Source organism: Polyodon spathula, chromosome 20, assembly GCF_017654505.1.
Source record: "Polyodon spathula isolate WHYD16114869_AA chromosome 20, ASM1765450v1, whole genome shotgun sequence".
NCBI lineage: Eukaryota > Metazoa > Chordata > Actinopteri > Acipenseriformes > Polyodontidae > Polyodon > Polyodon spathula.
This window is the reverse complement of record NC_054553.1, coordinates 19933095-20221452: the sequence shown is the minus strand read 5'-3', so window position 1 is coordinate 20221452 and position 288358 is coordinate 19933095. Positions and strand designations below refer to the sequence as shown.

General features: G+C 41.1%; 3 protein-coding genes across 6 annotated transcripts; 1 reads left to right on the top strand and 2 right to left on the bottom strand.

Annotated features, from left to right (window-relative positions):
* Window positions 1-1525: 1525 nt before the first annotated feature.
* LOC121295260 (alpha-N-acetylgalactosaminide alpha-2,6-sialyltransferase 1-like) lies at window positions 1526-39830 on the bottom strand. The gene is made up of 8 exons (XM_041219707.1): window positions 39107-39830; window positions 33709-33877; window positions 29558-29723; window positions 28312-28450; window positions 17267-17370; window positions 17092-17175; window positions 3042-3141; window positions 1526-2791 (listed from the first exon to the last, which is right to left on the bottom strand). The coding sequence occupies exons 1-8, from the start codon at window positions 39449-39451 to the stop codon at window positions 2594-2596; spliced, it is 1305 nt and encodes a 434-aa protein (XP_041075641.1). The 5' UTR covers window positions 39452-39830; the 3' UTR covers window positions 1526-2593.
* Window positions 39831-86294: 46464 nt separating this feature from the next.
* Window positions 86295-204558, top strand: LOC121295735 (caskin-2-like). The gene is given in 24 exon segments (XM_041220734.1): window positions 86295-86664; window positions 90230-90697; window positions 141797-141848; window positions 155684-155781; window positions 156336-156481; window positions 158751-158846; window positions 165155-165285; window positions 169418-169526; window positions 171065-171173; window positions 176273-176367; window positions 178900-179017; window positions 185312-185479; window positions 186162-186193; window positions 186717-186758; window positions 187669-187678; window positions 188358-188537; window positions 191666-191706; window positions 191708-191770; window positions 193582-193692; window positions 194822-194923; window positions 195473-195611; window positions 195789-197939; window positions 198292-198577; window positions 201736-204558. Coding segments are annotated over 23 exon segments (4470 nt in total). The 5' UTR covers window positions 86295-86664; window positions 90230-90603; the 3' UTR covers window positions 201833-204558.
* A 5548-nt stretch (window positions 204559-210106) lies between these two features.
* tmem94 (transmembrane protein 94) lies at window positions 210107-285806 on the bottom strand. 4 transcript variants are annotated; one of them, XM_041219866.1, is made up of 32 exons: window positions 285694-285806; window positions 279270-279581; window positions 271583-271702; window positions 271103-271230; window positions 270474-270610; window positions 267733-267935; window positions 258186-258337; window positions 257866-257968; window positions 254165-254251; window positions 253623-253739; window positions 252653-252709; window positions 244965-245069; window positions 244129-244302; window positions 243794-244012; window positions 243015-243324; window positions 237291-237464; window positions 235094-235196; window positions 234072-234289; window positions 233248-233429; window positions 232658-232790; window positions 228464-228582; window positions 227885-227984; window positions 227247-227355; window positions 222134-222323; window positions 221003-221080; window positions 220766-220851; window positions 220157-220238; window positions 219701-219843; window positions 219267-219361; window positions 217556-217649; window positions 216172-216342; window positions 210107-213904 (listed from the first exon to the last, which is right to left on the bottom strand). In XM_041219866.1, the coding sequence occupies exons 2-32, from the start codon at window positions 279291-279293 to the stop codon at window positions 213832-213834; spliced, it is 4086 nt and encodes a 1361-aa protein (XP_041075800.1). In that variant the 5' UTR covers window positions 279294-279581; window positions 285694-285806; the 3' UTR covers window positions 210107-213831. The 4 variants fall into 4 exon arrangements, with proteins under 4 accessions (XP_041075800.1, XP_041075799.1, XP_041075801.1 ...); XM_041219865.1 differs by lacking the exons at window positions 279270-279581; window positions 285694-285806 and adding an exon at window positions 275210-275928; XM_041219867.1 differs by lacking the exons at window positions 279270-279581; window positions 285694-285806 and adding an exon at window positions 275210-275928 and having other exon boundaries at window positions 243839-244012.
* Window positions 285807-288358: the final 2552 nt, after the last annotated feature.

Below are 288358 nucleotides of genomic sequence, written 5' to 3'. Positions count from 1 at the left end.
GTTCCAATGAAAATCGTACTTTACTGTATGCATCATACAGGCTTGCAATAAACAAATAGTTCTTTTCAAATGGAGATCAGCTTGTTGATCTCCAAGGCTTGCAACATTATCTTTGTTGTCGACAGTTTTCCCACTGGGAATAGTTCCGTTGATCAGATGTAACTCGGTTCAGCTAATGTGTTTCAATTGAAAAGTTATATAGTTTGTAGTAGTGTTCTTGTGATGAGTCTTTCGGAATCTTCAAAAAACATAACTGATGGCTTCACTTAAGTTCGTTTCATGCAGATACGTGGAAACAAAGACCCGCTTTCCGATTAATGCAGCATCCCATTTACTGATCCAGTGTCTCATAGGACAGGTGGCAGGGCCCTTCCTCAGATGATGATTTTAGCCATTATCCAGAACTTTGGTTCTTCCTTGTGTTCTGTGAATTTGAGCACTTATGCACTCATGATTATGCAATTTTCTTCAGCAGTTTACCTTCCATTTTGTTCTTCAGAGCTCCAAGCCACTTGTAGTGGATGGAGCTCTTCTCACTTCTCGAGCACCTTTCGTTTGTCCAAAGCACTCTTAGGCAGCCGCACATCTGGGCAGCAGTAGCAGGTTTTGCTGTCCTGAGTTCCACCATATGATTGGTTAGTTTGGTTATTTTGGGGTGTGCCCGAGTCCACGTGGGGTGTTTCTCATTGGTTGTTCTCGTTCAGAGACAGGCCATTGTTCTCAATTGGTCTGCCATTCCGCCCCGTCGGTCAGATTTATGAGATGGTCTGGTCACTGTTTTAAGTATCAAAGCAATGTACTGCTGGCGCCTAAATGATTCATTCAGTGATTGGTAAAGATAACACACTTATCCAGCAGTTAGCTTACAACCCTTTCTAAAAGCATTCTTTGTTAGTGGGGGAGTTTGTGTCCAGACCAAGAATACACAGAGAATGGTTTTCCCCTCTGTATATTTCATTTCTGTTAATTTCATACCCGGGATGATGTTGACCCCCTCTAATGCTACAAAGGCATACTCAAGGAAAGCCTCATCGTATTTGTAAGCTGTTTCTTGCCCGCTTCTTGTTTTCCATTCATATTAAAATCAGTACACTCACTGTTGAAAGTTGATGCTCTTTGTAAAAAAAAATCCATGCCGCTCTTCTATAACAATTAACAAAATCAAACCAAGTGGAATGGATTGTTTTTCAGTGACATGCATTTGAAACTAATGATTGGGAGGGCAGTATTTTGTTTGGGAGTTACGTGATTGATGGAGATCAGTAGAGCCTATGCAGGCATGCCTGCAAGATAGGTTGTCAAACTGTGGTGAGAGGCTGCTACGCTTTGCACTGTGCAAGCAAGAGAGATACCAAGGTGGCTTCTCATGACCTCACTTGGGGTCGCGACTCACAATTTGGTAACTGCTGGTCTAGTAGTTTTACAACACACACAGACAATGAAGCAAGGAGACAGAACCTTATTTTAAAACCAAAAGTTTAATCACAAATCAATTTAAAACAAAAATCAAACAAATATTCCCCTGAAGAAGTAATACGTTATTCAATAATTTGATAATATCAACCACTTAAAATGCAAACAATTAGCACTGGGTAAAAGGATTTTAACTTGCTTTTCAAAGCCCCCCCAAATCCCACATATGGTTTGATCCATAGTGGGTTAGTAGGGTAACATTAGAAATCCTTATATACCAGTTTTACCTGCCATTGGTTGAGTGGGTTTTGAGGATATGGAGGAATTATTCTAAGCCATGTACAAGAAAACAAAAGAAAAAAGTATGTGGGAAAATATTTGCACAGTTTGAATGTAAAGAAAGCAATGTGCAATCTTACATGTAACAACAGATAAGTGTGGAGTAATGTATATCTAGGTTGATGCTTTTTCTAAGTACTTGTTTAAATAAGAAAAACATATTCACGCTAAAAAGATCCTAGGAGTCCGAAATTCAACTAGTTCAACCTGCTTCTGATTGGCACGCATTGTTATAGATTCAGCTTGTACAGAAAGACATGTGCGTGCATCTGGGACTGTGTTTATTGTTTATTATTTGATTATTGTTTGGACTGCAAGCCTACTGTTTGAGCCCCAGTACAATTGCTGGTAGAAGGGACAGTTACTTAAATAAAACAGGACACTTGTAAAAAATCACCTTCTTTGTGGGCAGTGTATCCTTACCCACAGCACTCACATCCTGACAACTACACATCTCGTAATTCATTTATTAAATGGTCAAACAGGTTTTTACATTTTTTGTAGTATAAATGCATATTATTTTTGAAATATAAACACAATGTTCTGTATATTTCTCAGAAAGAGAAATAGGCTCAGAAAGAAAGGCTCAATTTGATTTCCCCACGGCTTATTATTGCCGTGAGACAACCTGGAAGAGATTGCATCATTGGTGGTGAGACACTGACATTAGAGCAGTCTGGTGTGTCGAGGATAACTAAGAAAAGACCACTAATGTAGCTGTACAATAGAGAAAAGGTAATGAGACAAACTTGGTTCTTTTTTTGTGGAAAGTAGCTGTAATATTATTACTTCCATTATATTATCTTGTTATTGACAAAAGTAATATTATTATAGTAACGCATTATGTAGCCTCCAACTCTGATAGTTGTTTTCTCCCTTGATACAAGTTCATGATTTTAGCATCGTGCAGTTTCTTCCACTCCTTGATTTCCAATCCATAGTCATGATTGCCGTAAAACACTGTTTTAGTCTTTGTCTTGTCATAGTAGTGGTTTGGATATTTGGCATAGTCTTCTGTGATATATCCATAGGCATCGACCTGTAGAGATAAATGAAGAAATGGTTGAGAACAGCGAGTTGGTGTATGTGTGTTTTGTGTGGTGTGTGTGGACAACATTTTTGGGGTTCGAATTTTAATAAGCAAGGGCAGGGAAAAGTACATTTTACATTTGATTATCTGTCCCAGTTTGTTGGAGGATATTGTATAATACAATGACTAAGCTGTCTGTGTTTGTGTATCACAGCAGGCCAAAGGAACCAGGGTATCCCCCATTCCCAATTGTACTTACAACATCACAGAGGTGCAGAGCCAGGAGCAGAGCAAAGGCCCCGGTGGTCGGTCTGTAGATGGCCCAATGTTTTCCTTCAACAATTTTTGATTTCAAGAACCTGCAAGGCAGATGAAAAAGCCCAGAGTCACTTTCTACAGTAGCTGAGGTTCCCAACCTTGGGAGCTGCAGCTCCATCTCCCACACTTCCAAACCATTCATTTGTTATTCAGCAAACACCACAGCACATCTACACACAACATATCCAACATATGCCTCCTTACAACATCCTGCTACCTATTAATCCTGAATAGTTTGTAGCTTAATTCTGATATTTTGAATCCTAAGCTGGCTGTGGTCCAGGAAAAGGAAAACAATGAACATCTATATGAACAGTAAAACCTGTCCAACCCAGCGTCGCTTGGGAACGGAATATTGTACCAGATTAAACGGTGTGCTGGATTACAGAGTTACTGTAAAAAATCTAATATTCTACCTAAAAAAAAAAAATGACAAAATATTTGAACACTTTAAAAATAATTGTTATTGTAAATACAGTATACAGTGACTTGCGAAAGTATTGACCCCCCCTTGGCATTTTTCCTATTTTGTTGCCTTACAACCTGGAATTAAAATTGATTTTTATTTGGATTTCATATAATGGACATACACAAAATAGTCCAAATTGGCGAAGTGAAATGAAAAAAATAACTTGTTTAAAAAAATTCTAAAAAATAAATAATGGAAAAGTGGTGCGTGCATATGTATTCACCCCCTTTGCTATTAAGCCTCTAAATAAGATCTGGTGCAACCAGTTACCTTCAGAAGTCACATAATTAGTTAAATAAAGTCCACCTGTGTGCAATCTGTGTCACATGATCTGTCACATGATCTCAGTATATATACACCTGTTCTGAAAGGCCCCAGAGTCTGCAACACCACTAAGCAAGGGGCACCACCAAGCAAGCGGCACCATGAAGACCAAGGAGCTCTCCAAACAGGTCAGGGACAAAGTTGTGGAGAAGTACAGATCAGGGTTGGGCTATAAAAAATATCCAAAACTTTGAACATCCCACGGAGCACCATTAAAGCCATTTTTAAAAAATGGAAAGAATATGGCACCACAACAAACCTGGCAAGAGAGGGCCGCCCACCAAAACTCACAGACCAGGCAAGGAGGGCATTAATCAGAGAGGCAACAAAGAGACCAAAGATAACCCTGAAGGAGCTGCAAAGCTCCACAGCGGAGATTGGAGTATCTGTCCATAGGACCGCTTTAAGCTGTACACTCCACAGAGCTGGGCTTTACGGAAGAGTGGCCAGAAAAAACATATGGAAGAAGGTACTCTAGTCAGATGAGACTAAAATTGAGCTTTTTGGCCATCAAGGAAAACGTTATGTCTGGCGCAAACCCAACACCTCTCATCACCCCGAGAACACCATCCCCACAGTGAAGCATGGTGGTGGCAGCATCATGCTGTGGGGATGTTTTTCATCGGCAGGAACTGGAAAACTGGTCAGAATTGAAGGAATGATGGATGGCGCTAAATACAGGGAAATTCTTGAGGGAAACCTGTTTCAGTCTTCCAGAGATTTGAGACTGGGACGGAGGTTCACCTTCCAGCAGGACAATGACCCTAAGCATACTGCTAAAGCAACACTCGAGTGGTTTAAGGGGAAACATTTAAATGTCTTGGAATGGCCTAGTCAAAGCCCAGACCTCAATCCAATTGAGAATCTGTGGTATGACTTAAAGATTGCTGTACACCAGCAGAACCCATCCAACTTGAAGGAGCTGGAGCAGTTTTGCCTTGAAGAATGGGCAAAAATCCCAGTGGCTAGATGTGCCAAACTTATAGATACATACCCCAAGAGATTTGCAGCTGTAATTGCTGCAAAAGGTGGCTCTACAAAGTATTGACTTTGGGGGGGTGAATACTTATGCACGCTCAAGTTTTCAGTTTTTTTGTCTTATTTCTTGTTTGTTTCACAATAAAAAATATTTTGCATCTTCAAAGTGGTAGGCATGTTGTGTAAATCAAATGATACAAACCCCCAAAAAATCAATTTTAATTCCAGGTTGTAAGGCAACAAAATAGGAAAAATGCCAAGGGGGGTCAATACTTTCGCAAGCCTGGGACATTATTTGTGTATTAAGGCGTCCTTTGAGACTCTGGACAATAAATGTTGTTTACACAAAAATTTGGTAGGGTATCTTCTGTGAGTGAACGAGCGTAACATGGAGGTACGTCTTGTAAGTCCGTGTAAGGACGACATAAGTCCAAAAAGAGACACGACGAAACTCCGTATAAATGAAAGTCTGAGCTTGAGTTTGTCAAACGGAACGTTAACACTTAATAAGTGAATTGATAAAACTCAACAAAACTATTTTGAAAGTCGTGAAAAACTTTTCACGTAAAAAAAGATATTTCTCTATCGGACACACACCTTCAAATCCGTAAAACCCCCAGTAAATTTTCCTCTCAGACGACCTCTGCTAAGGATGGGCAAGCTTTCAAACAATGACGTGGGGACCCCTGTTTTTTTTTTGGCTAAGTCATAACAGATTCGATTCCCTTTTGTGTTGACCTGAGATATCCGATCAAACCGAGTAATCAATAAGACGGCCAAAGAAACCTACCTTATAATTCCCATTACTATATACTTAGGTACAGAGATATAAGATTTCTGCTTTCGCCACCTATTAAATGTTGAAGGCGGTCAATCGAAAGCAGTCGTGCCAGTTATGCTGCTGACTATCGGGTGTGGTCAATTTTGTTTGTTACTGTCAGTCTGCTTTCCCTGACCGTAAGTTGTACCCTGGTTACAATCTTCAGTCGACGTAGTGTGTGTGTGTGTGTTTGTGTGTATTTACTTACCTAGGGTTCGGACTTAGACCAAGCACACATCTGTGTGGCCACACCACACACATACTAGTGTGTGACTGTTATGTTAGATCCCAGCTGACCCAATAATCTGTCTGGTCTATTAGCACCTTTTCCTTTTAAGAGGACAATCTGTCCCTTAGTCAGGATGTATACCTAGTGCGATCACGCGCAGTGAAGCACTTCGAAGATAATTGAATATTGCACTAACGCGATTTCAGTGGGCTATGTGTGCCATGTTTTGCACACGGTTACTTGTACCACAAGAACATTTTTGGGGAATAACCCATGAACGCTATTTACGAATATACACTGACTGGATGTCAGGTGCAGAGGTGATGCAATGGCAGAAATTAAACAAAAAGAGACTTTAATCTGTTTTGGAAGGGTACTTTATTTTGTAGAGTCCCAGTGGCTGGTGACCATTACACAATATAGGGTTCCCGACCACCCAAACATGATTAAATCCCCCACATATGGGTTTGTTATTAAATTTTCTGTGTGTTAGGAGTGTGTTATTACACACTCAATCTCCACACAATATGTCTCCCTGCCCCAATATGTATTTCGAATTTTTGTGTTTAATTGTAATTATTACAATTAACCAATGCACCTGATGATTAATAGGTAAATTACTTGTTAATTACATTTATACACAGATTAATCCGAAATGCTTGTCCTGGAAAGATATGCGAACTTCTTGTAGTAGTTCGACCGAAGAAGTGTGTGTCGTCCAAACTTGTCTGTTTTGACGCAAGAAACAAATGTCCTTGTGGCAGGCTGGCGAGTGGATAGAGGCCCAGAGACAGACTGCAGTTCAAAAAAAAATAACAATTTTATTATAAATAAACAAAAATAAAGTGCACAAGGGCAAAATAACAGATACTCAAACACAAATAAAGCAAAAACAAAACTCACAAAAATAAAGTTTCCAGGCTGGGCAATGCCTTCACTGGATTTAGAAAATTCAAAAAACCACAAAACAAACACCAACCTGCTTCCTCAGCTCCCTCCTCCCAAATGAGAAGCAGAGGCCTCCTTTTATATCAGGTGGCTGGGTGCTGATTGATCGTTAATCAACCTAATCAACCCCAGCCACCTGAACATAATAAACCCAGGCAGGTAGGGGAAGTTAACCCCATCCCTGCCAATTTAAAAAGGGCAGAGCTTTGCTCTGCCACACACCTCCCCCCATGTACAACGTACACCGGCCGCAATCGGCCAACTCCCCCCTCCCCCCCCCCCCCCCCCCAAAAGTCCAGTTATGTCCCTTGGGTGGGCTGTTATGGTGGGTGGTGGTGGGCGGGGTTGATGTCGGAGCCCCCAAGCCTTCTTTGGTTGAGGGGGCCCCGAATCTCCAAGGTAGCATGGCGACGGCGGCCCGGCTCCCTCTGGTGGCGGAGGCGGCGACGGCGGCGGCCCGGCTCCCTCTGGTGGCGGAGGCGGCGACGGCGGCGGCCCGGCTCCCTCTGGTGGCGGAGGCGGCGGCGGCGGCCCGGCTCCCTCTGGTGGCGGAGGCGGCGGCGGCGGCGGCGGCCCGGCTCCCTCTGGTGGCGGCGGCGGCGGCCCGGCTCCCTCTGGTGGCGGAGGCGGCGGCCCGGCTCCCTCTGGTGGCGGAGGCGGCGGCCCGGCTCCCTCTGGTGGCGGAGGCGGCGGCCCGGCTCCCTCTGGTGGCGGAGGCGGCGGCCCGGCTCCCTCTGGTGGCGGAGGCGGCGGCGGCGGCGGCCCGGCTCCCTCTGGTGGCGGAGGCGGCGGCGGCGGCCCGGCTCCCTCTGGTGGCGGAGGCGGGCGGCGGCCCGGCTCCCTCTGGTGGCGGAGGCGGCGGCGGCCCGGCTCCCTCTGGTGGCGGAGGCGGCGGCGGCCCGGCTCCCTCTGGTGGCGGAGGCGGCGACGGCGGCCCGGCTCCCTCTGGTGGCGGAGGCGGCCCCTCCCTCTCGGGCTCTGAGAGCGGCGGCGGCCCCTCCCTCTCGGGCTCTGGGAGCGGCGGCGGCTCCTCCCTCTCGGGCTCTGAGAGCGGCGGCGGCGGCTCCTCCCTCTCGGGCTCTGAGAGCGGCGGCGGCGGCTCCTCCCTCTCGGGCTCTGAGAGCGGCGGCGGCGGCTCCTCCCTCTCGGGCTCTGAGAGCGGCGGCGGCGGCTCCTCCCTCTCGGGCTCTGAGAGCGGCGGCGGCGGCGGCTCCCTCTCGGGCTCTGAGAGCGGCGGCGGCGGCTCCTCCCTCTCGGGCTCTGAGAGCGGCGGCGGCCTCTCCTCCCTCTCTGGCTCTGGGAGCGACGGCAGCTCCTCACCCCTCTCTGGCTCTGGGAGCGACGGCAGCTCCTCACCCCTCTCTGGCTCTGGGAGCGACGGCAGCTCCTCACCCCTCTCTGGCTCTGGGGACGACGGCAGCTCCTCACCCCTCTCTGGCTCTGGGGACGACGGCAGCTCCTCACCCCTCTCTGGCTCTGGGGAGCGACGGCAGCTCCTCACCCCTCTCTGGCTCTGGGAGCGACGGCAGCTCCTCACCCCTCTCTGGCTCTGGGGACGACGGCAGCTCCTCACCCCTCTCTGGCTCTGGGAGCGACGGCTCACCCCTCTTTATTGGAGTGACCGGGGCATCTCCCATGTCTACCGCCAGGTAATTAACCACCATGAGGGCAACCTCTGGGAAGGACGCTGGGTGGTGTTGTTCCTCCCACTGTTCCCACCTCTCCCCATCCTCGACGCCACAGCGTGTTGATAACTATGGGGAGATCGTGGACGAGGTCTGCCTCAGGGTGCATCAACCAGTCCCAGATCTCCTGGGACGGTGGTGAAGGTGGTGGTGCTGGAGGTAGTGGGGTGGCCCCTGATGCCCGGGGTGAATACTGCACCTCTTCCTGGGCCTGGTTGTACGGGCATCCTGCCCAGTTGTGGCCGTCCTCCTCACACCGGCCACACCAGTTTGCCGGTGGCACATCTGGGCAGGACCGCCAACGATGGTCCTCCTTCCCGCACCAGGAACACCAAGGGAAGAGGCTGGCCGGGTCCTCCAGCGGTGGCTGCAGCAGCTTACATTTCTTCAGCTGCTGCTTGTCCTGCCTTTTCCACTGTCTGCTCTTCTTTCCCATTTTTTTTCAAAAAAAAAAAATAAATAAATAAATAAATACTGCTCTGAGCCTCTAGGTGGCGCTATCCCACCGCTGACACCAAATGTGGCAGGCTGGCGAGTGGATAGAGGCCCAGAGACAGACTGCAGTTCAAAAAAATAACAATTTTATTATAAATAAACAAAAATAAAGTGCACAAGGGCAAAATAACAGATACTCAAACATAAATAAAGCAAAAACAAAACTCACAAAAATAAAGTTTCCAGGCTGGGCAATGCCTTCACTGGATTTAGAAAATTCAAAAACCACAAAACAAACACCAACCTGCTTCCTCAGCTCCCTCCTCCCAAATGAGAAGCAGAGGCCTCCTTTTATATCAGGTGGCTGGGTGCTGATTGATCGTTAATCAACCTAATCAACTAATCAACCCCAGCCACCTGAACATAATAAACCCAGGCAGGTAGGGGAAGTTAACCCCATCCCTGCCAATTTAAAAGGGCAGAGCTTTGCTCTGCCACACAGGACATGGACCGAGATTAAATTTCACTAGTGGTCCACGTCCTCTATTAATTATTATTTTTTTAATTGTGTTTATTAATTTTATGTGCAAAATACGTCCCCTCCTAATTAAATGGGGGGAGAGGTACCACAATGTGTGAGATTGAGTGTTTACGTATGTGACAGTGGGCAGGACCCACTCACGTCATGCATACACTGAACCAGTCCCTGGGTGAGTGCAGTAGTGCTCTTGGTGGTGATCAGTTTAGCCGAAACGTGACAATGTGCAGTGGATGTTACGGCTTTAGTCGAGACCTTTGTTCTGCTCATAATGTGTCTGTTTATTTGTGTGTTGTGAGTACTATGCATAATAAAATGAAACAAAATTGTTTTAGTTTTTCACTGGTTTAAGAGCCAAGAGAGAATTGTTTAGTTTCGCTGTAAACAATGCGAAGGAACAGATTACGATTCTCTGTCCCCTTTTATGCTGTCACACATGACCCCTTGGTAAACGAGTGCAACCGCCTCTCCAATCTGTGGCTGCCACGTCGTTTCCCTTCCGGGTCAATACGTTCTTGCAACGGAGTCTCGCCAACCTGGAGAGAGGACCCTCTCTTGACAATCTGGTCGGGCAGGCTTCCGTGAGAACAAGAACTTGCTGAATCGCGCCCTCATATCCTTAGTAACATTCTGTCTCAGTCACTGACACTGTCTTTCTATTTCTGGTGATAAATTTAGAGGGAGGGCGACCTATGAGGGCGCTAAAGAATGGAGGAGAAGTATAGCTCATTACATATAGGGGCCAGGGTAACGCTGATCTTTTCCTTCGTTTGGGTAAACGCGTGGAGAGAGAAGGACCCGAGAGAGAGCTCTCATTGCAGAAAGAAAAAATGTGTTGTGTGTTGTTGTGTTTGTCTCTTGTAATTGTCTGTGTTTTGCACCACCAGACAGTTAACTCACAAATCCGGAGCTGTCGCCGAGGGTCAGCACGATCCGGATCACCACTGCACCAACCGTCACGAAATACCCGTGTCTTCACTCACCACAAGCACGTCTGCACTCACCCAGGACTGGTGACCGTGTGTTTGTTTTTGTTCGGGACTGTGCCCTGTTTTCATTATCCCCGTGCTTTACACATTGTTGTGTATTGCCGGGGATTTATTATTTAAATGGTCACCAGACCTGGAATACAAATAAAGCACATTTTTTCAAAGGATTACAATTGTCTGCCTTTCACTCCTGCACCGCATCACCACGTGACAATGACCAGCCACTTTGCCAAACGGTGTTAGCACAATCGCCGCCTACCTGGCGTTGTGCTGCAATGTCTCGACGACGTCTGTGACCTCTTGTTCGCGCTACGTCTCCTCACTTCCTCCCTCATGGCTCTCGATGTACCGTGAGTAACTTGTCCATCACGACCGACAACGGCGTCGTTCACGGGGATGGCATTGTGGTGACTACAGCGGGGGCTTTCCGTACCCACTACTTCTACAGTCGCCTCCTACTGGACCTCCGCACAGCGGCTCGCCTACCATGGCACCGCGCGGGAGTTCTGGGCAAGCCAGCTGGGACCCTGCCTGATCGGGGAGGCTCAGGCAGCCTACCAAGCCATGAGTGACCATCACGCCACCGACTACGACCTGGTCAAACAGGCTATCCTCCGCCTCCTTAATATAACTGCGGAGACCCACCGGGCGCGGTTTAGGGAGTACCGGAGAGCCCCGGAGACACGCCCCAGGGTGGTTGCAGAGCGGTTGTGCGACCACATGGTCCATTGGCTGACCCCCGAGAAGAAGACCGCCCAACAGATGGGGGAAGCCATTGTGGTGGAACAATTCTGCCATGTGGTCGGCGCCGAAACCCAGGCGTGGATACGGCGCCACAACCCTGACACCCTGGAGGAGGCGGTCAAATTGGCTGAAGACTTCGAGGACTCCCTGACTTCTGCCCGGGTCGGGATACTGTCGGTCCCTGCCCTTCGCAGTAGCCGACCTCTCCCTCCCTCTCCTCCAACACCACCACCACCACCACCCTCGTTCCCAGGACCCAGACCTCCCAGAGCACTAACCCCATTGGGCCCCCTTGCCTCCCCCCATGGAGACCAAGGTTGGCCCCCAGCTGGGGTAGAGGTGCTGCCCCTGCCCCGTTGGTTGGTGGTCACCCCTGTCTAAAGATTGGAGTACCTCTGGGATGATAGACAAAATTCACCAGGCATTTGGTCCTGCCCGGGCTGCCATTGAGTGTGCTGTTGGCCGTGCCGCGTGCAATTGGGCACCTGAAACTGGTAGCGCACGGACCCGTGGACTTTGGGAGGGGCTTTTACCCAGCCCTCCCCGAAACAGCCTAATTACAACAAAATCTCTTGCATACGTGGACACAGGGTGTGTCCCACAGCTCAGAACAGCTCTCTTGGGCGGTGTGTCGTGGCGGCCACAAGGTCAGGTGGCCATCTCCTGTATCCATGGAGACACGGCGGCATACCCCACCCTAAAAGTATATTTATCGGTAGGACCGATAAAATGTCACCTCGTAGTAGGGGTGGCGGAAAGGTTGCCACACCCAGTTATTCTGCGCCGAGACTGGCCAAAATTCAAACAATTAATGCAAATAATGGCAGTCTCAGCCACACGTATAAATGTGGCAGAAAAAAAGAAAAGGGAACGAATTGGTGATGTGTTTCCTTTTCATACTGAAATGTTTTCCCCTCTTTTCCGTCCTAGAAAAACAAATAAGGAGAGACTGACCGCGAAATGGGAGGGAGCATCTTTGAGACAAGGCTGGGGTCTGGTGGGAAAGTGCTGGGATGGTAACAAACGGCAGTCGAAGGGAGTGGGAACGCAGTGTGACCGAGAGAGCGAGGTTACTGGGCCAGCTAGGGCAGAGGTTATTCCAGCCCCTCTCAATGTACCGGACCTGTGGTACTCAAGCGTGGACATAGTGTGGGGCCAACATAACGACCCGTCACTAGTGCACGCTTGGGGGCAGGTCTGGTCTATTGAAGGTAAGGATGTTGATGGCGCTGGGGAGCTAGTATATCCACACTTCAGTATCAAGGGGCAATTACTGTATAGGGTAAACCTAGCCGCGGGCACAGGACAGCCTGTAACACAATTATTGGTTCCCCCGTCTTGTCGGACCGAGGTCATGAGGCTGGCGCATGATATCCCTTTTGCAGGGCACCTCGGAGCCGAGAAGACAAGGGAATGGATATTGGCTCGATTCTATTGGGTAGGTCTTCATACTGATGTGTCGAGATATGTAGCCACATGCCCAGACTGCCAGCGAGTAGTGCCGGGTCGAGTGCGCCCCGCCCCTTTGGTCCCACTGCTGATTATTTCCACTCCTTTTGAGCGCATTGCAATGGACATAGTGGGCCCTTTGCTACCTTCTGACTCTGGGTATATGCATATATTAGTGGTGGTGGATTATGCAACGCGATACCCGGAGGCAGTTCCATTGAGGTCCACTAGTGCCGCTGCAATAGCCACAGAGTTAGTGCAGATTATGGCTAGAGTAGGGATCCCCAAGGAGATCTTGACTGATCATGGAACCAATTTTTTGTCCAATACATTACAGCAGGTGTACAAAATATTAAAAATACATCCCATCAGGACGTCTGTTTATCATCCACAGTCGGACGGTTTGGTGGAACGTTTTAATCATTTATCATTTTTAATCAGACCTGGTGGAACCGACTCTACCTTTAAAAATTCTCGAGAGCAAAAACTTGTGCACACAAGAGCAAAACATTGGGCATCGCTTCTTCCCTACCTCCTTTTTGCAGTGAGAGAGGTGCCACAGAGTTCGACGGGGTTCTCTCCCTTTGAGCTCCTGTACGCCTGGCAGCCTTGTGGCATCCTTGATCTGCTGAGAGAGGGGTGGGAGGAGCACAAAGGCTTGTCCAAGAATGTAGTGAAGCATGTGCTCCTACTAAGAGATCGCCTGGATTTGGTCGGTCGTTTAGCCCAGGACAACCTCAGATCGGCTCAGCACCAACAGCAGCAGCATTAAAACAAAAATGCACAAATTCGAACTTTTCGAACAGGTGACAAGGTAATGCTGCTACTTCCCTCATTAGAATCAAAACTATGTGCTAAATGGCAGGGGCAGTATGAAGTGATTCGGGCTATAGGGAATGAATTATGTGAATTATGAAATTAGACAGCCCGATCGCCATAACGAATGTGAAATTTACCATGTCAATTTGTTAATGCCCTGGCAGGCAAAGGAGGTCTTATTTATAGCCACAGGCAATAAGGAGGATGATTTAGGCCCCTGTCCAGAGACCCAGAGCACAAGAGAGATTTCTATGGGGGAACAGTTGGTTCCGGATAAGCAAAGAGAGCTGCGTAAGCTTATTGAGGAGTTCAGCGATGTTTTTTCTGACGTGCCCGGCAGAACAAACTTAGTTGAATATGACATTATCTCTCCACCAGGTGTCACAGTGCGAGAGAGACCATACCGGATCCCAGAAAGTCGGCAAAGTGGCATTCGCAAAGAGGTATGGGATATGCTCGAGCTTGGGGTGATTGAACCTTCCAGGAGTGAGTGGTGCAGTCCAATTGTCATAGTGGCTAAGAAAGACGGCACCAACCGCTTCTGTGTGGATTTCAGAAAGGTAAATGCTATTGCCAAGTTCGATGCATATCCCATGCCTCGGGCCGATGAACTTTTAGACAGACTGGGAAAAGCGAGGTTTATTTCCACTCTGGACCTGACAAAGGAATACTGGCAAATCCCTTTAACCTACAGCTCCAGAGAGAAAAACGCATTTTCAACACCAGTAGGGCTGTTACACTTTAAAACCATGCCATTTGGGCTACATGGTGCGCCCGCTGCCTTTCAGAGACTGATGGACCAGGTTTTACGCCCACATCATGAATATGCTGCAGCATGTATTGATGACGTGGTGATTTACAGCTCAACCTGGCGAAAGCATTTGGTTAGGGTTACAGCAGTTCTTCAGTCTCTAAGGGCAGCCCGGCTGACAGCTAACTTGAGGAAATGTGTGTTTGCCAAAACACTCAATATTTGGGATTTTTAATTGGGAATGGAAGGGTGAGACATGCGGTCAGCAAAATCCAGGCTTTGGTCGATGCAGCGATCCCCAAAACCAAGACTCAGGTGAGGTCACTACTGGGCTTAGCCGGTTATTACCGCCGCTTCATCCCCGAGTATATCACAGTGGTTAACCCGTTACTCGACCTCACCAAAAAGAGTGCTCCAAATTTGAATAAGTAGTCAGCTGAGTGTCAGGGGGCGTTTGATACTATTAAGCGTAGACTTTGCCAGGCCCCCACTCTTATTACTCCACATTTTACCAAGAGATTCATCCTCCACACCGACGCATTGGATGTAGGTTTGGGTGCAGTCTTGTCCCAAAAAGTAGCTGGAGTAGAACATCCGATATTGTAACTGAGTAAAAATATGTTACCTCTTGGGAACGTAACTACTCCGTAGTCGAAAAAGAGTGTTTGGTCATTAAATGGGCTACTCACTCTTTACGATACTACCATGCCTTTGATAATAGACTGGTAACATTTCTTCAAATGCAGTGATTTGTTCCCATTCAATATTGTGCAGAGAGTTTTGACAATTGCCTAAGCTATTGTTGCTCCATATTTGTGGCAGATTGTGGCATTTTGACTGCTGGACAGTTACTCTTGGAAACTATGATATGTAGAAGTTCATCTCTTTGGGCTTGAAACACTTTTGGTGCGTAGTGTTTTCTCAGCCAGTCGGCTGACTGTATTACTCCCTTGGTTTTCATGTTTTCTTCCAAAGAGTTTTATCTACAGTACCTTTTCCAGAGCGATATCTGCTTTTATCAAAGCTACTGTCAGCTGAAATTTAGCCAAGTCTTTAACTTTGCCAGCTTTTGTCTGAGAAGTGAACACATTTTTAACAATAGCTTGCTTTTTTGTGGTCTCCCCTGAGTCGCTTTGCAGCCGTTTGACACAATTGTCCTTTCTGGTGTGGTCTACCGCTTTGTTACATACTGAACAAAATGAAATATCACCCTGTAACAGGGAAAGATCTGTGCTGACTCTGCTGGCGTGTTCACGGGCTGCAGGAAAAGGGCGGCAGTCGTCCAACAACCGCCTGTGAGTCATGGCAGTGACACGGGGAGGTGGGAAAGTGGGTGTGTAGACTTTCCCCCTCTCTGAATGGCTGAGAGGCGCGTCTTGGGAGATTGTTAGCCCTATAAATTAACGCTCCGTTGTTTCCTCAGGTCTGCCCACTTAGATGCAACGAGAGTGCGGGAGCACTGATCCAGGACTGGGAATCAGGCGAAACAAAGAGTTTCATAGCGAGACAGAGAGAGCAGGGAGCCCTTGGGCAGACCCCGGCGTTTTGTGACAGAACAGACTAGTTAGCCTACAGAGTAGGACGGTGATCCGGGTCGTGCGGGTAGCGACGGCCGGGATAACGCTGCCGAGTGCAGCACCTTTTATTTATAGTTTTATTACTGTTTTATTTTCCATTGTTCTTTTCGCCTTCTGTTTTTATTATTATTTCTTTGAGCACCTGCGAGTGCACTTGCCATTCACGTACCAGCTGTGGTATTTCCGTGGTGCTGTCTATCATCGTTGATAGGCAGCCCACGGTCAACAGTGCCCTCTGCCGGAAAAAGCAAGAACTGTTTGAAAATAAAACTAGGCACCTGTGTTGTGTTTTCAAGTACACCTGTCTGTAGCCTAGTCAGTGAATTACCCACACCCCTTCCACACACCCGATGAATGAAACTCACCAGAAGGAAAATCTTTTTCGCCTTGCTTTGCTGTAATGAGTGATGCTAGCAGCTATAGTTTAAAAAGCACTTTTTTCAGTGTTTATCTTCCAGTTAACAAGAGCATAGTGCAAGGTAGCATTATAAAAACAAATAGCACCCAGAAACAATCTTCCTCCAAGTGGCCATCCGTTTATAAGACTAAATGCAAAATTATCACATAATATAGCTTTCTCACAATGCCCTCCAAAAAAAGGACCGTGTTTCTTTGTGCTTGCTATAGAGTTGTGACCCTGTTAATAACCTATAAATTTAAACAACAAATGTAGTCATGTATTGGTAATAATCTGTTAAGAATAATCTTTTATTAAATCAATGAAACAAGCAATTGAACATTCTATCGAAGTAGAATTGTCTGATTCATTACAGTAAATAAAGTTACCACACCCTACAGGGACGAAAGACAACCGTCATACCAAGCCCCTTTCCAAGTGCTTTGTCCCTTCCCTCAGCGCATACATTCCCACCATTCCAATCACACATTCACAACAATGCTCACACCAGAATCAACATCCCTCCACCTCCCACTTCTCCTCCTTTACAGCTGCCCCCAGGATTATATATGTGGGCGTCTTCAATCACCCCAAAATATCTATTGATGCCCAATATTGAATCTATACACCATTGTCATTTTTATATATTCCATTATCAGTTGTATTTACAAATCTGTTTATTTAAATCTTTTTTGACTGAACACTACACTAGCTCCGGGTCTTGTGTGTTATTGGGATAGTCATTTAAAAAATCTTCAGGTACAAAGTAGTTCAAAAGTTTTTTAGAAGGGTATGCCATCACAAGATCAGAACGACACATAAAGATAAAAAAGATGTACCTGTTTTTAATGTATCTGTTAAAATCAGGGTGAGCAACCAAATAATTTTCTGGTGTGAAATCCGTCCCATAATACGACCTTGGCCTAAGCAACAAAAAATACACATGAAGAAAGTTACACAAACAAACCACTTCAAAAAAAAAATATTCATAAATAGACACAATAATAATCTTACCTCTTCTTAAGATAGGGTCCTCTGGAAACCTCTGTATTCAGCATTAATGCTCTTAGCCATTGGTAATCCCTCATGCCTTCTGTAACCAAGATGTATTTTATTTCCTACAAAAGGCAAAGTGTCTGTTTTAAAGCAACACACATTTTCAGCATTCAGGATCATTCTACAGTTGATTACAGAGAGACTTGTATCACTGTTGGTCCTGAAATAATAAAAGTCCTGCATGTAAACACCCACACGTAGCACAAAACACAAACACAAGTCCACAGTGTGTGCTAAAGTTCTCGTGGTGTATTTACAGTTTATCTGTGAGACAGTGCAGTGATGTTCGACTAAGTGCTGCCCTTCGGCGACAACTCCCGATCGTTCAGCCATCTAATAATAACAAACAGTGTATTTTTTAGACACAACAGAACCAAAACTAAACAAACACGATAACAATCCTCCAGTTCTCTTTTCAGCTCACCATTAACCATACAAAGGAACAGATCACTTCGCTCCATCCCCTTTTGTACCATCAATCATGACCCATTGGTAAACTAGTGCAACAGCTACTGACACATTGTTTCCCTTCCGGATCGATGATTTAGTGTACAGTAGCTCCGCCCTCTTTCTAGATGATCAACTTCCACCTAGCCTTGGGAATGAATTGTCTGGCCATCCAGTTCAGGGCACTCTGTTCCCTTTACACAGCGCCCTCACAGGTCGGAAGGGAGATGTATCATCAAGAATCATTTTGTCTTCACTTTGTCACAGTATGAAATACAGTTTTATAAATCAAACTGTTTAGACTCCTTACAGGCTAGACAAGTTTCATGAATAGCAGTTTTATTTCCAGAATCAGGAGGATAGCTTAATAATGACTCTGGAGGATCAGACATGTGTGGATGTAGACATCATTCTTGCGCTGCATTGAGGTGACAGGGGTATTATTAACTATTATTAACAAAGCAAATACATCAGGTAACTCTAATATTGCGTGCTCACACCAGACGGCTTTTTCAGTCTGATTTAAAAGGTGGTTCTGCTCCCCCTGTCTGACATATAATGAAAAGCTGGACGTGTAGGATAACTCCAGCCCCATAATGTAATTCTCAATATAAAAATGATATATTCCACACAAAGGCATCAACATTTCAGTTTCAGATTTGTTAGGGTCCGATATTTGAAATCTAAGATGTTATAAAGTACCAAGCGATAGCCAGAAGAGTTTTTTGTAGCATCAAGGGGGCTTTTATTATCCAAACAGGAGTGAGGAACACAGGAACAGAATTGCACTTTGTACAACTGTGGCCATAAATAAACAACACCACGTCACAATTAAAAAAATAAATAAATCTGTAAACAGTTGATTGTCAAAAGGAGGCAATAGTCTGAAAATCCCTCAGCGCTTTACACACCAACCAGCTTTATACTCAACTTAGCCCCTCCCCCTGGAATAAAACAAATCATTAATTAAAAAAATACTTATATCTTACTCTAAAATGAATCAGTATCTGTACACAGTCCAGCTTAATACCTTGCATTTGGTTACTTGGCAAATAAATACCGGCTTCATGATTGGTGAATTCCTCATACTGTGCAATGACATTTCTACATACTATTAATGCCTAGTGTGTATAAATAAATGTATAAAGGTTTGCAGTTAATGTTTACCCTGAGTTTAATATTTTGGGATTAGAGGCAGCAAAAAAATAGTATTGAAATTACACATTTTAATTGATGTGTCAACATAAGTTTTAAAGGTTTACAAAACTCAAAGCTGTTGCTGAATTTGTCACTCAAGGTTGTTTTAAAAAAAATCTTTGGCTGCTTGTTACCTTTTTTTTTGCAGCCAACACAGACCATTTTAAATAACTCGTTTCCAGCAGAAATTTGTTACATTTTTAAAGCTTGTTTCAATAGCGAATCAAGTTACAATGTACATTTTTAAAGAGCTGACTCAGTAGCTAGGCTAAACATTAAAATGCTTCAGTCTTGGTTTTTGGGTGATGTTCTTGATGAGCTATCAATGGCGGTGTTTACATGGACAATTCATGACAGTTTTCCTCACAATGTTTTGGCCGTACTTCTCAGGAATTACGTTTCCATGGAATTATGATTTAGGACAACAAATCTGTCTGTGACAATGAAAATGACTGCAGTCATAGTGATTGAGGGGATATTTCAATGTCCCTGTCTGCATACTAATTAGGGAAAGAGCGACTTTTAATATCGTGAGGAGAGCTTGCACATGCTACCATGAAGATAAAAACATTTAACAAGATATATGAATTCATGTGTTGCCGCACACATGCTGAATTACGCAACGCATTAGATACTTTGTTGTTGGATACCTTTCCAACACACACACACACACACACACAAAATACCATGATTTTTCTGGGCCCCTATGACTACTGCCATAATGCTCTTTCCTATCTGTCTTATTTGTGAAAACTTTTAGGGCCAGCAATGCTGTTCTGCCGCTTCATAAATCTAATTTTAATATGACAGACTTCATTTACAAATGAGTCCGACCTACAATTTGTCCATGCATCTAATTAAGGCTTGACATGCCTTAAAAGAGCGGTGGAGCACATTGCATGGCAGAACGCATGTTGGCAGTGCTAACATGGCCTTATATGTTTTTACAACATTTATAAATATCAAGAAATGAGTGGATATAAGCATATACTATTTCATGAACTAAATGTAACATGTATGGCTTTTTTTCCTATTAGTGATAATAACGGAATATTCTAAATATTTATTTTGAGAAAATAAATCGAGAGTAGTGTCCATTATTGTTTATAAAGATCCTGAGAATAAACGTATACTATCTCATTGCAATCACTCAGGTGAAACAATGTCTTGTAATTTGCCCAAAACATCAATACTTTATAAGAGAACTTTTATGGTATGGTAAGGGCCCTCGAGTCATTGCATAAAATGCTATACATGTATCTCTACGTAGAATACATAATAAAAAGTACTTTACATAAAAAAAAGAAATATTGTGTTGAAAAAAAAAAGCAAAAAGTTTGTATGGTTTCTGAAGTACTTTATAATGTTCCCCAGAGTGTTCTGAAAAAAAGGACACAATTTCCAATATGCTACTGTAAAAAAGGAATTGATTTTTGAAGTGATTTTTTATAGGAAGAGAGTCAGTTAAAGCAAAAACCGTCAGGTCCTGGGGGTGCATCCCACTGAAAAATGCTTGGTCCTGAAAGGGTTAAGTGTTAGTTAAAGAAATTATGCTAACCTTCCAGTTAGATCTTTCTTTGTTTAAGTGCAAATCCACCATATAACTCAGGTGGATTAAAGTTAGTATTACTTAATTTAAATTAATAACAAATTAATTGATCGTAGGCCTCCATTCAATGAACTCCACAGTCATTGAGCACCCTGCCATTCATACACAAACAAACTTTTTTTTTTTTCTTTCAGGACCAAGGATCCCAATTCCCTGCATTGGTAAGTACATTCTCTTTTCACATTGTACCATTTATTTTACAGTTATTAAGCTGGCAGGTAAACAAGAAAATAATTAAATGTTTACAGGAAGTCCTTACTGCGGTGCATTCTATGCTGTACAGTGCTTATAGAAAGTCTACACCCCCTTTCATAATTTTCACCTTTTGTGGCCTTATAGCCTGGAATTAAAATGCATTAAAATAGTTTTTTTTTTTTTCATTTATCTACACATCCAATAATATATCTATATATATATATATATATATATATATATATATATATATATATATATATATATATATATATATATATATATATATATATTCAAAGTTGTTGAAAGGTACAGATCAGGGAATGGGTATAAAAATATTTAAAAGGCCTTGAATATCCCTTGGAGCACAGTCATTAAGAAGTGGAAGCTGTATGGCACCACAAAGACCCTGCCTAGATCAGACTGTCCCTCCAGACTGGATGACCAAGCAAGAAGGAGACTGATCATAGTGTACATGTGCAAAAATACCTCAAGCACTACAAAAATCTGGCCGGTATGGTAGGGTGGCAAGAAGGAAGCCATTACTCAAGAATGCTCACTTAGATTCCTTTTTGAAGTATGCAATAAAACACTCAGGAGATTCCATAGCCATGTGGCAAAAAGTTTTCTGGTATGACGAAACTAAAATGGAACTTTTTGGCCTAAATGCAAAGCGTTATGTCTGGCGCAAACCCAACACATCGCATCACCCAAAGAACACTAGCCCTACTGTGAAGCATGGTGGTGGCAGCATCATGTTATGGGGGTGTTTATCATTGGCAGGGACTGGGGCACTTGTCAGGATAGAAGGGAAAATGAATAGAGCAAAATGCAGAGAAGTCCTTGAGGAAAACCTGCTGCCCTCTGCAAGAAAGATGAAACTGGGATGGAAGTTCACCTTTCAGCATGACAACAACCCAAAGCACACAGCCAAAGCTACACTGGAGTGGCTAAGGAACAAAAAGGTAAATGTCCTTGAGTGGCCCAGTCATAGCCCCGACCTAAATCCAATCAAAAATTTGTGGCATGACTTGAAGATTGCTGTCCATCAACGCTCCCCAAGGAACTTGGCAGAGCTTGAACAGTTTTGTAAAGAAGAGTGGTCAAATATTGTTGAATCTAGGTGTGCAAAGTTGGTAGAGACCTATCCCAACAGAGTCACAGCTGTAAATACACACACACACACACACACACACACACACACACACACACACACACACACATATTTCAGATTGTAGCTAAGATTGTACATCTCAATACTGATAAATAATGCATACGACGTTGCATATTCAGTCACCAATAATCTGTATTGTGATTAATGTAATGTACACGTCCTTGTTTGCTGCATTTACGCATGATCCAACACGATCGCTTCTTTCCACAGTAACCGACAGCACTGTCAACACACGCCTTTATCGTATCTTATACAATAAGTATAGTACCAACAGTTATGCAAAAAAAAAAAGATTGCCATAGTGTTGTAACTGTTTATTTGGTCCCTGTAAACGATCCGTACCTTGAGTAGCACCACCCCCTAGCCTTTGTTATAATACCTCATCAGCATAGACCATGGCTGATTAGAAAATGGCGCTGATACACGGTGACTGTACTAACGTAGTTGAGAGTTGTTTGTTCTAATAAAATACTTGAAAGATTCACCCCTTGCTTCCTTCTCAAGTTACCACACGTATATACGTCCGCAAATTTCCCAGCTCAATCTATTATGTTGACTTCCGGGAATGCTGTGTTTACGTCACTGTTTACATTCCCGACAAGCACTTTGCCGCAATTCAGGCTTCCTTTTCAGCCACAGATGTGAACGCACTTAGGCCCCCTAAAACCTCAACTATGAACAGAAATTTTGAGGCGGCCCAGAGACGGACCAAGGCCGACACAGTAAGTATGAACGGAGTGTGAGTGGCTGAGAGATGGGCCTTGGGGGATTGCTGGACTTATAAAGATTACACTTTGTGTTACCTCGGGCTGCTCCCTCTAAGACGAAACAAGTCTGCTGGCTCAAGCTCTGCTGCCGGTACGAGCACGGCCAGAAAAAAGAAAGAAAACCAAATGAAACAAATCATCAATTAAAAAGAGAGAGAGTATAGAGATCGGGAAATCCTTGGACAGACAGTGTGTGTTGGTTGGAGAGAACAGTCAGAGTAGGACGCAGACCAGGGCCGTGCGGGTAACGACGGCTGGGGTAACGCTGCCGAGTGCAGCACCTTTTATTTTTAGTTTTGATTACTGTATTCTCCTTTCTTTTTTCCTTTTGCCTTTGGTTTTTGATTATTGTTTTGAGCACCTGTAAGTGCGTCCACACCTGTACTGTACTGCCTTTGGTATCCCTGTGGGTTTACTTTTACAATCGTTGGCAGGAAAATCTGTGGTCAACAGCGCCTTCTGTGGGCTGAATAGTGAAAGCACCCTTTCAATAAAAACTGGGCACCTGGGTGGTGTTTCAAATATGCCTGTCTGTCTCCAGTGTCAGTAAATTACGCACCACCCTTCCACAAGGACAAAGAAACATTTAATTACATTTTGTAAAGAGCTCATTTTTAAACCCTTCTGATCAAGTCAGCTTTAATCACATTTATAATACCGATACCGTATTGTTTTGCAAACTCCAATTTTCAATACATGTGTGGCAGGAAATGGCCGAGCGGTGACGTCAGGCCAGAAGCCGGAAAAATAACAAACAGGTAAGTACTGCAGATCAAAAGAACGCGCTGTGCGCGCTGTTTATTCAAACAACAAAAATAAATAAAATGTTTCAACAAAACAAACACTGCTCACAGAGCACAAAAAATGCAAGATGTAAACAAATAAATCTCGAATGCAAAACCAAATAATAAACTCCAGGTCAGGCTGGGCAAATCACCTCCACTGTTCCTGTATAGTTTTTTTGTTTTAAATGATTCTATCTCTCTTGTTCCTCCTCTGGAACACCCACCCGGAGTGCAGTGAGCTGCAGATATTTATACAGGTGACCATCTCCCAATTAACAACAAATTAACGACTTAATTAATTTGGGAGATGGCCACCATCTGCACAAGGTTTAATTTATTGCTGGCAGAAGACGAGTTACTTACTGTCATTATATATATATATATATATATATATATATATATATATATATATATATATATATATATATATATATATATATATTTGTAATACATACTAAAAAAATAAATAAAAACAAATATAAAAATAAATAAATCATTATACAAAACACAAAATAAATTGCACAGGGGCAGAGGGGGAAACCCTGTTCTAAAAATAAATACTGTACAGGGCTGCTCGCCCTGTTACAACATGTTTCATAGCTTACATGACAAAACAGAAAGTCTGCAAACAGAAAATATAGAATCCATGTAAAAAAAGGTTTTTAGAAGCACCTAAAAAGGTCTCCCCACAGTGGCAAAACAAGGTTCTAACGAGAGCCTTTACTTCTTAGAGCATTATTAAGAGAACAGTGGAGGAGATGAAGAAAAGATGGAACGATATTCCGAGGCGCACGAAAGAAAAAGTCTCATATACAACGAGGGCTCATCCTCCACCGTTATTTTACTAATGTCTACAGATTATGTTTATTTTTTTATTATGGCATTCTGGTATTTAACAATAGTGGTTCAGGCAAATTCGAAAAAGGTTGGAAATAAAACGGTTAAAAAAAAGGACAGAGGGAAAGATGATGCAGTTAGTTTGTAGCTAGAGCAAGTACAGTTTTTTGACCATATATACCACACAGATATGCTTTAAAATCATACATAGAGTAAGAAATAAGAGAGTTGTAACTGCATAATAAGACTTTAAGGAGATATAAGCTGTAGTTAAGCTGAAGACTGTTCGTATGCAGCTATATTGTTGCTGAACATACAGTATTTCTGTACAACAATGGAAGGATTATCCACCAATTTGACTGCCATGGATGTAAGTAAATAAAATGTATTCTTTCTGAAGTTTGAAAAGTCTATATGCCTGGAATTGTTCTATACAAAATAAGCACAGTCACTGGATGATGCATCGTAGTGTATAAGCAACCTACTACAAACTCTGAAGCGGTACATTTGTTTATTAAGAAGCCACCGCACATTCCATATTTTATACATTTGTCCTGGTGATGTATTTCAAGCTTGTAACACATCTTCACGTGTTACAAGTACTACTTGTACCAAAATTTTCAATTCCATATTGGTAAATTTCAGTTTTCGCTTCTGAGCATCCTCATCACCATGGCTACTATCAGGCTGAGGTCTTTGTGTGCCATTCATTTTCTTTTAAAATGTGTAGCCTACACATGCAGGGTTGACCCAAACCCACTATTTATTGCGACAGGTGTGTAATTCTCCAATTAATTGTGGTGAGGGGTATTTAAATTGGTTGACTGTGGAATCAACTGCTTTAAGTCATAAAATAGGTCATTATTTTGATGGCGAGTGCATTTTTGATGCACACGCACATTACGTGGATTTTGGACAGTTTTATCCTTTATAAATTGAGGTCATTGTTGATATTTAAGTTCCATTGAAATAATATATTTTCATTTTTCATAATAATGATAAAAAAGTGTGAATTTTTTTAAATATAGCAAAAGTGTTTTGAAAATTGTTCAAATTGCTTATTTGAGCATGTGGCAAAGTGGCTGGTAAGGGAAACAGGTGATGCGGTGCAGGAGTGACAGGCAGACCACGGTAATCCAGTGAAAAGTGTGTTATTTCTTTTCCAGGTCTGGTGACCGTAAAACAAATAAATCCCCGGCAATACACAACAATGTGTTAAATGCGGGGATAACAAAAACATGGCACAGCCTCGAACAAAACAAACACACAGTCACCAGTCCTGGGTGAGTGCAGTCGTGATGGTGGTCAGTGCAAACACAGACAGTGCGGTGTGCAGGGGTGCTCCGGACGGTGCTGACCCTTGGTGACAGCTCTGGAGTAGTGCTTTAACTGTCTGGTGGTGAAAAACACAGACAAACACAACAAGACACAACACGTATATTCTCTTTAACAACGGGAGCTCCTCTCTCGATCCTTCTCTCTCCAAACATTAACCCAAACGAAGGAAAAGATCAGCGTTACCCTGGCCCCTATATGTAATCCCACATGACATCTAGGTAAACGGTTGCAGCTGACTTATTACTTGCAGCTGCCCCTCGTTTACCTTTCAGGTCAATACAGTCTTACAACAGAGTTTCGCTTCTTTCTAGGCTGACCCACTTCCAGATACTTCTCCTCCCGTTCTTTAGCGCCCTCACAGGTCGGGAGGAAGATTTATCACCAGAACTCATTGTATTTCTATCACAGAGCGCTACGATGAAAAATTCTGCACAAAAAAGCCAATTTTTGACATGGAAATTGTCAAAATGAATGGGAAGCTGGGTGATTTATTTTAACAGATTTGAAAATGGATCAGAGATTTCCTTTAACCTGATTGGTCCCTATCTCTGGTAAAGGACCTTGAATGTTATTGCTCAAACTATGTTTAATTTCTGTTTGATCAATCCACCGGAAAATATGTAAATACAGTATTCATTTATTGTGTTTTTTTGTTTTGTTTTTAATTTAGAGTGACCAACTATTATGTTTATGTATTTTCCCCACAATTTGGAATGTCCAGTTTTGTTATTTTCTCCTCACTGCAGCAGGTCCCCACACAGCACAGACGTTCTGAGGGCGTGTGAGCATCATCAGATCTCATAAGCCTAAAGCCAGAATTGCTTTTACAATGAGCAATCCGTTGGGCGGGCTACCGATCTAGGAGAAGAGAGATCAGCCCTGCTTCTTATCCACTCTAAATATGCTTGGTGTTCGCTGTTGCGCAACGAGGAGAACGAGTCCCTGCCGGTTTCCCAAGCCCACGATTCATCACAGCCAATGTGAGGCCCCCTTCAGAGTCCCCAGCAAAGTTCAGCCTCTTTGCACAGCCATGGAAGCTGTGTGACTCATCCTGCGCTCCCAGCGGCAGCGTTTTAACTGGATGAGCCACTCGAGGACCCCCGTTAATTTGACCTTTTTCCTGCTTGATAAAAGGAAATGTCTGTTCTAGTACTTGTTGTAGATCAAGTCTGCTCTGTCGCTGTTCTATAGAGTTTCATCTGTCTATTTAAAATGCTAGTATAGCAAATGAAGTTAAAATAAAAAATCTAGAATAGTGTTTACTGTCAGAGGCAATACATTAACCACAACATAATAAAAACTAGGCTCTGATCTGAAAGACAAGTTGTAGAAATAAAACAACTGGATGCAGACTGATTACTTTCAGCAACTTTATTTCAGCATATAAAAGCAAAAGCATGGTGCTCTGTTCTCTAACTAAGCATGGAGGGTTTTAGCAAGCTTTTTATGAACACACTGAACAACTTACTGAAGAAACAGCATGATTAGCATTAACACGTTGAGGTTACCCGATTTTTAATTACTACATTTTTTTTTTTAACTTTGGCTAATAAATTCTAGGGCCTAACAGTAACTTAGATATTGAACCTACATAAATACACAAAGTGCAGTGAAATCTGAATAAAAAAATAAAAAGTTATGGGTATTTTTATGCTTTTATATGTTTTACATTTTTAAAGAGGCAGTAAACAGTTCACAAATAGTGTTTGCTTTTGTGTATGATGTACCTTAACTGAAGAACAGCTCCAGAGAAGAATTCTTTTTAGTACTATTTACGTGACAACACGATATCACACAAAGAGACATCGTCCACTGCTGGTATACTGAAGCCTGAAGGCTACCAGAACACATATTACACAATTACTCATGGAATATTGAGGAAAACGTTTGCATTCATTAGCAAAAAAAAAATTCTGTATAAAGTTCTGTATAAACTGTCGTCTGGTAAAGGCTCTTCTCGTTATGTTGCCTTTGGCTCAGGCATTTAACAAGGTGGGGCTTACCAGACGGTAAAGCCCTCTTCTTCGGGTTCTATTTCAAGGGTGTCTCAAACTTTTCCCCTAGAGGTCAGGAGAGCTCCGGGCACAGCTAAACCGTCAGTGCTGAACCAGTATCTGAAACTAAGGTGTTAAACTTTGACCCAATTATGGTCAATGTTAACACAGTTGTGTTTTATTTTTCAGATGTCATTATTGCATGGATGAGAGCAAACTTGCCTCATACGTTTAATTATTCTTTGTTTAAATTTTTTTTGTTGTTGTTGTTGTTCAGTCAGCATTCAAAATAACACATTTCAAAATACCATCTTGACCAATTACAAACATGCACACATACAACTGCACTTGTGTTGAATTAGTTAAGTGAAGTCAAATATGTGCAACCAGTTTCACGCCAACATTGTGATTTGTGGAAAGCATTTTTGACTTTTACGCTTGTAGGTGGACTTGCATAATTACAACTCTGCAGCCTCCAGACATGAGAAAAAAATTTACAATAAGAAAATGAACAAGAGTTTTTTTTTTTTTTCTCCTGCAATGCCGTTTTAAATTTCACTCGCAGGCACAACTTTTTCTAAAGGTTGAATTGAGTTGAAAAAATCCCTGCAACTACCTGTGCGAAACGTACATATCTTTTGAATATCAAGTAACAAAGTTTACCTTATCCATGGGTATGTTGGTAAAACCTTGTTTCCAATAACCCCCGAGAGACGAGAGCATGGTTTGAGCTGTGTGGACATAAAATGAGGTTCTCACTCCAACATCATCTTCAAAGCCTTTGATAACAGCTCCATTCACACTGCAGGAACACAAACACATCGGTCTATATGTGTCTTATATAAATATAAACAGTGTGTGCTAGGTCATGCTAAAAGGGACACTTAGTTTGTTTTCAAAATCTGATGTTGCACATGTTGTTTATTCATATTCATAAAATACATTTTCAAAAATTGGTCTGCATAATGATACAAATCCATGACAGATAAATGAGAGACAAGCATGCTTTTGTTAAACACTCATGAAATGCTTTCTATTCTGCATTGGCACATTAGATGACTGACAGGCATTTCAAACCATTTAGAGAAAAAGTCTTTCTAAACCCTCTTAGATTTGTTCATTTTCCCCAACATTTATTATCCTGTTAGAGTGACCAGCCCCATATATAAAAAACAGGCTGTGCTTGACAATATGGAAGCTGCTCCTGTGCTCCTGATTGGCTGGGATATTAAGCTTGTTTAAGTATATATCAGAACCATACATCCCCGTCATGGGCATTGGTATCATGAAAATGCAGATTACCATACCATACATCACACAATGACAAAAGGTACCTCATACAAAAAAAGGAATTGTGGTTGAAGACATATTGCATCATATCTTCAAAGCATTTACTCCAGTCTTTAATTAACTACAAATAAAAAAAAAAAAAAAAAAAACATTTTACATTTTACAAAACTAGAGCCAGGCAACTAAGTTTTTATATTTCAAGTTATCTTAAGCACTCTCAGTGTGTTTTGTTTTTCATTTTGTAACATGAGTTCTTCTCCTTTCAGAAAATTTGAGTTAATTAAAAAATGAAGGCAACTCTTTAAAAATACAGCTCTGTATTTCTTCCTAACTGAAAAGTCAGGCCACACATTCTCCAGCAGATGCCTTAGACTACTGCCTTAGACTCCATTTTGTTTTTTGCATTATGTTACATAAGATATGTCTCCTGAAACAGTCAATAATAATCAGATTTATAACCAGGTGTTTTATGGTTCTGTGAGACCATCTATAGTCGTGGTTGAGCTGACCATGCCCCCAGCGGTTCTTCTATTGAAGTAGTGGAAACATGTATCTTTAACAAAACTTCTCTAAGACCCTACCCTGGATTAGCAAATACAAATACTTTAGAGCCTCGTACCGGAATATGTAATCATGCGAGTCGATTTCAGCACCCTTCCGAGAGCCGTTCAAGATCCCTCCATTCCCAACAGCAGCACAACGGATACAACTGTCATTCCTCTTGGAGCTGAGCAGGACTTTCTGTTCCTTTAGCCCAGGTACCAGTTCCACTCCCTGTTTGACTTCTAAAGCAAAACAGGACACAGAAAATTATTTCTCACTAAGCCACCAGCACCACTTCTAGCTTCTAGCAGGTGTTTCCATGCAGGCTCCATTCCAGTACTAACTGGGGGTAACCTTGCTTAGCTTTTTTATCTTTCGAACGCTCACACATGAGATAAGGCGGCTCTGGGCCGACCTAAACTGTAAGTGTGAATGAGGTGTTAGAGACAAAGCATGTTTCTCTTCATAGGAAACGTATCAATTTCTTTCAGCGAAAGCTAACAGAGCTAAGCTGGCAGCTACACCTAACGAGAATGCTCTCTGTGCATCTTTTACTGTGTCACACTGGATAGCCAAAACTAGTAAACCCCACAATATTAGAGAAACTATTTTCTGCCGTGTGCCAAGCAGGTGTTTTTGATTATGATGGGACAAAGTGCTGCCAGTCAGCTTGATTCACTCCCCCTGTCTAACTGGTGGCTGGCATATTCACAGTATGGTTATTGACCTGTATGAGCAAATGATCAAGGTAAAGCAAAGTATTTTTTATTTTTTTTTTGCTGTTCAGTTGGATGAAATGCCTGATGTGTCAAGGGGCTGCTCAGATGCTCACCTCCATTAGATTTTAAGATGACAGCACGTGCCCCCCCACTTTGAATATGGGGGGGTCAAACTATATATTTTGCCCCCCACAAAATTTTTTTGTTCATTACACCGTGTAACAATTTTTAATTTTTTTTTGGTTCCTGGGTAGTAAGTGTTATTTCCTAATTGCTTATGCCTCAAAAGTATAGAAAATGGCTATTATTCCACAAACTTTGTTTTTGTGACCAGGATAGTGATATTTTGAAATTTACCTGTTTTCCAGAACATTCCAGATAGATTCAGTGCTGAGTAAACTTGGAGTAACTTGTAGAACTTTCTAGAACTTTCCAGTAATATAAATAGTAGTATAAATACAGGGGCCTTAAGCCCACCAGTTCAGTTTAGTTCCAGCTGCCTAAGTGGATACATATCTGCATTTTTCTGAGATGGCATCAAGAGGCTGCAGTGGTGGCATTCCTGATGGGTCCCCAAGGCGGTTTTACCAAGTTTCCCTGCTATCTTTGCCTTTGGGACAGCAGGGACACCAAGGCACACTACCACAGGCGGGACTGGCCACAGCAGACTGAGTTCTCTGTGGGGAGGAACAACGTCAAGTAGGAGCCACTGGTGGACCCTCGGAAGGTGCTGATGCCACCACTGCACATCAAATTGGGCCTTATGAAACAATTTGTCAGAGCTCTAGATAAGGAGTCGGCAGCCTTCAAGTACCTTTAAGACTTCTTCCCTAAGCTGTCTAAGGCAAAGGTCAAAGCCGGTGTCTTCGTCGGACCACAGATAAAGAAGATCCTGGAGTGCAGAATTCCCCAAGAAGCACACTAGTAGGAGACAGCGGCTTGGAACAGCTTTGTCGCAGTGGTTCGGGGCTTCCTGGGCAATCACAAGGCCGAAAACTATGTGGAGCTGGTTGAAACTCTGGTGAAGAACTGTGGCACAATGGGCTGTAGGATGTCCCTCAAAGTCCATATCCTTGATGCTCATCTTGATAAATTCAAGGAGAACATGGGAGCGTACTCGGAGGAGCAAGGCGAGTGCTTCCACCTTCATATACTGGACTTTGAACGCCGCTACCAAGGACAGTATAATGAGAACATGATGGGAGACTACATTTGGGGGCTGATTCGTGAAAGTGATTTACAGTATAATCGTAAATCCCGAAAAACTACTCACTTCTAAATCTTTTGTAGTCATTTTTTTATTACTTTAGTATAAATACATGTTAATTTGGATTCATATGTTGTTTTTTTCCGACTTTATGTGAACGAAAAGACACAAATTCACCCGTTTACTCATTGGAAATAGGTAAATTTCAAAATATCACTGTCCTGGTCACAAAAGCAAAGTTTGTGGGGAATAATAGCCATTTTCTATACTTTTGAGGCATAAGCAATTAGGAAATAACACTTACTACCCAGGAACAAAAATTGTGTTACATAGTGTTATTTATGTATTATACCTTGTTGTGTTTGGCATTGGTTTTTCTTTAAAATCTTTAAAGTAAAATATAAAAATGGAAAAGTATTCAGAGGATGGGTCACATTTATAAATAATCACAATAAATTCTCCCTTCAGCACGAACACATTGATTTGACCCATGGTCTGCACCATGGCTAACGTTAGCTAACAGTAAGAAATATTAATACTTAGTCATATGTTTTTTATTTATTACTCGCAAAACTATCTGAAGGAAGAGAGTATAAGACCATTATTAAAAGAAAAAAGGTAAGGAAGAGAGAGCACTGTTATTAAAAATTAATTAATGTTGGGTTTTAAAATTAAAAATAGAGTAATGCTGCCGTGGGGCCATGAACAACTTTAGTTCTCACCAAAATCTTTTATTTTTAACTTGGATTAAGCAGTAGTAAATACATCAACATCATCAGTGGCATTTTACAGTCACACAAGCCTGATTTTACTTTTGTGAAAACAATGGCTACAATTGTTTTTTCATTAGAAACGTGTAACTTGGTTGTTCTTTGCTGATGTTAATGTTCAAAAAGATCGGAAAACAGAGGGGTGGATTAGAAACCCCCTTATTACTGAAGCGACTACAAGTGCTAATTCGCAACTTACAGCAGAAGAAACATTGATGGACCTTTCTCGCGATGAAACACTGAAGCTCAGATTTTTTCAGCATATTTATGGATTTCTGTGCGACAATAATATTCTGAGCTATCATTTGCAGCTCTGAAAGCGTTCATGCCTTTCCCTTCTACCTACCTGCACTAACTTTACTAAAAAAACAAGTACAGGACCCGTCTCTCTGTTGAAGATGACCTTCACCTTTACCTCAGCCACATGGATGTGTTTATCCATGCAAGCTCACCCCACCCATTAGGTAAGCAATGTAAAGTTTTTAAAAATATATTTTTTGTATACGGTCGGCTATAGAAATAAGCAATGCTTATATCTGAGTTTTGTCGATATTGCCGTAATGCATGTTTTACTTATCAATACTAATTATTCTGCAGCAGTACAGGGCAGTGGGGTCGCAAAGTAATTTTTATTGGTAGAAGGGGGTCACAGTTCCACGAAGTTTGAGAACCACTGGTCTAGATCGATTGAATACAGTATATGCTAAGTGACTTACAATGACTCAATGACATAGTTCAGTGTTTGCAAGTGATACAACATGCGTATGTGGTGCTGTGGCAGTGTGGCAGGGTGAAAGCCCTGCCAGTGCCTGTGTGTTGGTGTGGGTAATAATGGATTGGCAGAGAGGGGGTTAAATTGCTCCTTGTCAAAACATGTGGGAATGTGGTTTGGATTTGAATAAATGGTTAAATGAATAATTAAGGCTCCAGCCACATGTGTCTAAATAGGGTGATCACGGGTGTTAGTTGGTTAGTTTTGGAGTTAATGTTGCTCTTAGAGGTGCGTTGTGTGTGTTATTGTGTTCTGTATCGTCTTGTAATACATGGCTTTTTTGTGTAGCCTGTTATTTTGGCCCGTGTGCCATTTTTGTTTGTTAATATGTTTTGTTAAAATCTGTTTACTGTTTTGTTTATTTATTATTATTATTATTATTATTATTATTATTATTATTATTATTATTATTAAACGTGCACCTTTGGACTTTGAAACCTGCAATTTCTGTGTCTGAGTCTCCCTTCCTGGTGGAAACAGCTTGCCAGTGACGCTGTCCTGCCACAGCTGCATGTCACAAATGTACTGGTCCTGTATTGATTTTAATATTTCTTGTAGACCTTTACAGAGGCCCTTGCTATAATGGAGACCTGCTCTGACACCAACACCACGTCATGCATTGCAGATCCTGATATTCCATGCAGGTCATCCATCAATGTACTAACCAAGACCATGTGTGCAAATCAAGGTAGTATGGTTACAGACTATCACTAGGAAGGCCCTGTGTGTGGCAGAATCATTTTCAAGCTCATTCCTCACCTGTGTAATTAGTCCCCATCCATCCATATGGAGGGTTGAAATGTTCCAGCCTCTTCCACTCCTCATCATTAAAGTGTTCTTTGTGCATGAAGAGGCTGATGTCAGGGATGAAGATCTGTTTAAACCAATCAATTTCAGCAGACCTGGATCTTATAGACTCTGGGCAGGTCTGTAAGAGAGACACTGAGAAACTGTAGTGGGCTAGGGATGTGAGATAAGGTTGGAAGAAGAACTTCTCAAAATACCAACAGTGTAAAAAATCCATATAAAAATGTATTTATTTAATTATTAGAACATAAGAACATAAGAAAATGAACAAACAAGAGGAGGAAGCCATTGGGGGCATCTAAACTTGTATTGTGCATTTGGGTCATAGATTCTAAGTATGCCTGTACAAACAAATGATTCGTAATAATTCACATATCATTGTCTCAGAGAAGAGTAGAGGGAGCAGAGCTGCAGGCATCGGATTCCTACATACATCTACTCTAATGGATTTCCCAAGGATTCACTATCTAAAAACACACTTTTAAAAATAATAATTTTCCCTTCATACTAAGGAGTATTTGGTGAATTTAGCCTTTTTTTTTCAAAATTCCTTTTTGTGTGTTTCGTAAATACTTTAGCCTGCTATTTTATTATACAATCTGTTGAAAAGAAAAGCAATGCGATCATCAGTATCAGTAACTTCACTGCAATATGAATAAAACTTCAGTAACATTTGAACAACTTTAATTTAAAACAAAATACGTATTTCTGGTAAAATATATACAATTCTTAACTCAAAATCCATTCAACTTTCAGAGAGATGAATATTAAATTGAGTGGTCCATAGAAGTGCACCACTTTAAGCCTGGCCAGGCATTCAAAATATGGTTCTAAGAATAAAAAACTACAGTTTAAATGTTTGCTATTTACCTTTTAAGTGTTAGTTTTAGGAAACGTTGCCCCTTTAAATGTTTTGGGGGACCTTGGCCTGTTTAAACCCTGCACTGATGCACTGCACTCCTGTTGGGAGTTCCTTCTGCTTTGTTTGCTGCTGAAGGTTTGCTGTGGGGTATTTGAAAAGTGTTCAGGTTTGCAGTGGGATATTTGAAAAGTGTTCAGGTTTGTAGTGGGATATTTGAAAAGAGTTCAGGTTTGCAGTGGGATATTTGAAAAGTGTTCAGGTTTGCAGTGGGATATTTGAAAAGAGTTCAGGTTTGCAGTGGGATATTTGAAAAGTGTTCAGGTTTGCAGTGGGATATTTGAAAAGTTTTCAGGTTTGCAGCTGGATATTTGAAAAGTGTCCAGGTTTGCAGCTGGATATTTGAAAAGTGTTCAGGTTTGCAGCTGGATATTTGAAAAGTGTTCAGGTTTGCAGCTGGATATTTGAAAAGTGTTCAGGTTTGCTAAGCAGATTTAGTTTTAATGTAAAACTGTGTTAAGTTAAAAAGGTCAGTGTGTTTGACTAGCTTTTGTTTTGTTAGAACAATTTTAAAACATTTTTCTTCTACTAAGCAACGTTGCTGACACTTATTTTTGTCCTTGCCTTTTACAAGGAAAAAGCCCTTGTTTTTCCTAATTCGACTGCAAGCTGTTTTTCTCGTGGATTTTGTGCTGCTGCACGATACCTGCTCTACGATTACTGCTGAAATTCCTATTCATGTAATTTTGACAGTCGTGGGGAAGCACTGATGTCACTCTGTGCCCTGGTTGTTGTTTTTGTTTTGTTTTTATCTTATACAAGTTTCATTGGCTTTGTGTTATTTGTTCTGAAGTTATGTTATACACATAATTTAACATGAACACTTGCAAACGGATTATAGGAGATTAGGATATGTATTTGCATCTCAGTAAGATGAGGATTCTTGAATTTGATGTTTTTTGACTTGTGGAACGATGTTAATCGTACCAAACTTGTCAGGTCACTGTCTGAGTGAAAAATGTACAGCCCTTCCTGCATTCAGCCCTGTCACTCCTTCCAGTGACGTCATGAGATTATCTGTAGTGTTGCTTTCCCAGTATGATTACGACTGATGGTTTCTCTGCACACCCCTCATTTTAAGTATTTAGTTTCATGAATAGGGAGCCCCTATTTTAATATATAAAACATCAGTACTGGTAGACACCTGAGACACTGTTGGGTTTGTGAGTTTTATAAACAGCTGGTATATAACAAAGTGTGCATGTTAACCGCATTGATTAAGGTGTATAGACAAAAATTGATTGGGTCATTCCATGACAAATCATACCAGAAATGTTGGATTTTAAACCTTATCTTCACCGATTACACCAGACTTGTTTCTTAGGGTTGTTTCAGGCAAACAAGCTCAACTTTACACATTTTTAGACTGATCAGGTCAAGGGGTTAAAAGTTATAGAGAGGTCAACATGTGATTGATGGGTACCCCCCAGTAATCTTAATTAACCAACCTTTTACTCAGAAACTAAATTTGAAAGATAACAAAAGGAATTTACACCTTAACAAAGTTTTTTTTACCTTTGACCTTAATTCTCAAATGGACAAGAAAAAAAACAAGGTCTCTGCTTTCAGGAAGGTAATATTTTTGGTTTGCATTGAAAAACTCAAAACCCTACCTGCCCCGCCCCCCATTTCTAAGAAACCTGAATAATCCTCAGAGGACATGAGTAAATGAATAACACATCAGTGGGAGAAAGTCAGCACCTGTTGGAAAACATGGAATGAGAATTGATTAGCAGTTTGCTACGCATGCAGACTAGCAGAGCTATACTGGTGTTCTTTTCTGAAAAGAGACTAATATTGCAGACTGTTTGGTTCAAGTTGCATGTACTGCTAACAATTTATGACATTGACTGCAAGCTATAACAGCGCTGTGGACCAGAAGGGGCCAGGCACTAAGACTTTTGGAATGAAAAGCATAAAGGAGCTGAAAGCTCCCAGAGACTGCTGTTGGACCCAAAGGGTCTCAGGGAGAATATAAGATAATGCCACTGGACTCAAAGGATCTCAAGCAATAAGGAGAAATATGAACAAGGAAGATGACAAAAACCAGATGTGTCGATCTTTTGGGGCACCAGGGGTCTGAAGAGGAGTGCATTGAGTTCAGAGGTCGTCACACTAGACTACACACACACACACACACACACACACACTAAATTAAATACAAATGGTATATAATGTGTTGTACCTTTGCTATTGGTTAAGTGTCAGAGAAACTGAAGATGAGCCATCTATATAGAAGGGTATTTAATGTCATGCAAAAATTGTAAGAATGGGTAATCCAGGGGTCTCAAACTTCTGGCCCGCTAAATAGTTACACAAAAGTAACTGGATCTTGCTTTCCTTGTTGATATCACCCAAGAGTTGAATAATCTAAACCTGAAGCAACAAGGTCCTGGTCAGCTTGTGGCAACAGTCTTTGATGATGTGAAAGTATTCACAACTAAACTGAAACTGTGGAAAAATCAGACTTCTCAGAGTAATCGCACTCACTTCCCATCATGCAAGTCACTTCTGGAAGAGCTGGACATTGAAATGCAGTTCAGAGGTGCTGAATACGCTGCTAAACTTGACCTGCTTTTGGAAGAATTTGATCAGTGGTTGCAGATTTTAGAAAGCAAAGAATAAGCTTCCAGTTGTTTGCTGATCCAAATTTTAGTTGATGTGGAAACAGCACCAAGTGATTTACAGATGGAGCTCATTGATCTCCAATGCAACACACCTCTGAAGAAGAAATTCAAAGAAGCCTAAGGAGATGTCACACAGTTCTTCAAGCAGCTACTACTCTCTTTCCCACAGCTTTGCAAAAACTTTTTTTTTTTTTTTAACCAATATCATCTTTCGTGATGTCATTGACCCTACATTAGGATTTCAGGGTCGACATTGGCCCGCATGTAAATTGAGTTTGAGACCCCTGGAGGAATCTGTTTGTCCTGTACCTGGGACCAGTCTCCCTGCATATTTCAATAAACCTAACAACTGATTGAAGAAAAAGACTTTGTGCATTTTCTTGAATCTACTTGCTCACTCCTTGCTAAGTTACTTCATCAGCACATTTTATTCCAGGTGAACAATTACTTTTATGTGGCATGGAGATGCTACTAGCACTGCTATGACAGTAATAAAGTAAAGTATGGAAGGTTTTGCACTCAGTTCAGAATTTGAGAACTTCCCATTGATGTGAGTATAATAGGTACCAGAAATTCTTTCAATCCAAACTCTTCCCCCTAGTGAAGGAAAAACTTCCCCACCTGAGGAAAATTGATTACTTCAGCAATGGTTGTGCTGCCCAGTACAAAAACCGGTTCAATTTTATAAATCCTGCCACCATAAACTGGACTTCAGCTTGGATGCAGAATGGAATTTTTTGCAACTTCATATGGCAAAGGCCCTTGTGATAGTATTGGGGGAACAGTCGCACGAAAGACTGCAAGAACGAGCTTGCAGCGTCCCACTGATGGCCAGATTGTAACCCCTGAAGACATGTATTCATTCAAGACTGCCTTCGACAGCATAACCTGCATCTCTGTATCCAGAAAAGACATCATGGCCAATGCTGAACACTTAAAACATAGGTCCACATTAACCATAAAGGGCACTAAACACCTGCATAGATTCAACCCCATTTCCCAGACTCAGCTTCAAGTCTGTTCCCTCTCCATAAGTGAATCAGAAACTGTAAGTATCTCCTGGGATGGCTCTGATGAATCCAAAGCTGAGGAAGAAGATGCAGTTTTATATCCGAGAGGAAGATTAGTTTCTGTCATCTATACAGATACGTATTGGATTGGTTTGATTGAAAATGTGTCTGAGGAATTTGGGGACTTTTATATCCAATTCATGCACCCGAGTGGGAAAACACAGCAGTATCGCTGGCATTATTTGCAGTGTTATATGCCCTAGTCTCACTTTGTCTTTGTCAAGAGGCTACAAGTTTCAGAATCAAGATCTCAAAAAGACTGAGCAGCTGTGGAGAGAGAGAAGGGTTCATTGACCAATGTAACCTGTATTGAGTAAAAGTTATTGTTCACCTGAAATAAAAGTTGCAGATTTCCCCCCACTGATGATGTGTTATGCATTTACTCATGCCACCTGATTCAAATTAAATGTTTGTTATCTGAAGGTTGTTCAGGTTTCTTAGAAATTGGGGGGAGGGGGGCAGATTAGATTTTGATTTTTTTCAATACAAACCAAAAATATTACCTTGCTGAAATTTTGAACAGATGAAGCCAAGAGCTTGACCTTTTCTTGGTCATTTTGAGGGTTTTGGGGGGTTTCATCCCAAAATGTAAAAAACTTTAAGGTGGAACTTCATTTTGTTTTCTTTCAAATGTATTTTTTCTAAGGTTGCATTAACTGTACAGTACATAACTGTTTTACAAAGAAATAAGACTTTATAAGAAACATCAAACCAACACTCATAGCTTTCCTTACTGTGTTTTTTGCAGAAGGGTCCCGGTGGTAGTCCTCCTCTATGTCCCACTTGGGGTAGAGTATAAAATCCTCGATCTTCAAGGGCTTCTTTGTCTGTGGCCGTGGTTTTTCTGTGGTAGGCTTCTTTGTCTGGGGTTTGGATCTTCCTATGGTAGTCCTCTCTGTTATGGGTTTGGGTTTTTCTCTGGTAGACTTCTTTGTTGTCAATTTGGGTCCTCCTACAGTAGTCGTCTCTCTTATGGATTTGGGTTTTTCTCTGGTAGACTTCTTTGTTGTGGGTTTGGGCACATTCACAGCCATGGCTTGCTTTTCCACAGTGGGTTTGAGAGGTGGCTCCTGGCTCATCACTGTAGATCTTAGCGAAGTAGTTGCTTTTTCTCCTAAAGTTGTTTTGTATCTGTTTTCTGGAATGGGGGCAACCTTGACATACCTACAGTATTGTTGGATTTAGGATTAATACTTTTAGTGGTGGAAAGGGGAAATTAAAATGCACATTTTACAATATTTCCATAAACAACATGTGCATGCACTATAACAAGTAATGACGAGATGAGATTAACTTGTTTAGGTAGCTTGTTTTGTTTACATGTTAATGTAGGTTATTTATTTTTTGTTAACTGTTAGTTAAAAATGTATAGCAAGCCAGATAAAACTGCAAATACCAGAGATTTATGGATGATAAATACCCAGTCGATCTTATTATAGCGATCTAGGTTAACGCAGACAGGCGTCTCACACAGGGCTAGGCAATCCACACACAGCCGGAGGGCGGGAGTGAACCCAGGACCTGTCGCATTAAAGCATAGTGCCAATACCGCTGTAAAAAAGAGCCGGCTCCTTTGCAAGGAGCGTATATATGGGCTTTTTATGTGATTACGTCACCTATCAGCCATGCTGCTGCCTTCCCCCATGCACGCTACACTCTCCCCTGCCAGCCTCAAGTCGGCCCCAGACTTACTCACCAGGCTATAGTCCAACAAGTGAGTGCCAGGGTACCTGTGTCTACTTCTGACACCAATGTAGTGAAATAGTTTAACGCAGGCAGGCACATTACACAGACGAGGCAATCCACACACAGGCAGAGAGTGGGCACGAACCCGGGACCTCTTACACTAAAGCACAGCACCAATACTGCTGTACAAAAGAGCCGGCTCTTTTGAAAAAAAAACAGAAAGCATAAATAAAACTAGGCTTGTTTCTAGGTATGGAAGTTTACCATGGGAAGTCTGCATGGTAATTGGCCAGTTTATCATGTTTGTACTCGTCTGTATTCTAACCATGCTATATATATATATATATATATATATATATATATATTTTAGTGTAAAGTTACATTAAATACGTTTCATGGTATTTCAGTTGTCTATGCACCATATCATTAATTACTGAGAAGAAAATATTCAGTTTGTTTAATTAAAGAACTCTGCAATGATGTGTTTCCATGCTTCCCTTCCATTACTAATATGAAGTCTAAAATAAAGCACCTTCAAACATAAAAGAAACCAAAAAAAAAAAACGAATTTTTGCCATTGTTATTTAATATAGACTATTAATAAATAATTAGTTTTGTTTGTTTATTTTATATTTTAAGGTGCTTTAATTTAAAGTAACTAAAACATTTAAACAGGAATTTTCACATATGAACAGCCAGTTGAATGCTTAAAATAACAAGCACAAACTAAACTAATAAATCAGAAAAAATAAAAAAAAAAAACTATCAAGGGTAAGCGCAAAAATTATATTATGAAATTCGTACATTGGCATACAAAAGTAATTTGAAACTAACTAAACTACCGCAGCAGAGATGAAACTTAAGTTACGGGAGTGAAAATGACTTTAATACATTGCAGGTAGGTCTACGAAGTTACAAAAAACTACAAAAAGTCAAGATATGAAAGAAAAAGCAATGATAGAGCCCATACTATATAAGTAAGAGTGTTATCATGAAGGCAAATATATATAAATGAAACTCACCGGTTTAGATAATCCACACTTGTTTCATATTTAAACATTAAAAAAGAGGCTATGATTAGTATAAAAACTATGGACATCAGACCAAAAATTCTCTTCTTCAAACTCTGACACTTCATGCTGTAACAGTAACAGAGCTTCATGCTGTAAAGGTAAAGGAGCTACCTGCACACTGAAGTTATCTGCCTGTTTTGGGAGTACACTGTGACCTGAGGGAGGTTCCTTCAATGATTTACTTCTCTTATTGGCAAACAGAATTGTTTCAGCATTTACCTGCATCCCTCATTCATTTAAAAAACTTGCCAGCTTTTACATTAAAGTACATATATATTTTAGAAGGTTATTTTATAATACACTCATTATTTCAATAAGGTGATCCTTTTATTATCTTCCTGAGCTGAACATGTCACCTCTAACCTCTGCTGCAAGCACACCAGCAGAACTGGTTTTAGTCCCAGCGCATGGGTTTTACAGTCTGTCTTGTTTTTTAAAAATATCTGTTTGATTTTTCTTCAGTGCCAGCAACTATCTTAGTGCACCATGGCGACAAGAACTCAGGATCAGTTAAACTACATTTCAAATATGTTGCGAGCAGCCAAGGCAGGGTTGGAGATGTTTAAACGCTTCTAGCAATTTTTGTTGTTGGGTTGGGTGACAAACATAAGCACAGAAAAAGTCGCTTCCTCAAGCTTGTAATTAAGGGTAGGGGCAGCTTCTCCCAGGACTGATACAGCAACACACTCGGAGCTCTTCAGCTGCAGACCTTGTTTTTATATCACATGGCTCTCTGATTCTTACAGTAAAATCCATTGCTTTATCTATCAGTGTGACAAAGTGCCCGCCCCTCTGTATAAATGTTGGTGTATAGTCATTGGTACACGGGATATAAATGGGTCTGTAACACGAGGGTTTAAAATGTATATTTGTATTTAGGCACGGGATTGTACATCACTTCACGTACATTTAAAGTAGTTAATATGTGAGCACGAGGTTGCACATAATTAATTCACATGCTGGGATTCAAGTGAATAATTAATTAGTAATTGAATCCCAGCACAACAGTATATATAGATGCACGTTTTCACATCCTCGCGGTTGGGTGTTCGGTGAGTGGAGAACGGGAGAGAGAGGAGAGTTAAAATATCAATTCACGGGGCGGAGCTATGGCCCCTGATAGTGTTTATTGACAGAGTTAGTAAACATATACACATGGAGAGAGGGGTTCCGCCTCTTCAAGGCCCAACATTTACTTGATCGATAGACACGATAAACAGGAGGGGGGCCACCGTCTTTGAGGTGACCCGACATACGAGAGGGGCACCGTCTCTGAGGTTACCCAACATACGAAGAGGCTCGCAAACCAGAAAGAAAGACATGAATTAGTGTTGTTAACACAAAAGAGGTTCCGGCTCTTCGTGACCCAACATATACAGTAGGGTGGTTCAGTCGCTGAGGAGACCCGACAAACAGGAGGGGGGCCATCAACTTTGAGGTGACCCGACATACCAAGAGGGGCACCGTCTCTGAGGTTACCCGACATACGAAGAGGCTCGCGAACCGGAAAGAAAACATAAAGTTAGTATTTGTTAAAACATATAATGCGTGGTGTTCCGCCTCTTCAAAGCCCAACATAATAGAAGGGGGGTTCCATCGCTGAGGAGACCCGACAAACAGGAGAGGGGCCATCATCTTTGAGGAGACCCGACAAACACGAGGGACGCCACCGCTTGGGGACCCTCACATAGAGGCATCAGACGTGAAAGAAGAATCCCAAAAGAAACATACAAGCAGATGGAAGGGTTTGGCCGGAGGTCCCCTCTGACTCATGGAGAACCCTCCTCTATGAGGTAAATGAAGCGGAGCTTAACAAAGGGTTGGAGAAAGTGGAATCACTAACCCCCCAAAAGATGGACCCCCAGGTCCCCGCTGACGCAACATGAAGAAGAAAAAAGAGAGAACCGCCAATGCATAAGAAAGAAGAAAAGAGAAAACATTTAGACAAAAGAAAACAAACACTTAACGTGACAAAGGGATTAGTAGACTGTACCCTAATGACTATGTGAAGACCCTCTGCACAGTGGAAAGAAAAAAAAAACCTTTTCTTTTAATTTTATTTCTTAGGGGGAAATCTTTGGTGGCTCAGGCAGAAAGGTCGTCCCCACTCTGGACATACTAGCAATGGACTGATGTGCGGAGGATATTTCAAATGATGAAGAACAAATATAAGTTTCAACTGCTGATGAAGTCCAGCTCCCCATATTTTTAATTAAATGCTGGTTAATGTTGGCTTTTGCAGCTGAAGTAGCTGCCCCTATTCTAAATGAATGAGGAGTGTCGAATTGCGAAGGAAGACTTGCTCTGGACACCACGGTGGAAAGGTGTGTTGAAAACCAATGCCTTGATACAACCGGCTTGAATTGATAAACAAAGGGTCGGAGGATGAAATGGCCTTGCGTTCTGCAATGTACTTCAACATGGAAGTGAAGGGACACAGAGGAGAGTTGATCTTAGAAGCTGAATACATTGTCCTTGCCGCTGTTGATCTGTTTTTGAAATGCGAAGAAATAAGATGAAATGAGAATCTGCGATGAGCTTGAGATCACTGCAGCGGATACCGAGGGTAGGAAAGCTGGCAATAGAAGGAACTGTATATTCAGAACATCTCAAAAACCCGAAAAATGCAGACAGACATATGACTTCCTGTGGCAGGCTGGCGAGTGGATAGAGGCCCAGAGACAGACTGCAGTTCAAAAAAATAACTATTTTATTATAAATAAACACAAAATGAAAGGGCACAAGGGCCAAAACAAAGCAATTTAAACACAAAAAAGATAAAAAGCAAAACTTACAAAAATAACAGTTTCCAGGCTGGGCAATGCCTTCACTGGATTCAAACTTTCTAAACAACCCAAAAAAAACCCAACCTGCTTCCTCAGCTCCCTCTCTCCAAATGAGAAGCAGAGGCCTCCTTTTATATCAGGTGGCTGGGCGCTGATTGATCATTAATCAACCTAATCAACTAATCAACCCCAGCCACCTGAACATAATAAACCCAGGCAGGTAGGGGAAGTTAACCCCATCCCTGCCAATTTAAAAGGGCAGAGCTTTGCTCTGCCACACACCTCCCCCCATGTACAACGTACACCGGCCGCAATCGGCCAACTCCCCCCTCCCCCCCCCCCCCTCCCCCCAAGAGTCCAATTATGTCCCTTGGGTGGGCTGTTATGGTGGGTGGTGGTGGGCGGGGTTGATGTCGGAGCCCCCAAGCCTTCTTTGGTTGAGGGGGCCCCGAATGTCCAAGGTAGCATGGCGACGGCGGCCCGGCTCCCTCTGGTGGCGGAGGCGGCGGCGGCCCTCCTCCCTCTCTGGCTCTGGGAGCGACGGCGGCTCCTCCTCCCTCTCTGGCTCTGGGAGACGGCGGCTCCTCCTCCCTCTCTGGCTCTGGGAGCGACGGCGGCTCCTCCTCCCTCTCTGGCTCTGGGAGCGACGGCGGCTCCTCCTCCCTCTCTGGCTCTGGGAGCGACGGCGGCTCCTCCTCCCTCTCTGGCTCTCCAATATTACAACGGCGGCTCCTCCTCCCTCTCTGGCTCTGGGACGACGGCGGCTCCTCCTCCCTCTCTGGCTCTGGGAGCGACGGCGGCTCCTCACCCCTCTCTGGCTCTGGGAGCGACGGCGGCTCCTCACCCCTCTCTGGCTCTGGGAGCGACGGCGGCTCCTCACCCCTCTCTGGCTCTGGGAGCGACGGCGGCTCCTCACCCCGACTCTGAGCTCTGGGAAATAACGGCTCCTGGGCCCTCTCTCATCCTCCCTCTGGGAGCGACGGCGGCTCCTCACCCCTCTCTGGCTCTGGGAGCGACGGCGGCTCCTCACCCCTCTCTGGCTCTCGGGAAGGCGGCTCACCCCTCTTTATTGGAGTGACCGGGGCATCTCCCATGTCTACAGCCAGGTAATTAACCACCATGAGGGCAACCTCTGGGAAGGAGGCCGGGTGGTGCTGTTCCTCCCACTGTTCCCACCTCTCCCCATCTCGACGCCACAGCGTGTTGATAACTATGGGGAGATCGTGGACGAGGTCTGCCTCAGGGTGCATCAACCAGTCCCAGATCTCCTGTGAAGGTGGTGAAGGTGGTGGTGCTGGAGGTAGTGGGGTGGCCCCTGATGCCCGGGGTGAACACTGCACCTCTTCCTGGGCCTGGTTGTAGGGGCATCCTGCCCAGTTGTGGCCGTCCTCCTCACACCGGCCACACCAGTTTGCCGGTGGCACGTCTGGGCAGGACCGCCAACGATGGTCCTGTAGAAACCAGAAAGTACTTTAGAGGAAGAGGCTGGCTGGAATGGCACCAGGAACACCAAGGGAAGAGGCTGGCTGGGTCCTCCAGCGGTGGCTGCAGCAGCTTACATTTCTTCAGCTGCTGGCCCAGAGACAGACTGCAGTTCAAAAAAAATAACTATTTTATTATAAACACAAAAATGAACAGGGCACAACAAAACAAAAGTCAATTTAAAATGATCTAGAAAGATTCAAAAAGCAGAAACTTACAAAAATAACATTTCCAGGCTGAGAAAAGCCTGTACTGGATAAAAACACACAAAAAAAAAAACCAACCTGCTTCCTCAGCTCCCTCTCTCCAAATGAGAAGCAGAGGCCTCCTTTTATATCAGGTGGCTGGGCGCTGATTGATCGTTAATCAACCTAATCAACTAATCAACCCCAGCCACCTGAACATAATAAACCCAGGCAGGCAGGGGAAGTTAACCCCATCCCTGCCAATTTAAAAGGGCAGAGCTTTGCTCTTCCACACTTCCATAGTTAAATCATCATCAAATGGAGAAAAACAGCCATGGTGCAGAATTGAAATCAAGTTACTGAGAATATCTATAGAAATAGGCAGGCGAGCAGAAGAAGGAGCCGGAGAGCACTTAGAAATTCCTCATAAAAGGAGACGAACCGCTGGAATTGATAATAGAGTTGGGGAATTGATGGACATCAAATGAAATTTATGCTGAATTCCTGACAAATATAGTCTGATTGTAGCTGGTGCCAGATGTAGAGAGTCCTTTGCATGTACTATGAATGCCATGATCCAGTCCTGGTTGAATGGAGTAGGATTAATCCTGCTTTGTAAACAAAAAGTTACATAACATGCCCAACCTGTAGAGTACGAGGATCTGGTAGATGGGGCAAGTGCTGATGCCATGTAATCTTGAGCTGAATTAAGACGTTTATTAATAGTTGGATTTAGTTTAGCTGATTGAACTGTGGTGTTGCTGCTGGATATTGCAAAGCTGTGGGCAGCAAACTGTGGAATTTGGAAATCTGTAAACGAGATAGAGCGTCAGCTGCATTATTAAAAATGCCCGGTAGGTGGCGAGCTTGAATTAGGAAATTATTAGAGACTGAAATCCATACTAGCCGCCGCAGCAATTGCATGATAAGAGGGGAAGAGGAACGTCCTTTATTTATAATATGCATTGTAGTTGAATTATCACAGTAAAATAGTATTGATTTCTTAGACCAGAGATGAAGCCCATAGCTGGGCAGCTGCTACTATTGGGTATATCTCTAGCAGAGCTGTGGATTTTAGATGAGGAGATATGTTTTCGATTTCCTCAGGCCATGTACCTCAAAATGATTGATTGTTAAATAGACCTCCGAATCCCAGAGATGAGGCATCAGTAAATAAAGCCATATCGTGTGGAGCTGAAATGAAATCATCATAAAACATAGAGAGACCGTTCCAGTGCTGAATAAGCGCAGACCACATTTTAATGTCTTTCCTAGCTTCTGAGGAGATATTTATATAGGAGTCCCGATTTTTTGCTGTTGATGCCAGCGCTAGCAGTCGAGACATAAACGTCCTCCCCTGTGGAATGATACGTACTGCAAAGTTAAAATAACCCAGCAATGAAAGCAGTGCCCGTTTTTTAACTGTTTTACTGATCTGAAAATTCTCAATGAGCAAACAAATATGGTTAAGTTTAGACTCGGGCAGGCTAGCTTCAAACTTTTCTGTATCTAGAATGATTCCAAGGAATTCCAAAGATGAAGGGGACCGATTGATTTCTCTTCTGAAAGCAGAACGCCAACTTCAAAACAAGCTTTTAAGATTGGAAATCGCTTCTGCTGGTGCATCTGAAGGAGGAGAAATTACTAAAAAAATCATCCAGCAAGTGGAGCAAGAATGGGACATGATAGACATTAAGAAGAATCCAGCATAGTGCTTCCGACAGGGTATCAAACATCTTCGGGCTGCTGTAGCAGCCGAAAGTCAATTGGGTGGAAAAATAAAACTTCCCATCCCAGCATATACCGAACAGGTGACGGAGAGATGGATGGATTGGCATTACTTTAAATGCGTCTGATATATCTGCTTTTGCTAACCAGGAACCATGACCTGCTAATTTAATTGAATGTTTTGCGTCTGCAATAGTGATGTAATGCAGGGAAAATTGATCTTGGGGAATTAATGAGTTAATGCTGTTGGTGCTTGACCCCCGTGGTGCTGATAAATCAATAATGAGATGCTTTTTTCCTGACATTTTCCTCGTGGCAATGCCGATAGGATTAATTCTATATACTGGAAAAGGAGGAGCTAAAAATAGCAATTATAATAAAATAAAATTGCTTTGCCTATTCAAACAGGTGCCAGCATTGAAATTGCTGCAGATTTGTCTTCCTCCTGAAAATCTAATACTGCGCCCGTATTTGACTTTCCTTGTGGACTGATTGAGGGGAGCTGAAAAATATATAGGATTAGGTACTGAAGATCTGTATGAATTAGCGGCAAAACCGGGTGCTTTAGAAGCTGATGCAATTGTAGCTTTAGGGCAGAGGGATGTTGAGTGAACTGTTGAAGCGCAGACCCCACATGCGTTAGCTCTTAGACCACCAAAAATTCTGTTAAATAGATCTGGGTCAGGTTGTGCCCAATGGATGATGTGATTATCTGCTGCCAATATCGCTGCTGCTTTTGCAGAGAATGCTTTATGATACTCAAAAAACAGACAGCTCCATGATGTAGTATTCGTAGGAGTCCAATTCAGCTCTGCGGTTAGGATATACCGAGCATAACACATCTCTGAATATGGAGAAAGCAAGGACAAATTCCCTAATGTAAGATTTTTAAGCAGTCTGGGATCTCTGGATTTTAGAGTTACTGCCAAATCTCCGCAATCCACTACTCTATGGTCCAAGAATTCCGAAGTCGTCATTAATAGTGAAACAAGTTTAATGTCTTTACCTTCGAGAATGTTACGTCTGATTTGTGGAGATATAGTGTGACGTCTATCTGTAGTTTGAGAGGAGGATCCGTATGTAATGGCAGTAGCGAGGTTGTATATTGGAGGATCTGCTTCGCTGGCTGATATTAGGGCTGGACCGGAAGAAGCTATAAGTGGCACTGCAGTATTTGATGCTGGAATTAATGACAGTGCTGTAGATTGTTTTCCCTGTTCCATATTAGACACCCTTTTATCTAGATCCAACAGTTGAGAACTGACCGAAGATAGAGTATCGGCAAAAGGCTGCATAAATGATTTTATCTCGTTAAATATTTGCGAATGTTGGTGTGGCAGAGCAAAGCTCTGCCCTTTAGAAATTGGCAGGGATGGGGTTAAATTCCTCTACCTGCCTGGGTTTATTATGTTCAGGTGGCTGGGGTTGATTAGTTGATTAGGTTAATTAACGACCTGACATAAAAGGAGGCCTCTGCTTCTCATTTAGGAGGAGGGAGCTGAGGAAGCAGGTTGGTGTTTGTGGTTGTGTGTGATTTTTTGAATTTTGCTAAAACCAGTGAAGGCATTGCCCAGCCTGGAAACCTTTATTTTTGTGAGTTTTGTTTTTGCTTTATTTGTGTTTGAGTATCTGTTATTTTGCCCTTGCACGTTTATTTTTGTTTATTTATAATAAAATTAGTATTTTTTTGAACTGCAGACTGTCTCTGGGCCTCTATTCACTCGCCAGCCTGCCACATTTGGTGTCAGAGTGGGATAGCGCCACCTAGAGGCTCAGAGCAGTATTTTTTTCTTTTTTTCTTTTTTTATTTTTGGGAGCAGACAGCGGCAAAGGCAGGGCAAGCAGCAGCTGAAGAAATGTAAGCTGCTGCAGCCACCGCTGGAGGACCCGGCCAGCCTCTTCCCCTGGTGTTCCTGGTGTGGGAAGGAGGACCATCGTTGGCGGTCCTGCCCAGATGTGCCACCGGCAAACTGGTGTGGCCGGTGTGAGGAAGATGGCCACAACTGGGCAGGATGCCCCTACAACCAGGCCCAGGAAGAGGTGCAGTGTTCACCCCGGGCATCAGGGGCCACCCCACTACCTCCAAAACCACCACCTTCACCTGGGACTGGTTGATGCACCCTGAGGCAGACCTCGTCCATGATCTTCCCATAGTGATCAACACGCTGTGTTATCGAGATGGGGAGAGGTGGGAGATGCCCCGGTCACTCTAATAAAGAGGGGTGAGCCGCCTTCCCGAGAGCCAGAGAGGGGTGAGCCGCCTTCAAGAGCCAGAGAGGGGTGAGCTGCCTTCCCGAGAGCCAGAGAGGGGTGAGGAGCTGCCGTCGTCCCCAGAGCCCGAGAGGGAGGAGGAGCTGCCGTCGTCCCCAGAGCCCGAGAGGGAGGAGGAGGAGCCGCCGCTCCCAGAGCCCAGAGAGGGAGGAGCCGCCGCTCCCAGAGCCAGAGAGGGAGGAGCTATGGCCCAAGGATGCCTGCCTTGCACCGCCCAGGGATGCCACGCCCGCTCTGCTCAGGGATGATTCATTTGGATCGCCTGGGGTTGCCTGCTGCTCCGCATTGCTTGGGACTGCTGGTGTCTCCTTTTTCTTTTCTAGGGTTGCCGAGGGTCCACCGCCGCCGTCGCCGCCTCCGCCACCAGAGGGAGCCAGGCCGCCGCCTCCGCCACCAGAGGGAGCCTTGTGCATGTTTATTTTTGTTTATTTATAATAAAATTTGTATTTTTTTGAACTGCAGACTGTCTCTGGGCCTCTTCACTCGCCAGCCTGCCACAGTTGGATTTCAATGGCTGCTGGTTAGCGGTGCTAGTTGTGGGGGTGATTTGATCCAGAATAGGAGACCACCCCCCCAAGCAGCCTTTCCGCTGCCAGGACTGCCCTGGCAGGAGTATGCCACCCTGCTGTCAGCATTGCTGCTGACAGCCTTACAACCTGTGGGCCCCTTGAAGCCTCTGGTCCTGGCCCAGGACTTTGTGTGGGATTTTTGGGCTTTTAAGGGGGGAGATGGCCATTGAGGCCATGTGTGCTTTGCACAGGGGGGTATATGTGACAAAGTTCCCGCCCCTGTGTATATTAACTGTTATGTTGCATGTGGTTTGTTAAATGTTGGTGTATAGTCATTGGTACGCAGCATATAAACTGGTCTGTAACACAAGTGTTTAAAATGTATATTTGTATTTAGGCACGGGATTGTACATCACTTCACGTACATTTGAAGTAGTTAATATGTGAGCACGAGGTTGTACATAATTAATTCACATGCTGGGATTCAAGTGAATAATTAATTAGTAATTGAATCCCAGCACAACACTGTATATAGAAGCACGTTTTCACATACTCGCGGTTGGGTGTTAGGTGAGTGGAGAACGGGAGAGAGAGGAGAGTTAATAATAAAACTATGTAACACAATTTTTGTTCCTGGGTGGTAAGTGTTGTTTCCTAATTTCTTATGCCTCAAAAGTATAGAAAATGGCTATTATTCCCCACAAACTTTGCTTTTGTGACCAGGACAGTGATATTTTGAAATATACCTATTTCCAATGAAAAAACAGGCGAATGTGTCTTTTCGTTTGCATAAAGTCAGAAAAAAACAACATATGAATCCAAATTAACATGTATTTATACTAAAGTAATACAAAAATGACTACAAAAGATTTAGAAGTGAGTAGTTTTTCGAGATTTACGATTATACTGTAAATCACTTTCACGAATCAGCCCCCAAATGTAGTCTCCCATTATGTTCTCGTTATACTGTCCTTGGTAGCGGCGTTCAAAGTCCAGTATATGATGGTGGAAGCACTCGCCTTGCTCCTCTGAGTATGCTCCCATGTTCTCCTTGAATTTATCAAGATCACATCAAGGATATGGACTTTGAGGGACATCCTAAAGCCCATTGTGCCGAAGTTCTTCACCAGAGTCTCAACCAGCTCCACATAGTTTTCGGCCTTGTGATTGCCCAGGAAGCCCTGAACCACTGCGACAAAGCTGTTCCAAGCCACTTTCTCCTTACTAGTGAGCTTCTTGGGGAATTCATTGCACTCCAGGATCTTCTTTATCTGTGGTCCAACGAAAACACCGGCTTTGACCTTTGCCTCAGACAGCTTAGGGAAGAAGTCTTGAAGGTACTTGAAAGCTGCTGACTCCTTATCTAGAGCTCTGACAAATTGTTTCATAAGGCCCAATTTGATGTGCAGTGGTGGCATCAGCACCTTCCGGGGGCCACCAGTAGCTCCCACTTGACGTTGTTCCTCCCCACAGAAAACTCGGTCTGCTGTGGCCAGTCCCGCCTGTGGTAGTGCGCCTTGGTGTCCCTGCTGTCCCAAAGGCAAAGATAGCAGAGAAACTTGGTAAAACCGCCTTGGAGACTCATCAGGAATGCCACCATTTTTAAGTCTCCTATGACCTCCCAGCCATACTCATCATACGTCAAGGCGTCCAGCAAGGTCTTGATGCTGTTGTAATCCTCTTTGAGGTGCACCGAGTGAGCCAGGGGAAGAGACGGGTACTTGTTACCATTATGGAGCAGCACGGCTTTGAGGCTCCTGGATGAGCTGTCAATGAAGAGGCGCCACTCATTCTGGTTACAGGCGATTCCGATTGCCTCGAACAGACTGGTCACATTGTGGCAGAAGCAGAGCCCATCTTGACATGTGAAGAAGCTGGAAAAAGGTTGGTGACGCTTCCTCTGCTTGATCTGCGACTTGCACACTTTCATCCAACAAGTTCCACTGCTTGAGCTTAGACGTCAAAAGCTCGGCATTGGACTTGGTGAGACCAAGATCTCTAATCAAGTTGTTGAGGTCTTTTTGGTTGGGGTAATATGGGTTTCCACCTCTGAAATTGTCATCTGGATCTACAACGTCTTCCTCGCTCTCTGACTTGCTGCTCTCTTCTAAAGACGGCTGCTCTCTCTCCGGAGGAGTGGGTACGGGGAGCTCATGGCAGTGTGGCACCGGGGCTATGGATGAAAGAAGGTCCGGATACGTGATAGCAGGTGCATTCTTGCCAGTCTGATGTTTGGAAGGGTCCACCATGCAGAATTAGCAGTTGCTTGAGTGGTCAGTGGGTTCCCGCCAAATTCTTGGGATAGCAAACTTCATGGCTCTCTTTTCCCCTCTGTACCATCCTACAGAAATACATTTATTTCACCCATGACTAATGTGTAAGAGATTCTCTCAACATTTTTCATATATGATATTTTTTCAATAACATTGAAAATTGTAAAACATTTTAAAATTAAAAACTTTTACAATTTTAAAAATGTTAAATTTTATAACATAAAATTTCGAGCAACAATTGCCCAACTTACCCTCCAGAGTTTTTTTTTTGCAGTGCTCGCAGGTGAAATGAGGTGCTCAGAGTTTGTCTTGATCCCCGACAGGCATGCCAAAATATGCCTTGTAGGCCTCACACATCTTAGCAGATGCCTCCACGGAGTACTTTTTCACTCGTCTTGATAAATTGGCTGCAGACATAGCAAAATGCGTCTGCCGGATGCTTGCAGCCTCTTGATGCCATCTCAGAAAAATGCAGATATGTATCCACTTAGACAGCTGGAACTAAACTGAACTGGTGGGCTTAAGGCCCCTGTATTTATACTACTATTTATATTACTGGAAAGTTCTAGAAGTTACTCCAAGTTTACTCAGCACTGAATCTATCTGGAATGTTCTGGAAAATAGGTACATTTCAAAATATCACTGTCCTGGTCACAAAAGCAAAGTTTGTGGGGAATAATAGCCATTTTCTATACTTTTGAGGCATAAACAATTAGGAAATAACACTTACTACCCAGGAACCAAAAAAAAAAAAAAAAAAAAAATGTTACATGGTGATATCAATTGCTATTTGTTAATAAACACGGTGAGCAGATAAATACAAGTATCGTGCTGGTCCCACCAGCACGATACTTGTATTTATCTGCTCACCGTGTTTGTCAGTGTGTCTGCCCGTGCACCGTGTTTTGTTAAGTATAGTCCGTTTTTGTTTTTCTTTTTATTTTGGCATAGAGTGCCATGTTTCTGTTTTCGTGTTTAAACCTTTTATTTACAAGCAAGCAAGCGCCATCATCATTTCACATTCATCTGTTCTGTCTTTGTGTATTTCATTTCTTTCCTGGTTCTGACGCCGCCCACTTCGGCCATCTCTGTGACAGTCATTAATTATATGAACATTCTAGTTTACAAATAATTGTTTAAAAATCTTGTAGTGAGTCTCAGTGCAGTTGTGAAACATTGTTTTACACAAGCAGCTGTGGAGCTGAATGAATGAAAACCAGAAAGTACTAAATTACAATTAACAAATCACACAAGTTTTGTTTCAAATGCACTCGTGGATCAGTTCTCGTGGCCACTCGTGCATTACGGATCAAAACCAACTTGAGACATGTTATTAGGTGGTAATATATTCTGACCCATATATTATTCTCTATATATTATCCATTATCCAAGAAAGTAGTGGATAATACAGTATATAAAATGCAGTAAGTGTTCAGCCCAGCACTGGAGAATGCATACCCCAGACATGTGTGCCACATGTGACAGGTTGTACCGTTGTTAATGTTTTTTTGTTTTTTTTTCCAAATGTGCTGTAGAAAGTTATGAGCAGCATTTTTTTTAGGCATTACTATTATGGGTATTTGCTTGATGCTGTGGTGAAAGCAGCAGGGCTTCTGTTGTTTAGTATCTGATCAAAATATTAAACAAAAAGCCTAAAAAGGGACAAATTAAAGAGTAAACGTGTATTAAATGGATTAGTAAATGAAGAGACTATTGAGGCTTGTCTTTCCCTGCTATCATTCCCTGAACAAAGTACTGAGTAACTGATAGAAAATCTAATATTTATTCAAGGGCTGTTCCTTAGTAAAATGTTACAATGAGATAGTATGGGTGTTACGTGAGCTTTAATTGTGCCTTGTGTAAATAACTTATCTTGTGTAACTAAGGTATATTGTATCCTATATGCCCTGTGGGTGTTTGATATATGCTTTGCAGGTTTTTGTGTACAGGCATAGTTTAAAATGCAGCCTTTAGCAGGAAGTGATTTTACGCTATTTACAAAAATGCTTCTGGTGTCTGATCAAAATAAGAATTCAAAAGTAGACGTTGGATGTGCAATTATAAATCTGATACTTCATCTTTTTTTAATAAAAAAAAAACAAATCTATTAATTTTGGAATCAGTGCATCAACTCATATTTTGTATATAAACGTGTACAAAATGTTTTAGTACATTTTTAGCGTATTCCTTAGTCTATCTATCTATCTATCTAGCTATCTATCTCTCTACCTAAATTAAGGACATGTTGACATTTCAACTTATAGATGACATGAGTTTTACAATTAATAAACCCTTTGATTGTGTATTCTTGACCTGTATGTGGATGACTTGTTTGTGTTGTATGTATTACAGCAATGCTAATACAACCCATGTCATCTATATGTTGAAATGTCCATGTGGCTTTGCATACATTGGACAAACCAAAAGAAATCTTAAGATTAGAATAGTGGGGCATAAAGCTGCTATCCGTAATAACAGTGCAGATTATGCAATAGCTTGACACTATCAGGCAATGAAACAGGGTTCAGCCTCTTCTTTAAAATGTATAGCACTTCAAGAAATTGTATTGCCAGATAGGGGAGTTAATATTGTAAAATTACTATTAAGAAGATAAGCTTATTGGATATTCATTCATAGAACTATGAAACCAGATGGTCTCAATGAATGAATTATACAATTGTGATTTTCAATGAAAACATTTAACTGAGACAGTTCCATAATTATTGACTTTGCATTATATTGGTCAGCACCACTGGTAAAAGTAAACATTGTAGTGCATGGACCGTATTTCTCTGTTTGGAATATATATATACTAATCGAGTTGCGTGATATCATGAATTTCGGTCTTGCAGACAGACAAAGATAGACTGACAACAATCCCTATTTTTTGAATGAGGACCTAACTAGGAGAAACAAAAGCGGTGCTGAAAATAAATAAGTGTATTTACAACTGATGCAATTGGTTCAGAACTGTACCGCATTTGTTCAAAGTTATTTTATTAATATTAAAATTCAGCAGCCAACCTGTTCACATACAGTAGTGTGAAGTGTCACAGTATCACCAGTGCAGCTGAGATGAGGCTCGCTCAGCCCTTAAATATTAAATACATTCCTGGAATATAAAGCTATATACAAATTCATACTTCACAATGTCTACATTTTCCTAAATATCCTTTACTGCACCTCTGTATTATAATGCTTACCTATGCTGTATTAGACTTCAATATGCTTTTACTATGGGAAACTTATATAAAGGGGAGCCTTGGTATTTACTCTGTCCTGTCTGTAAATAAATAGACATCTACACTGCACTCCAACAAGTGTGGACAGATGAATAAATGTAGAATCACTTACTACATATTGCAGAATACATTGCAACTAGTCCGGCACTGCCAGGTGCGGTCCCTTGCCCCTTGCTCCTGGACACCCTGCCGGTCTTCCTAGACCTTCCTGCGCTGGACCTGGAGCCCAGGAGTCTGCAACATTGGCCACAGCTCTGCCCCTGGTTCCCTGCTCCGCTCTTCCCGAGCACCCAGACGTCGCTGAGCTGCTGCCAGACGTCACTGGTGCTCCCCCTGTTCGCTGCTTCGCTTCCCCTGGGTGATCGGACATCGCTGCGCCAGTCCCCAGGTGAAGATCTCTGCCCACGGCTGCATCCTCCTGTTCCCCGGTCGCTGCTTCAGTCAGCCCTGTCATTCCGATGGGGTCCTGTGTCACCGGTTCATGGTCCCTTCCCGGATGTGCCGGAAGGTCCAACCCACCCTCAAGCCCGCCCGTGGAAGAGGGCGAAAATAGACATTTCAGGACTTGAGTGTGGGTGGTTGCGTTTTAGGGGAGGGGGTGGCCTTGGAATGGCCGATCAGTGTTGCACACTTGGGGGATGTGTAAGATGGCAGGGAGGGGGTTAAAATCCTTCCCTACCAAAACATGTGAAAATGCAACTTGATTTAATTGTTTTATTGTTTAGTAATCCCCTGCACTTGGTGTTAATTGTAAATTAGAGCCAGGTGCAGGGTATTTAAGAGAGGCAGCTAAACTGCTCAGGGCTGCTGAGAGGTAGAAAGCAGAAGGTGTGCTCTGTTTCCAAGCAGTCAAGAGTAAGGTATGGTGTTTGTGTTTATGTGACAGGTAAAAGGCTTAGCCATCCTGTAAGGTAGTTAGGTTCCCGTGTCTTTAGTTAGTGCTCAAGAAGGAGCTAGGTGTTTATTTTGTGATTTGTTTGTTTCCATTTATGTTTATTAAAAGTGCGCGCAAGCGCCATAAACATCAATTTCTGTGTTTGGGTCTGCTTTTAAAGGGGCAACAAACCGTGAAATTGTGAGGATCTTTTACTATATGTTTGTGGATGAGATGCACGAGACCAGAACTGTTTAGGGTTATGTTGTCCTGGTGGACATTTTGCTGGCTAATCAAGCCACAGTGAACAGCCCCATCTTGTGCCAGATGATGTTTTTTCCTAAAAAGCATCTCTTTTTTTTGTGGTTTTTGTTATCTATATTGAACAGGGTGAGCAAATTTAGCAATACTGCCTGAACCAGTATTGTTAAATACAGGATGCCATATTACAAAAAATCAATTCTGCAGGCGTTAGTAAAATAACGGTGGAGGAAGAGCCCTCATTGTATATGAGACATTTTCTTTTGTGCACCTCAGAATATCGTTCCATCTTTTCTTAATCTCCTCCACTGTTCTTTTGCCTACACTCTAAAAAGTAAAGGCTCTCGTTAGCTGAGTAGGGAGACCTTTTTAGGTGCTTCAAAGAACCTTTTTTACATGGATTCTATATTCTGTATTTGCAGATTTTTTGTTTTGTCATGTAAGCTATGAAATGTAATGAAAATTTAAGTTTTCAAAACAATATGGTACCAGTATTATAAACCGTAATCTACAAACTGACTTGATCAAAATGATAAAAAATTAGCTAGTTGCCAAATGTTATTAAATGTTTCTTTGTCCTTGAAAATGATGTCTCCTTCTTGCTGCTAAATCCCCTCCCAATTTTAGCAGTTTTGTTCAGAAACGCCCAAGAATTACATGTGCATCAAGGGCTAAAGCGCTCAGAGACATTGCCCCCACAAATCACGTGTTAATTGCTTGTTTATGCCATAGCGTGTGTTTTATAAATCCCATCCAAGAATTCAGAACCCTCAGTGCCTGTTTTACGGTCACAAAACATGCACAACCCTTTTATAAATTTATTAACAGGTAAACAGCTTAGCTGTCCTGTTGGTTAAGTTCCTGTTCTTCTGTTAGTAAGTGCTCCAAAACTTAGTTATGTTTGTTTAGTTTTCATTTATTTTGTTTATTAAAAATTTAGCGTGTAAGTGCTCAAAACTCAAAGTCTTATGTCCTGGGTCATTTTTAAAGGGGCACCAAACAGCAGACAGGAATCTCCAGTTCACATATGGTGACAGCGAGAGTGGGCTTCCCTACGATCGAGAAAAACATGGAAGACCTAAAAGATCTGATCGACAGGATCAACAGAAACACTGCTGCTGAAGTAGAGCAGAACAAGAAGTGGAGGCAAGAATGAGGGCTGTCGGAGTGGGAGTGGGTTAGCTGGAGCTGCTGCTCCAAAAATGGGAACAGGCGAAAGAAGTCCCGCTGAGTCCAGCCCCAGGGAAGGTGGAGCTGTTGCCTGTGGAGGAGCAGGATGGGCAGCCGGCAGAACTAGAGGGGCAGCTGATGGAGCGAGAGATACCGCCGCCAGCTACAGACAAGGGGACGGAGGTGAGGAGCACACATCCACCACCCAAACACCACCCCTACGATCCGATCCGGCGCTGCTGCGGGTGGTCCCTTGCCCCTTGCTCCTGTACACCTGCCGGTCTGCCTTGGCCTCCCTGCACTAGACCTGGAGCCCAAGAGTTTGCATCATCAGCCATAGCTGATTCTCCTGGTTCCCAATTCCACTCTCCCCGAGCACCCAGACATTGCTGGATTGCTGCCAGACTTCGCTGGTGCTCACCCTATTCGCTGCTTTGCTCCCCCTGGGTGATCGGACATCGCTGCACTGCTCCCCAGGTGAAGTTTTCTGCTAGCTGCTGCATCCCCATGTTCCCCAGCGATCGCTCCAGTCACCCCTGTCATCCTGGTGGGGTCCAGTGTCACCAGTTCGCAGTCCCGGCCTGGAAGTACCGGAAAGACCGACCCTCCCTCTTTAAGGGTGGAGGGAGGTGGCCATCGAGTGGCCGATGCACCCTTGAGGGGAAGGATGTGTAATCTTCCCTGCCAAAAATATGTATTTGTTTATTTATTGTTAGTATTGTTTAATTATTGGTTAATTAGTATTTCTTATTAATCAACCCATGCACCAGGCTATCATTGTAAATTAGAGCCAGGTGCAGGGTATTTAAAGAAAGCAAGTAGTCTGCTCAGGGCTGCTGTATGAAGAAGCCCACTTTATTGTGTGCGCAAGTGTATAAAAATTCAAAAGGTACTGGCAGAAGGCACAGGTGTCGTTCTCCATCCATCAACAGTCCAAAGCACCTTTGACCATTGTTCCATAGTCCAATTTCTGTGTTCTTGTGCATATTTTAGCCTTTTAGTCTTGTTCCTCTTTCTTAGGTATTCTTACTGCAACACATCCTTCAAGTCCTGAGTTCAACCAGGTTTACGGTAGGTAAACTAGCGTTCTCTTTCAATTCGAAGATGGCCACCAAACATTGTTATGGGAAACGTGTACCAGAGCCGTCGTGAGGGAGAAAAGAACGGCAGCATAGTCTTGCCTGACCAAGGTCAGCAGCGTGAGCGTGGAACCTCAAGGACTCTAGTGCCCACAGAGAGCAACGAGGGATCTACCACATTCAGGCAATAGAACCTGGAAAAAGTATGCGGGGTAGCCCAGCTAGCCGCATCACAAATCTCAGCCATGGAGGCACCTCGGAAGATGGCCCATGACGTAGCCACACCTCTCGTGGAATGTGTGGCTATCTGCCCAGGTGGGGGTAAGCCAGCACTATCATACACAGTCAAGACTGTGTCCGCAATCCAATACGACAGCCGCTGCTTGGAGAGGGTCTGTCCCAGGGTCCGTGTTCCATGGCAGACGAAGAGCTGGTCAAACTGACACAGCTCTCTTGTCCTATCCACACAACATCTCAATGCCTGAACTGGGCAGAGAGAGTTCAACTTTCTATCCTGGACCGTCACAAACGGAGGAGGATAGAAAGACTCCAGTTCCACGCACTGATTCACGTGGAAGGCTGTAACCACCTTGGGGAGAAAAGCAGGGTTTGCACGCAGAGACACTCTGCTACCATCATCCCAAATACACATACAGGAGCTATGCACAGACAGCGCCTGCAGCTCACTAACCCACTTTGCGGAGGTGATAGCCAAGTGGAAGGCTGTCTTCATGGACAGGTGCTTCAACTCAATGGAGTAAATAGGCTCAAATGGGACCTGTGCGAGAGCCTCCAGTACAATCTCAAGGCTCCATTTGGGGAGAGCGGCCTCCTAGGAGGGCGCAATCGCCGAGCACCTCGGAGGAAACGGGTATCCAAAAAATGCGCACCCGGGGACACAGAGTCAACGGGGGCATGACAAACAGAAATAGCCGCTAGGTAAACCTTCAGTGTGGAACGTGATCTACCAGCCTCAAGCAGATCTTGCAGAAACTGCAAGATGGCGAGCATGGGACTGGAGATTGGATCATGATCGTTAGAACGGCACCAATCTTGAAACCGTTTCCACTTACATGCATTAAATGACCTAGTGGAATGCGCCCTAGCATTCTGCAGCATACCCACGACTGCGTCTGAAAGCCCTGACCAATGGTCCATTTCAGGGACCAGACCCATAGCTGGAGCCTGCCCTGCTCCGGGTGCCAAAGTGTGTCTCCTACCTGACTGAGAAGATCCCGGCGAAGTGGAATTTCCCAGGGTGGGCCGTTTAATAATAGGACCGAAGGCCACCCTGGTGGTTGACATATACCACCATTGATGTATTGTCTGTGCGGATCAGCACATGTCTGTTCTGCACCATGGGTAGGAAGTACTGGAGGGCAAGGAACACCGCTTGCATCTCAAACAAGTTGATATGCAGGGAAGTCCTGTGGCACTACCAGGGCCCGCTGACTCCTCTGCCTTTGCAGACTGCACCCTAACCCAAGTTGGAGGTGTCCGTCATCACTACCCTGCGGGTGTAAAGCGCCCCCATACGGACTCCTTGGTGCAGGCGAGAGGGAATCCTTCACCATAGCAGGGCTGCCGTGCACGCGAGACACATTGTCAGCCGACAGTGCCTGTCGCGTTTGGGATGGAACCTAAATGCATTGAGCCAAACCTGCAGTGGGCGCATGCGTAATAAACCCAGCTCGATGGCCGATACCACTGATGCCATCAGACCCAGAAGTTTTTGGCACAAAACAAGGGACACCTTCGATCCCTGCCGAAACATGGAGAGGTGGTGTTGTAAAGCTGCTACCCTGTCATCCGACAGGTATGCATGCATCGTGGTGGAGTCCGGCCGGAGCCCCACATACATTATGCTGGTGTCAGCCAACTCTTGGCATTGTTGATGGTGAGGCTCAGCCTCACTAGCTACTCCGTCACTAGCGCCATGTGGGCCATCGCTCCCTCCCGCGAATGGGAACAGATCAACCAGTCATTGAGGTAATTCATCACTCTGACTCCTTGTAGCCGCAAGGTGGCAAGGATAGCGTCTGGACGTGAGCATGCTGGACGTGTTCGCTAGGCGGGTACTTTGGGCTCCCGCCACATAGGCTTTCCGGACGTGTGTCTCCATTATCCTGCACTGCGGGTTAGAGCACACGGGGTCCTACACCTCCCACTGGCGGAGCCTTAACCAAGGCCGCAATGGTGGCGTCCACAGGGGGAAACCTGGCCAGGCCCACCTTCTCTGCCCCTTCCAGCGAGGCCAGAGGAGAATTGTGTCTCAATTGCACCAGTGCTGGAGCAGGGTGGTTCCAAGAGGAACGCACCTCCTCCATAAAACCGGGGAACATTGGGAAAGGTTGAGCTCGGGGAGAAACATCATGCAGTCGAAAGACGGAACGGTGCAGCTCTGTTTGTTCCAGGGGACCTGCAGGTACACTGCCGCACGCCCCATAAGCGCAGGCAAGGACCCTGCCAGTGGCGGCGCGCTAGTAACCGAGGCAGCCTTGGAACTAGGGGCCATATCAGCCTGGAATTCAGCCTCTCTAAAAGCTCCATGATGCGACCAATCTGAGCTTTCACGTCCATAATATGCCTCACCTGCCGAGAATTTTTCACCCATCTAGCCGGATGTGATGGGGAGACACTGCTGGTTGAAACAGATGCCTGAGCACAGGGTATCTCCCCAGAGGGGCTTTGTGATGGCGCACCCCTACTTGACTCTCTCCAGGCAGCTCGCTGCGCCATTTAGGGCTGAGGCAGCATGATCGGGGCCTAGGCACCGCGCACACATGCTGTGCCTGTCATCCTGTTGGATAATAACACAGCGGTTAGAAACTACTGTGCTGTAAACACCATGTGCGCCACATGCACCGAGCACTGTGGGCACCGGGAGTAGTGCGGCACCGGGTTAAGAGCACCGAGTACAACGTGCACCGAGTACCGTGCAATAATAACACCATGTGCACCGAGAACCATACGCACCTCTTGCACCGGGCACCGCGTGTACCAAGCATGACCAGTCTAATATGCACCGCGTGTAACTGCACCACGTGTACAGTGCAGCACTGGTCTAATATGCACCGCATGCACCGAACACTGGGTTACTGTTTGCACCGCGTACTGCATGCACAGATGCACCGAGTACCGTGCAGCATCAGGCACCACGCACACCAAGTCTTATGCACCGCGGTATTAAAATACAACAGGGCAGCTAGGCACGGTGCCTACCCTGACCCCGTGGTCTCACGCCTGAGCAGTGCATAGCGTACAACAGGGGGACTGGGCCGAATCCGCATCGGGTTACAGTCAATAAGCACCGTGCGCACCGTGGTACCGAAGTAGCATGGGCAGAGTTTTACGTACTGCGGTATTAAAAAACACTGGTGCAGCTGTGCACGATGACTACCCTGACCACGTGGTCACACGCCTGATCAGCGTACAATGGGGACAGGGCCGAAGCCGCGCCGGGCGATTGACTTACACTTATAGTAATAAAATCAGTTTTTAAAATACAAAAAACAGTTCAGTATTACAGGACAGATGGGGGAGAGCACTCTGTCTACTGATCTGAGCGACCTACACCAAGGTGAATGCCCGCAAAGCCCGTTTACATCTCAACCCAACAACGAGGGAAGCCTCGATGAGGAGTATATGGTTGGCCCGGCAAAAGCAGCTGCGAAGCTGCTAGCGCTCTATGCGAGTACAGGGACGCATTCAGCTACAATCCAAGGCCCAACCGCGGCCCTCAGGCTGCTGGTTGGCAAACTCGACAACAGGAAAAAGACAAGCCCAGTCCCCTGGAGTAATATTGCTCTCTGAAGAAGGGGTGAAAAACACACACAATTCTTAACAATAATACTTACTGCACTAAGACGGACAGACAGAAAGAAGCAGCCTGACACGCGGAGCGTGCATTTGCCGATAGTCAGAAACAAAATAAAAAGGCTACAATTTTTAACTACTGATTTTGGGAAAGTGGTGATGCCAGCTTTCAGCACAAGGTGCAGAAGAACTAGTAGCTTACACGGCACTTTTTATAAGACAGGGCTCAATGCAACACAGAGGTCTTACCTTACCAATGTGAGATGCGAAAGCGGGCGTTTCTTCCCCTGCGTGACGGTTAAGTACCCTCGGGAGGTGGAACTGAGGAGGTCACTGGGGGAAGGGGGCCTGTCGGCAGCTTTGATATAGGAGCTCTGTGAAACCTACCAATAGGCAGGCGTGTATCCCATAACGATGTTTGGTGGCCATCTTCGAATTGAAAGGGAACTCTTGTTAGCTCTTTGATACAATAGCAAAACTAAGGAACACAGCAGAAGAAGCCGTTACCAAGTACCCGATTAAGAGCATACAGCGATGATTTTATGAGTCATTTTAATAGGAAAGTTAGTAATATAAGAATTATATCAGATTTCGGATAGTGCACCCAGCTTAGAGTATCCATCCTCTAACATTCAAAATATTACTTCCTCAGGTCCTGCTGCGCTAGGCTAGTCTTTTGTAGCCTTTTCTCTGATTAGCCAGTCAGATTTAACTGACTTGGTTATTAAGACAAAATCTACTACCCGTGTTACAGATCCTGTTCCCACAAGATTACTTAAAGAAGCATTCTTTATGGTTGATACCACCATTTTAAGCATTATTAGCAATTCCCTCTCGGTAAGTTTTTTTTCCAAAAAAAAATACTTTACACCTAAACATTCTTAACAACTGTAGGCCACTGTAGGCCTATTTCCAATAGGCCTATTGCTACTATCTTCCATCTGAAGTCACATGTGGTGTCCCAGATAAACACAGATAAAACAGAATTAATGTTGCAAGTTTTGAAAAAACAATTAAGACAGACCAACCTTTGTGCATCTACTGGCAAAATCTTCCCTTTTTCACTGAAGGCTGAAATGAAAAACTTGGGTGTACTTTTTGACCTAGTTCTTTCTTTCAAACCACATAATAGGAGAGTGACTAAAGTGTCTTTCTTTCATGTTAGAAATATTCCCAAAATAAGACGTTCCCTTTCACTACAAGATACAGAGAGACTGATACATGCCTTCGTAACATCTAGAATTGATTATTGTAATTGTCTATTCTCCGGCATTCCAAGTCAAGTTTTATACTGTTTGGAACTTGTATAAAATGCTGCTGGCTGGATTTTAACTAAAACAAGAAAGTATGAGCATATTACACTGGTATTGGCAGTTCTACCTTGGCTTCCAGTTTAGTTTTGGGTTGATTTTAAGCTTCTGCTCATAACCTACACAGCTTTACATGATCTGGTTCCCTCTTACCTGAATGATCTTCTAATTCCATATGTTCCTAGGTGGCCTCTCCGATCCCAGGACGGCGGGCTTCACACTATTCCCAAAATTTTAAAAACTAGTATTGGTGGCAGAGCTTTCAGTTACAGGGCCCCTAAATTATGGAACAATTTGCCCATTTCTGTAAGGGAAGCACCAACAGTTGCAACTTAAGGCTCAAGACACATTTTTATAATCTTAAAAAGATTGTTTTCTTTTATCATCTATGGTTTTATTGTTTCACTGATCTTGTTTTTATTTATGTTTTATCTACTTATTTATGCATTTAATTTTATTGCATTCTTGTTGTTTTATTGATCTTGTTTTTTTACTTCTGTTTTATCTATTTATTTATGTATTTACTCTCCTGCTCATGTATTTTCATTTACTGTGATTATTGTATTTCCTGCTTGTATTTTCTGTTTTAGCCATGTAGAGCGCTTTGAGACATTGCTTTTGTGAAAGGTGCTATATTAAATAAAGGTTGATTGATTTATACATATCAGAGAAAATGAAGACCAAAGTTTTTTTTATTATTATTATTTTTATGACTCTAATCAGAATTCCAGAAGATGATCTCAGTGCCTCCATTTCTAAGCAACTGATTTGCATAAAATCAGCGTTATCTCTGACGTGCTCCAATATGTTTTATAACCTCAGATGGTATTTATAGAGGAGCTGCAATAAAGGTGAGATTATGTCCTGAGCATGTCGCCTGTTTTCATTTCAACTTTGTATTGTCAGGAAACTCATGCAATAGATTATTTATTAAAACATAGACTAGTCAACAGTACTACACAGTACATACTTTACTCTACAGTCTTTACTCAAAGCGCCTAAAAATGCTTCATATTTATCCGATTTGATCTAAGGTTAAAGTGAGTTCCCTTCCAGAACCACCGCTTTGCATAAATCTGTTAGTTACTATGGACTAGTTTGGTTAACTGTAAATGACTGTGAAAGACAGAATGATTCTTGGTGATAAATCTCCCTCCCAATCTGTGAGGGCGCTGTGTAAGAGAACAAAGTGCCCTGGACTGGATGGCCTGACAATTCATTCCCAGGGTTAGGTGGAAGTCGGCCATCTAGAAAGGGGGCACAGCTGCGATACATTAAGTCATTGTGTATTGCCAGCCCTCCATTTCTTTACTGTTGTCATCAGACTTTGGATTATAAATAAAGCACCAATTCACCAGTATTTTGTTGTTTGTTACTGTCTTAAGCATTGCAACACCTCTACACCTGTACCCTGCAAACCACTTTGCCACAATGACCCATACACCTATTTAAAAAAAAGGAATCAAAACCAAATCCAACAGCACAATCCAAATCCAACAGAGTTTGCTGCAATTAATGTTCCTGCCATTATCTGCTGAATATCTTTTGGCTAAAAGCAACTTAAGTCATTTTAAGAAACTTGATTCAGTATTAAGTAAAGCACTAGGTTTCCAAGAGTTTATATACCTGGTTTCTGTTACAAGCGAACAATAATAATCTCATTCAAGATAATGATCTACCTGCCTTATCTATATTATACCTACCCCTCCCAGTTGTGTTTTTTACTGTGTCTGGTTAGGATGGCTCCATGTTCACTGGGAAAGATTTTGAGAAGTTTAACAGGTTTTTTTTTTGCATTCTAGTATCTTGTACTTGTCTCTTCTCTTTAAGAGAAGCAGGACCACCCTTACCAGAGTGCATTGTATGACTACACTTAGCAGAATACACTGCATGATTATACTTTCCAGAATATATTGCAGGACTACACTTACCAGAATTCATTGCAAGACTACGCTTACCAGAATTCAATGCATGGCTACACTTCCCAGAATACATTGCAGTTGTATACTTCCCAGAATATACTTCTGGACTACACTTAGAACATAAGAAAGTTTACAAACGAGAGGAGGCCATTCGGCCCATCTTGCTCGTTTGGTTGTTAGTAGCTTATTGATCCCAAAATCTCATCAAGCAGCTTCTTGAAGGATCCCAGGGTGTCAGCTTCAACAACATTACTGGGGAGTTGATTCCAGACCCTCACAATTCTCTGTGTAAAAAAGTGTCTCCTATTTTCTGTTCTGAATGCCCCTTTTTCTAAACTCCATTTGTGACCCCTGGTCCTTGTTTCTTTTTTCAGGCTGAAAAAGTCCCTTGGGTCGACACTGTCAATACCTTTTAGAATTTTGAATGCTTGAATTAGGTCGCCACGTAGTCTTCTTTGTTCAAGACTGAACAGATTCAATTCTTTTAGCCTGTCTGCATATGACATGCCTTTTAAGCCCGGAATAATTCTGGTCGCTCTTCTTTGCACTCTTTCTAGAGCAGCAATATCTTTTTTATAGTGAGGTGACCAGAACTGAACACAATATTCAAGATGAGGTCTTACTAGTGCATTGTACAGTTTTAACATTACTTCCCTTGATTTAAATTCAACACTTTTCACAATGTATCCGAGCATCTTGTTAGCCTTTTTTATAGCTTCCCCACATTGTCTAGATGAAGACATTTCTGAGTCAACAAAAACTCCTAGGTCTTTTTCATAGATTCCTTCTCCAATTTCAATATCTCCCATATGATATTTATAATGTACATTTTTATTTCCTGCGTGCAGTACCTTACACTTTTCTCTATTAAATGTCATTTGCCATGTGTCTGCCCAGTTCTGAATCTTGTCTAGATCATTTTGAATGACCTTTGCTGCTGCAACAGTGTTTGCCACTCCTCCTACTTTTGTGTCGTCTGCAAATTTAACAAGTTTGCTTACTATACCAGAATCTAAATCATTAATGTAGATTAGGAATAGCAGAGGACCTAATACTGATCCCTGTGGTACACCGCTGGTTACCACACTCCATTCTGAGGTTTTTCCTCTAATCAGTACTTTCTGTTTTCTACATGTTAACCACTCCCTAATCCATGTACATGCGTTTCCTTGAATCCCAACTGCGTTCAGTTTGAGAATTAATCTTTTGTGCGGGACTTTGTCAAAAGCTTTCTGGAAATCTAAATAAACCATGTCATATGCTTTGCAATTATCCATTATCGATGTTGCATCCTCAAAAAAATCAAGCAAGTTAGTTAGGCACGATCTCCCTTTCCTAAAACCATGTTGACTGTCTCCCAGTACCCTGTTACCATATAGGTAATTTTCCATTTTGGATCTTATTATAGTTTCCATAAGTTTGCATATAATAGAAGTCAGGCTTACTGGTCTGTAGTTACCTGGTTCAGTTTTGTTTCCCTTTTTGTGGATCGGTATTACGTTTGCAATTTTCCAGTCTGTCGGTACCACCCCTGTGTCAAGAGACTGCTGCATGATCTTGGTTAGCGGTTTGTAAATTACTTCTTTCATTTCTTTGAGTACTACTGGGAGGATCTCATCCGGCCCAGGGGATTTGTTTATTTTAAGAGCTCCTAGTCCCTTTAACACTTCTGCCTCAGTTATGCTAAAGTTATTTAAAACTGGATAGGAACTGGATGACATGTGGGGCATGTTGTCAGTATCTTCCTTTGTAAAAACTTGTGAAAAGTAATCATTTAACATATTTGCTATTTTTTTTTCTTCCTCTACGATTTTGCCATTTGTATCTCTTAAACATTTAATCTCCTCTTTGAATGTTCTCTTGCTGTTGTAATATTGGAAAAACATTTTGGAATTGGTTTTAGCTCCCTTAGCAATGTTCATTTCTATTTCTCTCTTGGCCTTTCTAACTTCCTTTTTGACTTGCGTTTGCAGTTCTGTGTACTCTTTCTGCGTACTTTCTTTTTGGTCCTTTTTTAATGCTCTGTAAAGTGCCTTTTTTCGCTGAATATTTTTTTTAATTGATCTATTAAACCATTTTGGCAATTTAGTTTTACATTTAGATTTGTCTACTTTAGGGATATAATTGTTTTGCGCCTCTAGTACTACATTTTTGAAGAACAACCATCCTTCTTCTGTGGGTGTTTTCTCTATTTTACTCCAATCTACTTCTGTTAGTCTCTGTTTCATACCTTCATAGTTTGCTTTTCTAAAATTGTAAACCTTAGCTTTAGTCATTACTTTTGGGGATTTAAAAAACACTTCAAATGAGACCATGTTGTGGTCTGAGTTTGCCAGTGGTTCTCTGACCTCTGTTTTAGTTATTCTATCTTCGTTATTTGAAAAGACTAAATCAAGGCATGCCTCCCCTCTAGTGGGTGCCTTCACAAATTGTGTTAGGAAGCAGTCATTTGTCATTTCCACCATTTCTATTTCATCCTTCGCGCTACCCACCGGGTTTTCCCATTTTATTTGGGGGAAGTTGAAATCCCCCATTAGTATGGCTTCTCCTTTGCTACACACATTTCTAATGTCATTGTATAACAGATTATTGTGCTCACCGTCTGAATCTGGCGGTCTATAGCATGCTCCTATTATTATGCCTTTTGAATTTTTGTCTGTTATTCTGACCCATATTGATTCGGTTTTATTTTCTTTGTCCAGGTTTAACACCTGGGCTTCAAGACTGTTTATGTATAGCGCTACCCCTCCTCCTCTTCTGTCCTGCCTGTCTTTCCTATACAGTGTATACCCACAAATATTATATTCGTCCCCATCACTCTCAGACAACCAAGTTTCAGTAACACCTATCACATCATAGTTACCTGTTAGTGCAGTAGCTTCAAGTTCTAGAATTTTGTTTCTGATACTTCTAGCATTTAGATAAATACATTTAATGGTTGTCTTACCTGAGTTGTTGTTCTTGTTTTGATGCGGTCTCCCTTCTGTTTTTTTTGTTGATTTCTCCCCCCTTCCTTTCTAGTTTAAATGCTTCCGAACCTGCTCGAGGATCTTTTCTCCGAGTAGACTAGTTCCCTTGTTATTTAAATGCAGTCCATCCCGTCTATACAGATAGTCCTCGTTGTAGAATGTGGTCCAATGATCAAGATAGGTGAAGCCTTCCCGTGTGCACCACGTCTTCAGCCATTCGTTTTGATTAATTATTTCCAGCTGTCCATATGGTCCTTTGCAAGGTGCGGGTAGTATACCGGAAAATACCACAGTTTTGGTCTTGTCTTTTAATTTCCTTCCTAGCTCTCTGAATTTGTTTTGCAGGGATTTTGGTCTGTCTCTTCCAATGTTGTTTGTACCGATGTGGACGACTACTACCGGGTCGTCTCCTGTTCGTTCTAGGAGCCTGTCCACGTTCTCAGTGATGTGCTTGACCGAGGCTCCCGGAAGGCAGCACACTGTTGTAGTAAGGGGGTCCAAACTGCGAATTGAACTTGCTGTGTTTCTCAATATGGAGTCCCCAACAATCATGACCTCCCTTCTTTTTGCTGTCTGGTCACCACTGTCAATAGGGTCCTGGATGTTGTTCCTTTCATTCTCTTGTTGTTGGTTCTGCTCATCAAAATTCTGAAGTGACTCAAATCTGTTGGTTGTTTTGATTTCTGGTGGTTGTGTTTGACGAAGTTTCTTTTTTTCCCTGCTTCTGCCTACCTGAACCCAGCTGTTCTGACCTTCTATCTCCCTGGTGGCTTTCAGTCTGTTAGGGGTGATGCAGACTTCCATGAATTGTGGGTGTGCCAGTTCCTCAAGATCCTGTTGCTGTCTCACTTCTTCCAGCTCCATTTCTAGCATACCTACTAGTTTATGCAAATCCTGGATCGTGCGGCACTTTACGCACACTTGGTTTAGCTCCGCTGGGTTTTCTCGGATTTCCAGCATCAAGCAGGTGTCACAGATTACTGGCTTGAAGACCATGTTGAGGTTTTTTTTTTTTTTTTTTGAAGTTTAGTTTCTTCTGCAGCTGTCAACCTGCTTTCAAACTGCTTCGAAACTGCTCTGTACTTTTCCACGCCTGTACTTCTCCCACTCGCTGGGAAGACTGCCTCGTTTAACTGCGTTGTTCTGCTGTGCTGTCGGCTCCTCCCCTCGCCCGTGTCTCAAAACGGCGCTGAATTTGAATCAGCTGCTCCGAGTTTCAGCTTGTTTGTTATCAGAAAAACACACGCGGCTGTTTGACTCTGAGCTGCTGCTGTGTTTCCCCAATGTCCTCTCTTTTCTGATTAAAGCAATTCAAGATGCAATTTCTCCTTTCTGCTTCGAAACTGCTCTGTACTTTTCCACGCCTGTACTTCTCCCACTCGCTGTCGCTGGGAAGACCCAGCGACAGCGAGTGGAAGCGACAGAGTGCATTGTGATTTGAGTTACAAAACCTGAACTGTTCCAAACTGTCCCACTGAACAAGGAGCTGTATGCTCTGCATATGAAGGACATGCTGCATTTAGTCCAGTTTCAAAACCAGATATTCTGACACCACTTAGTAAAGAATACCTGCGGTGGTCACACTCTGTTCTCTCTGGAAGACTGAAAAAGCTCATATTTGTTGCCTGCGACACTGTTCAGTGTCCTGAAGTTTCATGTCAGCATTTTGTAACCTACCAGTTTGGTAGATTTTATCTTCTAGCCCACTGATTCGTTGTTCATTTCCAGTTAGGTGGTGATTTTCAGTCTTCACCAGTGACTCTCACTGGAACTCAAATCTAAAATGAACTACATATTTCTGTCTTGCACTAATTTTGCTTGCAAACATGACAGAGTCACATTGGCCAAATTAAACAAACAAGGACAATAAAACAGACTGAAATAAAGTTCAAGATAATTTATCCTTTCCCAGCTACCATATACTGCAATGACTGTTATTCAATACTGAAAATATTGTACTGTGACAAAGTGCCCGCCCCTGTGTATATTATCTGTTATGTTGCATGTGGTTTGTTAAATGTTGGTGTATAGTCATTGGTACACGGGATATAAACGGGTCTGTAACACGAGTGTTTAAAATATATATTTGTATTTAGGCAGGGGATTGTACATCACTTCACGTACATTTAAAGTAGTTAATATGTGAGCACGAAGTTGCACATAATTAATTCACATGCTGGGATTCAAGTGAATAATTAATTAGTAATTGAATCCCAGTGTCACACTACTTACTTAGGACATTCAGGATCCCCCAAAGTCTCCGACTACGCCACTTGGTGGTAAGTGCCAGGACTAACTAAAAATAAATTTACAACTATCGTTAACAAAAATCAATAACCCACAATAAAAACACAAGTTCGTTAGTGATAGTTGGGATATGGACCAGTAGCAACACCAGAGAGACAGACAAGGCTTAACTCAGTTAAAACAATATTTATTAAATACTTAAAATATTGCATAAAAAGTTTAATTAAACAAAAAAAAGCAAACACCCACTGGATGGCTAGGTTGTAAAAGTATCAACACAATAGGCACCCACTAATTAGCTAGAGTGTAAAGTATCAAAAAAACAAAAAAAAAGAAAAAAGATTCCTCCGCAATGTTGCCAACACCAACAGCCTCTTCAAAGGGGAGGGAAAGGAAGGGCGGAGGAGAAGCACACTATGGTCAATAGCAGCAACCCAATCACCATGCAAGTAGGGCAATTCAAAATTTTATATATATATATATATATATATATATATATATATAAAAACCAAAAAGAAAAAACAGCAGCAAAACCCCAAAACGTAAGAACCTTACCTCCTTCACGGTAACTACTATATAATAATTAACAAAATACTAGGTTATTTGCTCTAGAATAACCTGTAACACACCTACAGAAACACCAAAGAACTAATAATAAATAAAACAAACAGCATCTACATCACTACAGTACAGTTTCCTTTTCTCTCTCTTCTCCACCAGTCACTGTTTCACACGTTTCAGGCAGGCTCCTGTATAACGTCACAATGCGTTTATAACCCAGCTTACTAACAAAACAAGCAAAACTCCTTGCCACTATACCCGAAACAATTGAAGAGCAAGAGCAATAGCAGCTGAAAGCGAAATCAACCCCAGTAAACACAGTCAGCTTCGCAGCAAAATATTTCCGATCGAGGTAAAACGTCCAACACCGCGTTTACCAAACATCCCTGCTTCAACTATCCCAAGCAAAACTGAGCTGCGCTCCTGATCTCCAGATACACTTGCCTTTTATAGTACGTGGTCCTTCCTTTTTCTGTTTCCAACCCAATTAACCTCTTCAAGTGGTGGTTAATTGCCCTACGCTAAACTACAATACATTTAAGTTATTAGTCGCAGGTTAACAATGTCACTGCACCTTCAGCATCACAGCTACAACAGCGATGTGAAAAAACAAAACAAATATTAAATTCTCAATAACAAAACAATCCATCATGAAAACGTAAATCAAATAAATAAAATCCTACAATGTGATTGTGTATACTACAACTCAAATATAAAAGTGAACAAAAAGGATTCTATAAACAACATGCACATTTACTTTATGATCCCGTAGCAGACTCAGCTGTTGGCTCGCAGCACGTAAAGAAAATAAAACACAGGTATGTCTTTCTTTTATTACCAAATTACGGTATAGTAGTGGGGTTAGTAGATAAATATAAACTACAAAGACAGAGTCGGAACATTATTTTCTTTAACTAATATATGGCATCTGACAGGGGTACTTATTCCTTTGTGTTCCTGCCTCATGCAACACTCTCTCCTGCTTTATTGCTACACAGTCCCGAGTGTGCCCATTCACATAACTTCATCCGGTACTCACTCAGTTGTTATAGCGAGCTGGGGGTCTCCCTCGATTCTCTCGCTGGGGCCTTCTCATTTCTGAAACTTCATTAACCTCTTCTTCAATAGGAGGGGCTGCCTGAACCACTGGCCCATTTCCACTACACAGCAACATCAACATGGGGTCCGTCAACTGGGGCACTAAGGCTTCAACTACTTCTCTAGGAGGATTCACCTGGGGCTGAAGGGTGCAAACCCTGAGCGGGTTCTGATGCAGCTTACAACTCGGCCCTTTACCTTCTGGTCTCACCTGATACGTCGGGGCGTCTGGTCTAACTTGTCTAATTACCACAAAGGGTTAAGCTTCCCAGCAGTCTGCCAACTTCCTGCGCTTCCGACGCCGATCAGTCCTGATCAACACTCGTTCTCCTGGTAACAAAGGGCATTTGCATTACGATAGTACCTCACCTTACTTCAGTCCGCTGCTCTTCCAGCCTGATCCCCTGCTTTCTCATAGGCCATTACCAGTCGTTCGTGATGCTGCTGAACCCACTCCTCGGTGTCACTATACCCCGAGAGTCACTTCCACTGGAAGGCATGCATTGCGTCTGAACATCAAATAAAAAGGTGTAAAGCCTGTAGAGGCATGAGCAGTGTTATTATATGCCTGGACTAAAGCTGGTAAATGTCTTACCCACTGTGTCTGTCAATCTTCTAGGGTACTCAGCAAACTCAGGAGGGTCTGATTAAACCGCTCACAGACACCATTCCCCTGTGGGTGATCAGATGTAGTACGGCTCTTCCTACAGCCATAGTATTTCCACAGCTCTGCTATTAACATGGACTCAAAATTAGAGCCTTGATCGAATGAAAACACTCTGGGCATCCAAAAGGCTGAAGAATATACTGCCATAGCACTCTCGCTGTAGTCTGAGCAGTCTGGTCCTTTGTAAGGATAGCCCAGGCGTACCTTGTAAACAAGTCAGTAGCTGTTAAAATATACTGGTATTCATCATTAGGTCCGCCCAAGCTAAGAAAGTCTAGCGCAATTATTTTTAAGGGTGCTCTAGCAACTATGGGGACAAGTGGTGCTTTACTCTCCGGCCGAGCCTTCCGCAAGGCATAACGCTCACATTCTGCTACCCACTGCAATGCCTCCTTCTCCATACCGGGCCAATAGAACCCCCGACGAAGTACAGACAGTGTCTTGTCCACCCCCAGATGCCCTGACTGAACATGGTAGGCCTTGCAACGTCGATTGCCTGCTTAGTTGGGGGACAAGAATCTGAAAATATACCTCATGGGTCCCAGAGTCTTGGAGGCGACGTACAAGCACATCATCACACATCTGCAATCTTTCCCACTGTGACAGAATCCTTACTGCAGCCACCGGCTCTCTTTTTCACTCTTCTGCTGTCGGAGCTCTTCCCTGTGCCACATACCATCGTACTTGCACCAAAACAGCATCTTGCTCTTGTAGCTCCTTCCAGCTACCTGGATCCCAACCCAGTTGCGCATCACTGCAGACAGCCTCCACAGGGGCAGATGTGCCTTCCCCACTTAAGCCGATTACATCCTGTATGTGCAATCGAGACAACACATCCGCATTCACGTTGTCCCTACCTGGGCGGTATCTGACCTCAAAGTAATAGTTTGCAAGCTGAGCTGCCCAGCGCTGCTCCGTGGCTCCTAATTTAGCACTCTGCAGATGTACCATTGGGTTATTATCAGTATAGACAACGAACTTCGACCCCCACAAATAATCCTTAAACTTTTCAGTAACTGACCATTTCAGAGCCAAGAGTTCAAGTTTAAACGAGCTGTAATTTGCATCATTTTATTCAGTGGGATGCAAACTACGGCTAACATAAGCCACTACCCATTCCTGCCCATCCTGTACTTGAGCTAGGACTGCCCCTAGCCTTCCTTTGCTAGCAACCATACAGAGGCGAAAGGGTAATGCAAAGTCAGCAAAAGCAAGTACCAGTGACTTTATAAGCTTGCCTTTCAAAACCTGAAACGCCTGCTCACAAGCGGCAGTCCAATTTACAGAGTGAGTCCGTCTCCCATCCAGCTTCTTGGTACCAGCCAAGAGTGCATTAAGTGGCCGAGCAATATCTGCAAACCCCTTAATAAAGCGGCGATAATACCCCGCAAAGCCCAAAAACGATCACACCTGTCGCACAGTACGGGTTACAACCCAATCCTTCACACTCGCCACCTTCTCAGGGTCTGGGGCTATGCCTTCTGCACTCACCACATGTCCCAAGAACTTAGCATGTTTTCGAAACAGTTGACACTTCTCTGGTCACAACTTCAAGCCATAATTAGTCAACCTTGCAAACACTGTGTTTAGATCCTGGATATGGGACTCAAAATCTGTAGAAAAGATAATCACATCATCTAAATAAACCAAAAGTTTATCCGATATTAACCCACCTAGGCAGCTTTGCATCAGACATTGAAACGTTGCAGGAGCATTACACAACCCAAACGGCATGCGCTCAAATTCAAACAGGCCCATAGGAGTGGTGAAGGCAGTTCTCTCTGTGCTGCGGGTCAACCTCCACCTGCCAATACCCACTAGCTAAATCCAGCGTCGAATAAAAGGTGGCCTTCGAGAGGTTAGTTAGCGCTTCTTCAATCTGAGGGAGGGGGTATGCGTCCTTGTGTGTCACCGCATTAAGTTTGCCGTAATCTACACAGAACCGCCAGGCTCCATCCTTCTTCCTGACCAGTGCTATCAGTGCAGCCCATGGGCTGGTACTCTCTCTAACAACCCCTGTAGTCAGCATACCTTCCAATAAACTGTATCTCCGGATACAAGGTGGGGGATATTGGTCGGTAGAGCTTGCGGATGGGGACAGCATCACTAGTGTGGATTTGGTTACGAACCAAATCAGTGTGCCCATAATCTTCCTCATGGGCAGCAAAGACACCTTTCCACTTCTGGAGGAGGTCAGACAGCCTGCCTTCTTGCTCTCTCAAAAGGCCCTCCCCCTGTAGGGTTAACACATCCATACTTTCATTAGCAGTAAAACTAATTTGCTGTACACCAACCTCTACCACCCCAGGGCTCACCTCAGTCAAGACAATGTCTTCCGATTCCCACACTTTCCAGGGCTCACAGGAAATATTAGCAATTCGCTGATATCTGTTCAAGGATACTGGGAATGGGTTAAAATTCCTCACTTGTACAGGTATACGGCTTTGTCTCACCGCTCCAATCGTCCGTGCTGCACACACCACGTCTGGCACATCAAGGGGTTCAATCAGTTTCCAGTCCATCCTCTGCAAATGAGTGGGCCTATCCCGGCTCTCACCAATAGAACGTACTGGCACCTGCCACATCTCACCTGAATGATCTTCCTCGTAAAACAAGGCTTCCCTCCGCACACAGTCAAAAATGAGGTCAGGTTCACGGCGTACCTGGCGCTTCAGCTCCTGTCGCAGGTCTCCCCCTCGTAGGCCAAGTAGGAACTAATCTCCGAGAATCCGATCACCCCGCTCAAAACTTCCAGGGTCCCGTCGCTGTAGCCGCTGGAACAGCTCCCTCAGGCGTAAAGTGAAGGCCCTCGTGGTCTCCTGGTTTCTGCTTACACTCAAAGAACAAAGATCTCAACAAAGCAAGAGAAACTTTGTCCCCATACAAATCCTCTAAATACTGAAAGATGTGATCAGTAGTAGCCCTATCTGCTCCTTCAAGTGTCCATACTTCCTGTTTAGCTTCTCCCTCCAAGGCCCCCCAAGACGAAATCACACTGCTGGGCAGCAGTCCAAACCTGGGCCATCAACATAGCCTGTATCTGAGCCTTACATTCTCTAAATCGCATATCTGATCCCATACCACCATATTTCGGGACTCAGGGGGCACCCAAAAAAAAAAACAGTGCAGCCATCCCTAATTGCCTACCTTGTACATCATCTCCATCCATGTCAGCTTCTGCCCAAACCCAACAAGTAATCACAGATCCTGCCGGCTACGCCAGGAAAGAGGCGGATGTCACACTACTTACTTAGGACACTCAGGATCCCCAAAATATAGTCGCCGACTACACCACTTGGTGGTAAGCGCCAGGACTAACTAAAAATAAATTTACCACTATAGTTAACAAAAATCAATAACCCACAATAAAAACACAAGTTCGTTAGTGATAGTTGGGATATGGACCAGTAGCAACACCACAGAGAGACAAACAATATTTATTAAATATTTAAAAAAATATTGCATAAAAAGTTTAATTAAACAAAAAAAAGCAACACCCACTGGATGGCTAGGGTTGGAAAGTATCAACACAATAGGCACCCACTAATTAGCTAGGGTGTAAAGTATAAAAAAAAAAAAAAAAAAAAAAAGAAGATTCCTCCGCAACGTTGCCAACACCAACAGCCTCTTCAAGGGGGAGGGAAAAGAAAGGCGGAGGAGAAGCACGCGATGGTCAATAGCAGCAACCCAATCACCATGCAAGCAGGGCAGGAATTCTAAATAAATATAAAAACAAAAAGAAAAAACAGCAGCAAAACCCCAAAACGTAAGAACCTTGCCTCCTTCACGGTAACTACTATATAATAATTAAAACAAAATACTAGGTTATTCGCTCTAGAATAACCTGTAACACACCTACAGAAACACCAAAGAACTAATAATAAATAAAACAAACAGCAGCAATAATAAAGTAAAACAAACAGCAGATATATCACTACAGTACAGTTTCCTTTTCTCTCTCTTCTCCACCAGTCACTGTTTCACACGTTTCAGCAGGCTCCTATAAAATGTCACAATGCGTTTATAACCCAGCTTACTAACAAAACAAGCAAAACTCCTTGCCACTATACCCGAAACCAATTGATGAGCAAGAGCAATAGCAGCTGAAAGCGAAATCAACCCCAGTAAACACAGTCAGCTTCGCAGCAAAATATTTCCAATCGAGGTAAAACGTTCAACACCGCGTTTACCAAACATCCCTGCTTCAACTATCCCAAGCAAAACTGAGCTGCGCTCCTGATCTCCGGATACACTTGCCTTTTATAGTACGTGGTCCTTCCTTTTTCTGTTTCCAATTAACCACCACTTGAAGAGGTTAATTGCTCTACACTAAACTACAATACATTTAAGTTATTAGTCGCAGGTTAACAACGTCACTGCACCTTCAGCATCACAGCTACAACAGCGATGTGAAAAAAAAATAAATAATAAATAAATAAAATTAAATTCTCAATAACAAAACAATCCATCGTGAAAACGTAAATCAAATAAATAAAATCCTACAATGTGATTGTGTATACTACAACTCAAATATAAAAGTGAACAAAAAGGATTCTATAAACAACGTGCACATTTACTTTACGATCCCGTAGCAGACTCAGCTGTTGGCTCGCAGCACGTAAAGAAAATAAAACACAGGTATGTCTTTCTTTTATTACCAAATTGCGGTATAGTAGTGGGGTTAGTAGATAAATATAAACTACAAAGAGAGAGTCGAAACATTCCTTTCTTTAACTAATATATGGCAGCTGACAAGGGTACTTATTCCTTTGTGTTCCTGCCTCCTGCAACACCAGCGCAACAGTGTATAGAGATGCACGTTTTCACATACTCGCGGTTGGGTGTTCGGTGAGTGGAGAACGGGAGAGACAGGAGAAATTATTTACAATTGCTATTGCGTGCTGGTGGGACCAGCACGATACTTGTTAATTTATCAACTCACCATACATTTTTTTAGTATTAGTCCGTTTTTGTTTGTCTGTTTATTTTGCGTGTCCTGTTTTTCTGTCTGTTTAAACTGTTTTATTTTACAATAAACCAGCGCAAGCAAGCGCCACCATCATTTCATTTCGTCCGTCTTGTTTTGTGTAATCATTTCCTGGTGCTGACGCCGCCCACTTCGGCCGTCTCTGTGACATGGACATATTTTATTTTGCCATTTGCATTTGTAATATAGTAGGTGACATACTCTGATGCTTTAATGTACGGTAATACAGTATTCCCTGCTGGCACCTAGAAATGAAAAGGTAATTTAACCATTAATCATTGTGTTTTTTTTCATTGAGTAAATGTGACTTCCATTCAGGGTCTTTTTATTTTTCTATTTTTTGGGTGTCCATATTTGGGGGTGCGACTTGAATTAAGAGGCGACTTAAATTGTTCATGTTTGTGGATCAGATGCACGAGACCAGAGCTGTTTAGGGTTATGCTGTCCTGGTCATCATTTTGCTGGCTATTCAAACCATAGTGAACAGCCCCATCTTGTGCCACATGATCAGGGTGCTAGGGACGAATAATTTGAATGTTTTTTTTTTTTGTTTGGTTTTTGTTTGGCTGCTTTTGGTCCCTTTTGTACATATGGCCATACTGCCTTTATTTTTTTCAACGTTCCCTACATGTTGAAGTTTTATTGTGCACTGTCAGATTTGAGCTGGCCTTGCTCAAATATTTTTTATAAACAACAAATAATGTTTTTTTTTTTTCTAAAAAGCGTCTCTTTTTCTGTGGTTTTGTTATCTGTATTGAACAGGGTGAGTTTCAGACTATTTCACTTTTTTTTTTTTATGAAAGCCTGGTGTGTGCACATTCATTTCATTTATGACATCTACCTGTAACCTTTATAGTTAAAGTGTTAGTGCCACAGATCTAACAATAGTAAAAAAAAAAATGGCAAAAATAGCTCGGACACTATGCATTTTATGGGAGGATGCTGTGGATGACCCGTGGATATACTTCGGTAGTAAAAAAAAAAATGGCAAAAATAGCTCGGACACTATGCATTTTATGGGAGGATGCTGTGGATGAGGCATATGAAAGGAAGAAACTTCGGTATGCTCAACTAGCTGCTGAAGTGGAACAGCTACACAGGAGTGGCTAAGGAACAAAAAGGTGAATGTCCTTGAGTGGCCCAGTCAGAGCCTCGACCTAAATCCAATCGAAAATGTGTGACATAACTTGAAGATTGCTGTCCATCAACGCTCCCCAAGAAACTTGACAGAGCTTTAACAGTTTTGTAAAGAAGAATGATCAAATATTGCCAAATCTAGGTGTGCAAAGTTGGTAGAGACCTATCCCAACAGACTCACAGCTGTAACTGCTGCCAAAAGTGCTTCCACCAAGTATTAACTCAGGGGGTGGAGACTTATCCAATTATGATCTTTCAGTTTTGTATTTTTAATATATAATTTTTTTTTCTCAATAAAAACTTTTTTCCCCTTAACAGTGTGGAGTATGGTGTGTAGATAAGTGGAAAACAATATCCATTTAAATGCATGAAACTCTGAGGCACTGACACAACAATGTAAAAAAAAAGTTCAAGGGAGTGTAGACTTTCTATAGGCACTGTATATATACATACTGATGTGCAAAAGTTTCAGACATATTGTATTTTTCTACTCTGATGCATTATGAGCATCAACAATTTACTCTAAGCCTCCACTAGCGTTTTCTACTATTATAACAACCTTGACTCACATAAAGAAGGAAACACATTGAGTGAAATAGCTCTCGTCACTTGATTTTCAAGGTGTGGTATCCAAAGCACAATCAACACGTCCAGAGTAACGTCATTTGTAATTGACAAACCCAGGACTGGAAGACCCAAAAATTATCTGTCTAACAGAGATGAGCAATACTTGAAGATAATATCCTTAAGGAATAGTAAGAAGACAAGCTTTGAATTGACAACAGAACTGGCAAAAGGCACAAGTGTCTTTGTCCATCCATTAACACTCCAAAGCACCTTTGCCCATTGTTCCATAGTCCAATTTCAGTGTTCTTGTAAATATTTTAACCTTTTAGTTTTGTTCCCCTTTCTTAACAGAGGTATTCTTACTGCAGCACATCATTTAAGTCCTGATTTCAAGATTGACACCTGTGCCTTCTGCCAGTTCTGTAAGTCAATGAAGCCCATCTATTATTCTCTCTCTCTTTTTCTCTCTCTCATCTTTTTTAGTTTCTTTTGAGATGAGCTTGTTTTTCTTCTGTTATTGTTATGTATTAATGACAGTTCAAGAAATAAAACTATTTCAATACATGCCTCTTATACTGGCATACTCTAACTTAGACAAAGAGGCTTTTTCTCGCTCTCTTCTTTTTTAGTTTCTCTTCAAGTGGAAGTGGACAATCCCTCCCAATAGAAAAGATTCTTGATGCTCGTCTGCAGCTTTTTTCTTAACATTGTATAAGCAGCCTGGCTTTTATATTGACATTATAAGATAAACACCATTACACTGAGATGAGATTTCAAAGTAGGTTTGAAGATGTCACAGTTCCCATATAAATCTTCAATAAGCTCTGTATTGCAAAGGCTGGAAGCATACAAATAATGTTTATGAATATGATGTAACCCTGCTGTCACATATGCCACAATTGTTCAGTGATGGGTGGTATGCTGACATCAGTTTTCTGATCTCAGTTACCAAGTTGTAGCACCAGTGGGAGGTGTAATCCAAGGAATTTTCAAAACGATCTTTGCAGGTTGCGATTGGTTCCTCTGAAACTGCAGTAATATGTGCAGTCCTGGACATTGATATACAAGCACCTGCCAACCGAGCAACTGCTAACACCCCTGCTATCACCCCTCTACTCAATAGAAGTCACACCTTTTTGTTCACTGCATTAACTGCACTTAGTAATCAGCACAGTGTAACCCTTTAAGGAGTGCTAAGAAAGATGTTCTTACCTCTTGTTAGCATTGTTATCATTGGTCTCCCATTTTCTTCTGTTTTCAGTTTGGAATATGCAGATGTTTTAAAGATGACACTATAGATGGAAAGCTGCTGCTGCTTCCTGCTAGCTGGTCACTTCATGTGTTGTGGTTCAAACCAGAGGTGGGCAGCACAGTGAGTGGGGATGGGCATTTTTAATAAATTGTGACCAGGGGAACACACACACAACAGGAGTAATTTATACAAAGCCTTCTGTAAGTGGAACATGGGTGTTTGGGTTTGTACTTTGCATGTTCTGGTCTCTGTGCTAAAACCTTCTCCTAAAAACTACTATTTGACAGCAACAAATTGCAAAGACAAGTATGTCTTTAAAATGAAATAATAAAAACATAACATACTTTTGATTGTTTCCTTGGTGTCTGATTGGCCCTTCTAGGATTATCTTGCAATCTTTGAAGTTGGGGATTCTGCTGTAATGTATGGACAGGTGGCAATCATTAAGGCAAGCATCAAGACAGTATGGTCCCAGGAGAGTAAATTTTGGCCAATGATTGATCAGACCTAAATGATTAATATTACATTTTGAATCAATAACAAATAAAAAGAAAACAATAACTTTGGTTATTTAGAACTTTGAAACCCATTAATGTATGGAGTGTACATACAATCATATGACGATAATGACAAACTTCAGATTTGTACATCACCCGAACAGTGAGGGTACATAAAAGTTTTATGTTGAGGGTTGTACAATGACTGTTGCGCGTCTTCGGCTTTACTGTCAATTTGCAGGTCACTTGGGTGGTCGGTCTGCCCTTGGTTAGCACGTCAAGTTCCCTCCAGGAAACAAACTGCATAACCACCACTAGGGGGCTGTCTCTTCAAACAAGATAACCTGTGGGTCCACCAATCTCTAGTTCCGCCTCTGTATACTTCATCTAATACTGAATACTGTATATTAACCAGCCCTGATCATGATATGTAAAGGGCTAATTTGCAAGGTTGAAATGACTTCTTAGTAAGTTAATAAATAATTGAATAACTACAAGTCAAATCTGCCCAGCATGATGTCATCAATATATGAATGTGTGCTTCATACAAAAGTATTTTTAGATTTCAATTTCCGTCTAGTAGTGCCTGATTAATAGATTTCACCACATGAGCTGTAGGATACCAGGCTGTGTCAGGGGGCAGCATTCTGAAGTTTCCTTTTATCAGCCTAAGGAAGTTGGATAGGAATACAAAACAAAAGGATGAAGAGTCCTGTGAAGTCAGCAGATTAGCTATGTAGATAAAAGTTTAATATGTGCAGGAAACTAAAAAAGAATTCTGCCTGGGCATGATGAGACCAGGGGACGAGACTCTTATATGCCCCAAACTCTTATGAGCACATTTTTTAAGTCTACTAATCAGCCCCTCGTTTGATATGCTGGTTACTCAATTGTTTTTTGCTTCACCATTGTGCCGGGTCAGTACATTTTTTTTGTTAGAATTCAGAAAGAGAAAGTGTAAAATGTATTAAGATCTTTACATCAAAATGACATTTTTACCATTATTTCTTAAAATAAAATCTTAAGGAAAGTTTTAGTGGAGGTTATTATAACTTATGGGGTATAAATACCCCACAATAGTTTGAATCCCATAGTAAATTTAGTTAAGTGTGACCCTTTTCTAAAAAAAAAAACATTTTTAATACCTGCTCTATGAAAACAAACAGTGGAGATACTTATAGGATTTTGATGCCATAACTACACTCACTTATTTCTATTTAAATCTATTCATTTGTTTGTGATGTCATTTAATACATAGTTTTTGACGTAACAATCTGCTGTTCCTCTCTATTTAACCCTTCAGGCATCATGGTACTATGTATCCTTTATTCTTCTGTATTATACATTATCTTATTGTATTTCTTATAAAACTACAAATTGTAGGCCATTTATGTTCTGTATTGTGTGCTTTATATCGCTTCCACTTTTGAATCTTTAAATTAAACTGCTGAGTTATTTTTTCTTCTTAGTTAGGCAGCAACTGTTTCAATGATCGTTTACAAACACAGCAAACTACTGACTGTGAAGACCTCAATAAATATGACTGTTTATTTGTTGTAATCTGTGTTTATGTTAATTACAGTTTTACATTTTTTTATAGTATTTACAAGATAAAATTGAAGGCAACAAAAAACCTATTTAATGCTGTTTCTATGTTATACAAAAAAAAAAAAAAAAAAACATTAAGATGACTAATCAATCCCCAAAGCCTTCAGCAGTGCGCATATTTATGAAAACACCTCCTTGCTTTAGTAGTTCTGCTTTGTTGTGCAAATGAAATCAAACCACACGAACTAAAATCTTGGATGTTTGTCAAAATAGTGATTGTCTAATTTATGCATGAGACTTTTCAGAAGTTATTTATGATGACTAATTAAATAACAAAGTGGTCTAACATTTTTACACTTGACTGCCTATTGTTTCTATATCACTGATTACTAAGTCAAAATTGAAATTCTCACACCTAGAGGTGTTCATGCAGATAGGTATATAAAGGGCAAATTTTGAGCTCTAATATATTTGCACACTGCTATTATATGTTATAGTCGTTCTGTGAAAATAGGAATTTGACCAAATGACTAACAATTTCGGGCTTTCGGTCAAATGCAGGTAATTTGATAGACTGCCGATAAAGGCCCTGCATTTAATTAGGCAGTCATACTACATGTAAAGGCTTGTCCCATGTGTTGCATAACAGGATATGACTTACTCTGGGTTTAAACATTTCATTTCAATGGGTAATTAACTTCAAGAAACTAGTCTGACAAAACGATTTTACTCTAACCCTTGTATCCTTCAGACAAAAGCTAGTAGGGGCCTTATTATTCCTTTATTAAAGGTGTTTAGGCAATCTGTGAAATTATAACCATCACATTGTTAATTTGGCCACCTACCTAAGCAAACAGCCTAATATATATATGACAATCACCCTGTCATGCTATATTGCTTAAATGTGTATATTTATTAACATTACTTATGGATGTATTAATGTAAATGTGTGGTTTAGGTAAGTCCGTGATTTTGTATGCATATAATACAGTTTCTAGTGCACCTGAGGCTGAATTTTTTGGACACATTATATTTTTCAAAATGTTGTTTTGTCACAAGTACAGAAATAAATGTGACCCTGTTTGAACCATCACTAGTTTTTAAAGGGGATGCCCTTGTAAATGTTTACAGCAAAAAAAGTATTGTAAATGTAATAAGCACTGCAAATGAAAGGTTTAGGTATGGGAAAAGTATGGTAAACCCCCAACATACTGTGCAAATTTGCCATGGCAAGCTAATGAGGCCTAATCTCCCCAGACACATTGAGTTTGACTCTCAAAGGTTCTTTACTACAAATCGTTATCAGCACTATGTCTTCATAACGAAAGAACGCACCAATAAATTTACCAAAACAGAAATGAACAACTCAAACTTGCAACTGTAGGGGCTTGCACGAAGTCTGAAGTTGTTATTTGTTTTAGATTTGTATTAGTATTTTTTTTATTATTCAGAATGTAAATGTGCTACAATTATTTGAATTAAAAAGCATTGAGAATCGGACCCTCTGATTCTTGAAAAATGATACTGACATGTCAACGCCATCAGCTGATGTTCTAGTCAAGCACGTGGAGATGCGGGGGAAAGCCAATCAAAAAGCCTGCATGATCCAGTTTGCATATTCTTCTTTACTATAGTACATGGGAATTTAACAATTCAATTTCCTAATAAAAACATGAATCTGTTTGCCAAAGAATAGGTCTATTAAAAAAGACCTATTAAAAAGTGCTGAGGTGTATTTTTCGTTTCATTGTCACTTTCAATTTCCAGGTGCATTTAAAGGAGCTTGTTTCTATTGTTGTCGTTAGTATTGTGCTATGAATGGCTATAAGGACCATGCAATTGAATTGTGTGTTTCTACAGAGTTATTGAACAACTTACCTGCAATTGGATCTGTTTGTGCTCCAGCGCTTGTATTTTTCCTGTAGTTTCCTTTGATTGAGTACAGCAGGGAATAACTTTGCACTGTTACACAAACCTGTTCTGGTGTGTGAGGGGGCTAGGTGGAGCGGCAAGCTAATTTACTAGACTCTTATGCCTTTTATCTCTGGAGGCCTGGGTTGAAATCTGGATCAGGTCTGTCCAAGTGAAATGAGTGATACACAACCCAAAACAATTTCCCACAATAGCCAGTCTGTGCTTAAGAGAGGCCACGGACTGAATGGCAGGCAGGGGATGCTCTCGCTCTCGCTCTCGCTCTCGCTCTCGCTCTCTCTCTCTCTCTCTCTCTCTCTCTCTCTCTCTCTCTCTCAAATTGCTGTGAGGGGAAGCACTCGTGGTAACTGATTGTATGTAGCCGGTACCATTGTCCCTCACCTTTTCAAGCACTAAATTCACAAGCAAAAATAAATAAAAAGTGCATCAATTAAGAGGAAAGTACATTTTCAAATATTATAATTAAAAATAAATGCTATATACGTAATACTGTTTATATTTCCCAAGTTGTGGTGCTAATATTGTCTTAGTGTAACAAAATAATTGTTTTTGTTTGCACCTAAAATAGGCTGTTTGTTGGCTTGTATACGCTTTGCCCTTTAAAGAAATGACCAACTAACGATGCCATTAATATTGCTACCATATAACATTAATAAAGAAATCACAAAAAACTTCACACACCATTGTGGCCAAGATGAATGGTACACGAGGGTCTTCCTTAAAAAGGGCGGAGTCGCCCGAGACAGAACGCCTGGTGGGAGTGGCTTTCCTTCCAGGCAGCTAGAGACTTGGCGGAGTGACAATCCAAAGCTGGTAGCTGGAGTTTGGAGTGTCCAACAATGAAGTAGGAAATTACAAGTGTCATTATCTGACGCCGAAGATTTAAACACGTTTATTGGACATTTAAAACAACGGGATAATTAATATTCACACCCTGAACCAACATACCGGGGATGTGTAATTTTATGCGATAATACCTGTGAGGATCGGAGTTTAACTTTACGTACCTCCTGTGTGTGGATGTTTTACGTTGGATTTCTTTGCTGCGCTTGTATTTTTTGAAGAGACTAGGCAGTTCAGCCCGCCACCTATACTTTTTATACAGTGTTTATTTGCCCTAGACTACAGTTTAAGACGAGTTTAATTGGAGTTGCAAGTTGCAGGTATGTAAAGCTTCGGTTATGTTTACGTTTTGTTCAGTTCTTGACAGAACTTTTGAAACAGTACAGTTCCTGAGTCTAGTCTAATCTTTCTGTAGCAGATTCTGTGAGTTGAAAGTCGTTTTTTAAAATGTTAGTTAGTACGCTGTTTTTTTTTTTTTTTAAGAGTTACGTATGTAATAACTTAGAAAAAAAAAGCTAGGTTAGTGAACATTATGTATTTGGTCAATGTCACGCTTTCAATGTCATTACTCATTACTGTATGTGACACAGGACAAAACAAACGTCACTTTTGTTTATTAAACTTATGTTTTGGAAAGTTCCCCATTAAAAAAAAAAAAAAAAAAAGAAAAAAAACTCTAACATTAACATTTACGTAGCAGTTAGTTGACATATACTTTTTAATAATAATTTCAATATGTGTCTTAGGAAGACATTCACAATGCTTGATAACTACAGAAAGAGTGGCGAATGACCACCTGTAGTGTCATGGTTAGCACCACCAAGCGCTTTTCACCACTCCAGGACTTTTCTAGGGGCAACATAGGCTGAATCTCACGGTTGTGTTGTTTATTTTTTAGCTTTGATTTTGAAATGCCTTGCGTGAACACGACGCGTATTGATAGTTTAGAACGGAGTTACTTGGTTCGTGTGTGTTTAACTATTCAACAACGCTACTGATGTTACTGCAACGTTAATCACGCATATTAGTACATGTGTAGAACACAATAGGAGTTTACAATATTTTAGCTCCCTACTGCAGAAAGTAGTAGTTGGAGCAAAGTTCATGCTGTTTTTTAAGGTATAGAAGCCAAACGTGACTCTGTTCAGAGGTCTTTAAATGACACTTACAAGACCATTCTTATACCAATTAGGCTACAGAAGCATTTGGGCCTGTAGACCTCCTTCAGATAAGTGATATGTTCGGAGTACTGATAGAAATCTTGAAGATACAAAAATGCATTTTCTGGTCTTTCATTGTTAGATTTAAGTCAGTTAAAAAGTCCTGTGCATTTCATTCTGGTGGCAACGTTCAGCTTTATAGGTCAGTCCAGAATTAAAGGGATTTGATCGGTGGAGTCTGGTGTAAGATTATGTCTAATACTCTGTTCTTTTACTCTTAAGGAGGCAATAGCTGAAAAACTTGTCAGCTTGACTTAGTTTAGAAGAGAGGCAAAACAAACTGTCAACATCTCCAATTTCTCAAAAGGTCTGTATTCCTTTAGAGCAGTGGTGGGCAATTCCGGTCCTGGAGGGCTGATGTCCAACCTAATTTTTGTTCCAACTGTACCCATATTTAATTAGACAGATTAAGTGCTTAGTAGAAGCTTAATTGGTCCAATTAATTCATTTTAGAGTACAGTTGGAACAAAAGCCAAGAGGGACACTGGCCCTCCAGGACTGGAATTGCCCACTCTAGCTTTAGAGGCTGGAGGCTGGTAAATAGAAGTGATTTTGTTCACCCGTTTGTCTTAAAGCTGCAGTGTATCAAATATCTAGTAGTCGCTTCTTTGACAATGGTAAAACAATACAGATACATTTCTAAACTTACAGAACTTGTCTTAACTATGTTATTAACACCACTAAAAGAACTGTCTTGAAATAATATTTCACCATGGCCTTATAAGGTAAGACCGTTTCTAAATGTTATCTTTTTTTAAATTTCACATCGTTTATAATGCAGTAGTCTCAGCAGGCTAAGAGAACACCCTTCGGGAAGCAAGCAAAGTGTTCTCTTAGCCGAAGTGTTCTTTAAAGTAGTGTTGCCCACGGGACATAAAATGCCAAGGCCAATCAATATGAATCAACAAATACAAATGTATTTATTACTTATTTCATGATGCACATGCATCAACATATGAAATTAACAAAATACGTAAAAAGCAATAGGCAAGCATATGTTAATAAACTATAATAATTAACTAACAAACTAACTGGCAAACTAAATTAACAAAACACGCCTACATATGGTAAATATGCAGCAGTGGCTCCAACAGTAACAGTGAATACGAGAATGAATTTGACCACAATGGTTATTAACACAGCACCCCTACACACGTTAAAAAAAAAAAAGAAAAAGAAAAAGTCAGTTTTGAAAAGATAGAATAAACCCTTTGAGTTTGCTGATGATGAGGTTACAAAGCAATAGCTTATCAGTTTTGAATCGGTTCGCAACAATCGCTATCAGTGCCAAAAAGGTGTTCTTTTAAGCGACGTTCCTGTTCCGGTAGGCGGAGCGTTTACAATGGGAAAATTCAGTTTTGCATCAAGGTTGTTCTCTAAGCCGAAGTGTTTTCTCAGGGGGTGTTGCTGTGCACGGAGACTACTGTACTGTCAAGCCCTGTGCTGTGGTCTCTTTTTGGATGGTGCTGAGGAACAACCTGTGTTTGTTTATTTCCTTGCTTCTTGATTTTGAGAAATCATGGAAAATGAAGACATTCCATGACATCACTGCTGCCATCTCCTCTTACAAACTGCGATCCAACTGGAGATAATTACAGTGTGCAGTTAGACTGCTTGCTGTCTGTGTAGGTTGGGAAACTGTAGCATTGGCTAGTAAATGGATTAACCTCTTGAGAAAATTGTCTTCTGTTGAACATTTTGGGAAAAGGACTACATTTCAGTTGCATACTTTTTTGGTAATTTTTTTTTTGTTTTTAATTTAGTAATCACCAATTATTTTTTATTATTTTCTCCCAATTTGACATATCCAATATTTTTTAGGATCAGCTCACCGCTACCACCCCAGTGGTGAAAATGAACACACACTGTGCCATCAGCCGACAGCTTTTTTTCACACTGCAGACTCACCATGCAGCTAACCAGGGGTACAGCGTCAGCCCGCAGACGCCCAGCCAGACTACAGGGGTCGCTGGTGTGTGGTGAGCCGAGGACACCCTGGCCGACCTAAATCCCCCCCCCCCCCCCCCCCCCCCGGGTGGCGCTCGGCCAATTGTGTGCTGCCCCCTGGGAGCTCCCGTCTACAGTTGGCAATAGAATAGCCTGGACTCGAACCGGCGACCTCCAGGCTATAGGGCGCATCCTGCACTCCACTCGGAGTGCCTTTACCAGATGCAGCTTTTGGGTGCCCTTAAGTTGCGTACTTTAAACTGTTTGTGCTTTCAAGGATTGTGGTGCCCAAGGTTCCGACCCCCCCTGCTTTCCCCATATTAAAGACTAACCTGGTACGCATGAGTCTGAAATACTTATCAACTTATTCATGTAGTTCCACCCATAACTATTAAAACACTCAGTAGTCATTTTACAAAATTAGAACCACTAAATAATACAATTATAGAACCCAAGTGCACTGTTAAGTTTAAAGAACAGCTTTAAATTCTCTTTACATTTGCCTGGTCATAACCTCAAATAAAAGGTGCTGGCACATCTGTTATATAGTGTTCAGATCAGTAATTAAATTGCCCCCCTCCCACTTTCTGAAAGGCAGAACTTCACATCCTATTTAAACACGTCAAGAGTCTGACACCTGCAAGTCCAGCAGTTTCACTGCATGCTTTGGTTTTCCAAAAAAGGTTAATGGGTTTTTGTTGCATTCTTATTTCTGCAGACTCCTTGCTGTTTGGGTCTTCAGTTCAGGATCTCCCGGAATTAGCTGCTGAAGCACACAGATTCTCTCTGGAGATAAACCTGGGATATCTCTTGATTTTAGCAGCTCACTAGAAGACCAAGAAGTATCCTGAAAACAGGCCTTCATTATTAATTTACACTATGCTTTTGGAGAACAGGAGTTCAAAGCATTGTTTTTAATTGAACAATTTTAATTTCAGTTTAATCTCACATACTTCACATTTCTTGGATGTTAATTTGCCAAATATTGGTTGTAGTTAGTTAGTGCATGATTTGATAATTCTGGCGGTCCCCATGGCACTCTGACGGATTATTGTGGTACTGCTACTCACAAGGACAGTGTGGATTGTAACCATGGGAAAAGAACAGGAGCTCTTCCAAGCAGTGAAGCATGGGGACATGCAGACTGCACAAAAGCTTCTGGCAAAGATCAAAACCAATCGCAACAGTGAGTAAACATTTCTTTACGATTTGCTAATCGTTCATTTAAATCTGCAGTGCCTAATTATGGTATCATGTAAAACATGACCGACGGTTTACCTCCTTATTCTATACTTTATGTTTGTCTACTCTTATTGGCTTACCATTTTGTGTATATACTCCAAAAGGTTCAATAATTTCCAGTGGGTTTTATTGCTATGATATGCTAATGGCGATTTTAAATGCTCCTATTCTAAATTGATTCAGTCCAGGGCCCCTCTCAAACTGACACTGCCAGGATTTTGGTGCTGACATAAATCAGGGTGATACTGGGAGACTGCAAACTTCCAGCCGAGATGCTGGCTTCGAACCCAAAAGGCATAAGAGACCTGTTAAGGACTGACACACTGTGCCATGATCCTGGTATTGAACTAATCTCACCCTAAAGCTTGTGTTTGATCAAACAGTTGAAATACATTTGTTCTTTAGTATTTTTTAATAGCCTCTTAATTTTGATACCGTTGTTGCTTGTTTTGTTGCAGTACGAGGTGCAGAGAGTACTGTGAAGTAGCGTGAGGCTTATGAGAAATCTGTTCTATGGATTCTCTTTAAATTGCTTTCCTTTGCTTATCATGAGGCACTAATTAGGCCACTGCTGACAAGTCGAAACTTTTCCTTTAATGCAGACCGTTTCTAATTTACTCAAACAGTCTTGGTGTAGAATAATTTACAAAAACAGGCGTCAGCCGCTAGCTGATTGTGCATTTACTGTAGATTGAGGAAGCTTACCTAGCAATTATACAGCTATACTGCAGACACACAGACATACATCACACACAACATTGACACCCCTTTTCCAATTAGGATGAAACTTGGTAAAGGCATTCTTAGCAACATAATCCTGGGATAGAAGGCTTTTGCATGTTGATGTGCATCACATTTATATTTGCACACCTGCATCTGTGATTGTGGTGAAACTTGCTAAGGACATGCTTTGACAAGTTGTTGTGAGTATCCGAATCTTTGCATATGTGTCACTCTTACGTATTTATATGCACATACTGTGAACTCAGAGATATGATTTTGCTGTCGTATTGAATCTTGCTCGAAGTATGCTGTAGTATAAGTGAGACAATTCTGAAGGGATGATCTTAATATTGAAGGTGACATTACATTGCTGTAAATATACAAAGGTGGCCCTCAAGCACAAACATAACAAGAGACTTGGATGTTTTCTGGGGCTAATTCTCTGATCTTTGAAAACCAGATCAACCTTCCCTGTCTCAATCTGAGAAATGTTTGGAGCTGGATTGTGACACACTGGCATGTTGTGACTAGTCATGTTTTATTAACAGTGTTATTGATAATCGCTATGGAGTCACAAATCTGCTGCTCTAATTAAACTATTAACTTGTGTGATGGTGATGCCCCATTGTGATTTCTGTACTTTAATGCAAGAGGCAACAGGTATGTAGAACAAAGTGTTCCAATTCAAATAGAACGATGGTTATTTGGTAATTTCACAGTTTATGAGCATAACTCATGAAAGGTGTCCTTGTTTGAAATGAACATAAACAGAAACAAGTGCAGACTTAATTGACACAATTTAGATATTTGCTATAATGAGTGCATAATTACTAAACAAGTGGCAACTTTGGAAAATTAGGTCCTTGAGTATATGCAAGTACGGTATGTAAAGGTGTTGATGTAGAATTTATTTGAAATGTTTTGTGAATGGCTTAACATTTTATAACTCGCGCTTGCAGGCATTTAAACCCCATACCACCTACGTGGTTTGTCTTTACCTTGAATAACCCAACCCGCCTACCTTGTACTGCCTCCAGAATGTAAAATCTCTTCATAATGTTTTCTGCTAAAGAAGCATGACAATATGAAATGGGTCTTTCCCTTATCAGTCTGAAAGTTCCCCTGACAGCTCAGTGTTGTGTTAGCACTGAGTGTGCTTAGCCTCTCTCTGAGTGTGCTCTGCCGCTTACCTTTGGCTTCTGTAATTTGCCTTTTGAGTTCCTGCCACCTGTTACAGCCTCCCTCCCCCCCCCCGACTTTTTCAGAGCTGCTTTATATAGATCTCTTAATACTGCCCTTATCCGTGTACAGTCTCTCTGTGGTTTGTGCGTCATGAGCCTGTATTGTACTCTAGCTTAGGAGAATGACAGTCCAGACAGTGTGAGCAGTTGTGCACTCTGGACCAGCTGTGTGTATTAAGTGGTAATAAACAAGGTTTTGCATAAACAAAAACAAAATCTTTTCTCTCATTAGTGTCTAATAGAGACATTTAGACATTTCATGTCCCCTATCTTTCTTCTGAAGATCGTTTGGTTTTTCAGACTTGGTTTTCCCTTTGGTGAAACTGCCTCATTCCCTGTACAAGTGGTATTAGGACCACACATTATTCAAGAAACTTCCCTTTGCTCCTCAGAGGACTTTTGTTGGAGTCAGTTTGGGATCCTAATAATGTATCACCACCACAAAACTCATGACGGTGGTGTAAAAAACTAACATTATTCTATTTGACGCCTACCTTTTCATATAGTAATACTCTAAGGACTGATGGGGAGACCTTAATAATCTATCTTCTCTTTTTGTCTCATTGAGAACCAGACCAAGGCTGAGTTGCAACTTGAAAAATTCAGTTCAAATAATAGGTAGAGTAACAATCTTAATTTTGTAACTATGGGGGAACACTAGGGATTCCCCGCAACCATCCTCATTGTATGAGTGCCGTTCTACATGTTCCTTTACAGATCTAGACATTTGAATGCCTAGTGTTGGGGAGTAACACTGCATGTAACACGTTAATCTGTAATACTGTAATCTCATTTTTCAGTAACTTGTAACTGTAATGGTTCCTTTTCCAGACAAGCTTAACTGTGGTAATGCATTACTTTTTATGTGAAAAAATAACATTACATTTAGTTACATTTTAATAAAAAGGTCTACAGCTAATGCATAACGTGGAAATCAGAAAGTGCTTCAACACAGTGCAGGTCAAACCTTACATGTCACAAGAATGATCTTTTTATGTAATCTTGCTGGAAAATGGCATCAGAGGGGATTGAATGGGTTTGATAGCTGGACCTTCAAAGAATATTTTAAGCTACAGCTTCACCAAAACTGAAAAAATATCTCTGTAAAATGTAAACTTTGCCTGAGAAGTAACTATTTCTAACTGTAACTAGTTTTTTTTCAAAGTAATAAGTTACTATAACAAGTTATAAGAAATAACTTTTGATTACGACAAATAAGCAATTAAAGAGCTCTCTATTCTCCTTGAGAAAGCAGAGTAAATGAAGACGGATTGTTATGAAACTGTGTTTGAACTCTGTAGCACCTACTGCTTTATCGCACCAAGTCTGGAGAAAATAAAATGGAAATTTGGCAAGTCAGTATGGCTTCAAGGGCTAAATCACTGTGTCCGAATAGTTGGTCTCTGGATTTTATTCCCCACAAAAATGTAACTTTGCAACAAAGCATTTATTAATCTGCACAAAGTGTTTGGTTCTGTGAGTAACTGTACATACACAGTATTTAATAGTAAATTAATCACAATCTTGAGTACTGTATATTTTTTATCACCATGAGACTTTCTGGATAAGAAAAACAATAAAAACAAAAAATGACTGTGTCCTTGGAGTACAAAAATAACTAACCTTAAACTCATATGCCTGACACTATGCCTTTTCATATATTATTTTTTTTGCCAATGGTTAGCATGTTTTCCAAATATTTACTTATAATTTTAGTTATGTCAGCCTAAAGTAGGGGTGCACCGATAAAGATTTTCTTGGCCGATGCTGACAGCCGATGGTTATCTACCCATATCGGCCGATACCTATAGGATACTGATAATAAATAGACAGTGCAGGTAGTTTAATTGTTGTATTTTTGACAAAAATGAACAGGTATTGTTTACTTATTGCATTTACTTTAGAAAATAAATACAAAGAATAACATAGTATTATAATGTGTGCTTATTAGTGATTTATACATTTGTTTTACAATACAGTCACACCAAAATAACACTTTGCATTTGTACTAGTAAAAACACTTATGTAGAAAAAAATATATAATGTAGCATTAACTTTTATAGCCACTTACTGTAAAACATTGCATAATATAACTTTGACCTATACTGTACAAAAGAAAAACTAATTTACCTACTCAACGTCAACTATAACAATGTTCGTTAAATTCTCATTTTAAGCACACACTGCTTAAAAATGCAGCCCAACTTAAATTGTTCACTTAATCATAAATAAAAAGATGTATCGAGAAAAAGAAAATACAGAGTTACAAAATTCAGTCAAACTAGAATTTGTTACTAAACGAGACAGCACAGTATCCAATTCCAGCTTCAAAATGCCACCTAGTACACCTGCAAGCAATGCAGATGAAGCAACATAAACAAAAATTACAAAAGGTAATTCCCCACTTAACGTTTAGATAGCCCACAACTCCTTGCAAGTTAGGGTGAATGTAGTCATTGGTTTTAAAGTGCATTTCAGCGAAACTCTTTACGTTCAAAGATTTGATCAAGTGAGCTACGGAGGAGGACCTGAGGTGATGCTAAGCTGCAAGAGAGAGAAAGACAGAGCAGAGACATCGCAGAGGCAGTTTTGTAACTAACCACTCATCGATGCTGCATTTGAACAATAATTTGCCTGAAACCAACTATGTTAGTATGAATGTTATCGGCTTCATGTACTTTAAACTACTACTATGACTACTACTATTACTACTACTACTAATAATAATAATAATAACTTAAACTATCAGTGTTAGCCAGGATTCAACCTACAGTGCCTATAGGAAGTATTCACCCCCCTTAGACATTCTCAGTTTGTTGTATTACAACCTGAAGTCTTGATGCATTTAAATGGGATTTTTTTCCTTTGATTTACACAACCTACTCAACACTTTGAAGAGGCAAGAGAATTTTTATTGTGAAACAACAGTTAATGAAAAATAAAAAAACTGAAATGTCTTGGTTAGATAAGTTTTCACCCCCCTGAGTCAATACTTGGTAGACCCACCAATTACAGCTGTGAGTCTTTTGGGGTAAGTCTCTACCAGGTTTGCACATCTGGATCGTGCAATATTCGCCCATTCTTCTTTGCAAAATTGTTCAAGCTCTGTCAAGTTGGATGGGGATCATTGGTGGACAATCTTAGTCTTTTCACAGATTCTCAATCGGTTTCAAGTCTGGGCTTTGATTGGGCCACTCTAGGACATTCACTTTCTTGTTTTTAAGCCACTCCAGTGTTGCTTTGGCTATGTACTTGGGGTCATTGTCTTACTGAAAGGTGAATCTCCGTCCCAGTCTTAGGTCTTTTGCAGACTGAAGCAGGTTTTCCTCAAGTATTTGCCTGTATTTCGCTACATCCATTTTGCCATCTACCCTGACAAGCTTCCCAGTCCATGCCAATGAAAAGCATCCCCATAGCATGATGCTGCCACCACCATGCTTCACAGTAGGGATGGTGTTACCTGGGTGATGTGTTGTGTTGGGGGTTTGCGCCAGATATAACACTTTGCATTTAGGCCAAATAGTTCAATTTTTGTTTCATCGGACCACATAATCTTTTGCCACATCTTTTCAGTCTCCCACATGCCTTTTTTCAAATTCCAAGCAGGATTTTACATGAGCTTTTTTCAGAAATGGCTTCCTTCTTGCCACTCTTACATACAAGCTAGATTTGTGGAGTACCTGAGCTATTGTTGACACATGGACAGTTTCTCCCATCTCAGCCATGGAATGCTTTCACAGTTGTCATTGGCCTCTTGGTGGCTTCTCTGACCAATGCCCTTCTTATCCGGCTACTCAGTTTGGGAGGACGGCCTGCTCTTAGCAGATTCTGGGTAGCACCGTATTCTTATACTTCTTAGTGATTGATTTGACTGTGCTCCATGGGATATTCAGTGCCTTTTAAATCTTTATATACCCCTCCCCTGATCTATGCCTTTCCACAACTTTATCCCAGAGTTGTTTTGAGAGCTCCTTGGACTTCATGGTAGTATCTTTGTTTTGAATGCACTACCTAAGCGACCTGGAAGTGACAGCGTGGGAGAAGTACAGGCGAGGAAAAGTACAGAGCAGTTAGAAACAGTATGGAGAAATTACATATTTATTTGCTTTAATCAGAAAACACAGGAAATTGGGAAAACACTGCAGCTCAAAGTCTAACAGCTGCATGTGATTTTCTGATAACAAGCTGAAGCTCAGAGCAGCGGATTCAAATTCAGCACCATTCTGAGTCACGGGGGAGGGGAGCAGCCAACAGCACAACAGAACAACACAGCTATAAAGCGTGGGAGAAGTACAGGTGTGGAGAAGTACAGCAGTTTAGCAGCAGTTTGAAAGCAGGTTCACAGCTGCAGAAGAAACTAAACTTCCAAAATAAAAAATTAACGTGGTCTTAAAGCCAGTAATCTGTAACACCTGCATGATGTGGGAAATCCAAGAAAAACCAAGTGTGCGTAAAGTGCCGCACAATCCAGGACTTGATTAGACTAGTAAGTTTGTTAGAAATGGAGCTGGAAGAAATGAGACGGCAACAGGATCTTGAGGAGCTGACACATCCAAACACAAAGACCAGAAATCAAAACATCCAACAAATTTGAGCCACTTAAAAATTTTGATGAGCAAAACCAACATCTTGTCCAGACAGCAAAAAGAAGGGAAGATATGATTGTTGAGGACTCAATATTGAGAAACACAGCAAGTTCAGTTCGCAGTTTGGACCCCCTTACTACAACAGTGTGCTGCCTTCCAGGAGCCTCTGTCACGCACATCACTGAGAACGTGGACAGGCTCCTAGAACGAACAAGGGATGACCCGGTAGTAGTTGTCCACATCGGTACAAACAACATTGGAAGAGACAGAACAAAATCCCTTCAAAACAAATTCAGAGAGCTATGAAGGAAATTAAAAGACAAGACCAAAACTGTGGTATTTTCTGGGATACTGCCGGCACCTTGCAAAGGACCTTATGGACAGCTGGAAATAATTAATCTAAACGCATGACTGAAGACGTGGTGCACACGGGAAGGCTTCACCTATCTTGATCATTGGACCACATTCTAGAACAAGGACTATCTATATAGGCGGGACGGACTGCACTTAAATAACAAGGGAACCAGTCTACTTGGAGAAAAGATCCTCAAGCAGGTTCAGAAGCATTTAAACTTGAAAGGAAGAAATCATAAAAAAAAAAAATCTATGTACATGGATTAGGGAGTAGATAACATGTAGAAAACAGAAAGTATTGATTAGAGGAAAAAACTCAAAATGGAGAGAGGTAACCAGTGGAGTATCACAGAGATCAGTATTAGGCCCTCTGCTATCCCTAATCTACATAAATGATTTAGATTCTGGTATAGTTGGCAAACTTGTTAAATTTGCAGAGAAGAGCGAAGTGCAAAAAAGAGCGACCAGAATTATTCTGGGTTTAAAAGGCATGTCATATGAAGACACGCTAAAAGAGCTGGTTCTATTCAGTCTTGAACAAAGAAGACTACGCGGCGACCTAATTCAAGCATTCAAAATTCTAAAAGGTATTGACAATGTCGACCCAAGGGACTTTTTCAACCTGAAAAAGAAACAAGGACCAGGGGTCACAAACGGAGATTAGACAAAGGGGCATTCAAAACAGAAAATAGGAGGCACTTTTTTACACAGAGAATTGTGAGGATCTGGAACCAGTTCCCCAGTAATGTTGTTGAAGCTGACACCCTGGGATCCTTAAAGAAGCTGCTTGATGAGATTTTGGGATCAATAATCTACTAACAACCAAACGAGTAAGATGGGCCGAATGGACTTCTCTCATCTGTAAACTTTCTTATGTTCTAACTCTGAGATCTTACAGAGCCAGGTGTTTTTAATCTGAAATCATATGAACCACTTTTATTGCACACAGATGGACTCCATTTAACTTATTGTGTGAATTCTGAAGGCAATTGGTTGCACCTGAGCTTATTTAGGAGTGTCACAGCAAAGGGGGGTGAACACTTATCTAATGAGGATGTTTTTATTTTTATTGATTTGTTTTTTCACACTTTGAAAGTGTTGAGTAGGTTGTGTAAATCAGAGGGATAAAAATCCCATTTATATGCATCAAGATTTCAGGTTGCAACACAACAAAATGTGAAAACCTCCAAGGAGGGTGAATACTTCCTATAGGCACTGTATTTATAATAATAATAACACCGTGTAACAATTTTTTTTTTTTTTTTGTTCCTGGTTAGTAAATGTTATTTCCTAATTGCTTATGCCTCAAAAGTATAGAAAATGGCTATTATTCCCCACAAACTTTGCTTTTGTGACCAGGACAGTGAAATTTTGAAATTTACCTATTTCCAATGAGAAAACGGCCTTTTTGTTTACATAAAGTCAGAAAAAAACAACATATGAATCCAAATTAGCATGTATTTATACTAAAGTAATACAAAAATGGCTACAAAAGATTTAGAAGTGAGTAGTTTTTCGAGATTTACAATTATACTGTATTTACAGCATAATCGTAAAATAGTATTTACAGTATAATCGTAAATCTCGAAAAACTACTCACTTCTAAATCTTTTGTAGTCATTTTTGTATTACTTTAGTATAAATACATGTTAATTTGGATTCACATGTTGTTTTTTTCTGACTTTATGTGAACAAAAAGACACACATTTGCCCGTTTTCCCATTGGAAATAGTGATATTTTGAAATATCACTGTCCTGGTCACAAATGCAAAGTTTGTGGGGAATAATAGCCATTTTCTATACTTTTGAGGCATAAGAAATTAGGAAATAACACTTACTACCCAGGAACAAAAATTGTGTTACATAGTATAATAATTTAAGCATTAGAATAATACTCTACTAGCAGTTCATTGTTAGATTTAATGAAGCATTAAATCTGTTCTGCTACACACAACTCGCTATCTTATTGTCTTGAGATATAAAAAAATAAATAAAAAATCCAAATAACACTCTTGAGACATATTTACTGCATTTTGATTGCATGTTTACACAGCATTGGGAAAATGAGTGCCAGTGTTCTTGTGTCATTAGTACGTGCATCTGACCAAACATTCAATTATATGCTGGAAGAGATTCAAGCATGAATATCTCTATACATTATCGGATAAAATAACAAAAACTGCCAATCACCAGTTGTGATTTTTTTTTCCCTTATATTGGTGCCATGCCGCTAGGCTGCTGATTATCAGTGCACCCCTAGCCTAAATAATTTTTTTTCATTATGTTTGTTTTTAGTGGAAAAGCGCAGCATAACTATTTTTGGATACTACACATAACAGATCAGTTTTAATGTGCTGGCCTACAATCCATACAGGATTAAACTACAGATTTTTGTTTTGTTTTTCCTGAATAGGCTGCCTGATGCACTAGAATCACTATACCTCTGAATCTGAATCTGGAGATTGTGATCCACACTGGATTCCAGCTGGGCTGTATTTAATGACATGGGGATTTTGGCATCACAACCGGTAGCCATCGAGCTCCAGTGGGATTAGAATGAGCATGTAAACTAAGCAATGGAAGAGTCCGTACCCGGCCTGCTGGCTCAGTGTGGTGCCGAGACAGGGGCCTCCTGCTGTGTGCTATTCTAGTCTAAGCTAAGTCACCAGATGGACAGTACCTTGGGTAGGGGAGGAGAGACTAAGTACTTTTCAATAGCAGAGTTTTGTGTATCTGGTTTGGAAAAACACCCTCAGAAGCTAGTGTGGTACTATTGCTATAATAACTCTGTTATAAAATGACTTTTTACACGACATTCCTCATATTCTTCAAAGCTTTTGTTTTAAATAGTTATTAAAATGGCAGTTTACCTTTTCAATGGCCTTGTGTCATTTCTGTACTATGAATAAAGTGTATTTGGGTGGAAACCAATCTATATGCATTGCAGAATACTTTTTAAAATTATTTGTTTTTTGATACCTCTCCCCTCAGACAAACTTTTGTACACGATATACAGTAGTCTTTTAAATATATAACGCACACCCTTGTGTAACACACATCCTGGGCATAATAGGCCTTGTGGTGCATCTTTTGTAGACTGTAACAAACACACCACGTGTCCTTTATCAGAAACACCACAGCATACTACAAAGTGCTGCATTTAAAAAAAAAAAAATCTGCATTATCCTCATGAAAGTAAACCCGCAATTCACAAAGATCATCTTCAGCCTAACAAAAAGTAAGGCAGTAATAATGTTGCTAATTGCTAAAAAGAGATTGACACTCCATTGCTGTACCTGTCTGTGACAGGGTAGCGGCAAGAGAGAGGTTCAGAAGCCACGAACTTGCAGTACAAGTGCTAAAGTGCACTTAAAGAAACAGAAATAACACAGGTTCACTCACCAAACTCCTCTACCCAAATGGAGCCCTGGGTTCTCCTTCTATGGGATGTGGCTGGAGCCTAATTAATCAGTAATTAGTGATTATCTGTTAAGGTTCCAGCCACATTCTGTTTTTGGCAGAGAGGAATTAATCCCATCCCTGCCAACCACCCCCAAACACTAGTAAATATACATGGGCAGAGCTCTCTCTCTGCCACATATCCCTCCCCTTGTGCAACGCACACAAGGCCATTCCAAAGCCATCTCCCCCCTTAAATTCCCAAAAGTCCTGGATAGAGTCCTGCAACAAGAACAGAGACAACCATGGGGCTACATGCGACCGCAACAACTCCCCAGAGCCCAGCCGAAAAGGACCCCCAGATGATGGGAACCAACCTCCTGGCTGCGGAGGCAGCAACAGCAGGACTCCTGGCTGCAAAGGCAAGCTGGCGACCCAAGGCGACGGTAGACAGGCCTCCCCAGGTGATGGTGGAGGTGCAGCCCTAGGTAGTGCAGGCTCGGTAGCCCCAGATTGAGCAGCCTTGGTAGCCCCAGGTTGTGCAGGCTCGGTAGCCCAAGGCTGTGTAGGATCAGCAGCTCTAGGTGGTGCACGCTCGGTAGGCTTAGCGTTGCAGACATGGCAGCCCTAGACGGTGCAGGTACCTGCTCTGAGTCTTGGAAGTTTTTTTTTTATTCCACTGCTGCCACCACATGTGACAGGGTAGTGGCGAGACAGACTCAGAAGCCAGTACAAGCACTATAAAGCACACTTTAGTAAACAAAAATAACACAGGTTGACTCACCAAACTAATTAGTGAGCCTAATTAATCAATAATTAATGATTATCTAATTAATGCTCCAGCCACATTCTCACATCTTTTTGGCAGGGAGGAATTAACCCCATCCCTGCCAACCACCACCATTTGAATTCTTTAGAGCTCTCGCTCTAAAGAATTCAGATGCATTTGTAGGTGCCTGCTGCATTTTTAACTTTATCAAACTATATACAAACTGATATTGAGATGTAGTTGTCGGGTAGTGTAAGGCTGTAGTCGGTTCTATATATAATAGCGGCTGGAGTTTGCATTCTCTGGTCTGTGTGGGCATGCACGATGTGAGTAGGAATGTAAACAGTGTATTCCTGGAAGGCAGGCAGTCTGGACTGCACTATATCTGCACGTAGATGCCTGTTACTAGTGTGCTTGATACCCTCCTGCCTTTCTCTACTGCCACTGCAGATCAGAGGATTTCCATTCCCCTCTTTGTTTTGTATTTTGCAGTTGAAGTGTTGAAATTCTTTAATTGTTTGGCTGGCGCCGCTTGTCTCTTCAGAGAATGGTCTTTTAATACCCAATTCCTTCTTCTACACAGGTATATGAATTTCACAAATGTTAAGCAATGATCTTATCAGAAATGCCAATCTAGAATTACACAACACACATAGTATTAAAACAGGTTAAAGGCATATTTACATATGTGTGCATGAATGAAAATCATCGATCGTTGATCACCGAAAAGCATTTGGATTGCTAGTAGTTTGATAAGCTTATTTCGGGGAATGGTACATTTCTGTAATTCAGAACCAGGATGTTAAATGAGGGGGCTCGGTGCTCAGCTCATTGTTTATTACTAGTTTTATGGCACAAGAAGTCATTTTGTGTGGGATAGTTCAGTAGATGACCACATTCCCTTCATGTGTATAAGTAATGGTTCCTCAGTCGACCTCACATTGTTTCCGGTGTGCACTAACCAGTTGAAATAACCAGTTTAGATGTGGCACTATTACTGTACCTGTAACACCCTCTCAAAATATGGCAAATTCGCTGGTTTCAGTGCTTCTTGTATTAACCAGGGAACAATGTGAATTTAGATCTGGTTTATTATGCTTGTCTGCTTTACCAAGCTTAACAAAGCTTTACTACAGGGCACACTTGGCTATGCTTTTACTTTGTTACTGTGCAATGTATTGAAGTAATATTTTAAAACATTAAGGGATTTATAGGGTTTTTTTTTTGTTTTTAAGAGCTAGTTCTCTGTTTTAATGTTCATGTTTGGCCTGAAGAAGATGATTTTAAAGAGGTGATTTTAAAATTTAACCATTTTTCAGTTTACAAATAAACCTTTGTCATGGGGCTGTTGCACATTAAGGTTGTTTTTACACCTGATCTCTTTAAAGCCATGTACAATGCAACACACGCAAATGGTAACATAGCAACACAAACTCCATGTGTACAGTACATTTCTGAGGAGATAACTACCAACATCTGAATGGCATTGCAGATTATTCCTTTGTTGAATGTCATGACTGCTTTAATTTGTTGCCATGGCCTTGCATGTGTGTGCGATGTTGTACATATTTATTAGTTGCCCTCCAAGCCCTTGACATCTGGCTTCACAAGCTGCCCACGTCAGTGAATTAGGAACAGTACAGATGGCAGTCAGATTAGCATATGGGAAACAGAAACTAGACGGTGGTAATGGGGTCACGTACACACAGATATGATGCATATGCATAGGACTGTAGCCCAGTACACTGGGTGGTTGGGAGGGGTAACAAGCTACATGTAAAACATTAATCTGTAGTTTTATTTCTCAGGATTATACAGAGATACAAGTATGTTTTGTAGGATTCTGGGCTGGACATATGAGACCGATGTACTTGCTTATCAAGCACTAAGCAGGTGGTAATTGTGCCTATGGACTAAACACAAATGTGATCTAGGATTACTGCGCTTTCATTAGTTTGTAGCAATATTATAAGTTTGACATGTAGGGTCCTATTTTCATACGTGACTAAGGGGTTAAGCGTGCATAAATCTTTTTAGTTGTTTAAATGGGTGGCTTGTGTGTGTGTGTGTGATTTTCAAACCTGTACATTTAGATGCTTCATGGAATTTAGTCGTCTGTCTATTTTAAGTTATTCACGGCTAGTTAAATTAGCTGACATACCCCTGCAGCTTCTACTTGGTGTAACTTTAGTTGCTATTGTTTAAAAGATGGACAATATACTACCCTTTTGAAAGTGAGAATGGCAGTTTTTTTTTTTTCGAAGTGGCTGCCGTGCAGATAGAGAAAAGGAGAATAATGACGAGGGGGAAGTGTCTTTTTACTAGATTATACAAACCCCATCTTCATTTTTTGGACCTAACAGATGATCAGATTATTAGTCGCTCTCAACTAAATCTACAAGCGGTATTGGATTTAAGTGAGGAGTTATCAGAGGATTTGGAGTGCGCCACAATGTGCAGCTTTGATGTTCCTGTGGCAGTGAAATTAACCACTGCGCTTCTAAGATACTATGGGGTGCTTTCAAAGTGTGGAGGATATGTGCCAAAATGGAAAATACAAACATACAGATATGTAGAAATACATAAATGTCTATATATATTTGTTTCAGCGTTTATTTATTTTTTTATTTTTTATTTTAGCATAAAATATTCTCCATTTCAAAAATCCATCGGAGACAACTGGTGTATAAGCCAGTCTACAGTGTCCAAAAAAGTGGCTGAAGTGACTGTGTGTGAATAAATATACAGCTTTACAAAAACTGCACAGTTGTCACAAACAACAAAATAATAATTTTACACTATTGTAATGCTACAACATGTTATCCTATCTATTTTTGTATGGTCACAGGATCTGTTAATCATTCACCTAGCAAGAAGGTTTCTTATAAATGAAGAAGTGCATCAACAAGTATTCTACTTTCTCAGATGAAAAATGTGTATTTCTGCTTTTTATTTTCTCAAATACCTGAGAGGCAGACTCTCCAGTTGTATTATGGTTTGCAGCTATTTATTAGACCCTATACTGGGTGTTTATGGAAAATGTGTGGTTCCTTTAGAATGTTTGGTTCCTTTAGAACGTGTGGTTCCAGTAGAACATGCGTTCCAGTAGAATGTGTGGTTCCAGTAGAACATGCGTTCCAGTAGAATGTGTGGTTCCAGTAGAACATACATTCCACTAGAACCTGTGGTTCCAGTAGAACATGTGTTCCAGTAGAATGTGTGGTCATACCATACCAACTCATACCAGTCACCGGCCTACCAATTGCTGTTGTGCTTATACCATTTGAAGTGAACAGGTTAGAGAATTTTGCCCATATCGAATCCTAGCCTGGGATTACTAATATCTGCCGCACTGGAAACAGTGGTTAAAGTGGGGCGGTATGCATACCGGTGAGAAAAAAAAAACTGATGGTTATACTTCTACAATACACCCTACTTGGATCTCTTTAGGTTCGAACAAAAACACTTTGACTTTATCTCTATACATAGCGCAAGTATGTTTCACCTCAGGTCATTTCTTATTCTCTGGAAGCAATCCGCCAGGGTCACTGTACCTGCATATTTTATGCATTACTGATGTGTGTTGGAAATCTTACAATCAAATCCTACTAATACACTTCAGTTGAATTTCGTGTTTGGTTTTATTTTTCTGTACTAGTTTTATGACGTCAAAAAATGAAAAGAGCATCAGTAACTAGTAATATAAGTTCATTTATCTGCCCACCAAAGCAATCTGAGACAATCTAAGATGATTCTGACTGTTTGTACAACACAAAAACATCAGACCTACAAAAAGAAGTGGGCACCAGGCCTGAACTAAATCAGCAAACTTCTCATCAGCCTGGGCCTTCAATATCTGGACAAGAGCAAAGTAACTCCCCCACAAGTATTAATTCTGTTGATTACATTGTTTAAAACAATATCTGGAATACAAAGAGAAATATAAATAGCTGTTCTCAAAAGGTTCTGTTGTGATGCAAAGGGTTAAATGTACTGTTTAAGGTGTTACACGAGCCTCCTAGTGGATAGCATGTAGTATATTCCCAGTTGGAAGCACCTCAGAACTTGACCAACAATCTCTAAGAAAAACAAAACAAAAAAAAACATTTAATTTCTATAGACCTTTTATGATGTGTAATATAAAAGCAATTGACGGTAAAAAGTTTTTAATATTTTCATTATACAACGTTAAAACAATAACAAGTCCTTTTAAAAAAGCTAAATAATTATAACATATTTTAGATGGCTTTTAAAAACGATACATTATCTGTAATTCTAAATGGGTTGTGGTTTTACCCCTTCAGAAGCTGCTATGCATACAGTACAGCATGCACACAGTTTCCTTTTACAAATGACTGGTGACAACGGTCCCGTTGTGTCCCAGTGCCACGTCCTCTATAAACATCGAGATACTGTTCACCTGTAGAGGTCTGCATTGTGTTGCTCCTGAGCAGAGCCCTTGTTAGTACATTATTTATTAGCTGGCTCTGTGCCATGGCCCCCTGTCTCAGGTCTGGCACAGAAATCCTGGCCCTGCTCCACCACTGCCCTCCTCAGGGAGGAGGCCACATTCCTCTGGCTTAACAGTTGCTGTGGAGACAGCCATTTGCAGGGGCAAAAGTTCACCAGTGGCATCTTTTGTGGTATTTTTATTAAACACTTGTTTTTAAAAGTACTTGTGCAGCAGTTTAAAGACATCATTTTTATCTAATTAAATTTAATTTAATGGATTTTTAAAAATCTGTTTATTTACATTTACTGGATTCTGCCGAGTCAGTGCCCAGGGGGTATAAAGTTCAAAGTTGCTGCAGTATGTCCACTGTTTTTTCATTTCAAATATTTTATCAAAACAAACATTACACTTTAAAGCTACAGTGTGCAGTGCAAAAGCGCATCATGAAAAACCAAATTTGTAGGTGAAAAACACTATAATAAAACTGGCTACATTTAAAAAATATATAAACACATGAAATTTTCCGTCCACTAAAATAAATGACTTTACATAATATCTGTAAGAAGGAAATTGGAGTGTCCAGTGTGAAAACACAACATGAAATAATATGTGAACGAGGCATCTAAAGTAGCACTGCAACATTAAAGTGTTCAATACAAAAAATACATGTTACAAGCTCCTGCAGTGTCTAAAAAATGTCATCAATCAGACTGCGGAGTCTGTGTCATCTGATCCGAAACCGCTGAACTCTTCATCACCTGAACCTTCATCATTAATTGTGCAAGCAATTGTCTGAATCATTAATGCACAGGGCAACTGTATCGAGGCAATTTTTTCTAGTCACATGAGTAATGATATTTCCCCTCAGGCATTATTTGCACATGCTTATTCAAAACCAGAAATTAAAAGTGAAAATGGACATTTTGAAAAGAGCTTTGAAGCAAACTTTAAAGTTTAAGTGTAAAAAGTTGTAAGGATGTTAACGTGAAAAGAAAAATGACAGCTACGTTACTTAAACAGTTGTAGCAACACCAAGGGATGTGTAGCACTATATTTTTTGGAACCCCGCTACATAACTTTAAGAGATTCACTTTGACTGTTGTACGTTTGATTTCCATAACCTCGATGCCCTATATATTTATATAAACTGTGGCAGGATCTGGAGTCACAGCCCCTAAGATCTGTTGAATATTCAATACAACCCTTATAAAATCAGCAAAGTGCAGAGAAAGTATGGTGAAGCATACAGTGCTGAGAAAAGGTTTGTGAACCCCATAGGATTTTCACATATTTCACATATTTCAAACCTAAAATGTTATTAGATCTTAATCTAAGTCCCAATAATAGATAAAGATAACCTGATTAAACAAATGACACAAAACATGATACTTGTTCAACATTTATTTATCCACAAATGATTCAAAATTCAATATCTATGTGTGAAAAATTATGTGAACCTTCATTCAGTAACTGGTGGCACCCACTTGAGCTGCAATGACTTCAACTTAGCGTTTCTTGTAACTGGTCAGTCTCTCACATTGTTTTTGAGGAATTTTGGCCCATTCCTCCTTACAGAACTGCTTCAACTCGGTGATGTTTGAGGGCTTCCTTGCATGGATAGCTCGCTTCAGGTCCTGCCACAATATGTCGATGGGGTTTAGGTCCGGACTTTGACTGGGCCATTCTAGAACACAAAATTTCTTCTTCTGCTGCCATTCTTTTGTAGATCTACTTGTATGTTTAAGAAGTCTTGTAGATCATCTATGTAGTCTTAGATGAACTTCAGATGGGCAGCAACGTTCTTTTTAGAGAGCAGTGGTTTACTCCTGGCTATCCTTCCATGAACACCATTCTTGTTCAGTCTTTTTCAGACAGTCATGAACACTCACATTAGCCAAGGCCAGAGTGGCCTGCAGATCCTTGGATGTTACTCTGGGGTTCTTTGTGACTTTCTGTGTTTTTCTTGGAGAGATTTTGGTAGGATGACCGCTCCTGGGTAGAGTGACTGTGGACTTGAACTTTCTCCATTTGTAGACTATTTGTCTGACAGTGGATTGGTGGAGCCCCAAATCCTTAGAAATGGTTTTGTAACCCTTTTAGACTGATGAGCATCAATAACTGTTTTTCTGAGGTCCTCAGAGATTTCTTTTGATCGTGGCATGATGTGTTTCCACACACCTGTATGGTGAAGACCAAACTCACAAAGTTTCTGATCTTTATATAGGATGGGGCCTCCCAAACACATCCTTGAAGATCTACCTAATTATTTAAACACCTAATTCTAATAATCCCCTTAATTGAGCTGATAAAACCAGAGGTTCACTTACTTTTTCACATATCCCGACAGCACACGAAAAGCACACAGGGCTGAGTGAGACCGATAGGAGCCGAATGAAACTGAAAAAAAAACAAAGGGAGTATCTCATAACTCCATGCTCTACAAAGATAACACGGACATAACAAATGAGATAGCTGATTTATCAGTATGCATGTCTATAAAGAGGTATGTGAAAAATACAGCAAACGAGGGGTGGGGCTTGGCTGGAGTACTGGGTGTCCTTTTGCGATTCAATGCCTTTTAAACCTGTTTTACTCTGAAAAAATGTATACTTTAAACAGTGTGTGTAAAATTAACAGCATGTGTGAAAATAAATTGGACCTGATGCGCCTGACAAGCGCCGAATAAATGGACCGCAAAAGGTTAATGCTACTTAACTTTTAGCCATTTTCTAAATGATTAAATGATTAAACTAAACTGAGACACACTGACCATCACCTACAGAATATTCATTTATTAGCTTTGTTACTGTACTTGAACTGTTTTTCTTACTAAATAAAGTGGTGGACACTGTTTTGCAATAGAATAGACTTGATATACTGGGAGAATATGCCCCACACCAGGGTATACCAGGAGAACAGGCCCCTCACCAGGGTATACCAGGAGAACATGCCCCACACCAGGGTATACCAGGAGAACATGCCCCACACCAGGGTATACCAGGAGAACACGCCCCACACCAGGGTATACCAGGAGAACACGCCCCACACCAGGGTATACCAGGAGAACACGCCCCACACCAGGGTATACCAGGTGAACATGCCCCACACCAGGGTATACCAGGAGAACACGCCCCACACCAGGGTATACCAGGAGAACACGCCCCACACCAGGGTATACCAGGAGAACACGCCCCACACCAGGGTATACCAGGAGAACACGCCCCACACCAGGGTATACCAGGAGAACACGCCCCACACCAGGGTATACCAGGAGAACACGCCCCACACCATGGTATACCAGGAGAACAGACCCCTCACCAGGGTATACCAGGAGAACACGTCCCACACCAGGGTATACCAGGAGAACATGCCCCACACCAGGGTATACCAGGAGAACACGCCCCACACCATGGTATACCAGGAGAACAGACCCCACACCAGGCACACCATGTTTCAACTACAAGATTTTCTCACACGTTTTTCATTACTACAGGTATGTGTTTTTTATTTTTTTATTTTTTGCACTGCTTACTCCTAATTACAAGGTCTGCTTTTTATGTATCTGTTTATTCATTTCTTTCTATTTTCATAGAAGTGCCCTGGAGACCACAGTTTCTGTTTCGATTTGTTATCTATAAAAACAAGCTTGTCTAGTGTATGTTCCAAAGGCAAATTGGAGATAATGCCAAAGTTCCAGTTATACTGGAGAAGAACATTTCTTAGAAATATAATTATTTTAACTAAAGTTTGCTGACTTTATGAGACCCACAAACCATTGTTTACAGCACTCACAGTTTCAGCCAGGCTTTGATTTTTACTTCAGTATTCCCTACAATTATTTTGACTCTAACAATCATGGCCAGTGAGAATATTTTCCAACATCACAGCAGTCCTAATAGTGTGGAATATATGCGCAGTAAGTGAATGAACATCTCAAAACAAAATTGCTAAATAATCCTAAATCACGTCCTAAATAATAAAGACAAAGATACATGCACTGCACTTTAAAAGAAATATGCATGTTTTCGTCAAGATAGTTCCAGAGGCCTACATTCAAACAGGTTCATTCAACCCTAATTCGTTCTGAAAGATAGTTGCATTCTTTTATCTCTTTTGAGTTTCTTTTTGTTTTGCTGCCAGTTTGTACTGATCAAAAAGAAAAACAAAAGATTTGATCAAACTTATTTCTTTTGAAATAAAACAAGCATATAGCAGCCCATCAGACCTCATCAAACATTGTCTGTACAGGTGTGCAGATAAAAGCATGTTCAACAGTCTGGGGAGTTTTTTCTTTTGGTTTTTATCTTGTTACTCTTTGTATTGCAATGTTTGGGTTCACTTGTACCTTGATGGCAATTGAAATTGGTTGCATTGTTAAAAAACAGTTTTGTTTTCATGTTCTTAAATGACTCTGCCAACATACTTCTGTTTAAAATACCAGTTTTTTCGATTTTGATATAAGATGTTGCAGGAGGTTTAGTGAGAGGAGATTTAGGAGGTCTTTTGTAGTTTGTAGCTAAATAGAACTATACTGTAGCATTGGTGCATTAGGAAAATAGTAGGGAAGAAACAACCTTTTTTAGGAACGTCATTGATTTACTGGAATTGTTTTCATGTTATAGAAGCACAAATTACATTTTATAACATTTCTATTTAGTACTGAAAGTCGTGGGCAGTCTAATAGGAGAGCTGCTTCCTGGGAACATGGCTGCAGTGTTGAAAGAGTGTCAAAGGCCATTACATATCTCATGACCCGGAAGAGATGGGATTTGCATGTTCTTTGGAGAAGGGGTTGGAAAGATCTTAAACCAGACCTGGAATGAGAGAGAGCAACTGGTTCTAGCATGGGTTCCATGGTTACTGGCTGTGGAATGGCTTATTAATGAGCCCAGTATCTGTATTCAGGAAACTGATACCATGTTTATATACTCACAACTGATTAAAAACTAGAGGAGGACCGACTGTAAAAGATGCACCCTGTGAACAAACAAGCTGGCTGTAACATGCATCGTCTCACCCAGAGATCCCCAGAGGTTGGGACAGGTCGGCCCTTCTACTGTCAACTTGATCACTTTATGGAAAAAGGGTGTTAAATAAAGTGACCGATTTCCTGACTTAGTATGAAGAGTGCTTGGATAAGAATACATTATTGTTTAGGATGGGTGTGGAAATCACGCATTCACAAAAGGATAAGACTGTAGCTTTCGACTTTGCTTAGCTGTATTCCTCCTGTACAAATGAATACTGTATGAGTCCAGTCAGGCACATGCTATGACTCATTTTCAACTTTCTTTTTGAAAAGGGCTTTTATTAGAGCAATCTATTTTAATTGCATAATTGCATAAGTCGTCAATGTGTTCTACCCACCACAACATGGGCTGTCCCCACCACTGACATTAAAGGGAATATTTAAAGTTTGCAAGTCATGATCTTCAAAATTCATTCTTGGGTTTAAGATTTAAAACAGTTTTTGACTTTCCATTGTGAAACTGTATAGAGTGGGGCACTGTACTCATGTTGGAGCCTGTCAACAAAAAGTTAGGTAGAAAGTGCAGTATGTATGTATGTGTGGTTTAACTGAGCTGGAGACACTGTGTTGGTGGATAGTAACATATCATTTTAATGTTCAAACGGCAGCCAAAAGTCTAAGCATTCCATGAGCGTAATGATGAGACTTGCTCAGAACGGAAGTAAAAGGGGGTTCTGTGAAACATGCATACAGATCCTATTCACTTTAAACAAGTCTACAATGATTCTTTTTTGCTATTGTTGTCGTCTCCTAGCAGTGCTAATTAGAAAACATGTCCAGAGGCAACAGAAGATCTCTAGTATCATGTCCTGACGATGCATCCCAGTAAATTCCTCTGCTGTGGATATGAGTTCCAGGTTTCAGCTGAGTAAACACAGCGCAGAGGAATTCTGCACTATCCTCTAAGGTTACTGTTTGTGTCAACTCCATAACAAACGCCTGTAATCCTCCACTGTTAAAGAAATGGAAACTGTTTAAGGGTTTGCATTTTTTTTTTTTTTTTTTTTTTTTGGAATCCCTCAAGCCATAGGTTTCCTCTGTGTTTATACAGGTCTTCAGAGGAATGGAAAAATGGCCTATTAGAGGATGGCTTTGAAAGATACTAACGTGTTTTACTAACATTTTTGGATGAAGGATAAGATTTGTGCACTCTTGGTATAGAAGCACCTTCTGACCAATCGCTCATTTTCATCCCTGTATTAAAGTACATGGTTTTCATTAGCTCAGCCTATGTAGAATTGCTTTAGAAGCGTGTTGGTGAGAGTATTATTGTTAAATAGCACATGCTGTAAAACAATTTTGAGATGCAAGTTTGTACACACTGATGTAGTTGTCAGAATTGTTTTTCAAGCTCTTATCTCTAATAGCTGTGCTTGAAACAATTACCTATTAAATCAAAAATACAATTTGGCAGCAAGCTCTGCTGGTGTTTGCGAGTGAGACTGCTGTTCTTTAGTTAAGCACTCCTTCTGTATTTGGAAGTGTGGCTGGCTGAGGCTGTGTGGTCCAATGGTTAAAGAAGAGGGCTTGTTCAAATCCCAACTGACTCACTTAACCTCCTTGTGCTCCATCTTTCAGGTGAGATGTTGTTGTAAGTTATCTTGGATAACATGTACAATAAAAGGGTTGTATGTAGGGATGAAGCAGTTATGACATTTTCATAAAATTGCAAACCCAACAATACCAACAAAAGAAAAACCAAACCGAACTGATAAACCGCTGGAAGTTTCATCACTAAGCCATAGGCATTCTTGGGAGCTCATCGCACACTTTGCTGCATGTAGACGGTTCATATTAACATGCTTTAATGCTATAACATAAATCAAAAGTTATGACGAGAATTGCCTGAAACCTTTGTTTAAATAAATTCAGAGAAAGAAGTGGAGATCTGAAGCTGGAAGTTTAAAAAAAAAAAGTTGCTGAGTCTGTTGGGTCTGTTAAATTACTTTGTGTAGACCTAAGAAAAAAAATAAATAAATAATGAAGCCAAACTGATTAAAGCAGCTAAATGCAAAAGTACTAAAATAATATAAACTTTGTTGACATATTGAGTGTAAGGGCCTTATCCATAGAGTCATATGTATTCTAGTAATGGGCTATCATAATAAACCAGCGTACTGAACGAGAACTTTACATGTGTTTTCTGGTGCTGGTGGCAGGCTTAGTTGACATTTTAGATTAGAAGCGTTTCCTCATCAGAAACTTTATTAAAATGCTGTCAAACATCTGGTCTCTTTGAAAACAACATGTTGAGGAAATTATTTGAATTTTGATTTGAATAGTGGTGAAATAACATTGTATTGAGTTTTGTTTTATCACAGTTAAAAAAATGACATGTGTATAATGGCATGACCCGTTCCTTTGTCTCCACAAATTCAATCCGGCTTTCATTTCGGTTTTAAACTTTCTTTTCAGTTGTACCGAAAACTGATTGGACATCAAAATCAGCTGAAAGAGTTCAGAATCATGACTGACTTGAATCCCTAGTTGTCTGTAGAGAAGATCTTGGTTGAGATTAACAAAGCTTATAGTTGTGTCCCACTACAAATTTAAGTGCTTATTGCCTTTTTTTCCCTCATGTTGGAACATTTTACAGGAAACCATATTTTGGCAATTGGTTCACGAGGTAAAAAAGAAAAATAAGTGATTTGCTATAAAACCCCATCTCTATTGCAGCAGTTGTGTTATAGACGTATGTGGCAAGCAACACACTGCTGGAAATACAGAATATATACGATTGATGAAATAAAGTGGTAAAGTTCACTTGACACATGTTCCTCTCTGGGTTTCTTGTAGTTGTATGTCTGTAGATGACTTACTGCGTCTGCTTTCTCAGTTTTGTACTTTCAAGTGAAATACAACACCAACCAGGGTCGTGATTCATCACTGCTGGTGATCGGTATAGTAATTACTTTACCTGCTACTGGCCCAGCAAAGAAATATTTCACTGGCTATTGGTAATAGATCATTTATCACCATCAGCCTTCACTGCTTCCATGTAAGTACCCAAGTTTAAAATATTAATTTTTTTAGTAATAGTAGTAAAAGTGTCACATGAATATTCCTACAGCAGCAAGAAAGGATCCTAAAATAAGCTTCAGTTTTAATAGGAACCCTGCTGGAAAGCTGCGTTCCATGAAATGATTGAACAAACTCCCTGCAGCTCCATTTGAGTCTTACTTTAATCCAGCTAAGGTCCATCTGGTTTTCATTAAAATAATGTATTGAAAGGCTGTGTCATTTCCAGCACCTTCAATACAGCTATCTAAAGACTCAATTCCACATGGGAGAGAAATGCAGTATTTCATAATGTGTTGCAGTATTAAAAAAAAAAAAATGGCAGACTTAGTTACATGAATACTTTTCAACAGGTTATGTTACTTTAAAGCAATATTTGGATGTAACTGGATGCTGCACATGTTTTGGTTCAGGAAATTAGATTTTATAAAGTGTTTTCCCTGCCGTCGTACTACTTTGATTCTGATCTTGTCAGTTCAAGCTACTTTTAAAGCACATAATCATTTTTATACTTGTATATATAACCCTAGGTTTAGAGGGTATACTGTACCTATGAAGAAACTCGAGGCTTCGGACGATGAACTGGCATTGCTGGCTTAGCATTCTTCCTCCGGGGCCAGAGCTGTCAACCAATGTTTGAGTCAGCATTGTGGTATTACAGATCCCACAGCTCTCCTTTGAAGAAGAGCAAGGGTGTTAACCCTGGTGACCAGGTCAAATTCCAGTAGATTCCTGAAAGCAACATGCTGCACCTCCACAGGTGGTGATGAAATAGCTGTACATTGTGTACATTTTTACAGGCCTCCCCAGTTTTGTCGCCACAGTGGTCAGTCATTGTATTTGCTTTAGGGAATGCCAGAACAGCACTGCTTCAGTGTACAGTGTATTTAACTCTTTGCGGTCCTATGTCGGACCAGGTCCAACATTACAATGTTCCCTTTCCAGTCTGATGTCAAACCCTGTCCGACATCATCAAACGGACATCAAGCACAGGTCTCTAGTCGTTTTTCCTCCGGAAAAAGCAGAGAAAACCTTTTAATGGCTGAGTGAGACCGATAGGAGCCCAATGAAGCAAAAAAAAAAAGAAGATGGGCGTATCTGAGCTACACCCCTGCACCACAGAGATAACACGGACACAAACAAAGGAGATAGCTGCTTCTGCATCCACAGCTCAAAGAATATCACAGACATTTGTAGAGCTTTTTGAGATGTTCTAGTAATAAAATAATGACTTGGATTGCATTATTGTGGAGTTTGGTGATATAATGAGTGATCAGGAGAGAATTTATCAGTATGCACGATTATAAAGAGGTATGTTAAAAATACAGCGAACAAGGGGTGGGGCTTGGCTGGAGATGCAGTACTGATTTCCTTTTGCTATGCAGGGCCTTTTAAATCTGTTTTTCTCTGAAAAAAAATTATTTTAAATGGCGCGTGTGAAAATAAATTGGACCTGGCACACTTGACAAGCGCTGAGTAAATGGACTGCTTAGGGTTAAACTGCTTTGAAGGGAAATGTCATGACCAGGCTTCAGTGATTACTGTATCTAATTCTGCAGAGAAGCTGGGAAGGGATGTACGAGGTCTGCATTGAAGTCTGCCCATCAGAATGTTAGTCATCACATTGTAGATTTGTGCACTTTTGGTATAGAAGACCCTCCTGACCAATCGCTCATTGTCATCCTTCTATTAAACACATTGGATCAGTGGTAGTACGATTGTAAAATTCCTTCCCCTCTTATTATTAAGTGGAATGTGGTCTAGTATTATAGTACTGGACGGTACCTTCTTGGTCCAGGGTCTAAACTGGAGAGAGACATTTCTTTCATTAGATGAAGCCATGAATCCATGCAGAATTGCTTTAGAGGCAGCCATTGTTGTGTCTCAACCCCTATACCAATAAGGCTCAAATTAACGTTTCCAAGAAGCAGCGTGTTTAGCAATTCAATCTCTTGCCTGTTTCAGACATACATCACTCTGTAGTCGAGACGAGAAGTTATTACAACACAGTATTTCTAACCTTTTTTCTGTGAATCCTACCTGTCCATGTAATAGATTTACTGTTTACTGAATTAAATCTATGGGCAAATTTACAACATGCTGATCTGCATGGGTAGAAACTGCCAATTGTAAAGAAATGTTTTCTTTCATTACTGTGCTACTTTCTCCTTTCCAGTGTTTCTTTCCCAAGTAGTATTCACGCAGGTAGAGGAAAGCTGACTGAGTGGTGCTGAGAAGAGAGGCTGACAGAAGTGACAGCGATGTGTCTGAAGTATAAGGTCATAGATCAGCTTTGCTTAGCTTTGTATAAGAACCCTGCAGGATGTTCTGATACAAAATCCCTGTTACCCCAGGGACCACTCGGGGAGGGGTTGATTTAAGAAAAAGTAATATAAACGTGCCACCTGCACTAAACTTAACTCTCCTAGGCAAGGTGGTACATTGAAGACTTGTTTACTGTTTGGGAAGATCCTGAATTAATCTGGTTGATCCATTCAGAGCAGAGCATGTGAGTGGAATGGAGCGGTCTAAAATCCCGCTCATTTTTGAATCCGCTCCACTCCACAGCTTTTAATTCCGCAGTTCACTCTGCTCCGCTACTTTTAATTCCCCAGTCCGCTGCTTTTATTTCTGTAGCCCGCTCCTCTACCACTTCATTTTAAAGGCTAATCTGAATTTACCTGGCTTGTATATCTCGCGCTGAATTAATTGTGGTCTCTCACGCTTTTCTCTCTTCCTCTTCCGTTTTAGTTTTTTTTTTTTTTAACCTGGATTATTACACATTTTATTGTGTGTCACTGAGGGGATATCAATGTCAGTAAATTTCAGTAAACTGTAAAGAGAGGGACTCTCTCACTCTGTATGTGACACTGACATTGACACAGTATCATACACAGAGAGTGACTCCCTTTACTGATTACTGAAATATATTATCTAAAATTTAAAAACAAATACAGTAATTAAAGACAAGATTAAAGAAAGTTTAATCATCTTTGTTAATCTCTGCTTTATATGAAACCAAACCACAAAAAACGCAAAATAAAACCTAATTCAGTCTGTGATTTATTGTTGTATTATTTTGTCATTTTCAGTAACAACATAAAAACATTTTAAGTGATGTATCCTGACTATCAACGTTAATCTGCAAATGTACTTCATTAGACACAACACATGCACTGCTCAGGAAATTGTGGAAGCGGGGCCAGAGATGATCTTGCTCCCACTCTGTTCAGCCACTTTATCTGCTCGACTCCAGCTCCGAGCAAATTGGTCCCGCTCCCCTCCGCTCACATGCTCTGTTTCAGAGTAGATTTAACTAACAGGAGCTAGGGTTGAAACAGTCGATTACGGCGATATTATAAATAATTCTAGTTTTCATTATTTATTTTACTGAAAAATTGTTATGAATGTTATCGACAATAATTGTCATCTAAAACTAAAAAGGTTTAGCACCGCTGTTTGTTGCTCATCTCTCTTCCTGTAGATAAGATACTGAGGAGGGTTTGTGCCATGTAATGAAACTGGGCATCGGAAAATGACTTATAAACTTATATTATCAAGGCTTATAAACCAGCAGTAAATGAAAAGCAGACTGAGGGTGGAAAAGAAAGTGTCAAGCCCCTTTCACACACAGATGCAGCTACTGAGCCGTCTCAGAGACTTAAAAAAAAAAATATTTAAAATACCCATTCACACAACAAGAAATTTCCCAAGCTATGCAGGTATAATACCGTCATAACCCTTTCACACAGCCAGCGGGATCATGGGAGTACAAGTTTCAAACCTGTCAGTCAACAGATTGTTTTCATGGCAATGGCGATTCGACCATAAATCACAACGTCACGCTCCGTCCTTTCTGTTTGTGAATTCATCTCCACGTCAGCCTGTAAAGTTAACAATTCCTTAACTTATTCTAGACTTCAATTACTACCTTGATCAGCCATTGTATTTGAAAAAAATGAAAGCGTGTAACAGCAACAACAAAAATACCCAAGACGTCCAGTATATATGCAGTCAAGGGTAATCCACGCCTGCATGGCTTTTCACACAGTAATTAAGGTTCATTGCCATCGCGAGGTGGTTCAGAGAGTGCATAAAATATGACAGTTGTGTGACGGTATAGGCAATTAACACAGACCAAAATGCAGCATCATAACTTGTCTGTGTGAAGGGGATATGAGAGAGGTAGAGCTATGAATTAGTATAGCTGGGAGGATGCCTTTTTTGTTTTTTACCATGATGCATCAATGTCCTTAAAAAAGTCACCAAAACTAACAAAATGTGTTTACAGCTCCTGATAATATACAGAATAGGTACAAAATTGAAAACTTTCACCGTAATTAAATGATCGGGTTATGCTCAACTCCTCTAAAACATGGCCAAGATTAGTGCTAATCAAGCTCTGTGAAACCAGCTAATAAAGAAAAAAAAAACAACAGATCTTAGACACAAGAAAATGGCGGGAATGGATTTGAAGTACCTTGGCTATCACTATTTCTTTAAAGGATTCTAATAGTTACAGACCCTGTATGTTTTGGGTTGTTTAATGGTTTGGGGTTGGTAGGTTGAGCGTTATTGCATTGTAAGAAGTATGTTGATCACTGGTAGTGGAGAATGGGTCTGCTGCAAATTGACTTCCAGCTCCTGAACTGAACACAAGCTCATTAGAATGCAGAACACCCTGGAGCCTGGCAGTGCTGAATAATTCTTGTCTGAAGGTTATTTTTTAGTGAAAGTTTTGTCGCTGCGCCTAAATTAGGTAAAGGCACAAGTTCTTGTCATGCCAGATTTGAGTAAGATCATTAGCACTTAAACCACCACACACTTTCCGAGTTAATTATTAATTAAGTTTTATAGAGATTGTATTCTCTGGAGTGTTGGCCTGGATCCTGTCATCATGTTTCAGAGATTTGATGTATCCTTTAGACCCCCTGGTCTGTCAGATTCCTTTAGAACTCATATACAGTTGGGTGGATTGGTGAAGCTCTCTGGGACTCTAAATTAAGTTTAAACCCAAAAGATTTCCTCTTCCAACAGACACTAGTGGAATTTAAAATATAACCAACAGTAGCATAAACACCTCAAGGTTATAATGTTTAGGTCAAGGTTGTTTCAATCATTTCAGTTTCTACAATTCATCCATAACTTTAAACACCCAACCATTATCTATTGTGTGGTGCTAAAAATAAAACGTTATTAAATTAACATTTTGACTCCATGTGTTTGTCAAGGTCAGATTTAAACAGTGCAACAAACAAACCATTCTCATGGAATGGCCCTCCTGCTGAACTAGAAAGTAAATATTCAAGTAAGTGTCATTATGGGATAAGTGTAGCCTGGCAGACTACCGGTAAGCGTCGATTTCAATGCCACTAAGTTTTCAAGAACACTTTTTCCTGCAAGTTTCTTTTTTCACCTTTTTAAATGTTTTTTCATTTATTAAAAAAAACTAATAATGTATGTCAGTTTCAAAATGGCTTAGATGTTATATTTCAGATATATTTAGATAGATATTTCAATCTTTTTTTTTTTTTAACAATTATTTTTATTCATTTAGCAATTTTCTCCCAATTTGGAATGTCCGATTATTATTCAACCTGGTTCATCGCTGCAACCCCTGAACTAACGTGGGAGAGACAAAGACGAGCACTCACACTTGCGTCCAGTGAAACGAATGCCATCAGCTGTGCGTTTTTTTTCACAGGACTCCCCAGCTAACCTAACCCCTACCCCACATGGGTAGTGCTTGGTCAATTGTGCACCGTCCCCTGGGAACTCCCATCCACAGTCGGCAGTGGCATAGCTTGGATTCAGACCACCAATCCCCAAGCTATAGGGCACATCCTGCACTCCGGGCAGAGTGCCTTTACTGGATGCGCCACTCGGGACCCCCTTGTTTCCTTATATTGAGGGAATTATTAAAATAGTTATTTCAGCCTCACTGGCTATTTTTGGCTTTTCTTCCTCAGATCCTCTTGCTTTTATGGCATTTTCCTTACAGTAGTTGGCCAGTATATGCAACAACCCGTATAAAACCAGATGTTTTCTGTTAACTGCACATCCAAACTAAATATTTTTTAAATGAAAAAGGATGTGGCTTGGAACTGACCCCCTGTCTTTTTTGTTGGTTTGGCCAGTATATCTGTGGTTACCCAGGTGAATGCAAGCAAACAACCCAAGTGACGAACAAGGGGAAGGGTCTTGCCTTTCTGTTGGGTGGTGCCACTGATGGATATAACATTAAAGAGCACCTGCAGCTTTGCAGCATCCCAATAACACACAGTTGCTGTCTTTTTCAAGTGTTTAGTCAATAGTATTGTGTGCAAAAATCCCATTAGATATGAAGGTATTGTAGAAAGCAGTGTTAGTGGAAATTAGAGTTCTGTGGATTTATGGTTCTGGTAACAGGCATGATGCCAGCATAGCTTGCCCTCACAGCTTTGCAAGTGAATGAGCATCCTGTAGTCCTTGTTGTGAACATCCTGTCTGCCACACAGTCCAGAGCCTGTCACAGTATCCAGAGGAGACAGCAATGTCCAGAGCCCCTCACAGTATCCAGAAGAGATGGGAATGTCCAGAGCCGCTCATAGTATCCAGAGGAGACGACAGTTTCCAGAGCCTCTCACAGTATCCAGAGGAGACCACAGTGTCCAGAGCCTCTCACAGTATCCAGAGGAGACGGCAGTGTTCAGAACCTCTCACAGTATCAAGAGGAGACTGCCATGTCCAGAGCCTCTCACAGTATCCAGAGGAGACAGCAGTTTCCAGAGCCTCTCACAGTATCCAGAGGAGACAGCAGTGTCCAGAGCCTCTCACAGTATCCAGAGGAGATGGCAGTGTCCAGAGCCTCTCACAGTATCCAGAAGAGATGGCAGTGTCCAGAGCCTCTCACAGTATCCAGAGGAGACGGCAGTGTCCAGAGCCTCTCACAGTATCCAGAGGAGACAGCAGTGTCCAGAGCCTCTCACAGTATCCAGAGGAGACAACAGTGTCCAGAGCCTCTCACAGTATCAAGAGGAGACTGCCATGTCCAGAGCCTCTCACAGTATCCAGAAGAGACGGCAGTGTCCAGAGCCTCTCACAGTATCCAGATGAGACGGCAGTTTCCAGAGCCTCTCACAGTATCCAGAGGAGACAGCAGTGTCCAGAGCCTCTCACAGAATCCAGAGGAGACAACAGTGTCCAGAGCCTCTCACAGTATCAAGAGGAGACTGCCATGTCCAGAGCCTCTCACAGTATCCAGAAGAGATGGCAGTGTCCAGAGCCTCTCACAGTATCCAGAAGAGATGGCAGTGTCCAGCGCCTCTCACGGTATCAAGAGGAGACGGCAGTGTTAGTGTGTTGGACTCCACTGGAACCTCGAGTTTAAACCACCTTAGCTGGATTCAAACCCGGGCTGCAGACTTGAAAGGCGTGGATTGTCCTACTGCACCCATGCAACATCGTGGGCTATTGACTGGTTCCCCACTAAGGGTTCAGGAGCAGAGGCTTCACGGACAGATTGCATTGTGTTTTAATGGCAGTGCTAAAGCTGTTGAGAACTATCAGTCAGCCTTGAATTTTAGACTAGTACTGCTTCTGCCCGAGGGAGCCTCACATAGCCCTCTCCACTTAAGGGCTAGGAACAGCAGGTTACCATGGGGACAACGGCAACCACACCGTTTACAGCCTGCCATAGTAAACACTGTACAGTGTAAAGTTCTTTCAGTAATGTAACATTTACCTTATAATAAAAGCAGAGATGTGAGTAATAGCGTATTGTTAACACATTTAATTGTTGCTATAAAATGCATTGGGCGTGTTGCTTTCTGGACTTGAGTAAAAATGATGTCAGAGCTCTCGTTTTTCTTATGTTGTTTTGTTAAGTGTCTAATTTCTACCATTACCTACCCCTCTAGTTCCAGATAGGAGGCAGTGTGGTCCAGTGGTTAAAGTCCAGTGCTTGTAACCGAAAGGTCACTAGTTCAAATCCCACCTCTGCCACTGACTAACTCACTGTGTGACCCTCAGCAAGTCACTTAACCTATTTGTGCTCCATGTCCTATTGTAAGTGGACACAGTTCACAGCCTACCTCTGTAAAGTGCTTTGTGATGGTGGCCCACTATGAAAGGTGTGATATAAAGATATTATATAGATATTATTATGGAATTAAGGGGAGCCTCCTAAAATGAAAAACTGGTGCACTGTAAACAAGTCCACCTCTTCTCTCAGAAAGGCTTCCTGTCCATTCAGTTTTCACTTGATGAACTTCACATGATGCACTTGCAGCCCAGAAAAACAAGTAGCCTTGCAAATCACCCAATTTAACTTAAAAAATTGTGGGGGGGGGGGACGACAAACAAACAAACAAAAAAAAAACAACTGAACAAAAGTTGGCCTTCATAATATGAAAATGACACTCTTCTTATCCTACAGCTGGCTGCCTTTCTGGCAAGCCGCTTTCCAAATCCCAGACCCATGCAGTGTAATACAGTGAAACACAACACCTGTTTTTCATGGGAGTCTAGTTCTGGAACCTCACAATTGAATTTAAATAACAATGTGACAGGGCTCAAGGGCTGCAGCAAACTGCCCCTGCTGCCACACCACAAGGGTGGAGAAGCTCAGGATGGCGGCACACCCAGGATCAAATTAAAGGCATTGAAAAGGAAAGACCTGGAATCTGCAACCAAACCCTGTCAACGAGAGCCTTACTGATACAGCCTTCAGGGTGCAAAGGTTTCTGAATGAAGGCAGGAACTGAGAAAGTTTAAGAATAAGAAGAGAGGAAGGCCAGCTTTTGTTCAGCCGGTGACATCATTGCTACTTGAGCCCAAGCGATGGCATTTCCCTTCAAGACCAGAATGAGGCTGCGCACCGGGAGACGGAGGGGCTTGTAATGGGAAGATTGTGGAGTGGGGGCTGTCTGGTGATACAGACAGGCTTTGTAGAGAGCAATGGCATAACAGAGGCGGCCTCTTAGACAGGGGTGCTTTGCCAAGTATCGAGGGATAGTACAGTACTGTGAGGAGATTTCTGCTTACTTTGCTTTTTGTCTCTTTTTATACACTGTAAGTTATTCATGCGCTTTCAGACCTTAACACTGATTCATGAGGCAGATTCAGTTGTGCACCTTGTTAAAAGTTATTTGTTGTATGTGTTTATTTATTTGAAGCACTTTATGAAAATAAAAGTTTATTGTAGTACACCATAAACCATAGTGAATACTTGGCAAAGTACGATGAACAGTACAAATATAATAAAATAAACTCCATTCAGATTTGACCTTTGTCAACCTCTACGAGGGTAATTAAGTCATATTGTGCTACATGAAGTAGCAAATAATTTTGTTTGAAATAGCAGGAGTGAAAAATGAATAGCTATACAGGGTATGTTGTGAGAAATACTCAATGTTCAGATTTGACCTAAAGGTAATATCATATGTACGGCTGTATTCTTTTCACAAGAAAAAATGACTTAATAGGTATTTTAAGATATTTCGTTTAAACATAATACATATTAAAACAGAAGAAAACTATGTTGTCGCATTCAAAATTGATAATTTATGAAACAAGAAGTGTTCCTAAATATTTAAATGTGTACCTGAGAAACAATAAATGCTACATTGTAGAATTTTTTAAAATTTTTTATGTCCTCCTTTTAAAGACACTCATTCATTATTAAACAAAATAATAACATAAATAAATCTAAAAACTGTGGTTGAGGGAACTGTTTTACGTCGCTGTAAATTCAAAGTGAAGAAAATGAATTAGAAATGAAGTTCAGCTTGTATATGATAAGGGGGGCTGTGGGAACTGAAGCTGATAAAGGGTATGGAAATTGATTTGGAAAGCCACCAGTTTACTTGGAGAACAATTCAACTAAAGTGTTGCGTCACTTTGTGTTTTGAATTGTGCTAGAAACCCCTCGCCTCACAGCAGTCATTGTTGTTTGTGTAGCCCCAGGTAATGTTTTGTCTGCTCACAATAAAAACCCATGTTTTCCCAACAGTTGCCTGCAGTCGAGAGCCACGCAATCTGCTTTGTTTTTATTCACTGGATACAATAAAGACAATCATTCAGTGATTTATGGGCCAACGTTCAGCAAACAATGGCCCAGCGGACTATACCCTAGCCTGTCAGGTCTACATGGAATTGCTTGGTCATCTACTGTAAGCTGAGCCACAAGTGGACAATAGTCCACCCAACAATTCCATTGGAAATCTCTGCTTGAAAAATCCCTTTAAGGGGGTGTTCATGCCCAGGGTAAGGTTTGTACACAAGACTGTAGCCAGTCCCACTGGCCCTCACCTTTCAAGAGAATTAATTAAGTAGAAAGGCTGTATTCCACATTGATATCTGTAGGAAAGTAGGTTATTATATGTGTCAACATTTCCTGGCTGCTTTTAAAGTCGACTGTACCAGATTTTTCAGCATGGAATACGCCAAGTTCCTGTTCCACATTGCACACAGTTACCCTCCTTCCTCTACTTACTGTAGACAGGTAACACAAGACCCAGAAGAAGATTTCAAGAGATTTGCTACTCAGTCCGTTTGCTTTCATTGAAGTTCAAATTCTCAGAAAAGTGATATTTCCAGAACATTAGTGCGGCTGTACACATGCGTTTGCTTTTTGGACAACTCGTTGTATGAATGCATATACAGTAGTGAGGGGTAGACCAGAATATAAGGGCTGAGTTTGTTCTGAAATAATCTGAAAGCAGAATATAGTTAAAAGATAGTGTACGCATGATCTGTTAACTAGTATAGTAGGCAAAAGCCCATGACACATCTACCTTGTTCTGAGATCCTAAACAATTGCATGAAGTCCATACCTTTTGAACCCTTATAGTTTTTGGAATTGAATGTTCACATAACCGTAGACCTGAGAATTAATAAAGAAAATTGAGCCACCTTTCTGAAGATTTGTAAGGTATTATTTACTAAAGTATGGTTTAATTGCCATTCTCAATTATTGTTTATTTTAAGCCCTTGGAGGGAAAGTACATTGAATAGACATGCTAAGTATTTCAAAATGGGAGCTGCAAAGAGCCCCAGTGAAAAGAATACTGTGTTGTGCGGAGGGTCGGAGTCGGTGGGCGAGATATCCCAGGAATGTTGGCTCATGTTTTAACTTGAATTCTTGTGACAGACAACAGCAAATTCAGCACCACTTAGGGCAATTTGTAACATGTAACAGTGACTCACAGACAAACTTCCAGTAAGCTTGCAGAGGACTGTGGGACTAATTTGCTGCAGTGCTGCTTCAGTGTGAGGAGCGTACTGTGGGGAGGGATGAGGTTTATGGGTTTCTATTCTAGAGTTTCTGCTCTAGAGTACTACAGGAGGTAATGTACCCAGAGGAAGTAATGTGTGCTATCAGGGTTTATGGCAATTAGAAACTTCACAAACCGACAGTGAAAACCAGGGCAGTAATAAAATGTCGGCTGGTTTGTAACCCATACTTGCCACCTTCAAACCAGACCCAAATATTTGTTATGCAATCCAAGAAAGAATGGCCTCACATGTTATTTTACATTTCCCTGTGTGTGGGTCTCTGGTTTCATTTATTCAAATGCTGAGTTGTTCTCATTTCTCCCTAAATCTTTTTTAACCTGGCTTTAAACTCGCTTTGAGCCTGGAGGTTATTTAGCTTCTGTTTATTTTGTTTACATATAACTGGAAACTGTGTTACATCATGCAAGACATGCGTGACTGATGAAACGAGACAGAGCTGAAGATATGTGATGACAGGGTGACTCTGTTACAATAACATACACACAATGGCATCAGAACCATGAAGAATACATATGAAAGGCAGATACAGTTTCATTGCTGAAGTGACTTTGTACATTGTGCCAAGGCATTACCCTACATCACTTACTGACGTTATTTAACTAATACATACACATTTTTTAAATGAGAAAAGCTACTGTATTTATGCAACCCATAATGCACTGCATAAGAACAATTGTGGCTTGTGAGGCTAGGTTTAAAAAAATAATAATAATGTAGACGGGTTCCAGAAATGAGCATAACAGGGTTAATCTTGGTTCATTGCAGTGTTTTATGTTGCAAAAAATGTAACTATCCTCAGTAATTTGATGAAATTTAAAATGCCCCACAGGTCCTTTAGATTCAGTTTTTTACATACCAAATGCCTCTGGATTCAAACCCACACATGCAAGTTATCAGGTTATTCTAAACCGTAATTCTGTTGGCCAGTAATTACAGTGCTCCTGTAGGTTTGACTCAGACAGTGATGTCCTGTTGAAGTGTGAAGTTTGCTCTGCTCTGGGGAGTGCTGTGTTCATGGAACAGCTCCAGCACCTTGGGGAATCTGTGTCATGCCATCCACAAAAAGATCCGTAATTGATCCTGACAGCACAGATTTTTTTTTTTTTTTAAATCCTGCATTCTTTTACTTTAGCTCCTCCCAACTGTCTTTTTTTAAGTCTTTATATTGAATTCCATTGCCAAAATAGTAGTAATGAATAAAGCAACAGCAGCCTTTAGTTTTGCACTAAACATATGGAAGCTCAGCTTTGGGCAACGTAGAGAGCTGGCCTGTACTGAAATATCTATACTTTCACTTACAGTAACTGATTTAGCAAACTACTTCCCCATGATTGTCCCCTGGTGACAGGGTGAAGAGTTGCTGTGTGTGCCCTCATTTCCTAATTAAACCCTCATGTGAGAGGTTTCTGACCCTGAGTGCCTCAGGGCCAGCCTGTTGTACCTCTGCTCTGGACTGTAGTATAAAACAGCAGCTGTCTCATCATCCCTGCAGTGACTGAGAAGTTCCATAGGGGATGCATGTTGATAACATTTGCAGTAATTGATGTAAAAATCAATACCTAAAATCATCCCACTTCAGGTCGATAAGCTGGGGTGTGTATCTAAAGAGATGCAAGTGCTGTAAAGTTTGATTTTCACAGTGTTCAAAACCTGGTGTAGCATGTGCTGTACTTGACCAAACAGGGCAGTTTACACGTGTAAAGTTGAAATGGGTCACCAATTGATAAGACGTTAGTTCAAGTATCCTCTCGAGTTATCCGTCTTTTAAGTAAGTAGCTCAAACGATAAGCAGAGGATAACCATTGTTTATTCAATATGTATTCTCCCTGTTTTGCTTTTGTTTTAGTCTTTAGTTTAATTATGTAATTCTATGTATACTATTATCCCTGCAGGAGATCAGTGGGTTATTAAGGGTATTAGAGTCTGGGTTTGTAAGCAGTTGTCTGTTTATACCTAAAATTTTGCATCTAGAGTGCTGCTTCTCCATTAATAACACAGTGTAACAAATTTTTTTTTTTTTTTTTGGTTCCTGGGTAGTAAGTGTTATTTCCTAATTGCTTACGCCTCAAAAGTATAGAAAATGGCTATTATTCCCCACAAACTTTGCTTTTGTGACCAGGACAGTGATATTTTGAAATTTACCTATTTTCCAGAACATTCCAGATAGATTCAGTGCTCAGTAAACTTGGAGAAACTTCTAGAACTTTCTACAACTTTCCAGTAATATAAATAGTAGTATAAATACAGGGGCCTTAAGCCCACCAGTTCAGTTTAGTTCCAGCTGTCTAAGTGGATACATATCTGCATTTTTCTGAGATGGCATCAAGAGGCTGCAATGGTGGCATTGCTGATGGGTCTCCAAGGCGGTTTTACCAAGTTTCCCTGCTATCTTTGCCTTTGGGACAGCAGGGACACCAAGGTGCACTACCACAGGCGGGACTGGCCACAGCAGACCGAGTTCTCTGTGGGGAGAAGCAACATCAAGTGGGAGCCACTGGTGTACCCCCGGAAGGTGCTGATGCCACCACTGCACATCAAATTGGGCCTTATGAAACAATTTGTCAGTGCTCTAGATAAGGAGTCGGCAGCCTTCAAGTACATTTAAGACTTCTTCCCTAAGCTGTCTGAGGCAAAGGTCAAAGCTGGTGTCTTCGTCGGACCACAGATAAAGAAGATCCTGGAGTGCAATGAATTCCCCAAGAAGCTCACTAGTAAGGAGACAGCGGCTTGGAACAGCTTTGTCGCAGTGGTTCGGGGCTTCCTGGGCAATCAGAAGGCCGAAAACTATGTGGAGCTGGTTGAGACTCTGGTGAAGAACTACGGCACAATGGGCTTTAGGATGTCCCTCAAAGTCCATATCCTTGATGCTCATCTTGATAAATTCAAGGAGAACATGGGAGCGTACTCAGAGGAGCAAGGCGAGTCCTTCCACCAGGATATACTGGACTTTGAACGCCGCTACCAAGGACAGTATAACGAGAACATGATAGGAGACTACATTTGGGGGCTGACTCGTGAAAGTGATTTACAGTATAATCGTAAATCCCGAGAAACTACTCACTTCTAAATCTTTTGTAGTCATTTTTTTATTACTTTAGTATAAATACATGTTAATTTGGATTCATATGTTGTTTTTTTCTGACTTTATGTGAATGAAAAGACCGTTTACTCATTGGAAATAGGTAAATTTCAAAATATAACTGTCCTTGTCACAAAAGCAAAGTTTGTGGGGAATAATAGCCATTTTCTATACTTTTGAGGCATAAGCAATTAGGAAATAACACTTACTACCCAGGAACAAAAATTGTGTTACATAGTGTAATTTACACACATTATTGAGAGTATCCTAAATGCAGATTTATAATGGTGTACCTCAATACATATGTCACACTTGATTATCTCGTTCTTTATGATACTGATAGCTCTAATTGTGTATTGTGACTGTATTCGTGACTGGAGTCTGTTCAGGCATTAAAAATTAGCACGTTTTTTTTCCCCCGATTTAAGACATGTATTTATTTATTCTAAAAAAGAAAAAAATTGAATATCATGTTGTGGGTCATTTCTGTACAGTACCTGCAAAACCTCGGGGTCATTCCATGTGAAATCAAACACCAAAAACCTTGACCTCCTTTGATTTGAATAACTGTTTCCATGCATTTTTGCCTTTGGGAGAAGTGGTTACCGTGTAAATTGCTGGCCTGAGTGACATCCCATTCATGAGATACAGGTCATCAAATCTTTACCTGATTTGGACACCCAACCTACCTTTACATGGTCATAACTTCCTCCAGAATTGACGCAATTCATTAATATATTAATAGCTGTTACAGCTGCACCAGTTCACTGCAGCTTCAAATTAACAGGAGAGGAGAGTATACTCGATTGCAAATAGATATTTTTCTTTAATTGTATTAGGTGTGTAATTGCTTCACTTAGAAGATTCACCTGACACTCTGCATTCAACTCTGCTGTGCCTCAACCAATGTCAGGCACAAAATTAAACTTGCAGGAAATATAGATAAGGGTCTAGACTACAAGCTATCAAAAACTGACAAAAAGCCAAGGTTACGTGATTTGACCTGGGTGAGGTTAAAGGTCACACATTCACACAACTCTTCTATCTTGAATTTCACATCAGTTTTGATATAATTAATATACAGTCTTTTTTGAGAGCTTTAAAATGATACCAACACCATCTTTCTATATACATTCTGGAGGAAATTATGACCATGTAAAGGTAGGGTGGGTGCCCAAAACAAGTCGAGCTTTGATGACCTGTATCTCATGAATGGGAGGTCACTCAAGGCCTACAATTTACAGTCTAACCATTTCTTCCGAAGGCAATAATATGTGCAAAAGTTTATCAAAATCATAGGAGGTCAAGTGAAAATGTGCTGTTTTTTTATTGATTTCATATGGAATGACCCTTGAGCATTTTCCTAGCACTGAAAGCCAGGCTGTGTTACTGTATGTATGGAAGCAGCTCCACATTCCATTCTGCCTCAGCAGAACTGTGTGTGGGCCCAGGGGGGAGAGAGGGAAAGGGGTTAGCATTTGAAAAGCACTTTGGTTCTAGGGGTATCTGGCAGACCCTCACTGTGAGCCCCTGTTGTGTCCCAGCTCCTTCTTTTCTCTGGATTTGTTTTCTGAGTCTGGCCTGTCACCTCTCTGGATGCCAAGCCGAGTGAATAAGACTTAATTAAGGGGCTCACAGGACTGCTGTACAGAAACAGTCCTGCAGGAAGGGTTCAGAGTAAAGAGAACAAGGGGAATCCTTCACAACAGACCCGCCGGATAGAAATGACCAAGTTTAAGCAAGCGTGGCAAGAGCTCTCATTGGAGGGGCCTGGTTAGGAGGAGGCTACCTTTTCACATTTTTTTTAGTTTTATTCAATAGGAGACATACAAAAGATTATTTACATTTTTTTTTTTTAAGGAAGCTGCAAAAAGTTACTTATAATGTGGTGAAGTCTTTGGGGTTTTGCATTACAAAAGCATGAAGACAAGCTTATTGTTTGGGAAAAGCAATCTATTATAAAAGTATGAAATCAGAATAGGATCATTGTTTGCCTTCGAAATTGATGTTATTCCTGCGTTGGTGTGGGTTTCTGACATTGTGTTGTCCAAAGATTAGTGAGTTGGAGGGAAAAAAATATCCCTAAGCCAGCACATTTTTGGTCCATTTTATATAAACTTGAACACAAGCACAGACTAATTCAGTCCCAGGTGTGGTTTTGGAGCTCCAGCCTGTGAGGAGCTGTGTTCTGATGGGTGCTGATGATTCGCGGGACATTCCGATGGGTGGATTAAAACTGGAGATGGTATTGAGGAACCAGAGTTAAGTAAAAAGTTGGAAGTGTTGGTTAGAAGTTGGAACTATGGGACAGGCAGCATTGTGTGCGCTGACAGGTTGGTTAAATAATTTTCATGGAAATAACTGAGATTGTTTTAAACGTACACTTAGTCAAAGAAAGGTATTTATCAAGGTCATCGTGTCCATAACTATTACAGTGGATGTAATGAATTCCATTCTTTGACATTGAACAAGGTGACGAAGACAGTCATGAACACTTTTTCTTGTACTCAGTTTTTTTTTTCAGTACTTTTAAACATCATACAGTCATAAAACAAAAATAGACTGATCTACAGAATATCTGCTTGTCAAAAACAAACTCTTAACTGTTGTATTTTCTGCCAAAATTTTGTCTGAAATAGAACACTCGTCTTGTTACTGGAAAATAACAGGCTACTGTAGATTTCAATTGAAAACTTAGGTTGATGGTTTGGCACAGAGCTTGTGAGCATTTTGAGTTGAAAAAGACATTGTGAGTTCACAAACACAGATTATTTAAACAAATAAAGTAGCTGCCCTGTCATCAGGCATGAAGTCGCTTTCTTAAACATACTGGAAAACTTTCTCTTCTTAGTGAAGATTGTGTTTGTAACTTTTCTTTTTTGGAAAAGATTGGACATGTTAAGCTGTTTTAAATTGACATGGTAATAGAGAGAGGTAATAGATAGATGGTAATAGATAGATGTAATAGATAGATGGTAATATATAGAGGTAATAGATAGATGTAATAGATAGATGGTAATATATAGAGGTAATAGATAGATGGAAATAGATAGATGTAATAGATAGAGGTAATAGATCAATGGTAATAGATAGGTGTAAGCCTCGTTCTATGGCACCCCATCTTGACATTGTGGAGCCAGTTTTCCTCCATCGACTTGTCCAGCCTTGACTGATGCCTGGTTTCTGTTGGCGATTACTGCTGTCAGGTTAGTCTTTTTAGTGTGTATAGTGAAAAACATCACTCATATCTCACTCATGCACACCTACTCGTGACAGCCAGCATTCCACTTCAGGCAATGTTCTTGCAACAGTGGCATTGCAGCAATGTACGCTGTCAGTGTGTAGTTAGCTGCTGCAATTTAAACTAACCCCTTTTATTAAAGTAACAGAAAAGTCTCAGGTCGAGGGGGATTTAGACGTGTTCTGGGTGTCTTTCGTATAAGATTAAGAAAACAAGGAATTAACCTCTTCAATTTGTATTGTTTTCAGCTAGCCAAATGCTTGACAGCATTACTATCTGTATATATGACCCTCTTGTCTGGGTACTGTACTTTCCAGCAATGTCAACCACGAGTGCCCCTGTTGCAGATAGCTCTGTAAACCCAAAGGGATACCAATAAAGAAACCAGACACAGAGCTGATAACTGCCTAGAGCATTTAAAACATATCTAAAAAGAAAAAAAAAAAACTAATTAGATTGTACAGAGCTGCAGCTCTTCAAGGTACTGTCCTCATTTTTGGAAAGGGACTAAAATCCTAATTTGTTAAGTTAAAATGAGAAAGAACAAAAATAAATGCTTTACAACCAACAGCCCAAGTGTATAAAACTTTGCATCATCGATATGTGTTACTGTACAAGAAGTGATTGAACAGACTTCATCGATATGTGTTACTGTACAAGAAGTGATTGAACAGACTTCATCGATATGTGTTACTGTACAAGAAGTGATTGAACAGACTTCATCGATATGTGTTACTGTACAAGAAGTGATTGAACAGACTTCATCGATATGTGTTACTGTACAAGAAGTGATTGAACAGACTTCATCGATATGTGTTACTGTACAAGAAGTGATTGAACAGACTTCATCGATATGTGTTACTGTACTAGAAGTGATTGAACAGACTTCATCGATATGTGTTACTGTACTAGAAGTGATTGAACAGACTGTGAATGTACTGTTGTGCAATAGATACAATGATTGTTTCTTTGGTGATGGGTGACAGGGTGACCTTCTGTATCTTTTCATGGTAGTCGGGGACACCCGAGTAGATGAGTTAAGGAGTCTTGGGAACCTCAGGAATGGAATAAGTCTTCATGCCTAGGAGATAAGTTCATAGGGGCTGGGAAAATCAATTGCACCCATTTCTGGGAAAGTTAAATAAACCAGTTTCAAATTTCAAAAAACAAAGTGTTCAAAGCTTACTGATGTTGAGTAAATATCTAATAATAAAGCTGTGTACTAATCATGCATGCATATTTATGTACACAACCTAACTTCATGTGAGGAAAGGATGGAACATGTTTTTATTTTAAATTTTTAGTATTTTTTTGCCTCCATTATTCTAAGGCAATCTGTCAGCAAATGTTCTTAATGCTGGAAGAGTTAACTAACTCCTGCACCTCTTAAATACTCCAATTGTGTGTGAGTGTGAATGTGCTGGGTTTGTAGGTAGGGAAGGAATACTTTGAACCCTCTGTATCTGCATCATACATTTCTGTTTATTATCCCATTATATAGAAATTCCACCTTGCTCTGGTTTGTTCAGAGATAGCTCTAAATGATGACTAAGAATACATTTCATGGCATAATAAACCTATACAATTGTAAATATTATATATGATAATTCAGAAGGTATTCATCATTCCTTTAACCAAGCCAGGGTTTTCACCTACATTGATTATGTTTATGTTACTCTTGTTAGTTTTTTATTTACAGTACAGGCTTCATACTCTACAGAATACATTAAGCGGTCATCCTGTATAGTATCTTTCCTTTAGTAGTCCACAGTCTTTTCTATACAATTGGGTGAGTTTTTTATTTAGTTCCTAGATGTAAAACAGATTTTTGGACAGGTTGTTTGCATAGATTTTGCCAGTTTATTACAGATTATGCTGTACCTGGATGTTAAAGATTCTTTGATTTTTAAGAGTCTAGACAGCTTGTTGCCAATGCTACAGTATAGGCTGACTATTGCTGCTGTTGGTGTTATTTTGTGTTGTTTCTGGTTGTATTAAATGTATGCTGTGTTCAGGGATGTTCAGGTACATACAGTGCCTTTATAGCTGTCAGTTTGAAATGCATGGAAAATAAAACACAGTGCATTGTGAACCATTGACATAGTCGGATTCTACCATTAGTGGTGCAGGTATGCTGGTTTCTTCAACCCATCCAGATCAGCTCATTCACTTCCCTAAATAGTCCTGACAGCTGTGAGGGAGAACTGCAAGCAGTCATTCCCCTGTAAACAGAATTAAAAATAGCTCCTGATTGCCCAGCTGTATTCCATTTCCAAGTGTTTGAACTGTTTTGTGTCCTGAACTGTCCCTATTGGCATTCCTCTGTTGTCTGTCTGTCTGCCTGCAGTTCTTTGCATGGATATGGATTATGGAAACTATAATAAGATCCAAAATGGAAAATTACCTATATGGTAACAGTATCCTGGGAGACAGTCAACATGGTTTTAGGAAATGGAGATCGTGTCTAACTAACCTGCTTGATTCTTTTGAGGATGCAACATCAACACTGGATAATTGCAAAGCATAAGACATGGTTTATTTACATTTCCAGAAAGCTTTTGACAAAGTCCTGCATAAAAGATGAATTCTCAAACTGAACACAGTAAGGATTCAAGGAAATGCATGCACATGGATTAGGGAGTGGTTAACATGTAGAAAACAGAAAGTACTGATTAGAGGAGAAACCTCAAAATGGAGTGAGGTAACCAGTGGAGTACCACAGGTATTAGATCCTCTGCTATTCCTGATATACATTAATGACTTAGATCAATGGTTCCCAACCCTGGTCCTGGGGACCCCCTGTGTCTGCTGGTTTTCTTTCCAACTGAGCTCTCAATTACTTAACTAGACCTTTAACTGAACTGATAATTTGCTTAAATTAGACCTTTTTATTTGCTTTCAGCTGTTAAACAGTTGCAGATTTCAAGTTAGCTGTAACATTTTATAAGCAACTTGAACTCTACAACTGTTGAGGAGCTGGGAACAATTAAAAAGGTCTAATTAAGCAAATTATCAGTTCAGTTAAGGGTCTCGTTAAGTAATTGAGACCTCAGTTGGAATGAAAACCAGCAGACACAGGGGATCCCCAGGACCCGGGTTGGGAAGTGCTAACTTAGATTCTGGTATAGTAAGCAAACTTGTAAATTTGCAGACGACACAAAAATAGGAGGAGTGGCAAACACTGTTGCAGCACAAAGGTCATTCAAAATGATCTAGACAGCATTCACAACTGGTCAGAGACATGGCAAATGATATTTAATATAGAAAATTGTAAGGTACTGCATGCAGGCAATAAAAACGTACATTATAAATACCATATGGAAGATACTGTTACAATGCATTAATAAGACCTCTAGAATGCTGTGTTCAGTTCTGGTCACCTTGCTACAACAAGGATATTGCTATTATAGAAAGAGTGCAAAGAGCAACCAGAATTATTCTAGGTTTAAAAGGCATGTCATATGCAGACAGGCTAAAAGAATTGAACACAGACTAGCATTCAGAATTCTAAAAGGTATTGGTAATGTCTACCAAAGAGACTTTTTGACCTGAAAAAATGGCCATTCAGAACAGAAAATAGTAGGCACTTTTGTACGCAGAGAATTGTGGGAGTCTGGAACCAACTCCCCAGTAATGTTGTTGAAGCTGACACCCTGGGATCCTTCAAGAAGCTGCTTGATGAGATTCTGGGCTCAATAAGCTTCTAACAAACAAACGAGCAAGATAGGCCAAATGGCCTCTCATTTGTAAACTTTCTTATGTTCTTAATGATGCAGCTGCTGATGCTTTTGGGTTGCAGTGCTGCGCCAAACACTGCATAAGATTTAAGAAAGTTTTTTTTTTTTTTTTTTTTTTTTTTTTTTTCTGTCGCATGGAAGTCATAATGACTAAAAACCAGGGAGATCCAGGGGAAAACTTGGACAGTTGGTAATGGTATTGCGAACAGTGACAACCAAGGCTTTAAATCTGTTGTCTTGCCTTTTTAGTTTTACATACAGTAGCAACATTGTCACTGATCTCCTTGTCATTGTGCCCAAGATCTTTGCTTGTTTTTGTTTTTCACTTCCTGTGGTCATCTCCATGGTTGACTGTGAAGAGTAGAGCTAACACAGGAAGGGAAAAATAAAGCAGTCTATTCAAAGCTGCATTGTGGGGTTACAGGACTCGAAAAAAAATTTGCAATAACAATTTTAAAGGTTGGTTATCACTCCTTTTACAGATTACCTGCTTGGGTTAGCAGTTCTGTTATTTCAATTTGTATAACAACAGTAAATCAGAAACTCTTGATCCCAAGGTATGAAAAAAAAATAACATTCACCCACTGAAGAACATATCAGTTGGAGAAAATAAGTAGAGTCAAGGAGTCCAACAGGAGCCTCATGAGCTGTAATCTGTGAACGATATTGCTGGATAGACATGGAGTAAAAAAGCATCATGAATTCCTGTCCATAAAATCAAGAAAGCTGAAACATGAACTACAAAAGCTGAGCAGACAGGGAACGTGCTTGGGAGGGTTCCTCAATAACTCTATGGAGACGTGGGGCTGCAGGTGCTGAACGTGCTGCTAATACTGGGGAGCAACACCAAATAAAACACCAGAGGCCTAGGGTATTCAATCACCCAGGTGAACCAGTTGGGACCATTTTCATTTACATGATGGAGCTTTACTGTGGTTTATTTTTTCTCATTTTAATGTTTTAATGCTCCAATTTTTGTTACAATCCATTATATCTGCTGCTTTAATTACAGTATGGTCACTTTGCCCCATTGAGATGTAGTGACCTATAGAATTAGATCACTATCATATTGAGTTATCTATGGTGTGCACAATATTGCAGGATATCAACCTCTGGGTGTGCAGTTAAACAGCCCCCACGCATCCTGTCAGTCCTGTATCATGTGTAGGCTGTTAAATGAACACCCCCATCTGCAAGAGAGAGCATAGCTCATTCATGACCTGAACACCGCCATCTCCAAGAGAGAGCACACCTCAATCTTGACCTGAACACCGCCATCTCCAAGAGAGAGCACAGCTCAGTCCTGACCTGAACACCCCCATCTCCAAGAGAGAGCACACCTCAATCCTGACCTGAACACCGCCATCTCCAAGAGAGAGCACAGCTCAGTCCTGACCTGAACACCGCCATCTCCAAGAGAGAGCACAGCTCATTCATGACCTGAACACCGCCATCTCCAAGAGAGAGCACACCTCAATCCTGACCTGAACACCGCCATCTCCAAGAGAGAGCACAGCTCAGTCCTGACCTGAACACCGCCATCTCCAAGAGAGAGCACAGCTCAGTCCTGACCTGAACACCGCCATCTCCAAGAGAGAGCACAGCTCAGTCCTGACCTGAACACCGCCATCTCCAAGAGAGAGCACAGCTCAGTCCTGACCTGAACACCCCCATCTGCAAGAGAGAGCACAGCTCATTCATGACGTGAACACCCCCATCTGCAAGAGAGAGCACAGCTCAATCCTGACCTGAACACCGCCATCTCCAAGAGAGAGCACAGCTCAGTCCTGACCTGAACACCCCCATCTGCAAGAGAGAGCACACCCATCGGCAAGAGAGTGCCCACTCAGTCCTGACCTGAGCACCCCCATCTGCAAGAGAGAGCACACCTCAATCCTGACCTGAGCACAACTCAGTCCTGAAATGAGTACCCTCATCTGCCATTCCATCCTGGGCCTCTGTCAATCAGGGACTGACAATCTAGCTAAATTGTGCAATGGCCCACTGTGAGCTAGTTAAGACAACTATACTCATTGTCCATGTTACCAGAACAGCCTCATTCGAACCCTAAACTCCAGAGCTGAAAGAGGGCAACAAATTGCTGAAGCCTGCTGCACCCCCTGCAGTACTTTAGCACCTGACGTAATATTAATGTAGCAAAATTAATTCAAAGCAACATTTTACAGTATGTATGTCCTGGAAAACTTGATATACCACAATTTCACAACCATATAATGTTGCCTAGTATTACTATTATTAACACCAAACAATAATTTCTGGAAAATGAAAAACTTCAGTTTTCAGAAAATTGTATTTGGTTGGTAATAGCATGCAAGGACAAGTTATGAAAAGAAAATTAAATTTTCGGATATTACACTTTTCCAGGACATTCCTAATTTATGCGAAATGAACAGTATTACTTTGAGTGTTAAATGTGTCTGTCTTGTCTTCAATAGGTCCAGCAGAGCAACATGAGCAGTCATATGTACAGTTGCCCCTGTCTGCTATGGACTGTGGGTGGGCAAGAGGACCATAAAGCTGTTTCCACAGCACTTCCACAGTCACATACTATACAGGACCAGCTGCGCTCACCACAACATACCGTCACACAGGCAGGGGGCTGACAGTTGATGGATGAGCACCAGCCAAACAACAATAAATCACTCTTCCGGAGTAACGCATTTGATCCGAAGCATCATTAAATACAGCCGTGCAACAGAGCGCAGTGTGCAGCTACTCAGTGCTCTCAATTTATTCTTTGGTTTGTGACCAGCTGAATCAAAACCATGAGTGTGACAAAGCAGAGCTATTGAATGAAAGCAATCATATCCAACACCAGACACATAATAATATTGTCCTGTCTGTCTTTCACTGTTAAAGCCTCTAGCTATTTCGGTAGTCTAAATGTCATTGTTTAGAAGTTTCTTTTGGTATTTCTGCAAGCGTCCCCTAAGTCTTTATTGTAAAGTTGTGCCAACAATGCACTCTGAACAGAAGTAGTTTTGGATGTTTTTTAAATTCTACAGGAATTACAGTACATGTTTAATTCATCAGCTGAGTAGAAACTACTGTATGTGAGGCTGGATCTGATAGCTGAAGATATTTTCAAACGTTCTGTCGCACCTGGATATGTCCACCCATTATTGGATTAAGAGGATATTCACACAATGAACATGCATCATGATGTTTCAGTGAAGAACCCCACTCTTTATTGCATGATATGGTGATGTATTGTGTGTAGCTCCTCAGAAATAAACACTGGAAATAAAGGGTCATACTCGTATGTCAGTGGAGCAGAAATGGTGTCAGATATCACCAATGACACTAAAAATATTCAGACACTTATCCATGCAACATGTTTCATGACCCTAGCTTTCTACCATGCAGTATAGTTGAATTCAAATGTGTAAAGAGGAAAGTTTCCTGTCTCAGACTGTAGCCTGTCTTCTGTATACGTGGAGCTGTCACTTTGTGCTTCAGTGTGTTTTTCTGGCTAGTATTAATACACATTAAACACTATTTTTAAAGCTTTCAAACAATATATAACAAATTGCTACAATCACGTTATATTTTGATTCGATGATTCCTGGGCATAATACATTTTTTGATAGTTCACTTCAGCAGAAAGACCTGGTTGGCTTATCAGTTTGTTTTTTACATTCCTTCTAGGTAGTTTCATCTGCAGGCACACACGTTTCCTGATGAATGACGGACAACAGATATGCTCCTGCTATACTTACAGCAGCAGGAGGTTATAAATGTGACCCGCAAGTTCGACTGTAGCTCGACGCTCACAAATCTATTTAAAAAGAGTGGTTTAACGGGAATTGCTAAACTAGCTTAAATTCAGAGTTTAGGCTCAACTTAGGCTCCTGAACAGAGATGTACATTAGGAGGCCATCTTCTTATATTACTGTTTGTAAAACCATATAGGGCTCCTCACTTTTTAAAAGACTTCTTTCACCTAAGAAAAGAAAATTGCTTGAAGATTTTGTATATTTTCCTTTTGTAACTTGCACAGTAATTGCTGATTATTCTGAATACTAGACCTCCTCCCTGTTCTTTGTATTGATTTGTTTGTGTTGCTAACAATCACAATCCTGGGTTCTGTTTACACAGCTCTGAAGAGGTTAAGAGCTCTGAGGCCTGAGAGCTTGCACAAGCACAGGGTGGCTGAGAGGTTTACGGGACTGTGATTAACTGTGGAGGTTTATCACCTGGCTAAGTGCCTGTGGGCTGGCAGTCATGAATGTGTAGCACGGCTGGCCCTGAGAATGAAGACAGCTTCTCATCACCTGTTTTAGCCAAAGGTTGCACGACCTGCCTCAAACACTGAGTCAAAACCTAAATTGAGATCCTCTGTTGGCCTTTTTTATTTACGCAGTTGGAGTTGGTGGCAAAAAGCTAAATATGTGGTTCCCACAGGCCAAAACCATCTAGTAACTATGAGTGTCACTGTGGGTGATTTCTATTGCAGTGTCTGGAGAACCAAGGGAGACTGGTGGCCACAGTAGATTTTTCTCGGAACCCTAGCTGGTCACTTTGCACAAGCATCTCTCGTTGGTTGCAATAATGAACTAGGAATCCCATCTACTTTAACATGACAACAGACCTCTCTTTTGAGCAGAAGCACAGGGTTAACACAACGTTTCTTGGAAACTTTGGTCAGCTAAAACTTTGTAACTGTTTTTTGTACATGTTTAAGAATACATTGTGTGGCACCCTCTGGTGGATTTGCCACAGAATCTTGTTTCCCATGGTCCAGTGAATGTGAATGTATGTGGACAAGAAACTTTGTTAATCTTGTAGTTGCAAATGGCAGAACCTGGTTATTGGATAATCCTGACCTTTCACTCTGGGCCTCTCTCTATCAGTGACGCTAACCAAAGGGAGGTATTGTAAACTGGAGACCACCAAACTAATTTCTGTTGTGAGTTGGTTTGTTCTCTTTCCCCAAAATATTGCAAACTAAAAAGAGAATTCAACTGGGGACCTTTTGTGTCGCTGTTTGCATCCAGAAGTTTTTCTCAAGGTTTCAATGTGACATTCCAACAAGGTCACGGTTCCACCCCTTATCCCTTCTTCAAGCCAGGCTTCAGTACTGATTTTACGGGTAGTCTTCCAGACTGGAGAATAGCTTACAGGTTTTGGCTGAAGCTGAACATGTCTGCTCTGAATCTGCTCTGCTTTCAGGACCAAATATGTGTCACTGTTGCTTTAGCTGCGTTTGCTCACAATACAATTTCAAAACAGGGTTGGGCGTGGGAGAGCTTCTTTGTGGAAGTTAAAAGAAAAATAAATATCCCATAAGATGCTTTCAGCCCTCTCTGATTTTCGTGAAACTCCTTGTGTCACATATGAACATGGCATCCACTTACAAGCTTTGCTGTTTTTTAAAAAAAAATTTGTTTACAACAACAGGCAATAGAAAGGTATCAGATGGTGACTATTTCAGTACTATTTTAACTATTTAAGTCTACATTTGCAGCACTTCCCGTTTTGGTTTTGTACACTGGCCTGTTGAAACAGCAACCATACTGTACAGAAATATGAAGACAGGGGCTCTAGCTGGACTATTTCATTAGCCGTTATGTGATGGTCTTGGAGCTCATGAGCGATCAGTCAGTGGTTGAGAGGCTCAGGGCTGAATGGCAGAGGGGTGTTTAGTGTTTTGAGGTATGCAGTGAGGGGAAGCAGCAGCCAGGGCCAGAGTGCAGTAACTCACCTCTTCCCAGTGGAAACATCATGCTTTATAAAAGGATCTTTGACCCTCCTGTCTGGTATTTGCACATGACAAGCTAACGCCAGAGAGCCGCAGACACCCAGTCCTGTCTGGGTGAAGTTAAACCTTGCATACAACTATTAGGAATAGCACTGTCTAGCTAAACCAGCATCTCATCCAAGAGCAGTACTTCTGTCAGTCAGTTTATTTCAGCAGTTGCTCAGAAAACACATAGTGCCCCTTTGTTCCATTTTAGGTGTTTTTTTTCTTTCTTCGGATTAACCGAGGCTGATTAGATGTGAACTCTTGCTCTTCCTTCTACTGTAGTTCCACTTTCCTCTGTTTTTTTGTTTTTGTTTTTTTTAGCTCTGCTGCTTTGAAGCTAATGGCTGTTTTTACCCTTTGTGTATTTCAGAGCTGCTGGGCTCAACAAAGAGGCTGAATATCAACTACCAGGACTCCGATGGGTAAGTGTCTGGATGAAGTGGCTGGGACGCTGGCTCAGTGGGCTAATGCTTTAGCATTATGTGCCTTTCTTTCTGTAGGCCTTGGTTCGAATCTGGCTCCTCATGAAATGAGTTGGGATGACCAGGACTCAAGGCAGGCAGGATGTACAGGGGTGTTTAACTGAGGACTAGTATAAATTCCTTAATAGTGTAGATAGTGTTATAAAAATAATAAGGTGTTTTTCTGTAACCTGCCTTAGCTGCCATGCGGACCACGCACAAAATATGCAGGCCCAGTTTCTAAAGTAGAGCACAGCCAGTTTGTCCCAGTCCTTTTTTAAACACTTGAACCCAAAACAGATTATTATTATTATTATTATTATTATTAGTAGTAGTAGTAGTAGTAGTCGTAGTAGTCCTATTTAAGGCCCGTTTGCCGGGACTACACCAACTGACCAAAGACAGCTGGAAAAAAATTCAAATTAGCACCCTTGGGGGTGCTAAAAAGGACAGACCTTAACTAGTAGTAGTAGTAGTAGTAGTACTAATAGTAGTGGTATCATTGCAATACCAGAAAATGTTTCTAAAAGTAGAAACAAGTAAAGGGTAAACAATGTAGAAACCTGTCTAATCCAGACTGATCAAGTTCATGCAATAGTGTAATACATTAACAAACACTAGTTACTGTTGCAGGGAAAATTGATGTCCTGGTTCATTTCCTTCCCAACCATTTGCTTTTTGGTTTGTATTTGAAGGAAATGCTTTGCTCACCTTGAAGCATTCAGTTTGATCACATGTAAAGCATTGTATTTGTTTGATTTATCTCATTTCACTCCCCTGACATGAGCACAGGTTCAGGTGTGTCAGACTGTAATATAGTTTTGTTATACAGAATGATCTTCATAGAATTATTTAAACATAATGAGGCAGACTTCCGAAGGTGTGTGTGAGGGCTTTCTTATGGGTGCATTAAAACAACACATACTGAAACTTGACTAGAAGCTACTATTAGTATTAGTCATGTACATACCTGTATACATACTCATACGTATAGAATCACCCACATACAATCAATAAATACTCGCTAATGCAGGCCTGCTATACAGAATATGGTTTCCTGGGCAGTCTAAGGCTACAGTTGGGGTTGATGGCATTTGAATGCAAAGGGATTTTTCTTGTCTCTGCTAAGCAATTGATATTGAACCCTTGGTAACCCATTTAAGGTAAGGGTTTGGGAGGCGAGTTACAGCACACATGTTTCTTTAATAACCGCCCACGAGTACTGGACCATTGAAGGACTGTGACTCAGTCTGTCTCCAGGAAAGGGCAGCTTCTTTCAGTGTTCCCATACAGGGGATTGGGATCCAAGCAGCCTGTCATCACTGCAGCGGCAGTCCTCAGGGAGGGGACTTGTTTTCAGGAAGCATCTGCTACAGTAAAGTACAGAAAACAAAAACAAGCAGCCCGATAGCTAGCCAGCAGCCGGCTCTGTCAGGGTTTTTCTGGTGGTTATAATGTACATGGTCTGAATAAAAAACTATTCTGTTCATTACAATGTTGCTTGAAAAAAAAACACAGTGAAGTGCCTGCCATACCATTGTCAATGGAGTGCAAGTAATAAAAATCTGTAGGAAATACCGTTACCCAGAATGGCCCGTAATGGGAGTCCCCGGGCACAGCAAATATTCTTCCAGAATTCAAATTAATATTGAAATATTCGTAATGTTTTAGTTAGCCGAGAAATGTGCAATTAGTATCATGCTACTGTAAAGCAATCTCTCAGGAGTAAAATGGTACCGAAATTAAAACCAGGGGAGAGGAAACAGTGAGAATATGTGTTATTTATTTTATACATCATTTATGCATTTGTTCCCATTGCATGATATCTTTTTTATACAGCTATTTATACATTGTGGAATGAATATGAACATGGTCATTTTTGGCTCTGAATACATTCCATGTAGTATTTGTCCTAATTTTCAAGTGCTTGTCCCAGAACTAGCTTAAACATTAGTAATTCATCCATCTTGGAGACAGGACAACGTGTCTGCCTGTCAAAGCTATTGTCTTTCTCATTGTAGCTAGAATTGAATGCCCAACTGCAATTCCACCTTAACACATCACAGGACACATGTCCGGGGTGACACTGTCCACTCAACAGACCCACCACTCAGCAGGGTAACGTTAAAAATGAGCCACAACTGCCACCAGTAATATCAACTGTGGTGATGGGTCATTTATTATTAAAGAAAACATGAATTAGTGTGTCTATACATATATATATATATATATATATATATATATATATATATATATATATATATATTATACCAGCTGTCTGCTTTGAAATGTAACGGTTGATGCTGACAAATGAAGTTTGCCTGTGAATGAAATCAATTTCAGTTTCCCATGCAGGCTCCCAAATCTAAAGCAGTAAACGTGGTCCTTTATTCAATGTTGTAGATGGGGATGGGGCAGGCTAGTAATTGGATCTAAGTTTTAAATATTGGTTAGGCAGCACTGTGAAGGGTCTTTTTCCCTTAATCCCTTTCAACCAGGTCTGCTCTGTGTGGAATATGAATGCTGACTTGAGGACTTTACTGTCTGATTATCAATTAGGGTGTAGCTAGTTACTGTTTTGTCTCTTTTTTTTTCAGTCGTTCTATTTTTTTAGGCTAAAATCCGACATCTCATTTCCAAGCATGTGTCGAGAGTTACACACAGATCTGTGCAGGAAATAATGTTCCTTTACTTGAGCACAAAAACTTAAACTAAACCAAGCAGCTTTAAAAAAAAAACCATTTTATTCCTTCCCTAAGTTGCTTCAAAACGGTACAATAACATTTCCACAAGGGCTTGTTGAAATATTTGTTCTCTGTCATGTGAATCTTCGTTATCGTCCATCTCTGTGACCATAAAGGGGTAAAACACATTGGCCCTCTGTAGATTCACGCCAAGAGATTCAATAAAGAGGACATGATACTTACATTGTATCTACTTCCAGAGCTAAATAGTGTAAATGTATTTATTTGTTTATAAGGCCAATGTGTCAGTATTTGCGGTGACTTAAGAAAAAGTGGTACTCTGCAGCAAGAACCATCACAGGCGGTACTACGGACAAGACTGAGATGCTACGGTGCTTGATGCTTTTATTAAATAACAAAAATAAAAGGTTTAAACAAAACACAAAAGCAAACGGCACGTTGGCCAAACAAATAAAGAATAATAACAAACAAGTATCGTGCTGGTTTAAAGCTCTCTCTCTCTCTCTCTCTCTCTCTCTCTCTCTCTCTCTCTCTCTCTCTCTCTCTCTCTCTCTCTCTCCCCCCCTCTGTTCTCCACTCTAAACACTCTCCTCCATGCAGCCAAAGTGCAGATAATTTATATTTGTGACCGAGGGACTAACTAGCTATCAATTATTATATTATCCCTCAGTTACATTCTGCACGGATTTATTAAGTCTGCGTAACTGTCATCCAGTTAAGTAGTCAGCAGCTGACAGTCACACATTGTCGCAAGGTAATTAAAATACAAAACAATAACAAATATTGACGACGACGTTTCATCTGCGCCGCAAATAATAACAATGCACATTGCTGGTCATATTTACATAAATCATAATACAATAATAATAAACAAATCAATACAAAGAGGCTGGACACTCCGCCACACTGAGATTGATATGATAAATATGTTTCTCTGTCCATCGCTCAGCTAGTCCACCTTCCCAACCTGGCGTGTAACCTCAAAGGGTCCTTGCCACTTAGCCAAGAGTTTCGACTCAGAACTGGGTAATAACAGAAGTACCTTATCCCCCGGCTGAAATGTGCGCAACCGGGCTCCTCGGTTATATTGTGTCTCCTGTCTGTGCTGTGCCTGCTGCAAATTGTCAAGCGCCCATTTCCCAACAGACTCAAGACGCTTGCGCAGGTCCAACACATACCGGACGGTATTGGTCGAATTGTCCTGCTGCTCCTCCCACATCTCTCTGACCAGATCGAGCACGCCCCGGGGTCTCCGCCCATACAACAGCTCGAATGGTGAAAACCCCGTGGAAGCCTGGGGAACCTCTCTGATCGCAAAGAGAAGGGGAGGAATCAGCTGGTCCCAGTAACGCACATCACTACGAATAAACCTGCACTACATGTTCTTAATGGTCTTATTAACGCGTTCCACCAAACCGTCGGTCTGAGGATGAAACACCGAGGTCCTAATGGTCTTAATTCCCAAAAGCTTACATGTTCCGCGGATTAGCCGGGACATAAAATTGGTGCCTTGATCAGTTAGTATCTCCTTGGGAATCCCCACCCGGAGAAAACCTTAACAAGCTCGTTGGCAACAGACTTAGCGGACACAGATCGGAGGGTAATAGCCTCTGGATAACGCGTAGCGTAATCCAGAATGACAAGTAGGTGGATGTATCCTGCCGCGCTTCTCTCTAATGGCTCAACTTTGTCCATCCCAATACACACAAAAGGAGCTTCCACTAGGGGCAGAGGCACCAGTGGGGCTCGTGGAACGGCTCTAGGGCTGGCCTTTTGACATTCCCCACAACGCTCACAAAACCGCTTGACATCGCCATCCAGCCCCAGCCAGAAGAACCGTGACACAAGCCTTGCTTTAGTTTTGTCCCTTCCCAAATGACCAGACAGGGGAATAGCGTGAGCCAGCTGCAACAAATCCTCCTTAAAGGGCTGAGGAATGAGCAACTGATGACGCACTTCACCGGTCTGGGGTAATTTATCAACACGGTACAGCAGGTCTCGATCAATTTCAAAGTGGGGGTACGTGGTGGCACGTCTGGGCTCGACCACCCGACCATTAACTATTGCTGCTTGGTCAAAGAGCCTGCCCAGCACGTCGTCACGCCCTTGCTCGAGTCGGAAGTCACTGGAGCGAGCTAAGAAATCAGCTCCCATGGCTTCCAACTCGGGGGTCAGGTCGATCCCGAGCAGAGGCAGCCGAGCCAGACCCCTGCACTGGCTCCGCGACCTCCCCCCCGGACTATTCACCAACCGCACCCACCTGAAACTTCTCCGACTCCCTCCATTGCCAGCCCTCATTCTTAGCGATCCGACGCTCCCGTTTAGTTTTACGGGGTTTAAATTTATGGCAAAACCATTCTGGATCGCGAAAGGGAAAAATCTCTATAATTACTTCCTCTTTCTTAGCCAATAAAGAGGACGGGGCTGTCAGGGCAGCCAACCAATCTTTAAACTGCTCACAGTCCCGTCCCAGAACTACTGGTACCGGCAATCGAGGACATAATCCTACCTGCACCTGCGTCACCTGCTGGCCAATAGTCATACACACATTGATCTTGGGATAGGAGCGGACCTCGCCATGAATACGTTTAATATGCACCCGTTCCAATACACGTTTATGCCCCGGTGAGATTAGGCTCTCCTGTACTAGAGACTGACCACACTCTGAATCCAGGAGAGCCTGGGTTTTTGTACCATCCACTGTCACAGGAATAACAACCCGTGTGCTGAAGTGACTGAGGTAATTGAACGCGCCTACCTGGTCGGCTGAGGTCACACTCCATCATGGGGCAGTCCCTGGCGAGGTGGCCCACCTCCCTGCACGTCCAACACCTCGGTGGGCTAGTTTCTTTCCACAAAGTTTTGGCAAAAGGGGGAAACACTGGGGCTCGTCGATAAGGTGTCCGCGCGAGACCCCGGTCCGACACTGCAGCAGCCTGTGGGTATCCCCACCCTGCCCCAGTCCCCAGGCCGGGAGCCCCCGCCGCAAACTGCTCCTCCTGGAATTTCTTACTGTAGCCCTCCATTGTGGCCCCCACTCGATTCAGGATGGCTGCCTTCAGCAGAGGGTAATCCAGCATGTGCTCCGGGGACAGCATCCTCGCAGCTGCTTGAGCCTCCCCGATGAGTTGGGGCAACAAACAGCTAGCCCACTGGACTTGGGGCCACCCGGCCGAGATTGCCATGGCCTCGAACACCTCCAAGTAGGCGTCAGGTCGATCCTCGGCCGTCATTTTGGTGGGTCTCTGTAGGGAGTGGTCTGGAGCTGCGGGTCTAGCCGCCCCCTGCATTGCCGCGGTGAGCGTCTGTCGCAGGAGGTCCATCATTGCGGTAACTGGGTGGCATCCATCGCTAGTCTGCTCCTTCTGTAGCTGCACTGCTTGGGGCAGTGCCAGTGAATCCCACTGCTAACACCACGTGTGGAAGGGTGGTGGGTAATTCACTGACACAGGAGACAGACAGGTGGATTTGGCAACACCGAACAGTTGCCCAGTTTTATTTTCGGGGTGCTGTTTTTATGTTTATCCTGCAGATGGCGCTGTGGGTCCGTGGTCTGATTTACCAACAATGGTAAACAGAACCACGGGCATACCAAGAGATGGTACACAATACCAGCGCTCTTGCAGGTGCTCAAAGAAATAATAATGAAAACAGAAGGCAAAAATAACAAGGGAAAAAATAACACAATAATAAAACTACAAACAAAAGGTGCTGCATTCTGCAGCAATATCCCGGTCTCCGCTGCCCGTGCGACCCGGATCTCCGTCCTACGCTGTCGGCTACTTAGCCTGCTCTGTTATACTTTTAAGGGGTCTGCCCAAGGATTCCCCGCCCTCACTGTCTCGCTGTGACATTTTCTTGTCTTTTTCTCTCCCGGCTGGTTCTCGGTCCGCAACCAGCGTTTCCGCACTCTCAGCACATCTATAAGGGCAGACCTGAGGAAACAGCAGAGCATTACTTTGTAGGACCAACAATCTCCCAAGACTCACCTCTCAGCCATTCAGAGAGGGGGAAAGTCCACACACCCGCTTTCCCACCTCCCCGTGTCACTGCCATGACTCACAGGCTGTTGTTGGATGACTGCCTCCCTCTTCCTGCAGCCCTGTGAACGCGCCAGCAGAGTCAGCACAGATCTCTCCCTGCTACAGTGACATACACCCCCTTTATTGTTATTACAAAGCTTTCAGTAACAAGAAAAAGCAGATCATGTAGAAATATACTAGCAACAGACAGCCAGCCTCCATACATCCTAGATTATGATACTATCAACAACTGGTGCTAAAGAATCCCCTTAGCAAGTTTTATGACAATTGGATAAGTGGTTCTCTAAATACAGTAAAAATGTAACTGTGACATATGGACAAATGTGTGGCCCCCTGCTCCACTAAATCCCTGTTGCTGGGAATATGTATTCCTATCGGTGGAAAGTAAATCAATTCCCTGTCCTACACATAGACTATGCTGGACCCAGACCTCTTTCACAGAAAAGCAGTGGAATATAGGACACTTACAATGATGCCAGGGTGCTGCTCAGCCTCTGTGCACTTCCATTGAACCCTGTGCCAGTGTGTGAGTTACAGAGCGCTCCTATTCACAGACTCCTTTCACAGCCTGCAGTCCTGACCACCGAAAGAGAGGTCTATAAAAACCTCTGTTCTGCAAACAGTGAGCTCTTTCATCAAGCAGAGAGGACCCTCTCTCAATACGGCAGCCTGAGACCTGCCAAGAGCAAGCTGCTGAGTGAAAGGGGAGCAGACAGAAGGGGCTTGTACAGGCTGTATCCAAACTCCATGAGTCGGTACACAGCTACTGCTTCCTGGGAGAGCACAGCTATGGCCAAAAGTTTTGCAACACCTAGAGTTTTAAGATTAAGACTTAGTTTATATATATATATATATATATATATATATATATATATATATATATATATATATATATAGATAGATAGATAGATAGATAGATAGATAGATAGATAGATAGATAGATAGATAGATAGATAGATAGATAGATATAGATAGATATAGATATAGATATATATATACATTGCCTTGCAAAAGTATTCAGATCCCTGACCAATTCTCTCATATTATTGAATTACAAATGGTACATTGAAATTTCGTTCTGTTCAATATTTTATTTTAAAACACTTAAACTCAAAATCAATTATTGTAAGGTGACATTGGTTTTATGTTGGGAAATATTTTTATGAAAAATAAAAAACTGAAATATCTTGCTTGCATAAGTATTCAACGCCCACATATTAATATTTGGTAGAGCCACCTTTCGCTGCAATAACAGCTTTAAGTCTTTTGGGGTAAGTATGTACCAGCTTTGCACACAGTGTCGGAGTGATTTTGGCCTATTCTTCTTGGCAGATTTGCTCCAGGTTGTTCAGGTTGGTTGGACGACACTTGTGGACTGCAATTTTCAAATAGTGCCACAGATTCTCAGTGGGATTGAGATCAGGACTTTGACTGGGCCACTGTAGGACAATCACCTTTTTGTTCTTGAGCCACTCCAATGTTGCTTTGGCCTTGTGCTGGGGATCATTGTCCTGCTGAAAGGTGAATTTCCTCTCAAGCTTCAATTTTTTAGTGGACTGAAGCAGGTTCTCTTGCAGTATTTTCCTATATTTTGCTCCATCCATTCTTCCTTCAGTTGTAACAAGATGCCCAGGTTTGCACCACACATAGCGCTTTGAGTTTTGGCCAAAAAGCTCTATCTTGGTCTCATCTGACCACAAAACCTTTTCCCACATCGCAGCTGGGTCACTCTCATGCTTTCTGGCAAACTCCAGACGTGCTTTCAGATGGTACTTTTTGAGTAACGGCTTCTTTCTTGCCACCCTCCCATACAGGCCAGTGTTATGCAGAGCTCTTGATATGGTTGACTGGTGCACCATTACTCCACTCCCAGCCACTGAACTCTGTAGCTCCTTCAAAGTGATTGTTGGCCTCTCTGTGGCTTCTCTTACAAGTCTTCTTGTTTGAGTGCTGAGGTTTGAGGGTGGTGTGATGCAGCTTCCACGTCCAGATTATTGATCCAACTGTGCTCACTGGGATGTCCAAACACTTGGAAATAATTTTGTACCCTTTCCCTAATCTATGCATTTGTATTACTTTATCTCTAACTTCTGTAAAATGCTGTTTGGTCTTCATTTTCCTTCAGATTCACAGCATTATCAATGATTTTTCAACAGTGAGGTTTTCATCCAGAAAATATGACAGCAACTTTAATGGTTCACAGGTGGAGGCTAATGGTAAGGTAATTGTGCCCTCGTTAGGGCAATTTCTTTCATCGGTGCAAACTGGGAGCTTCCACAGCACAGGGGTTGAATACTTATGCAAGCAAGATATTTCAGTTTTTTATTTTTCTTAAAAATATTTCCCAACATAAAACCAATGTCACCTTACAGTAATTGATTCTGAGTTTCAGTGTTTAAAAATAAAATATCAAACAGAACGAAATTTCAATGTATCATTTGTAATTCAGTAATATGAGAGAATTGGTCAAGGGTCTGAATACTTTTGCAAGGCACTGTATATGTGTGTGTGTGTGAACATAATTTAGATATTTTATTTAACATCATGTAATCAAAGAAACTAAAAAATCATATCGGAAAAGTCTACCGGAAGCCATAATAATAGTACAGTATTTAATGTTTAATGTAAGATTTCGATATGTCACATTTTTGCATTTTGTCAGTTTTTCAAAAGTATATGGAAAAACTATAAGCGATATGTAATTCAATATGTTAACATAACATTATCCAGTAGGTTTCATTCGACGTTATGAAGCAAAATTCATTTCCTATAGGGTGATGCAAAACCTTTGGCCTTATCTGTACAGTAGGAAAGAAGATTGTTGAAGCCAAAACATCGAGAGGACTGGGAGAAGCCAGCAGGTTAATTCACTGGCCTCTCATGCCTCTCACTTCTGGAGACCTGGGTTCAAATCCATCTTCTCAGGGCACAAGTAAAACGAGCTTGGTGCTCTCGACTGACCCCCTCCAGACATCACATGACAAACATCACACATTTCAGCACAGTATCTGCTAGATAGAGGCCCAGGAGTGAATGTCATGTATGTTTAGAGTACTGTTTATCCAATTGTAATGCAAATCAGTAAGGACATGCTGTAGGATAATTGAGGATATTAGAATAACTTCTGACATGTTTTCATAATATGTAAATAAGCAGTTGTCTTATAAATGCATTTCGCTTTTAGCCTTCTCTGTTAGAACATAAGAACATAAGAAAGGTTACAAACGAGAGGAGGCCATTTAGCCCATCTTGCTCATTTGGTTGTTAGTAGCTTATTGATCCCAGAATCTCATCCAGCATCTTCTTGAAGGATCCCAGGTTGTTGGCTTCAACAACATTATTGGGGAATTGGTTCCAGACTCCCACATTTCTTTCTGTAAAAAACTGCCACCTATTTTCTGTTCTGAATGCCCCTTTATCTAATTTCCATTTGCTGTTCTATTGCAAGAACTACTTTTGTGTGGCCTAGTTATAAATGTAATAAAACAAATTATGCTCAAAGAGCTTTTGTTTTCTTACATTACACTGCCTTGGAGTGGGCCCTTTACAATCCCAATAAGACTTTCCAGGGTGTGTATTGTTGTGAATTGACTCACTTTTCACAACTCACTGAGGTGATTCAAGGCACTCTGTCAGGGCGTATTGCATCAGTACATCTTGTTATACTGGGGGAAGAATGCCAATGATGGCATTTACATTGTTTTGAAATTGGTACACATGCTTCTGGAAAGGTGACAGCTGGGTCACAGTGCAGATTTGTCCTTCCTAACCCACAGGAGCACATGTGCCAATGCAGTGTTTCCGGTGGAATTCCCAGTGAACATTGGTATCTTAGCACTGCCAGGACACGAGCCTTCTCTCCCCTGACTGTATGACTTACTCTGCACACCACAAGGTGGTGCCTTTACTGGCGAGCAACTCTGGAACCCCAACATGACCTAGGTTTTAACAGGGCAGTATCTCATTCATGATTGACCTCAGAGTTAGAAGAGAAAGGGCTTGCTGTGTTCTGCTTAGAACTTGTTTATAGACCACTGATCTTGCCGAGTTTGAAATGGTAACCTGCATTGACATGGAAACCGGATGATGTTTACCAAGGCTAGCCTGCAGCAGAGTAATTACACACAGTAAGTACAAGAGCTGGATGAAGAGTAATTCATGTTAATAAAAAGGGCTTGTTGCTTTTAAATTCCAAGTATCTGTCCTGACCTGCATGACTCTTGAAAAGGAAGTGTCTCCAGTGACATTCGTTTGACATCTGACAAGCGGCAGGCAATATTTCAATAGCTTGATTGAGAGCGACCTAGCTTGGACCCAATCCAAGTGTAATGTAATCAGCTAAAAAATGGAGGAAAACTGATCTCCTTAGTCACTGAACAACAAGACACTGCAGGAATACTGATCCCCTTAGCCACTGAACAATGAGGTGCTGCAGCAACAGTGTTCCCCTTAGCCATTGAACAATGAGACACTGCAGGAACACTGATCCCCTTAGCCATTGAACAACGAGATGCTGCAGGAACACTGATCCCCTTAGCCACTGAACAATGAGATGCTGCAGGAACACTGATCTCCTTAGCCACTGAGCAACGAGGCACTGCAGGAACACTGATCTCCTTAGCCACTGAACAATAAGTCTCTGCAGGAACACTGATCCCCTTAGCCACTGAACAATGAGACTCTGCAGGAACATTGATCTCCTCAGCCATTGAACAACGAGATGCTGCAGTAACAGTGATCTCCTTAGTCACTGAACAACGAGGCACTGCAGGAACACTGATCCCCTTAGCCACTGAACAGTGAGATGCTGCAGGTTTTGATCTTTGGGGCACTGTGCCAGGAGATGAAACAACAATGAGTTCTGTTTGTTTGTTTTGAGTTTTAATATGTTGTTAAAATAATAAAAATGTGTGGATAAGCCCTTAAGTGCAGTCTTTGTTGTCGTCTGATTCCTGCCTGCTCACTTTACCACTAACGCGCTTCACTTTATAGAAATAAGAGCATAAGAACATTTACAAACGAGAGGAGGCCATTCGGCTCATCTTGCTCGTTTGGTTGTTAGTAGCTTATTGATACCAGAATCTCATCAAGCAGCTTCTTGAAGGATCTCAGGGTGTCAGCTTCAACAACATTACTGGGGAGTTGGTTCCAGACCCTCACAATTCTCTAAAAAAGTGCCTCCTATTTTCTGTTCTGAATGCCCCTTTGTCTAATCTCCATTTGTGACCCCTGGTCCTTATTTATTTTTTCAGGTTGAAAAAGTCCCTTGGGTCGACACTGTCAATACCTTGTAGAATTTTGAATGCTTGAATCAGATCGCGTGTAGTCTTCTTTGTTCAAGACTGAATAGATTCAATTATTTTATCCTGTCTGCATATGACATGTGTTTTTAATAATTCTGGTCACTCTTCTTTGCACGCTTCCTAGAGCAGCAATATCCATTTTGTAGCGAGGTGACCAGAACGGAACACAGTATTCAAGATGAGGTCTTACTAATGCATAGCACAGTTTTAACATTACTTCCCTTGATTTAAATTCAACGCTTTTCACAATATATCCGAGCATGTTGTTGGCCTTTTTTTTTATAGCTTCCCGACAGATGAAGACATTTCTATGTCAACAAAAACTAGTCTTTTTCATAGATTCCTTCTTCAATTTCAGTATCTCTCATATGGTATTTATAATGCACATTTGTATTGCCTGCGTGCAGTACCTTACACTTTTCTCTATTAAATGTAATTTGCCATGTATCTGCCCAGTTCTGAATCTTGTCTAGATAATTTTGAATGACCTTTGCTGCTGCAACAGTGTTTGCCACTCCTATTTTTGTGTCATCTGCAAATTTAACAAGTTTGTTTACTATACCAGAATCTAAGTCATTAATGTAGATTAGGAATAGCAGAGGACCTAATACTGATCGGAATGGAATGTTGGCATCCGAGTTGGCCTTCAACCTAGTGTGAAACATGGTGGCTGTCCTGGCCCACACTGAAATTGCTACCAGTGTTAGAAGTGACAATTCTGTGTGTTAATAAGAAGTACAGCTGCCCTGCCCTGTGCTTGCTGGAGGACATTGTCACCCTACATATTTGATGTAACTGATGCAGTCTGGTGAGAAGTGCTTTCCATTGTGACTTGGCACTCCTGAGCCTGTATACACACTCCAGCTGGCTCCTTCACCAAGTGCGGTCATTTTCAGGTCTCCTGCATGTTAAACATCGGCGCAGTAGCTAATGTTTTTTGCACCTGGGGTGTGTATTGTGGTAACTGCGTCCGATTCTGTAGGCATTCTATCATGAACAAATGAACAAAACCTCAGTCTGCAAATAGTAGGACAATGCTTACAAAGTTGTGCCTCTACAAAACTACAAAAAAATATTCAGCAAAGACTAGGATAAGGTTACAAAAAAATCATTATGCCGTCCCTGATGTACTATAGTTGGATTCATGTTCATCTTTTTACATCTTGTATACTTTTGATACAACGAGTTAATAATGCAAACCAGACAGAACTGCCAGTTCATTGTAAAAGGGCTTAACCCTGCTTTCCACATGTCTTTTTCTTTCCTACCTACTTATCAATTATTCACTCTTTTTTAAAAAAAAGGCAATTTCTAAAATAAAAAATAAAAACAGGCCCAGCACATGGGAGCTGATGGCTGGCTCTGGGAGGTTGTGTGGCAGGAAGCCACCTACAGTAAAGATGTCCCTGTTACTTCAAGATTCCTCCTTTGGCCATTTTATATTTTTACTGAATTTCTCAATAAAATACAAAAAAGTATATGAAACGCCTCTGTGTCTGATAACTATTATTGTGGGAAATTTGTTAGAACTTTTTTCCGTGAAATTCCATCAGGTAAATAAAGGGGCTAGATTACTGTATACAAAACCTAATAATAATAATAATAATAATAATAATAATAACTGTTTTATTAGTAATAAGGTAAGTTATTGTTAGCCAGTGCTTGGTGCTGTCTCCCATCCCTAATGCCACTCTCTCTCTCTCTCTCTCTCTCTCTCTCTCTCTCCCTCCCCGGGTTCCCTGCAGGTTCTCAGCCCTGCACCACGCCGCCCTCACAGGCACCACTGACCTCATCGCCCTGCTGCTGGAGGCCCAGGCCACTGTCGACATCAAAGACAGCAATGGTGAGAAGCCAAACCGGCCACGTTATCAGGAAAGGCCCTGTATCCTGTGAACATCTGGGTTACGGAATTAACTGAAACTTCAGAGGACACTAGTGTAGACCAGAGAACAAAATCAGCACACAGTTAGGCACAGTTCTGCATAACTGTCTCTGCTTGAGAAAGGACCAAGTGATCGGGGCATCAGGTTAGGGGTGAGGCTTGTGAGGGGAAGCACTCATGGTGGCTGACTAGCCAGTACCACTGTTCATGAGCCCTAAATTCACAGGCAGAGGAGATAATGAGATGTGCTGCAATGAGCTGTGATGGTGATTGGTGAACTGGTATAGTTTTTTTTGGTATGTGAACACATGTTTTTGGGAATGGCCTCATCAGTGTGAGAAGTTACCCAAACATAGTCTCATTGATTTGGATAGTTTGGGGGGTCACGCTAAGGGAGGCTTTTTATTGATAAATAGTACAGGATATGAGGATACAGGATGAGAAGTGATCAGACGGTTGAGTCTGAGTGCTCTGCGGTGTGACTCACCCTGCTTGTTGTTTCTGGTGCCCCTCAGGAATGAGGCCTCTGCACTACGCTGCCTGGCAGGGCAAAGCTAACTCCGTTCACCAGCTACTCCGCGCTGGCGCTTCTGTCAACCTGGCCTCCCAGGACGGGCAGATCCCACTGCACCTCGCAGCTCAGTATGGACACTACGAAGTGGTAGGTATACAACATAGTGGTATGCCTCTTTCACTCAGGTTTTAGGAGCTGGCTTCACAGACCCCGAGTTCAACTGAGCTATAATGTACAGGACAGTAAGTAGGCCAAGGTTCATGCTATTTGAGGTCTGTGGTACCAGCCATGAATATTAAATCATTGATAAATGTTTTCTGCTTTTTAGCTGATTTCAGCTCCCAAGCTTTCGCCTGACCTAGAATTCAGCTGTAGTACAATTTGTGCTTTGAGATGTCTCGAAATAGGTGATTCCATATCATATCGGCGTTAACTGATATGAAATGTATAGTAATACTGTTAAACAAATGTTTTGACTTTGTGTTTTCTATTATATTCAACGGCCTTTTAGTTTTTGATGCAAAAATGAATTGACTTGTTTTCTGTGTCATTATCAGGGGCCACACTAAAATACTATCACTTTATATTTTACTACTATATGGCATATGATGTGATTGAGTTTTTACATTCCTCCTTCCCTCTTTTTGTGTTTTCAGTCTAAGTCAATTTTTTAAGCCCCCTGAATTTTACATTGTGTGATTGTAATATTTTAATACTTGTGAAGAGGTTCTGAGACAACTTGTTTCTTTAAATACAGCTCAAGGGGAAGGTTATGCCTCAACAAGAGAAAGAAGGCGTAAATATTAGCTCAAAATGAAATGTAATGGCTAAAACATAAAAGTTTGGGAGATTTTGCTGGAACATGAGAGGACCTTATTGGAAAGAAAGACGTGGTGCATTTTCACAGGCCTTTTTGACAGGCCGTACTGGCACCAGGCTGTAAATCTTTAACCTCACAGCGTATCTGAATCTGTCCCTGAGACCGAACGAGGCTGCTGCAAAGGGGGCGGAGCAATCCAGGTTCAGTGAGGGAGGCCCAGGAGTGAATGGCTGGGGTGTTGAGGTTAGATTAAGATGTGCTTGCATAAGACCAGGACTGAATGTTAGATTATGGTGTACTTCTATCACCACTCATCGCACATGTCAGCAGTGTAATTGAATTCACACATTTTAAAAGAAATTAAAATTAGGAAAACAAGAATGTGGGCAAGATAGAAGCGTCTCTAACAGAAGCCATTCTTCACACACTGGGAGGTGAGACAAGTCTCCTAATGTGTACACAGAGATGAGATCCAACAGTGCAGGCTGTGGGCTCAGGCAAACAAAACATTATCAACTGCAAATATCAGACTGGGAGTCACTCGAATAGGGATTGTTTATGTGTTTGCCGGTTTGGTAGATTGCACACACGTTTGCATATTTGGCTCTCACAGTGAAGGGGGCCCCCATGTGGGGTTGAGGGTGACCCATCTAGAACATTAGAACATTAAACAGAATCCTAAAATCTGGTCAGTGTGCTTAAAGAGAGTACTCAGAGAATTGTTCCATATTTTTGGTTAAATAGTCTTTCAACCCTGTTAAAATACTGCAGTAATCCTAATATATTCTTGAGGTTAGATGTGGGTGGACTCAGTGCAGAGGCAATGTTTTTTTTTTTTCAGTTCAATTCAATTACATTACATTTAATCAGGATAAGAAACAATCTTGTTTTCAAGGCTGTCATGCTGGATGGCAGCTAGCAAAATTACAAACGGTGATAGAATAATTCAATCTCTAGTGTTACTGAAGACTCCATTGAGCTAACTAGGAGAATGTCTGCATGCTAACTGCTCTCTGACTCTCTCTCTCTCACTTCCCCTCTCTTTGCCCCTCTCTCTCACTCTCTGCCCCTCTCAAGCCTAATCCCAGAGCCCCGTTCTCACATTGCATCTGTCCAGACAAATTAGTTGTGGAATCCTTCAGCACATGCCGTGCATTTGAAAAGTTACTTAACAAGCAGACAGAAGATATGCTTGGAATTAACCTATATTCGGGTAGGGCCACTATGGGCCATGTGTAGGATGTAGCGAGGTATAGATACAGATATAGATTCTTAGAAGTGTCAAAATATGGTGCGTTCGCATTGGTGCAAGTTATCAAAATGTTCATCTGATTTCAATCATAGGCACATTTTAGTACATTTTTTTAAAAGACTGTTTTTTAATTCCGGTTGGCACTTTACTCTGGATCAGTCTTCATAGAGAAAAAAATAATCAGGTGTTAGTTTAAACTCATTAAAGATGAGCTTACAAAGCAAACCGTGAATGTAAAAATTGTATCTTTTTAACTGGACTTTACAACCAGGTTTTTGCTGTAGTCGTAACCTCGGTCCTTCTATTTTACATTCAGTCGTTACCTTGTTCCTTCTGTTTTTCAGTCGGAGATGCTGCTGCAGCACCAGTCTAACCCCTGCATCATAAATAAGGCGCGGAAGACGCCGCTCGACCTGGCATGCGAGTTTGGGAGGCTGAAGGTGAGTAGAACTGCCATGCTGTCAAGCCTCTTCACTCCTCCAGACACACAGGCCTTTTTAATGAGGGAATGAGGAACAGATATTGTACCTCTTCACTATTGGTAATAATGGTAACCCATCTGGAGATGTGTATATGGGCTGCATGGATGCACGTACGACAAGTTTTCATGTATCTAGGGATTTCGTTTTTTGACAAGGAGCCGAGGGTCCTCAATGATATATCATTAAACCTTTTAATTGTGCATCAAGCTTCAGCTGCTTTGTCATTACGTGGTGATTGTCAGTGCAACCTGCTTGATGAGCTTCATTAATCTGTGCCTGACGGGAGGAGATGAGCAGTGCTGAGTGTAGGAATGTTGGATATCAATAAGGGATCTGAAGGGCTAGATCACGCCAAGTCTTTCTGATTCGCTTTCATCAAGTTAGCCCCCTACTGTAGGTCATGAATGGAGAATTGTGCCATGAGGATGTGTGTAACAGAGGATTGACATCCAACATGCGTGCACGCTTTATGACTACTGCACTTTTTGCTTTGTAAGAGACTTCACTCTGTGCACTGTGAGGTTAATGTACGTGGTGCAAAGTCAATGCTGTAGGCTAAAGACTGTGTTCTCAAATCTCTGTGTTTGTCCCATCTGTTCACCCCAGCTAGTTAAACAAATCCTGTGTTTTTCAGGTATTGTTTATAAAATAAGAAGAGGTTTGCCTGTTGAGTTTTTCTTTATTCAAAAGCCCAACTCTGTAAGCTGCTCACTATGGTTTTGAAATTCACAGCATGGTAACCAAGGCTGTATAGACTGGTGAGCAGCTTTCAGCCAATCAGAGCTCCCATTTTGTTTGCTGTATGTCTCAACATAACAAACAAGCCCCATTCATGACATGAATATCAGTGCGGTTAAGGTCACTGGCTTGAAATAATAATACCTGAGGCACCATAAGGAGTTCCCTGTTAAGTCAATTGAAAACAGCCACAGCACAATTGGTCCCTGTGATAGAGCGCAAGCCCCTGCATATAATTTATTATTATTTGTTGTTCTTCCAGTTTGGCAGGTATAGGGTTAATGCTATCCCTGCCAAACACACTATGTCTGGGACTTAACTGATTCATTAACAATCAGTTAAACCCGGCCACAGGTGTATAAAAGGAGTAGTCTCCCCACTTGTGAGGGGGAACCCTGGGCAAGAAGCTCAGTGCAGCACAGCACCGCACACAGCACAGCACAGCACAGCACACAGCACAGCAGCCAAACAAAAAGGAAGGTCTACAATTATCCTTTATATTTCCCCAGACTGAAAACAGGTAGCTACCTCCAAACCATCCAGAGACTATTACATGCCAGTCCAGTGTTGCTGTGCGACAGCATCTACAGCTGTAGATGTTAACAATTCTAACAATTTTTTATGTAATTGCGCTGCCTGGGCTGTCCTGTATATAGTTGTAAAATATTTAAAGAAACAGTGCTGAATTTGTAAATAAACACACAGAAGAGTGCTTAACTTGCCTACTTTTGCCTCTGCCTGCTATTTTTCAACCATTACAACCACTACCTGAGACACTATCTCTTTTTAAAGAAAGTGCCAATGGACTTAGTAAAGGTATATTTTAATTGACTAGCTGGCTTTTGTTACTTATATATTACCAGTAAAGCAGCATAGAATAAAGTTATTGGACGAGAAGCGTCTGTGTATGGGTTCTGTCAATACCCGAAGCGTGTAACTGGACCTCAATCCATCTTCTTGAAGCAATACACATTTTCAACCTGTAGTATTTGCATTATGCAAATTTGCCTCACACAGTTCTTCCTTTTTTTTCTTTTCCTGTGCTTTTGGTCACGTAGTCTGCCAGGCAATCCTGCCCAAAGCAGAGGCTGCTGGGAGGCAACAGCAACATAGTCTGTTGTGTTGGGCTTGTTTAAGAAAAATAATACATTAGTGGTAAAGGTCAAAAGAAGGGCCCACCAAAAAATACACTGCTGGGGGCATTTTTAAAACAATTTGTTGTCCACTGAAGTGTTTTTTGCACTGGGTTTAATGGAGTGCATTGTATGGCAAATGCTATGAATTGAAAGTACAACATATACCTTTAATCATATTTTGATGGTTAAAAACATGAACACAGTCAATAGGGTGTTGAGCCAGCACTGGCCCTGATCCGACGTGACAGCAGCAACACTGCAAGGTATTGCAATTATTCTGGAAGGATACCGGACAGTGTGCCATGGTTACTGCCTCTTTGCCGCTTGGGAAATTTGCATACGAGACAAAACTGTAATGGAACAAACTCCTCACAAATGAAATGTGATGTAAAACTCATGTAAAGTACAGAGGTCAGAATAACTTTGAAGGACAATGTCTTCAATGTACTGTAGCTGTTTGTCCTGGAAGCCTGTAACAGTTGGATGCCCCTTGGCTCAGGGTTATACAGTCATTGGGATTCAGCCTCACAGTCTTCTCCGAGTGACACAAGGTTGTGCTGAATCACAGCCTGAAGATTGAATATTTTCACAGTGCTGTGGTGCAGTGCTGCCTGTGGGCACATTTCTTCAGGCTAGTCTGGTTTGTGCCTGTTTAGACACTTAGCTGGTGACAGGGCAGCATTGGAAAACAAATGAAGGCTATTAAAGTGTTTACAGCTAACAAAATAAATCCTTAAATCTTACCCTTTGTGCTGTTCCATGTCTGGTTTTGAAAGAAACACATGTTATAGCAAAAATTCGTTTTTTATTTTAAAACCTGTAGTACTCCACTTGGCTAACGAAGCCCCTGTTTGATATCAATGCAGTCAATGTTTTCAATACAAATGGGCAGTGGTGAGCAGGATCAAACAATTGTGACCATGTACAAAGATTATTAAAAATAGGACATGTGCACTGTGCAGACATTAGCACATGACTGTGTTTGCTAAGCCACAATCTTTACTGCAGGCAAATTCCTTCCATTTTACTGCCACTGATTCGAATACTGTACTATATTTGGTGTCCAGCCTTGCTTTGCACAGTTGGCTGATTCCTTGGACACTGAGTTGCTGCTCTTCATTTCCACCTAGTGGCATCAGCCTGCAAGGTCATCCATCAAGTATTAACACAAGCTGAGATGACCAAACCTATTTCACACGTAACCTGAGCAACCTGATACAAAACCGTGGCTCCAGAGGTGAAAGGCCCATTTTTAGGGCCCTCATTCACTGATCGTGTCCATGTGTCTGTCAGTGTCTTCATGGTAAACAAGATATCCAACTTCCTGTTACTAGTTACTCAGATATTTCTGTTTTACTTATATTTAGCCTACAACAGCATAGAATTAGGGGAGACATGGTTGAAGTCTTGAAAATCTTAAAAGGAGTTGACATAGTTACCCCAAACCAATACATTAAGCACAGTACAAAAATCAGGACCAGAGGACACAGCTGGAAATTAAATGGAGTTACAGGACAGAGGGAAGGAGACACTTTTTCACACAGAGAGTGGTGAAGGTATGGAATGGGCTACCTTGTCATGTTGTTGAAGCAGAATCACTTGGATCCTTTAAGACCCGACTTGACAAAGTTCTAAGATCGATCAGCTACTAGGAGCCGGGTGAGCTTAGATGGTAAATGTTCTTATGTTCTTTATTTGGCACTAATCTCGACCATACTTTTGTACTCGACCATACTTTTACACACCCTTGTCCTTCTGTAGGTTATTCGGATTTAATTTTGCTAGTCTGCTAAACTCTCTATTTTATACAAATGCGTTTATGAGGACCCTATGAATGTGCCTGCACTAGTTTCTCAATATTTGATGATTTGATCTGATTAAATGGTGGTCTTTTTTCTCTTCCGTTCTTTGTAAAGAATTTGACAAACAGCTGCCAAACTTTTTAATAAATGTACAGCTTTCTCTGAAAAAAAGATGTAAATATTTGTTGCGTTTTAAGTTGTTGGAAGAAGTAGCAGTTCAATCAGTCCACAGTGAACGCAAAAGGGTTTCCTGGAAGGACGATACATACATCTCTCAATCTGAACGCTGCACAGATTTAAAGAATTCAAACTAATGAAAACCAGGGACAATGACTGTGTATCCATCTGGAATGTGTTTAAATGAAGAATCTATTATCCAAACATAAACACACAGGGAAGTGCAGTAATGTGATTATTTGCATAGCAGGGGGAGCATGTTGCTGGTTGTTTATGTGTTAAAATAGCACACATCTGTACTGATTTATCTGAGAGTTTCATGCTCAATTACTTTTTACCAGGGTGATTACTCAGCGAGACTTGAAGTCTGATTTACAGTGAGGGCCTGTGTGAAACAACAGCAAATATAAATTAAATAAGACATAAAGCACATACCAATAGAGATTGTTAGTTTGAGTAACATAAAATAGTAAATCTTGTTGTGACTCTATTTAAAATGATTCAGGTAAGATATCTTTTATCAGTGTACTTTTATCATTTAAAATGTTTTTGACTGAGTCAGTTGTTGTATTGATGCCGTTTTTAACCACCTGCTGAATTTGCTGCATTTGAAAATCTTAAAATGGGTGATACAGTGTCATAACGAAACAGAGGAATTAGCTGTGGCTTCCTGGTGTTTCAAACTGCAGGGAGCAACAATTACCAATTGAAACATTGATAAAAAAGAATTGGCCCCAAAATCTGTACCACAGAGGACGCTCACATTTTAAATTGGAAACAGTTGCATTTTCTCTTGGTTAAGTATCTCTAGTGCTCCACTTCCAGCACCTCATATAACAGACACAACTGAAAACTTTATATATGCACTGCTACACAAAACCCCATTCCCTCTGACCTAGTATAGCTGCATGTTGCCATCAGGTAGCTGTTCATGCTGTTTGTCGTGAAGCCAGTGTTGTAGACACCCACTCATTCTATATTGGATGCAATCGAACAGTGCTTGTAATGTTTATTATTGGTATACAGTGGGGGCCATACCATATTGACACACTCTGTGGTTTCAGTCTTTAGCTGTCTGATTGTGATGTTACTAGTTAGTCAAATATCTCATTATCTGTTAAGGGCAAGTCACATTTTACTATTGGTCCAAAATAACTGTAAGTTGATTAAAGACTGGAGTCGAGGCTTTGAAAATGTAGCCCAGTCCCATGTGATGTGATTTTTTTGTTTGAAAGTATCTAAAGATTTTACTGCCAAAAATGCTTGATATGTTAAATTAGAAGTACTTAACTCATACGTTGTTTGATTATGATTACTTTATTTGAATTTTTATTATTGCAGATACTAAACATGCTCTGCAGAACACTCCACAGATATCTACTCACAATTTCTGCAGTGTTTTGCATATTTTCTCACTGATGTGACTGTGCAAATCTGCAGCTAGTCATGGGTCTCTTGCTGGTGGTAAAGTGAGGAAGACTTCAGTTTATTTGTGCATTTCCTTGACCTGCGCCACTGACAGATGGTGGACAGCTAGGGTAGCGGAATATAATGGGGAAATAGCATTGGTTTATATTTGTGCACATCAATTAAGAAGCAATATCTTCCTGAATGTGAAGGTGGTGTTATAACGGAATCTCATTTAAAATATGGTATGACCTCTTTTTGATTTAGCACAGCTTATACAAGTCATTTCTCATGTCCATTGGAAGTAGTGTTGCAGGGGGACAGGTTAATGCCAGCTAAACTTGGTCTGACTGCATTCTGCTATTGTAACAATGAGTTCCACTCTGGAGTTCTGTGGAGTGCGGTGCTATCAGTGTGGGCCGTGGTGGGATATTGGTGCCGGGAGGAATGAGCTCATTCATGCCAGCTAATCTCTCCCTGCTGGCGATGGCTGGAGCCAGGGCAGGGTGCGTCTCAGCAGCTGTGTCCAATCTGGGGATTAGCCATCTCCCAGCACAGCTCTGTCAGATAGCCAGGACTGAGCTCCAGTCCACCACCATATCATTGGCCTCAAATGTGCCAAACACACTCTGCAACACCAGATGTGATTTTCATCTCATCAGCAGTGTTGAGCTAAGAAACAGCCCACCAGGTGTTAGGTGCTGTTTCCCTTGGAGGAAAGCACTGCATATTTTATGTGATTTATTAAAAATCAAAATCTGACCTTCACAAACATGTTTCTGAAGAACTATTTGTCTACTACACTAGAAGTTTCTAAAATTGTTTCATTCTGTAGGATGATGCAACATTGTTGGTCATGGCTGTTTGTTGATAAACTGTTGATTAGTTCCTCTCAGTCCCTTTAAAAGAGCTGGTAAATGGTTTCACTCTGTGCTGATAGACTCTGCATTGTTGATTAGGTCCTCAGTGTGCCCTGCTCTCACAGCCCCTTCTCTCCCCTCCCCAGGTGGCTCAGCTGTTGTTGAGCAGTAACATGTGTGTGGCCCTGCTGGAGGGGGAGAGTAAGGACAGCTCGGACTCTGGCTCCAACACTCCCCTGCACCTCGCTTCCAGGAACGGACACAAGGACATCATCCGGTGAGAAAAACACTCTACCTGCTACCTACACGCCTTACTCTTCTTATCTGTCTACCTGCTTTGACATGGGCTGGCAGGACGGCACTGATTCAGATTGTTCTGGGGGGAGACGTTCTTCAGTGAGTACCACGACTGTGCAAATCTGCAGCTCGGTCTGTTCTCAGGGACTGTTCCTCGTGAAACTGCAGGAGTTTCACAGAGTACGGAAGCCTATGCCAACAAAGCGCCTTCTAGTATTAGCCTTTATTTCTATATTTCTTCAAAATTTGGGGGAATACATACATTAGAAGTATCAAATAATTCAAAGCAGTGTTAACCATATTTTAAAATCCATTGTATTACATTTATTAACATAGCTACCTGTTGTACTGAGAATATTTAGAGTTTGGTTCACATTAGGATATTCAAATGCTATATAGACTTCATGAAATAGATTTTATAACCTTTAAAATATAATATAGGTAAACATGTTTGCTTCCTTTTAAAATCTTGATTCCTTCTATTTCCTGGTTTAGCGCTTTTATGACTGTATTGCTGTCGTCGTGGTCTCATGTACTGCTACATTGATGGTATGCAGTAGCTGTCTATTGCTCTTCAGTGCACTGCACTCCCACAGTAGGCTCTGTGGCTCTGTGTGTGTTACAGAAGCCGGGCATATAGGGCAAGACATTTATTTTCCATCCATGTTGTTCCAATTACAAAGTTATAGCTGTATCAATCCTCCTGGACAGGATAGCTTACTGTGTGATGTATGAGACCACACCAGCCCTACAGCCTAGATATGGGAAGAATGTGTGTGACTGACACATTTACAATCTGTGTAACGATTTCCTTGTTGCTATTGAGCTGAGCATAGCACGATGCTGATGACCTGTCCAACCCGGTCATTATTTCATACACTTAACATCAGAACTCTATAAGGAGTGGGAGCGCCTGTGTTAGTCCCTGGTGTGTGTGGTCTAATCTCATTGACAGGGAGAAATCTGTACCACATGCATATAACACTTGCCAGGTAGTAAGAGTGAACCCTGGGGACAAGGAGGGTGTGGACATTTCTCCCTTTTACAGAACTGTGTCTTTCACAAGCAATTGCAACTCCTCCACGCTTTGTCTCCCCTTCTCATCCTTATAAAAGCTTCCCCAAGTAAAGTATAATAAAGCATAGTTAGCATTGGTTAGCATTGTAAAGCCCAGCGAGGTAGGGTGAAGTATATTAAAAACATTGCAAACCATTATAAACTATAATAAATGAATAGTGTAACCATGGGACAAGCATGCACATTTAGCGTGGTAAACTTTCATAAGGACAGGACCAGTCAGCGCTTTTCTCTGACTAGTGTGCTGTCAGCGCTCTGATATGATTAAGTTCTTTCTCTTGCTCTTCTTTTTTCTGCACTGATTGTCAGTAGGGAAGCACCCTTCAGCCTAGTTTCACCGACAATGACTCATGTCTACCATGTGCAATTATGGTGTATTTTGACTGTAGCTAATTTGCAAACCATAGGATAGTCTAGTTTAGGTGCATTATTGTCTCTGCAGATTACATTTAGGACTGAGAAAAAAAAAATGTTGCACTCATTCTATTGGGACTATACCCACATGAAAAAGGGCTTTTAGTGAAATCTGCCATCAAGTTATCAGATGATTCATTTTTCCTTATCTGGTACCAGTCAGCCTGCTCTTCACATTACTCAGTCTCTTTTCAAACTGTATGTGACAGATACTGTGTCCAAATGTGTGAAGTCACCCGTGTTTTGCGTTGATTTCCCTGCAGCAGTAAAAGTTCCCTGTGAGTGCGTTAATGCCTCAGCCCTTTGACACGGGGCCAGGAAAAGGATGTTCAGCGTAGATGCATTCCGCATGTAATACCATCCACATTCCTCAGGGACTGGCCAGATTCCTCTCGTCCTGGCTGTCTATGAACAGCATTTTTAAACCAGTTTTTGCACTGCTCGTATTTCTTAAGAATTTTAGCAGGTATGCAAAGGTACAAAAGATCTTCAGCACAAGAAAAGATGCAGGTTGGGTCTTTGTCAACCAAATGACTATCAAAATGTACCCTAGTTATGATTAAGCTCTCGTTTGGTACCTCAGCATGTTACATATTTACCCTGGATTAAAGTCTCGTTTCGTTTTGCGAGTCCTTTACAACATTCCGTTGTTACAACATTTGTCAGACCTGCATACAGTAGCGGAAGTGCCATAGCGAGGGAGAACGTGCACTTGAGATCAGATCGTTTTATGGTGATGTCTTCTAACTTAATCTCCCTGCCCTTTGACCAGAGCTTATGTCTGGATGCTCATGAGATAATCAAACAATCAGCCCTGAGGCACACTAGTTTGATTGGTGCAGGCCATGTTGGGAGCTGTAATGTGCATGTCATGCCTAAGTGGAAAGTAACAGTTTGTGGTTATTAATTTTTTTGTGAAATTTGAAAAGCAGGGTACATTTGTAATACCAAGGTACCAAACGATAGCTTTGTCTAAACAAAGGTACACTTCAATATTGGCACTAATACAGCATGTGGTGTCATCTGAAAAATGTGCTTCTTAACGAGAAAAAAACACACTGGGATACTTCCTCCAAATTGCTATTTTCCCTTTTACATGTAAAGGTGACTTAACTGAAATATGCCTATGAGTATTAAATGGGGCGCCACTGACTAAAGTACATTGTCCATGGTATATTTTCCTGTCACTTTGAACTAAATAAGTTCAACCCAAACTTAGCACCGCATGTTAATAAAAGCAGGTACCTTCAACAGTATTGCGCTAGTCGAAACCCTGGCTGAGTTTGTGGTTTAGCTGCATTTTCTTGTTACTCTGTAATAAATGCATTTGTATTTTATAATCTGACTGGAAAGAAGTTTGATGGGCTACCACTTGAATTAGTACACATCGCCCCAATCATACAGTATTAATTAAAAAAAATTAAATATAAAAATAATTTACCTCACTTCCACAATAGACTGTAAGCAATGTGGTAAGAAATGCAGCTGTCTGATGTAGTTGTGCATGAAACAGGTGTAGTAGAAAACTTTATTTCTGCAATAACATAATGTTATCACTGGATAAGCACTGCATGTACAAATACCACGTAGTTACGGGACAATTGCACAGAAATGAGAGAGGTGAACAGATGACAAAAATCTGTACATTTATAACATGATACACACCTTAAAGGAAGGGGCGAATCACACCCATTGTTAGTAAGTGATAAAATACTTTTTAAATCCTGGCCCCTTTAATCCACACACCATCTCCCAGATATCCTTAAGCCATGTTTATTCTCCTGGTTAAACCAGTAGCTATTACAGTGGTCTTTCCTAATTTTACCATGCTGTCTGTGACATCACAACAAATTGTCTTTTGTCGGCATAAAATTCTAATTCCAATTTGTGATTTTTGTATTGACCTGTTAAAAGGCAGTGCAGTCACATGTTTACTCAGCATTAGAACCATTAACAATATAAATTGCTGCAAAATTTGAAAATACATATTTTCGGGGTATGTTGATTATGTCTGTTCAATAAAGTGATTGGCTTAAATGCTACTATTATTTATATCTAGGACTCTTTTCTAATCAAAACGTTTCTATTTATCAGAGTAAAAATATACACAATGTTGTCTTAATGTCAATATATTGATTTACCATTCTCTTATTGTGTTTTTGTCTGCTGTTTTAACTTGTCAAATTGTTAATAATGAGTATAAATTGAATAGGCATCAGCTTTTTAATTACCAGATGTGTTTTACAACAAGAACACTGAATTTGAATGAAGTAAGTAGCATGCTCACTGTTGGATAGGAAAACGCAATGCTGTCATTTGAATGAAGTAGGTAGCGTGCTCACTGTTGGATAGCACAATGCAATGCTGTCATTTGAATGAAGTAGGTAGCGTGCTCACTGTTGGATAGCAAAATGCAATGCTGTCATTTGAATGAAGTAGGTAGCGTGCTCACTGTTGGGTAACACAATGCAATGCTGTCATTTGAATGAAGTAGGTAGCGTGCTCACTGTTGGATAGCACAATACAAAGCTGTCATTTGAGTGAAGTAGGTAGCGTGCTCACTGTTGGGTAACACAATGCAGTGCTGTCATTTGAATGTGTCTTCTGCACTGTGCCCTCAGGCTGCTGCTGAAGGCAGGGATCGACATCAACAGAACAACCAAGTCAGGGACCGCTCTGCACGAAGCAGCTCTCTATGGGAAGACAGAGGTGGTGCGTCTTCTGCTTGACGTAAGTGTGATGTGACTGCTGCCAGGGCTCTGTCAATTACACCCTGCCTCTAGTAACACTGGCTTCAATTCTGAAAGAGAGTCATTGAAGCCACTTAATTACACAATGGGATTTGTTTGTGATCATTGATCTGCTCAATTTCAAAGTAGACACTTTTGATCAACCAACATCACCATCATGGAATCAGGCTTGGGGGCTTCCAGCAAGAGGGGGAATCTGCAGTGCTGATGGGGCTGAATGAATTGCAATCACACCTAACACATTGCCTTCACCCAGCCTGTTTGAACCACTCACAAGTATCTGGGAGATATGTTTATATGATCCTTTTCATGTGCTCAAAATCTTTCCAGCTGCATGACTGGCCGTTGCGGGTGCAGATGTAGAATGGGTTCACTTCCCAATTTGCAGGTCAAAGATTAGCATTCAAGTGAATTAGTTAATGAATGGCCTTCAATGTGCTCCAGATGTCACGGCTCATCTTGTTTCATACAGCATCTAGATTCATACAGCTTAGCACTAGACGGTTTGTGTTTCAGCTAAAACTTGTATTCGGGCCTGCCATGGCTAGGCTTGGTTTATGCATTTATTCACCTGTTTCCACTCTAACCCCCCGCCCAAGCCAAGTGCATATTTCAAACAGCAGATTTCTTTCCCTTTTTAATTAATCTTCACCACAGTTAAAAGCCCTGGGAGATTATAAATATAGTGTACTATTGTTCTGATGGAAGTTGGGGGCTTTCTAAATCCACTCTCTTGCAGGGTTCTGCTTTGACCGAGATGAGAGCTACATTACAGACAGCCTTCCTAATCCAGTCGAGGCTTGCAGTGGATACACTGAGATTAAATAGGCTTGTTTTACTGTCCTTGGTTTTCATTTGGGACGGCAGCGTGCAAGCACTGTTTGCATAGGATTAGTCTCTGTGTTTCAGTCCATATTCTTTCAAATAAATCCTTACTCCCAGTACTGGAAGGTTTTACCAGGATTTACCACATGGCTTTATAAGACTGCCACTGTTGTTTTCATCATTAAAGCAAGGGCCCTTTCTGAAACATCTCAAGCAGTATCTGTGAGTGTCTGCAGTGTATTTAAAGCTTGTAAAATGACAGGGTTTAAACAGTATTTATATCCTCTACTATGTTAGATCAATTTAAATGACCCATACTTGTGCACAATAGTTATGTGTATATGGAAAACATTTCAAATAGATACTGAATGTGGTTTAGCCTCACACTGTACACATATATACTACTGTACAAACACTAAGGGTAGCACCTGTATTGATATGAATATTCTCACAAGGGTTACACAGTTCAGAAACATTGGAATCAGGATTAGCAATGTTAAGGCGGCAGTATCAGTCTTGCCACCTTGTAGAGCATTGTAAAGTTTGTATTGTCTGGTCTAGCAACATTTCAGCTTCAGTTCGAGGGCTCATTTCTAATGCACCACGCCTAAATAATAATAATAATATTATTATTATTATTATTATTATTATTATTATTGTTATTATAGTTATTGTAATTATTATTCCTGGCAGGCTGGAATTGATGTGAATATTCGCAACACCTACAGCCAGACCTCCCTGGACATTGTGAACCAGTTCACCACATCCCATGCCAGCAAGGAGATCAAGCAGCTGTTGAGAGGTAAGTGGAGCTGGCCTGCCTACTTCATCTTGTGCTTTATAAGGAGCTAGCGCTGAAGAGGTTACTTTCAAGTTTATTCTTATAGGTTTTTATTTTAAAAAAAAAATTGTAATGGTGTTTATACAGGAATTAGACATGAAATCACAATGCTTAGAGTGCCAGTCTGTACAGTTCATGAAATACTTTATAAATTCATCACAATACTTAGAGTGCCACTCTGTACAGTTTATGGTGTTTCTGTGAACAATAGAAAACAAGAGTTGGTTGGTTGGCTTTTTTATGCGTTTGTTTCCTGGTAAGTGTATGCACTGTTAAGACCAAAGTTGTGTGTCTATGGTCTGCTTGCCTTTTATCTCTAGTAACACTGTAAAGGCAGCACTGTACAGTCTGGGCTGTAATTTCAGAAGCAGCTGTGTGCACCGGCTGTTATTCTCAAATCATGGGTTTTGGTCAATGTTTGGAGCTAAAGACCTCCTCCCTTCACTAAAACAACATTCAGAGGAGATTTGCTTTCTAATTCAGCTCTAGGTATTTTTGATGTAAATCCTTTGATATTTTAAACAACGTGATGATCAGCAGCAGTATCAAAGCTGGAGTTGAAGACCAGCAAGCATTAGCCATTCAGAAAGGTTTTGTAATTCTCAGTGTTTATGGTGCCATTTCACTAGTCCTAATAATTACTTGCTATGTTAATGAACTAGTAAACCCTTGAAAACGAGTAAATCCATTGTGGTGCATTAACCCTTTGCAGTCCATTTATTCAGCGCTTGTCAGGAGAGTCAGGTCCAGTTTATTTTCACACGCACTGTTTATTTTACACGCACTGTTTAATTAATTTTTTTTCAGAGTAAAACAGGTTTAAAAGGCATTGAATTGCAAAAGAACACATAGTACTGTACAGCCAAGCCCCACCCCTTGTTCGCTGTATTTTTCACATATCTCTTTATAGACGTGCATAGTGATAAATCCTCTCCTGATAACTCGTTTTATCACCAAACTTCTCAATAATGTGATCCAGGTCATTATTTTATTACTATATCATCTCAAAAAGCTCTGTAAATGTCAGTGATATTCTTTGAGCGCTGGATGCAGAAGCAGCTACCTCCTTTGTTATGTCTGTGTTATCTCTGTAATGCATGGGGCTATGAGATACACCCTTTTTTCGGTTTCATTCAGCTCCTATCAGTCTCACTCGGCCATTGAAAGGTTTTCTCTGCTTTTTCTGGGAAAAAAAACGACTAGAGGCCTGTGCTTTACATCTTTTTGACTGGCAAGGGAAAATCGTAATGTCAGACTGGGTCCCACATAGGACCGAAAAGGGTTAACAGTACATTAAGTTGCCATGTCCCACAATCATTTCAACATGATCTTGGTGTCTGTTCATTACCATTGTTCAACCCCAGCATGCGGGAGATTCAATGAAAGCATTGAATGAAAACATTCAAACTACAACTGCATAATTGCCCTGTTCTATGGTGACATTCAGTCTGACTGGTTTCTAGTGGCACTGTGTTTTAAGTGAAGGCCTTGTGGAGCTTGCTATTGCAGTGGTGTGTTAGGGGGTGAAATGGGGAAGCAGCACAGGTCATACAGTGGAGCCTCTGTGGAAGCAGCACAGGTCATACAGTGGCGCCTCTGTGGAAGTGCAGCACAGGTCATACAGTGGAGCCTCTGTGGAAGCAGCACAGGTCATACAGTGGAGCCTCTGTGGAAGCAGCACAGGTCATACAGTGGAGCCTCTGTGGAAGCAGCACAGGTCATACAGTGGAGCCTCTGTGGAAGCAGCACAGGTCATACAGTGGAGCCTCTGTGGAAGTGCAGCACAGGTCATACAGTGGAGCCTCTGTGGAAGTGCAGCACAGGTCATACAGTGGAGCCTCTGTGGAAGCAGCACAGGTCATACAGTGGAGCCTCTGTGGAAGCAGCACAGGTCATACAGTGGAGCCTCTGTGGAAGCAGCACAGGTCATACAGTGGAGCCTCTGTGGAAGTGCAGCACAGGTCATACAGTGGAGCCTCTGTGGAAGTGCAGCACAGGTCATACAGTGGAGCCTCTGTGGAAGTGCAGCACAGGTCATACAGTGGAGCCTCTGTGGAAGCAGCACAGGTCATACAGTGGAGCCTCTGTGGAAGCAGCACAGGTCATACAGTGGAGCCTCTGTGGAAGTGCAGCACAGGTCATACAGTGGAGCCTCTGTGGAAGTGCAGCACAGGTCATACAGTGGAGCCTCTGTGGAAGTGCAGCTTGCCGTCAAGACAGGCAGCAGGCAGAGCAGGAGAAGCTGGACTCAGATGCTTAACAGGGCATATTCATCCAAGCTGATCTGAGTAAGCTGGCAGGGAGCACACGGACACCCGCTCCCCTCAAGACCAGTGCTGTTTTATACATGTGGACAATCAAGCATCCAATTTCTCCTCACCACATTCTCTCAGGGGGTTGGCCCAGGGATTTGGCATTTTAACCATATAACTGCCAAATAAAACTGCCCTGCCACACTTCCCCTATGTATTCAGCATAATGAAATGTCACTTGAAATAAAGTTTTTCCAATTAGTACATGTCAAATGATGTTTGATATTACTATGAACAGGTTTCCAGTCTAGTAGCATATTTTCTTTGTGTATTTATGTATGTGTTTGTGTGTGTATGCGTGTGAATGTGTGTCAGATTTAATATTTGCTTGAAAATCTGCCTAAGTGGTTTACGTAGTTTAACAACAAAGCAAAACAGAACCACCAATTGAACTGTAAAAAGCAAAAGATGGAGCTGTTTGATATAAACACATTTTATTGACACATCAAGCACATCGCATGATGAGGGTGTTTCGTTCCTCTGTCTCTCTTCCACATCAGAATCTGCAGGCTGCTGGGAAATAAAAACAGCGTGCCGCTTGTTTGCACATGCAGAACACAGACTTGTGATTAAACACTCAGCCATTCATCAGACTTTTATTATTGAACTGGTTGAGAACCCCATTGAGAAAACAAGACGATGCCATCAGTTTCTCACTGCAGGATGTTATTGCCTCTGACCATTCTGCACCCCCTTGGTTTATGAACCCTTTATATATTTATATATATATAAGTACTGTGCAAAAGTTTTAGGCAGGTGTGAAAAAATGCTGTAAAGTAAGAATGCTTTCAAAAATAGACTTGTTAATAGATTATATTTATCAATTAACCAAATGCAAAGTGAGTGAACAGAAGAAAAATCTGAATCAAATCCATATTTGGTGTGACCACCCTTCAAAACAGCATCAATTCTTCTAGGTACACTTGCACAAAGTCAAGGATTTTGTAGGCATATAGTCAGGTGTATGATTAAACAATTATACCAAACAGGTCAATATGTAGGTTGAAATACAATCATTAACTGAAACAGAAACAGCTGTGTAGGAGGAATAAAACTGTGTGAGGAACAGTCAAACTCAGCTAACAAAGGTGAGGTTGCTGAAGACAGTTTACTGTCAAAAGTCATACACCATGGCAAGACTGAGCACAGCAACAAGACACAAGGTAGTTATACCGCATCAGCAAGGTCTCTCCCAGGCAGAAATTTCAAGGCAGACAGGGGTTTCTAGATGTGCTGTCCAAGCACTTTTGAAGAAGCACAAAGAAACGGCAACACTGAGGACCGTAGACGCAGTGGTCGGCCAGGGAAACTTACTGCAGCAGGTGAAAGACACATCATGCTTACTTCCCTTCCCAATCGGAAGATGTCCAACAATGCCATCAGCTCAGAATTGGCAGAAAACAGTGGGACCCTGGTACACCCATCTACTATCCGGAGAAGTCTGGTCAGAAGTGGCCTTCATGGAAGACTTGCGGCCAAAAACCCATACCTCTGACGTGGAAACAAGGCCAAGCGACTCAAATATGCACAAAAACACAGGAATTGGGGTGCAGAAAAATGCAGCAGGTGCTCTGGACTGATGAGTCAAAATTTGCAATATTTGGCTGTAGCAGAAGGCAGTTTGTTCGCCGAAGGTACACGAGTGAGTGTCTGCAGGCAATAATGAAGCATGGTGGAGGTTCCTTGCAAGTTTGGGGCTGCATTTCTGTAAATGGAGTTGGGGATTTGGTCAGAATTAATGGTCTCCTCAATGCTGAGAAGTACAAGCAGATACTTATCCATCATGCAATACCATCAGGAAGGCATCTGATTGGCCCCAAATTTATTCTGCAGCATGACAACGACCCCAAACATACAGCGAAAGTCATTAAGAACTATCTTCAACATAAAGAACAAGAAGGAGTCCTGGAAGTGATGGTATGGCCCCCACAGAGCCCTGATCTCAACATCATCGAGTGTATCTGGGATTACATAAAGAGAGAAGCAACTGAGGCTGCCTAAATCCACAGAAGAACTGTGGTTAGTTCTCCAAGATGTTTGGGCCAACCTACCTGCCGAGTTCCTTCAAAAACTGTGTGCAAGTGTACCTAGAAGAATTGGATGTTTTGAAGGTCAAAGGGTGGTCACACCAAATATGAATTTGATTTAGATTTTTCTTCTGTTCACTCACTTTGCATTTTGTTAATTGATAAACATAATCTATTAACATGTCTATTTTTGAAAGCATTCTTACTTTACAGCATTTTTTCACACCTGCAAAACTTTTGCACAGTACTGTGTATGTGTGTGTGTGTGTGTGTGTGTGTGTGTGTGTCTCCTTTCTCAACCTAGCCACCATTGGACTTTATACCACATAAAATAAAATAAAACCACAGTTCAGCACAATTTGGTGTAGAAAGTGTCCCACATTAAAAGCATCGCAAAGGGTAATGAAGCATGATTAAAGCATGGAAAATTAATAGGTAAGCATTTTAAAGCCCTAAGAGGTATGGTAAAGCAAATTTTTAAGTATTAAAAATACTAAAGTATTACTACTATGGTAGCGTAATAGAACCATGGGAAAAGCACAGGAAAACTGCTAAAATAAAGTGTAGTAAACTTTTATAAGGGGGGGGGGGTCTCTAAAGAACCAGGGCTGAGCTCAAGCATTTCTTACCACACACCCCTCAAGGCCTGTCAGTATCAGGGCCGAGGACACTGTTCCCTCAGTGCAATCCCCACTAACACTGCCCCTGTCTCCCCTCACAGAGGCATCAGGACTCCTGCAGGTGCGAGCGCTGAAGGATTACTGGAACATCCACGACCCCACTGCCCTCAATATCCGAGCAGGCGACATCATCATGGTATGCTGGTGTCTGTGTGTGTGTGTGTGTGTGTGCTTGTGGGGGGCTATAGTGTTCTCTTTAGCGGCCTGGTTCACCGCTCTGAATCCTGCTGTTCTGTGCTGACTTGCACAGACTGAGCCTCCACTACAGACAGCTTTATCAACCTTCACTAGAATTCAACTCTATCCTTAGGATTAGAAGAGGAGTTGCACTTTCATAATGGCATTTCTGGGTGTATTTTTCCGCGTTAGTAAATGCTGACTGAAATCTCCAGAGTTCCTTTCCCTCTGCATCACAAATGATGTTCAGACCCACACTCACTGTTAATCATAGGTGACACTTTAACAAGGTAATGCTGGGGGCTATGCAACACTTTGTAGACAAGTAATTTTAAGATCTCTTACGTGGTTAACTATACAGTAATTCCAGCAGACAGGCTACAACGGCACCTTTTTATGAATCATTCTGTCACAGAGGTGCAGTTAAGTGGGTGTCAAGTCAAGAGGATGAAATCTCTTTTCTTTTTAGTTCCGAGTTGTACTTCTATATAAATGTGTTGTAAATGTTCCGCTATGTCTCTAAGGCTGCAATCCTACTTGGCAGTAGTCCCTCCTAGGGAAGGCTTTAGTGGCAGCAAGAGAGTTTAGTTTAGTTTTAGTATGTCAACTTTATTTTTAAGAGTGCCCTGGAATAACTTGATAACCCACAATTTGCATCAAATTAGCAACCCAGTGCAATGTTCTGGAAACTGAAATGTTTGTGTGTTATCGAGTTTTCCCACCACATCTTTTTTAATTGTACAAGAGAACATTAAAAAAAATATGAAGTGAATCTTAAACTGCGGGATATCAAGTTTTTTCCTTTCCTCCACTAATTTGGATTGTTTTCAATGGTTATAGAGTGAGTGGTGAGCTAAACAGTTAATGTGACTTTGGGATGTAGCATAAAGTGAGAAGGTTTCTTTGTACTGTAACTAAGTTGTACACTGTGTTCCAGATACAAAGCATGGTAGCACAGTACAAAACTCTGCTATGTGTATGTTTATAGCTTTCTTTTTTAATTATTACCATGTGTTGTACAAGTACAGTGTGGTAGACTGGGTGTTCAAAAGAAGCGCTATTAAAGTTCTAATTTTAATCAATTTCAAGTTCCACACCAAAGCAGGCATTTTTCTTATCATGAGTTCAGTGTTTTAATGTGTAGTTCCCCAAGTTTAATGTAATGTTAAAAGGGTTTGGCTCTATAACATTTTAACACAGAGACTATTTGAGTGTGTTTTGGGTGTATGTCTGCATGGTGTTGAAATGGTTAAGACCCCAGTAGAGTACTTGGAAGCCACACTTAATATTAATCCATTTCCTCCTCCGAAGAAAGCCACAACCTTAATTATCCAACAAACTCCTACAAATACAACTATAATAACTGAACAGAGCCACAGACTTAAAGGCTTACTCATTAGCGATTCCATTTCTTATTTCTTACCTGCAGCACCCTATCTTTATATATTCATGTATTTGATTTAACCAGAAAGAAAGAATGCATTGAAATTCCCATCTCGTTGACAAGGGGAGTTCTAATCACAACACATCCAGTTTCAAGTATAAAGCTAGAGGAAGAGCTGTAGAAAAGCATTTAGTGATTATCCCCGTGGAGTGGTGGGGCATTTTAACAAACCACAATATCCAATTGAGATGAAACTTGGTAAAAATAATAAGAGTGTTTTTTGTTACCAGTTCACCGCGCTTACTTAGAGTTCAGTAACCAGTGATACAGAAATGATAGACACTCATGTATGAAAATGTTAGACCACTTTGTGCTTTAATTAGGCATGTTAAACAACTTCTAAAGTGTCTCATGCATTTGATCATTTGTAGCTATGTGTTCCTTTTCTATTACTATTTTAAATTAATTGCATGTGTGGCCTATTAAAGTCATGAATTCACTTAGACCATCAGTAATTTACCTATTTTGTCCATTTTCCTTGATTTACAGTTCCAGTGGTTTGATTTCATATGCACAACAAATCAGAACTACAGAAGCAGTGGGGTGTTGTAATAAATGTGCACAACACTGAACTGCTTCTCTATTGTGATGACACCTTGTAAAGATATATTTTGACTTCGTATCTGCCGGTCTAAGTAAACCTGCATGCTAAATGCATTGGTGATCATGACTTGACCTAATATGGCTGCATGTGGTACACATCCAGTTGTTCACAAACCATTCATTTAGTGGTTCCATTCCCTCTGAATTTTTGGTACCACTGTAATTGTAGCTGTCTCTCAAAGCAGGTCTCTGTGCTGTGAACGATGCTGTGCCTGCATGCTGATGCCCTGTGTCTCCCTTCCTCTCTGTCTCTGTGCTGTGAACGATGCTGTGCCTGGCTGCTGATGCCTTGTGTCTCCCTTCCTCTCTGTTTCTGTGCTGTGAACGATGCTGTGCCTGAGTGTTGATGCCCTGTGTCTCCCTTTCTCTTTTTTAACTGTGCTGTGAATGATGCTTTGCCTGGGTGCTGATGCCCTGTGTCTCCCTTCTTCTATGTCTGTGCAGGTTCTGGAGCAGCACATGGACGGCCGCTGGAAAGGACACATCCACGACTCACAGCGGGGTACAGACCAGGTTGGGTACTTCCCTCCCTCCATCGTGGAGGTCATCAGCAGGAGGGCAGGTCAGTGATGTTCTCACCAGGCTGCAGTACACATAATTATTGTCTCTTTACCACCGTATTATTTTGCAGTCATTCCGAGAGGTTGTTATTGCAATTACTCCAATGCTGTGTCTTTTTTTTGGGTTGGTCGGTGTTCAGATGCTTTGACTATGAGTTCAAGAGCCACTCTTCAGTTCTCGTTGCCTGCCATAGACATATGTAATGTAGATACTGTAGTGCCTCATTTCCACTGTAGCCCGTGGCTGTCCCTGGTCAAGAGAAACATGTTTCATTGTTTTTTTCCAAACATGGCCAACCTCTGAGGTTTTTGATCTTCTTCAAAAGCTCACTGGGGGCACCCAAGTGGCACATCCAGTAAAGGCGTTCTGCACGGATGTGACCCATAGCCTGGAGATTGCAAGTTCAAATCCAGGCTATGGCACTGCCAACTGTGACCGGGAGTTCCTAGGGGTGGCACACAATTGGCCGATCTCCGCCCGGGGGTAGGGAGGGCTAGATCGGCCAGGGTGTCATCAGCTCACCATGCACCAGCAACCCCTGTGGTCTGACCGGGCACCTGTGGGCTTGCTAAGCTGCCCAGAGTTGTGTTGTCCTCTGACACTGTTGCTCTGGGTGGCTGCATGGTGAGTCTGCAGGGTGTAAAGATGCAGGTGGCTAACGGCACACACTTTGGAGGACATGTGTTCGTCTTCGCCCCTCCCGAGTCAGTGCAGGGGTGGTAGCGATGAGCTGAGCCTAAAGATAATTGGATACGACTAAATTGGGGAGAAAATTATAAAAAAATAATAATTGACGACAAATAAATTAAAAAAAAAAAAAAAGGTCACTGGGGGTTGTGGGATAGTATTGTGCTGTGTTTTAAAGAAATCTGTAGCAGTACTAAGTTCATAAATTTTTTTTTTAAATGCCCAAAAAGTGGATGCTACAATGGATGAACATTGAAAGAATGTTCATCGTTATTTTATTTTAGCTGCATTGGAAGATAGCGATGATGATTTCATTCCACGCCGTTTGAGTAGTGTCTTTAATATTTGAAAATATTTTTTTTATTTTTTACTCTTCTCAACAGCCATTGCAGTGGTGAAAAAACTTGAAACATGTAGCTCTGTTCCCCAGTCGGCTTCTTCTCCAGCACACGCCTGCTACCTGATGAAGGAGTTAATTTGTGGCCAGGCCACGTCGGGTACAATATAGCAAACCTGGTCAGAAAGAGCGACTGCAGCCGGGCAGGGCCGATGTGTTCAGCAGTGGAAACACCCTTTTTTAGGCCTAGCGTCAGTGGAAACAGGGTATAAATGTCTTTATATTACTAATCACCAGCGCTAACTAGGGCACAGCACAGCAGTGTATTGCCAGCAAAACTGGTTTCCTTGATCCAAAGTGGCAGATGATGAGATGCATTGGCTCTTACTAATATAAAGACACTTTGACTGATCAAGCCTACATGCCTGAACTCTGAGAAAAGGCAATAAGCAGACTTATCAATAAACAGTGCCCAAGTGTGGCAAAGTGGTGAATACGTGCAGGTGAGTACAGTGCAGAGCGGATTAATCACACAGACAAATGTTTTACAGGTGCAAGGGTGTTTATTTAAATGATTTAAATGTCCAGAGCCTTATGGCGAAACCTGCAAACAATAACAATGAAAGAAAAAAAAACTCCCACAGGTTTGACCCGTAACCCAAAGTCCACTACTTTCACCCACACAAAACAGACACAGACACAGTTCCGACAGTGCGTGATTTGAGTGCTAGTGGTGCAAAGTCAGTTCCTGTAGTGGAAAAGTGGGTGGTGATGTCCAGGTTTTACACTGGCCTGCTGCTGCAGCTCCGGATCGTGTTTAGTATTCTTTGTGAAAATGCAAACAGCACAAGACACACAGTGTTATTACACAGACTAACAGAAAACACTCACGGCTTTGGTACGAACAATACAGGCTCCTTCTAGGTCGTTTGGTTTAACCATATGCAAAGGAAAAAATCACTTAAGCTACGCCCCTTATTTGTACCCTCGCCCATGACTCCTAGGTTAACGAGCGCACCCGATCCTCAGATGCCACGCCGTCTACTGTCCGGGTCAGTGAGCTTGTGTGCCGTAGTTCCACCCCCTTCCTAAATGACCAACTTCCACCTACATTGCAATAAGCAACTGAAAATGAGCAGACTTATCAATAAACAGTGTCTGAGTCATTGAAATGAACAGACTTATCAGTAAACAGTGCCTGAGTCATTGAAATAAGAACAAATCAGAATGACTGCTAACATAAACATAAAATCTGAAGCTACTTTTAACATTTCTGTGGTGATTCCAGTGACCAAACCCACATGAAAAGGAAGTGGTTCCAGACCACAGGTCTGTGTGGTTGTTTTTAGATACAGTTACAGAGTGGTGTATTCTAAATCAATAATATATTTTGTAAACATGACCAGAAAGTATGTTTTTCTCTTAGGCTTGTGTACATATTTTTAGCCTCACTTAAAACCTTGTAGTTAATTTGACAAGTGCCTAAGCCTGTATTAAAATGCAGGCGTGGCTAACCAAAATGCAACAGGATTTCTCAAACACTGGTTTGGTTCTTTCAGTTATACAATGCAGTGTATTCAAAAGAAAGCTTTGGTATGTTCATGTGGAAGCAAAAAGTCCATTTAAATTAGTGCACCACGCCAGCTAGAGTGTAACAGGGTTACTTATATTTGCATTAACAATAAGAGTGTTGAAATGTATCTGAAAGCATTTTCAGACAGCTATTCTAAAACTAGGCAAGCTTTGTGAATGCATCCCAATATATAGGACCCAGTAGTCGCCAAAAAAACATATGCGCTTAGCTGCCTAGCAACCAGAGGGAGAAAAGGAGGAATGTATTATACAACTTACAACTTGTTTTAACTGTTTTTTTTGGGGGGGAACATTGTAATAGTTGTAATATTTAATTCATATGAGTTACTGTACAGCGTGAAACTTAAACACCACTAAGGTTTCATTAGTAGGCTCATTAATTCCACTCTGAGGTCACAGTGAATTTTACTGTATTCCGCAGTGCAGTGTGGAATAGTAACACTGTTATAACAGCAACTTCAAAGTTACTGTGAGGAATGACTTGGGCATAAATGATGTTAGCTGAAGCCATTGCTGAGAGGTTTGATACTTTGACAGTGAGTTTAAGTTCTGACACTTGCAAGCCTTTCCTAGCAACAGACACTTGCACTAATGGCAATTGCAGTCTGGATAGAAACATTGCCTTGGTTATCATCACACTTTAAAATGAAAGGACTGCACGCTGGTGTGGTAGATAGGCACTGCTAGTGAACGTGGACAGAGCCATTGAAAGGCCTGTGTCTATGTGTCTGTGACGCCTGCCTGCAGTCGTTGAGGCAGAGAGCATAGCTCTGAATATGGAGAAGAGCCCCACACAATAACCGAGGGGCTTAGCAGTGTGAGAGTATGAATCTCAAGGAATTTGCTTTGTTGGATGAAACTCTGAGGCAGAGCAGGACTGGCCCGACACACATTCAATTTGACGGATGTATGGCTGGCTGGGGTTTCTGATTTGCCCAATCCAAATCACGTATAAGAAACTCACCACTGTAAATGATTTGTGTGAAAATGTCCTGCATTTAAGTGTCATCCTGTGCATTAAACATAGGGTTCTAAAGATTAAAAAGCAACAATACTTTTATGTTTAATAGTAGTTTGAGTGCAGTCTTCATTTTCTGATTCATCAGGAATATTTATAGGTTTTCCATCATTGCGTGCAAGTGTTCCCTTACTTTGATGCATTGCACTGCTTTTTGGATGGAGTTTGAACATCAAAATGATGATACATCGCCCTGCTCTGGCAAAGTAAAAGCTAGCAGGAATTAACTGATGCATTCCCGCTACCATGGAGTTAAAAAAAAAAAAAAACTAGCTGTAAGGCCATTTCAGCGTTTTCTTTAGCAATTGTTGCTAAGGGATTGAAAACAACCACAAATCAGTGCAGAAAAATAAGCATGGATTTCAATCTTCTCATTAAAACAAAATGCACAGAGTTTTAATGTAATGTCTTGTTTATTAAAATGAATACCAATCTTGGATTGGAGGACACAACTGCAATTACCTTACAGAATTACAAGTGTTTTCATAAAGCTTTTTCAGATGTATAGCCCCGGAGGGGGAATACTGGTATTCAAAAATATAAAATAACCCTTTTTTTTTTTTACTATGTACATATGCTTCTGCAGTAAGTAACATGTTTATATATTCGCCTCTGTTACAGCAAGAACAGATATGCCCAACAACAGGAAGGTCAACGTTGCTTTTTGTACTGGCAGTTTCACGCTTCATTTTGCACAAATGGTTTTATCATACACTCCTAGCCTGAAGTAGATGTTTAAATTAATTTGGCTGTAATCCATACATGTATACACATATTTTAACCAGTACAGCAGTCCTTCATATTCTTACTTCTGCAATTATGAGAACCCATTGGTTACAAGTGACTCTCATTAAGGACAACAGCTGGTGAAAGCTGGACCAAAACAAAACAAAAACAATTCTGAACATCTTGAAAACAATACCATGCGATTACACTGTCTCTGTGGTCTATATGACTTGTGTGTGCATATGATTTTGTAGACTGCAGATAGTAATTCATAATAAACTACTTGAAGAAATAGGATAAATATTGTTCTAGCATAAGGTGTAGCTAAATAAAATCACAGACCTCATTGTAATTTACAAATAAATGTAAACACTTTTTAGCTTGTATGTGTACAAAAAACGCCACAACTTAATAAAATGAAAATAAATCTACTTAAAAGTACACAGTGTGTGTGTGTGTGTGTGTATGTGTCTATATATATATATATATATATATATATATATATATATATATATATATATATATATATATATATATATATATGGAAATCCTCAGAGTTGGGGAACATTGTCAGAGCAGAAGGAAGCAAGTTTTCTTCCAGAACAACCTTGTACTTGGCTTGATTCATGCGTCCTTCACAAAGACAAATCTGCCCGATTCCAGCCTTGCTGAAGCACCCCCAGATGAGTCCAATTTTCAGCTTTGCCCAACACCTGGTCGTCTAATGGTTAGATGGAAACCTGGAGAGGCCTACAAGCTACAGTGTCTCGCACCCACTGTGAAATGTGGTGGAGGATCGGTGATGATCTGGGGGTGCTTCAGCAAGGCTGGAATCGGGCAGCTTTGGCATGAATCAAGCCAAGTACAAGGTTGTCCTGGAAGAAAACTTGCTTCCTTCTGCTCTGACAATGTTCCCCAACTCTGAGGATTGGTTTTTCCAGCATGACAATGCTCCATGCCACACAGCCAGGTCAATCAAGGTGTGGATGGAGGACCACCAGATCAAGACCCTGTCATGGCCAGCCAAATCTCCAGACCTGAACCCCATTGTAAACCTCTGGAATGTGATCAAGAGGAAGATGGATGGTCACAAGCCATCAAACAAAGCCGAGCTGATTGAATTTTTGCGCCAGGAGTGGCATAAAGTCACCCAACATCAGTGTGAAAGACTGGTGGAAAGCATGCCAAGACGCATGAAAGCTGTGCTTGAAGATCAGGGTTATTCCACCAAATATTGATTTCTGAACTCTTCCTAAGTTAAAACATTAGTATTGTGTTTAAAAATGAATATGAACTTATTTTCTTTGCATTATTCGAGGTCTGACAACACTGCATCTTTTTTGTTATTTTGACCAGGTGTCATTTTCTGCAAATAAATGCTCTAAATGACAATATTTTTATTTGGAATTTGGGAGAAATGTTGTCAGTAGTTTATAGAATAAAATAAAAATGTTCATTTTATCCAAACACATACCTATAAATAGTAAAACCAGAGAAACTGATCATTTTGCAGTGGTCTCTTAATTTTTTCCAGAGCTGTATATATATGGAAAAATGACTTATTTCAAAGTGCTATTTAAAAAGAAACTTGAAACAAATTAATCTATTGTAGTACTATATCAGTGCTTGTATTTCTTTCAGACAGGATGCATTCTTGTAGAGCACAGCAATTCACTCTGGGAAGAGGAAGAAACTGCAGTGTAGATGTGTCTTATAACAGAAATCAGTTTGAACAGCTTTGACTGTGCAATAAGAAACACCTCCACTCAATGTATTAACTTATTATGCATTCTTCAAATGGACGGTACCAATATATCTAACCATTCCCAAGCCAGGATATGCAGCGTGAAGCCTGTTGCTCTGTTGTCCTGCTAAAGTAGTGTGACTCAACCTCAGCCCTGCTTGTACTGACCTCCCTTCCCCTCTCCCTGCAGGTGGCACCCTGTCCCGCCACTCCTCCCTGCCCATGCAGCGCCAGCAGCTCCTCTCCAGACCCCCCCTCACAACCCTGACTGCCCCCCAGACTGACGACACCTACCAGCTGTACGCTCCACCTCCTCACATCGCCTTTCACCGGTCAAATGGGCACGGAGACAACACAGGTAACTGCTTTGAGAGGGCTTTCACACGCTGAATGCATCAGTGCACACTGCCTTCAAACTGAAAGGCTCCACCACTGAGGGCTGAGGTATATACACTGTTACATCATGTATAGAAAACAAAACCATTCATGCATTGCAGTTGCTTTGGAAACACTAAAATAAACTTTGTAAAATTAAATGTAAAATGTTGGTCTTCAGGGAAAGACTTCTAGTTGAAATGTCTGTCACTGAATTAAGTTTATTTCAGTATTTCTAAATGTACTGCTAGTAGTGGTTGGGAGTGAGAGCTTGAAGGAGTTGTTTCTGTGAGTTTGAGTTCTTGTAAGAGGAAAACGATTCTGAATTTTTTGAGCATAACAGAAGCTAAAATAACTCAAAGTGCAGCCTTGAGCTCTTCTAAGAGTGATCTGTATTTTATCTTTACAATATCTATTGGGAAGATTTCCTGGAATGATTTTGTTAGTTCTATGTCCTTTTAATGAGCACAAGGGTTGGTTGTTTATTTAAAACATTATTTGTCTTCAACTAATTTCCAATATTATCAGGAGCCTTTTGTCACATCAAGAAGCAGACCGTTCTGTGGAGGGCTTGTCAAAAGAGTTTTATTAGACACCAGTAACCTATCCACTGGTATTGCAGTTCACATGCTCAAGGGTTAGAGTCTGTTTCTGTGTTTTCTCAGTTCCTGGCAGACAACCGTTTGAAATGTCAGGGGTTAAAAAATCACATCCAACGCAAGCATCCCAAATTGGAGCCTGTCAACAATTGCCATGCCAGTTGTCCACAGATGAAGACAGCTTCATTGGCAGAGTGTGTACCTGAGACCTTCTGCCTCGCTGTGATAATCAAGGCTTTAAGTCTTATTAGTGTATTTTTTTTTGGTATCTTTGTTTTCACTTTGACTCATGTGCACTTGGTTTCCAGTGTTAGTAAGGGTAATAGGATAATACGACCTCACCTATAGGGCAGCATAGAGAGTAAATGTAAGACACAGTTGGGATCTAAGACACAGGATGGAAGTGAACGTCATAGAAAATCTAGCGTTGAGGCTGGATAAATGGACTTCAAGGTGAAAAAACAGGAAGGGGCCTGCAAGAGTATTATAATGCTTCTGAGAGGTATGTTTTTGAAAGCTTTGGTTATCACTTCTTTAGGGTGCTTTGAAGAGGGGCCGGGGAGATATGTACGTTTTTGTGTTCACATAGGAGTGCCATTTGAGAACCTCCAACAATCAGAGCCAGCCAGCCTCAGTGAGGATATATGGGTCCTCAGGAGCTCGGTCATTGGTAAGAACCACCCCAGCGTCCCTCGTCCCCTTTCCTTGTCCAACCCTACCTAGTGGTACAGCCTTTATTAAAGGTGTAATAACCAATGCGTTAAAAACATTTTCTTGTCTCTCATTATTAGAATGTCAAACATTCTCTCAAGTTTTGTAGCAACTTTTTTTTTTTTTTTTTTTTTTAATTTAGAGAGCCCGATTATTTTACCCCCTTACCGCAGCAATTCCCCACACAACTCAGGAGAATTAAAGGTTCAGTGGGCATCTCCTGATCCCACGACCAAGCCAGCTTCCTCTTCTACACCCAGGAACTCGAGAGCAGATATCAGCAACCTACCAGCCTTGGTAGGACAAAGGCCAGCTCTACAGGTGTCCGCCCTGAGCTCAAAAGACGCCTGACCGGTATGGTCCACTGTAGCGTGATAAGGAGAAACAGTCCCTGCTGGTTTTGTCTCCCTAACCCGCAGGAGCACCAAGGCCAATACAACGTTCCATTCAGAATCCCCAGTGAAGACCGGCGACTTTGCACAGCCAGACGCTCACCAGCGCTCCCCTGACTGTATAACTCCCCCTAGACCTCACCGCTGTGCTTTTACCAGTTTACCAGTTTATCTGCTTACCAGAGTTTACAGAGAAATGGGCGGCAAAACAACAAGTTAATGTTATTGTGAGAAACATTTATTGTTGCACCTTTAATTCCTGCTTCAGCTCCCAGTAGTACCCTCCTTCCAGGGAAGGGAGCCCTAGTTTTCTGAGCGTGGCTGTTTCAGTTTATTTTTGCAAAAATATTGCAGCTGCTAATGCACTTTTTACAGTAGAGCCCTTGTCTACCTAGGAATCAACAGGAGTCTGTAACCCAGGGAAAAACAGTAGCAAGCAGTGATAAATTGGATTGTAAAGTCTTGCTCAGCACTCCTTAAGTGAAGGTCATGCTCACCCTCAATTATTAACCTATTTAGTTAGTTTCAGTAATATTTGGACACATGCATATAAAGTGAACTATCCCTTATGTGAGATATATATGTAGTATTTTTATTAAACTAGATGGATAGTTCACTTTGGCTTGTGGGTATCCAAATTATTTGAAAACTGAGTTAACTGAATTGCCATGAATAATTCCAGTAATGGTCTGTTTTATTATTAGGGGTGGCCAAATCCGCTCTTCAGGTGCCATCAAAAGTCCAGGTTTTTGATCCAGGATTTCACATACAAATATCCAGAAGGGAAATAGTAAAGGCTTCTTGGACCAAATACTGACCAAAACCAATGCCTAACTCAGCTCTGCATTGGGAATAAAGTTCTATTTCGCGTGCCACTGAACATGTGGGACGGATTACCAACCATCATCTTATTGAACGTATTTCACTATTATCTATTCACGGATACCAAGATAACTGGGGAGCGAGCAAGGGGGAAGAGTCGTTATGAATTCCTGGGAGATTTGCATGGATATGAAATTCATTTGAAAGGCTCTATTGGATCTCAAGCCAGGATTGTTATTGATCCCATTAGGGGCTGTGCGCCTCTCTTAGTATGACGGAGCAACAGGGGGTTGAATGCCCTCCAGTCTCCCTCGCTGAGCACTGTCGTGTTTCACAGCTGGTGACCGGAACAGCGTTGGCAGCACGGGCAGTGTGGGCAGCACTCGGAGCGCAGGCAGTGGGCAGAGTATGGACAGCACCAGCGGGCAGCCAACAGGTGGCAGCACAGAGAACAGCAAGGTACAGTGTGCGATAGAAATGGGATTACACTCACAGCAGACAGGGGGCAGAGCTGTGTGTGAGATAATGACTTTTCAGTATAATTAAGGATTATTTGTAGCATTTTTTTCTAGGTTAATCTAATCTAGTGTTTAGATGTATTGAATACGACATCTCAAGATCCACTGAGTTCAAGAAAGCATAGAAATTTGCACATGGTTTTAGAATTGTATTTCATATTTAAATGCAAATATGTGCTTTTTAAAAAGGCTTTCCCTTTGTCGTATTTCTTGATGTCTTCACACACTAGGCTGGGTTCTTGTAGAGACCGTGCACCCAGGGTGTTTGCCTTCATGCGGGGGAAAATTAGGAGCAAACTCCTGAACTAATCCTACCCCAGAGGTAGCTTCTGTACCAACTTTAAGCAAACAGAACTAATCCATATGTGTAAAGGTACAGTGAGCCAGCGTCTGCATACACACGCCTGCTCCTTATACCTTTATAAAGGGGCCCGAAGAGAAATATCGGCCTTATTCACAAACTGTTAGGGGCTGGTTTAAGGAATATTTTTAAATCCAATTTTTATTACCTAGCCTCAATAAAAGATTCTAACATATTTTTTTTTTTTTTGTCTAAAAGCTTTCCAAAAAGGGGGGGGTGGGGGGGGTTACGTCGGCCACGGTGGGACCACAGCTCGTAGAGCAACTGTACAGTGTGTCCTCTGACATCTCCAAACAGCCAGACCATCCTTCAGGTGAGCAAGCAGGTCACCCCACTGGGCTTTGGATTTTAACTGTGTGTTCTCCACATGGGTTTAAATAGCTTGTGCAGATTTAGGAAGCTCCTTTCCTCATGAAATCCAGGTGAAAACATTATTGTTATGTGTGTTGCCTGTAAAATGTAAGTAAACAAAAGCACAGTTTGAGAAAAAAAAGAATGTGGATCTTGAAGATGTCATTTATAACCACCTGTTGTTAGAAGTGTTAGCAGGAGCCTGTATGTTTGGCTCACACGCTGTTGAATTTTTTAGCAGCATTTCATGGGAGGGAGAAAGCTTGTGCATCTAAAAATGACCCTTTGAGTCAGTAAAAAAAACAAATAAACCAGACGTCAACTAGGTATGTCTTATTATATACTGACCTGTAAACAGAGTATGGAACAGTGCTGCTGTAAGTGATATTTTCTTGATCTGACACAAGCTGGTCTCTGTGTTAAGCACTAACCACACACTAATGTTATTAACTTACAAATATATATATTGCTTAGGCAAGAGGTTATCCGCCCTCATCTCTCCAGCACTTGAAGCTGCTCATCCAAGCGTTTTCTCTATAGAATTGTTGATGTCACCCCTATTGTACATTTCTTGTAATAGCTTATCTTTTTTGCCGTCATCTTTCCATGGTTACACACCAGTCCTGACAATGCCATGTCTGTGCAAAATTCCAACAGCTGTCTTTCAATCAGCAAAAAGAAAAATAATTGGAAATCTAGCATTCTGTTTCCTGTTTTTTTGTTATCATTTTATCATTTTCATCCCAATTTGGAATAGCCAATTATTTTTAGGCTCAGCTCACTGCTACCACACCCACAGTGACTTGCTCTGGGCAGCTTACAGGCAAGCCTGCAGGCGCCTGGCCAGACCACAGAGGTGAGGACACCCTGGCTGACCTAAGCCCCCCCCTTGGACTCGAACTGGCAACGTCCAGGCTATAGGGTGCATCCTGCACACCACGCAGGAGTTCCTTTACCGGATGTGCCACTCAAGAGCCCCCAGTTTGTCCAGATTTTTGAGTGAGACCCAGGACTGAGTGTCTTGCTGATCACAGCCTCTAAGTGAAACCAGTACCATTGTCTCTAACCCCATGAACACTAAATTCACAAATACAAAATATAAACAACAACAGCTAACAAGATGTATTTTATATTGCACCACTGCACTTCACAACATTATAGAAAATAAATAACCTCAAAGACATTTCATAAAACTATGTCTAAAAATCAAACCAGAATCCAATAATACTAAAAACGGAGCTTTGCTGTGCAGATAACTATACAAATAGGAGGTTATTATTAGCAAGGTTTCTGTTCTTTATCTGTGTTATATAGGTAAGACAGGTAATATAACCCCACCTTTAAGCCACAGTTTTCTTGTTTAACTTGTTTAAATGTTTTTTAAAGCCTTGGTTAAAACACCTTTAAAGGGTCTAGAAAGAAGGAAAGGGGCACCTGGCCTTTTAAGAGCTCATGCAGCCTCAGGTGTTGGTAAAGATATCTGAGATACAGAGCTGTGCCATTGTTCAAATGAACCGCCAGCACTCCTAGGTATAAATTACTCCAGGACAGGACAGTGCAGGGCAGCTGCTGCAGAGTGGAAGAGCAGGGATATAATGTTTTTAAGAAATGGTAAGACGGATCTATCACAAAGTTTCTCCCAGCTTTTTATAAGATAGTTACTGTTAGCACTGTGTGTAATTTCAAAATGGGACATGCACACTAATTCAGACATTTTGCTTGCATTCTTTTATTTAATGTTTTATTTTAGAAAATATTAGCTTTAAATAAAATAATCCATTCATAATTTGCACTCTGTCACAGAGGTAAAACAGTAAGCATTGGTTATATTTTTCACTAAGAAGCATTAGTTATTTCTGAATAACACCTTTAATCAGATGTTATTAAGAGAATCTCATACCCTGTGGTCTGTGACCCTGATATGGTCTGAGTTAAAGCAATTTGGCAATGATGCAGAGAATTAAGTCATAGAATACAGCTGTGTACAAAGTGTGAAGGCTGCAACTGAAACGTGTACCAGCTCTATAGAGCAGAAACATAAACCATCACACGACCTTGTTATAGCAGCTATAAAAGGTCAATGTAAGGTCACCAACGCATTTAACATGCAGTAGTTATCTCTGAGATATAGATTTTTCCCAAGGAGTTCTCTTAACACTAAAAATAAGAAGTTGTGATCCGAAATGGTTAATTGTTTATGAGATATAAGCCGCTGAACAAGCAGCTGTGGATTTGTGAAAAGAGATTGTATTTGCTTTTATGTGTGTGCGTGTGTGTGCGTGTGATACGCATTAATCACAGTGGTTAGATTCCTTGTGCTGTGTTTTGTTTTCAGGGACCACCCGTCGGCAGGGCCTGTCGGGCAACAGGTCCGGGGAGCAGAGTTACTCCCAGCAGGGCCTGTCGAGCTGCAAGTCCAGGGAGCAAAGTTACTCCCAGCAGGGCCTGTCGAGCTGTAGGTCCGGGGAGCAGAGTTACTCCCAGCAGTTCATCCGACCGGAACACCTTCTGGAGGGCAAGGTGAGGGTTTTTTTTTTTTTTTTTTTTTAGTCTCCAAGTCAAAATCCCAAAACACTGGAAGTGGGTGGGGTCTGGGCACAAACCAGGGAGCATGCACACTGCAAGCGAGCATCTTAAACACTGGAAAAGAGACTACTGACTGTCTCACTGAGCGAGTTCCGAATCCATGACAGCAGTACATTACACAGCACTGCCCGTTACACAAGCATGCTTACCCTTTGGCAGTCTGGTGCTTCATTTCTTTACACGGCTTCATGCGTCTCCCATTCAGACCCTGACAACCCAGTTGTCCACAGGTCACTGAAATATCTACTTCAAGAGCATTCTGGTAAACTGTGTACTATGTTCTCCTAAGTTCTACCAACTTTATCTTAGTTCCAAAGGACAAGCATGAATGTGACCCTTAACTTTTTTATTTTTAAGTTATCATGGTAAAAGCATAGAAAAGTGATTTAAAGCATGGGAAATCAGAGGTGTATGGTAAACTACAAGTGACTGTGCCAATACACTGGTTTTCAGCATCCATCCATATATTGAAATTAACAACACAAGAAAGGGGTCAGGCATCTATTGTATGCATTTGAAAAGAATGGAAATTAGCGCCAACTTTAGGTTTGTTTTATATATATATATATATATATATATATATATATATATATATATATATATATATACATATACACACATTTAGCACAAAGTGTATGTACTAAAACCCATTGAAATGAAATCTTAAATTATATCATGCTTAGGGGTGCTGCGGCTCTTCAATGCCATTTCTGTTCCGCTCCTTTGTCTTTAGAGTTTAGTCTAGTCTGTTTAAGAGCAGATGCTGCAGGCTTGGTATTTGATAACCGTTATCACTTGCATGCGGGTGGCCTGACATGATAAACTCCTGGCTCTGTTACTGAAGTGTTATTTAGCTGTTCCTCGTTTGTGTGATGAAAAGTTATTTCCCATTCTGAACCAGTATAGCTGATGCCGTTCCCTTCCATCAGTACTGGGACACACTGCATACTTAATGTAAAGCTGCGGGGATATCTTGAGTCAAGTCTACTGAAGATAAAGCGTCTCCACTTCTGTCTGGCAATCTACTCATTCTGAATACAGGATCAAAGTAGAAAGGAGGGATTTTTGATAAGCTGTGTGCCTGTGTTAGTGAAAGAGGGATACAGTAGCAGCCGTTAACTGAGAACAAAGAAGCATGTGGGTTTAACTTAATGGGGGATTTAGAGCATTGTTCAGACTCGTTGATTTCTGAGCTGAGATTTTATCTTGACAAGGTGGAACTGTGGCTTGAAAAGCATGTATGAGCAAATAGGGGCATTTCGCAGTACACAGAAACTTTGATTCCTGAGGGAATGTAAATCCACTCTGTAACTACACAACCAGCTTTAAAAATGTATAGTCAGTAATCCTTTGAAATATAACAAGCCGTCTCAGCTCAGGAAACACAGAGGCTGTTAACCTCTGTTTGTTAAGAGCTAGAGAGATTTAAATATTGGTGTTATACTTTATTGCAGGGCTTACATGTGTTAGGTTGCAGTATAATCTTTTAGTACTGTTTTGGTAGAACACTGTAATGATATAAATTGTGTACATGTAAAAAAAAATTTTACATAGTGAAAGCACAGCAAAGTATAATAAAGTGTAATCTTGGTAAGGCATATGTATACATTGTAAAGAATGGTAAACTATGGTAAATGCAGAGTGTAACCATGGGAAAAGTGCAAAAAATAAGGGTCTAGTCAATGGGGTTGGAAAGCCTGCTGTTCTCTCTGAGGTTTTTTGACCTGAGCTGTCCTTCCTCACAGGATGCCGAAGCTATTTACCTGTGGCTGAATGACTTCCAGCTGGAACAGTACACTGCCAGCTTCATCAACGCTGGATACGACGTTCCCACCATCAGCCGCATGACTCCTGAGGTAACGAGACAGAGAACCAATAAAACACAGTGGGAGCTATTTGTTTGTGGAGTATGTTTGTGGCGCCATAGTGAAAACATGTTCCAGGTTAAGGCAAATACAAATGCTGCTGCCTTTGTTCAGAGCCGACACAGGGGCCTGGTTGAGTAGTGTGCTGTGTTTTAGTTTCCACAGCAGAAATAAGCCTCAGGAGTTGGATCATAGTGTAATCAGTTTATAGTAGACATTGCAGGTGGGTTTATTAACCAGACTGTTCACTCTCTGAATGTGAAAAAGCAGAGGACAAGCAGTAAGGAGTCCTAACTAATACCGGAATAAAACAGCAAGTTATACACGCGGTGTTCACAGTTTGTGTTTTAAAAGAATTTCAACACATTAGGCTATGTAAAAAGTATATAACTGTTGGTTTATCTCAAACCTGTTTACTCAAAATCATCATTAACACAGATATTTAATGTAGCTGCTTGTAAGTACTGTAGTCTGAAGGTTTTTTTGTATGTTTTAGAATTGCAATAGTTTTTTTTATTCATTTCAGGAAAACAAAGGAGTGCCCATTTGGAGTAAATAGCTTTGCAAATCTTGGTATATTTTTGTTTAACATGAGACATGGGGGCAGATGAAACTAAATAGATTGTGCATAGTTCTTATTTTAAAGACGTGCTAACCAACACATTGTATTATCATTATTACTAGGCTCTTGGAAACTTTTGGTTATTCACTTGTTTTTTATGTTAATTCACAATATGAAATATCTGAAAAATGCTTTAGATAAATGGGTGCATGATTTGCTATAGGTCACAAAGTCTTATTGAACCCAATTACACTGAACCCCATTACACTAAATCAATCCATTGCACTAAACCCTGTTACACTACACTGAAACACAACATGCAACAATTTCAAAGATTTTACTGAGTTACAGTTACCCCATTGCACTAAATCCATTGCACTGAATGCCATTGCAGTGAACCCCATTACACTAAATCAGTTGCACTGAACCCCATTGCACTGAACCCATTACACTAAAACCATTGCACTGAACCCCATTACACTAAAACCATTGCACTGAACTCCATTCGTCCATCTATTTCCCCAGCACAATGCATTTGAACTTGTTTTCCCCCTATAGGACCTGACTGCTATTGGAGTGACAAAACCAGGGCATCGAAAGAAGATTTCCATTGAAATCGGGAATCTGAGTATACCGGAGTGGCTGCCAGACTATATCCCGGTAGGGCTTCAAAATATAAGAACAGGGATGGAGTGACTGTACCTGTGACTGTCCAGGGTTTATGCCATTACATGGAATAACAAGCCTTTAAAAAGCTTGTCTTGCCTACATATTAGAATAAAAAATGTTCTTTACATAGTGCTTTCTCATTTTGCTGTGGATCATTTAGTTATAATTTTCATGTAACCTGCAACCAAACTATACTTCTTGTGTTTTACCCATTGGAGTTTAATCCTCCACAAAAACGATGTGAAGAGACACTTCTTTGAACTTCTGTTTGATTGATTTTATTAGGTATGGCAACCCAAAGGTTGAAGTTAGTTAATTTACAATCTTGCATATTAAAATACATGTCAATAATTGTGAAACAGGTGCAGTTGAATTTCTTAATCCTTTTTAGCTTCAATATTATATTTACTGAGGAGAAGTGATTTGAAACCAGACTGCTGGCTCCATACAATCAAACTGAAATTGTAGCTTGCTATTGTTGTGCCATTTGTCTGGTGACGTGGTGGGTTGAACTGATGCCCTCCTGCTCTTCTCTGTCAGGCTGACCTGGGGGAGTGGCTCAGTGCTATCGGCTTGTCCCAGTATCACAAGAAGCTGTCAGAAAACGGGTACGACTCGATAAACATCGTCCGGGACATCACATGGGAGGACATGCAGGAGATTGGCATTACCAAACTTGGTATGAATGAATGAAATCACAAAAAAGTTCTAAGCTTTCTCCTGTCCTAATTTAGTACCATCAATTGTCCATTAACATGTTGGGACCTGAGGTTCTCAAATTATCAGCCATTATTTTTTGTGAAACCTTATTTCCATCCCAGCTTTGAGCACTGATGGTTGTGTTTTCTTTTTCCAGGTCACCAGAAGAAGATGATGCTGGCAGTGAAGAAGCTGTGTGACATCCAGAAGGCTCTAAACCAGGCAGAGGCAGGCACGAGGACCCTGCGGCGCAAGATCCCTGCAGCGCTGGACATCGTCACCATTGAGCCTGTGGAAGGCGGGGAGTGCCAGTCCCCCCACACCCCTAAAATGCTGACATTCCAGGACAGCGAGCTGAGCGTCGAGCTGCAGAGCGCCATGTCCAACACCTACAGCAGCTGCCAGGACGGACTGGCCATCAAGAACGCTGTGTCCATGTCCTGTAGCCAGGAGAGCATCGGGATCCGCTCGCGGGGCTCCGGGCACTCTCAGGACAACATGCTGGCCAGGACCACCCTCTCCAGCCGCTCCCAGGAGAGCCTGGGCAGCGGGGACAGCAGTGGCAGCAGCGGGAGCCGCTCCAAAGCAGGGGCCACCCAAGAGAGCCTCCGGAAACCCACCAGCGGGACTGACGGGACCAACGGTAGCCCTGCCAAGGAAAGGAACATTCCGGAAGGCCGTGACCAACATCAGTGGCCTCTAGTGCTCACTAAGAGTGGTGTCCCCACCTCCAGCATCCTGGGGAAAGCCATTCCCCCACAGCATTTTCATCAGTACTCATCTGCCCTCATCCCGTCAGCAGCCAAACAACCCTTCACACCGCCACACATCCCTAGCAAAGCTCCTCAGGCTTTCATTTACCCTCCAGTCCCAGCAAAAACCAAGCAGGTAGGTCCACTGCCTTCAGCCCCCGTGCTCCCGTTTCAGCATATGCCCCACTCTGCAGCACAGAAAGCGTTCACCTATGTCCACTCTCAATGCCAGGACAGCTTGGAAACTGAGCACAGCTCCCATGCCAAGCCCCTGCCCGGCACTGTGCCCATGCCATGCCACAGCAGCCCAGCACTGAACTCAGACTTCTTCAAGTTGAAGAAGCGCTCCCAGAGCCTCACACGCCATGCCATGTCTGACGACGAACCTGAGGAAAACGAGAGACCTGTGGGCAACCTGGGATCCTACGCTACCCTGACCAGACGGCCTGGGCGCAGCCAGCTGGCACGGTTACCATCCGCCCCAGACCGGAATGTCAACCGCAGCCAGTCATTTGCCATCAGGACCCGCCGGAAAGGACCGCCCCCTCCTCCCCCCAAGAGACTGAGCTCTGTGACGGCTCCCCAGGAGGAGAGTGCTCTCTGTGATCAGCCTGCAGATCTGCCCACCGTGCATGCAGCTCCTCCCAATGGAGTGGAGACTAGCAGTGCTGGCAGTGTAAGGACTATAGCCGCCATGTTGGAGCTTTCTGGTGCTAGTCCAGTCAAAACGCCAGTAAAACAGGAAAAGGTTATCGTCGGGAACAACCTGAAGCTAGAAACATCCATTCCCAAACCCGCCAGCCCAGAGAGTTCACCCAGAATAACCCTGATGCCCCAGACTCTGAGGGAGAGCGCTGGGTACCCCAGCCAGCGTAAAAGGACCTTCAGTGAGCCAGGGGTCTGCCAAACAGATAAGATGGAGCCTGAAGTGGAGGAGGTCAAATCTGATGCCGAGGATGAAACAAAGGTGCAAACAAAACCAGGCCTGGACAGTTCTTCTTCATCCCAGAACAGCTCCAGTGAGTGTATCCCCTTTGCCGAGGAAGGCAACCTCACCATTAAACAGAGACCCAAGGGGAACGGGCTTCTCAAGGCAGATACTTCCACAGAAACAAATGAGCAGGCAGCTGGGGGGCAGGGGACAAAACAGCTGGAAGTGCCTGAGTTCAACCTGACAGAGTCTGACACAGTAAAGCGAAGGCACAAGCCCAAGGAGAAAGAGGAGCAGCAGGCAGCCCCAGACGGGAAACCTGAGACCAACCACAGCGTCTCTCTGTCTCGCTGCGCCGGGGCTCACACTATGAACATTGTCTCCACCAAGATAGGCAGGGGACCTCAAGAGCCCATCACAGCCAAAAGGGATTTTGAGGACGATGATGGCATGGGCTTCAGGATCGCAGAGATCGAGAAAAGCATCGAGTCTCTGGAAAAGGGCACAGGCAAGATGGAGAAGCCGGCTCTTTCTCCCAAGTCCACCGGCTCCCAGGTCACCAAGCTGGCTACTGGAGCGTCCGCAGACACTAACTCCCACCTGCACAGACCTGTAGCAGCTGCAGGTACAAATTGTTACACAGCTCTATTACACTGTATTGCAGTAATCTTTATGCAGATGATAAACAACAGAAATATAATACCTGGGATTTTTTTTTTCCTTTTGGAGGTTTATCAAGATTTAATCAAAAGATTGGGAGGCCTAATAATGGTTTAGTTTGTGTATAAAACAAAATATAAAAATAATAATGTTTGGAAAGAGGTTACATATTTTAACATATAATATGTAAAATTAAGGTATGATAATAATATTGAAACTAGGGTAACTGGATAATTATTGGTGCCACTGTATATTATTCTTATTTTAATAGCTGCACTGGACATTTGTAATGAAATGTGTTATTGTTACTTTTACAGATATCCATGAGATCCCTGTCCATTCGGTGACGCTGAATGTTGTCCAAAGCCTGGCTTTCACAACCACCACACCCAGCAGCCCTTGTTCCCTCTTACAGACCCCACACTTTGGGTCCCTGAGGCCCCAAAGCAGAGCAAGAAACTCCCCTGCCTCCTCCCCTCCTGGGCCAGGGGCACCCTACGTCTCAGCCTTGGTTCAGCACAGACTGGAGCAGACCAGCACCTCCCTTGAGGCCGCGCTGCAGGCAGTGGAGAGGAAGCTGACGCTGGAAGACAGCAGAGACTGGTGAGAAAAGCAGCACCCCTCTTACACTCCTCAAGACATTGCAGCCATTTCCTTAAACATTCCATGCCATGCACATTGGTTCACTGTGTAGGTCTCAAATGAGTGATTTTGAAATAAATCTGTGTTTTAGCCAATATGATTTTTCATTTTTAAACATGCTATCTGGTACTGTACCAGGTAAGTGAAATCTCTGTTTGCAGCAGGCCTTCCTTTCAGCTAGTCTTGTACTTCCACTTTCAATTCCTGTGGAGAATGAAATTGTCCCCACACTTTCAGGACCATCTTTTCTGTTGGTAACCAACCAGCTGCTTTCCCTAATGACTGACATGTTTGGCAGCCAGTAAGATGCTCTGAAGGCACTACTGTGGTGAAATGACCCTGTAAGTGCAAGTGTAACAGACTTCCTGGAAAGCAAGGCAGAAAATTGAGAATGCATTTTGGAAGTGAAGGACTGGCAAGACCAAAGAAAGTATTTTGTAGCTAGAACTACTTGGATTGTCACAGAAAATGTATTACAGTAATGTTTGGCATTTATGAAACTTAAATAAACCAATAATAGTCTTAATCAGTTCCATGAATGTCAAACTTTATTTTAGTCTGGAAATGTTACGTTTCCATATGGTATTATTTATAAAGCCTACATTTCTTGTCAAAGGAATCTCTGAAAAACTTGAAAATTAGTGTGGCCGTAAAAAGTGGTTCAGAGTTCAGGGTTAGCAGATTTCCAGAGTGAAAACCTGGGACATTTTCACCAATTCATTGACGTTGTATCAGTTCTTATGCAATTGAAATGACTGACTATAATAACGCAGTCATAATTTCAAAGTCACAGTAATTCATTGTTTTCCATTTACTGCCGTCCGTCCAAAACACATTAAATGTATAAAAATCTAGTTTAGAAAATGTTGATTACTGTTTTTATTATAAAATATATATTGCAAAAATATATATTTACTAGTTGCGTAAGTATTCAGCCCCTTAAGTCAGTACTTGGTAGAAGCACCTTTTGCAGCAATTACTGCTATGAGTATTTTGGATAGGTCTCTACTAGCTTTGTACAGCAGGATGGTGACATTTTTACCCATTCTTCACGGACGGGAAAATTGCTCCAGTTCTGATAAGTTTGTTGGGGATCATTGATGGACTGCAATCTTCAAGTCTCGCCATATATTTTCAATTGGATTCAAGTCAGGACTTTGACCGGGCCACTCAAGAACATTAATTCTCTTCTTGTTCAAACACTCCAGTGTGGCTTTGTGCTTCGGGTCATTGTCCTGCTGAAATGTGAATTTCCTCCCCAGTTTCAGAGTCTTGGCTGACTCAGACAGGTTTTCCTCAAGGATTCGCCTCTACTTTGTACCATCCATTCTTCCCTGTTTCCTGACAAGCTTCCTAGTCCCTGCTGAAGAGAAGCATCCCCAGAACATGATTTTACCACCACATTGCTTGACAGTTGGGATGGTGTTGACTGGGTGATCTGCAGTGTTGGGTTTGTGCCGGACAGAACCCTTGGAATTTAGATCGAAAAGTTCAATTTTTGACTCATCTGACCACAAAACCTTTTTCCACATGTCTGCAGTATCATCTACATGCTTTTTTGCAAACTCCATACATGCTTTAAGATGAGGGTTTTTGAGTAATGGCTTTTTTCTTGCCACCCGTCCATACAGGCCAGCTTTGTATAGGGAACGGCTTGTTGTTGGTGTGTGAACACTGACTCCCATCTCAGACACAGAACTTTGCAGATCTCTCAAAGATCACTATGTGAGTTGCAACTTGAAAGTCTTTATATACCTGAGGGAAATTATCTACAAGTTAAACCACTTTGAGTACACACAGGCTGAAACCATTTCACTAATGTGGTGACACTTCAAACAAATCTTTGCACCTGAGCTGATTTAGGGCTGCAGTAGCAAAGGGGTTGAATGCTTATGCAACTGAAATTAATCTGTTTTTCTCTGTAAATCTTACTTATTTATATTCTATATGTAGGTTTTAACTTTATCAATGTGGAGTAGTTTGTGTAGATTCTACATGTAAAGTCTAATTTGAAAGTGGCGTGGAGTACGCTCAGGTGCCAACAAAATGTGAAAACTTTGCAGGGGGGGTGAAGACTTCTGCAAACCACTGTATACATAAAACAAGTAATCTAAAAGATTTTACTGTTTCCAACCAGGACAAAAAATGAAGGCTAAAAACTGGGACAATCTCAGTTTTCCCAGGACGTCTGGTAACCCTATTCAAGTTGGATAATTTATATGACAAAAAAACATAAAAGGTCTATTTAATAGATCTAAATGCAGCTGCTGTTAAAAAAAAAAAACAATTGAAACCAGGAACCTCTCTGGTATTGTACAGAGATACCCACAGAGTTACATTTCCATAATCTGGGCCGTATTTATGGTAATTGAATAGACCCCATAGTAGTGGCAGAACAAATGCTAATTTGACAGAGTGGATTAGCTGAGGTAATGATGCTCGAATAGGTCTCCACTTTAAAATATATTCTGCAATGGTATTTGATAATGTCTGGTGCTCTGTCTGTGAACAGATGTTTGTGCACTGTATTTTAAAACTGCTGGGAATGTTCTAACATGTCATTTATATGTTATGGTATGCAACCGCAACTACGCCTACCCCATAGTCTATAAGTAACTCATTACTTACAGTTTATGAATAGAGCCCTGCATTCAAATAATGGCTGTGATGTCAAAGAAAACAACTTGGTTCAGTGAGTAAATATACAATGACTATTGAGTTACACAAATATTGTTGTCAAATCTTCGTTTATCACAAAATAGGTTATATTACAGATGATAGTGTGATAATTTCTGAAATGCGTTTGACACGTTTATGCAAAAGGTACAGTCATCAAGATAATAGTGTCATGCATTACTGTACAGATCTGCACATACTCCTGTACAAAACAGCTGTATTACCAACAAAACCAAGCATTCCCCTTGCACACTGCACACACCCTGTATTTTCTGCAATATAAGGCATGTCAAGGTCTATGGTCTCAGTACATTAGGAGTGTGACAGTGTAAAATGATGAAAGGGTTAACAATCATGGGCCTGTGTCGCAACAGCTGTTTTTTGTTTATTTTTTTGACAAGCTGTTCATGGGTTAGTAACCTCTTTCCATTTCCTTTGTTTAGTGGGAACAGCACAGTGCGATCGGCCGGTAACATTCTCGATGACATCGGCAACATGTTTGATGACCTTGCCGATCAGCTGGACGCCATGCTGGACTGAGGAGAGGAGGCCTGCAGTGCAGAAAGAGCAGGGGCCAAATCGCTGCTGTGAGCACGGCTAGGATATGACAGGTTTCTGAAAGGACCAAGCCCTTGGGTGTCTGCAGCGAGTGAAGCTACAGCACTTTAACCACAGCGGGAGTTCCCGGGACACACAAATATACAGGGCTCTTGTTTGAGAAATAACCTGATTTGCATACAGGAGCTTGGCCTTGATTAGCAGGACAGAATTCTGCAGTCCAGCTTCTTTTTCTGTTTCGGTTGGCTTCAACACAAGCACTTAAAAACAACATACTGTACAAAACAGCTTAGTAATTCAGTTATGAAAAGTATTGCCAGACTGCTAATGTGTCTAGGACCCTTGTGTTTGACATTTTACTAAGTCCCACCTTCCTTTAGATTTAAAAGCTAATCTCATTGTGCATACTAATTAAAGTTTATACATCGATCTGTAATTGCAAAAGCGCAGGGAGTAAAAGTGGAGTACAGAGGCTAAGACTCTGAGTTCCTTATCTTGTGTTCACCCTCCTACATCAGGAAGGGCCTCTGCTGGCAAGCAGGCCAAGGCAGAGGCTGCCAAACCCATTGAAATTAACTGGAATGCCATACATTTAAACACACAGCCTTCTGCACTCCACGTCACGTGGAACGTTCTGGGGGATTATGGTGCTGTTGGACAAGATCAGTCCACCACAAAGACCAAAGCTTTTACTGGGTGTGCTGCGTTAACATTTAATAAGGAATGCTTGGGCTATTTTTATTTTTAAAAAAAAAGAAAAAGAGGTTCTGTCTCCGTTTGTGCGATACATGTTTTGAATGACCTAGAATTCCTGGGTGTTTTTTTTGTTTGTTTGTTTTTTTCAATGCAAGCGTGTTCTGAGAGTGCCATTCCTCTGAGATGAGGTTTAAAAAGCTTTTAACGGGGCTCCCGAGTGGCATCCAGTAAAGGCGCTCAGCGTGGAGTGCAGGATGCGCCTTGAACCGGCAACGTCCAGGCTATAATAACAATAGGCAACGACTAAATAAAAAAACATTTTCAAAGTTGAAATAAAATAACACTGAGGCATTGTAGCTAGAGCTTGTTGTTCTGCTTGTTTATTGTACAGTATAAGTTAGGCGCTAGCCCTTGCTCATGAAATTGAGAAGCTCTGGCTACTTCCAGGCAGGCACAGATTACAGCTTCCCCTCAAAGCTCTGCGCGAGAGAGAGAGGCCTTCAGAGATGAGAGAATGATGATTCGGCCTGCTGCACCACCTCATCTAGCCCCAGATTATTCCTACACTCAGAATTTGTCAGCTTGTGTGCTGATCCATAGTAAATTTAGTCAGCATGTGTTTCCAGGCCTAGCTTCCTCGCACTTGCATTCAATGTCCTATTCTAGGCAGTCAGTTTTTAGGCTTAAGGCCTCACCAGCATTGTAACATAGTCATTGCATTCAACTATGATTTTAATAGATAAGATCACATGGAATGTAAGTGGACTCTGGCATTCCACTCAAAGCTATTTGCTAGTCTGGCTCAGGTTATTGCAACACTTGGTTATTTGATCAGTTTCTGTACAGCACCCTGCGTGTATATAAAAGGCTCTTCACAAGCTTGGCATTGTGTTATCTTGCACTCAATCTGATTCAAGTCACACACAAATCTTTAGTCGCATGCTCATTACAGTACTGGAGGGACGATAGCTGTACAGAGACTATCAGAAATGCATTCATCTCCGGAGCAAGAAGTGGTCAGTCTGGTTTTTAATGTTGCTGAGAAATTTGACAGAGAAAGTATCTTTCAGCAGTGTGGGCATTTTCACAAGCTGGAGCACTCACTGGAAACTCTTTTCTTTAGTTTACTGGCCATATACAGTATCCATAATACTGAAAAAAAAAAATGTGTTTAAAAAAATTATTCTGTAAGTAGAGTTTAAAAACAAAATCATATACAGAGTTACAATATTTTTGACTAACTTTTTTTGGCATTGCTTATGTACTGTAAAACATGTTTTTCAATCTTGGGTAGAGGGGTAAGGTCTCACCAGGGCATGTTGTAATGCTTGGGTGCCGTCACCATCTGTGCTTTTGAAACAGGATGCAGAGTCATTACAGCCACTGACAAACACTGTAACCATTGCCAGGTTAATAAGCACCTTATTTTAAAAACATGTCAAAGTTAATTCAGAACTGTTTCTAAACATTTTCAAATCACTGCGTGAAAGATGCGAAGTGTATATGGCTTATTTAAACATTCCTGATGCTTTAACAGCTGGGTTGAATTAAAGCTGTAAACGCTTAAAATGAGGCTTGTTTTCCAAGCTGACTGTATACAATCCTAGACCAGCACCCGGAATGATACAGTGCGTCACTAATCAAAGTGCTGCTATTGCTGAAACTGAACCACCTCTAACATCTTGCTAATCTTGTAAGTTTAAATTATAACAAAACATGTAATGCTTATGTGTATTCAACCAAAATGTGTATTATTCAGTTTAGTCCAGAAATTCTAACCAGTGCTGTAGCCATTTCTGTTTATTTTAAATGCCTTCTGTTTTATTATGTTTAAAAAAAGGGACAATGATTTAAAAAAAAAAAAAAAAAAAAAAAAAAAAAGTTATCGGTGTTTGACTGAGATATTAAGTATTACTGAATATGAGTACTGTCTGCAATGAGTGTTTATTGCATTGTCCACGTCTCTAAACCAGCTCAATAATGCCAGTTATTAAACTTTATGTTCCACTGTTTAAATGATCCACTGTGTTTGCACTTATTAAGATTGTGATTTTAATCTTAAAATTTTCATCATTTAAACAATCATTATAAATCCCCATTGGAACCTAGTAGCAGCAGCTACATTAATAATTCCACTGAGAGACTGTCAAGGACAAAGCATTTGAAATGTTGAAACCACAACAGGTTTTATATAAAAAGATTAAGTATGTTAATATCAGATTTAATGACTTATAATGTTTATTAGTGCTTGGTGGCTCCTTCTAATCAAGCTGTACTTTCTCTTGCACTCTGTTCGACAGACCTGAAGAAAACTGCATCAACCTGCCATGGCAGCAGTCCGTATGAGTAAAAAGTTGATGGCGTATATAAAAAGCATGTGCAGGATAGTATAGAAGAAATGCCAATGAATAGTTTAATGCAAATTGGATAAGTGGTATTGAAGAACTAGAAATCAGTAGGTAAGCAAATGAGGTGTTAGTGTCATGGTATATTAAAATGTGTGATTCACAGTTTGTGGACTAACCTCTTGAGTTTTCAGTGTACATGTAAAAATGTAAGTGACAGACAGAAAGACACTTTCGTAAAAGCCTCCTACATGGTGATCTGAACTCCCTGTAACCTCTCTGAAAAGCATTTCCAAACCTGTCTACTCTGAAGAATCACAAGGTTTTTAATATTCAGAGCTGCAAAAGAATCACAATTTGAATTGAGGACAAAGACGGACAGTTTATTCTGACAGCAGTGCAAACTCACCTATTGAATTGTGTCATCAAACACTGAACAGGAAGATCCATTGTGTGACAGGTTGTAGCAATTCACTTGCTCCATAAAGTGGGTGTAAGTTTCACCCAGCTGTCCCCTTTATTAGGGTCAGTAGCCTGGCCAGGTTAAAACTCAAATTCCCATAGTTCCTTGCTATCACCCTCTGTTCATCCTCTCCCCCCATTGGCTCATTCAGAGATCCACTCCTCCAATCTCAGAGCTCCTTGGAAGCCAGTACCAGTATTAAAGCTGGCTGGCTAGGCCAGGAGGGACTCCCTTTTCTCTTCAGGAATCCATTATACAAACAGCATATTACTTAATTACAGTGTAACTAACTTTATTTTAGATAAATACAGGTGCATCCATTTACTCTTTTGATAATCTTGTACTTTGTCTAAATCTTTCTTTTTTGTTTACACTGTTACTTGTTTAAGTTTAGTTGCTGTTCAAGGTCAGTTTAGGGTTTGTTTTTGTTAGCGTGTTCAGTCTCCATTTTGTTCCTGATCCTCCTGATATTTTCCAAACGGCTGTTCACCATTCAACCCGGTATTACTCGACAGACTCGCCATTTTCAACGATCGCTATTTTTTCATCAACCTTCATCCACCATCATCAGTACAGGACTCTATTTGGGACTTCATTATTTGTTGGTGAGATTATTCCTTTTCTGTTTGCTGTTTTTTTTGTTTTTTTTCTTTGGTTACTTTGGATTACATGTGCATTGCTTCAGTGGACTTGCTAGGCCTAAATTTCATTTATCATCCATTGCCATCAAGACTGCCTTTGTAATTGTTTTCCCCATATACTTATTCATTCATCTTTGTCTTTTTTGCCTGTCTGTGTGTTGGTTTTGTATTGGTGTGGTGTTTGTGTGTGTGGGTTTATTGGAGGCCCACCGGACACCACATTCATTTCACTTTACTGTTAGTTTGTTTGGATGTTTGTTTAGTTCACGTTACTTTCTTACTCACCTGTACCTTCCACTAACTGTTATCTGCAATAAGTTGTTGTCCTTATATTTCATTTATTACATTATAGTTTACAACAACAAACCGTTTGTTCGTGAAATTGACACCTCTGATAGACAGCAAAAGCAGGGACGTCACTCTTGCTGACTTAGTTATAGCTATTGGGCCAGTAGTATCTCCTTAGGGAGGACAGAACAACTGCAGTTGTGCAGAGTGATCATTACAATGTAGCCCAATCTGACAACACTGCATACTTGTGAAGATAATGAAACACGTGGTAATCCTGAGATTAAGGATGGCAAAGTTCAAAACTCTTCGACATTTTGAAAAGGAAATCCGTAAATACTAGTATTACAGTATTTTGAAACATTTACAGTGCATGAAAGTAAATAATCACAATCCCACAACAACAGCAGCAGCAGCAACAACAAATTAAAATAATCTGAAAACATGGGAAACAGAAACTCCACCTCTAAAAGCTATAAAACTATCTTTCTCAATCTTTATTGAAATTGTTTTTGGTATGTATTTAAGTACCAATATGCCAGAGGATTAACATAGACATAAATGAACCATACATAGGCTCTGTGTCAGCTGATCCACTATGTAATGGGACTCTAAAATTAGCAATTATATACAAAATGCCTGAGAACTTGCGCACTGTATAGGGTATCGTTTCTTTAATGCTGATCCCAGATACAATGGTATTGGGATGTTTGCTTTTAATTCATTTCTGATGTGTTAAATTGCTCCTCCCTCTGTAAACTGTGGGGATTGAGCCCCAGCCCTAGCAAGTCTAAATGAACAAGCCATCCCCTTAGTGCGTCCCAAAAAGGCCAAGTGCAATGGTGCACCACGTATTATCTATTTACTAGTGATGCAGTGAATGGGTTACACACTTACTATTCAATTTAATGCCTTGTGTTTCTGCAATGCCCACTGGAGATTTGACAACACTTTAATAAAGTCTCGTATAAATGAACCCTTCAGGATCCGAGTGGCTCACCTGGTAAAAGCACGGCTGCATGGTATGCAGAGCGAGTCCTGGCTGTGCAAAGTTACCCATCTTTGCTGAGGATTTCAGAGGGAGCATTGTATTGCATTGGCTCTGATGCTCCTGTGGGGTGTTAGGGAGGCAAAACTTTCTCTAATTTTGCTACAGCCCTACTGGACATGCTCCCAGTGAGTTCAAGTGGACACCTGCAGGGCTGGCCTTTGTCCGCCACAGGCCAGTAAAGAGGAAATTGTCTAGGCCAGTGGATCAGAGGATGCCCACTTTCAGTTCTTTCTGAGGAATTGTGTGGTGAATTGCTGTGGTGGGGGAACAGAATTATACATTCGGAATACAAAACTAATTCACTGCCATGTTCTTTTAACCACTGGGCATAATGATATACATCTTTTTTCATATGCATTTTTCCAGAGATATAATATATAGTTGCTATAATGTGTGCCTGCCTGGAATGAAAAGATTTTGTGTTGAAAAGAATAAAACCCATGTAAATGTTATAACACTAAAATTAAACAAGTATTTCAATGTAGTCTTATAAGCACACTCATGCTTGATCTCTCTTTTTGTAATTTTCAGTCTTCTCAAAAACTAAATTACAGACTAAGCTGTATTCACAACGAATGTTCTGTGGGATAAGGTTACACCAGTTTGTTTTTTCTAAAAGCGTTGTTGCTACAAAACTTACAACAAATAGTGCTGGATGGTCACTTAAATAACTTGTATATGCACTTAGTTTTGGAAGATATTTGAGCTGTTTTTCATTTTATAAAACAATGATGCAGACTACTTTGCGCTGTCTTTGGGAACAGGCCCACACAGTGTGCACTTCCTGGAGGGTAGCATGCTTCTGAACAAGTGCTGGAAGAATGCAGGAAGAGTAAAATTAAAAATAATGCATGCACAAAAACGGGTACAGAATTTTTTTTTAAATCGCTCTCTATTTATTTTATATTTATATATATATATATATATATATATATATATATATATATATATATATATATATATATATATATATATATATATATATATATATATACTCACACACACACAGCTCTGGAAAAAATTGAGACCACTGCAAAATTATCAGTTTCTCTGGTTTTACTTTTTATAGGTATGTGTTTGGGTAAAATGAACATTTTTGTTTGATTCTATAAACTACTGACAACATTCCTCCCAAATTCCAAATAAGAATATTGTCATTTAGAGCATTTATTTGCAGAAAATGACAACTGGTCAAAATAACAAAAAAGATGCAGTGTTGTCAGACCTCGAATAATGCAAAGAAAATAAGTTCATATTCATTTTTAAACAACACAATACTAATGTTTTAACTTAGGAAGTTCAGAAATCAATATTTGGTGGAATAACCCTGATTTTCAAGCACGGCTTTCATGCGTCTTGTCACCCAACATCAATGTGAAAGACTGGTAGAGAGCATGCCTTTATGCCACTCCTGGCGCAAAAATTCAAGCAGCTCAGCTTTGTTTAATGGCTTATGACCATCCATCTTCCTCTTGATCACATTCCAGAGGTTTTCAATGGGGTTCAGGTCTGGAGATTTGGCTGGCCATGACAGGGTCTTGATCTGGTGGTCCTCCATCCACACCGTGATTGACCTGGCTGTGTGGTATGGAGCATTGTCCTGCTGGAAAAACCAATCCTCAGAGTTGGGGAACATTGTCAGAGCAAAAGGAAGCAAGTTTTCTTCTAGGAACACCTTGTACTTGGCTTGATTCATGCGTCCTTCACAAAGACAAATCTGCCAGATTCCAGCCTTGCTGAAGCACCCCCAGATCATCACCGATCCTCCACCACATTTCACAGTGGGTGTGAGACACTGTGGCTTGTAGGCCTCTCCAGGTCTCCGTCTAACTATTAGACGACCAGGTGTTGGGCAAAGCTGAAAACTGGACTCATCAAAGAAGATGACCTTACTCCAGTCCTCTACAGTCCAATCCCTATGGTCTTTTGCAATCCTCAGCCTGGCTCTTCTTTGCTTCTCATTGATGAAGGGCTTTTTTCTAGCTTTGCACGACTTCAGCCCTGCCCCTAGGAGCCTGTTTTGAACCGTCCTCGCCGTGCACTTCACCCCAGCTGCCGTTTGCCATTCTTTTTATAGGTCACTTGATGTCATCCTACGGTTGCTGAGTGACATTCGAATGAGTTGGCGGTCATCCCGGTCAATGGAGAGTCGTTTTCGCCCTCTGCCGGTCTGTAGCACTGTTGTCCCCAATGTGTGCCGCTTGACCTTGTTCTTATAAACCACCATCTTTGAAATTTTAAGGATGGAAGCAACCTGACGCTCACTGTATCCCTCTGCCAGTAAAGCCAGAATTGAACCCTTTTCCTCACTCAAAACTTTCCTTTTCAACTCTTTGGGCATGGTCAATAGTTATTTTTTGATTCCAATTACTTTTGAGGTACTACTAGCACTGTTTTGCCATCCAGCTGGTCCTATTGCAAGAGGATAGTGATGACCACAGGAGTGGTTTTTATACTTTTCCATGTTAAATAAGATTTGGTTCAGGTGATCCCCTAATCAGTACCTCATTCAGTAGAATAAGGTGTGCCTGTGTTGGAATTCAACAGACACTGGAATGGAATGGCTGCTATACATGTAGAGATGCTAATTTAAGAAAAATTTGCAGTGGTCTCAATTTTTTCCAGAGGTCTCTGTGTGTATGTATGTATGTATGTATATATGTATGTGTATATATATATATATATATATATATATATATATATATATATATAAAATACACACACCACTTTGGCTTAGAAAAAACAAAAGTACACCATTGATACATGAAAAACCACTTTAGAAAGATATTTATTATCCTTACATTATTTGAGACAATTCATCTTAAAAATCAGAAAGATCATTTTACATACATCTAAACATTTTATAAAATATACACCATTTATAAAACTGACATATTTAATAGTCATTCTTGCAAATAGTTTTCTGCATAAAACTGCATTGTGCATCTGGCAATTTGATGCACTAGTTTTGTTGAGCATGCACAGGGGTGGGGGTTGGGGTTAGGGTTTGGGGACATTGACCAGCTGTCACCGAAGGGACTGGACATTGATGACTGTTGATTTCAGGATCCTCACTTCTGTGCTGGGGTTTACTGGCTGGGGAGCTCTGGTAACTTTATATCCCAGTACGGTGGCCTGAAGCAATCGACCCATAATCTGAACCACGCTATCACAGTGAAACGCATGCAGATTGTGTGGGTGAATTTAAACATCACTGCAAATCAAACCCAAATATATACTTTTTTTATTTTTGATTACATTTTTTAGGGAGTATATTAAACTTATTAAAAAATGTACAACTCTCTGTTTTGTGTGTGAGTGAACCAAAAACATAAAGACAAGGAATTGCCAGTATGGTAGATTCTGATCAGTACTCCAAACAAATCAGTGTTCAGACCAGGAGGCAGGTCCTGACTGGTTTGGAGTAGCAAAAGTATTACTGTGATTCCTAATGTCACCTTTTGTTTGAAAGGATTTTTCATTAAATTAAAGTTGAGTTTCTTTATGGGGTTGCCAAAGCTGAGCGTTGAATGCTATTCTACCCTGTTCCTAAATTTGTATCAAAACGATTCTGCTTTCTCTTGCAGATAAAAGGCAGATTTACAGCCACAGTGAAGAACGCCATTGCATGTAGACTAGGTGCTCAGATTTAAACAAGCTTAACATATCTTCTACATAAATAGCACTTTTTGCACCACACTCTCAAGCTCACATAACATGATACATGTTGTGCTGTTCTGGGCAGACAATCGCAGTCAACCCAGTCCTGTCCTTGTTTATTTAAAAGTTTACTTTCTCTGTAACAGAGGTCTCTGGTTAAACCCTGCTATAATATTCTGTAAACCAGCATGAGCCAAATACTGACTCTCACAACTGCTGAACAATGGGGTCTACTTCAATAATCTAAACAGCCACGGATCTGCTGAAACGGATCTCATCCCTCTGTATTGCACTGACTGTTCTCTCCCAGTCTGGTCTTTTCAGGCAGCTTGTAGCAACGTGAATGTGAAAGCACGTCTGTAGCATCTAAGAAATAGGATAATAATCAGTAGGATATAATCCAGTAGCTATCATCAGGGCTACAAGTGCTGAGAAGTGAATCCATCATGAGGACAGTACTGCATTATTATCCTTGTTTCTTAACTGTCCTGACATTTCACCCCTCCCATTTGGAAATACATTTTTAAACAATGGGGCCTGTTTTAATGAGCTAAACATCGTCAGACTCCTAACCTGACTTGCCTCTTTCCACGGTATCATACAGGACCATTCAGACTTCGTACAACGTTGGATACGTGGAGGATGATATGCAGAGACTCATCTACTTTAAACAGTTAAGCAGAGTTGAAAACAACACTGTTGTGTGAATTATGAATCACTCTGTACTGTATTTAACAGCACTTGTAAGGGGTTAAATAGAATCACCCAGTTGAAAAAATGGAATAAATAAAACAGCTGGAATAACAGTTAGGAAGCAGGAGTATTTAAACCATTAAAATAGACCCCCAATAAACAAAGTCCTTGGTTATGTCTTTACTCACAGCTTGACTGATTATTTTTGTGTGTTACCCACACAAAACCATCATGTTTCTGTTTATGCTGCCAAAAAGCTCTGCATATTTTTAAAAAATGAGCCGCCTCTACTTGTGGCCAGGAAAAGTAGCAAGTACTGTGATACTTTGATTTCACCTGCCTGTTGAGTTGAAACTCTGCTGGGCTGGGCGGTTTTCTTTACACAAACTAGCCACTGCTTTGGAAACACTTTGGAACACCAAGCATGTTCCATTAACCCTAATCTGTACTGTAAACGCTCCTAAGATACGCGAGATCCTGTAAAAATGATACTTTGCTTCTGTGAATGAAACATTTCAACCAACATCTATCTCATCTGTACAACCTCAAGAAACCAACGGAATACCCTGTAGATAGCTTTACAAGGGTATGATTGACAGACTTGCAACATGGCTTTAAATGACATGCTGACTGCAAAACACATAACATTTAAACTACAGATGGCAAATCCCCCTCAGGTATGTCATGTGCATTAAACACGTGGAGGTAGTAATATTCCACCAGTAGATCCGGGGGCCACTCTTGACAATACCCCCCTGGTCCATCACTTGCATTTGTGTCAAATTCAGTAGCGTTAAAGTAAAGTGAGTTTCACAGTTTGATTTACACGTTTCAAAGCAAAGCTGAAGAACTAGGATGGAGAGCTATGATATACATGAGGCTAAGATTATCTATACCGTTTAATTCTTATTTAACTATATATTATAAAGCTGATTTTCACTTGCTCAAGATCACAGGCCAGTAAGCCCAGTCATGGCTAGGCCAATCTGACTTCTTGTGGCGTGGACATCAGCCTGTATCATACAGGTGTATATATAGAGTATTCTATACTCTGTATAAACACCTTTTTACTGAAATCAAGAGAAAAGTTTGTGCCATTGTGATGAGATTTGGTAAGATCATGTTTGCACAATTAAATAGAGAGCTTCAGAATCTTGGTACATATATACTGCAAGCCACAGTTATATACACATGTGCCTACTGTGGGTGAAGGTTTTAGTGACCTATTTTAATAGCATTTAAAGTGCACAGCTGTGGCAGTCATGTTAGTGACATTGTGTTGCAAATGAGATCAAGAATGTGATCCAAATTGATGGATCAGGTCTACAACAAGAACAGGAGTATTAGTTTGACCAATACATGCCAAGGTCAAAACTGACCTGAAATACAGTGCATATTAATCTGAACTTTTCTGATAATTTACAAGAAAAACTAAATCGTAATGATTAGTTGATACATTTAAAAAAATAAATTAGGCGAAAAAAATCTGAAGGAAATGTAGGTTTAAGCATTTCTCTTAAGCAAATCTTTATATAGTAAAAAAAAAAAAAATTTAATAAAATAAAACAAAAAAACACATACATTATTTTGACTAGTTTTCTTCACAGCTGTCAACTTTTTTTGTATTATTTTCAGCTCAAACCATTTCTATTATTTTTTGGTCATGATTCACAAGAGATATGCCTTGTCCCCAAAACATTCCCGTTTTTTTATTATTTTTTTTTATTTCCAATTACTTAATTCTTAATGTTAGATCAGAAGGCTTTTGGTGGATGGCTTAGCTTTAATTCATTATTGTTTCACAAAAAAATAAAACCTCTTCAGAACTTCTGTTACTAAGGCTCTCAGTACCAGACTTTTGTTTTAAAATAATGTAAGAAAAGCAGACATATTGACCTGTGTGACAGTAGTTTTGATGAACCCTTAATTTACTTCACAGTACAGCAGAGACATCAAAGGCAGTCTGTAGGGGATGCTTTGTAGAGCCATCTGGTCTTAGTGGAGTGATGGAAAGGTTGCCCTGGCTCAAGTGTGGGTGGCTGGGCCTAGTGATCGTGAGGACTCCTGCTGCTGGCCCTCCCCATAATGGAGCTGTGTGCCTGGCTCTCCTCCCAGATAAGGGTGCTTCCCTCTCAAAGAGGTCCTCAGAACGGAGAGTTCATTCCTAGCTTTGTCTCAAACTGCAACTTCTGTCTTTTCTGATAGCGAACTCGTACCCTGCCGAGAACAGACACAGACAGTGAAGAAACAGCAACATTAGAAGATTGAAAGAGATGCTGCGGTCAACATCCCAACTTCATTAAAGAGCCGGACTGTATGTACAGTGGCTCTCAAAAGTATTCACCCCCCTTTGACTTTTCCACATTTTACTGTGTTACAACATGGAATTAAAATGGATTTAATTAGGAGATTTGCCACTGATCAACACAAAGTCTATAATGTAAAATAAAAAAAATAAAATCTACAAATTGTTCTAAATTAATTACAAATACAAAACAGAAAATAGTTGATTGCATAAGTATTCACCCCCTTTGCTATGACACACCTAAATAAGTTCTAGTGCAACCAACTGTCTTTCAAAGTCGCATCATTAGTTGAATGGAGTCCACCTGTGTGAAATTAAGGCGTTTCACATGATTTCAGGTTAAATACACCTGTCTCTGGGAGGTCCCACAGTTGGTTAGTACATTTCTTAACAAAAACTACATAGTGAAGACGAAGGAACATTCAAAGCAAATCCGGAATAAGGTTCTTCAAATAGCACCGATCGGGGGTAGGATATAAGAACATTTCCAAGGCAATGAATATCCCCCGGAGCACAGTAAAGTCCATTATTAAGAAATGGAGAGAATATGGCATGACTGTGACTCTGCCTAGAACAGACTGTCCTCAAAAACTGAGTATCCGGGAGAGAAGGGCACTAGGCAGGGAGTCCACCAAGAGGCCTATGGCAACTCTAAAGGAGTTATAGTCTTCCACGGCTAAGCTGGGAGACACTGTGTATACGGCAACACTAGCCTGTGTGCTTCACAAAACTGGCCTTATTGGGAGAGTGGCATAAAGAAACCCATTATTCTGCATTATTCAGGATTGTAGTAACTCATAATTTAAAAATAATAATAATAATAATAATAATAATTGCATCTTTCAGGTGATCTTTAAAATGTAGTTTTCTGCTTGGACAATGTTTTAAAACCTTTTTTATGGTTGCAATCAGCTTGTCTGCCTCCGGGAAAGTATTTGGCCAGACATTACTCGCAAGGGCTAACATATCGGCATTACAAGTCAAATAAACAGAATTTGGCAACACACCTCGAAGAATGCCATTGTATGCCTTGATCATGTAACTGGCATTATCAGATAAAAAATCCAGTGACACTACTACATTCCATCTCAAATGCATTTAAGCAATTTGTAATGTTCTGTGCAACTGATGAGTAAATAACAGTGTGCAGATAAACAATATCTTTTAGTTCTTCATAGGTACCTTCACTGGCTACCCCTTGTAAAACAAAAAAATGTGCAAAACAAACTGAAACACTTCAGCATCTGTTGATTCACCAGTAACTATAGATAAACTATCAGAATCTTGTTTGTTTTTGGATTTTGTGCTTGTGCAAATCAGCAACTTTGGGTAAATATTCCCCATTTGCTAAAGGAATCCCCCCCCTCCATTTACTACATGTTCAGTAGTTCGGGACAAACACCAATCACGAAATGTTTTAGTACAACTATTTATTGTGGAGAATGCAGAGAATGCAATTTTACAGAGAATTATGTTGTATATACGCTTTCATTTGGCATCAAACCCAACTTGGTTTGGGGGCTCGCTGCCTGGCCAAATGGACAAGTCAGAGACCCCCATTGATAAAACATAGAAATTGTTTTTAAGAAAGGTGGAGAAGGGGAGGTGGTGGGTTACGATAAAATCGAAACGCAACTGAGAGGAAAGTGAAGAGGGTATTTATAGTGCTAATAATCTTAATTAGCTAATGTGTAAATTGAATGATTCAATTTGTGACAGTGATTGGTGTCTGACCCTCCTCCCGAGCTATAATTAAAAATATCAATTTATTAAGGAATTTATGAAGCTTGGAGTCATCTAGTTTTTCCAGGGGGATATTAGCACAGGCAAATGCTTCTGTCAAATCAAACGTATCTAAAGTAAACTTTTTTTTAATGAAAGACAATGTTGCACTGCTGTCAGACTTGAGCCTTTTGTTTTCTGTGTTTTGGAGATATTAAATGACGGTCTATTGTTCTCTTTCAATTGTGGTCCAAAGATAAATTGCAGATTGTGCAAAATGAGTTCTACCATGCAGCACCCCAGGTGGATATTGCTGCGTGCAATCTCTCAAAGAAAAGCTTTTTGAGTTTGTTGGTGCATCCTTTTTTTCTAAAGCAACAAATCTCGAGGTAAGCTTTTTCTTAAATGCTTCAATTTCTAGAAAGGCAATAATTGTCCTCCCTCCCACCCTCACTACCTGATCTCGTGCAGCTTGACCAGCTCATTGACCACCACCACCAGAATCAGAGAGAGAGACACCAGGAGCCAGGACAGCAGTGGGATGTCCTGCAGGGCAAAGGTCACTGGGGATCGGACGTTATCCCACAGCTGAAAATCCACTGCTGCCTGAATCACCTGGCCCAGCAATCTGAGAGAAATTAAGGACATAAAAACACAGAAACACATACCCTAATCATTACTGGATATTAACAGGGCTTTCTCAGTTATTGGTTTATTACAAGGAGTTTATACAGTCACATGTCTGGCTTGAAAATTAGTCATTTCTAAAAATTAACTTCCAAATTTAAACAAAGCTAATAAAGATCTCACTGACACTCATCCCTTGTTAGGTAGAGTTACCACATGATGTGCTCCACAACTTCCACTGTGACCCCTAGTCAGGGCTGTGCATCCTATTTAGCAATCTTGAAATTGGGAAAACGGCACCCTCTACGGCACACAGTGGAAGATCTGTCAATGTGGTGCACGCCATGCAGCAATTCGACCTGTAAAACATAGTATCTTGAAACTTGCCATTCGTATTGCAAACTAATTCAAAAGTAAATGACATGTTGACAACACTCTGATACATCAAGATACACTCTATGAATAAATGTGGTTGTGCAACGCCCTCAATGACACAGTACTATATTTTAATATGGCTGTCCCAAGAAAACTTTTTTTTTTTGTCTGTGTATTTAAACAGTTCCTCAGTTCACTCTGCAGAGAACATGGCATTGCAGTGCCCTCTGCTGGCCACATCTAACACAGCAGTAACACTTAAAACCAAGCTCTACTAGATACTAATTTTACACAAACATATGGAACAGTGGGTTTTTCTTGGGCAGTATATAACTGTGAGAATGAAAGCTCCCTCAAGACATTTATTTCCTCAGCATTACAATATCTGAGGTTGACTAAATTCCTAGAAAACTGTTTTTCTATAAGCAGAAACTTGAAACTTTCACTGTCTATAATAAGTGATACATTTAAAAAGTCCTTATCAAAGGCTCTGAATTTGAGAAGGGAAGACAACCAGCAAGTACACATACCTTTAAGTACACTTGATACATTTTGAGACAGTTAGAATTCTCGCTATCAATCAGCACTGCCGTGATGCAGTTCAAACTCATTATTGTCACAGCTGAATCCTGCATCCTTTGTATTGTTTCAGGTGTGCAAACCTCAGTCCTGACCTGAACCCCTGCCTGCCACCCACTCCCAGGTATCTCTCAAGCAGAGACTGACAAGTGTTCTGAATTGTGTAGTGCTTTTGTGAGGAGTACTAATCGTCACCATTAATAACACAGTACTCGAGAGAGACAGAGAATGTGATACCAGAGCAAGAGAGACACACTTACACCACAGGCACAGTGAGGCACCACCAGGTATTACTGAAGGGACTCTTCCTCCAGACAGGTTTGGATCGATGGACGTGGCTGAGTGAGATAACCACTTCAAAGCGGGGAGAAAGAAGGGAGGGAGACAGCTGTCAGTATAGGGAGGGGCAAGCATTTGCAGCAAACAACAGCATCAACATGCATTACAGGCTGCAATCAACATCGGAATACCTCGCCTATTCAACTAAATGCAACCCTTTTCAGATGCTTAGGGAACACTTGGTTTTAGGCTGTCAACACATGCATATAGGCAAATGAAAGCACTACGAATAAGATAACAACTCTGCAGAAACATTACCTGTAATTTATCATACTGGGGATTACCAACCGAAAATGCAAATTAACACACAGGGTTGAACTGCACCTGCCAGCATGCTAATGCTTTATGAATATAACCATACCTGTGCAGATTTGAAATAGATGGTTGGATATACTGTAATACTTATTACAAAGCAGTGTAGCAAAATTAAAAATGAAACACCTGCACATTCTTTGGAATCAATACGGAAATTATAATGGAATCACTAGTATTATAAAATGCCATCAATGCCAATCTCATTGGCCAACAAGTGTTCCAACCTGTGCAGATATGTCACCACATCCGCACAGCTTGGAACTTTCAGAACCACTCTGCCTGATTCACTGGACAACCAATTCACTTTGGGAGGAGTAGGGTAGGCCTGGGGTGCCATTTTATAAGTGCAAGAACACACTCCAGGGTGTTTAAATACGATCCAATAGCCACAGGCGTGGGCTGTTGTGAGGAACAACACTCCTAATGCAGATACTGGACCATATTAGAACAACCTGCTGTTTGTTACTGTTTTCATATAAAGGAGCTGCATGGTCACTTTCAGTCACAACAGCAAAGGCGATCTGGCAGGTGCATCCATATCCCATGACTGACTTCCTCTGGACACATCGGTAATTTGTGCAAAGTGATGATGACCCTGTATACCATGCCTCATCTGGAGAACAGAAAACAGACCCCCAACTTACCTGAAGACATTAGAGAGTAGTGATCATTGAGGACACCTCCAGAACAATGTGAACACCTTGTACTCTTCTACATTTCTGTTCAAACAATGTAATGTCATGTGCGTTTGTATGTGTGTTTAGCGCTGCTATTTAAAATGCACTGGCCACTCGACTCCAGGTTGTCAGTGTTACTCCCATTCAGCCATGTCATACAATTGTTTACTCAATATAACAAAAAAGCCATGGACTAACAGCCATCTATAGAAACAAGAATATAACATAAAGTGTGTCTTAAAGCATGCAAAAGTAACTATAAAATAATGACCTGAAATGTCTTGTGCAAAGCCCCATATATTCATGTTTCTTCCACACTAATATGTTTAAACTTTACTCTTCATCTGATAAGTGACTCCTCAATAAGCATTACAGTGCAGCATCCAAATATGTCCCCTGCCTTGAATAGTTTGTTAACATCCAAGTTCCTCAAACAAAAGGATAGGAACAAGATATTTGTAGACACTGAGAAATCAATTGCTTTATTGATCAGTTATAATTAGGTGAAGATTAAAAGTTCAAAAATACTGTAGCACCATGGAACTGACAATAGGCATTGGCGTACGCTGTGGAATCAATTTCTACATTATAGAGGTGAGTGATTAGATGACAATGCCATGCAGAATCTCCCTGTACCTACCTGTGTGCAGCGCCAGGAATCCTGCCATCACCTTCTGTATGAGCAGCAGACCACTGGACAGATCCCCAAACCAGCTGGGGGCCTCCACAGAGGAACTGCAAATAACACATACAGTGTGAGAACAGCTACTGGGAACTACTAGTCTGACAAGGAATTCCACATGGTAACCCACACTCATTACTCCTTATACTGGCAACAGTCCCACATGTGAAGCATGAAATCTATTAAGAATTGCTATGCGTCCCATTTCAAATTCTGAAGTAAAGTTATCTTGACGATTTAAGGCATTTAATGCATTTTATGTAATAATGCTTATATTAGTGCTAAAATCTTATTGCCAAGAGTCATTGTTTCCACAACAGCATCACAAAGTGGACAGGTGGCTTTACCCTGTGAGTACAGAGTGCCAGGAGACATCAAACCCCCTCAGGTACCTATTTGCCATGATGGAGGAGCAGCCAGTGATGTTGCTGGATTTATGGCAGAATTCCTGCAGAGTGAAGCCGAAACAGATGAGGTAGGCACTGACAGTGATGCTGAACTTCACCAGAAAACACACCAGGAAATACTGCTGCGTCTAGAAGGCAAGACCAGCACACTCGTTAGCAACTACACTACACACAACACACCTTCAAAACACTTCAAAACACACGCAATTAGGACCGCTAGTGAAACACATGCAGTGCTGATTGTAGTCTCGTTTCCAAGTGCCTTGTTGGTTTATTACAACATCACAAGGTAACTCTAAGTAAAGGCTAACAAGATGGTAAAATTGTACAAAACGAAGACAGAACGTTTCTTTTCCCAAGTTTTCATCAGGTCATATGGAATGTTTGTGCTGCACTGTCGTACATGTGTGAGTCATGATGATCCTCTCCAAACAGACTCACTTTTCTTGGAATGGCGTCAAGATTTTTCCCCGTTGCCACCGTCATTACAGAGCTGTCTGGAGGCTTCCCCAGCAACGACACACTAAAATTAAACACAAGACTGATCAGAGTGGCACAGAGTCACTGCTTCATAACCTGCAACTGCAACATCACACAAGGGTACTGAGTAATGGGACCACACAAGGGTACTGAGTAATTGAACAGCTAACCAGGTGAACTAGTAACATCTACAACTCTAGGAACATACAAGCAAACAATTGGAATCCTTATTCTTTACTTATTAAATTAGATTCCCTTTGTGGGGGCAAATGCTAAGCAAGCCTTGATGGACCAATAGTCATCATCTTGTTTCCCAAGTTGTTTTACATTCTTACAGCATGTCTTCAAAGAGTAGCCTCGCTCCAATATATAAATCTTCTGAGTGGTCTGTATGTGGTCAGAAGCACAATTACAACAGGCATCCTACATTGTAAAGAAGGGCAATTCAGCCATGGCCTTTAATGTAAAATTCAACGTGAATGAGGGACACTGCACCTATAACTGGGGTGCAGACATTTCCTTCCCTCTCTTACTGTGCAGTATCTCTTAGTCCTGTATCAGTGTGATCACCTGAGTAATGGGTAGCAGATGCAGGACAGCCAGAGGATGTCTGTGATGTTGATTGGAGGAGGGAGTTGGACAAGGCAAGCTAAAAACTAGACAAATACAAAACAGTAGCGGTGAGCTTCCAGATACAAATGCAAACCTTTTTTTTTTTTTTTTTTTTTTTTTTATACCAAATAATTTTATAATCCTGGCTTAACCGCTGTGGTGTTCTCTTGCTAGAATCCAGTGTGCTGCACCCACCTGGATTATCACGAGGGTGAGCTGGCACTGCAGCAGGAACAGGAAGCACTTTCTGATCCCGTAAGTCGTGTGCCGAGCCTGGAACAAACAGCAACATGGAGCATCACTTAAACAAACGCTGCCCTGTGAAACCCAGGCATGAACACAAATACCCAGCCAACAGCATGGTACATTAATTTACATTGATATTAGTTCATAATCTGAGATCCAAAATTTGAAACTGTATTAAAGCTTTACACATGGCATTAGTGTTTCTATAAGATGCACAGCGTAGTCTCTGATGAAGGTAATTTGCTTAATTATTCAAAATAGTAGTAATATGTAGTAATACACACAGATGTTGCAGTGTTTTTTTTTTTTTAAATATAGTCTTTCTGAATGATTACAAATATGTTAAAATGTTTAAATAAAATACTACTAATGTATACACGTTCATGTGAGCGGTGTCTAAAAGCAATTTACAATCACTGACTAACCACTTGCAGTCAAATGGAAAGGAGGCAGCTCAAAACAGAGCTCAAAGGGCTCAATCTGACTGATAATCTCAGTGGCAATGTGTTCCTATATGCAGGGCCCTTACTGTGCAGCACTGGGCAAGATTGCAACAGGGAGTAACAGAATCCTGTAGTCTAAAACAAACCTTTTGAGGTTATTGGGATCTCTGCCAAGTAAACAACTGTGACTTTTTAAATGCATAAGAAAGCAGGAATACCGATAGCACAATCAGTAACTGGTAAAACTCTTATGTGCAACTCCCTGCCTCGTGTTCTGGTCGATACAGATGGTGCACACGGACTCTGCTCAGATGTCCAATCTTATGATGGTGTCATTCCCCCATTAGTTGTCCTTCACTTCCAACCATGTTTAGACCAATCAGAAATTGTCATGTGGTTTATTGCCTCATTTATTTCCTTTTATCATCATTTCTATTAGATGAGAGCTCTGGGTGTTGTGTGTACCAGCTGGAGCAGCTGTGTGCAGAGCTGTGATTTGTGTGATTGTGTGTGTGTGTGTGCTGATCCTTTCAAACGGACTATAAACCTGTGTCTTGTTGTAAGGCAGTGCGGGTGTGTGTAGAGTTGTGATTGTGTATGTGTGCTGGTCCTTTTAAGGCAGTGCAGGTCTGTGTACCTGCTCGATGAGCTTGACCATGCTGATGGTCTCCTCCTGGTGGAAGGAGATGGAACAGGACAGACCGTTGAGGAGGCTGGAGAGCTGTAGGGGGGTGAGTTCCTCCGAATCCAGGGCCAGGTTGGCACTGGCAGCATAGCCGAAAGTCTCCCAGGAGCAGCGTGACGGGTACAGGGGGTCCAGAGCGATACTGTGGAAACCAAAAAAGGAGATTTTATGCATTCAGTTATGCATCATTTTGAAGCAACACAGAACACATTTTAAGGTTTACTTTCTCTGCCTGCTGGGAAAGCACTGTAACAAGCATGTCAGTGACATTCATCAACCGTCACGGCTGTAAATTCAAGAGTTACCAATATCACACTGTAACAGGGTGATGTTACGTACGTGTGTCACCACTGAATAATACTAAATCAGACACCGAGCAGTGGGTGTTGACACGCCACATAGATTTAATAACAATACAGGCCCCGATGCTAGGGTACCAACAATGGTAATCCTAGCGTCGGATTTAACAAAGAAAACAAAACAAAAGTTCAAACATAAGTTTGTCACACAAATGGTAAGCGTAGTCCCACTAAAAGGAACGTCCCGCTCCAGGAACCTACTACACTACGGTAACCCTCTCTGTACTATTTGGCCTTCAAGTGGCCTTTTCCAATGGCCTTGGCTGGTCAATGCCTTTACGAGCACCCTCTTGGAGTGTAAGGGTTTCGTGTAGTAGTTCTCTCCATGGAGTGGACGCTCTCCTCCTCGATATCAACAAGCACAAGTTTTCGCTCAGCGCCCGCCAGCGTATCTGTAGCGTTGCAGCCACCTCGAGCTGTGGCGTACACTTTGAGGTGCGCGCAGGCTCCCCAGGCATGCCCGATCAGCTCCGCACCGGGCAAGCCTACCTGCTAAATTAGTTGCTTAGTAAATGTAATTGTAATATTGTAGCATTGGCTACACCCTTGCAGCACATGGGGTGAATTCTTGGAGCACAAATTTCCGCAGTTCTACACAGATCTGCACAGCTCTGCACAGAATTCTGTTCTGTGAGGGATGCTGCGTGATGTCACGAAGCTCCACCAATCAAAAATAAGTGCAGATCCTGCACAGTCCAACGCAGCGCTGAAAAGTTGCTGCGGGAGGCTGGCTGCGGCTGTGAACCAAAGAGACGATGCAGAGATCATGAATGACCTGCCAATCGTAATTCAAATAGAGACTAAAACTACTGCTATCCCCTTGTTAGTAGAGGGGAACGACATGTTATCTTTATGCAAAGAAGGGTGAACAGCTTTGTCAACTCTATATTAAATAAATGGTAACACTTTAAAATAAGTGTCTGTTCATATGTAATGCATGATGAATTGCAGACACAGAATTAAACTACAGAAGCACATTCATCATGAATTCCTACTTTATCAGCTGATAAATGAGTTCATAATTCATCACGAATTCCAGACACTTATTTGAAAGTGTTACTCACATAAATGAATTAATCGATATAAAATAGTAATTAATAGTAAATTAAACAGAATGTGCTAATCCATGATAAGTAATTTATACTGTTACAATAAAGTTAATGTTACAATTACATCAAGCTGACTCTGTAACGTTATAGTCTGATAATCCAGAAACTAACTATAGGATGTTGTGAACAGGATGGCTTGCAGTGTTGACGTCAGATCAGAAACAGACTCACAAACTTTGCTTTTGTGACCAGGACAGTGATATTTCAAAATATCACTATTTCCAATGGGAAAACGGGCAAGTGTGTGTCTTTTCGTTCACATAAAGTCAGAAAAAAACAACGTATGAATCCAAATTAACATGTATTTAACTAAAATAATACAAAAATGACTACAAAAGATTTAGAAGCAAGTAGTTTTTCGAGATTTACGATTATACTGAAAATACTGTCCTGGTCACAAAAGCAAAGTTTGTGGGGAATAATAGCCATTTTCTATACTTTTGAGGCATAAGCAATTAGGAAATAACACTTACTACCCAGGAACAAAAAAAAATTATAAATTTGTTACACAGTGTTATTCGCCAGAACTACCTCTCCATTGGTAAATAGTTTGTTGTTTGCTAGACGGACATTTCCAAACCAGGGTGATTTTTCTGCTGTATCGTTTCCTGAACACTGGGTGAGATCAAACCAATTTACTCTTTTTATACTGCTCGATTACTTTTTTTGAAAATCAACTTTATATATATATATATATATATATATATATATATATATATATATATATATATATATATACACACACACACACACACACTCACACACACACTAACGGTCAAAAGTTTTAGAACACGCCCATTTTTCCTGTTTTCATTGAAATTTATGCAGTTTAATGTCTCAATGTACTCTGAAATTAAAACATAGAACAAATAAACAATTGGAGATAAAAAAGAAATCATGGAATCGTTTTGTTTAACAAAATTTAATCTAAATTTTGAACTCAAAGTAGCCACCTTTTGCAGATATAACAGCCGAACACACTCGTGGCAATCTTTCTACAATGGAAATCAAATATTGTTCGGAAAGTTCTTCCCAACAGTGTTGCAGAAGTTCCCACAAATGTGTTGCACTTGTAGGTTGCTTTGCTTTCACCCTTCTGTCCAGTTCATCCCAAACCAGCTCGATGTGGTTTAAGTCTGGCCATTTCATGATTTGAAGTCTACCGTCTTGTTAAGGTAGTTCTGAAATAGCCTGGGAGGTATGTTTTGGGTCATTATCTTGCTGTAGGATGAACCCCTAACCAACTAGGCATACACCAGTGGGTATTGCATGGCGCTGCAAAATGTTGTGGTAGCCATTTTGGTTCAGGGGGCCACTCACTCTGTGCAAGTCGCCAACTCTGGATCCAGCAAAAGAGCCCCAGACCATTACGCTTCCTCCTCCATGTTTGACAGTTGGTGTCACACACCGAGGAACCATCCTTTCGCCTACTTGATGGTGTATAAAAACCCTGCGTGATGAACCGAAGATTTCAAATTTTGATTCAAAGGTCCATAAGACCTTCTTCCAGTTTTTAGTAGTCCACTGGCGGTGCTTCATGGCCCAGGCAAGCCTCTTTTTCTTATTTTGTCATCTTAGCAATGGCTTTCTTACTGCCACTTGACCTGTCAAACCTGCAACTCGAAGTCTTCTCTTCACAGTTGAAACTGAGACTTGCTTACTTCGATCAGTGTTAAGCTGTTGTCCCGGTGAGCCGCCTATCACGTAAGCTGTTGACTCTCAGAAACTTGTCTTCTGATTCTGTTGTGGCTTTGGGTCTGCCAGACCTCTTCCTGTCAGAGTTTCCTCCAGTTTCCAAGTGCCTTTTCATGGTGTAGGAAATTGTACTCACTGACACCTTGGCTTTCTTTCCAATTTCTCTAAAGGAAAGACCTACATTTTTAAGGGTTATAATGGTCTGTCCGTCTTCCTTTGTTAATTGCCTTTTTCTCACCATTATGATAGCAATATACTACTTCCTGCAGTACAATACTGTCCAAATAATGCTTAAGAGAGTGTAGTAACACAGTCTGTTCCAACACTGCTTTTATACAGACAGAGGGTTTGTAAGTAATCAACAAATGTTGGGACACCTGTAGGAATTGTTAGCATCAACTTTCAAGGCTTAATTTACTTCCATTGCTGCAGAATAGCTGTAAGTTGTTAACCCGTTACTTGTTCCCTGAAAAAGGGCTTTTTGTATAACTCTGAAATGTACATTATTTTTCAGTTTTTGGTAACCTAAACTTTTTTTTAACCTCTGGCAGTTTACCGCTTACCTTTGTACCATTTCAGGTTATTCACTGGACTTCAACTGCTTAAATTTCAATAAAAACTGGAAAAATGGGGGTGTTCTAAAACTTTTGACCAGTACTGTATATATTATTTTATATATATATATATATATATATATATATATATATATATATATATATATATATATATATATATATATATATATATATATATTTTTATATTAATTAATTTTTAGTTTTTTTCATTAAATCATTAAATCACCTGGATTGGTTATATACACTTCTGGACAAACAGTTTGTTCCCCCCACACCCCCCACTGTGGCTCAACATGCACCTCAGGACAGAAGCCACAGGTTGTTGCTTTATTTTCTTTATTATGTCCTGTGCATGGATAGTTTAAGCCAGGGGACATTTTTTGGACATTTTGTTTTCTGTTTTTTATTTTTAGGGACTATAATAAAAGGACTCCAATTGGACTGTCTGTTTTTTGGGTCTGTAATTGTTGGATGTGATTAATTTTTTTCACTTGTCTGTTATTTGTATTCTTACTTTGTGTTTTGTTGTGATTGCCTCAATGCATATTTATTGTAATGAATACTGACTTTCCCAGCGTTTTATTCTTTGGATCTGGAACCGGCTCACCTACCTTTTTAAGTGTCGTAAGTCAAAGCACATTTTCCCATAGGAACAATGTTATAAATTGGGGTTACGTTCCTGACTCTTCAGCCAGATAATACAGTTTTACAAAAATGACCCGTTATATTGTACTCATGCAAATATATATTTAACTCTTTACACTCATCCCGGTGATTCCATAAATATTACTCACACACCTACCTGGCTTGTTTAAAAGTACAGACTCAGGGGTTTCCAAGGACGTATACACTGTGTGTACGTGGAACTCCTAGCAGGAAAAACACGCTAGACTAAGTCAGGGCGGCCACGGCAGGTACTGCATTTCGGACACCGAGCATGCACACATGATGCATGGCTCTGGTCTCGCCATGTCGTATTTGCCCTATCGATGTCGTAAAGTCGAAGCAGGGAAATAATGCAAGAGCCATAAGTGCCGTGCATTGTTAGTCGAAGTGTCGTAAGTCGAGGATCACCTGTAATTTTGATCAGGTACCTAAAATTATTTGATTTTCCTCTAGAGTTGAGATTGTTACAATATACAGACAGCCTAAATATATCCCAATATACATTCAATATATTGTGCTAAAGAAGTCTAGCAAGTTTTGTCCCAATTGGACAAGCGGTTCTCTCTGCAAATTGTGACATATGTAGAAGCGTACATACTGACCCTCTCTTCCTATGTGTACCCTGCCAGGGGTACCTGACAGTAAGAGTGCAGGGCCTTACCTAACATCACTCTGAAGGAAGAGGCAGTTGTTCCTGAAGTTGGCCGAGCTCCCCAGGCAGCAGGTCACCTCCCGGTTTTCCTGCATTATCTTGATCATCTCACACATGGCTGAAACATGCAGGAGGGACAACACTGAGATACACAGCTTTGATATGCTGTTACAAGCATGTCTATAAGGTTACACTATATGCCAAAGAGTTCACCGAATGGACGCAAGTTTCTACAAGCAATCCAGTGTAGTGTCTGGATAACCAAGTATCAAATAACTGAATACGTTTCAAATATCTGCAAATACAGCAGAGGAGACAGCAATACCAACAGTGTTTGTTTTGAATCCATGTGATGCTTCTATATCCACTGAATGCACATGTAAAAACAATGTTTTCTATACAGTCAGATGGCCAGCTGTCTTAATATACTGACATATTCTGATACTCAATGACTTAAAGTATGCCCAGATCAAGTTTTATCATAATTTAATGAGCACCTCTCTAAAATTATGTACAAACTTGTGACAGGTAGGAAGGCAGCCATATACCCCCAGATCATGTTACTCTCAATAACTTGACGGTTCTTAACAAGTTTCATCACAATGGACATGCATGCCCTCTGTAGATCTCTCCCAGCTGTCTCTTACTCTCGGGCGTGCAGTCTGTAAACAGCGGGACCAGCAGAGGCACGTTGTCAATGTTGTTGAGGTGGGGGCGCACTTGGTGGATTCCTCGAGGAAGTTTGGCCTGGAAAGGAACGACAGGAACACCCTCAATGTGAATATTACTTCAGAATGTCCTCTATATACAAGCATACACACAAAAACAATATCCAGGCCGTTAGCCTAAGTATCAATTTACAACACTTGAACAGAAAGACATTGATAAGGACTTCCCGTTGAAACACTTGTCTACTATTTGACTATAGGGTTGATTTGATTAATCCAATACCTCATCACAATAAGCCACAGATGGACTTTTTAGAGCATTTTACAGGACCAGGGAATACTGCTCGATTGCATCAAGCACTTATCTTTTGGGGTAAACCAAAGATAAGCACAGACAGTGGGATTCCCTGATGCTGTAGAATTCTCAACCTCCTCTCCAGCTATACAAGCAGGTTATAGATGGATCAAATCAGTCCTTGTTTCTTTCGTGTATTTTTGGTTTAAAAGCTGTCTTAAGTTGCTGGTCTTTCGCAGTTGGATTTGAAGCGCCCCCCTCACCCGGTTGCAGTCCTCCAGGAAGCTGGGCACATCGCTGTCTGTGGGCTGGAAGCTGATGAGCTCCGAGAGTCCCTCCTCCTCCTGTAACAGGGGGCCTGTTACCTCCTCATACCGGGACTCTGTCACACAGGCACAAGCAAGCACAGCTCAGACAGCAGCCTCAGGCACAGGACACTCGAGGCACAGCCCTGCACTTACCAAGGGCCAGCTTACAGAACCAAATTTCCAGCACCCATAATGATGAAACATGTAGTGTACAGTGAGAAATAACTATTTCTGTGAAATAACTAGTGTTCCGCATTTTCGGTTTTTATCTTCAAAAAAAACAAATTTCAGGAGTTTATTTTACATATATTAAAATACAGATAAAAACTGGTATAAAAAAATCAATTTTAATTGAAACATTGGTAAAAATTGTAGGGAAAAATCTCAATATACACACTTTACATGTGGAATATAATGCGCAGCAGTTCTGGTTCCCTTTCAATGGAATGACAACCAAACGGGAAGAGCCTCTCTGACCCCATCAATCACTGAGCATATATAAAAAAGGCTGCCCTATCAGGACCCTGCTGTGAGGCAGAAGTCCCACCCATCTGCTGAAGAGGGTTGTCCTCACAGTAGAATATCGCCATTTTCTCTCTCAATCCACTGAGTCAGGTCACAGATTGCCTCGTGCGTCTTTGTTCTAGAAATTAGCTGTTTTGTTTGGTTCTTCAAGCCTACAAATTTTGCATCAGTATTACAGATTAGAGTTGGTTTCGACACCTCTTTTGAGATTGGTAAGCAGCAGTAATTCTCTTTTCACTACCTCGTGTAGTCAAAATTACCATTGTACTTAATATTGTGGTGCTGTAGGGTGACTCCGCGGGCTTGCGGCATCGTCTCTTACGCCGATTTACTCAGCCTTAGCTACCTTGCAGCTTGGGCCTACATATCCCTTCCAAGCCTCGGGCTTTCCTAGCGTGGTTGCACTTACAGTCGACGCCGATGTCAATTGACTCGGCTACATCAGCACGGCATCGACCGCACTCTCCTCGCCACCGACCCCGACACAGATTGCTCAGCACCGGTAGAAAACACCTTTGGCGCCGCTTCCAATGCCGATTAAACTCGCAAACGGTCAGAACACTGACCTCAGCACAGACCGCTCAGCACTGACCTCGCTCTGAGCGGCACCGACCTCGACGCCGATATACTCGGCACAGACCGCTCGGCACCGACCTCGACGCCGATAGACTCGGCACCAACCGCGGTCTCCCTCGGCACCGACTGACTCGACACCAACTGCTTGGCACGACCGTGCTTTCTCGCTGCTGAAGCCGATACACTCGGCACCAATTACCAGCCCTGCTTCGTCCGCGTTCTCTGGGCACCAACACCGATCAGTGCACTGTCGATGCCGATTACTAGGCGCCAGTTAATATCACTAGGCACTGACGGTTTGCTCGGCACAGACGTCTCGCACCATGCCAGTGCGCTCCACTGGGTCCTCCGCTAGTTTCCACCAGCATGACCAGTGCGCGGCAAAGCTCCCCAGGCAGGATGAACATGCCGTTCTCCATCCCAGTTGCCGCAAAGGGCGCCCAAGCTCGGCTGAGCAGAGCTTTCAGAAGCTGACGAAGACAGTGAGGACCAAGCAGACCATGTTGGAGACCCTCCTGAAGTCTCAGGGGAGACTGCCTCCTACCATCAGGCAGCCTCAGATTCCCCATTCACACTCCTCATCCCCGGTCCCACCGAGACCCTCAAGCCCAGACGAGCAGTCTTTCACAGCATTGATGTTGGACGTGTCCTGGTCCTGTACCAGTCACAGCTGGCAGAGAGGCTGCAGCAGCGGGCAAATGAGGCGGACGCGGGAGAGCTCCAGGCAGTGACAGAGGCAATGATTGACCTAATGGTGGAGTTAGATCAGGCATCAGGCAGATGGCACTGGTAGCCGCTCACAGACACCTATGGCTAACTCAGGCCATGGTGGTGGAGACCGAAAAGGAGGTGTTATTAGATGCCCCTATTAATACCAGGGCAGACTTTTGGAGCGACCACTGACGTGAGCCTTGACAGGTCCCACAAGGCCATGGAGGTCGCTTCGAAGTTCTCTCGCCTCCCTGCCTACCGCCAGCGCCCAAGGTGGTCTTCACAGCCTACAGGGGCAACTGAACCTGAATGTCGCCCTCCACCCCAGGTATTCAGATCCTGAACTATATGGACGATTGGCTAGTTTGCGTGCGTTGCAAAGCACACACCGAGGTGCACACAAAACAGATCATGTGACGAAGTTAAGGCCCTTGATACATCAACAGAAGAGCAACTTCATACCGTCTCAGTCCACAGTGTTCAAAGGGATCAAACTGAACTCTGTGAGTATGCTTGCCTCACTGTCGGAAGATAGGATTTGGTCATTGGAAGTCACTCTCCCAATTCAGAGAGGATACCCTTCTACAGGTCAGAATATTCCAAAGGTTGCTGGGGCTGATGGCTGCCGCTTCGAGAATCCTTCCCTTGGGGCTGCTGAAAATGCGCCCTCTTCAAGCCTGGGTAAATACACTCAAGGTGCACCTGGTCTGAGATCGGTACCGGCTGGTGCGAGTGTCCAGACAATGCCGGAAGACAATGGAGTTGTGGCTCCATCCCGGCAAGCTGCACCTCGGATCTCCCCTCGGCTTCTCTCACAGAAGGGAAGTTGTCACTACGGATGCCTCCAGCCTGGGCTGGGAAGTGGTCTGGAATGGGAGGGGAATAAGAGGTCAGTGGAAGGGACATTGGCAGCAAGCGCACATGAATGCCCAAGAGCTGCAAGCAGTAGCACTGGCGCTTTCTCATTTTAGACAGCAATTAGCGCAAAACTATGTGCTGGTCCGGACAGACTATACTATAGTGGTAGCCTACATAAAACCACCAAGGCGGTCTGCGCTCGCCAGGCCTGCACCATGCAGCGCACAGACTCCTGTCTTAGATGCACAGAAACTTCATTCCAACTTCGTTCCATCAGGGCGGTTCACCTCCCCGGTGTGGTCAACAAGGCAGCAGACCACCTGTCCAGAAGAGCTACAGACAACTCGGAATGGAGACTGCATCCTCAGGTGGTGGAACAGATTTAGGAGAGGTTTCGTACTGCACAATTCGACCTCTTCACCGCAGCCGAGTCCACTCATTACCCCCTATGGTTCTCTATGGAGAGGGACGGGGGCCCCCTGGGAGTAGACGCGCTAGCTCACCCCTGGCCACAGGTGCTCTTGTATGTGTTCCCTACACTAGAGAGGATCAGGGTGGAGAGAGCACAGGTTTTGCTGGTTGCACCCAGATGGCCGAGGCGCCCCTGGTTTGATTGCTTCTCCAACATGTTGTTGGATCAGCAGTTGCAGCTCCCGCTACGCAAGGACCTCCTGAGCCAAGCAGAGGGGGTTATTATGGCACCCATCTGACCTGCAATTTCGAAAGAAAATGGCGATATTCTACTGTGAGGACGACCCTCAATGCAGCAGTATTTGCAGCGCTATGCATCATCTGCCTCATCTGACCCACTTTTGCTTTTTGTATTCTTCGAAACATTAATTTTCTTTTCATTCATAAACTGATGTGTTTTCTCCCCATTACTCATCCACTAAAGATATAATATTTTTGTATATAATACTAAATAAATAATGTATTTCAATTTAGTTTTTGATCAAGTTAGTAGTTACTATGACCAGCAATTGCCACAATAATCAGACTTTGATTGGCCAACAATCAGGTGACAATGTGTTTATGAAGTGACAGAGAACCACGTTTTGAATGTTATTTGATCCTCTGATGTCTAAACATCTGCTGTTTCCTAGGATGTAATGTAGGACTGCTTTTTACAATGTCAGAGTCTAAATAAAACAGCATTTTAATCAAAATATTGCGTATTTCTTAGAAAATCGTTCCAGGTAAATATTGACTAGTAGACGCAAGTCAGGTATAAATCAGTGAAAACCGAGGTTCAGTTATATAAAAAATTTAAAAAAACCTGTAATTTTTGGGTAAAATTCTGAATAAAAACTGCAAATGCGGAACACTAAATACAACAAACAAGGACGCAAATATTCTCCACAGAATGAAAGAACGACCAGAGATGCTAATAAGGTGGAGGAGAACGAATTTGAAAATCTTTGTGTAAAGACGCTAAGTGGCCCCCCTCTGCAGCTGGCCGGGCCCCCGCATCGCGCTTACCTTGCAGCAGGTGTTCTTGCAGAGAGCCTGCCTGGCTGGGGCTGGGCGGGAGAATATCCGAGCCATCACTGTTGGGTGTGAGGGAGATGTGGCAGTTCCAGCCAGTCTCCAGCCCCATCTTCTCTGCAAATACCTACAGAGGGAAAAGACAACAACTAAATGCCAGAAAATCCAGAAATCTTAATAATGAACTCTCTAAAAGATGAAGAAATAACCTAGACATTTGTTTGTGAACCTTACTCTACCCGAAGCATTCAACGTTTATAATTAACAGAGTAGTTTTTTCATATTACGTGGTTAACACTGTGCGCTACGTAGCGCACAATGCAAGTTTATTTAATTTTCTTAATTAGTAAGATTAGTGTTTATCTATATTTTGAATTTTTAGCAATTTTGCTTGAGAAACACCTCTCCAGTTTTTAAATGTAGCTGTTGATTTTACAGCTGACATTTTATGAGTTTACAAAAAATGTTGATGAATGTTTCTTTTAAACCTTAGAACATGAGACCGCACAGGAAGCGTTCTGGGACTATTTTATATCTGTGAGATTCAGTGGACAGAGCAACACTTTGCATTTCTTGCTTGGTACCTTGCTCCTGAGCTCATCCTCCATAGAGAAGTAGACGAAGCGGATGCAGGCCGTGATGAGTGCGTCAATTAGCCGCACAATGTCGAGACGCGCCTGGTACTGCGAGGACACCATACCCATGAAGATCTGCCCACTGAGCGCCTGCACACAGTCTTCCTTCTCCATTACCTCGCCGATCCCCTCTGCAAACAGAGCCACTTAGTCAGTACCCATAGGACAGACCTAGCACAGATACACTGCCTCACTGAGCCAGTCTGGACAGACCCAGCACCTCACAGAGACACACAATCAGGACAGACCTCAGCACCACAGAGATACCCTCACTGAGCCAGTCAGGACAGACCCAGCCCCTCACAGACTCAGTCAGGACAAAGCCATCACCTCACTGAGCCACAGTCAGGACAGACCCCAGCACTGAAGAATGCCCCAGCATGGCGAGTAGCCTTTAAGATTACTCTACCAATTGGAGGGCCACAAAAGCTAAACTTTAGGTAAAGCCTTAATCTACTATTCATTTTAAATTTCTTAACTTTTGAGAGAATTTCTCTTACTAGCATCCTAGATTCCGTTTGAAAATATATTGTTGTGATACAGAACATGATGGACACAGCACAGGTAAAGTATTTTTTGTAGACAGGAAACAGAATCTTACACCCATAATGTATACATCACACCAGATCTACAGAAGTCACAAGTGGCCCCAAAGCAGAATAGTGTGGACCCCTCAGCCATGGCATTGCTTCTGAATTCATTTCACAGCTTGTGCTTGTCCTGCTGGACGGACTACCCTGCGTTGTCAGTGAAAGCTCCCCGGCTATGTGTACCGTCGGAGCTCCAGCTGTTGCGGCGGCTGCTGTGCTTGACGGGCGTGGTCCCGGGCAGCTCGAATGAGGTGAAGATGGCATTCTGTCCAGGCACCTGGGCCAGTTCCACGCACTTCCCATTGAGCAGCGGGGACAGCGTGCACTGCATGGGCTTGTATGCAAACGCAGAGCAGTAGCCAGAGAGACAGGCCCGATGGTAGAAATCCAGAACCTTCTTCCTGTAACAGCAACAACACGAGTGAATTCAGTCTAGAAAACCAGCTGCAGGAAACAACCAGGTTGTACTTGCCTGCCTATGTGGGCTCCACTCAAATAATCACACTTACGCTATTTTACTTCTCAGGAACATAATGAGATGTTTTATTCTGTTTCAGTTGTGTGTGCACGTGGTGGTGTTTTTTTTTTTTTCGGTTTACAATATTGTAACATGAAAAACTGTTTGCTCTTCCAATATTTCACAGTCAATCCTACTGTGTATTGCAATATTAACACCTTTCTAAGTTAGTTTAACAATCTAAATACATGCTATTCAGTGAAGGTACAACTTCTTCCTGTAACAATACAAGTATAATTTTATAAAATAATAGTTTGATAAAATAATGCGGTCCCTTTGTTAAGTAGCATAAGGGCTGTTAGTGTCAGAAGTTGGGGGTAAGTGGTGCAGCAGTAAGTGGTTCGCCTCTTAAGGCCTGGGTTTGAAATTACGATACAACAACCTAACACGGTTCAGTACAAACAGCCGCACCAGGCACTCTGGACTGAACAGCACTGGATTCTAGGGAAGGAAAATTGGAAGATGAATCAGATCACTAAAAGACTGTTCCAGGCCCGTTCAGCTTTAATAGAGTGGGATCTAGGTCTGTTTAATACTAAACTGTGATCTAATTCCACATGTCTTAAGGCAGTGGGTTTGAGTTCTAGCCAGGCCCACTGGTCTCCTCTTTCCTTTGCTCTGACAGTGGAATGGTATCCTGTTGGTTTCCTGGTCCTAGGACACGCCCCCCTGCATGTGTGACACCCACCTGTCAGAGCCGGAGAGTGGGTAGATATCTGCTCCATCCCAGAAGTCAGTGCAGGCCTCCAGGATCAGGTCTGCGGTGCCGTGAGACAACATCTGCACGTTATCTGGACAGGAAACACCGATGGATAGGGGATATTACAGAGCACACCAACACAGGAGGAAGAGCCTCTGCTTTCACCGACAGCTACAGTCAAACTGGCCTCCCATCTTTCTGCGCTCTGGTCCCCAAGGAATACAAACGTATTGGTACGTTCTACAACTTTAAACTTGAATTATTGAGCCTACAAAATCCCCAATCTCATAATATTGTAACACTAGGTTTCTGTAACACCTTATATTGGTCTCTTGCGCCCTCTGCTACATATTGACTGAATTACATATAATTATCCTAGTCACAAAAAAGTCAACAGTGTTTGTAAACCGGCGAAAATTGTTCAGTGAGAAAGAAGTGTTAGTAATAATATTGAATTCAGATTCCGATTTAAATTCAAAAACATACAATCCTTCCTCTAAATCGGATGTCAGAGAGTATGTCAGTGAAGACATAGGTGCAGAGGTGGCACCAAGCTCTGTGCGTTGCTCCATGCTTCAAGGAATATCCCATTACGCTGAAGCATTAGACACTTTCACTCCCTCACCCCCACCTGGATATGATTTATTCATATCCCTCTCTCTCCCTTTTTTTGTTAGGACATGTTGTTGTGGTTGTTCCACCCCGTTGTTTATTGCCTACATGTTATTTTTTTGTAAAAACCTTTCCCTATGACTAAATGAAAATGTATATATATATATATTTGTTTTATTTATTTACGGTAAAAACAATTTGTCTGTATTTCGTCAGTATTCATTACATACAAACATATAGCTTCCAGCTGGTTTGTACGCTGTACTCATAATAATCAAGCACATGTAGGAGACAGAAAAAAAAAAAACTCACTCCCGTAGGACCGGCAGTGCATTTTAGAACTCACTATTCAAAGGGTTACATTGGAAATACATATTTTCTAAAGCATAGGTTTCTTTCAAAAATACACCTTTATGAATTTTTGTTAGCAACTATTACAGGCAAATGAGCTTTATTCCTGAAGGCTATGAGATGCAGGTGCAGAGAATATGACAAGATGTCAAAGCCCAAACAGGGTTGATACTTTACAGTGTTTAAATATAATGCAAGACAGGGCTGACAGTTTTGTAATACTATACTGTATACAATAACAGATATTAAACTTTGGGTAACTGTGGCAATGTTGCCCCGCCTCTGTGTGTATTTCTGTGTTGTATGTTGCGTATAGTGTGTTAATGTTGGTGTACAGTCATTGGTACACGAGATGTAATATGGGTTATGAACACAAGTGATTTAAAATGTATATTTGTATTTAGGCAAGAGGATTGCACAGCACTTCACGTGCAGGTAAAATGTAATAATATGTGAGCAAAGAGAATTGAATGACTGATTAGCAATCGAGTCTCTGTTGTAAAAGCAGCATGTTTTCACTCACTTGGGGTTGTGAGTGAAGAACGGGTGTGGAGAGAAGAAAATAAAACGTAAAGTAAATCATAATATCAGCTCACCGTGTTTGTCTATATAGTCCGTTTTGTTTGTATATTTATTTATTTTGGCTAAAGTGACGTGTCCTGTGTTTTGTTTGTCTTGCAATCTTTTATTTTCTGTTTGTTCAGTCGTCAAATGCTGAGCGCGAGCAAAACTCCACGTCTCTCTGACTGTTCTGTGTTGGTTCCTGGTTCTGGTCTGACGTCTACCCACTACAGCTGTCTTTGTGACAGTAACCAACAATCATTTACTTGGTAAAGAGAAATGCACGGAGGGAAATCCACTCTAAAGTGTCATTAGCACCATTATTTCTGAATGCCAACACCCACTGAAGTCAGCGAGCTTCCTCCGATCCTGCAACCAAGCCAATTTCCACTTTACACCCAGGCCCTCGAGTGGAAGACAAGCACATGGTGCCTGGCCACTAGGGTCGCTGCAGTGCGATGAAAACAGTCCCTGAACGGTTTTGCCTTCCTAACTCCTCATTGTTTGACGCCATGCACATTACACGGCCATGCCACTTTTTCTTTCAGGAAGAAATGGTGCTAACAGCAGCTTGGAACAAAAGGTTTTGTGAATGTCCCCATTTGAATTTTAATACAAAAGACACTGACTCAGACTGTGAGTCATGCAGACACAGACTCACTGCTTGTGGTGTCTCTGACAAAGAGGCTGATGAGGTGGCTCAGCGGTGGCTGCCTCTTGTTGACGGGGAGCAGTCTCCGGGGCACAATCTCCTTGTCCAGCTCAGCGGAGGGAAGCTGGTACAGGGTCAGGTGGTTCTCCTGTTTGAACAGCTCCTTCGCTCCCGGGGTGAATCCTGAAAGAACAGGAGGGGACATTTAAAACACAGGACACCCAGGAAGGCTAAATACAAGGCTCCCTCCATCTTCACAACTCCATAATTCACTGTTAGTCCCTGCTGACAGTAGATTGCACAAGTATTATATTTTACTGTAAAAGCTTCCCTTCACTAATGCACTCATTTTTGGTGAGTAAGTCAGATATCTAAATAAAAAGAAGCACTAATACACAATAATGGGTAGGGGCACACACTGCAACCAATACACGCCTTCATAAAAGGTACATTTCCATGGTAGTTTTACAGATTTACCATGGCTATACTATGCATTTGCCATAGTTTACCATGGCTATACTATGCATTTGCCATAGTTTACCATGGTTTGCTTTAATATGCTTTACCATACCTCTCTGTGCAAATGTTTACCTTTGCTTTACCATGCTTTTACTAAAGTGAAGTTGTAACCCTTACAGTCCTGAATAATTGAAGAAGTGAAGGTATACTCCTTTATTGAGTATACGTGAGAACAGGACAACATATATTTATACACCACCTCTACTGGGACCTGTGAATTTCCAACGGCACATGATAACATACAACGCTAAGATAAGGCTGAAAGGGTTAAATCTTTGTAAAAAGGGGTTTGTGAGAATTTTCTGTAGTGAGGTAAGAGAATATTTGGTTATAAAGACAATAAAAAGAAACACGCCACAAGGTATAAAAATAGTGGAATAATTTGAAATTGATAGTGTATCTCTCTCTATTTCACCTTAATTTTAGTCAAAAGTGACATGGAGCACCACACACTGGTTTCGTATTTCAATAAAATGACAGTTCTATGTTTTAATAATGTTGACCAATAATAATAATGATAATCAGTCATATACTAATTGAAGATTTTATTAAAACTGAAAATCAAAAAAAAGTATATTAAAACTAATTTGCTCAGTATTTACAAAGAAATGTGTAGATGTATTCTTTTTGAATAATTTACATGTTAAACCAGATCACATATAAACATTCACTGTTAAATATCTTTTTTTTTGTCTGTGGTGTACCCAGACTATTTCTTTGTTTTATTTTTTTTTATCTCCACAAAAGAAGCAAAGGCAGACAGTATTTTCTTTTCATGTCTAGCTAGGTCTAAATCTTGATCCGTCACCCCCCCCCCCCCCTTTTTGCCATAGTTTTTAGTTGGTCTTTGTTTCACCTCCAATCACGTACTGTTTTTTTCATTTATACCAAATTCTCTTTCAGCATGGTTACTGTCATTCTTTTCAACAAATTCCACAACACCTAATTTTAACCCAGCTGTGCAGCTTTCTTTTTTTTCAACCGAAGCTCCCAATTTCTCCATTGTAGCCCATATTATTATCATTATATGACAGCAGTATTATTAATGTACAACCATTAATTTTACTCGGCTCTCAATAACTCAGCTGTTGCCTCAGGTTTGGCAGCAGGTTTATTACTTAGCCGTGTTGCCAACTCCTATTGGGTGAAAGTCACTAGACCCGCCTTAAAATGTCTAGGTAGGTAAAGCCTATGCATTAACTGCTAAATAACAGTCACTAAACCTATAGGAACAACAGCAGGGAGTTGGCAGGTAGGAGGGATCTAGGTCATTAGCTGCAAATTGACAGTTGTTATAACCAACAGAAACAGCAGGGAGTTGTACGGAGTTCTCTTTATTTGAGTATTCTGTTTTAGATAAGTACATTCTGTTTGAAACAAAGTCACTAGATTTCATTTACGGTAGCTAAATTAGCTCTTTGTCACATTAACATAACCAAATCTAGCGACAAAAGAATGTTTACAAACACCACATTCCGTTATTTGCATGTTGCACAAAGTGTTGCAAAGTGTTTGAAACTACGAGTTATCCTGATAACTCCCAAGTGTAATTTTGAAAGTCAGGCTCATTGTGTTGCACAAAACGAGATAATAATAACTTAGGCTTGAATCCATGGTAACATATCATTATTAAATAAACATGCTTCAGAGCAGGATAACATAGATGAATTAATCCTGAACTTAAAAACTGTATAACCACTAAAATGGCATGCCATATAGCATGATTTTTTTTTCTTTTTTACCGGGAAGTTGTGCGATTGTGTTGTTTAAAATGATCTATATATATTGTAGCACTTTGCATGCTGTGGGTTCCAAGCAGGGTGGTCCAGCTCAAACCGCTACAATATACACAATATATATACAACATTTACACACAGTGCCTATAGAAAGTCTACACCCCCTTGTACTTTTTTTCACATTTTGTTGTGTCAGTGCCTCAGAGTTTCATGCATTTAAATGAGGACTTTTTTCCCACTTATCTATACACCATACTCCACACTGTTAAGGGGGAAAAAGGTTTTATTGAGAAAGAAAATTACATATTAAAAATATAGAAATGAAAGATTATAATTGATTAAGTCTCCATCCCCCTGAGTTAATGATTAAGTCTCCTAAGTTAATACTTCCTGGAAGCACCTTTGGCAGCAATTACAGCTGTGAGTCTGTTGGGATAGGTCTCTACCAACTTTGCATACTTAGATTTGGCAATATTTGACCCTTCTTTACAAAACTATTCAAGCTCTGTCAAATTCCTTGGGGAGCATTGATGGATAGCAATCTTCAACTCATGCCGCAACTTTTTGATTGGATTTAGTTCGGGACTCTGACTGGGCCACTCAAGGACATTTTCCTTTTTGCTCCTTAGCCACTCCAGTGTAGCTTTGGCTGTGTGATTTGGGTCGTTGTCATGTTGAAAGGTGAACCTATGTCCCAGTTTCAGCTTTCTTGCAGAGGGCAGCAGGTTTTCCTCAAGGACTTCTCTGTACTTTTTGCCACATAGCTACAGAATCTCCCGAGTGTTTTTTTGCATACTTCAAAAAACGGGATTCAAGGTGGGCTTTCTTTAGTAATGGCTTCCTTCTTGCCACCCTACCATACAGGCCAGATTTGTGGAGTGCTTGGGATATTGTTGTCACATGCACACTTTGACCAGTCTTGGTCATAAAAGCCATTGGCCTCTTGGTAGCCTCTCTCTCCTTCTTGCTCGATCATCCAGTCTGGAGGGACAGTCTGATCTAGGCAGGGTCTTGGTGGTTCCACACACCTTCCCCTTCTTAATAATCGTCTTGACCTTGCTCCAAGGGAAATTCAAGACCTTTGATATTTTTTTATACCCTTCCCCTGCTCTGTGCCTTTCAACAACTTTGTCCCGGAGTTCTTTTGAAAGCGCCTTGGTGCTCATGGTTGAGTCTTTGCTTTGAAATGCACTACACAGCAGAGGGAACCTACAGGAACAGCCGAATTTATCCTGAAATCATGTGAATCACTACAATTTAACACAGGTGGAGGCCACACAACTTGGTGCGTTATTTTGAAGGCGATTGGTTACACCTAAGCGAATTTAGGATTGCTATTACAAGGGGGGTGGACACTTATCCAACCAAGCTATTTCAGTTTTTATTTTTAATTAATTTTCTTTTTGAATTAATCTACACTTTTGGAATACTGTAATGAAATATATATTCTCCATGATCTATAAATATGACCATAACCAAAAGTTACGGTGGGTTGACTGACAGAAATTCCAACTGTTCAGTTTCAGGCATTGTTGAGCTGACCTGTCCTTGTTTCAACTGCAAGTAAATCCAGTACAGTGGAGCTGGAAAAAACTAAAAACTTCAGCGTGAAGTGAAATGTGACATGTGAGGAAATTGTGTCAAACTGGCTATCTTGTGTTTCTTAATTTATACATTAGTTAAAAAAATGTATTTATCTATTTTGTTTGGAAAAAACACTTGTGTTGCATCCATCCAAAAAAGCATGCTTTGCATGAAAAGAGAATACAGCTGCACGAGGCTTATACGAGAGAAAAAAATAGCAAGGGAGTAACCACAAAACTTATAATTTAGTATAGTATTTAAGTTTAACATCCTGTTTTTATCTCATTGAGCAGTCTTTAATAAAACGTCTGTGTTGTGGGTATTAAATAGTTCTTATGTTTTAAATGTTTAATTAGAGATGTTTTTGCATTTCTTTATTGTGTTGTTGACTGAACGTTTGTTCAATTGTGACTGTAACAATTCCACTGACGCATTACCAGTTTATCATTAAAACACAGTGGTGTAAATGTCACACCACTGTATTAGTCGATTTATACAACGTTTTTTTTTTTTTACAATATTTCCTGCTCCAAAGTAGGAGGTGATTAGGGAGGAGTCAGCTGACAAAGCAGTGTTCTCAGTTTGTTTTGCCGCTTGTTTTATGTCTCAGGATCCTTTTATCACGTATGTTTGGTGATATTAAAAATGTTTGTGGATGAGGTGAAACAAGAGATAGCCCAGAGTTTATATCATGTAGTGGATAATAGTTTGAGAGGTAAATAAGAATTGAGGAATTCTTTTAGAATCATAGAGAATGAAAATAATGAACATGTGACTGGATTTGTTGCTTGTAAAACCTGTCATTGTGTTTTTGTGTACGACAGCCACAAAACTGGCTCTGCGAAGCACAGGTGTAGCTCCCTTTCAACTGGTGGCACAAAAGGAATAGACAGGTATTTTATAGTAAAGTAAGTAGAGATAGTTAATGTTACTATTTTAAAATATATACCAACTTCTAGAGGGAGCTACCATGCTATACAGCCTATTGTATAAACTCTGGAGAATAGGGACGGGTCGGTATAACGGTTTTTCAGTTTGCCGCGGTTTAGGTACATTACGGTATTAATACCGTTTCTTTTATTCTAAACCTCAATTCCTTCATACACCGGTTAACACATTTTTTCAACTGCAAACAAGCTTCTTCTAAATCAAGTGATGGTACTTGCAGCCTTAGCAAAGTGTCCCGAGGAAGATCTATTTGTGATCTGATACTGTATTTTGAAGGAAACTGTCAACGACACAGAATACACGTTTCAATTGCTGCGTTCTGTTACCCAGAGCTTGCTGCGCCGGCTGCTCTTGGCTGCTGTCTTTCTGACGTCACACACAGCTTTTAGAGAAAGGCCTTCTCCAAACCATCAGCACAGCACACATTTTCAACGTGCTATATTTACATTTGTGTGGATTATGAAGTCAGTTTAATGTAATAAACATTATCACAAAAAAAAACAAGTAAGTACATTCATTAAATATCTATGAACGCAATTACTGAAAGGTCTCTTATGGTCCTGGGATTTTCAAGTATCATGCTTTAGGGAAAGACTAAAAATGTAAAATAGGGTGTGATATACAGTGTGTATTACTCAGTGTTTGTGAATGGGGTGTGGTATACAGTGTATACTACTCAATGTTGAAGGCAGAGTCTGTTTGTGAATGGTGTGTAGTATACAGTGTGTATTACTCAATGTTGAAGGCAGGCGCTGTGTTTGGGAATGGGGTGTGATATACAGTGTGTATTACTCAGTGTTTGTGAATGGGGTGTGATATACAGTGTGTATTACTCAGTGTTTGTGAATGGGGTGCTGTATACAGCGTGTATTACTCTGTGTGAGAATGGGGTGTGATATATGGTGTGTATTGTTCTGTGTTTACGAATGGGGGAGACAGGACTCACCTATGAGGCGGGCGAGCTCACAGAGACCCCAAGGGATATGGACGGGCAGCACGGAGCAGTGCGTCTCCTGCAGCGCGATGTTGGACAGATGGTCAGAGAAGCGGCATAGCTGCTCGGTCACGCTGGCGTTGCACAGGTTCAGCAGGATGTTCAGCCCCAGCGGCTTCAGTGAGGTCAGGTGGTACTGCCAGTTGGACTCGTCGAACTGGATGCTGACAGGGTTCTGCTGGTCCTGGGAGAGGCTCAGCATCTCCAGGTGGTAATCACACACGTAATCCTCCGCCTCGCAGCCCAGGCTGTCCCCGCACAGCTGAAACACAGTCAAACATGTTTCAATAACAACACAATACAAACGTTGCTCGAAGCATTTCATTTTGTTCCAATGTTAAAAAATATATATATATATTTTATTTAGTGGTCACCAATTATTTTTATTATTTTCTCCCAATTTAGAATATCCAATTTTCTTTAGGCTCAGCTCACTGCTACCACCCCCACGCTGACTCAGGAGGGCGAAGACGAACACATGTTGTCTTCCGAAGCGTGTGCCGTCAGCCGACCGCTTCTTTTCACACTGCAGACTCACCATGCAGCCACCCTTTGGATCTACAACGTCAGAGGACAACGCAGCTCTGGGCAGCTTACAAGCAAGCTTGCAGGTGCCCGGCCAGACTACAGGGGTTGCTGGTGTGCTGTGAGCCGAGAACACCCTGGCCAACCTAAGCCCCATTGCCTGTGAGGGGTCCTCCTCCACCTGTGTCCCATTCCCTGTGCTATACCTGTGAAGGGTCCTCCCCGCCCTCAGTGTCCCGGCTGAAGCTCACATTGGACCCCGAGGGGTGCTTGGTTCGACGGCTGTCTGTCTGTCGGCTCTGTCTCTGGGTGTCGGAGGAGTGCGGAGTGTCAAGGGAGGTCTCGCTGTGCTGCTGCTCGTTCTCCATGCACAGAGAGTCCAGGGCAGGGGGAGCAGCACATAACAGGGCATCCACCTCTTGCGCCTTTATATAGAGTAGAGACAGAGAGATTTCTGAATGCTAGTTTTATTTCACTGGATCAGTATCTTTGTCACAGATTAACTATTCGACTGTGCTGAAATCATTGCAGTCACCCTCACCTCGTCTCGGTCCTCCTCCCCCTCAGTCCTGCAGAAGGACCCCATGGAGAGGTCGTCTTTCAGGTCCTCCTGGCTGTCATGGGGCGACTCCACCTTTCCGCTGAAGAACAGCACCGTCTCAGGACTGGGGTTGGGCCACGATAAGATCCCCTGCTTATCCACACAGCACAGCACCTGCAACATGACGAACCTGACTGTCACAGCACTACACCAAGAACCTAGAACAGAGGAACCTGACTGCATCACAACAATACAACAAGAAACTATAACAGAAGGCCCTGACTGTCACTGCAATACAGCAAGAACCTAGAACAGAGGGACCTGACTGTATCACAGCAATAGCCTTGAAGGTCAACAGAAGAAACTTAAAAATAACCTGATAATTGAAAGGTTTTCAAGACAGAGGTAATATGTCCAGTTAGTTTTGTACTTGTCAGTATTGTTGCAGCAGCACCATTCCGGACCAGTTGCACTATTCAGGTTATTTTATTAATGTTATTACTTGTTAGAATTAAACAAAAGTAGAATATTTAGGTTGCTATTTGATGTGTTATTGTACTGTGCAGCTAATGTGGTACTGTAGCTTTAATTGGAAGACCGACGAGCACAGTGACATTGCTGCTTACTGCTTGAGTTAGGTTCTGTCTTTGGATGATCTTCTTCAGATTGGGATCAGGTTAAGTGAATGTTCTGCATCACAATGGGGTAATCTGAAAGACAACCTCACCCCAAACACAAAAAGATTTCGGCTTCTAAAAATGTAAATGAACCCCAACACGATCTAGATGGGTTGAGGTCATAATAAGCACTTTCAATGTATTCAGAGAGTTACTCACTGTGACTGAGCCCAGGCTGTGCAGCAGACTCGACGTGTAGCACAGCGTCATGGACCTCCCCTGCAAGACGCACAGGAAGTGTGTCCAGATGCAACGCAGCATCTCCTGTCAACCAATGATACATTTTCAATTTTACTTTCAGAATTTTGCCCAAAAAACTGTCATTAGCTGCCATCAAAAAGCGCAACGATAGGAGTCTACAGGGGAATGTTATGAAAAGAGGCCTTTTGGAAGTGTGAAAGTCTGGATTCCTAGAGAGGCCTCTTCAGGATTTTGTAGAATATTCAAATTGGGCTCGTGTTCAACTGAGGTTCTAATTAGTTTAATTAGATTAAGCCTAATTAGCTTAATGCCATTCAACTGTACTGAGATGGAAAAACATTAAATGGCTGGAAAAAAGATGCTACGAAGTCCATGGTTACCACTGTACAGAAGAAATACATTCAGGTGTTTTTTTCTTTTTTTTTTAAGGTGGTACATCAGCAGAAACTCATTCTGAATGTATCTGTGTGTTACTGCACCGTCATTCAGAACCTGCTTCTTTACCAACTGCCCTTATTTGGCATACACCTTTACTACTTATTGTTTACATTAAACAGATGTAGAATAAACACAGATAAAGGATCTTGGTGTCCAGATTCTGGGGTCTGCACTAATAAATCCATTATTGAATCTTGCAGAGGTTTGAACCAGGCTTTACTGCTGGAGAACCACCAAAACATTATAGGTACATTCACTATGACAGGTTATTCTATTTTGTGCTTACAACAGAACTTTACAAACATGTTTAAAATCAGACCAAAAACATCAATTCAATCAAAGAATGCAAAGGATAAATCAATCAGGTGATTATAAACAGATTAATAAAAAATGCTAATCAGTAAGATTGTGATATTGAAGTAGATCTACAGTAATCTTTAAATCTGTAAGTAATTATGCACTTTATACCAGCAGCTCAGAAAGCAAGCCTGACATCATATAGTGGCTTGCGAAAGTATTGACCCCCCTTGGCATTTTTCCTATTTTGTTGCCTTAAAACCTGGAATTAAAATGGATTTTTTGGGAGTTTGTATCATTTGATTTACACAACATGCCTACCAATTTGAAGATGCAAAATATTTTTTATTGTGAAACAAACAAGAAATAAGACAAAAAAACTGAAAACTTGAGCGTGCATAAGTATTCACTCCCCCAAAGTCAATCCTTTGTAGAGCCACCTTTTGCAGCAATTACAGCTGCAAGTCTCTTGGGGTATGTATCTATAAGCTTGGCACATCTAGTCACTGGGACTTTTGCCCATTCTTCAAGGCAAAACTGCTCCAGCTCCTTCAAGTTGGACGGGTTCCGCTGGTGTACAGCAATGTTTAAGTCATACCACAGATTCTCAATTGGATTGAGGTCTGGGCTTTGACTAGGCCATTCCTAGACATTTAAATGTTTCCCCTTAAACCACTCGAGTGTTGCTTTAGCAGTATGCTTAGGGTCATTGTTCTTCTGGAAGATGAACCTCCGTCCCAGTCTCAAATCTCTGGAAGACTGAAACAGGTTTCCCTCAAGAATTTCCCTGTATTTAGCGCCATCCAACATTCCTTCAATTCTGACCAGTTTCCCAGCCCCTGCCAATGAAAAACATCCCCACAGCATGATGCTGCCACCACCATGCTTCACTGTGGGGATGGTGTTCTCAGGGTGATGAGGTGTGTTGGGTTTGCACCAGACATAGCGTTTTCCTTGATGGCCAAAAAGCTCAATTTTAGTCTCATCTGACCAGAGTACCTTCTTCCATGTTTGGGGAGTCTCCCACATGCCTTTTGGCGAACACCAAACGTGTTTGCTTATTCTTTTCTTTAAGCAATGGCTTTTTTCTGGCCACTCTTCCGTAAAGCCCAGCTCTGTGGAGTGTACAGCTTAAAGTGGTCCTATGGACAGATACTCCAATCTCCGCTGTGGAGCTTTGCAGCTCCTTCAGGGTTATCTTTGGTCTCTTTGTTGCCTCTCTGATTAATGCCCTCCTTGCCTGGTCCGTGAGTTTTGGTAGGCGGCCCTCTCTTGCCAGGTTTGTTGTGGTGCCATATTCTTTCCATTTTTTAATAATGGCTTTAATGGTGCTCCGTGGGATGTTCAAAGTTTTGGATTTTTTTTTATAACCCAACCCTGATCTGTACTTCTCCACAACTTTGTCCCTGACCTGTTTTGAGAGCTCCTTGGTCTTCATGGTGCCGCTTGCTTGGTGGTGCCCCTTGCTTAGTGGTGTTGCAGACTCTGGGGCCTTTCAGAACAGGTGTATATATACTGAGATTATGTGACAGATCATGTGACACTTAGATTGCACACAGGTGGACTTTATTTAACTAATTATGTGACTTCTGAGGGTAACTGGTTGCACCAGATCTTATTTAGAGGCTTAATAGCAAAGGGGGTGAATACATATGCAAGCACCACTTTTCCATTATTTATTTTTTAGAATTTCTTGAATCAAGTTATTTTTTTCATTTCACTTCGCCAATTTGGACTATTTTGTGTATGTCCATTACATGAAATCCAAATAAAAATCCATTTTAATTCCAGGTTGTAAGGCAACAAAATAGGAAAAATGCCAAGGGGGGTCAATACTTTCGCAAGCCACTGTATACCTCTGTAATCAGGATCACAATACACCAGTCCTGGGCTCAATTATGTTGGAATTGGAATACCAGTTGAATCATGGCTGCCTGTTTAATTGTGCCATAGAACTGATAGATTACAGTTCAATTATGTATTTATTTGTCATTCAATCATTATTGTTGTATTTTCAACCACTTTTGATGACTATTTGTTTGGAAAAAAAAGGTACATAGGATGTTTCTGTATTTGTACCTGTGATTATTGCTGGATTATTCAGAATAAACAAACAGAATAATTATGTTAGTGTGTAGTTCAGTGGTGCACAACCTGGTTTCACGACCGGTGTCCCTCCTGGTTTTTGTTCTAACCATACCCTAAATTAGTTAATTGGACCAATTAAGCTTCTAATAAAGTCCAACAAATTACTTTAGGGTACAGCTGGAATAAAAACCTGCAGGGACACCGGCCCTCCAGGACCGAGTTGTGCACCACTGGCGTAGCTGCTTAAGTTACTGTTTTGTGTAATTGTAATTAATTACTGCAGAATAATTGTAATTGAACAAAGTAGCACTGTAATTGTTATTCAGCAATCAATTCTGCTGTGATTGGAATTCTAATTATAATAATAATAATTGACCCCAGGTTTGCAATGCACAGTTCTAATCTAGTTCACCAGTTCTTAAAGGGATAATACTTTATATCTTTGCATTTTCCTAATGCTTAATTTCTTACCTGCTCAACACTTGTGTATATTCTCTCGTGTGGTTTCTGCTTAGATTATTACTCACCAGGCTTACTAACTATTCCAGCAAAAATGACATCATTCAACCACTTCTACAACTACATTTCTGCAGTGAGGTGGTTTGCAGAATGCCCACTAGGGGTATGCATCGGTAACATAGGTCCCTTGTGAAACAGATTTCAGATAGACATTTTCCCATTTACTAACTTGAAGTTGCAGAGGGCAAAGATTACAGCTGCATGCCCCTAGTGCTCATTTATAAAACCACCTCACTTCAGAAATTCAGTTTAAGGATTTTTTGCTGGTATAGTTATTTAACATGGTAAAAAAATATAAAATAAACATCAATAGTGAATGATACTGTACATACCTATGATATTAAACTGGTAGGGGATTCAATATTCTGAATTTATAGATGGTGTAATATATCCCTTTAATATTGTCAAGCAAAACTACACTCTTAATCCATCTGCAACATGCACAGTGTGTTCAACTTGAACTGAACCAAGGAATACCAGTCCACCTAACCTGGAGCATAATATTATTCTGATATGAAGTTAAGGTTTCTACAGGTTAGTATCTTGCTTTTTGGCAAGCCTATAAACTTATTTTTCATTGCAACTCTGTTACTTTTCTACAGGTAATACAACCCAGTTTTGCATTTGCAATTTATTTACAATAATTTAAAAAATTGGAATTTTCCCAAATCAACAAATACGAAAACAGTCATATTCGCGCACATGAGAAAATACAAGATACTAACTAACGTTAACTTCATGAAAATTAGTTTTTGGTTGGTTGAACCACAGCAATTACAAAATCAATCCCAAATATTTGAAAGGCTGTAATGCCATTTGCTTGCCCCAGATAAGGTTTCTACTGTGCACCTTGAAGCTGAACAAACCGCAAAAACAGCTTCTGAAGTGAGCCATGCAGAGGGCATCATCAGCCTCAAACATGCATGCTGTTCAAGCGGGATACAGATCAATGAACAGAATATAGAATTTTTACTGAATAAAGAAAAACAAACAGAAGTACAAGAACAGCCTTTAGAAAATGTGTTGGTATTAACTGAGACTGTCCTCCAATCTCAGCCCAGCCCCTGGAGGTGCAGAAGGAGTTTCAGTGATTACACTGGGCTGTGTGCAGTCTTGGTCGACATGCAGCAGCAATGGGGTTCTTGCACCCTTGCCATGTACAGCAGAGGCATGCAGAGCTGAGACGGGGAGGGGTGGGTACATGTGGTGGGGTGTGATGAGAGGAAGATTTATTAAGCTTTTTTTCCCTTGCTAAGTTTGCACCACTCCAAAATTATTACAAAGTAAAGCAATGGGCCCTATGTAAAGTTTGCTCCCCATTTCTTTCTAAGAGTAATACTATTGTAACTGTACAACAGGAAACAATAGTTACTTCAGGTGTTGTAGCTAGATTCCTAAATTTACACGTAAATACACTACCAGTCAAAACTTTTAGAACACCTCCATTTTTCCAGTTTTTATTACGCAGTTTAATGTCTCAATGTACTCTGAAATTAAAGCATAGAACAAATAAACAACTGGAGATTGTTGAAGAAATCATGGAATCGTTTTGTTTAACAAAATTTAATCTAAACTTGACTCAAAGTAGCCACCTTTTGCAGATATAACAGCCAAACACACTTGTGCCATTCTTTATACAATGGAAATCAAATATTGTTCGGAAAGTTCTTCCCAACAGTGTTGCAGAAGTTCCCACAAATGTGTTGCACTTGTAGGTTGCTTTGCTTTCACCCTTCTGTCCAGTTCATCCCAAACCAGCTCAATGTGGTTTAAGTCTGGAGAATGTGCTGGCCATTCCATGATTTGAAGTCTACCGTCTTGTTCTTTTCTTCTAAGGTAGTTCTGACATAGCCTGGAGGTATGTTTTGGGTCATTATCTTGCTGTAGGATGAACCCCTAACCAACCAGGCGTATACCAGAGGGTATTGCATGGCGCTGCAAAATGCTGTGGTAGCCGTTTTGGTTCAGGGTGCCACTCACTCTGTGCAAGTTGCCGACTCTTTATCCAGCAAATGGGTTCCAGACCATCACGCTTCCTCCTCCATGTTTGACAGTTGGTGTTACACACCGAGGAACCATCCTTTCGCCTACTCGACGGCGTACAAAAACCCTGCGTGATGAACTGAAGATTTCAAATTTTGATTCATCGGTCCATAAGACCTTCTTCCAGTCTTCAGAAGTCCACTGGCAATGCTTCATGGCCCAGGCAAGCCTCTTTTTCTTATTTTGCCATCTTAGCAACGGCTTTATTACTGCACTCGACCTGTCAAACCTGCAGCTCGAAGTCTTCTCTTCACAGTTGAAACTGAGACTTGCTTACTTCGATCAGTGTTAAGCTGTGCTTGAAGCTGTTGTACCGTGAGCTGCCTATAACATAAGCTGTTGACTCTCAGAAACTTGTCTTCTGATTCTGTTGTGGCTTTGGGTCTGCCAGACCTCTTCCTGTCAGAGTTTCCTCCAGTTTCCAAGTGCCTTTTCATGGTGTAGGAAATTGTACTCACTGACACCTTGGCTTTCTTTGCAATTTCTCTAAAGGAAAGACCTACATTTTTAAGGGTTATAATGGTCTGTCCGTCTTCCTTTGTTAATTGCCTTTTTCTCACCATTATGATAGCAATATACTACTTCCTGCAGTACAATACTGTCCAAATAATGCTTAAGAGGGTGTAGTAACACAGTCTGTTCCAACACTACTTTTATATAGACAAAGGGTTTGTAAGTAATCAACAAAAGTTGGGACACCTGTAGGAATTGTTAGCATCAACTTTCAAGGCTTAATTTACTTCCATTGCTGCAGAACAGCTGTAAGTTGTTAACCCATTACTTGTTCCCTGAAAAAGGCCTTTTTGTAAAATTTGGAAATGTACATTATTTTTCAGTTTTTAGTAACCTTAACTTTTTTTTTTAACCTCTGGCAGTTTACCGCTTACCTTTGTACCATTTCAGGTTATTCACCGGACTTGAGCTGCTTAAATTTCAATAAAAACTGGAAAAATGGGGGTGTTCTAAAACTTTTGACCCGTAGTGTATATGAACGTGTAATCCTATACATTAAGACTTCTATGACATTGCAGTAACAGTGACCCAGGCCAACAGCGACACATTTAAAACAACTTATTAGGTGGTGATTTTTAATCATTTTCTTGGTCTAATACACACACAAGTTGAAGGCATCATGGGTCAACTGATTTTAAAAATGTAGTGCTTGCAAACAGTTTGTGACAAATTTGTCTCAGGTGTGGGGGAGTGGAAGCTTAGTATAGCAAAAGAGAGTGAGGGAAGAGAAGGCTGAAAGGTCCTGTGGATTTCCTTATTGTAACAGGCAAGTTGTACATTCATATGATCAATAATGCTGCTATGCCGTGGGACAATGACCTACTCATTTTATAAATCACCATGTACTTTGTTTAAAATTATGTCTACACATTTTTAAAAAATAAATATAATTTTAAATAATAAATAATATAATCCAACGAATAAAACGAAATGATCATGTCCACCTCTGTCTGAATCAAGGCTTTGTGATTAAAGAGCTAGTAATACAATCATGCAAGTATCGTCGGCTGGGAAAGTGAAGGCATCTAACATGCCTTTGGCAGGGTGGGAGGGGGGTTCAGAACTGAAAAAGCAAGGCTGTTCAACTCCAGTACTCCTCAACCATCCAATAAACCAGCTTTCTGTTCCAATCAACCTCTACAAAAATAACTGCAATCAAAGCTGTTTAAAAATAATTTCTGTTACATGCTGCTTCTCAACTACTAACTGAAATCAAGCGGGCGTCAATTAAAATACTCCTAATGTTCAGTTATTTTCACAATGTAAGACAGTTGCTATTTAAAATCACTGTTCAGTATTACATATTTTAACATATCTAAAAGCACAGTCATTTACATGTTTACAGCTTTCTGGTATTTAATAGGGACCATATTTTACACGAGTGCAGTGCAGTCAGCAATACTAAATAAAAAAGACCAGTACTGTAAGAAGAGTCAATTGAACATATCTGTATCAACACTTCTTTATTTGTTTCATTGTATTGCTCTATAGCCAGAGATGTGTATTCACTGTAGTTTGTACACTGCCATAACAGGTCAGTAGGGTGTATAGTGCAGCCTTTTCTTATTGTGCACTGGGTTGTTAAAATGGACTGAGGGCTGTAGTTGAACACCACTGGAAATTTGAGGAAAATATGATTCAAGGCATCTGTGAAAAATGGGTGGGTGAGAGATGGAGGGATTTCAAGGGAAGATTGTGGAGGGATCTGGCAAGGGGAGTCGGGTGGGGGGGTAGGTTGGCTTTTATACCTGTGAAGACACCACCTCCGTGAAGCTGCTTAGAGTATCCTCTGAGAACTTAGCCAGCTAGAGCAAAAGAAGATGCTGGTTAAAACAAGCACACCTTCCTCCAAAGCTTTCCCCACAGCACCATCCATGAGGGTGGAGTCTTTGCAATGGAAGCCTGCTGCCTGGAACCCTGCTGAATCAGTACGAATGTATCTCAGTTATCAATCAGACCCTGCTGGGTCAGTATGAATGCAGCTCTCAGTTATCAGACAGGCACAGCCAGCCAGACAGGTTCAGCCTCAACATAGCAACATCACCAGCTTTGCATACAGGATCTGTAGCAAGCAAACCATACTGATCTTATAAAATACTCCAAACCATACCTGTTTAGAAGTACTAAACAAAACTTGACAAATTCAATAACAACTGTTTCAACTAACAGTATCTTCTAATGTCTTCACCTGGGCTGCACTGACTCTTAGTTGAACCATTTGTCATTAAATGTATCAAGTTTCTTTTGTAGAATGTAGAATACCATCTTAAAATCAGACTAGTGTTTCCTAATATAGTACCTTCATAGTTTACTCATTCAGATATTGATATATAAAAACATTTGTCACAATAACATACATTCATATGTGTAAAACATTCCTGTACCAAATGTCCATGCAAAGTTCCATTACATTTGGGCCAAGTTTTTTTGAAAATATGTGCTCTATCCAAAAAGTGAACTGGATTCCAAATACTCTCAAAAAGCGCCTTGGAAAGCCATAAGCGCCGGAAAGTTCCATCACAACAGGAAAAACAGTTCTACAAAATTAAAAAAGCAAGTGTGGCCAAGGCAATAATCCCGCTTATGTAATGCATTTAAACATATCCTAATTCTGGCTCACAAATAGTCTGTAGCCAACATTGTCAAAAGAAAAAAATATACAGAACTGTCTGGGTCTCTACAGAAAGCCAGGCCAGCCCCTTAGTCAGAGGAACTCACCAGGCCAGTGGGAGAGGCCTTGCTGGACTCTGCCAATACTCGGGCCTCTCCGTACGCTGTGACCAGGACCCACATCACCGGGAACACAAGAGGCAGAATTGGGAGAACACCATTCACCTACAAGAGGGAAGAGCATTTACTGCAATATTTACTGCATCTGACTAATGTGCCTCTTTCAGTTACGATGGGTAAGACAGAGGATGGCAGGAGCTTTTTCACACAAATCCATGCTTATGAATGTATTTTTTTCTATTGAATGTAAACTGGCATGAAAATAAAAATTGGTTTACAAGACACACTTATTTACATGTTCTCTGTCACACTGTCTGTATTGCAGCAATCACATCATATCATAAATCCAAATGGGAATGCACTTCTCAACTTACACAGGTGCATTTGCCAGGAGAGAGAGAATTGTGCATCTAAACCCCGTAGTATAGCAAATACACTGCAATGCTCACTCCTCAATATCTTCCTGTGACTAGCTGGGCTCCAGCCTCCAGTAAAGAGTAGACCCCAGTCCTAAACAAGCACTGGCCTACCTGAAGCTGTATGAAACTGAACTGCCAAGGTGTGACTCCAGGGGCGTTGACAAAGAAGCGCACTGTGTTTGTAATGAGGAAGGCAGACTGGAAAAGAGGATTGCATTGAGTGTTAATACTGAGGGAGATCCTAAACAGACCAATACAAATCACAGACATCAACACTGTGTTTACATTCTCCTGTGCAAAGTCTTGTGAGCGAGCGAATCATACAGTAGCACACTACTGCACTCCAAATTATAAGACCTCAAAGCAAGTCCTTCTGATATGACTGGAGAATTGACCTGCAAACTAGATCATTTTTATAGGACAATTTTCACATTTTATTTATATATAAAGTGGCTTGCAAAAGTATTCAGACCCCTGACCAATTCTCACATATTACCGAATTACAAATGGTACAGTGAAATTTCGTTCTGTTTGATATTTTATTTTTAAACACTGAAACTCAGAATCAATTATTGTAAGGTGACATTGGTTTTATGTTGGGAAATATTTTTAAGAAAAATAAAAAACTGAAATATCTTGCTTGCATAAGTATTCAACCCCTGTGCTGTGGAAGCTCCTAGTTTGCACCGATGAAAGAAATTGCCCTAACGAGGACACAATTACCTTACCATTGGCCTCCACCTGTGAACCATTAAAGTTGCTGTCACATTTTCTGGATAAAAACCCCACTGTTGAAGGACGTTTGGTAATGCTATGAATCTGAAGGAAAATGAAGACCAAAGAGCATTCTACAGAAGTTAGAGATAAAGTAATACAAATGCATAGATTAGGGAAAGGGTACAAAATAATATCCAAGTGTTTGGATATCCCAGTGAGCACAGTTGGATCAATAAATCAGGAAGTGGAAGCTGCATCACACCACCCAGGCACTGCCAAGAAAAGGCTGTCCCTCAAAACTCAACGCTCAAACAAGAAGACGACTTGTGAGAGAAGCCACAGCGAGGCCAAAAATCATTTTGAAGGAGCTACAGAGTTCAGTGGCTGGGAGTGGAGTAATGGTGCACCAGTCAACCATATCAAGAGCTCTGCATAGCACTGGCCTGTATGGGAGGGTGGCAAGAAAGAAGCCGTTACTCAAAAAGTACCATCTGAAAGCACGTCTGGAGTTTGCCAGAAAGCATGAGAGTGACCCAGCTGCGATGTGGGAAAAGGTTTTGTGGTCAGATGAGACCAAGATAGAGCTTTTTGGCCAAAATTCAAAGCGCTATGTGTGGCGCAAACCTTGTTACAATTGAAGAAAGAATGGATGGAGCAAAATACAGGAAAATACTGCAAGAGATTCTGCTTCAGTCCACTAAAAAACTGAAGCTTGGGAGGAAATTCACCTTTCAGCAGGACAATGATCCCAAGCACAAGGCCAAAGCAACATTGGAGTGGCTCAAGAACAAAAACGTGAATGTCCTACAGCGGCCCAGTCAAAGTCCTGATCTCAATCCCACTGAGAATCTGTGGCACTATTTGAAAATTGCGGTCCACAAGCGTCGTCCAACCAACCTGAACAACCTGGAGCAAATCTGCCAAGAAGAATGGGCCAATGTGCAAAGCTGGTACATACTTACCCCAAAAGACTTAAAGCTGTTATTGCAGCGAAAGGTGGCTCTACCAAATATTAATGTGTGGGGGTTGAATACTTATGCAAGCAAGATATTTCAGTTTTTTATTTTTCTTAAAAATATTTCCCAACATAAAACTAACATCACCTTACAATAACTGATTCTGAGTTTCCGTGTTTAAAAATAAAAAATCAAACAGAACGAAATTTCACTGTACCATTTGTAATTCGGTAATATGTGAGAATTGGTCAGGGGTCTGAATACTTTTGCAAGCCACTGTGTGTGTGCGTGTGTATATATATAGATAAAAATCAGTGGAGGTGCCTTAGAGGAGGCAAGGGAGACAAAGCTTCCAACTGTTCAAAGGAAATTAACCCTTTGCAGTCCATTTATTCGGCGCATGAGATCCAATTTATTTTCACAAACACTGTTTAAAAGTATTTTTTTTCACAGTAAAACAGGTTTAAAAGGCACGGCATATCAACAAGACACTCAGTACTGCATCTCTAGCCCTGCCCCACTCCTTGTTCACTGTATTTATCACATATCTCTTCATAGTAGTGTATACTGATAAATTCTCTCCTGATCACTCATTTTATCACCACTCCTCAATAATGAGATCCAAGTCAATATTTTATTACTATAATATCTCAAAAAGCTCTGCAAATGTCTCTGATATTCTTTGATCGCTGGATGCGGAAACAGCTATCTTGTTTTTTTATGTCCATGTTAGACAAAGAAAGAAATATTTTTTTTTATAACAAATATTATTATGTTCAATAAACTAAAAAACAATTATTGTCTAAAATTTAAGAAAATAATTTTAACCTAACCTCTAGATTCAACATTCCTAAATTAACAGCAATTCTGGCTGATAAGAGACACGTTCTTACAGAACTAGCAGTGGCAGATGGTGTTCTGGTCCTGGAGGAAAGATATATATATATGTTTTATATGTTTTTATATATTTGTTTTACAAACGGAAGCAAATGTGAAATGCAGTTGATCCACTGATTAAGACTCAGTTTGCCATGCTAGATTATACTGAAAAACTCCAGATAAAATCTGATTGGAAGCCATAACCAAAAATATAAGAACAGGTCATTTAATGTGGCAGTTTACATATTTCAAGGGGAAATGTGAAACTTTAATTGCCACGCATAACAGAGTATAGGGCAAAGCGCCTCAGCTAAAAAAATTAAAAATGACGTTGCTGTTTGTTGCTATGGTAACTTAAGACAAGATGCAACGTACTGTGTGTTTTCCCCACTGTAAGCAAAGTTACCTCACAAATACAGTAACAGCCTTTAGAATGGCAAAAGGGACTTTTACAACTGGAAAATCCTCAACTAAAAGGCTTAAAAATTAAACTTTAAAGTTGCAAGTAAGTCAGTTCCCTGTTGTAGGTATTTTTTTTTTATTTTTATTTTATTTTACCATAATGACTGACTGACTAATACAGACAAAGTTCATATTAGGAAGACCGTCCAAACAGAGAAACAAAATACAATAATTTGTTTTGTTGGAGAAGAAAAAGAAAAAAATTTAGTTTTTTTTCTATACAATCCGTTTTTAAAGTTAACAATACTATTATTTTCAATTGACTCTTCCTCCAATGCACACAAACTCAGACCGAATGGAATAGATTTACACTTTTGTGTTGTTTTCTGCGCCTGCAGTGTAGTTCACTTAAATCAACCTAATTACATTTTTTAAAATGGTAAAAACTGAAATCAGAAAATAGAGATTTCATAGTGCCCTAACTGTTATTTATGAACCTGTTTTTGCTTTAATTCACTGTCAATGTTAATTTGTGATGTTAAAGCTGAAAATCATGTTAGAAATCGTTAAAAATCCCCACTTCTGTAATGCTAATAATACTGAAAAAAACGACTTTGTTTACATGTTTATTATTATTGCAAATGTTCTCCTTTTTTTTTTTTTAAACTGTAACTAACCTCTCTACTTTGCCACCACTCAACTTTTCTGTTTGCTTATGACAGGAGTCTGGCATAGCTACTGTCCTTGTCGTACCGGTTTAATGACTAAACGATGGTCATTCAAGTCAATTCGCGAGCAACAACTTTAGCATGGACCCAGCAGACACATTAAGATGTGTTACAGGAGAGCTGCACATACCAGCACTACAGGACAGGCGAATTTGGCCATCACAGACTGGACTGTGAACCTCTCGTTATCCAGTGCCGTCACAGGGCGGGACAGGGCGAAGTCCAGACTGTGCCTGAAATGACGGAGGGAAATAGAAGTTTACACCTATCGAACACTTTGATGCTTTGCAATCACTGTAGGGGGTGCTAAAAACATTTCTTATCCCATATTAGGATTAGCAGCATTATCACTGATCGCAATGAAGACATTATGAAAACATTAGTCATGAACTTATTAAGTTTCTTTTAGTATTTCTAAACGTCATTGCATTCAGTCTCTTCTGAACCCACCTGACGTGGTCAATGACGGGGGTCCGCACCACTCTGAAGAGGCGGAACTGCTGGGGGTTCTGGGGCCCCTTTTTCTGTTTTCCTTGAGGAGAGGGGGGTGGTGAGAAGGGTGGGAACATGTCTCCGGGCTCCAGGACTATGTGTTCATCATCCTGCGGAGAGATCCAGCACCCACGTAAGAGCAAGGGATAGAGTTACACAGAAACCTCATGTAGCCTCATGTAGCCTGCTGCAACCTCCCTCTAGAAGCCTTAGTGCAAATATCTGGAAGTTGCTGTACAGCAAATCAGATTCTTCTGTGAGCAGGTCACTTTACTTTTATTAAGCAAGGTAGTTACATTTACTTTGCATTTATTGGCAATATGGAATTAGTCTGCATTCTGTCGGTACATTGATTGAATTCAAGGATAGGGGCATAATTAAGTCATATGTAAAATATAGTAACAGGCAATAATAATAATAATAATAATATAACAAACCAGCATATTAAATAACAATATGGTGTATGAGTACTGGGGGACTGGCACTAGGCCTGTTAGTTAGTACGAGAGGTTTTATTTTTGTAACTACAAAAAAATGTATTTAAACTGAGTAGTATTATAATTAGGGCTTCTGATTTTCGGTTTTAACCGACTGACAGAAAGACAATGATTCTTGGTGGTAAATCTCCCTCCCGACTTGTGAGGACACTAAGTAACGGGAACAGAGTACTCTGAACTACTTGGCCTGACACTTCATTCTGAGGGTTAAAAGGAAGTTGGTCATGTAGAAAAGAAACAGAGCTTCGGTACACCAACTCATTGACCCAGAAGAGAAATTATGTGGCAGGCGCGGATTGGAGGAAGGGCTGCAATTGTTTACCAAGGGGTCATGAGGTTTTCTGTTCCTTTGTTTTGGTTATTATAAAGTGACCCAGAAGGACCCGAGTTTGATGTGAAAACAATCGTGAGTGTTTTGTTTTGTACTGTCTATTTGTTACTTGTCACTAGACAGCTAACACGTTCCAGAGCTGTCGCCAGAGGCCAGCACAAACCAGGAACAGCATTACACTGTATCACAGAAAATTGTACTGTACCACAATCACTAATTCACGAACTACAGGGACTTGTGTATGTATTTTGTGTTTAATGTGGGGACTCAATAACAGGACTATTATTTCAGGATACTTATAAACGTAAGTAATACACGCCACTGTATTACTTACCAGCATTATTATTTACTGTTTGTTTCGCCATCAGGCACTAGACAAAAACAAAACTTTGCACCTGGATTACAATTGTCTGTCTGTTCTTTGATCACCTGCACACTATTATCCACTTTGCCACACTGACAAACACAGATGTAACACCCCCAATACAAAAAAATGAAATCAGTGTAACAAACACTGGAAATCCAAATGACAAGGGTTAATCAAATCATATTGACTTCACCCCTTTCCCAGTGAAAAAATAAATTAAAAACTGAAATAAAAATAAATGACTACAAAAATAAATACATAAATAAATAAAACGACCTTTCCCAGTGCAGTTAGGCACTTTCCTGACTTGTATCTCTCATTGATTTGTTCTGAATACTTTAAAATAGGGATGGGCACCAATATCGATAATAATTTCGGAATCGCAATACTTTTTATTGCTAATAATACAAACAAAGTAAAATAAAGTTTATTTTATATTACTATACCACAAACCCTATACATACGAATCACGGTCAGTCTTGTAGACAAACACCACACACTAAAGTATTATTAACCACTGTATACGCTGCTTGCACCAAGTGACGTCACATTTCAGGACACCGGTATCTCAACTTCCAGGAAATGAGCGGTTTATTTGAAATCTTTTTACATCTTTTCCTTTGCTGTATTGAACGGTTTTAAAATATATATATATTTTTTACTTATTTGTTTAATTTCTAAGAGAAACAGGATGTTGTAGTTCAGGCACAACCACAAAAGCATTTAAAATATCAATTACGAGAAGGATACTGCAGTGATCACTGCTGTGTCCCATCATGCTCAGCTTGATCACTGTACAATTAAACAGTATGCTTTCATTCATTTCCCATGCATGGGTTTATTTCGTGTGCTTTTTGGAGATGTTGTGTGTGATTAAATTATTGTTTACTGACAGGCGCTCAGTTGAGACATGCTGCCTGCTAAGTTTGGTTGAGAGGAATGGCAGCAAGTGATTGGTGTTGCCGGTCTTCAACCAGCAGGTGGGTGGGTTTCGACTGCATGTCTGTCAGCATAAAAACATCCGGTGGAGATGGCTCTGGGCGACTGAAACACCATGCTTCAGAGGGGAGCTGCATATACTCAGGAGGAGAGCGTCCACTCTGCAGGAACAACAGCTACGCAACCATGAAACTGCAAGCGGTGCTTGTGAAGGCAATGCCCAGCCAAAGCCGTATGAAGCAGCAGGAGTCGTCATATGAATACTAGCTCATCAGTAGGTTAGTTTAGGGGATAGTGATCCCGTGCGAGGGTTATGTAGTGGAGCCGGTTCCTGGAGTGGGACACTTCGTTTATAGGCTAGTTTTTATACTGTGTTTTATTTTGCCTTTTGTACAGCTTGCTGTATGTGTTCTCTGTGCGTTACCACTGTTGGTAACATCACATGACTTTCTGTTTACTTTGTTTGTATTAATAAATCCTGCGTGCCTGTGCTGGCGTTTCAACTCCACCGCCCATTTCTCTCTGTATTGCCTAAGCAGCGGTTACCCACACACGTGACACAAGCACTCTGTCACACCAAGTTTTTTAGCAGAGGGTTTCAGATGATTGGCCAATATCTTTTGGTAGGCCATGGAATTACCATGTATTGGAAAGATATTACCACCTCCATGCTTGACAGTAGGTATAGTACTCTTTTCTTTGTACGCCTCACCAGACTTTCTCCAAACGTAATGACTATCAGCGTGACCAAATAACTCGATTTTGTGTTTCATCACTCCATGAAACTTTTGACCAGGACGCATATCCATCATTCAAATACAGTTTTGCAAACTTTAAGCCCCTGTGACGTTTTTTTTAAGAGTGGCTTTTTCCTTGGCCTGCAACCATTGAGACCTTCACCATGAAATACTCGACCTATGGTTGAAATGGAAACCCCAGTCCCATTTGAAGCCAATTCACTTTGAATAGCTTGACAGTCAATCTCGGATTGGTTTTATCTTTCTTCACAATTCTTCCACTTGTTCTTGGTTAAAGAACCTTCTTTCTTTCACAATGAGGGAGAGTTGTGACAGGAACATGAGTCTTGTACTTCTGATAATAGAAGCAATAGCTGAACTTGGGATACTCACATGCTTGGAAATCTTCTTGTATCCTTCTCCAGCTTTACGACAATAAATAACTTTCAGATAGCTCTTTACTTTTTCCCCATATTGACCTATTGGTAATGACAGTAATCATCCTATGCCTAACCATTTTATACTCTAAGAATGTTCACCTACAATCGAGCATTTTCTAGACTTTTCTAGAATTAGGTTCAGTATTATCATATTAAAATTTCTAGCACCTTGTAGACAATACTATCATAGCATCAAAGGGTATGAGTACTTTTTTTTTCCACAATGAATGAATGATTTGTTGATTGGAACTGCAAACGGTTTAATGAACTGTGATGGGCGCTCTGGGGCCAATGACAGTGATAGGCGTCAGGGCCCGAATGAAAGATAACTTTGGCTGGAGGCCTCGTTCGTGGGTACTCGACAGGTACCTACATGAGGCCGGCTGAAAAAACATGAACAGTTACATGCATCCCTGTGCCGCATATAGGAAGTGGCTATGGGCCACCTCCCCGGCCAAAAAGACGAGGCCGCCAAACCATGAATTGAAAAATAATACCCCCACAGTGGCGCACTGCCACCTATCCCCCAAAATATTATAAAATGTATGAAAATGAGCAGTGGAGAGACAGCCCATCCCCCAGAGCATGACTGCGCTCGGGGAAAAGAGTCCAGCCTCTGCAGCCTGACCAAGCAGAACTAAATGTGAACCGCTCAGCACTCAGGTAAGGAAAAACCCCTACTCTTCTTTTTTTTTTTTTTTTGATGTAGGTGAAAACCTCCGGGAATGGCTGAGGTTAGCACTTCCTCCAGGCTCTAAGCGGTCAACTCCCATTTTGGCTTCCCAGCGCGTGACTGAGAAGCCGAAACAACATGGGAGACTAACACATGGAGCCTTTATGCGCTTGCCGATGACGTACTGGTTAGAGGTGGAGTCTCCTGCCAGAAGAGCAATCAAGTTTACAAATTGTAGACATCTATTTCTTGTAACTTTTTTCCTCATCCACAAAAGCAAAACTTTTGCTACAAAATATTTTTTCTAAAATTCTTTGTTTTCAAAAAAATTCTAGAAATTATACATTTCCATTGGGGTATGTAAACTTATGACTACAACTGTGTGTGTGTGTTTTTATATATGCACCAAATATGTATGGTGCAATCATCGATATTTAATAGAACGATTATATTTTGTGTGCTCAATTAATTGCTATTTTGAGACTTAACACACAGTAAAGGTGCTCTGCTTGAGTGCAGGATGTGCCCTATAGCCTGGACGTCGCCGGTTCAGGTGTGGACTATTCCACAGCCGACCGTGGATGGGAGTTCCCAGGAGGCAGCGCTCAACTGAGGGGGAGGGGGATCTAGGTCGTCCAGGGTGTCCTCGGCTCACCGCGCACCAGCGACCCCTGTATTCTGGCTGGGTGCCTGTGGGCTTGCCTGTTAGCTGCCCGGGAGCTGTGTTGCCCTCCTATGCTGTAGCTCCTGGGCGGCTGCATGGTGAATCTACAGTGTGTAAAGAAGCAAGGGGCTGACGGCACACGCTTTGGAGGACAACGTCTGTTCGTCTTCGCCGCTCCTCAGCTCAGCGCAGAGGTAATAGCGGTGAGCCGAGCCTAAATAATTAATAATTGGCCATTTCTAATTGGGAGAAAATTAAAAAAAAAAAATTGGCAGTGACTAAATTAAATAAATAAATAAATAAATAAAATGTACACATTATAGGCTATTATGCCACCAGAAAAAACAGGCTACCTCAGTTAAAGTTGATAATGGTATTGAAATGTGTTTTCTTAAATTATAAATGAAATAACGACAAAAAAGGAATAAAAGGAATATGCATAAAGAACATCATGCCCATACTGCTATATTCCGTACTTACAGTATTTATTATTTATTTTGCAGACTGTTTGAAAAAAAAAGAGAACAGTTAGCAGTATGTGTGTAAAGCAAGTACTTTAAATGTATTGAAAGAAATCTAGATGCTTCATATTTTGTAAGTATGAACTGTTTCTAAGTACATTTAAATACATAAATAAAATGTGGAAATAAAGGAGGAAAAAAGCTTGCAGTCTCATTCTGACAAACTTAAAGGTATCTTTTTTTTTTTTTTTTTTTGCAACTATTAACGATGGTAACATAAGGACAATTTCATTAAGATTATTTTTCTTCCACCTGTGTGCTTGTAAGGTTTTTCATTCCTGCTAGAATCTTGCTCTTTTTTAAAGTCTTTAAAAGTAATTGGAAAAACAACCACTACTATCGTGATAATCAGTGTATCATGAAAGAGTGGGTTCTCAACTATTTGTATCGTGGAAATTTACTATCGTTTCATCCCTACACAGAGGTAGCTATGTTATATGCATAAGCACCATTGGCCATCATTTGTGTATTATTTTGAGAGTTTATAATTCAGCAGTTAATTACTTACTCTAGTATTTTTAACCCTGTCAGGAGCATCAAGTCCAATTTATTTTCACACGCGTTGCTTATTTTACACACGCTGTTTAAAAGTATTCCCCACCCCCCCATAGTAAAACAGGTTTAAAAGGCACAGCCTATCAACAGAACACTCAGTACTGCATCTCCAGCCAAGCCCCACACATTGTTTTGTTGTATTTACCACATACCTCTTCACAGTAGTGCAAACTGACAAATTCTCGTTTTATCACCAAACTCCTCAATAATGCGATCCAAGTCATTATTTTATTACATCTCAAAAAGTTAATGTCTGTGATATTCTTTGAGTGCTGGATGCGGAAGCAGCTATCTTGCTTTTTTTATGTCCGTATTAGATCTGTGGTGCAGGGCCTCTGTGTATTGCTCAGATCCGCCCCTTTTTTTTTTTGGCTCCTCGGCTCGTATTGGTCTCACTCGGCCATTTGAAGGTTTCCTCAGCTTTTTCCGGAGAAAACACAACTAGAGACCTGTGCTTGACATCTTTTTGATGATCAGACTGGAAAGGGAAAACAGTGCGACAAGTTATCCATCTGCATCAACAAATGCACTTACAGTACCGTGAAAAAGTACTTGCCCCTGTAAGATTTTCTGCATTTTTGCATATTTTTGACACTGAATGTTATCAGATCTTCAACCAAAATATAATATTAGATGAGACACTGAGTGAACAAATAACAAAAAATTGATACTTATTTCATTTATTTATTAAAGAATGTTATGCAACACCCAATGCCCCCGTGTGAAAAAGTAATCGCTCCCTTAGATTCAATAACTGGTTACACCACCTTTAGCAGCAACAACTGCAACCACACGCTTCCTGTAGTTATTGATCAGTCTCTCACAGCGCATGGAGGAATGTTGGTCCACTCCTTCATGCAGAACTGCTTCAACTCAGTGACGTGTGGCTTAAACTGTTTGTTTAAAGTCCTGCCACAACATCTCAATGGGGGTTAGGTCTGGTCTTTGACTAGGCCATTCCTAAACTTTAAATTTCTTGTTCTTCAACCATTCTGATGTAGACTTTCTTGTGTGTTTCAGATGATTGTCTTGCTGCAAGACCCAGCTGCGCTTCAGCTTCAGCTCATGGACCTGATGCTGTAAAGTATCAACAAATCATGACACTACTATCACCATGCTTCACCGTTGGTATGAGGTTCTTGCCATTTGGTGCACTGTAAAAACAATCCCCTTACCAACTGTCTTACTGCTCCAGTAGTTAATATTAAACCCAAATTGTCTTTAAACTAACTAACTAACTAAATGAAACCCAAACACTAACAATCTGAAACTAAGAAACTAAACAGTTACTCTTTTAAACTAGCATTTCTTAAGTGTTTCTCCAACAGAGTAACAACATCACATTTTTTTTTTTTATCCTCTTGTATAGAGGTTCAAACTCAGCACATCTTTTTAAATGTACATTTATCCAATTATGCGGATGCAGTTTGGATTTAAAGTATTGTATTTATATGAACAACAGCTGTGATCACTTTGCACTTCACGATTTTTTACATTTTTTACTTTTCCATGATCTCAGTGACATAATCGTAGCCTTACATATGAACACTTTATTATTAAGCACTAAAGGGAACACTTATCGGTATGCACATTCACATGCCACACATTTTTACAGCTTGTTTTCTGTGCACATAACTTAACACTAGAACCGTCATGCTGGTCATTGTGATCCATTTTGCATTTAAAATGTTAATTACTCTTTCGTTGTAAGTCGTATATGTATGTCCATTTTTGACTTTTCCTAAATATATGAATTAAATATCCTGACAGCGTTTGATAGCCAGAATCGCAAACATTATAAAGTTATAAACAGTTCTACATAGAACTGCCACATGGGTCAATGTGACCCACGCATTACAATACATGTCTTTAATATAACATAAGATAGTCTTATTTTTGTAAATGCAGCAAACAAGACACGCCCCCTCCTCCTAGCACACGCTTTTTTTTGTTTCAAGCCTTTGTTTGTAGACTACGAGACAGATTGCTATGATAGGGGATTTGTCAAGATGCCAACTCGTGAAAGCCTAGTTGCTTATTTTTCAATGTACCTGGGAGACAACAATCCTTTGTTTTGCTCCACAAATGCAACTGGGAATATATCAGAAGGAAACATTTAATCTTGAAAGTAGTTATTTTTACTGGAATATGGCAAGCTGCACTGAGATGCAAACAGTTTACACGTGTTTACACAATAGTGTTCAATGGAACTGCATCTGTGTTTACAACACAGCTCCTGGATGCAGGCACAGTCAGCTGGCAGACGCGTACGCTCCTCCATAGAGTACAATGCAGCCGGCATACCGGAAGTACCGTTATATTTTACTTTTATGTAGTATTGGAAACAATGATTTCGGTTTTATAGTTTTGTTTCCGCATCCAGTACTCAAAGAATATCACAGATATATTTCAAGCTTTTTGATATAAAATAATGACCTGCATAACAATATTGAGGAGTTTGGTGATAAAACGAGTGATCAGGAGATGATTTATCAGTATGCACTACTATGAAGAGATACATGACAAATACAGCGAACAAGGAGTGGGGCAGGGCTGGAGATGCAGTACTGAGTGTCCTGTTGATATGCAGTGCCTTTTAAACCTGTTTTACTTTGAATAAAATTACTTTTAAACAGCTCATGCAAAATAAACAGCGCATGTGAAAATAAATTGGACCCAACGCGCCCAACAGGCGCTGAATAAATGGGCCGCAAAGGGTTAGTGGTAAGTGGTACTGTATATCATTTGCCATTCAAATTATCACTCATGATACACAGTTATGTTTTATTAACACATTCATCAGAAAGGAATTTGACATGTTTTAAACACCTACAGTGCATTCACAAAATAAAGGTTGTACAGTACACTAAGAAAAAGAACTGAATCATGTTGTTTGTCCATTCCCATGAACCACGCTAAGCCTGACACTGCAGCCCAGTGTATTTTTATAAATAAATCATTGTTTACTCGAGCTCCTGACAGGTGTGTGTATTTGATGCATTGATGGTTTTGTAAATATATGTGCAGATGTAGTGATGAGTTTGTTGTCAACAGAGTTTAAAAAAGCTGAGTTTAAAAAAGATAAAACATATTTTTAAGTGGAGGATGATACCAATACTTTAGCTACGGGCAACGAAGGTGGTGGAAATGTACCACTGGACGAAAATAAAAAGAGCTACTTATTGAACATTGTCAAATAGTACCGCGATTGTTTATTTTTTTGTTACATCTTCAATTTTGGCATTATGTAAGCACTATTTCTAGTCAGTGGCATGTTGATGTAATGTGTAATCATTTAGTAAATGATGTGTACACAATTAAAATATACAGAAATGCCCATCCTTATTTCGTACACTTCCAGAAAATGCTGACAATTACAGGCAGCCCCTTAGGAAAGATGTGTCTCTCAAAGACTGCTTCCCCCTGGCTTGGTTCAATAACTCCAGACAAGATTAATCGTCGTCACTGTCCTATTGCTCTACAGGAGCTGATTAATGTTTTTAACACTTTTTTTTTTTTTTTCTCACAATAATGGACTAATAGCAAAATTACTTATGTATTAAATTGTACTCGGACAAAAAAAAAAAACGTCCATACCCATTACTCGTACTCGGGCACAACCCTAGACAGGATAACTCTTCCATACATATAACATATAGCTTAAGAAAACTATTATTAAACTCTCTTGAAGAAATGAAGTTCAGAAGAGTAAAAAATACAATAAAAAGGTCCAATGGAAGTAGCACTGCTTCTGTAAAGTGGGTGTTGATGTAGAATGTACCTTGATTCCACGGAGCGATGCGAAAGACTCCTGTCCAGGCCGCAGAGCGATCACGTCCCCCTCCACCAGCAGGCTCACAGGCATGTTGACGAGCTGCCCATCTCTGTAGACCCAGTGCAGGGACCAGGACGGGGCAGAGGGCATGTACAGGTCCGGGAACAGAGATGGAGCCCACTTCACTGTGTCTGCATTGCACAGCGTGTCTGAAAATCAAAAAGTCAGAACTGCGGTCTCACAGGCATGATAAACTTAAACAGCTGAAATAAAATTAAACAAATATTGCTATAAAATGGCAAAAATAGAGGGAGAAATCTCATTAGCTAGTGTTCCAACCTGTGCAGGTATGTCAGCCTAGCAACACAGCTTGGAACTTTCAGAACCACTGCCTGATTCACTGGACAACCAATTCACTTTGGGAGGAGTGGGGTAGGCCTGGGGTGCCATTTTATAAGTGCAAGACCACACTCCAGGGTATTCAAATACAATCCAATATCCACAGGCCTGCAATAGGCTTCGCCTTGTGAAGAACAACACTCCTGGTGCGGATATTGGACCATATTAGAACAACCTGCTGTGTGTTATCGGGTTAGGACTGGGGTTCCAGTAGGGATGGGATGGTATAACATTTGCACAGTATGATAACCGTTAAAAAAAAAAAAAAAAAAAAAAAAAACTGTGGTAACCTTAATATCATGGTATACAGTACATCATGCAAGTTATCAAATAAAGGCTTAAAAAATGAAGAAAGACTAATGTAAATCACTTCAATAACTATAATTCACAAAAACAAAACCAACAAATCAGATTTCCTTTCATAGAATTATTTAAATGTTTGATATTTAGTATTTTACTATGCCAAACAACTTGGTACGTTTCTTTTTTATAAAGACAATCAGATTTAAAAGAAAAAAAAAAAAAACTAAAACTGTACACTCTCAATGTTATACTACAACAGTATTAAGATCTATTATTTGCTCAAAATGACGTGGTGCTGTAGTTTGTTAAAACATTTTAATGTATCAAATTAAATAAATAAATAAATAAATAAGTAAACTTTGTTTAGCTGATAGTAAATAGAATTGGGAAATGATCAGTCTTTTTGCTTAAAACACAAACATGTACCACAGGTTATTATTTAAGTGCAGAGATGAGTTTTTTTTCAACCGGATAAATAAAATATGTATAGCAAAAAAAAAAAAAAAAGTATTTAATATTAAAACGTGTTGTTGGATTTATAGCTACATGTCACGACATTGAACAAATAAGCTTCCAATGATTATTACCCATGGAGTTTGTAAAAAAAGATTTCTTCACTTACCTAAGAAAATTGGAATACTGTTATAACTAGTTTAAACAAAACTACGTTGATAACAAGCAGTCTATCCTACTGCAGTCGCGGGTCTGTGCTAATTTTAATTGAGACATCGGTCGTGTTCTTATAGCGCAGATTTCTGCAGTTCTGCACAGAATCGCGGTGATGCGCTGTAGACGTCACTCAACACCCACAGAAATCTGTGCTGATTCTGCACAGCCCAGCGCAGCTTTGAAATGTTACTGCGGGAGGCTGGCTGTGGCTGTGAACCAAAGCGACGATGCAAAGATCACGAGTGAACTGCTAATCGTAATGCAAATAACCACTAAAACTACTGCTGCCACCTTGTTAGCGGAGGCGAACGACATTTTATCATTATACAATGAAGCTGTGAACAGCCTTGTCAACGCAGAAAATGTGTGCTCTGTCGCAAGTTTGGAAAAGCGTTTCTCTAAAAAGCTGTGCGTCACGTCAGAAAGACAGCAGCCAAGAGCAGCCGGCGCAGCAAGCTCTATGTAACAGAACGCAGCAATTGAAACGTGTATTCTGTGTCATTTCCTTCAAAACCATTATCAAAATACAGTATCGGTTCAGAAAAAGATCTTCCTCAGACACTTTGCTAAGGCTGTAAGTATCATTGCTTGATTTAGAAGAAGCATGTTTGCAGTTGAAAAATGCATTAACCGGTATATGTTGGAATTACGATAATTTCGGTGTAGAATAAAAGAAACTGTATTAATACCGGTATGTACCTAAACCGCGGTAAACCGAAAAACCGGTATACTTACCCATCCATAGGTTCCAGATTATACATATCTGACCCGTTTCAAGTATATTAAAATTACAAAATAAAATATAAAAAAATATAAAAACTCTTTCATGCAACACCTTTGTTACTTCTCATAATACAAACTGATTACCTTTGTAAAAGTAAAGTAGGGGATTAGGAAAAAGGGTCTTAAAAGTGGCAAGTCGTTCATTACTTTGACATTTCTTTTACTACTTTATGCGGTCTGTAATCAATCCGAGTAGTACTGGGTTCTGTAGTTTGGGTCTGCCGATGAAGTAATATGCATGGTAGGGTTGATTAGGTATTCCTAAATGGGGTTTGTGAAGCCAGCCAGTTAAGTGACAAATATTTTTTTTTTTTAAAACAACTCAGGAAGGAATAAAAGACATTGCACAGCGGTTTGAGCCATGCCAGGTTTTACTGGTCATTTAACAAAAGCCAATAACTGACTAATTGATCCCAAACTCTGTGCGATGAGAGTCTTGTTTCCAAAATTTCAGTTTGAGACCTATTTTATAAACAACCCCTTGTATGGGATTGTATAGGTGTATGGGAGAGGTGTATGGGATTTGAGAGGTGTATGGGATAGTAGAGGTGTATGGGAAGCTACCAGGGAAGTAAACCAGGAGGTCTGCTTACTGTTCAACTTGTCGATAATCGCCTGCAGCCGGCGGACTACCTCACTGTTCTTCAGCCTCTCTTGCCGTCCAATCAGAAAGAGGTTTAGGAGGAGCAGCAGGAACAGCGCCCCCGCGTTCACAATCTCGATCCCCTGGCTTCAGGAAATAGCACAAACAGAGTCTCACTCCAGCAAAGAACTGCAAACTATAGCTGCCATCCATGTCATCAAACCTTATTGCACCTTGTTAATATGCACATCAGATTCCAGCTACCTGCGTCAGGAATTGATTCCCTAATCCTATCTATCTATGTGTCCTGCGTGTAAACCAGTTTCAATGTTAGAATCGGGTTGGTTTTAATTAAATTCAAGTGCATAGGTGCAGAAGCTTTCTCCCAACCAGACAGTTTGCCCCGTAAACTATAGTTTTTGGAATCACAACAAGCAGTTACAAATCAGTTATGACTCACTGCATCAAAGCAAAGTAACTGAGAACACAAAGGGAGAATACATCTCAGATTGATTGTTAGGGAGAGAACTTGAGTTAACTGCCCAGCAAACACCTCTTTTTAGAATATTGGTGATGAAATTGATTACGACCTATTAACACAGCTAACGCACTAGCTCCCCCTGGTGGCGAACCCCTCACCTTCCCTGTGGCTGGCTCCCATAGCAACAGAGCAGGGCAATGACTGCCAGCAGTGTCAGGGCGGCCCCGGGCCAATGGAAGCTGGAATAGCGGTTGTCCTGGTGAAGAAAAGTCCATCCCCACAAGTTCTGCAATAGAACACGCACAGAAGATTACTACCTTTCAGGACAGCAGGTTTAACTCAAGATAACGTCACAGTGTTCCGCTTTTGTCCTCCAGTGACACAAACAGTATTATTTTTTTTGTAAATGAAGACGTATCCTCATGAAACTCGTCAAACCTTCAGAGATTGAAAAGGACTATGGAAGAGTTAGAACTCTAAGACAGGATATCGATAAAATGGCCAAGTTATAAAAACACCAGGTTACTTTTAGCACGTTTTATTTTAAGTTCCGGTTAGGACTGAGTTTCTTTGGAGAATGAATCAAACTAAACTGCGTAAACGAATGAGGTCTGAGCAGGCTCGAGGCTGTGCCATACCTGCCAGGTGGTTTCCTTCCTGCCCTGCTGCTTGGTCTCCTCCAGCAGGGCTGACAGCTGCTCGCGCAGGGCTGTCAGAGCTTGGCCAGTAGACAGCCCAAGCTTCACTGTAGTCTCATCCTGCCAACCACAAACATCAGACATTCAAATATTTACCAGCAACATCGGCTTACATAGTAAGACACATTACAACTTACACTAGGAAATATATGAATGTAAAACACACATCCCTTTAAGATATAGTTAACATAAAAAATATGAGCGAGTGCTTTGCCGCTAGGGTGTGATCGTCATCCCAGCAAAGTCTGATAAAATTCCAGCAAGATTTCATGTAGCCTTAGTTATAAAATATAGTACAGAGCAGTGTTTCTCAACCCTAGCCTAGGCACCTACTGTGTCTGCTGCTTTTCATTGCAACCAAGCTCTCAATTACTTAACTACAACCTTAACTGAGCTGATAATTTGAGTAATTAGACCTTTTTAATTGTTTTCAGCTCTTAACAGTTGCAGTATCAAGTTACCTGTAACACTGTATAAGTAACTTGAACTCTGCAACTGTTAAGAGCTGAATTTTAAGCAATTGTAAATATAATCCATTTAACTAATGTTAATAATGACTGTAATTTAATCTCTGTCCGGTATATCTATATAGGCAATTTCTCTTTGAATTACTGTTAATTTTATTAGTTACTGCACGAGACACATCGCAAACTAAAATGTACAAAACATTTAAAAATAAAGCATTAACCCGGTACTGTTACCATATACAAACCAACTGCACAATAATACAAAGCAAATTCGCATTAATATTTAACTGGCCACTAACACTGAGCTATTGGGGGGGGGGGATTTGTTTTGGTTTGTTTGTTTGTTTTTTACAGACCGCTGCTGCGTTGTTTCATTTCCACTTTTTTCTTTTCTTTTGCCAACAACAAACGTATCCATGTTCAGGGCACCAGTGACTTGCTGATTGCTGAAGCGGGTTATATTTGAACCGACGAGATGTTCAGCTGTAGTAGGCAGCCATGTAACAAAAGGCACAGGGCACTGACGTTACCCCTCAGCAAAAAGCCTCTATACTGGGAATGGGTCCTTTCAATGCATTGGGATTTGTGAAATGAGAGAAGACTCATGAAATGTGTTGAAGACTTACAGGATAGGCTGATGAGAAGCAATTCATCTCCTTTGTTTAATATAGTGATGTTATGGGGTATCAAGCTTTTTTTAAATAAAAGAAAGAATATACAGTGCTCCCCTTTATTACGCTATAGTTGGGCGTCGAGGTGTTCTAATGGTGCTATGCATTATAACAATGAAGGCTGTAATATAGCATTAGGTGTTAAGTATTATTCAGGCCCTCATTTCAATGTGTCAACTTAAATGTTATTGTTTTAAGGGTCCTCATTAAAAAATAAATAAAAACAGGGACCCTTGTGCACAGAACAACCTGGTATCCTACAACACGTAAAACTGTAATGGCGTCAAGCTCTGAGGTGCCAGATAGTAATCAATGTCCTATCAAATTATTTAACTTAACCGCACTGCCAAGACCAGTAAACCCATTATCCTATTCATGACCTGTGTAGTTAACCAGAGTAAGCAGGAACTATTAATTAACTGAATACCCAACAAGTTGCTTATGAAGAAATAAAAATATATATTTAGATGGACCAAATTACAGAATAAAGAAACAAAACATGTTTATTAACAAAAGTAACAAAAATAACGAAAATGTTAATTAACCAAAATAAAATTAAATAAACAATTAATTGTTATTGCAGTAACACGCAACACGAGACAATGAAAAGTTTAACAAACCCTACTGGAAACCTGCTTTAAAATATGGTCCTTCCAATAGGCAGACTAACTTTACTATTATGTTACCAAAGACACTTCTTCATAATCAACCCCAGTGGTTGCGGTAATATACCTCCGCGAGCCAATTCACACGACTATTGAAACCCGGCTTGCAGTTTTATCTCAGCAAACACACATATGCGACGCGATATGCACAACCAACAATTAAACAACAAAACAAAAAGAAATTAACAGTTACTAAAATAAAACACAGGAAAAAACAAAAACACACCAGTATACTATAAAGAAGTGTTTAAAAAGATACTGGTCAAAACAAAAGAAATAAGAGAATCGGAGAAAAATAATAAAGTAAAAAAAACACACAAGTCTGTAATACTCAGCATTGGCGGTAATACTGTAATAATGAGAATAAATGAATAGTTTTCAGCAAACAATAAACCTAGCATTGATAGACAAGGTAGTGTTCATTTAATATGTTGCGAGTCAACTGTGTTCGAGTTATTTTCTCTTCCTTAAAAGAGACTGTATGGACATTTAACCATAGTCCCACAAAAGTCTATTTTCCTTTAACAATCGGCTACACGACTGTGAGGGTGTCCTTTTAATGACTTAAAACCAAGCCAACAACATTCAAAAGCTATACGACTTGTTCAGCTGGAACAAACCGGTTAGTTAACCTGTCTGTTCATCCGGTTCCCGGCATGTGGTTTGTTGCTAATACTCAGCGAGTGGTTCAGTTCATGTTTTCCTCATGCAGCCGCTGACGACACAGAACAGTTTTATGTTTTGTTTTCGTTCGAACACACCGACACTCCGCCCTCGCTCTCTCTCTCTCTCACAGCCCTCAGCTCCAATCTTCCTGGTGACATCACACAATGCCTTCCAACAGGAACAGGAACAGCCAACCTCCATACCAGAACCTGTAGTTGCCTCTAGCAAGCCTTTCTGAGGAAGCTCCCTGCTCAGCTTTTATACAGCAATTTAGTTTCTTTTAAAAGTACAGTATCGATTTACTGTATTTGCCACAAAACTACACCACCTCCTTCAGGTAAACGAGGCAGAATCAACAGGGGCTGTTTCTCCTCATCTTGCTAGAGCAAACCCTACTGGCCAGGCACCCAGAGATCTCAAACCAACACCTGCAGGGCTGGCCTTGGTCCTGCAGTGACCGCCTGTAGAGGCATTGGGTTTGGTCAGGGGATCAGAAGACGGCCACTGATGTTTCAAAATATTTAGAAGATTCTGAAATATTTCTTATGCTGGAATTAATCAGTGCTCAGCTTTAACGTCATGCTGGAATTTGCTGTATAATCCTCCCAATATATAAAGTACTGATTTTGTTTGTAGTGTAAAAACTCATATTTTCAGTTGCATTATGATCTGTGGAGAAATCTCTAAACATGACAAAGGATGGGAACTACTGTGATGGAAAGACAAGTTAGTCCAAAAAAGGAAAGAAAAACAGCTCAGGAACAGGACCGGCATGCCAGATGTCACTGCGAACTCCCTGTTTCCCACAGCCGCTGGTTCCTTTTCCTTTAAGCAGCATTGACCGCTATGGCATTCACCGAAAGCATTCACAGCACCAGCTAAAAATAGCCCCTACCCACTGAGGACATCTCATAACAAGCCTGAAACTGGGTTATGGAGGCAAAAGCAAACAAACACAAATCAGTAACAGAGACTTTTACAGTGGCTACTCCAAATACTGTAATCCTGATGAACCCACTCACCACAAATCAAGCTGACTCTCTTGCAAAAAGACAATCCATTAAGGCACTGATGAAAAAGAAAACATAGCCCACTTACTTTTTTGTACCTGAACGTTTGCCACGCTTCTGCATTTTTGAAGATCATTTTTACAAAGTGAATGAATCCGCTGGAGTCTACCAGCAGGGCTGTACTTATGTCAGGCGTAGTGACAAAAGTACAGGAATTTGGACGCTGACAAACTACTGGATAATGTTATTAGTCCGCTGCCGCCCAAACAAAGTCCTTTAGAAATAGAACCCAGGAGACCTCAAGCTCAGATTGATTTCCTGCCTCAAAAGTAAAACCACAGGCTGCAGGATTGTCAGGTCTTGCAGGGAGAGTGCTGCTAGTAACTCAATGCAGCACACAACTCTTTGAAGCAAAGTTGCTGCAAACAAGGGGTCGCAAAACAAGAGGGTGCAGAGTCTCCATCATAACATTTCCTTATCTCGTACGTCACGGCCATTGGCTACTTCCACAGCAGATAACAGGATTTAAAAGACAGGACCTGGCACGCTGCTGCCGCTGCTGCTGCAAGACGTAAACAGGCAGGGTTCCTGATCAGCCTAGCCCTTGCCTCTAGTCACGCACTGTCGGAGACTGGGGGAGAGAGGGAGGCGGCTACTTCCGATTCTCTGGGATGGCTGTCCTTCAATGTGAGCCATTAATCACTTCCAGCCAGCACAGCAGTTTGCCTCCCAGAGAGGAGTTCTGAGTCCTGCAAGCTAAAATAGGCTGGAAAGGATCAATGCTGCATCTAAATTTCTAAAGAGGATGTGCATCAGGATGCCAAAACGACTTGGATGAACAATGTGCTGCAGTTGGTGGAAAGGTCTCAGGAACAGCAGATTGATGAATCAGCGTGCAGCATTGACAATGACACATTTGAAATTGTTATCCTTAGGTTTTCGGGGATTTTCTGCATGAAAAGATTTTAAAGTAGGTTTTTATTTGCTTCTTGCACTGAAACCTTGAAACCTAAAATCTAAAATAACATCAAACTAGCCCGGCACTCAATCCTGGGTTTCACAAATACTCTCATTTAATGTTTACATGGCCAGGTGTAATAAATTTGATCTTGGTTAAAATCAGTCCACAACCTCTTTTATAAACTGCCCCTAAACCTCTACAGTTGCCAGAAAAGTTCCTAACAAGTCACCAGTCAATGACTGATAGACACAATTGAGACTAAGAAATTTAGGCTGGTTGTGCAGTTAAATGTCCCGAGCCAAAAGCAAGGGACACTAACATAACAAGAACAGCATTAAAGAGAGAAATAATTAATTCAACACCAACACATGTATATACACACACAAGACATCTGTGCATATACTGTATATCAGCCTCCATATGGCACACAATACAACACAAGAAAAAGACTTCTCTCAACAGACAGCCCAGGGTTTTTCAGGCAATATATAGATATTCTCTTTTACTTGAGAGAAAATGAACTTACAGTAACCCTTACAGTAGCCCTGCTCCAAATAGCCCATGCTCCAGGGTTTTGTTTTCTAATTATTTTTTTATTCCAATTTTATTTTTATCTTAGACTCTTAATTGTCTAAAAAATGCTTTTTGTCTTAGGTTTTTCAAATTTTACAACTAAAACCAAATTGTTGATCTCTTTAAAAAAATCTGTTTTTATCAAATTCTGTATTGGACTGTTTTTAATTTAATTATTCATGTATGTATTTATTTCTTTGCGCTTTAGGATCCTAGTGATGAAAGGCGCTACAGAAAGGTGAATGGTTATTGTTGTTGAAGTGAAGTAATGGCGCTTTTGTATTTAATACTCATTCCTCTCTGTCCACGGCACCAATGGAGTGCCTTTTTAGTCCGAATGCCCGGGTGATTTTTAAACCAGCCTTGTAGTTCCCAGCTGGGAGGGCAAGTCCATAATGCTTGACCTGCTGTGTATGGACTGGTCATCTGTGGTTGGAAATGAACATTATTATGTCTCAATCCTAAAATTCTAGGTGTTGCAAAACTTTAGCCACAGTTGTAGATAACAACCCCACATTATCCAAGGTGTATGGAATAATTCTGGGACTGTTTGACGTTATTATTTAATATAGTGCCTTTCACAATAAAAATTGTTCAAAGTGCTTCACATGCACAAATAAAATAGAAAGCAAGAAAAACAAAAGAAAAAATAGAACAGTAAAACAAGGCAGAGAACAAAAGGAACATAATTTTAGCATAAAATCGCTACATTATAAAAATGTGTTTTTAATCTTGTTTTAGAAGCAGTGACACTTGGTGCGTCCCTTTCAGAGCTAGGCAGATCATTCCAGTTTTGGAGCCCTATAACGATGTGTTTTTTTTAAATTTGTGGGACAGTTGGCAACCTGGCCTTCTGTAATCTGAGTGAGCACCTAGGACATATGGTACAGTAGTCTGTCACATATCTGACTGAGGTGGGACCAGATAAGGGCAGACAAGTAAAAAGTTGAATAAATGAATCCTGTTTTAAAAATCATTATACACAGCTGTAGCAATTACTATATTCACACAATTATTGCTTTGAGATTCAGCTTTTATTAGGGAGCTCCCCTAAATCCTTTAAGATACAGAGTATTAATGCTTGTGTCAGAGTAGACTTATGCCATGTGGTTGCGTGCATTCACTGCCGAGTGACAGGCAGGAACAGGATTTATTTACATATCAAGTCAACACAGTGAACAGCTCACATGACACTCACATGAGCACATACAAACAGTGTATGAAAACTTTGGTGGGATCTACAATCTCTGAAATAATCTTCTCTGTTCAATAATAAACTAACGTTGCTGAAGAGCTTGATCAAGGCAGATAAACGGTTAAGGCGGATATGTAACAGGCAGATACACGACGGATTACATATAAAAAGAATTTAAATGAAAAGCCAAATAATGTCTTATAAGTTAAAAGCAACCTATCCTGAATCGGACCGGAAGCCAGTGCAGGGATGCTAGCACAGGAGTAATGTGATCTTGTCTCTTAGTCCTGGTTAAAATTCTAGCTACAGCATTTTGTAGAAGTTGCAGTCAAGATATAACATGGCTATGAGAAAATACGAGAGAATAGGGCATTACAATAATCAATTCTAGAAGACACAAGAGCATGGATCAAATCTCTCAGTATCTGAGTGGGAAACAATACTTCAATTTGGCAATATTTCTTAAGATGATAAAAAGACATTTTTGAAATACTCCTGTGTGTCTCAAAAGAAAGACTTGGGTCAAAGACCGCACCTACATTTCTTATTTTGTCTGTAAATTCATAAGACGAAGACACCAAGGAGTAAATCACACATATTTGTTGCTTCTGAGATCCCAGAATCATCACTTCTGTTTTATCTGAGTTTAGCGTTAAAAAGTTTTCAAACATCCATTTTTTTATGTTAGCAAAACAGGCACTCAATATTTACAGCTGAGGTGTCACTCTGTTTCAGAGATATATAGCTGTGTATCATCAGTGTAAAAAGAAAAATTAACTCCATAGCTGTGAATATTATTGCCCAGAGGCAGCATACAAAGAAAACAGTTGCATGTAACCTTCGTCAAAAAAGAGGTCTCTTCTTCTATTTTAACAAATTGCGACCTGTTTGAGAGAATTAAAACAGAATGATCAATAGTATCAAAAATCATCACTTAAATGTAACAGTATAAGAACCGAAGGTGTGCCCATGTCAGAGGATAGCACATCATTAACCACTCTAGTAAGTGCTGTTACAGTGCTATAAGGACGAAACCGAGGCTGAAATTTCTCATGTATGTTATGAACTGCAAGAGATTTGCTCTGCAACTACTCTAAAACTTTAGACAGAAATGGAAGACTTGAAATAGGCCTGTAGTTATTAACAACATTTCGATTTAAGGTTCGATTTCTTGAGTAGTGGTTTTATTATTGCAGTCTTGAAAGATTTATGAACAATACCTGATAAAAGTGAGCTATTAACAATATTTAATTTTGGAGAATACTTTAAAAACTGGAGTAGAGATGGGATCTAATGTACATGTAGTGGATTTCATCTTAACTAGATTAGCCAGACCCACATGACTAATCAAAGAAAATGTTATGTACTATTGATGGACTGAGCACTCCACACTCACTCCACATCGCACAACCCCCTTACCTGGTTTTTATCCTGCAGCTCCATGGCAGCAGTGCGTTGTGAGCATGCTCAGTAGGATGCTGTAATCCCAGAGTGAAGCACTAGTCTCCGACATGCACAATTCCCAATTCTCTCAGACTCCTAGACAGGCAGGGTAGAGGCCGAGTTCTCAGCACTGATTACATGCCAGTCGTGCAGATCTCAGTGGCACTCAGACCGACACAATGTATAGGGAAGCTTTCCAGAAGTCGTGGGACTACTTTTAGTGCTGTTTACCGGTTACAGTGCACAGACTATATCGTTCTCAGATACCTGGAGTGGTTACACATCTGTCTGGAATGAAAAGAAAAAACGATGAAGATGATTAAAACACAGGCACAGCTTATGTGTTGTGACATTTTAATTATAGCATGGAAAACAAAATACGATACTGCAAGATTTCTATAGTACAGAACAGATTTGCATGGTTCTTTTCTCTATAGTAATACAACCATCAGATTTAAAGGACTGTTGACTACATTTTCTTTTTATTACTTTATATTTCAGTTCTTTAATTTTGCAGATCCAATGGGTTGTTTACTAGGGATGTGCTTTTGGTAAATTTTTCTGATGTTTAAACTCTGCAATATCAGCGTTTAACCCTTTACAGTCCTATGTCGGACCAGGTACGACATTACAATTTTCCCTTTCCTGTCCAATGTCGGACCCTGTCCGACATCATCAAAAAGACGTAAAGAAAAGGTCTCCAGTCCTTTTTTCTCTGGAAAATGCTGAGAAAACCTTTCAATGGCCGAATGAAACCAATAAAGGGCGTATCTCATAGCCATATCCACTACAGAGATAACACGGACATAACAATGGAGGTAGCTGCTTCTGCATCCAGCACTCAAAGAATATCACGGACATTATTATTACAGTAATAAAATGATGACTTGGATCGCATTATTGAGGAGTTTGGTGATAAAACCAGTGATCAGGAGAGGATTTATCAATATGCACATCTATAAAGAAGTATGTGAAAAATACAACAAACAAGGGATGGGGCTTGGCTGTAGAATGTCCTTTTGCGATTCAATGCCTTTTAAACCTGTTTTACTATGAAAAAAATATTTTAAAACAGCACATGTAAAATAAACAGCGCATAAATAAATATATATAAGAAAAGGTTTTTAAAAAATGTACACAAAAAGTTTAAAAGATTAAAAAATATTTTATTTTCAGGACGTTTCAGGTAATAGCCCTTCTTCAGCTGTTTAAAAAGAAAAGTAAACACAGTGCACAATAACAAATTCTATGGATGGAGTTATGATTATTAGACCAGAATGTTCACTCTCAGAAGTTCCAAAGTTCCCCGTTTAAACTCTTGTTCCTTTCGTTTCCGAGCAACATTTGTTCCATAGCACTGATTGTCTTCAGCAGTGTGACACTGTTGAAGTGATGAACTACTGGAAATGCAGTGCCGTTAATGCAAATGCTTCTTAAGTGCTCTACAAACCAGTCTGCTAAACGACTTTTAGTTTCCCCAATATACAACTTGTTGATTTCTTGCAGATAATGCAGTAGATTATTCCATTAGATCCATCCATCCATCCACTATCATTAATCCTTTTACAGGGTTGCGGTGAGCCGGAGCATAACCCAGCATGCAGGACCACCCCCTGGATGGGATGCCAGTCCATCGCAGGGCACGAAACACACACAGGACTATTTAGAGTGACCAATCAACCTGAACAGTATGCCTTTGGACTGTGGGAGAAAACTGGAGTACCTGGAGAAAACCCACGCAAACACGGGGAGAACATGCAAACTCATTACAGACAGACCCCTAGGCCGGAATTGAACCCAGGACCCTGGTGCTGTGAGGCAGCAGTGCTAACCACCATGCCTCTAATTACTGTTTCTGAATGAATGTACATTGAACAAAAATATAAATGCAATATGCAACAATTTCAAAGATTTTACTGAGTTACATTTCATGTAAGGAAGTCAGTCAATTGAAACAAATTCATTAGGCCCTAATGTATGTATTTCATATGACTGGGAATACAGATATGCATTTGTTGGTCACAGATACCTTTAAAAAAAATAAATAAATAAAAGGGAGGGGCATGGGTCAAAAAACCAGTCAGTATCTGGTGTGACCACCATTTGCCTCATGTAGCACAACACATCTCCTTCGCATAGAGTTGATCAGGCTGTTGATTGTGGCCTGTGGAATGTTGTCCCATTCCTCTTCAATGGCTGAGCGAAGTTGCTGGATATTGGCGGGAACTGGAACACGCTGTCGTACACGGCGATCCAGAACATCCCAAACATGCTCAGTGTCTGGTGAGTATGCAGGCCATGGAAGAACTGGGACATTTTCAGTTTACAGGAATTGTGTACAAATCCTTGCGACTGGGGTTGTGCATCATCATGCTGAAACAAGAGGTGATGGCGGCGGTGATCTCGTCACGGTATCTCTGTGCATTCAAATTGCCATCGATAAAAAACAATCGTGTTCGTTGTCCGTAGCTTATGCCTGCCCATACAATAACCCCACCGCCACCATGGGGCACTCTGTTCACAACGTTGACATCAGCAAACTGCTCATCCACACGACGCCATACATGCTGTCTGCCATCTCCCCGGTACAATTGAAACCGGGATTCATCTGTGAAGAGCACACTTCTCCAGCGTGCCAGTGTCCATCGAAGGTGAGCGTTTACCCACTGAAGTCGGTTACGACGCCGAACTGCAGTCAGGTCAAGACCTTAGTGAGGATGACGAGCACACAGATGAGCTTCCCTGAGATGGTTTCTGACAGTTTGTGCAGAAATTCTTTGGTTGTGCAAACCCACAGTTTCATCAGCTGTCCGAGTGGCTAGTCTCAGATGATCCAGCAGGTGAAGAAGCCAGATGTGGAGGTCCTGGGCTGGCGTGGTTACACGTGGTCTGCGGTTGTGAGGCCGGTTGGACGTACTGCCAAATTCTCTAAAATGACGTTGGAGGCGGCTTATGGTAGAGAAATGAACATTCAAATCTCTGGCAACAGCTCTGGTGGACATTCCTGCAGTCAGCATGCCAATTGCACACTCCCTCAAAACTTGAGACATCTGTGGCATTGTGTTGTGTGACAAAACTGTACGGCCTTTTATTGTCCCCAGCACAAAGTGCACCTGTGTAATGATCATGTTGTTTAACCAGCTTCTTGATATGCCACACCTGTCAGGTGGATAGAATATCTTGGCAAAGGAGAAATACTCACTAACAGGGATGTAAACAAATTTGTGCACAAAATTTGAGAGAAATAAGCTTTTTGTGCATATCGAAAATTTCTGGGATCTTATTTCAGCTCATGAAACATGGGACCAACACTTTACATGTTGCGTTTATATTTTTGTTCAGTATATTTACACTGTGTATCACATATTCTCATAAGTTCTTGTCTCTTCTATATGACATCAAGGGGGGAGTCTTGAAATGAGAATAATAGTTTATTTTCAAATGGGGAACTTTGGAACCTCTGGGAATGAACATTCTGTTCTAATAACCATGACTCCACCCACACAATTTTTGCATAATCACAATTCTTGAATAACAACAAGTTTACTGCACTGTGTTTACTTTTCTTCTTAAAACAGCTGAAGGGCTTTTGCACGAATCTTCCTGAAAATCTCTATACAGTACTTTTTTGCGTATCCACTGGAATATGATATCCATTTTATATCCTCTGTATCAGTGAACTTGCAGTCTTGGATGTGTCTATCTTTGCATGGAATATGCAGAGTTCCTTCCCATCATTTAGGAATGTTTTTATATATACAGTAATCCCTCGTTATACAAGCATAATTCTTTTTTTGAAAACTTCTCGTTAGGTGAAATCATGTATACAGAAATGAAATCCCCATTGGTTCCCATGTTATAATCTTCGATTGGTTCCAGAGCACAATAAATTTCCTCTTCAACACCCAAAATACCCCTTAATAAAGGACAGAACGGTATCTAAATATGAAATCATTGAAATTCTGTATCAATTATTAATTAAATTAGCCTAAATTTGTTAGTAAATGACAAATAAACAATCTATTGCGGTATGCGTAAGTCCCCCACAAATAAAGACCGGGGCTTTCGTGCGCTTATCATGTGTTAAAAAAAGAAAATTACAAAGGAATATTAAATATTAAATAGAAATAAAAAAGCACTTAAGTAAAGAAGAGATAGCAGAAGCAACTGACAACCGCTACACACGCAAGACAACACGAGAACGTTACAAAAGACAAAGAAGGCTCGCAGTGCATGCTGGGATGGCGATGGTGTTGAATGCTGTGATGTACGCCTTGCACAGACACAATATGAACGGCCAGCCAATTTGCGAGCTCCCTTCTTGTAAGAGGGAAAATATGCTTGCTTGATGGAAAAACAGGTATTCATTTCTGTGCGTCGTATAATTGAAATCTCGTATATCAGTAGCTCATATAGTTTCTTCTGGAGCATCAAAAGAAACTCATCACTATTACAACATTTTTTTTTTTTTTTAATAAGGTATATAAATGATGGACATTGACTAAATGTTTCTGGTTTCTTTCACCAGATCATTCATCCTTGACCATGACACACTTGAGTGACTATGACTGAAGTATATGCACTTAATCACCGAATTAGTCAGACAGTTGATTGGACACTGGATATGACGTGATTTCAGCTGTTGATTGTAAGCTTGAATAAAAGCAATAAAGAAAATCACAGAAAAAAAAAAACAATATGCCACATATATCAAGAGAGCATCACCTTCGTGCAATTGGCATGTTGCAGGCAGGACTAGGGCAGCGTACTATGGCTCGCCATTTCGGGTGCTCACAGCCAGAAATTTCCAACCTTGCGAGACGGTATAACCGGACACTCTGTGTAAACTATCACTTGCCATTTTACCTGCTCACACTGCTTATTCGGGAAATAAAAAAATAAAATAAAGTTTTACCTATATACCTAACCTATTTTTTTCCAGCGTAACGAGAACCACACTTTTTTTTTTTTTTTTTTTTATTTGGCCTTATACAAAGCACACACCATACACATGGTTTTCATGCATCAATGTCAGTATACAAAGCCTCAAACGTTCAAAGTATGCAGTATCAGAGTAGCTAGTATGATGCCCAGCATAAGACAAGTGTAAAACTTGGTCCCCAAAATAGAACTCCCTACATAAATAAGGGTAGGCTCAGACAACCCTTATATTAGCCGACTTGTATGTACACAGGCAGTTTACATATAACCTTAGAGTTCTTTGGGTACTGAATGCCCTTATGAGGCTATACAAATTCATACCTATCTCCAGGTCACTCTCCACCTCTTGGCTGGATCTGGTATAGGAATGCAAGGACTGCAGTGCTTGTGCTTATTAAATGCACAGATTTATATTTTGTATACTTGTATCACAATTGCACACGCCATCACAATCTGGCATCCCTGATTTTTTTGCTGCAACTTCAGATCAACAGCTGCTGTCTTTTAACAACAACATTTTAGGATGTTTTCAAATTATGTAGCAATTTCCTGTTTTATTTATTTATTTATTTATTTTTTGAAGATCTACAGCATTAACTCTGAACGCAAATTGGGGTTGGGGCAGGTTACTACAAAGCAATGCACATTTACGAACATTACAGTGTAGTGTAGGTTTGCACTTGCTTGTCAAACTAGACATGGCACTGAATCTTTGAAAAAAATTAAGGTTATATTGGCACATCACTTCAGTTGAATGAAGTCCCTCAGTCCCAGCACTTACGATACTGCGGACAAGCTCAAAATAAGTTACATTTACAAAACAAATGATGACACTGGAGCAACATCACCCAGAAGCACTCAGAATGATAAACATCACTCAGCACTATAAGGTAATGCAAAATAAAGGTCGAACAAACCTTGAATGTGTAACATATAACTTCCCACTGCTGCAAGTAGACCAAGCATGCACATTTCATTCACAGGGTAAACTGAAACAAAGTACACTGGCTAACAGGTGGCACTCATAGCAGATCTAAACTGAAGATTTGTTTTTTAAACCTTGAGTACGTTTTTCTTCACCATTCCATCCTACATTAAAACAGTCAGGCGTTAAATATAATTTCTTTACATATTTCAGAAGAGCAATGTCTCGCGTTGTAACTACGCATTGATTTGACTGTACCCGAGTTTAAGTTTAAATTCACACAACGAGCCCAGATGTTATCCTAGAATTAAACATATGCTAAGAGAACGTATCTTAAAAGCACAACAATACTTAAGCGCTCAAAAAACAAAAACTACACCCATACGTCCTGTCTAGGTAAGAAGGTAGCTATAAAAATGCCATACAGCTGAGCTATGCAGCGATCGGAACTGTCCGTGTATGCAGTACTTTGCTTTAAACTGAATTAACAGTAGAATAAAATAAAAATGTAACGTATACGTTTTATTAACTCACCAAAAAAATATAGTTACGTTCCTTTGACATTTAAAGTTTTAATGGTTCACACACATTCCTCTTAATCCATTTAATGATAGTTTGTAGCCACCATCTTGGGTTATGGCAATCACTAAGGGATAAGTTTAGCAAACGCCTAAACAACGTGGCTCGTCATTGGCTGAGCGCTGTCACCTAGCCAGTGTTCTCGTTGTCGATTTGATGCAGAGGAATGCCTTCGGCGGTTATTTATCAAGCAGATGTTGGGCTTGTCTAGCTTGTTGCGCGTCGCTAGGTTTGCTGGGTACACCTTTACAGCAGTGCGTAGAGTAGCGTATCAGATTTAGAAAGGAAAATTCAAGTGCGTCTGGATTAATAACATAAGTAGATGGTATATTTGACAACATTGCAAGAATACATTTAGTTCAGAAGGTAAACTGGATGATGTTGAGTACTTTACCATGGCTTATTACGGTATACCATATGACTGGTTTCACAGACCCAGATTACCACTATCTTTGATTATACAAATGACTACCCAATGTTAAGTATTTCAAGACTAGTACTAGACTATGAGCACGAAAATCTCATAATGTGCATTGCTTTTTGTATTTTCACCTTTACATCTGTTTTATACCTCGCTTCCACCAGATTGTTGAAGTTAGCTGCTTATTTGCCAGTTCAATAAAACGTGATAAGATTTGCAATGCTGTAGGTCTCGTAGACATGGAGTTACAGGCTGCCCGTACGGAGTGGTTAAACAAACACAATTTAAGATGTGGGTTCGTGTGTTTCAATTATGGGGTTTCCATGCGGCTCAATTTACACTTGGAATGGCGGTGCGCATGCACGTTTGGGATAATTACTCGGGTAAATCAGGTTTTGTGGCCAAAAAAACGGCCCAAGAGAGTGGTAGGGTAAATCTCACAAAGATGACGAAATACACGAGAAATCCATGTGTAAATGTTAATGAGCGTGTTTATTCTTAACTGTAAATATTGCAAGGGAGTAAGTAAGTCAGTTGTTACTATGGATTCCAAGACGGCAGAAAAATAGTAGTGGCTGATGGGCGATTTTATGGTTAGCAGTGGTGTAGTGCAACTTAATGATAAAGCGGACGGCTTACCTGAATGAAAGGGATGTAGCGTATTACCGCCCTCGAATAAATGCTGCTATCAATAAAGAAACATAAAGGCATTTTTTTTCTCCCCCTAGTAAAAAAAACACACACACAGTAAACAAATGAACGCGCAACACTGACTATGTGTACATGTAACGTCCACAAAGAGACAGGAGCCTAAATCTAGCACGTAATTTACAAAGTAATGTACACACACATAGTAAGCACATATTATGGTAGTACAGTTACGAAACAAAATGCAAGATAAACTACGCACAGAACAGCAGTCCTTCTGAAGTTCTTATATGTGGTTTTGTTGTTTTGTTTTTAGTTCAGTTGTAATACCCCGACTCAATCTTGTACAAATAAAAACAATGTGCTTACTATATATGAGAAGATTTCGTTTTGTTTTTTTGGGGGGGGAAATTACAAACAAGCAAGTTACAGTGAGAAAAAAATAACTGAGTTTAATATATTGAGTTTTTACAGAAGTCAAACGGATATTCGCAGGTAATTTTTGGTAAGAAAAACATTACATCACACTCTTGGCTTTAACTGCCACACCAGCATTGTCCCGCCCCTTAACAACCAAAACACACTCCTGATTCGTTGGTACAGTACTCCCCTGACCTTCCAACTCCCACCTAATAGGCTCTTGGTAACTGTCACTAATAAATGTACTGTAATCAAAGTAGGTTAACGACATGCTGCTACATACAGTTAGGCTACAGTATTACAGAAAATAACCAACTGCGATACTTCTAAAATGACATAAATCATGTAATAAAATATTGCAGCGTTTGAAAATTGTACTATTGTTATTAAAGGTCTCCGACGTATGAAGGCTGCCCTCTTAAGCGCCGCATTTATTTTGATACACTTAAAATAAACGCCGCTAAGTGCCAAATTGTATGTATGTGTATGTGTGTGTATATATATATATATATATATATATATATATATATATATATATATATATATATATATATATATATATAGTGCTTTGCAAAAGTATTCAAACCCCTGACCAATATTCTCATATTACTGAATTACAAATGGTACTTTGAAATTTTTTAAGAAAAATACAAAACTGAAATATCTTGCTTGCATAAGTATTCAACCCCCACACATTAATATTTAGCACCACCTTTCGCTGCAATAACAGCTTTAAGTCTTTTGGGGTAAGTATGTACCAGCTTTGCACACAGTGTCGGAGTGATTTTGGCCCATTCTTCTTGGCAGATTTGCTCCAGGTTGTTCAGGTTGGTTGGACGACGCTTGTGGACCGCAATTTTCAAATAGTGCCACAGATTCTCAATGGGATTGAGATCAGGACTTTGACTGGGCCACTGTAGGACAATCACCTTTTTGTTCTTGAGCCACTCCAATGTTGCTTTGGCCTTGTGCTTGGGATCATTGTCCTGCTGAAAGGTAAATTTCCTCCCAAGCTTCAGTTTTTTAGCGGACTGAAACAGATTCTCTTGCAGTATTTTCCTGTATTTTGCTCCATCCATTCTTCCTTCATATTGTAACAAGATGTCCAGTCCCTGCTGATGAGAAGCATCC

Excerpts from the sequence above, each read along its gene's own strand:
- LOC121295260 (XM_041219707.1), bottom strand. The coding sequence starts at position 39,451 with ATGAGCCAGGAGCCACCTCTCAAACCCACTGTGGAAAAGCAAGCCATG. Across the intron at positions 17,371-28,311 it reads CCAACATACCCATGGATAAG|GAAATAAAATACATCTTGGT; the intron begins GTAAACTTTGTT and ends TGCCTTTTGTAG. Across the intron at positions 2,792-3,041 it reads CTCTGCACCTCTGTGATGTT|GTCGATGCCTATGGATATAT; the intron begins GTAAGTACAATT and ends TTATCTCTACAG.
- tmem94 (XM_041219865.1), bottom strand. The coding sequence starts at position 275,257 with ATGATCTTCAAAAATGCAGAAGCGTGGCAAACGTTCAGGTACAAAAAA. Across the intron at positions 254,252-257,865 it reads TCGCCTGTCCTGTAGTGCTG|TCTGCCTTCCTCATTACAAA; the intron begins GTATGTGCAGCT and ends CCTCTTTTCCAG. Across the intron at positions 232,791-233,247 it reads AGGATGAGCTCAGGAGCAAG|GTATTTGCAGAGAAGATGGG; the intron begins GTACCAAGCAAG and ends TTCCCTCTGTAG.